The following is a 288,358-nucleotide window of genomic DNA, read 5'->3' as shown; positions in this document are numbered from 1 at the left end:
GCATTAGTTGCTTTACATTCCATTGGGCTGAATATTGTACAAACCTTCAGATGACAAGTTGGCTGCTTTATGTGCTTGCAAATTTTAACACTTCTCCTGGATATAGTTCTTAGAATATCTAAATCTATTGCCCCTCCACTGTGATTTTTAAAATAAAGCTCTTGCAGATACAAAGCACTAACAAATTGTCCCATTTTCCTATCAAAAGTTTAGGGCTCTTAACAAGGCATGGTAGTTTGAAATTTAGTCTGTGTCTTTTCCCCCATCTCTGCCTCTTCATACCAGGAATTGCTACATACATTGCCTTTCTGCTTGTCATGCAGACTTTACAGGAGAATTTCATTTATTTATTTGTTTATTTAGACTTACATTGCCTCTCCCTCAGAAAACACCAAAGCAGTTTACAACAAGTAAAGCAGCAGTCCCAAAGTTATGTTTAGCTATGGTTGTTGTGGGTTTTCCGGGCTGTATTGCCGTGGTCTTGGCGTTGTAGTTCCTGACGTTTCGCTAGCAGCTGTGGCTGGCATCTTCAGAGGTGTAGCACCGTCTTTTGGTGCTACACCTCTGAAGATGCCAGCCACAGCTGCTGGCGAAACGTCAGGAACTGCAATGCCAAGACCACGGCAATACAGCCCGGAAAACCCACAACAACCATCGTTCTCCGGCCGTGAAAGCCTTCGACAATTATGTTTAGCTGTTGCTCAATTTTGGTTCAAGGTACTTGCATTAGCACACAGGACTGTGCACTTTTAAGTCCTGGAATGAAATGTTTCTGATTTAGATCCTGTGTACAGATAATCTTTTTCTGCATGCAACAGGAGGGATTTTCCCATTGTGTTACTACGGAAATAAGTACAGTAGTCGTAACTAGAGATGGGCACAAACCAGAAAAAAATGAACCAAGTGGTTCATGGTTCGTCATGTTTCACGAACCATGAACTTTCATGAACCTGCCCCGGTTAATGAACTGGTTTGTTTTGGTTCATGAAAACATCACTTCCAGGCCAGCAAATCAACACTTCCAGGTCAGCAGAAGGTCACTTCCGGGTCAGCAGAAGACCTGCAGAAAGCCCAACCCCCATTGCCTAGGAAACTGGTTAATTGGCACCAGGCTGTCTGCAGTGACAAACCAAAAAACGAACCAAACAAACTGCCCTAAAGTTTGTGGCGGTTTGTCAGAAATAGGCTTTGACAAACCACTGGATTGTGAACCACAAACCAGCCTGGTTCGTGATGAACTTTGGTTCGTATTTTGGTTCATGCCCATCTCTAGTCGTAATGTACAGGATTTAGCCGCACATCATTGCAGACTGTGTTGTCATTGCAGTATAAACAGTCATATGCAACTGTCTGTAGAGGTTAATCCAGATGTAAAAGATTGTTCTAGTGCACGGATAATAAAAGATCCAGTGATGTGTGTGGTTGCAGCCATAGTTGAATTAGTGCCAGTCTGACATTAGTGGCTTGGTAACTGACTGTAAAGAGCATTGCAATATTGGGCATAAGGAGAACATTGTGTTACTTGAGCATTGTTAGGCATTGTGTGCTTTATCTTGGGTGCTAGCCAATAGGTACTCATGACTGTCAAACCAAAATGTATGAATTATTGTTGAGAGCTACTATATCTGTTAAATATGAAAACTGAGTGCTTGTGCACCATGGTTGACAGACCCCATTACCTGAAAAACAGGCCTGGATGCCAGGATTGCTGATCCTCCTCTCCTGATGAGCAGAGGCAGACCAGAGCATGCTGCTCTGCAAGCCTCCGCAGGTTTTTGCTATTCCGTAGTTTCCAGATTAGACTGGAAGTGAGGGCCTGCAGAGGCTGTGTGCAGCATGATTCTACATGCCTCTGCTCATCTTCCCCCACCAGCCAGGTTAGTGATGGTAGGGACAGAGGCTGGTGATGGGGGAAATGCCGCCATGTCAGGGGACTTTGCATTTCTGTTGTACACATATAATGTCAAGTATATTGCTACCTGGCATCTAGAAAAATAGTTCTATTAGGGTTTAACTTTCAGTTCTAGATATTAAACCCTAGTTTTCAAACCTCTGATTCTGTAAGTTTAATGAGGCAATTTTCACCATCTCATATGAAAATTGATAGAGTCTTTTCAGCTAGTTGTACCAGCTCTTTCCATGAACAATGGAATCTCTTCAGTTTGTAGCTACACACAGAGCAAAACCAGTTAGATCTATTCTTGAGAGAAGTTTATTACAATACCAACTACAGATATTTCCAGATCTGCTAAAAAGATAATACTTTAGCAATTGTGTATCCATGCTCAAGCGGGTAACAAAGGAACTGTTCATGTAATGACTTTTCTGCTGATACAAGCATCTGTCCCTTCAAACCCAAACCAGGATCACAAAGTGATTGCAAATCCACCCTTTAGCTGGCTTTCATCACTATCGACCATGACTGTATTTGAATTGATAACCTTGAGATAAAAGACCTTTTCTTGCCTCACCAGTCTCCATAGCCATCAGGCCTTCAGTACTCCACGTAAAATCAATTTCCTTATGACACTTCTTTAGATACAATCATTCTCTGTATTAATTATTATTAATATTAATGGCAGCAATTGTCTTGATGGATGTTCTTATCAGTGTTCATAAGTGCATTGTTTGTCCTCAAGTTCCGTCCATACTATTGCTGTATAAATACACAGACCCAATACTGAAAAGCAAAAGGAATGGATAACTATGCCAAATTTCATTATGCATGATGAATAAAACACATAAAAGGATAGCAATGAACTCTTGTAAAAAAACATCAACAGCAAAAGAGAGAGAGAAATGAAACAAAATCCCATCAAAGGTTTCTGTGTTATTTTCACTAAATTGAACACTGAAATCCAGTTTTGATGATGAAATAAGTAGGTATGCAGACAACTCTATGAGAATGTTAAAAAAACAGGTGACTTAAAATAATATCAGTGAGAATATACAACACAGCAACACAAATCACCAGAGGGGAAAAAAATTCAATGCAGGAAGCAAATTACATGCCCTCAGTGGAATGGCTTTTGCCCCAAGGAAATAGAAAGCAGGCCATGATAATGGGAAAAAATCCAGAGAATAGTCTTTCATATCCAAACCCCTGCAAAATTAAAAAATAATCAATGCTTAGATGAGAATGAGCACTGCTTCAATATAATCAGTCTTCATGGACTAAAAAACCCCCTAGAAATTAAAAAAAAACCTCTGTTATATATACATGGAATTTTAAAAAGCACTAGTACACCAAACCGGCAAAATCCTGAAATAATGGAAAATGCAACAAATACCATAAGTCCAGAAGGCCAGACATGGAAAAATCAAAGTTAATTTATTGCTGTTAGAAAGTGAACAGAAGAAATATGGCAAAAAATGTATACCAGCAGCTGTTTTGACAAGCACAGTGTCCGTTGCTATTGCTTGTATGCATTCTGAAGAGAAAATGGAGCTTTCCAAGAGCCAGTGGTTAGTCTGCCTGCCACACTGGGATCGAAGGATCTACTGGCAGCCTGCTCCTGGCATCATCAGCAAATTCCTTTTCTTATATAGTGCCATGGCTGCTGAAAGAGGTGAACATAGTTAGACAATTTGTGATGGTTAGATCCCTTTCGATGCTCACTGGAAACCAGCACTGCCATCATTGCTGTCACTTGTCACTGGGCTTAGCATGCTTCTCATAGCAAATGAGACTGCACATTAGACTTCTCTACAAGGCACTCTAAGATAAGTTAAGGGGCTCCTTTCTCAATGGTTATGATAATTCAGAGGATAAGTAAAGGGGCTCCTTTCTCAATGGTTTATGATAATTCAGAGGAAGCCTTGCCAGTCATGTGCAGCAGTTATTCCTTAACGGAGAGTATAATTAGGATAATATAGAGCTGGATGGGATTTTGGAGCTATGCTGTCTCCTTCTAATACTTTATATTAGAAGGATCACCAGAAAAGGATTTAAATGGCTATGAGCTGTATACTTTTGCAATATTCTCAGGCCTTTGGATACAAAATACTTCCTTGGAATCCCCTAAGGTGATAAGATAATTTTCAGGCATTGCCCATTGCTAAATGTCCCTGCCAGGTCCCAAACAATATTTGAAAGATTTAAAGAAAGTGGTATGAATACCCATTTCAGTAGTGTGCAAGGTAAGTATATATATATATATATATATACTCGCAACAAAGCCTGTTCTGGGAAAAAACACAATGGGCTCTAGAAAGGGGAGGGCAGGCAGGTAGGTAGGCATTCTCTCCTCTGCCGTCACTGATCCCGGCCAGTGAAGGATGGGAGTGGGCATTGCCACCTGCTCCATGCCTGCTCCGAGTGCACTTAATACACTTTATATTCATTATTTCCTCCTTTTGTGGTTTTTCCACCCAGTTGTTTGTTTATCCACGCCTGATCTCGGCAACGTGAAGGGGTGGTGAGCTTTGCTACCTGCTCCATGCCTGATATGCATCAGGTAAAGGGGGGCAGGCATTGTCACCTCCTCTGCTCCTGATCCCAGCTGGGTGAAGGGGAAACAGGCATTGCCTCCTACTCCGCACCTGATTACGGCTCAGTGAAGAGGGGCAGGCATTGCCACCCGCTCTGAGCCTGATCCCAGCTGGGTGAAGGGGGGGTGGGCATTGCCACCTGCTTCCCACTGAGTGAAGGGAGGAGTGGGCATTGCCTCCTGCTCCACGCCTGATCCTGACAGGCAAAGGCGGATGGTGGGCTTTGCTACCTGCTCCACTCCTGAGCCCAGCTGGGTGAAGGAGGTGCAGGCATTGCCACTTGTTCTGCTCCTGATTCTGGCAAGTTGAAGGGGGCGAGCATTGCTGCCTGCTTGGCACTTGATTCCGGCAGGGTGAAGATGGGGTGGGCATTGCCGCCTGCTCAGTGCCTTATTCCAGTAGGTTGAAGGGAGCGGGCAATGCCATCTTCTCTGCTCCTTGTCCCTGGGTGAAAGTGAAGAAGGGCATTGGCTCCTGCTCTGCACCTGATCCCAGCCAGGTGAAGGCACAGGGCGGGCATTGACACCTTCTCCACTCTGGATCCCAACTGGGTGATGGTGGGGGTGGGCATTGCCACCTGCTCTGCTCCTGATCCCAGCTGGGTGAAGGGGGGCGAGCATTGCCATCTGCTCTGCTCCTGATCCCAGCTGGGTGACAGGGGGTGGGCATTGCCACCTGCTCTGCTCCTAATACTAGTAAAGTTAAGGTGAGTGTGGGCATTTCCTCCTCCTCCGCTCCTGACCCCAACTGGGTGAAGGTGGGGGCGGGCATTGCCACTGGCTCTGCGCCTGATCCCAGCTGGGTTAAAATGCGGGGAGGGCATTGCTTCCTCCTTTTAGCATTGGTGTATCTTGCACAATATCTGCCAGACGGCTTCTTGGTGGCAGTAAGAGGTGATGGCTGTGAGAGGTGTGAGGTGGAGTTGGACTGAGGGAGGGGTGGTGTTGTGGGCACTTTGGCAGGTTCATGTGAGAGGTTTGCATTGAAATGGCCCCTAGAAAGGTTGTGCACCATCTCCCCATGAACATTTAAAAACTCAGTTGCCATACTGACTTTTATATAAAATTCCTATTCAGGAGTCTTGTACTGTCTTTCTTCAACTGTCTGCAGTTTCCTTTACCTAAGTTTTACCTCAGAACACAAAGTTCCCCAGCTGACCTATCATGGAGGGGGAGGGTGTGAGCAGGCAGGAGCCTACCAGCCAGCCAGGAAAGCCAGTCTCCACAGGGAGATTGGCAACCCTAGAGGGGAAGATTGGGAGATGTATTTTTAACTCAGGACACATTCAATGACTCCCAACAACAACTGCATACTGTTTAGAATGTTGGGGTGATGACCAATCAGGCCACATATGCAAATGACTTCAGGGAAGAGTGGCTGAGTTGTCAGTTGGCAGGGGCGGGGGAGAGGAGCAGCCTGCCAGCCATACAGGGAAGCTGTACCCCTATGGGAAAACACATTTTACCCCTTTTTACCCTCTTAGGGGTAAATTTCTTAAAATCTCTTTTTAGTGAGCCTCTACATCATGAAGGAACATTCTCCCCAAATTTTATGTTTCTAGGTCCAGGGGTTTGGGATGGGCATTGATGAGTCAGTCAGGACACTTGTCTTTATATATATAGATATATATATATTTGCAATCAGCAATCTCATGTTACCCATATGCTTTTACAAAAGAGTTTTCATATTACCCAAAGGAATATTGAGTTGTGTAAAAAAGCCCAGCCTTACTTTATTAATGAATAATAAGCATTGTGCAGTCCCATGAAAAGCTACTCCAGTATAAGTCCACTGAAACAAATGGTCTACAGAATGAATGTTTATTATTGCACTTAGCCATCCCATCCTAATTAATCAGGACCAATAGTAAGTTAAAACTATTAAAATAAGAGGTGTCCACAATGCCATAAACATTTGTTGGTACAGTTACTCCAAAAATAATACAGTATTTATAATCTATACCTAATTTATATTTCTTTGGAGTGTAAATATTATAGAACCTATAAATACGAAAGTCAGTTTATGGGCATTTGTTGGATAACTTGGATAACCATCTTTCACCTATAGGATGTCGACTGAATGAAATGTGCAAGTGAGTCTTGTCTTGTGATAGTCCTCAGTCCCTATAGAGAATATTACTTCTGCGGTCCGCTTACTTTGTGCCCCTCCATCCTTCACTTGTCCCAGCACCCCTTCCAAATGAAGACAAGGAATGTCCATATTTGCATGCGGTTTATTAAATGGCTGATCTGCATCGTCACAACTTTCACCTAACTTTTAAGTGCGGGTTGCAATTATGACAGTCTTCCCCTGAGTAACTTATGAACTCCAGTGTAGCTGCAAGTTTGATTTGCTTACCCTAGCTTTCACATTGTGTGCTTATCTCCCTCCTCCAATATGTCACACACATGCTTGGTTGATGCTTATCAGCACAAATGATATTCACTCCTTAAACCCACCTGACTGCTGAGCAAATTTTGGCTTGTTTCAGGAACAGCCCATCATCCTTTTTTTTGCCTCAGAGTGCTTGCCAATCAGCCCTGTGTTGAGCAACTGCACTATTCTAGTCATCCCAAATTATAGCCAAAAATAGTCACAGGACCAAGGCTCTTCATACCATCTCCCAAGAGCAACATGAAGCAGGTGAAAAAACTAGAAGAGCCAGTTGTGAGAGATCCAAAACTTCCTGCTTGGACTCTGAAGGCAACAGCTAGAACCATGTTGTACTAATGGGAAGGTCAGCAACATACAGCAAATTCCTGTGTCAGGAGGGTGAAGCCCACCTTTGAACTCCAGTTAAGCACTACTAATAGTCTTTCATGCCATATTCGAATAAAGGGGCTGGCACAACAGTGCCCCTGATCCTAGAGATGCCAATGAATTAAGGCTGAACTGAAAATCCAGCAGGACATACTTCTGTATATCAACAATAACAATAACATTTCAAAAACAGAATAGAATAATTATAAGCACAGTTGCTGCTGTAGAACTTGTATCAAGATGGGGAAAAAAACCCAAAGAAAAGTATATGGCTCCTTTAGAAGATTCATTGTGGATAATATGATATCTCATTAAAACAATTATTAATTAAAAAGAGCTAGCAAGTACTTGAAATACATTAAAATTTACATAAGCAAATTGGCCCATCTCGATAACATGCATCTTTGGGGGGTCTGGGACTTAGTTAATGAATTTAACCACTCACAATATCCTTAAAAAGTCTTGGGGCTATCTCTTTCAATCCTTGCACAAGCAAAGTCAGTGAGGATAGGATACAGTAGGTTGTTAGAGGAGATTCCATGTTGATAATTTTATGTGGTCTCTTGCTGTACAAAAATAAATGGGACTTGATAAAGAAATGGGTGGAACTGAACAAGAGCTCAAATGAGATGTTGCATAAATTCTGTTCTGTTGCACAGAAGTCATTATAGGAAACACCACTCATGTTCACCAGTTCTTGAAATGACTGGGAAATATTGCTTTTCAAGCAGCAGAAGTTGATGAACTGTGTGTTCTTAGAAAACAGCAAAGAAAACAATGTCCTATTGATCTAATTGTAAGTCAATAGAGCCAAAGTTTATGGAACCAGCCATTGTGTGCATTGGTAATAGTAAATCTTGGCCTCATGTCTTTTCTTATTAGTATCAGTCTTTGGTTTGTTTAATAAGATTTGCATGCTTCATTCAAAGTGCTGATGACTCTCACGTAACATAAAGCAAAATGCTAATGTTAGATAGCTGGCCTAAAATGCTGTTTAAATAGTCTTGTCTTTCCCTGCTGTTTGCCATTCTGCAGTACAATGCTTTTTACATGGGTAATCTTTTCACCTTGAAGTAAACAGAATGCTTTTGAAATGCTAGTCTGAAAACTGTACACAGCAATTACACACACACATACAGTGTTATTCAGAAGTTTGCTTGAATCAAGGGCATTCTTATCCCCTTTTGCCTAGATATCCTTTTCAAATTCCATTAACCCTGTAGGGCAATAGCAAGGAATTACATTTAATGAAGGTCCCAACATTTGCGAGGTTTCCAGACTTTGTGCAGCTTCTTGCATATAATTGTGTGACTGAGGCAGTGATCCATAAAACATTCCCCTTTGTTCCTCCCTGTCCTTGGAAGCAGAATGATTTTACCTTCTTGGCCAGGACAGCGAACATTTCCATTTCATGTATGGAATGTCAAAGAATTTACACTGGGAAGTATCAATAGTTGATGCTAGTATTATCAGCAATGTATTCTTCTTCTGTTTTTCCCAATGCCGTCTGTCAAATGCCTTACTCTGTGTGCTGTGCCGTTGCTAGTTCAATGCTTCCTCCTACCTCCACATGAAATTCCTGCTGCTCCAGATTTTATGTATTGACTGCCATGCTCCTTTATTCCAGTGGTCATCTTGATTCCTTCTGTGCATTTCACACTCTTTTTCCCAAGGAGATGGCAGTATATGCAAAGTCAGGTGGCTGCTAGAGAGATGCCACAAACCAACTTTTCAGGCCAAGAGCCCATTTTAAATCCCACCTGTAACACAAGACCTGCTTTTCCTTTTTTCATATGTATGTGTGCGTGCGTGTGTATGTATACAAATGACTTGTGCATGGGAGTTCATTTCTTTTGTTTTTAATATTAATTCCCCAAGGAGACTGTTTCATTATTGGGTTGTTTTCTATGGTTTTGTTTCACTACTGTTCCTTTCATAATTCTATTTTGTTATTATTTCAGTTTGGTTTCAATGGAAGATACATCCCCCCTTCTTTCTTGGGTGTGTACCTTCATGGGCTTTTTAATGAATTGGACAAAACTCAAGGGGATTCCAGTACTCCTCTAGGACTTCTACAATGTAAAATATCAATTTGAGGCAATGAAAGGTGTCCATTAAAGTCTATGAGTGAACTGATAGAAAACAGTAACACATAAAGCAGCTTGAGGAATTGGCTCTGCAGCCACACCTAGGACACCCAGACATACAACACAGTTACACAAGACAGACAAATTGCAAATTAGTTGTAATCCACAAAGAACCACAGCAGCTTCAGTGGCAAGGTGGGGGGGTACAGTTACCAATCAAAAGGGTTTGGTAGAAGGACACTGAGGGCCAAGCTACAAGTGATGAATGACACTTGAACAGCAAGTGGATTGAGTGGAGCACAAGTGAACAGGGAGAAATACACTTGCCGTTCAAGTGTCATTCGTCACTTGTAGCTTGGCCCTGAGGCAACACACAATCACAGCAAGTCACATCAGCAAGCAAAGAACTAATAAACAACTATGACTGAATAGAAATTAAATTAAAAAATTACCCCCCAAAGAGAAGAAGCCACTTCTGCATACCCCTAGTGCGAAACTATCACTAGAGGTATGCATTAAAAAACCTGGTTATGTTTGGATTGAGGTATCAGGAACTAGATACATATAGGTATTATTGATATTAGGGTCCAAAAATACCACTATAGTATTTGGAATTGAGTTTTATTTGAGAATTTGAATACATCCAGCTCCATTGTTCCCCTACGGTGGAATATTTCCTTGGGTTTTTTTTGGGGGGTGGGGTTCAAACAAACTCCACCAGCATTGCAAAGGAGCTTGTGCAGTCTGTCCACTAAATACCCCCAAGTTTCAAGAAAATTTGACGTCTATGGGCCTCTGAACAAAGTGATCTTAGCTACTCTCTATTGTTTGCTCTGGGGAGTGGGGCGGAAATCAAAAGCTTTCCAGGGCAAAGAAGCCATAGTCAAAAACATAATAAGAGCAATGACTGGCCAAAATCCTCTCAGTCTCAATGAAATCAGAATGATCAAAGCCCAACAGAACCAACATCAAACCAGAGAATCTTAGCAGAACCTATACCAAACTAGAGGATTCCAGAAGAACCAACTGAAGCCAGGGGGACGCTGTTGCAAGCCCACCAGTGTCACTTAGAGAAGCCAAGCAGAACCCATGGCAAATCTGACAGGCCCAACAGAACCCACATCAAAACAAAGAATCCAAACAGAACCAACTGAAGACAGGGATAGTGTTGCAACTTAGTCCAACAGAACCAGTGTCACTCACAGAAGCCAGGCAGAACCTAAGGCCAATGTGGTAACACAATTAAATGGAAAGAGCCACACTATCTAAACAGAACACCAAGCAAGCGAGAAACAATCTTGATGGACCTCCCCAAAATAAAACAACAACCCTTTAAAATTAAACCTGCAATACAACTTCAAACAGGTCCGAACACAACAGCAACAATGAGCAACAAACAACCTGGAACAACAGCAACAGACCTCTTCCCAAGGCAATACCTGCTTAGAATTGCACTGACTGTATGTTGGCACAAAAACAAACCCTGTACATGGTCTCTCTTCTGCGGAGAACCCTAGAAATAGGCAAGCTGCAGTATGTGAAATCAGGTTCTCAAAGTCCCACTTCATGTGTTTCAGAACTGGACTACATTACATACCTATGTAATCTTAGTAGCTACATTCTTCAATTAGTCAAGAAAACCCAGAGGCTCTGTCTCTCCCCCCGCCCCACCGCCAGTCTAAGGCACACAACTTTTTATGTCTTACTAGGAAAATACAATAGAAGAGACAGACAGAAATGAAAACTCCTGAACAAAACAGAAGAAAATCATGTTTGTTTTCCCATTTAAATAGGGGATTTGTTTCACTTTCATATTAATTACTATAATTACAAAACCCACCATTTTTTGCAATTATTGTAATTAATAATGAAAGAAATGCATAAGACTAATGTGTGTGTGTGTGCGTGTGTGTTTGTGTGAATAAATATGTATGATCTGTTTTGCGTTGTATTTCTAGTCCCTAACATACCATTTGTCAACTTATACTGAAGAAAATAGAAATACTACCCAACGTATACTGAGCATTTTCACACACACCCTCCCACAGCAATTTGTTCCCCCTTTTGACCAATTTTCACATCCCCTTGTTTCAATGGGTTTTGGTTTAGAGATAAAGCAACTACACTGATGTTCCCTCGAGCATCCTAATTCTTCCCCAACTAATGCTGAATTATTACAACTAGATTGGGGTGAAAGATCCACCTCACAGTACTGGCAGGCAATGAAAATGTCAGCATCACAAGGCAAGATATGGAATTTCAGCATGGTTGCCAAGGCAATGGGAATGTCTTCCTTTCTTTTCTCAGTTATGAGTGAAGGAAATGAGAGGAAATTGTTGGCTCATAGGGACATTGTCATACAGTGAAAGCTTTCATTGTGGTCTTATGAAGTCATGTTGATTAAGTGATTAGTAGAATCTCACTGGCCCATTCAAGTAACATGGAACAACCTAGACAAGTAACCTACACAATACTTGATCAGTAAAATTCCATCATGGGATCAATGATATGTAATAGCATAAATTAAAATAAAAAGGTTACACCAATTTGTGGAAAATATTGATGAAAATAATACCAAATGAGACAACTAATCACAAAGGTCACATTTTATCAGAAGTAAGAATCAGGTGTGTTATTCCTTAAATTTAAGCCAAGATTTGGTTATCCTTACCTCCTTCTTGTCATGATAAGGCAATCATAAACAAAATAAATGATCTTCTAAATCCAAGGTGAGAATATATTTCCTTTTCTTCTTCAACCATCAAATTGCAAACAAGGCGGTTCTCCCAGCTGCGGCGTTAGCCGTGTTGGCTGGGAGCCGGATTTTGCGGCCGCAGAAGGAGAGGAGATAGACTCCCTCCCCTTTACATCCGGGTACTGGGAGGGGGCGGAGCTTAGCGCTGATTAGCGTTTGCTCGCCCCCTTTCCCAGGAGCAGTTGGGAGAAGCGATCGGCCCACCCACCTCACCCTGTTTTTAGTGCAGGAATAGCCGGCTGCTGGTTTCAGAGCCAGGTAGGAATTTTTTCCCTTCTTTCCCTGTTTGGCTGTTGGGAAGTGGGGTTTTTTGCCTACCTTGCACTAAGGGCATTGTTATGAGTTATTGTTGGGTTCAGCCATATAGTGGTTAGTGGCAGGAGTTTTTGGGAATAGGGTGCGGGTTGGTGAGCCCCTGTGGCATTCCCCATGGGTGGGGAACAGGGTCTGCTGTTAGAGCGGTATGCTTGGGCGGCTACCGTCAGGAAGGGCAGACGCCTGAGTGGATCCCCGGGAACAAGGCCTAACCTCATGCTTGGGCGGCTGGGGCACAACAGGTGCTTGAGTGGGGATCCGTAGGGCCTAGCTGGCCGGGTTGCAGCCATTTCCGAGATGGCCTACACCCGGGGCATTGGGGGCTCGCCCAGACAGGCAAGGCGGTGGTCAGGTGCTGACCCCAGGGCTTGACCTGTACCGCTTAGTTAGCTCTTGCCGTGCATTATGCTTATGGTCATTTAATAAAAGGCCCTTTATTCCAAGCCTGTGTCTGTCTCTTTCTTCCGACTGTGGCCGCAAAGTACTGTCTTCTCCTATCATTCAGCAGTGGGCAAACACATTCTAGCAATCATTTCATACAGTGTGCACATGAAATTACCAAGCAAGCAAGCCCACAGGCACACAAGGAAAGAAAACTCCAGTTTAGATTAAATTAGTCTGTGATTTGTTGCATCACAGTTAATCATTTGAGTGTGTTATCAGCTGTTACTATGCTTTTTCAAGGCCTGTGTGTGCAAACTGACACATAAAGTTCAAAATCTAAAATATTTCCCAAGTCAAAACTATTTTTTATCATGTGAAAACAGAAGTCAAAAGTTAGCACATTAATGTGTTCATCAAGCACAGTGCTTGCTTTTGTATGTTTTGTGTTCTGCCATAGACTATTGGAGATAACAATTCTGAAACTAGATGGATTATTTCTCTGCACTGCAAGACAGACTTGTTCAGAACTCCATTATATTATATTTTGAGGCTTCATTCTGTTCAGAAGGATCCATGGGAATATAAAGCTTAAAACAAACACTCTCCCAATAAATTATAAAACAGAAATGCAATAAAATTTCAAAAAGTGAAAAATAATGCTGACAGCAATAAAATTGTAGACCCATATAGCCAGCTGCTGGACAAAGCCTCCCCCCACCAAAAAAAAAATGTTCAGCAGAACAAAAAATGTGCTAATCCAGTGTAGATATCCAAAAGACCTGTAAGTCACATTAAAAAAAAAAAGATTCAATTGAGCATCAGGTAAAAAAACCTCTATACTTCATTGTTTCCATTTAGCAATGCAGGAAAAGAAGAAGATACCAAGAAAGATTTTTTTTCCAGTTTCACACTGTATGTATGCAACTGGAGGTAAAAGTGACTCCAACTTCAGAGTATATGTATTTCAATTTACAAAAATTACAGCGCATGAAACACCATGTCCCAGTTGACTTCCTTAAGATTGAAGAATATGCAGCATATGGCAATGTAGAAGTTCAGTAACAAAGTCTTTATCATTTCTCTCCATTTTCCCAGGTCAGTTTAACCTATTTGGGGGGTTTAGGGTTTTAATAATATTTTTTAAAACCTACCAGTGGAATTCCATCGCAGAAATAACCAAGTGGATGTTTTCCAAAGGGGGATTCCAACGCAGTCTGTTATTGATCAGTCTAATAGCACTTGTTGGCTAGGCAATATAAATCTGATGTGAAATTATGTATATTTTGAGCAAGATTCAAGTTCAATAGTGCCTTAAAGACCAAAGAGACTTCCAGAGTATAAGCTTTCGAGAATCAGGCTCCCTTTGTCAGATACGAAGTGGGCTTGACTCTTGAAAGCTTACACTCTGGAAATCTTGTTGATCTTTGAATCTTGAATCTTGTTCTTCTATAGAGACAAAAATAGCTACCCACCTGAAATTATATACATTTAGGGCGGTTTTCCCTTAAAAAGACAAGAGGGAGGGCAAATAAACTGACCTGGAATTTCTTTTCATCCTACTGAGGTTATATGCTGCCAGTAGCAGTGCACTCCTAAAACAGGTTACTCTTTTCTAAGTCAGTGGACCACCCTAAGATGCTGATCTGTTTTATGGACTCAAGGCTTGAAACTAGGGATATGCCCTTCAAAAAAATGTTTTAATTTCATTTCAGGAAGGGCACGATTTTTGTTATCCCAAACTTTCATAAGTGTCCATACAGTTCTGGAAATGCACTTTGGAGATATCGTTCAGGTTTGGGAATACTGGCACCTAAAAATTATGCCTTAAAATGAAACTAAAATGCATCCCCCCACCCAGGCAGCTGGATAAATGAGGGAGGAGTGAGGGAAGGAGAGAGCTCCCCAGATGGAATGCAACAGTAATGCTGCCGTGGCCTTTTAAATATTAAAGTTCCTGCATAGTCAACCTGGCCTCTGGAGGCCAGATCTACCATCCATTCATTCCAGTAAAAGGTAGACCTAGTCTCTGAAGGCCAGGTCTGCCACACTGGATGTTTAAAGTTTAAAGTGGGTTTAAGGGGCTGCAGTATCCTTGTCTCTTTCTTTCTCTTTCTCTCTCCCCTTTCCCACTGGAGTCGCTACCCTCACTGTTTCCCAAATGCCAAAGAGATAAATATTCATTATTTTCAAAATGATTGGAGTGTTTTGGGTCATTACAGGTACCCCTAAGATGACTCAAAACAGCACACTTTAGGAGTAATTTTGGCTCAGGAATATCTGAATGCACACCTTTGTTTGAAAGCAAAAAGTGAAGATGACGCATTAACATATTTATAACTCATAGTGCATCTGCCTTATTTTGACTTCGACCGCTGATTCGTCTTGCTCAGCATTGTTCAGATTTTAAGGCAGAGAAAGGCCATTCCCAATACCTGTTACCTAATTACCTTTAGCATATCATGGTTTAAGCCAGGGACTTTCAATATGCAAAGCATGTGCTCCACCACTGAGCCACAGCATCTCCCTTAACTCATCTGCTCATTTTCTCCCCTTCTGAAATGCTTGTGCTATTGCCACAGAGAGCTCAGTGTAAATAGCACACTGTAATCACTTTGCAATTGGAATACATTAGAGGATATTTATGGAGTACTGAAAAGACAAACCCAATTGCCCCATGAATATATTAGGCATGAATTATTTCTTTATATGGGTTTATTAAGAGTCTTTAAAATAAATGACAGTAGCTCATTAAATTCAGGAACCTGGACACTATTATTGGTATAATGGGCAGGGCCTTTTCCCTTTCTGTTTCCCTGAAGCTTTTCTGTTTTTATAATCTGCATATCATTCTGAGGCACCTGACAGATGCTTCAGAGAGTCAAGCACCTGATAAGCCTTGTAACACTTCGAAATTTAGAAACGTGCTTGGTAAAAAGCTCTAAGCAAAGAGAACAGATAAACATGGGGGTGGGGATGACCCACTGGAAGCTGTGAGAAACAGTTGTGGATATAACCAAGAATTTGAAAAGCTGTACTTGTTGGCAGTTACAGTTCCTCTTGACAGAAAATTCCTGGCAGTGAGAAAAATCACCTTCTGATAAAGCACTCAACATCCTATTTCAACTTACACCATCTGGAAATCCACCCTATCTCTCTTTACCATCTTCATTGGGATGTTTACCTGCAACTCCCTCCAATGAAGACATGAAACCAGCATATGAATTGGGATTTTTTAATGACTGATCCACATCATTAAGCAACTCCATATTTTAATATGAGTTGCTGTTAATAAGCAACTTATAGTGGTTGCCAGCTTTTAATACAGATAACTCCACCCTGGTTAGGAACTTGGCCACCAGATTCGTTTATCCTAGCCTGCATTTCAACAATGTGCCAAAAGGTGTTGTCTCGTCTCCTTCTCTCCACATGTCACTCAAACAACTAAGGTCTTGGTTGATACGGTTCAATAACAAGGATGTCACCTCCCCAAACCACTTGGCCACACAAAATAAGTGACAAAATAAGCTGGTTTGGGGACTCCCTGGTTTGGAACCCTGCCCATCCTAGTGATGACATGCCCAGCTTTTTAAAACCCCAACCCCAGAAACTTTATTTGTATTTATTTTAGTTCATTTACACCTCACCTTTCTCCCCAATGAGGACATGAAATGGCTTACATTGTTTTCCTCAACTCCATTTTATCCTCACAACAATATGGATGACTTTCATTGCTTTAAAGGGGGAGGGGGTATTTTTCAGGCTTAAATTGGGAATTGTGGATTTCCTTGGAGAATATTGTAACCCTCAATCTGAGGTTTGTTCAATTTGGATAAAAAAACCATGAAGGTACAGGCATGAGAAAACAGCGGGGGGGGGGGGGGGGAGGGACGAGAAACAATAATAAAATAGAAAAATGAAACAACAATGACAAAGGAAACAATAATGAAAAAAAACCACACAAAACAACCCAATAGTGAGGCAGTTCCTTTTGAAATTAATAACAAAAATGAAATAAACACCAATGGACAAGCCTAGTGTTTACTACCTCTGAGCCACACAGATTGCATCTTATCTACAAGGTCTTTAGGCACTATCAACCGTTTAGCACACATTTGCCTATTAATGACCAAGCTGAGTTGCTTGCTTGCTTTATTTACTTTTTAATTGTATGTCAGCATGCAATTAAAACATGTTATACAACATTTTAAACAATTTAAATTTAAAATAGTATATAAAAATTAAATAAACACACACATATACAACGGAAAGAACAGGTAGGAAGGCCAGTAACAGTTATGGGGGAATAAGCCAGACAAAAAGTCTTCACTTGCTGGCATAAGACAGCAATACAGGGGAGGGAGTTCCAAAGTTTTGGTGCCATGACTAAGACGGTCCTTTTTCAGGTTTACACCCATCTAGCCTCATAAAGCAGTGGCACCCAAAGCAGGACCTCCAAAGATGGCTGGAGTGAATAGGTAGATCCATATGGAATAAGGTAGTCAAGATATGTTGGTCTTAAGCCATGTATGGATTTAAAGGTCAATACCAGCACCTTGAATTGGGCACAGAAACCAATTGGGAGCTAGTGCAAATGAAAGAGGACTAGAATGACCCACTCTTGTCAGCATTCTGACCACAATGTTCTGTACTAACTTAAGCTTCTTCAAGGGAAGCCTCACATAGAGGGCATTGCAGTAGTCTAATCTAGATGTTAGCACATCATGTACTATAGTGGCAAATCTTTTCTGTCTGGAAAAAAACCATAGCTGGCTCACCACCTGAAGCCAGTGAAAGACGCCTCTGGCCACTGTTCCCACCTATTTATTCTACAAGAAGCCCAGGTCCAGGAGCACCTCCAAGATACAAACTTGCTCCTTTAGGGGCAGTACAACCTCAACTATAACAGGAGACAAGCCATTTCATGGGTCAGACCTTCCTCCCACTAATATCACCTACATCTTTTTAGGATTAAATTTCAACTTGTTAGTCCTTATCTACTCCAAAACCATCTCTAGGCACCTGTTCACAGTTTCCACAGCCTCTCTGTGATCTGCTGACAGTGCAAGACAGAGCTGTCATCTGCATATTGGTGGCAACTCAGCCAAAATCTCTGGATGACCTCTCCCAGCTGCTTTGCATAGATGTTGAAAAGTATGGGGGACAAGATGAAACCTTGAGGCACTCTGTAGACCCAAGGCCAAGGAGCTAAGCAGCATTCCCCAGCACCATACTCTGAAACCTACCCTTGATGTAGGACTGGAACCACTGCAGAGCAATCTTTCCCAATCTGAACCTTGAAAGGCAGTCCGGAAGGATCGATGGTATCAAATGCTGCTAAGAGGTCCAGGAAAATCAACAGGACTGAACTCCCCTATCCATCTCCTGGTTCATGTTATCCACCAGGGTGACCAAGTCTGTTTCAGTCCGATAACCAGGGCTGAAACCAGATTGGAATAAATACAATAGTCCACTTCATTCAGGAATCAATGGAGCTGATCATCCACTTCTTCAATCACGTTGCTCAAGAGTGGTATGTTTGAGACTGTTCAAATCTCTTTGGTCCAGAGTAGATATCTTCAGGAGTGAATGTACCACTACCCACTTCAAGGCAGGAAAGACAACCGCCTCTCTCAAGGATGCTTTATTGTCTCCTGAACCCAATCTACTAGCCCCGTGCTAGCAGCTTTAAGTGTCTAAGAGGTCCAAGGGCCATACAAGCAGGTGGTGGTCTCAAGCTTGCAAGAATCCTGTTCACATCCTCAGACTGTATAAGCTTAAAGATGTCCCGCATAACTGGACAAATTGGCAATCTGGGACCATCCAATCCTGCTGCTGCTAATGTAGAGTAGACATGGGCATGAATGGAAAAAAAATCTGAACAAGTTGTTCATTGTTCGTTGCCATCCATGAACAATGAACAACGAACAGTAATGAACATGGCCCTGTTCACAAACAAGTTTGTTGTTCGTTGTTCATGGCCCCTTAAAGATCCCTTTAAATTATCAGCTGGCAGGCGGCAGTGGGAATTCCCCCCTGCTACCTGCCAGCGGATAGTTTAAAGGGCCCTTTCCTGCCACGTGCAAGGGGCAGGGCCCTTTAAACACCCCACAAACTGAGCTTCCCAATGTCCAATACCTACCAAATTTTCAGGGGATATAGTGCTCACTGCCCTCCAAAGACCCCCCAAGTTTCAGAGAGATTGCACCCCGGAAAAGGCATGATGCATGGGTCTCCCCCTTTGTTGTCATTTTCTCTTCACAGTGACAAAAACAGGACTCTCTGCTGGAAGTACTTTGAAGGGTTAAAGCTAGAAGGAAAGCCAGAAGGAGTTCAGACAGAGTTCAGTCCCTGCTGTTGCCAGGGGAATTGATTGAAAGGCCCTAGACTGTCTGGCTTGAGGAAGGGCTGTCGAAGGCAACGAATGAGGCTTGCAACAACCACTTGTTTGTTTAGAATGGAGCCTCTCAAATGGCTTGTTCGTGAACAGATGAACGGGCTGTTTGTGGGGTTTTTTCCGTTCGTAATGACGTTCATACCCATTTCTAATGTAGAGTCCAAGTGATTTTATCTGCAAAGTGCGTTGCAAAATTATTGCAATAGGCTGCAGAGCTCAGTCCACTTCCTCCTGTTGGCTAGAACTTAATATTCTTCTGACCACTTGGAAGAGTTCTTCAGGTCTGTAATGTGCAGATGCAATGGTGATGAGAAATATTGTTTCTTTGCCATTATCAGCACCACAGAGTAGGCTTTAAAATTTCTAGCCCATTCCTTGTTCAATTCATCCTGAGTTTTTCTCCACTGTCATGCACAGCCCTTTGGCAAACCAAGGGGCTGTCTGGGCTCTTAGACCTGAGAGAGGGCATCTAGGTGCAATCATGTCAATTGCCCAGGCTAGAGGTCAACCAAGGCATCAACAGGAGTGCCACCACATCAGCAGAAAACTCTTCTAGTGCTGTCTGAAAACCAGTTGGATCCACCAGAGTATGAGCGCGTATCATCTTGATTGACACCCACTCCATTCCTGTGGAGTTTTGGTATCTCTTTAAGCCTAAATCCCAGCAAGTAGTGATCTGCCCATGACAAAGAGACTGTCTTCAATCCCTCCGTCTTCAGATCACCTTCCTCCTGCTCAGAGCAAAACACCAGATCAAGAGTGTGCCCTGCATCATGTGTGGGGCCTGTTATTACCTGAGACAGGCCCATGGTTGTCATGGAAGCCATAAAATCCAGAACAGCTCCAGAAAAGGTAGCCTCTGCATGGATTTTAAAGTCACCCAAGACAACCAGCCTGAAAATCTTCAATGCCATGTCTGTGACTGCCTTCACCAGCCCAAGCAGGGAGACTATTGGGCAGCAGGGCAGGCAGTACTCCAACAGACTCCCAATCCTGTCTCATAATCCCCATGCTAGATGTATGTTCTGAAAACTGGCAGAGTCCCGTTTTAAGCTAGGGGGATAGAATACCAATACACTAGAGCAAGAACACCTCCCTGCCTGACAGGCCTATGCTGATGCATCACTGAGTACTCCAGAAAGCATAGTTAATCCCTCCCCCTCCGCCAGCCTTATTTTTGTGACACATGCCTGGTCAGCTCTCTCATCCAGCATTAGATCCTGGATGGCTGCTCTTTTGCTTGTAACTGACTTGGTATTTAAAAGCAAGACATTACAGCCTAGCGGGATGTTGATAGGGTCACACGACTCACCAGCATCACACTGGCTGGAAGAAGAAATGGAAGGGGCAACAACACCCAAATGCCTGCTGTCCCTTCCCCTTGCTCAGCCTGTTGTACCCCTACCTTACACTCTATTAATTGTGGCACTTTAGCAAACATCTAAATAATTTACTTGCATAGACAATTCTATAGGCTACTTGCTCAGCTCTTGGAAAATTGTCCTCTGGAGTGTTTGCAGCATAATTTCTGATGGGTGGTGTTTGTTTCTTCAGGACTTGTATGTAGCCATATTGAACTGGCCAATGTCTAGCCCTCTTCAATAAGATTTCACTATGCCGGTCTTCTGTAATGGGAAATAATTTGTTTCTCATTGTTAATCATTTATCATCTATGCAGTAGGAGAGAAGTGTTTCACCTGTAGGAGCAGTTTTACTACATGATGTTAGTCATTTGTTTTAGAAATCTTTCTGACATTTGCTACATCACAGGAGTGATGAACTGAAAGTACAATAGATAGGCTGGCAGTAAAGAGAGCTGCATGGAAGTTAGGCCCATAGAGAATTTGCCACTGATGTCAACAGCAGCGGGAATGAATCCATCATTACTCTTTAGTAAGGTAAAAGATAATGTTTTTAGAGACATTTATTTGATTGACATCAGCAGCACTATTAGCTGTTTCACAGAGAAGAGACACAAAAAAACTAGTAGTGTTCAGAAAGCATGAACTTCAATTGTTCGATTTGTTACACAAATCACACATCCCCTCCTCAAAACAGTTCACCATTCCAGGCTCTACAGAATGCTTCATTTAGTACACACATCATCCATCAACTTCTAAAATATTTTTTTAAGAGAAACAATCTATTTCTGAGACTCTGTGGTTGGTCATTTGTCCTTTGTCTGGAGTTTGTGGCCATGAAGAGCTGACCTGAAACTATATTTTCTTCCTTCAAAGACTGGTAGGAAAAAATACAAGGGGTTTGAACCAGTGAATCATCCGTACATAGACCTTTGCTATGTTTCCCTACTCTCTGCAGTACTTCTGTCCCTGGAAAAGTTTATTTTTTAGGTCCAGGGCTACTTCAGACTAGGTGGGTTGAGGGGCAATATTGAATAAAGGGAAGAGTGTGAGATTAGCCCCACATTCCTCCTCTGCAAGCACAAGTGCTACTGATGTAAGAAGAAGCTGTGCTTTCATTTTCTTCACTGCATGGCAATTTATCTACATGGATCCCACAATGCTGGGTTTAGAAGGAACTATTTGGGGGAGGAAAATTGAGCAAAGATCCATGATAACCTTCCATACCTCCTGCCCCACCACACCACCCACCTCAGAATCATGTTCAGCTAAACTGAGCCAGACATTATCTGCTGTATATTGCACAAAGAAACTCCACGCCACCACCTGCCTTGGTCTTGCCACCCTTCTGCCACTGCCACCTGCATCAATACCTAAATTGGGGTAGAGAAAGTATTTCAGGGAGAAGGGTAGTGGAGGAGCATGTACCACTGAGGGTAGAGAAGGGTTCAAGAGTATAGTGATAGCCAGTCATTGTGAGCTGATGAAGCTCATATTCCATGCCAAGGGAATATGAACTTGAGTGATGGTGGTAGAACATGCCATCAAGTCATAGCTAACTTAGGACAATCCCTGCTGGGGTTTTCAAGGCAAGAGATGGTTTGTCATTGCCTGGTTCCACATAGTGACCTTGGTTTTCCATCCAATTGATAGTCTCCCATCCAATTACTAACCAAGGCTGACCCTGTTTAGATTTTGAGATCTGACAATATTGGACTAGCCTTGATAAGGGATGAACTTCAGTAGCATCTCTAAAGTAATATCCAAAGAAGGAACTTGCATATTTTTTCTCTTTCCCACATGCATAAGCCCCACTGCGAGTTCATGTGAATTCCCACTTTGGATGTCATCCAAGAAGCACAAAACCAGAAAATGTACAAACCGCTCTTTTATCCACTATTCTCCTGTTGTCTAAAGTCCAAATATATTCTAGTGAGATAACAAGTCATAAGAATTAACAAAGAGATTCTGCATGAGCCAATGTATAAAATACCCCATTCTAGAGATATTCCATTATAAAAACATAATTTTACATTTCTCTTTTATTCCACCTTTCTTCTATTATGGAATTCAAGGTGAGACACCTAGGTGATCCAGAGTCTCCCATGCAGCTTGTGACCAGCTCCGGATCTGCTTTACTTCAGCATAATTGCTGCATTTTATGTCTTCCACTCATATCAACAATGTATATATTTCTTTTCAGTATCTCTTTCATCTCTAGCTCCCAAATGTGACATATTTTAGCATGTTAGTCCTCAATATGTATTAGCAAAAGGGTTAATTCACATTATAGAACAACAACAACAAAAGATTTCACCATCCAATGTTCAAGAACAATTTAGTTCAGGTATTAGCTTTAATTTTAAAAAGTAAAAATTAAAAAAAAAGAATTGTGTGTTAATACAACATGAAAAACCAAGGCTGCAATGAGGTATTTTGGTAAATACAATGCAGTGTGTACAAAAGTACTGTAAAAACCAGTTCTTTGCCCCCCCAGTTGGAAGAAAGAGACAGACAAAGCTTTTGGTATAAATGGCCGCTTTATTAAACATAACATCAACACTAAACTGCGGCAAGGGCAAACTATGCGGTACAGATCAAGCCACGGGGTCACCCCTGACCACCGCCTTGACCTGTATGGGCGAGCCCCGCTGCCCCGGGCGTAATCCATTCGTAGAATGGCCTCAGCCCGGCCGGCCAGGCAAAGGGTTCCCCCTCAAGCTCCTAAAGCCTCAGCCGTACAGCATGAGGGAAGGACTTGCACCTGGGGTTCCCTGGAGGCAGTCTACCCAGGTGGTGGTAGCCATGAAGCATTACCATCCCTCCTGAGAGACCCCATTTCCCCACCGCTGGGGAATTGCCAAAGGGGTGCTCACCAGCCCGCTCCCTATTTCCCAACTTTCTCCTGCCAGGGGGAGCCTACAGAGCACCACCCGTAAAACACCTCAAACCTCTGCTTCAGTACAAGGTAGGCGAAAAACCTGCCCCCTTTATATGCCAATGAGGGGAACCAGGAAAAAATTCCTACCTGGCCCAAAAACAGCAACCGGCTAATCCTGCACTGAAACAGGGAGAGGAGGGTGGGCCGATCGCTCGGAGCAACTGCGTTTGGCGGGGGCGGAGCTGCAAACGGCTCGCTCTCCGCCCGCCCCAAAAAAAGCCCGGATGGCCGGGAAAAAACGTCTCCTCCTCCTTCCGAGGAGGCAAATCCGGCCCCACGGCCAAAGCCACGTTGTGGCTGCCGTGGGTGGCCGCATTGCCCCCCCAGTTGGAAGAAAGAGACAGACAAAGCTTTTGGTATAAATGGCCGCTTTATTAAACATAACATCAACACTAAACTGCGGCAAGGGCAAACTATGCGGTACAGATCAAGCCACGGGGTCACCCCTGACCACCGCCTTGACCTGTATGGGCGAGCCCCGCTGCCCCGGGCGTAATCCATTCGTAGAATGGCCTCAGCCCGGCCGGCCAGGCAAAGGGTTCCCCCTCAAGCTCCTAAAGCCTCAGCCGTACAGCATGAGGGAAGGACTTGCACCTGGGGTTCCCTGGAGGCAGTCTACCCAGGTGGTGGTAGCCATGAAGCATTACCATCCCTCCTGAGAGACCCCATTTCCCCACCGCTGGGGAATTGCCAAAGGGGTGCTCACCAGCCCGCTCCCTATTTCCCAACTTTCTCCTGCCAACGCGACAGGCCAAGCCTCAGCTTAGGCCCTCGCGCCCCACAGGTGGCCTAGTGCCAACCTGAGCCCGAGCCGCAGGTCATCTAAGAAGATGTCATTGCCAGATGGGGACAAATGGACCCCATCATCCCTGTAAAGGGTGGCATTAGCGGCCTTAATCCGAGGGTGAGGGAGGTAAATGCCGAGACCCGTCGCTAAAGCTTTCTGAATGGCCCTATTGGCCCTGCGCCGAGCACGAGCCATGCCCCTAGGGTCCAAAGACTCCCTCCATTTACGCCGAGGGAGCATCTCCGACCAGAAGATATAAACATCAGGCCACCGTCTCTTGATCACCCTCAGGTCGGCAATTACTTGCAAGGACAGGGCTCTGCCTCTCATTAAACCTAGGTCATTACCACCCACGTGTAAGACCAGGAGATGCGGCGGAGGACCGTTCCTTCCACCAAACAAGAGAGGCAGCAATCCCGCCCACCGAAGGCCACGCCAGCCCAGCCATTCGATTGATGCATCTTCGCTCAACCCGAGCTGGGCTCCAATCGGGGTCCGTCTGGCTTGCACTGCAGCCCAGAACACCATACTGTGGCCCGCTATAAGGATCCGCTTCCTCTCAAAGCTGCCCACAGCACCTGGAAAAAATCAAACTGCGTGAGACTTAAACAACGGGAGAGGTCGGATGTAAGACCGAAAAGCAGATGACTTCCATCTGCCCACCTTCTGAATTGTCTTATCGGCATACCCCATGGCTGCCGCAGTAGATGCCGCCCCAATCCGAAACGAATGAGTGCCAAATTTGACACCCACCAATCCCAGCTGGCGCAATGCCCGATCTGTCACCGCCCAAAATTGATAGCGAGTTAAGGGAGAGCGATCAACATGACGAAACAACACCCCCTCATCCTCCCCCCTAACCTCTAAATACGCACGAAGCGCCCGGACTGGGCACAAGGCATCGTCCTCGCAAGGTCCCAAAGTTAATATAGACCCAGCACGCTTCTGGTCAGTCTTGGATTTCGTAATCCGAATGAAAACTTTGTCGCCCTGAAACTGAACATCACGAGCCAACAAAGCCCGCCCTGAAGCGTCTGATTGTGACTGAACAACAAGTTCGCTCACCCTCAGGGCGCCGAAGAACGCTAGCAGTGAAGCGGCATGAAAAAGCCGACACTCAAAGCTAGAACTACATATATCACCCCAAAGAGCACCCAAGCCCTTAAGGATGTCTGGAGAAATCGGCTGACGAGCGTCCTTAACTACACCGACCTCCCTGGACCAACCCTCGAACATCTTCCGAAGTCTGAAATCTCCAGTAGATTCCGGTAATCCCCGCGCTTTGCTGGCAAATGCCAACGCAGCCATTTGGCCCTTAATAGTCTTAACGGCCAACCCCCGCGCCCTCTGGGCTACGCAGAACTGCAAAAGATGCTCCGTGGGGATGGGCCATATTTGACTTAGTCCAGCCCCTTCCCTGAAGTCCCGAAACAGTCCTACCGCACGCTCATACGATCGATGAGTGCTGGGCGCAATAGCCATCCGAATTGCTCGGTTCACCTCCGCTTGCCAAGCTGCCACAGACCCGGTGGCATTCTGGAGGGAAGGCTGTCGGCCCCGGGAGCAAGACGCCAGAAGCGATCGATCTGTTGGCGAGACAAAGCGTCCGCCACCCCATTGTCGACTCCCGGTACATGTCTGGCCTTAAACAATATATTAAGCTGAAGGCATTTCAAAGTGAAAGCCCTTACCAGTGCCATGACCCTACCAGACTTGGAAGTGAGGGAATTAACTACTTGCACTACCGCCATGTTGTCGCACCAAAAGTGCACTACATGGTTAGCAAGTTCACGGCCCCAGAGAAAAACTGCCACCAGAATGGGAAAGAACTCCAAGAAGGTTAAATCCCTAACTATCCCACTCTCCGCCCATTCCTTAGGCCACTGCTCAGCACACCAGTGTCCACGGAAAAACACTCCGAAGCCCGTAGACCCAGATGCGTCGGACGCTACCTGTAACTGGGAACCAACCAATAAGTCCTCACGCCAGAAGGTAACCCCGTTAAAGGATCCTAAGAACTCATCCCAAACCTCCATGTCCGCACGCATGCCTTTATCAATGCGGACCTTATGATGGGGGGCCCGAAGAGACGACATTGCGTCACATAGCCGGCGCAAAAACGGCCTGCCGGGGGCGACCGCCTTGCATGCAAAATTCAGGGAGCCAACTAGCTGCTGCAATTCAAGGAGAGATACTTTCTGTTTACCCCGAAAAGCAGCCAACAGTTCCCTAAGCTTGTGAACCTTATCAGCGGGGAGGCGCAAAGACTGTTGCACCGTATCCAGCTCAATGCCCAAAAAGGTCATCACCTGAGCCGGGCCCTCGGTTTTTTCATGTGCCAGGGGAACCCCAAGTTCCCCTGCCAATGACACAAAGCCAGCAAGGAGGCTGGCGCACTGCGCTGTGCCAGCAGGCCCAACGAACATAAAATCATCGAGGTAATGACAGGTGTCGCGACACCTGAACCTCCGCCGCAGCTCCCACTCCAAAAAGGAGCTGAAACATTCAAATGCGGCACATGATACTGAACATCCCATAGGGAGGGCCCTATCCATGTAGTATTGCCCCTCAAAACAGAAGCCCAAAAGATCAATATCCTCTGGGTGGACTGGGAGCAGGCGAAAGGCAGACTTAATGTCACACTTAGCCATCAAGGCTCCGACCCCACATCTGCGCACCACCTTGACCGCCTGGTCAAAGGACGTATAGCGCACTGAACAAAGCTCATCAGGGATGGCATCATTTACTGATGCCCCCTTCGGAAAAGAAAGATGGTGAATCAAACGATATTCACCAGGGGCTTTCTTAGGAACCACACCTAGGGGGGAAACACGCAGGTGTGGTACTGGAGGCAGTGAAAACGGCCCTAACACCCTGCCCTCAGTGCACTCCTTCGAGATTTTATCCCGCACAACAGCTTCCATGCCCAGAACGGAACGCAAATTTTTGGACATGAAAGAAACCCGCGGGCCCTGAAATGGTATCCGAAAACCATACCTAAAACCGTTCAACAAAAACATCGCATCCCGCCTTTTGGGATAAGAAGGCAATAAGCGCTTAAGCGCTCTCAGACTTACCGGGCTGGAGCCCTTTTCCAGCCGTTTGCTGGCCACCACCCCCACCCGGACGCCTGCCACTGCCACCGGACTTGGCTCTGGGGCAGGAGGAATACGCGTGGGAACCAGAACATGCTGGACATTCGTGCCTATATTTACAGGCCCGTCTGTTGCATACGCCTTTTGATGTGAAATCCCAACAGAGCAGCCGGGGTTGAACCTGCTGCCCCGCTTGGGAGCGGGTGGAGGCAGCCGCCTGTGGGCGGTGAATCAGATGACCACTGTCCGCCCTATCGCCCGAGTTCGGTTTCGAAGGGGACATAACCTGCAGCCACAGCTTCTGGTGGATCTGGTCCCAGGGAATATGAGGGTTCAAAGCAGCCCTCATCCTAAACTCTTCGTCATACTGCAACCATGCAGTGCCAACGAAGTCAGTATATCCCCTGTAAATTATATTAAGGTACTGAAATAGGGACACAGCCCGTAAAGGCTGCGCCCTCCCCAGTACTCCTGCGTATATCAAAAACCCTGGGAGCCAGTTATGCCAAGAACGATCAACCTTACGGCGTTTAATTTTTTCTTTGTCACGCTCCTCCAAATCCTCCTTGTCCTTCTTTTCCAGCTCGCGGAAAAGAAGGGTAAACACATCCACATATTCCCCTTTAACTATCTTATCCCTTGTAGCCTGGGTAAGATGATCACCAAGGGGAAGAGCTGTGTCCCCAAACGGGAGTGCCCTATAAGGGACCTGGCCGTAAACACCATACGGCGTTAAACCCCAGGGTGGGTAGCCACCAAATTGCCATCCCGAGGGATGCATACTTGGGGCCGGGCCGTCAGAACCCGCCCAAGGACTCAACGCGGACCCTACGGCTGTAGAAGCACCAGGTACTCCTGGAGCCGAACTAGCTACGCCAGGGTGTCCTGCAAACTGCCAAGGTGTATTGAATGAAGTAGAAGAAGTGTGTGTGCCTGGGGACCCGGAGGCAGCGGCCTGACCCCAGGGTCCCCATGGCCAGGTGCAAGCCTGCTGAGGCAAGGCAGACTTACCATCGGGCCCACTAGGCTCCACAGCCACTGCCACTTGCACCGATTCAGTCGGTCCTTCCGGCGCAGCCTCATCAGCGATTACCGCAACCTCCTCGGGGGGGTTCCCCTCAGCTGAAGTCCCCGCTCCTGGCAAACCTGCAGAAGACTCCAAAGCAGAAAGACGGGTCAAAATCTCCTTCCTAAAAGAAGCCTTAGACGCCATCCTAAGTGGCCTACTGCGCTCACTGACTGCGCCTGTTGAGCCAGACGCCCCCTTACTTTTCTCAAGAGCCTCCAATCGTTTCAGAATTGCGAGGTTAAAGTCACTATCCCCTTCGTCCTCTGAAGAGGAAACTGTTGGAGGAGGCCTTTTAGAGGGCTGCTTCTTAGCAGGCTGCTTGCCCTTGGCCATACCCTTACCCTTCCTTGAAGCCATCCTGCTGTTTCACAGGCAATCAAATGGAGGAAATAGCCACACAATGCAAAAGCAGAGCACAGGTGGGCAAACTACAACACCACAGCCTACCAAGGTAATAGGAAGGCACCAACAAAAGCTTCCCAAAATGGCGGCCGTGCGAAAGCATAAAATGGTGGCCGCAACATAAAAAGGGGGGGGCGAGCCAGGAGCCCACAGGTTGTGAGGCTTGGCCACCCAAAACGTCCCCACAAGAGGGAATAAATTGCCCTCTCTCAGTCCCCACCCTTCCGAATAGGATGCTACCAACCCGTAGGGGGGGGGAGGGACCTATTCCCCGCAGGAGTGGCGGGCTCCCCCAACAAACACCCCCGAGGGGGGGGCGTAAGGCTGGTCCCCCCTTTCGCCCCAAAACAAGAAGCCCGGCGCAAAAGCGCCCAAACCGGGTGAAGAAGCGGCGTCGGTGGGAGTCCAAGCCGCGCCGAAGGGCCTCCGCGGCAACGCGCCAACCGTGCGCTCCAAAGGCGGCAACCGGGCGCCGCGACGAATACCGCAGGGGGGGAGAGGGCTGGAGACGTGGTGTGGAGCACCCACTGTCCCAGCCAAGCCCCTTCTGCCGCCGAGGTTCCCTCTGAGCGACGGTGGAGCGGAGCAAAAAACGCGTCCTGCTCCAACCGATCGCTCGGAGCAACTGCGTTTGGCGGGGGCGGAGCTGCAAACGGCTCGCTCTCCGCCCGCCCCAAAAAAAGCCCGGATGGCCGGGAAAAAACGTCTCCTCCTCCTTCCGAGGAGGCAAATCCGGCCCCACGGCCAAAGCCACGTTGTGGCTGCCGTGGGTGGCCGCATTCTAGAAAAAAGCAAAAAGAATGAACATTTCATGGAAAAAGGATGGGAAAAAATAAAAACAAAAATGGAGATGCAAATGGCTGTAAAATGGTCAACAGTCATGATATGAATGGTCAATGGTCATGATATGAATAAGATTTGGATGTGTAAAGTGAGACCTGTCTATTAAAATAAGTAGTATCTGACATTCGTATCAGGAGATGAGGCATAAGTCCTAATGGAACTCATATTCGTTATTGTTAGTTGTTAATGTTTACTCTTATTAATATATTTGATTTTGATCAAATCATTTCAAATTTTGCTAGTTTTATTAATTCCTGAAGTCCATGGAAAAGCTCCAGAACTTCAGGATCCTCCCCCTCTCTCTCTGACACACAAACCATTCTTTTCCTTGGCACAATGATAGACTCTAAAGTCTTAAACTAGGTGATCTTTATAGAGGTTTGGCTAATGAAATCTACAACATATATTGGAGTGGAATGCAGGCTACTTAAATATGAATGACATTTGACTTGTGTTTAAAACAAGTGGGAGCAGTAACAAAATGTTGCAGCTTGTAAAAACCCACCTACCCACCCAATCTTTTGTGTTGGCTCCCCCAGGTGCTCTTCAACAGGATTCTTCCTGCTGCCTTCCACTGTACTGCCCCATCTGAGTCCTTTACTCTTCCCCCTCTTTTACAACACCCTTATTGTTTTGCCTCTTCCCTGCCAGACACCTTTACCCTTTCTCCCCTTTACCCAGTCCCTGAGGGGGAGGGGATGTTGGGGGGATTGACTTGCCAGGTGCCTGTTGGTGGTGGTGAGCAAACTCCCTGCGGTTTACCTATCTGCCCACCAATCACTGGCAATCAGAGGGAGGAGGCAGGTCACACAGCTATCACTCACCACCGTCAGGCAGCCTGGACAAACAGGCGGAACATGCACTCCCAGTCCCAACCAGGCTCAATGACATCACTTCCAGAAGTGATTTTAAAAACAGGGAATGGGTGCCAACCCAAAATAGCTGCCATGTGGATAATCAGAAAGTGTTGGGAGGTTGCAAGCCAAGCACTCTCCTATGATGGAGGTAACAATAAAGATGATGTCTCATGAGCTCTTCTAAAGCACTTCCTGCTTCAGTGAGGTGAAAGAAATCCAGGAGTGGCTTTTTGCTTTGGAGTACCAGGAAAAACATGGGTAAGCACTTTGGTGCCCATGGGCACAACATTGGGGATCGCTGATCTGTGCAGTGATGGAAAGTAATGAACCAGCTGGGGTGTCATGGCAAGCTGGTAGCATCACCTGGTTTCCTGAACAATGGAAGTTTGTTCCATCTCCTGATCACCCACCCACACATTGAGAGCGAGAGCAACACTGCCCTGTTGCTGTAGTCTGACTGACTACATAATTCTATGGGGTTATTTCACTACATGATCCCTGATTGGCAAGGCTCTTATAATTAAGGTGTACACTGTCACTGCAGAAACATTCAGGCAAGCAATCTGATCCTAAATGCTTTTATCCAAGCCATAAATCCAGATAAGTAATTAAGATTTCTGGATTAATACATTTAGGATGTCAGCCTTAGAGTTTTTCTGACAGTCTGGTAATGGCTCATGGAAAAATTTTCCCCAAGACAGATTGACTAATGGTTTCTTCTTCTGTGTGTGGGGGAAGGAATGGTGCAGAATATTGAATGTCTTCTTGATTGATCTAGGTAAGATTTTTAAAAAAATTAGCTCCTAGTAAGTATAACTCCTTGGCAGTGGTGATATAGTCCTTGGTCTTTTCTTCTCTAGTCCATTGTAGCATTTATACATCTTTAAAAATATATAGAATGTTATTATGACCTGACCACCACCAAATGTTTCTAGGTTAACCCCTCACCAGATGTTTGGTACTGGTGAACTTCTGAGCTTGTCTTAGCAAAGGCCCAGGAAGTCAGCTATAGCAACACATCCCAAGGAGAGGTCTCCATCTGGGCAAGTGGTGCATTGCCCTGCAGTTTCTATTGCACTGTCCTTCTTGAGAAGAGATGTGCTTTTCCAGGGCTTGCTCAGAGGTGAATTAATAGCCAGCTTGATATCTAAAAAGCTTGCAGATAAATCCATAGCATGACAGATGTGTTTTACAAATATTGTTTATTAGGATCCACTAGATAGTGGTAGATAAGTTGAGAAATGGTTAGATGTGGACTGATCACTGAAAGGAAACTTGTAGAGGAACTTGGGAGAGCGTTAGTCTAGCTTTGGTATTCACTTATTTCATGAGAAAGCTGGCAGACAAATGAATGGCACATATTTCTGCAATCAGTTCTTGAATGAATAGTCCTTAGATCAAAGCACACTGGACTTTTTGCATGGGTTGGATTCACAGGATAATGGAGAGTTGTACATGCCATGGCAGATATGAGCAAAAGTTCCTTTTATCTAGCTTCCTGCTTGTGGTTGTAGGGAGTGGGTTGCTGCCCTCTCTCTAACCGCTCCAAATGGCCTATAAAAGAAATTTCTCAATTGCTGTTTTTGACTGAATGTGATTTTCTCCTTTCTGTGTCTTTTATCAAGCCACATTGTTACATTAATAACATCTGAATTTCCAGTTAAAAACAAGTAACAGGAAAAAACCATATCATACAACCACTGTATTTTTTTCCACTATGAAGGTTAAAGATTTGAGTGTAGCATTTTCAGATTTCTTTGTTAAAGCATCTCCTGGGGGAAAAATAAATTAGAGTTTCTCAGTAGATTTCTTGTATATGTAATTAATTGATGCAGTGAAAATATTACTGGCTAAACAGTGAGGCACAATAAATCAGTGCTATATTGCAATTATAGTACTGAATGCAAAAGGAAAACTTTGACTTCTTAGAGTACATGAAAATAACGGCTCTCAGACTCATCTGGGGGCCTGAGTTTCAAGCGATGTGGGGGAGGTGAGCTGGGAAGCGGCATGGTGGCCGCCATGTTGTGGAGGGGTGGGGAGTGTCCAGGGGCCAGGTGACCCCACCCAGGCACATCCAGCATGGGCCCCTGGTCTGATGGTTGCCCCCACCCCTGTAATCTCAATAAAGTTGTTGCCTCTTTACCTCCAGCACTGTGTCCGTGTGTTTCTTGCCACCGTGCCCTCTCCCCGCTCTCCTCCCCCACTTAGCACTTGCCTGCAAATGCAACATTGTTTAAATTACACATTTTATTCCTCTTATTTTGACAACAGATATAAAACAAGGCAAAATATTGGCAATGCTTTATCATAGCATCACATCTGTACAGAGCATCAGCTAATTTCTTAAAATTCCTTCTTAGTTGTTGTTTACATCACGAAAGGAATGTTCTCCCCAAATTTCATGTTTCTAGGTCCAGGGGTTTGGGCTGGGCAATAATGAGTCAGGACACTGGTCTTTATAGAGAGATTAAATTTCTACAGTATACTTTCTTTAAAAAAAAAAAAACCTAGTCTGCCTTCTGTTTATAGTCATTACAATAAAGTGTTCCTTCTGCCATGGAAGAACAGGGATTACAAAACATACTAACCCACAGGGAAAAAAAAATTGTGCGCATGTGTGTGCGTGTGTGTGTGTTCCAGTGTGCAGAAACTGATCATGTACTCACACTCATACAAAATCTGGCATTCAAGAACTGATAGTGTACAGTCAATCCTTTTTTTATTATGTTGTTTTGATTTAAACATTTATACCGAACTTTTTCACTAGAAAAGGATGCCAAAGCAGCTTACAATAAAGTCATCACAAAAGAATCCCACTAAAAGAGTAGCACAATAACCTAAAATTGCTGGGTATAATGATAATAATCTGAAAAATGAATCCCTCAAAATATGTATACAGCCAGCTTTTTCACTCAGTCTTGCTCAATTCCTTTCTTGTTACAGTCTAAGTCCCACATAGATTTTCTCCCTGCAAGTCCCATGATTAGACATGGGCATGAACCAAAAAAATTTAATGAACCAGCGGTTCACGGTTCAGTGCTGACGACGATCCTGAGATCGTGAACCGCAACGAACATTTTCCGTTACCGAACTGGTTTGCGGTTCGTGGGGCGCGGAACAGCCCCTGTGGCACTTAGAGAGCCCATATTCCTGGGGAGTGTTTTGCAGGCTCTCCTACAGCCATCACCCAAGTTTGGACAAGATTGCAAAAGAAATCTTGGAGTTATACCCTCTCCAATCCAAGGCCTCCAGGAAACTCCCACAAAAATCCAAGATCAATTGTACTCTCAGTCTCTCTCCCCAAAGGCTAGCAAGTGGCAAGCAAGAGCTCTGTCCCACTCCACTGCTCGCTGAAAGTGAAACCCAGCCTGGGAGCCCACGGCTATTTATAAGCACAGGTCCCATTGAGCAACGCAGGAGGTCTGTGTTTGGCCGTCAGAGCTGCCTATCAGGGTTTGCAGGGATGAGATTGGAGTGCCCATGGCTACAGAACACTCCCTTCCCTCTCCCTCCCCTGGGTGTCTTCTCTCAACTTTTAACCACTTTGCAGCTCCATGGTTGGAAGGAAGGCTTGCTGATCAAGGTAAGCTGGGCTTCGATTCGGGTTTCCAGGGCGAAAGAAGGAGCCCAGACCAAGTTCAGGCATTCCCCCAGCTCCGTTGCCAGGGGAATTGATTGCTGGCGCCTGACTGTCTGGCTTCCCGAACTGTGGCTGAACGCACCGAACCAGGCCTTCTCCCGAACGCTGGTTCGTTGGCCGTGGACAATCACGAGCCGCTGGATCACAAATGCGTGATCGCCAATTTCGTGGGTTTTTGAAGTTCGTAATGCGGTTCGTGCCCAGCTCTACCCATGATCCCCCGCATAGCCTTTTCAGTAGTCAAAGTGGATGCCACCTCCCCTTTTCACCATTGGAACAGCGGATTGTGTCTAACCCAATATGTTCCTCAACAGCAACCAGGCATTAAAAGTAATACCTAGTTTGGTCCTGAGTTCCTACAGTTGTAGTCACTGTCTCTGTGTTGATTTCCACTATGTGGTCTGGATTCAATATCATTCATTCATTCATTCATTCATTCATTCATTCTGCAAAATGAGACTAAAAGCAGCTTACAACATCATTCTCCCCTTCTCCATTAAATTCTCACAATAACCCTATAAAGTAGCTTAAACTGAGTGACTGGCCAAAGGTCATGCAGAAAACTTCTGTGGCCAAGTGAGATTCAGACCTAAGTCTCCCAGAACCTTGTCTGCCACACTAACCACTACAACAAATTTAAACCTTTTTTAACAGTACTTACAGAAGTCAGACCCAAGAGCTATGTTGCATCCTCTAGTGGGATCTTTCATGGCATTTCAGAATGGCCTTACCACAAGTGATAAGTTCACCATGGATCCTGCTGTTGGTCTACTGCTTTCATGCACTGGAAAACAAGACACAGAAAAGGAGATGAAGAAATTATGCATTATATATGCATAATTTAGCAAAGGAGCATGGGAGCTGTATTTTCCCTATGTTTGACTTCACAGTGCAGTTTTCCTTTGAAGCTCCATATCTGTAGTGGAAAGCTCCCTCCCCGGAAGGGAATTTCTTCTGATATGGGGGCTCCATTTCTGTGGAGAAATATTCCACCCCAAAGTCTGGTTTATTAATTTCTTCTTACTATTTGGCTCCATTTTAGCATGTGACACCACTCTCCCACTACTGTGCATGAATTTATAGTTTGAATTTCTTCCCATTTAGGGGCACCATCTGTGCACCAGAAAAGTCCCCCTTTCATTGACTAGTTACTAAAACACTTCCACTTGAGGGTGCATTTCTACATTGGAAACCTTCCTCCACAATGAATTTCTTCCAGTTTCACAACTGCCTTCCATTTCAGGTCTCCCCCTGCACTGCCTGGCTAATGGCATTTTAAGTGTGAGTGATTATCGTTGTTTATTCTAAACAGAAACATTTTCAATACTGGTTAAGAGTTGCTCCCCCCCCCCCCCGCCCAATATCTCTGTTTCCCAGGAAAACAAGTGTTGGATCTCCATCTCATTGAGCTACATGCATATGTATAGCATTTCTTAAAACAAAAATATATGATGACTCACCCTTTATCCAGTTCTCCACTCCATGCACTCTCCCCCCGCCCCAAGATCCAGAATTACCTAGTTTACTAGGATGCCAGGTCTGTTTTTGCCATAATGTTTTCTGCACCAATAAACTAATCTTGGGATGAACTCACCATAACTGATTCCCTCCAGTATGGTAAGTTCATTTGGCAAATTCATTTGTGGCAAAATGGCACTCCCGGTGCACACACAGCATGCTTACCCAGGTGCTGCCATTTTCCCTCCTGCACAGAGGAAGAGCGGGCTCCACTTCCCGGGCAGTCGGGTATTTGCTGGGGGCAGGGCCTGGGCCTATATAGGCCAGCTCCACCCTTCTTCCTGCATCAGTCACCACTGAAAGCTCGATCCACCCGCATCGCCCTCATTTTTATTGCCGTACAGGATTAGCCAGTCGCTGTTTTACAGGGCCAGGTAGGAATTTTTTCACCTCTTGCCTAATTGGCTCCTTGGTTGGGAGTGTTTTTTGCCTACTGCCATTTAGAGAGTTGGTGTTTGGTTTGTTAGTTGTTTGAAGTTCCTGGCAGGTTAGTTTGGGTAGGCAGAGCAGGCCGGTGAGCACCCGGTGGCACCTCCCCATTGGTGGGGAATGGGAGTCTGTCTTGGATCGGCTGGTGGGCTGTACAGTTGTCAGCTGAGAGGGCAGACTGCCCGTGGGACCCCCTGTACAAGTCCTTCCCTCGGACTTCACAGCTGGGGTGTATGGAGCTTGGAGGGGGGAACCACTTGCATGGCCAGCCGGGTTACAGCCATGCGCTTGGACAGCTCATGCCTAGGGCAGGTGGTGCTCTCCCAAGCAGGCAAGGAGTAGGTCCAGTTGACCCCTTGTCTTGACCTGTACTGCTAGTTATACCCCTTGCCATTCTTAAGTTATTGTTGGTCAATAAATGGCCCTGTTTCACCCAAGCCTTTTGTCCATCTCTTTATTCCGAATAGGGAGGCAAAATTTGCATCATTGCTATTTAAAGCACATTCTTTGTATACATACAGTTTTATTTTCAGCAACTCCAGTACAAAAGGATGGAGGTAGTAGTGGAAGCAAAGACCCATCTGAATTTTTGGAGACCTTTTCTAGTCAGCATAGAAAAGAGTGAGCTAGCTTGAACAACAATCTGACTGAGTATATCACAGCTTCGTACATATTAGTTCATATGATGGATATCAGTGACTTCCCCTTAATCAGGGTTATCAGATTATTGAGACCAAGACAAGCTTAATGGGACCAGGAATAAATAGGAATTGATCAAGTGGTTAGTGTCAGAAAGCAGAAGAGGGTTGTAGAAAGGGATTGGGGGGTTGCTGTCCACTGATGCTAGATCTGATATTTCATGTTGCGGCTGCCATGGACTGAACCAAAAAAAGCATCTGCCTTGCAATGGTTCCCTAGAATCTCATTAATGCTCTCTTAATTTCCTCACTACAGTATTAATCAGAAGATATTCTGGTTGACCTCTGATCTCCCACAGGCATTTACATCCTGCAGTGTTGTGAGGAGTCTTTGTAAACTAGGGATTGCTAATTTCTCTGGCATTCTTAAAAGGCAGCTTTACTCCCTATCTAGGAAAATAATCATCTCTTTCTTTGAATTACCATTTTAATATACAGTCTCTTTATTTGAAGTCAAACTTACTAAAGGTTCCAGATACAATGCAGCATTCTAGCATGCTATTTGGCACTGAATTACATTATTATTCTTTCTTTTCTTTATGGAACATTATAAATTTGAACTTGTAGACATGCATTTTCAGTTTGTCCCCTAATGTATGTATAATTAGTTAGGTTTTTAAAAAATGTGTCTCTTTTCTATTGTGCTAGAGAATCGTATAATTTTATGCAACTGGTCCTAATCATTGTGGATGTCAATGCACATCTGATGATGAATAATGCAAAGATTGCTTTGACGTTATATATAATTGCTGGGCTTTATTGCCATTGCCTCGAAAATCCCACTTGCATTGTTATGACATTGTGTGACATAGATAAACCCAAAGCCTGTAATTGCTTTTGGGGGGGAAATCTACTTGAAAATAGAGAATTATGCATTTTATTAAATGCAAATTTAGACTACCCTTCCAGCATTCCTGGAAGTTTATTGCTATGTGTAGCCTTGTTCTTGAATACTTAAAAAGTTCTATACAGTACAATCCTAAGAAAAATTATAACATCCTAAACTCATTGACTTCAATGGACTTCCCCATGGCATATTTCACAGTTGTGACTTGCTTACATGCTACAAGGCAGTGCATGGCACTTCAATTTCATCTTCCTCAAATGTCTTGGTGAAATAAGAGACTTAAAAGTTGAGGCACAATGCTGCAATAATATGAAAGTGCATCTTTTACTTTGCCTGATGTATAGGGACAAGTTTACTGCCTTTAAGCATTTTAAATACTATCATTGGCCCTTTTTGCATTTACGGTTTAAACCGCTATTTATGAGCATTCGCCCCGATCGCAGTGGCTTCGGCATTGCACCTGTTCATTTCACACTGTCCACTGCAATTTCGATTTGGTGTCTGTGCTTCATTTCAAAACCTCGGTGCAATTTTGGGCTTTTGGAGCCTTGCAATTCACGTCACACTTTTTTAAAAAAAATTGAGCATGCGTAGTAACGTTGCAATGTTGGAACCCTTCCCCCCTTTTTGCTGATTGGGCTGTCCCCTGCCCACTGGAGAGACAATTGGTGGCAGAGTTCTGGGGGGAAACATGTACCACTCTCATTTTTTTAAATCAAGCCAGGAAAGGGTTAAAATGCTGCCGATTAATCTCCTCCCAGGAAGCAGAGGCTTGTTTCCAAAGGGCTGTGCAAAATGCTTGGGTTTTTTCCCCCTCTTTGGCAAAGTCTGAAACATGCCTGGGAGGGAGGGAAAAGCAGCCATTTAATCCTTTCCTGGCTTTTAAAGCCAGGAAGAAAGTGCAGGAACATTACAATGTTGCAACCCATTCTTGTCTTTTTTTTAAAAAAAGAATGTGTGTGCATACCCTAAGGGAGGAAGGAGAAAGCAGCTATTTAACACTTTCCTTGCTTTTAAAGCTAGCAGGGAATTAGCAGCAAGCTTAGGAATCATTCCTGGCTTTGAAAAAAAATAAAAGAGCATGCATACGGGGAGGAAGGAAACCAACGAAGAAGCAGCCTTATGACCCTCAGTTCGCTTTACTAAAAAAAATGGTGGACAAGGAGTTCAGAGAGCTGAGGAGGGTGGGAGTGGTTAATTCTGCACAAACCAATCAGCTCCCAGGGAAAAGGAGAGGGGAGGAGAGAAGCAAAAAGGGGGCAAAAGTGTTCACATTAGCAAAATGCGGGCCAGCTGCCAGTCGGCAGCGAACTTAAAAAAAAATCGGGGTATGTCCGCAGGGGGAAAAATCGGGGATACAGCGGACAAAAAGCGGAACTGCATCCCATGACTGCTTTTAAGTGTGAAAAACTTGCAAACATGGGATGTGGACCAGGTACAAACGTGCTCTAAAAACTGAGTGTGAAATGTACCATTGTTAACAGGATACACATAAAATAGTATGCCAAATATTACCTTTGCTGAGATCTTATAAGAATTTGCGGTTTTACAGCACAGTCATAAGCAAAATTACCTCCTTTCTAACCCATCATCTTCAATAAGTTTAGAAGAGTGTAACTCTGCTAAGGACACTTGTTGAGTATTTTCTATGCTATTATAGATCCTGCTTCATCTGTCATCATATTGACAATATGACACAAATTTTAACTGTATTCTGACAAATATCATCTAAGCAGAAAAGTCTGGAGTGAGCTCGAATCAAACTCAAAGACTCTTGAGTGTTGTTGGTATATGAGTGCAGGTAGCCCCTTTGTATTTCTTCAAGAACTTAAGGAAGTATCATTTATGTTAAGGGAAATGTCAATAAACATGATTCAGTAATGTGACAGATTCATAGATGGCATTGTTAGGGATTAACAAGAGGTTTGGCTAGAAAAGCAGCACAAGGTTGTATTGAGAGCAGGCTATTTATCTGGGGGGGGGTCTGTTCCTCTTTTACTTACACTTGCTGTGTCTATCACAAGTATTCAATCAGTGAAGCTCTCGAGAGACATCTTTGTCCAAATTAGTCCATAATCTGTAGTAATGCTCTCTCTAGAGACTCTTACTACTAAATGCGTTTGCTAAGTAATAGCATATGCAAACTATTTGTGCTCCCACATAATAAATGAACAGGAGCGCAATACAGTAAAAAACTCCATTATAAACCAAAGTGGAATGAAGGTTGATTTTCAAATTTATGTTTGAGATTTGAGGAGTCATTGCTTTGCTTGAAAATGCAAATTGATTCATTTTGACAGCCTGGTGGGTGATCTCCCACTGTGTGTGTTCTCTGACCACGTGGTAAGATGGTAATTGAGAGTAAACTTTTACTGAGCATGCTGTTCATGCTTTATATTCACTTGTAGGGGATTCACACAATACTAGCTTTAACCCAGGCCAAATTCAGCCAGTCCACAGCCAACTAGAGGCCAGAAGTCAAAGTTTGCCTTTAATAATTCAGTGCATACAGCCTCTCCCCTTGTTCCTGACTACATAATCAGAGACAAGGTCCTCTCTCATCACCTGTAACTAAATCTCCGTCTCTTTCGTGTGCCATCTTTGACTCCCAGATTAACATTTGTTTACCACCACCACAATCCCATTATATTATAGAGTTCTAGTCCTATATATGGATTATTTCTCTCTCGTCTGGATCCTATCTTTCCCCCTTTTTATAGGCTCAGATGCCAAGTATGCCTTGAAATAATGGATTACATATATGTTTAATGGGCAACGAATGCATATGTCATAGGGTTGCCAGCTGTGGCCTGTGAAATTCCTAGAGATTTGGACGCAGTGCCTGTGGAGAGTGGAGTCTGAGGAGGGGAGGGAGATCAGTGGATCTGTAATGCCCCAGAATCTCAGAAACTGCCTTTTCCTCCAGAGGAATTGATCACTGCAGTCTGGGTGATCAATTGTAATTCCAGGACCAACTCCAGGCCCCACCATGAGGTTGAGAACACTAATATGTCAAGGATGCCCTGGATGTCTATGTGAACCAAGCTAGTTCACTGACAGGTGATAATAAACCTTCCATTGTCGGCTTGGGCTTAGGAATGGTTAAGGGAAATGAGTTAACTGTCTCTCATCTTTGCTGCTTGACTTTTCTCCCTTCTTTGTCAGCAGTGATTTTTTCTAAAGTGAAATGTGCACAACAATAGGCTCTACTGTATTGGGTTTTAGGCATCATTTGTTTCTAGCCTGAAGAGATAATTATGTCCATCTGGTTTTACAATGTTCAGTACTTTTTCCACTTGCTGGCATAGGGATCTAGTCCAATTGTTGGCTGCAGGCTCATGAAAGCAATAGTCTCTGAGCCATGCAGAAGCTGAGACCGGCATACCACTGCTCATTTCTCAAGGAAAGCGTATAGACACTATTGTTATTGAACTGTCTGGAAGCCAGGACTGATGTTGTATCACATGACTGATATGCTGCTATGTCTTGGCATGTTGCTTTGCAATTTTTCTCTGTCACTTCCAATTATGTTGTCTTTTCCATAGCTGAGCCTGGCACACCAAAGATAATGCTGCTTCAAACACTGATTTCTGTCTTTTTCTAACATTTCCCCCCACACCTACAGATTTAGTGTTTTCATGCCCTTGCTCCTCATGGCATTTTTATAACGGATTTCTGATACTATTTGATGCTCAGAAATGAATTATTCTTTATGGCCCTCATGATGTAGTAGCTTGGAAATTGCATTAGCTTTAACAGACAAATTACTGTATTTGGAAACAACACAGCAGGATGCAGTTCCTGACCAGCTACAAATTGTATTAGTGTTGTCAGGACAATCATATTTTGTGTTCCGTTGTCTGGAATATGAGATGCCAAGCTCTTGCACTGGTGCCACAAGTGACCTAGACAACAAGAGTTCATAGCATGTCTAAGCTTTTTTCATTTTTTGTTAAAAAACTAGCTATTCTGCAATGATACAATACAGTTGGAGAACAGAAAGGGGGAATCCTTTAAATGATTTTAAAGGACAGGTTGTGGATTTGGGGGTCACTACATAATGAGTAAGCAAAATGGGGAGGAATGGGAATGAGGGTTGCAATAATAGAGTGAACAGTGTAGGAGTTGGGTGTGTGTGGATGGCGTTCCTGCCTGCTTTCACATCACTTACTGCTTCTGCTGCTGCCACAGCAGGGGCATATTTTCACCCCCCCCCTGTTTAGAAGCACCGTAAGTATGCATTCCTGAGCTTTGTTAAGCCCATTTAAATCTGTACACAGGTTTGCAGTCTAAAGTGGATGGATAGGGCTACAATGAAGGATATGACAGGGAATTGTAAAGGAGGAAAAGAGAATAATGGGTAGATCCAAGGACTAGAGCTTTTTTTAGAAAGCAGATAAAGAAAGATGCTTCTCTTACACAGGATATTTTATATATGGTAGATGGAATAGGCATTAATGATTCTCGTTACTGGATCTGAAATATGACTACCAGTTCTTGAGTGCATTATTTTTTAAAATAAAGTTATTTACCACATCACTGTTTCACTCTTAAAGTCAAAGAGATCTTCGGCCATTGGCTCTGAGTCCTGGGCCAGATCCTGTGTTATCTGGCCTTCCTAAGTAAGAGCATCTTTGAATCCATTGCTACTGTTTGATTTTGTTGGGTGATTCTATTACTGTATTTTGGGTATTTTTTGTGTGCCACGTTGGGGAGAAAGATGAAATATAAAAGCCTTAAACAAATAGATTTTGTCTGGAAACTGATTCTACAGTTGTGGAACTACCACTGAAAATGCCTGTCCTCTCACTGACATCAAGGGTGATTCTTGTCAACAGGGAACCAAGAACTGAGTAGATCTTAATGTGCACAAAAGTCTATACTAGGAGAGGCTATACTATAAGTCTATACTAAAAATCTATACTAGGAGAGGCTATACTATAACTCTACACCTGGCTTCAGTGTGGAACAATAATCCTAGAGAATGGAGCCAGGTACACAGAAGCCCCCCAGGTTTGCAGAAAAATTCCAGTATTTTAAAAAAAGAAGTGATTAAATTTCCCCCTTGACAGAGGAACATTGTCTGCTCAAGTAATGACAACATCAAGGAAGGAGGTGGATTAATTACAGACAGAGGCTAGTGATGGGTTTGGAACATTGTCTGCTCAAGTGACGACAACATAAAGGAAAAAGGTGGGACAGAGGCTGTCATGGTGATGGAATGGGGATGTACAGGACTGGTGAGGACTAAAGAAGCAACGAGTGGGCTGGCTGGTGATTGGGTGAGTGGACAGGCTGGAGAGCAGGTAGGCTGGTGAGCAAACAAGCAGACAGGCAGGCAAAATGGTGGGGAGGGTGAAAGTGGTGACTTAGCTCGGTGAGCCTGAGGAAGAAGAAGAGGAAAGGGAAATCAAGAAAATAAGGAGAGGCATAAAAGAAGGGGGAAGATGTTGGGATGGAAGGTAGGGTAAGCAAGAAAAGTAGCGGGCAAGGAGGTGGGAAGTGCATGCCGCAGGGGACAGGAGAAATGGAAGAAGGAAGAAGGAGAAAATGGAAGCAGAGTGTCAGTGGGCAGGCAAGAGAAGCAAGATAAAATGATGAGATTCCCCCTCCAACATAAGACTCACAGGTCCCCTTCTTATCCTGCTCAAGACTTCGAACTGAATCAGGAAGTAAATCAGCAGCCTTTGTAATTAAGAACATAAGAACATAAGCAAAGCCATGTTGGATCAGGCCAGTGGCCCATCCAGTCCAACATTCTGTCACACACAGTGGCTAGAAATCCAGTGCCATCTAAAGGACTGTCAGTGAGGCCAGGACACCAGAAGCCCTCCCACTGCCTTCCTTCCAGCACCAAGACACAGAGCACCACCTCCCCACAAAGAGAATACCATCTATCTCCTGTGGCTAATAGCCACTGATGGACCTCTGCTCCATATATTTGTCCAGTCCCCTCTTGAAGCTGGCAATGCTTGTAGCTGCCACCACCTCCTGTGGCAACGAATTCCATGTGTTTATCACCCTTTGTGTAAAGTAGTATTTTCTTCTATCTGTTCTAACCCGACTGCTCAATAATTTCATAGAGTGCCCACGAGTTCTTGTATTGTGAGAAAGGGAGAAAAACACATCTTTCTCGACCTTCTCTAACCCGTGCATTATCTTGTAAACCTCTATCATGTCTCCCCTCAGTCGTCTTTTCTCCAGGCTAAAGAGCCCCAAGCGCCTCAATCTTTCCTCATAGGGAAAGTGTTCCAACCCTTTAATCATTTTAGTTGCCCTTCTCTGTACTTTTTCCAGTGCTATGATATCTTTTTTAAGGTGTGGCGACCAGAACTGTACACAGTGCTCCAAATGAGGCCTCACCATCGATTTATACAGAGGCATTATGATACCGGCTGATTTGTTTTCAATCCCTTTCCTAATAACCCCTAGCATAGCATTAGCTTTTTTTATGGCAGTCGCACACTGTGCTGACGTTTTTAGTGAGTTATCTATCATGACTCCAAGATCTCTCTCTTGGTCAGTCTCCGCCAGTTCAGACCCCATCAACTTGTATTTATATTTTGGATTTTTGGTTCCAATGTGCATTACTTTGCACTTGGCTACATTGAACCTCATTTGCCACATGGATGCCCACTCTTCTAGCCTCGACAGATCCCTTTGGAGTGCCTCACAATCCTCTCTGGTTTTCACCACCCTGAACAATTTCGTGTCATCTGCAAATTTAGCCACTTCACTGCTTAATCCCAATTCCAAATCATTAATAAACAAGTTAAAAAGCATTGGACCCAATACCGACCCCTGTGGCACCCCACTGCTCACCATCCTCCACTGTGAGAAGTGCCCGTTTATGCTCACTCTCTGTTTCCTATTAATTAGCCAGTTTTCAATCCACAAGAGGACTTGGCCCTTTATCCCATAGCTACTGAGCTTACTTAGGAGCCTTTGATGAGGAACTTTGTCAAAAGCTTTCTGGAAGTCAAGATAAACAATATCTATCGGGTCTCCCTTGTCCACTTGTTTGTTCACTCCCTCAAAGAACTCTAACAGATTGGTGAGACAAGATCTTCCCTTACAGAACCCATGCTGAGTTTTCCTCATCAGCTTTTGGTCATCAATGTGCCCACTAATTTTATTTTTGATAATAGTTTCCACCAACTTACCCGGTATTGACGTCAGGCTGACTGGCCTGTAATTTCCCGGATCTCCCCTGGAACCTTTTTTAAAGATGGGGACAACATTAGCTACCTTCCAGTCCTCAGGAATTGATTTAAAATTGTTGTAATATGTTCAACCCTACCTAGTTTGCTCCAGAAAGAAAATTAGCTGTTGCTTTATGTACTAATTGAAGCTTCTGGGTAGTCTTCAAGGGTGGGTCCATGTAAAGTGCATTACAGTAAGTAATCCATCTGTGAGGTTACAGTAGTATGGATCAGCTTAGTAAGATCAGCTGAGTCTATAAGCAATAATTACCTCACAAGAGGCAACTGAACAAATGCTTTCCATGCAACTTCATCTACACAGTGGCTCATGAGCAAACTCATCAAAGCCACTTTTGTAAGTAGGTGTTTTACCTCACCGGTACACATACACAGTTTTGTGCTTGTTAAACTGAACTTTCAGGTTTATTTTCAGGTTTTATTTTAGAGGTGATGTCAAAATCAAAACATAATATTCAAAATGCTGAGCTTTGTATTCCTGAGGCAAGGAAAACTAAGATGCACTGTACATTTTAACACGTTGTTAATGATGAACAACTATGAAACCTGATCAAATTGCAAATATACAGTGTCAACTTTTTGAAATTCATCATTTTGTTTTAATGAAATATTTCCCCCATATTTATATTGCTATTTATTGACTTATTTATTTATTTAGGCACTTCTTAGTCTGATCTCTCCACAACGTGGACTCAAAGAGGCTTACAAAAATGTAATTTAAATTAATACATAGGGGAAAAAAGACAAAAAATAAAAAATTACAACAAAGATGACAAAATAATAAGAATAGATTACATCATGGGCTGATCGTGAGCTGCTTACTCAGGGACAAAGGCTGCAACAGGCTAACTGACGGCTTCCAGGAGATTATGTCCCTCTAGTCATGCCTAGCCTTAAATTAACTATAGATAGGAAGGGAAACAAAAGTTCAGCCCACATCTTAGCTGGCAGAGATATTGCAGCGAATTCTTCTTCCTTTGCTCAAAGAGATTTTCGAGGTGTTGGTTTTAATCTTTAAAGTCCTTCATGGTCTGGGACCCTCATACCAACAGGACCGCCTCCCCCGGTATAACCCCCCCCCCCCCGTGTGCCCTACTCTCTGCAACTCCTGGCCTGTTGGTGGTTCCTGACCCCAGGGCCATTTGACTCTCTTTGACCAGAGGAAGGACTTTTATAGTTGTGACACCCTCCCTCTGGAATGGATAAGCAGAGGAATTTGGTGAAATTCCAGAGGACCTGTGAAGCTGGCATTTGAAGGCTGATTCAGATATTTTTATTGACTTGACTGCATACGATTTATTTATTATAGACAATGAGTATGAGAAGGATTTAGCGATGGTGCTGTTCTTTTAGAAGCATGAGTTTTACTGTTTGTATGCTATTGTGTCATTTGTTTTTAATGTTTGTATTCCTATTTTAATATTGTACTATTGATTTTAATGTTTGTATTTATATTATTTTAATAATGTGTGTGTGTGTGTATGCCGTAAACTGCCTTGAGCACCAAATATGGTAGAGAGACAGTATATAAGTTAAATAAATAAATTTTGCCACACGCAAGCTTACATCACCTGCAGACAGTAAAGGAACAGAAGCTCAGCCCATGCCTTATTTGTTAGTTGAGATGTTTCCAAAAAATTTCCTTCCCTTTTATGTGCCAAAAGATCTTTTCATTTTGCTCTTTCTCTTTCCTACTAGAAAAAAGAAAAGCAAGAGAGGACACTTTATATTGCTTTCTCAAGAGACCAGACTAGATATTTATTTCTTAGGCTTTAAGAACTGTAGCACACTGAATGCTTAACCTGGCAGTTGATTTCCTTTCTTCTTCAATCATTTGACTGTTTTGTATAGTACTAGTATACCACGAGGAATAACTAATTAAGTTGTCACAGTTCATACATTCCTGGATGCAGCAGAATGGAAGCTATTTTCAGTCCATGTAAATCATTGTTCCACTGTTTTGTCCTGTATTTGAGGGTTTTTGAATGTATTTTTTTAACTATGGCATTTAATGCTATGAGGAAAGCCATTACTGTTAATTTGACTACTTTCTAAAATAAACATTGTGCTTTAATAGGGAAAGAAAGGATGCAGATAATTCCCATTTTTGTCATAAAATTATACTTCACTATATCAAACAAAGAACACTGATAATATGCAATATGTTGTGGTAATCCAACAGTTTAGATTTTCAACCTGGATATTGTAGATCCTCTAATGTGGATAAATTATACCAAACCTTCTCGTTTCCAATTCTATTTGAATTTCTTTCCATTAGAGGGAAACATTACTGGCAGTTGTATCCACAATTTTTTTCACAGACTTCTGCGAAGGAGGAAATAGTAGTTCAGGCTTAAATTATTGTGCAAGTCAGGAAGTGATTTAAGAAACAGTGTGAAATGCAGCTTCAGATGGACATCAAAATACTTGTCAGACAGAAAAAGGACCACATTTACATTTACATGTGCATTCATATCCCTTGTCCTCATCCCACTGAAAGCAAAAGACAGAAGCCGCATTTGGATGCGCTTTCTGATCTGTACCTGAATGCACATCCAATTTATCCTCATAATTCCTAAAAGCAAGCCAAGATGATAAAATTGCCAAAACAGATTACAAATTTCTATAGGGAATATCTCCAAAGTAAACCGCTGTTGTTCAGAACATAACAGTCATATCTGTGTTGTTGGATGCATTTTGTTGTATAATAAGCTCATTCCCAGAGCTAAATCACCACAAATGGTTCTCACGCTGTCCAAGTTAGCTCATGTGCTGGCCAGGAGAGTTAATTAATCCTTTGGCAGAGGGAATTTCTTTCTTTTTTTAATTGTCTGCAGTGTTGCAATACATCAATTTAATGGCTGTAGAAAACTATTTTCCAATACATATGTCTCTAAGACACTTGGACTATATATACAGAGAGGGAGGGAGAGAGACAGTTTATTCTCTGGCACTTAAGAAAAGCTTTCTGTCAGTGTCAAATCTTCAAGCCAAATACTACCTTGCTTCCTCTCTGGAGAAAAATGGCAACATTTCAGTCTTCAAACAAAAACCCCTTTATGAATAATTCCTCTTTACGTTTCTGAATACAGGCTAGGAAAATCTGAATTTGTGTTAGAGCTCAAAGAACCTACACTGCTTGATTCAGCTATTGTTCTGTATGTGTGTCAAAAATTATGAATTGAATTAGAGTCTGTAATAGTTATTTAATATTTGAAATATGTGACTGGCATATTTATTTTGATCTATTCAGTTGCATTTTGCTATTGTGTATTATTTACCCCCAAACTCTCGATTTGCATGAAAATTACTGTTTTCTTATTTCACAAAGAGATGGCAGTGCCATCCTAAGCAGTGTTATACCCTTCCAGGCCTATTCATAATAATAATAACTGTGCTTATATACAACTCTTCTAGACAGATTAGTGCCCCACTCAGAGAGGAGAACAATATAAGTGTTGTTATTGTCACCTATGTACTACGTGCAGTCTGAGGGTTCAGCAAATAACACACAGACACCATCTCTTGGTTGGAATGGCTAGATAAAGCATTGGCCAGGCATATGAGCAACAGATCTCATTGGCATTGGCAGGCCCATGTGCTGTCTGATGCATCACTCACCAGCCCTCTTTGCTGGTCTGCCATGGCAAGCGTTGTTCTGCTGCCAGCCATGTTGGTCAGCCCTTGCCTCCCAATCCACTGGAGTGAGCTGGCCCCATGCCCCGCTCACCCTTTTTGGATCTGGCCCAATGCTTCAAAACTGCCACAGGAGGAAAGCTGAAGGCCCAACTCCCATGAATGCTTCGACTGCTGTATAAAGTTGGAGCCCCTTCCCCCCCACAGACACATGGTTCCTGACTTTGACACCCAGAGGAAGGCGAAAAAACCCCAAGAGGCCTGGTCAATTTGGCTCTTGTGGGAAAAATTCCTTCCTGGCCCCTGCAGGCGACTGCCACAATGGGTCCTGGGAATCTCTGCCACAACCACTTGGGGGGGGCAACAGCGTCCCCATCTTCCTTTCCACTCTCACTTCAGCGGCGCCATGTGCACCATGCCAGGGGGATGCCGCCTGTAACTGGAATGAACCACGTTAGTGCTATCTTGGACACCACCCAATTGGCCTTAGACATCCAGCATGTCCCGCTCTTACTCTCCACTCTTGCTTCGGTGTTGCCATGTGCAATACACCGGGGGGGATACTGCCTGTAACTGGAACAAATTGCATTAGTGCTGTCCTGGACACCCCCCAAATGACCTTAGACACCCAGTGTGTCCCCCTGTTACCGTCCACTCTTGCTTCAGTGTTGCCATCATGCACCATGCCGGGAGACACCACCTGTAACTAGAACAACCAAACGTTAGTGCTGCCCCAGACACTGCCTGAGTGGCAGTCCCGCCTGCCGGTGGCCCAAAGGCGATCACTTGACCACCCTGACTCTGCTGGTTTAGTGGCCACTTCAGGCTAAGTGGGAGCCAAATCCCCTGCTGGGAGCCCTTCCACCTGCAAGCTGACCTGCTGCACTGGCGAGCTGCTCCCGTTGGCGAGTCGCAGGGAACTGGCCTGCCGCTAGGGGGGGCAGGCTACTGGTACTCTTTTACAGCTCAGGTGAGGTGGAGGGCCACTCCTGCCATGTGGCATCAGACCACTGCACCCCGCACCTCTGATCTGTGCTGGATCTCCTTGTGATGACCCCCTTTTGACTCCTGCCCCCTGGGCCTGATGTTCCCTTGCTGCTGAGCCCTGCCTGGGATAGCCTGGAAGGCTCCGTATGCCTCCAGGGTGAAGGCTGCCCGTATGCTGTTGGCATGTCCCTGGGATTTGGCGTTCATGTGTAAGACAGGCCTGGAGCTGCATCTTGGGTAAAGGCCAGGGTTTCGCATGTTAAGCCCTTGGCCTGTTTCCCGAGATGGAGGCCCAGCATTTGCTATATGGGGGATACTCATGTGGCCTGCGCGAGGGCTACAGATACAGAATTATATTGTCATGACCACCTTGGGCAGGCATCTGTGATATCTTGCTGGGGATGGCATCCGCTGATGTGGCCAAGGGCTGATAAGTTTTAACAGCAATGGACCTCCAGTCATGTCCGGCAGGGCTTCCAATGGGTCATCCCCCTTACGTCCTAATCACCCCTCATACTAGCATTGGTGATACAAAAAGTCCGACCTGGCGCCAAGTGAATACCTACAGCCCGGCTCCGAGAAACGGTAGCCTCAAAACTTGGTTTAGCCAGTTACGGAAAGAACCACTCGTACCCTTCTGTCGCATCAATGGTGTTGACCACGTTGCTAGCCAGGAAGAGGACATCAACTCTCCAGCCTCTTCCGTCTCAGCCATGCCTCTCCCTCCTCCTTGCACCCGGTGCCAATACAGCCCACAGGTGAATCTGCAAACTTCTTTTATCCCCACAATACAGCTGGGGAAATGGAGATGAGAGGCTTACCCAAGGCCACCTGCTGAGCTCATGGCAGTAGTAGGATTCAAACCAACAGAGTGCTGATTCACAGGTCAGCAACTCAGCCATTATGCTACAACAACTGCTTTTCAATGGACATAGTGTTGGAAGTACAATGTCTTGTGTACAGAGAAGGCAGAAGTCACAGAATACCTGCAAGGGGCAGCGGGTCTGACAGTAAGATAGTTGGCAGAGTAGGATCCTTTCCTCCTCTCTTCTGTCCTTCTTACATGTCTCCAGATTGGTATTCTTAGGCTACTTCCTACTTCCTGCCTCTTCCAGAAGTCCCTCCTCCCTGTTTAGTGAGGCAATTAGTATCTATTCTGTTTTTCTCAGCTTTCTATTAAAGTTGTAGTTCCTGAATAAACTCTCTTCATTCACTCCTTAATCAGACTCGAGATCATTGCTAAGATATACAAGAGACTACACATAGAGGGTGTAACTCTGTTTAAATGACGCTGTAAATATGTCACAACCATTCAATTTTCAAGAAAGGTATTTATATCCAAAAAGATGTATAACTCAAGGTTATTGTATTTTATTTATTTCATCTATTTATTTAAAACATTTCTATGTTGCCTTTCCACACAATTTAAGGTCCACAAGGCAGCAACATTAAAATAAAACATTAAAACATCCAAGACATTAAAAAGTATTTAAAATACAAATATATACAAAATATTTAAAATGATTAAATCAAACATAATATACACATTAAAGCACACAAAAACACAGAAAAAGGAAGGAGAATTAATAAGAGTTAGTAAGAAAACAACAAACAAAAATGTCTTCACTTGCTGGTGGGAAGAAAATCTCCTTGGGGAAGGAGTTCCAAAGTTTTGGCTAAGCTTGCCATTCCTCTGTCACCAGCTTCTTACCCCCACTGTCTCTTACCTGGCCAGTGGGGAAAGGGAAGAAAGGTGAGAGAATTCCATGCTGGGGATTAGATGCACTCCCACATGCTCCGGAGCACCCCTCCACATGCCCGTGTCACACCAGAAATGACGCCATTCCTGGTGCAACAGGGGGAACTCCAGAGCATGCATTTGAGTTAAGTACTCCCTATGTGTGACCCCCCCCCCATACCCTCATACCCCGGTTTGCCCCCCTAGGAATCTGGTAACCCTAGTTTTGGTGCCATGACTGAGAAGGTCATTTCTTGGGTTGCCACTTGTCTATCATCAGAAGAGCCTCTGAACATGACCGTACTGTACTTCAGGGCATCTCTATTCGCTTACCAAGAAAAACATGTCAACCTGGGATAAATTACAGATACTGTATACGTTTACTCTAATACTGCTGGGCCAAAGGTCTCTGATCACAACTATTTTTAAGTTAATATATGGACCACAGGGTGGTACAACGTCCTTACAATAATGCTGAAATAGCTAGACAGTATTTCACAGAATCACAGAGTTGGAAGGGACCATATAGACCTTCTAGTCCAACCCCTGCCCAATGCAGGATGAGCCTAAAGCATCCCTGACAAATATTCATCTAGCCTCTTCTTGAAAACTGCCAGTGAAGTTTTCTGTATGGTAGTATAAACTAAAGCAAGGCAAGATTGATTTTTCATGCAAACCGGAACATTCCTTTCATTTTTTTCTGCATCATTACTGAATTTGTTAAGGAACAACTAATAAAGGGGATATGAGAAGGGGAATATTGCTTCTCCTCATCAGAATTTCCCCCAGAATTTTGCAGATCTGATTGATCCAGGTATTTTTCTAAAATGGAACTGATACATTAAAAATGCTGAGTGAAGTGCATGTTCAGTTTTCAGTTCCTTCAATTAATTTCTGCTTTTGCCACTTCTTTACATCTCTGATGCTCATGTGTGCATGGCCAGAAAACAATCTTTGGTATTGCATTCAAGCAAGTTTGAGAAGATGTTTTACTAATTCAAAAGAATGGAAATGTGGGTCAGCTTTACTGTTTTAAACTGAGTCACTCCAAAACTACTGTGGGACTTGTTTACATTTATTTTATTTACTTCATTTGGAATCCACCTATCTTGCTGAAACTCATGCTATGTCCAATTTGATTAGACACCATAAATCAGCCAATAAACAATGCAGTAGGACTAGGACTACCAACTGAAAACATTGCACAAAGAAAAACAAAAACCTTATCCAAGGCACACTAAGCCATAATTTAGAAAATGGGTTACAAGTTAGAAGACAATGCTGTAAAAACAAGGTAACATTTACAATAAGTATTTCAATATGTTTCCATTATAAAGGCAACCTCCATTACGCTAAAGTTCTAACTCATGTATAAAAATGTCCTCCTGACCATTTCTGCTTTGTGCATTCTGCAGAATGATAGAAATAGCTTTGTATCCAATGAATTAATCATTTTGAACTCTGTCACAGGATGCAGTACCTGAGACATTCTTCAAAGCTCCTCTTCATTTCAGTGGATATTGCAAGGGGCAATTTCTCAGAGGATTGTGCCCACAGACAGCTTCCATGTAAACTGTAATGTTTAACCATAATTAAACATGCTGCTATTTGCAGGATGGGGAGCAGCACACATACAAAATCTGGAAACGGGCAAAAATGGGCCCATTTCAGGCCACTGCAGAGCGCAGGAGTGCTCCCACGCTCTACAGCGGCTCAAAACAGGCCCAATCCAAGCCAAAACAGGTCCAAAATGAGCCTGATCTGGGCTTAAACAGGCACATTTTGGGCCGCTGTGGAGGGCAGGAGTGCTCCTGTGCTCCACAACAGCCCCAATCTGGGCCTGATCTGAGCCAAAATGGGCCCAATCCAGGCAGCTGCAGCGTACAGGAGTGTGCAGCACCACAGGGGGCATACATGGGAGGTGTGCTCCCCCTGCTGGCCAGGTAATTGGGAGTGGGGGTGGGGGCAGGGGATCCCCTACCCCTGGCGGGGGTCTGGCATTCCTTTTCTTAGGTGATCACTCTGTGGTACGCAGCTTATTAATAAGGTTTATGATCATTTGGGAACTGAGTGTAATGTATTATGAGCATAATGTAGAAATTATACAACCACTCCATACAATTGGCATATCCACAATTAAGCATTTCCAGTCATGTCAAACACTCAGAATTCCAGTTTAGTTGTGTGAATTAACCCTGGTCAGGCAGTTAGAAAATTTGCACAAAACTAAGATAAATGAGGAAAGTGTGATGGAAAAAGTTGTTTATGGAGGTATATACTGGAAAAAACAATCTTCATCCAGTGAGATCATATATGCTTGTATTACAAGGATCAGATATATCTGTCTCTGTATTTCCAGTTGCCTTTTTCATTGGCTTTGGTGGAGCATGAAGATAAAAAAAAGTGAGGCTATTCAGATGTTTTATGACAGAGACTGGACACTTAATGATTGTGTCAACTTGATTAAAAAGACAATTTAAAAGAGCCAGAGTCCAGGGATAGGGCATTGAATGAGGATTTATTGTTTAAAACCAAGTGTTTGGGGTTTGCGGTGAAAGAATACATAAAGTGGATTCTTTCTTTTTTCTTTTTCCAAAGCAGCAATTGAAGAGTTTGGGATGGACTTTCCATAAAGTTTTTTTTTTCAAGTTAAGTGTCTTATGGAAGAATTAAAAACTTCTACACATGGAATATTAAAAGGTGTGTGCAGAATTTGTGATACATTGAAGCATTAACATAAATGGCTATCATCCAGATTAATGCACTCTGGAATTATAGGGCCATGCATATATAAATATGTCACTAAGGTACCCATTTTCTATTATATTTAATTATAATGGGATTACATGCTGGAAATACTAGCGGAGTCATATAAAATACAACAGGAAAAATGAGAATTTTAATATGAAGTCTTAGTTGTGAAAGGTAATTAGATTAACAAAATCTTCCAATTTCTTCTTCCTTTTTCAAAGCTTAGTACTGTATACTTTTCAAGTATCTTTAAAAAGACAAGCCATCCTTTCTGAAGAACCTGTTGAGATATTCCTGGAGACACGGGGTTGCCAACTGTCTGGAGAGAATGGGCTCTGTCCCCTTAATAGAGGAGTAATGGAATTTATTTTCCAGTTGATGCTATTTACATGCATACCATGAAGAGCTTCAGCTGCCCATTCTACACATTAAGAAAAAGAGACCCCCCCCCCCACAAGAGGTGAATATATTGTGGGAAAATGCAGGAAAATGGTTTTCTTCTGAGGTTGTATATTTTATATCTTCCACTTCTAAAGCATTTTACTGTAAGCTAGTGGCAGTGCTCCAGAGGCTTTGGAATGTGTGTGTGTGTGTGAGTGAGTGAGAGAGAGAGAGAGAGAGAGAGAGAGAGAGAGAGAGAGAGAGAGTCCATGGATACATACAGCCACCTTACTACAATTCAAAATTCTTATTTTATCACATGCCTAAGTTGAAGTGATGTATAAAGGGCTTTACAGTGCAATCCTAATAAGAGGTGTACCCTTCTAAGCCCATTGTAGTCAACGGTTGTAACTCTGTTTAGGAGTGCACTGTTTATTACCTAAGGACCTTTTAAAAACAATGTGGGAGGAAACTGAGAAGCATTGAGAGACTACATAAAGTGGTCCAAAGCAGCAACTGAAGAGTTTGAGATGGCCTTCCCAGCAAATTTTGACGATGAACCAAAATTAAGCACGAACTAGGCTGGTTCGTGGTTTGCGAACCATGGTTCATCAGATACTATTTCTGACAAACGGCCACGAACTTTTAGTTTAGTTAATTTGGTTCGTTTTTTGGTTCATCACTGCAGACAGCCTGGTGCCAATCAATCAGTTTCCTAGGCAACAGGGGATAGACTTCCTCCAGACCTTCTGCTGACCCAGAAGTGAATTTCTGCTGGCCTGGAAGTGGCCTTCTGCTGACCAGGAAGTGATGATTTTCTGACCTGGATGTGATGTTTTCACGAACCAAACAAACTGGTTCGCGAACCAGGGGCAGGTTTGTGAAAGTTTGTGATTTGTGGTTCGTGAAATTTGATGAACCATGAACCACATCGTTCAGGTTTTTTCTGGTTTGTACTCATCTCTAATAATGAGTAGAGAACTGAAGCAGCAACTGTAAGTTTTGGAATGAGAATTCAAAGAGCCAAACCTAGATCTGTGATCTAGGTTTTAAATGCCTAGCAACATACTTGTCATGATGGACTCCATTCTTGTCTCCTTCCCATATGCTTCTACATTAAAATGATCATTAGAGAAACAGTAACAGCAGCCAGATAACATTCCCTTTTCTCCAAAACTCAAACTTCTCTCAAAGCTCTATAGCACAAAACAGTTTTACAGCCCTATCAAAATGCCAGGTGGGTAGGGACCCTAGTCCTGACCTCTTCTAGGAGGCCATTCCATGAATATGAAGCAGCAGCAGCAACAACAACAAAAGGCCCAAGCCTTTGCAATATCAGAACACATCTTAGAATGGGAAGAGCAAAGCTGCTGCATGAGAACATGCAGCAAGAGGTGATCTATCAAGGCTTCAAGTTTTACAGATAAGCTTCTGCATCCATAAAAGGTATTTCTACATCTGCAGCCAGCCAATATTAGATATTAATATCACAATGGCTCCCAGCTGTTCTAGCTTTTCCAGAGACATGGTGAGAGGAACAATGCCCTTTCTTTCTCTGCACTTTCCCTTCAATCAAGACCCTGTCAGGGGAGAGAAAGTGAGTCACACATTCTTAGGGGACCCAACACAGCTTACAAAATGACCAAAATACAGTTTCAAGAAACAAATAATTTAAACACAGAATTTAGATATAAGAAACCCAAATTACACTAACTCACATCCTGGGCAGGTCACTGAGCTGGGTCATGAGCCAATAGTCATCACAAAGTCAGCTGTTATTGAGTTTTTCTCCATGAACTTCACAGGAAAATTGAACGAAATTTCATATTGGAATCCATGTTGACTATGTTTTTGGTAAATGTTCTCCTGGATACAAAAGGAGCCCCCCCCGCCCCCTGCAATTGCTCTTCCTTCTCTGAATCTTCCATCCTGCACTACCATATGAGTACTGCCAACTGCCAAGGTGCTTCAATTCATCTGAAGACATTCTGCAGCCAAAGCTTGGATATGAGCTATGAAACAAAAGGCTGTATCAGTTTTCAAAATTGCATTTATCATCAAGTTATTCTTTCATAATGTTAATATTATGCAGAATTATGGGATTATGTGAAATTTGGAGGCCTGAATCAATCATATAATACAACTGTGAAACATTATGCCAGACACTAAGAACCAAGCTACAAGTGACTTTTTTCACGTGGAGAACACTTGATTATTTTCGCATGTTTTCCTGGGAACTGAAGTCCGAGTGTCCTTTCCTCTCTGTTAGAATGGCTGCCTGAAGAGCCACAGAAAGCCGCTGGCAGCAGCAGCTTTTGCAAATTGTTCCTCCAGTCACAAGCCTGCTGCTCTGGAGAAAGCCGCTGTGTCGGTGAAGCTCCCCGGGAGCAGGATGCCCAGGGAGAAAGTAGCAGCTGCCTGCCCCCCAAACGATCGTTGAGAGCCCTCTTGTCCAGCAGGCTTGTGACTGGAGGAACGATTTGCAAAAGCTGCTGCTGCCGCTGGCTTTGTCTGGCTCTTCAGGCAGTGATTCTAAGAGAGAGGGAAAGGACACTCGGACTTCAGTTCCCAGGAAAACTTCGCAAAAACAATCAAGTGTCCTCCACGTGAAAAAAGTCACTTGTAGCTTGGCTCTAAGCCAAAAGAAGAGCTCATTATCCTTGATACTGAGTTAAATGTGACTCCATTAGGAATAATATTAGAGAGATATCCCTGTATGCTGGCCTAAAGAACCCATTGTTTTAAAGACTCATCATTTTTTTCCATTGGGAAGGTCATATCTAAACAGTACACTTAGAAATTGGCTTAAAACTACATCATGTGATAAAATGCATGTTACAATTTGAATCTTATACTTAAGGGGGCATTCTTTACAATTTCACACTGTTGGGTATGATGTAGCACATCTGGATATCTTTTTTTAAAATGGCTGAAAATATTGAACAACTTTGAACCTGCTAAATATGAGATATTTGCATGGGATGCTTAGGTTTACCAACCTTTGGGTGTGGTCTACAATTCTTCCAGAATTGCAATTGATTTCTAGAATGCAGAGATCAGATCCTCTGGAAGAAATGGCAGCTTCAGAGGGTGGATTCTGGCATCACATCCCTGATGAGCTACTTTCCCCTCCTCAAGTTCCGTCTTCCCCAGGTACCAAACTTCCAGGAATTTCCATAGCTGAAGTTGGTAACCTTGTATAGGAAGTGAAGCCAAAAGTCCATAAAAAGTCTTTATGGTGACAGAGTTTTCTTTAATAGCTATCCTTTGGTGAATAATACACGTACAGCTTTAGTTATTATGACATGAGAAATAAATTAGAATTGGGACTTGTATTATTTTAATGTAACTATTGTCTGCATGCACCATTCATTGGAATATTTGTGAATTGACTATTTGAATTAGCAACAAAGTTCTAACACTGTGATACGGACTAAAGAAGATCAATGAACTATTATTCTATCAGAATGGAACACTTAAAATATTCAGTGCTCTGCTTCAACCACAGTTTGAGTTAATCAGATAAAAAGCAGTAAGTCTAGAGTTGCAAACTAGAGAAGATAGAAAGCTCTCTATTGTGCATTATGGCTTACAATAATCAGTATTTTGAGGGAGCAAGAGAAGGTTACTCTACTTTTCTGATTAGCCCTTCTTTTTCCTTTGAAGGGGATGTGAACTCCAGAGCTAAAAGGTGTGCTGCTTAGCTGAAAATAATTCCAATTCTTTGATCTTTCATGCTTTTCAGATCTAGCTTTATGTTCCCATGACAGCTGCTGGTTATTTAGGAAAGCTTAAAAGTTGAGAAGCATTGAGCATGAATATCTTCTAGTAAAATCTCTATGGAAATTCTTCTGCTACAATCATACTGCTCATGAATGGGGAGGTGACAGAGCCTCAAAATGAGAAGAGGGAGTTCAGATTCAAGTTTTCATAGGTTGCTTCATTGATCTGTTTATTTGTAGTTCTCCAGAGAGGGCCTGCACCAAAATGGATTCCTTTGGGGCTACTCTCTTCGCCCCTTCTGCCCTTTCCCAAACTTATTCAAATCAGGCAGAAGTAAGGAAGGCTTGTGGGTATCATGGGTAATCAGAGGTCTGAGTCTAGGGCTGTCAGCTGATGGGGAGGACATGAGAGCACCATTGTTGTGCACATTGTGATGTAACTTCTGATAAAACTGGACATGTCACATCACTCTATGAATCACTGGAAACTATGGTAGAACCAGAGCTCTATGGTTTCTTGAGAAGTTACATCATGTCGGGTACAACAATGGCAATTCTTTATATTTTTCTCCCACTGCCTGAAAAAGTGGTGGTAGGATGCTTGGATTGCCAGCAGGAGGTCTCAAATCAAGGCAAATCAAATATTATTATTATTTTATTATTATGGCAGAGGCCTCAACAGCTGGAAGTGGCCTAAGCCTCTATGGACCTCTGAGATGGTCTGGTGGTGACAGGCATTTTTGTTCATATATTTAAAAACCATAACAGGAACTTCACAGAAAGTGTATATCAAATCTATTCATGCCAGTAACTATAAATGCAGCTCCCAAATTAAATAATAATCAATGTACCAACATATTGTATGAGTTTGATTTTTTTTTATTTTACAAAACATAGTGCCTGTTTACATAATGTAAATGATGGGAGGTTTGCTCTACTTATCTGGGTCTCACAGGGTTCTTTGATTCTTTGAGTTCAAGTTCTTCAAGCAAACTCTGGAGTTCATAGCAGGCATCTTTCCTGGCAGGTTCTCTCATGTGGCCACTCTCTTCAGTCTTTCTTCCATATTTACTTGTTTGTATACTCAAAATGAAGAAGCTTCTCCCCACAGATCTGGAAAAGGCTTTCTACCAGAGATAGAATGAAAGCTGCCTTAGGCATCTTTTTAAGGATGGAAATACAGTGTATAAATAGTTGACATACATAAATAAAATTCTTTCTAAAATCCTTTCTTCCCAACTTCCGTTGGTACACTTAGGGTTGCCAGGCCTAGCCTCACGCTTCTCTAGGACTCACTGGAAACCCTATAGTAAAAGTCCTACAGAGGAGTGATGCCACTTCCTAGACAAACCTGGAAATGACATCAGTCCTTTCTAGGAATTGCCAAAGAATCTATATTTTTACCATAAATATTCTAGTGATTCCTAGAGAGGTGTATCATCATTTATGGGTAGAAGTAATGTCACATAGGCTTGATAGCCTTTAAAAAATAATCTCCCACTACCTCTCAGAGCTGTGGTAGGAAATGGAGCTGAGGGTGGGGAATCCCCTGCCCCCCCCCCAACCTGAACACTGGAAATGCTACGTACACAAACACAGCCCTATAAAAGCCATGACACATTCAGTCTATCTAGGACACAGTGTAGGTTAAAGGAGAAGACTCACCACTTTCTTCTGTCAAACACAATCACTACAGAGATGGGGTGCAAGGGTCTAAACAGAGGCTTGTCCTTTGGCGTTGGCAGGTTAGGAATGCAAAATGAGTGGGCCGGTGACCCCCTTGGCACATCCTCATTGGTGAGGAATTGGGGTCTGTCCAGAGGAGCTGGTGGGCTGTATGGTAGCCAGTGGCAAGGGCAGACTTCCATGTGGCTCCCCTGTACAAGTAAAGACCTGCTGGTGTACAGTGAGGTGCTGCAGACTTGGAGGGGGAACCATTTGCCTGGCTGCCGGGTACAGCCATTCATTGGATGGCTCACCCCTGGGCAGTGGGGGCTCACCCAGACAGGTCAAGGCAGTGGTCCAAGGTGACCCCAGCGCTTGACCTGTACCGCTAGTTAGCTAGATCCTTTGCTGTACTGACAAGTTCTGTTGTAATCAATAAAGTGGCCCAATTTTAATCCCAAGCTTTGTGTCTCCCTTTCATTTTGACTGGGGGGGGCAAGTCGGCCCCTTCCCGGCCGAAAGCGCAGCGGCTAAGGCGGGGGCCACTTTTGCCGCTGTGGATGAAGGGAAGGCAGTTTCCCTTCTCCCTGGCATACGGGTGTTTGGGGAGGGCAGAGGTAAGGGCATATAAGCCTGCTCTGCCTCCCTCCCCTTCTCAGAAGACGCTGGGTTGCTCGGCCCACCCACCCCTTATATGGTCACTGTTTGTCAGGGCCAGGTAGGAATTTTTTCTCTTTTCCCAATTGGCATGAAAGGGAGAAGGGTTTTTTGCCTACTTTGCACTGTGAGATTTGTTTTGTGGAATTGGTTGGTGGAACTGTACGTAGTTCGGCCACTGGCAGGTTAGGATGGCAAAATGAGCGGGCCGGTGACCCCCTTGGCACATCCTCATTGGTGATGAATTGGGGTCTGTCCAGAGCAGCTGGTGGGCTGTACAGTAGCCAGTGGTGAGGGCAGACTGCCACGTGGCTCCCCTGTACAAGTAAGGCCCTCCTGCTGTACAGCGAGGTGCTGCAGACTTGGAGGGGGAACCATTTGCCTGGCCCGCCAGGTACAGTCATTCATCGGATGGCTCACCCCTGGGGCAGTGGGGGCTCGCCCAGACAGGTCAAGGCGGAGGTTCAAGATGACCTCAGCACTTGACATGTACCACTAGTTAGCTAGATCCTTTGCCGTAGTGACAAGTTATGTTGTAATCAATAAAGTGACCCAATTTTAATCCCAAGCTTTGTTTCTGCCTTTCATTTTGACTGGGGGGGCTGTAGCCATGACACATTCAGTCTATCTAGGACACAGTGTAGGTTAAAGGAGAAGACTCACCACTTTCTACTGCCAAGCACAATCACTACAGAGATCACTCAAAAGTTGTAAGCAGATGACTAGTGCCACAGGGCAAAATGTGAGAACTGTCTAACTGTGACATCTGTCACCTCGTTGATTGCCAGGGTTGATTCAGCTTATCTGGCTGGATATGTGAGTGACACTTTCCTCCCTCAGCACACCATATGTGTCCCTCCCAAAGCTGCACACTCAGTTGAAGAAGATGACCATCCTAACTAGACCATCCAAAACAGATGACCATCCTAAACAGGACTGTGCCATTTTTCAGTTTGTCCAGGTCTTGGCTGGTAGGAACAGAATAAACAATTTGCTTCAGGATTATATCCTTATCTACAATTTCATTTGCCTCTTTCTGATGCCCCACAAACTCCAGGGGAATTTGAGAACCACAATTTGAGATTTATTATATAGAAAGGAAAGAACCGCAGGCATGCCTTAAAGCACCTGACGAAAAAAAAATCAAAAAGTTTGGTACTTTTGAAACATGAAGGAAAAAGAAAATAAAATATTTGCCTTCCTTAGAAGAAATTCCATTACGATAGATCCAGTTGAACAACCAAAAAGGCCTTTCACCTCAGGAGGAAAGAACGATCTCCAGAGACACTGTGTGACATTTGAATGCAAGTTGCTAGAAGGGGTGAAATGCCTGGAGCAGCAGATCTTTGATACAGCTAGGGCCTATATCTTTGTTCTTTGTTTATATATATATATTTCTTAAGAGGATTCTTAGCTCATTTGTTTATGGCCAAGAGATGTTTGCCTGAATGAGAACTCTAGTAATAATGCCCTAAAAAGTGAAGTAATTATTCCTTTTTTTTTTTTATTAACTACATTAACTAACAATACAAAGGGAAGAAAGGGATCAAGGGGAAAAAGGAAAAAAAACCACAACAACTACAACATGCAACAGCTATACTACACAAAATGTTTTCCCTTCATACTGCCATTATTCAAAAGTTAAAGCTTTATGTTATATTGATGGAGTGGTTGACCTTACTAAATGCAAATTACAGTTTAATTTCAAATTAAATTTTTCTTCCCCTCCTGGGTCCCGGACGCAGTTCTCTCTGAGCAGCTGCAGCCGCAGTGCTCGTTTCCTCCCCCTCCCCCTCAGACTTCTCCTTTTCGTCTTGTTTGGTGCACTGGAATTCTGGATTTCTGTCCTCAAAATCCCTTAGTTGATCTTCTGATAATATCTTAAAGGCTTGATCTTTGTGACTGAACCAGATTCCTTCCGGGAATAACCATTTGTACTTTATTCCACGTTCTCTCAGAAGAGCTGCGAACTTTTTATACTTAATACGTCTTTTCCGAACTAGAAATGGGACGTCTTTCAATATCTTAACTTTATTACCCAAAAAGTCCAAATCCGCATTGTATGAATTATATAGGATAGTGTCCCGGATCCTCTTAGATGAAAAATCGATGATGATCTCGCGCGGCAACTGACGCTTCATTGCATATTTTGAAGTAGCCCGACGGGCTTCCAAAATGGCGCTTTTTACTTCTTCTTTAGTTGCCCTCGCGGGTGTCGCCAGTAGTTCCGAGACAAGACCCCGTAAATCCTCGTTTTCCTCCTCTTTCACATTCTGGAGGCGCAAAATTGTCTGTGTTCGTTCCACTTGTAGCCCGATCAACTGATTCTCCACCAGTTTAAGCTCTTTATTCGTAGCCTTCACGAGTGACGCACTTTCCCGAGCAGACTTCTCTGCCCCCCCCGCTGCTTCCTTGATGGTTTTCACTTCGCTCTCAATTAAGCCCACCCTTTGATCTGTTTCATTCAGCTTGTCAACAAAGGGTTTTATAGCTTCACCAACCGCCCTCCGTACTACTTCCTCCAGCGATTCTCCCTTTAGGGCAGACGAAACTGACTTGCCAAGGGCAGGACTTTGTTTTTTTGTTGCCATTTTAGGGGGGGGGCGCCAACCGAATTTTGAAACTCAGCAAAGGGGAAGAATGAGCCTTCTTAGCTTCAGATCCCACCTCTCCTTCACGTACGCTTGTAATAACAGAAGGAATTCGCTTACTTGTAGGCTCTCGCCTAGTTCTGCTCTTTGCCGTTTTCCATGGCCCGGCAGCACTCGAGGCGCCGCGCACGTCTGCCGGCCTCCGTAGGGACAAACGGGTAATTAACCCCCCGCATTGATTCCGGGGGGCTCTTCCCGCAGCGTCCCGGACCCAGCCTCCCTCACTGGGAGTTTTGGGGGCTAATCTTCGCAGATCAGCCGCCCAGACAGGGTGCTCGGGCGCTTCGTCTCGAGCCAGCGAAGAGGAGCGTCCGACATGGCTGAGAAAACAAAACCAAATCCGTGAAGTAATTATTCCTAAACATGTTCTGCATCATTCATGTATATATTGCCCAGAGAATTTGCATGATTTCCAAGTAAAGAATTTTGTAATCCAAAAGAGGGTTGTATTTTATGTATCTCAGAAAGATGTAATCCATAGTTTGAGAAGTCTGATGTTTTCCATAGAGGATATTGATATTCAGTAACAAGCAAATATAAACCCTGACCTGGATAGCCCAGGTGAGCCTGACCTCATCAGATCTCAGAAACTAAGCAGGGTCAGCTTTGGTTAGTAATTGGATGGGAGACCTCCAATGAAGATCAGTGTTGCAGAGGCAGGCAATGGCAAACTACCTCTCTTGCAATGAAAACTTCATCAGGGGTTGTCATAAGTCAGCTATTACTTGAGGACACTCTCCACTACCAGCATATATAAAAAGGAAGTGTAACTGATTTTTGTTCAAGGAGAAAGAGGTGCACATTGGAGGAAGGCTAGGATCTCTCTCTCTCTCTCTCTCTCTCTCTCTCTCTCTCTCTCTCTCTCTCTCTCTCTCTCTCTATATATATATATATATATATATATGGATCATACACTTTCAACCTGGTTTGGTCTTCTGATCAAATTTGACTGAGATGTTATTGGTGTGAAGTATGAGCTGTTGCATTTGTATTGCAATGTAACAAATATAGATGGAATACAATTAAACTTGCCATTATTTTAATGATGTTTTTAAATGTTTTATGGAGATGAAATTTTACTGCATTTTAATAGGCTGTGATCCGCCCTGAACTAGGTTTGCCATTCCCCCACCCGGGGGCTGGCGAGGAGGCATGATCCCTGGGGTGCCGCCTCCCTGGGCAGTACAGCAGGTCCCCTGGCAGGGGGTGCATTCCTTTGCTGCAAGAGTGGGTGGCAGTGGCAGCAGCAGCAAGATCAGGCCGCTCTTGCCACCACCGCTGCTGCCCACTCTTGCCGCTGCTGCCACCCGCCTGGTCTCTCCATCCCGGCCCCGTGCCCTGTGCACCAAATGAGAGTGGGTTGTGGTGACAGCGGATGGCAGCAGTAGCGGCGAGAGCAAGCTGCCGCAGTAGCGGTGAGAGTGAGAGGCTGCGGCAACAAGGGCCCCCTTTGACCAGGGTGCACCCTTTGACCCCCGCATGATGACATCACTCCTGGAAGTCACCATGCAAGCTGGAAGAAAGGAATCTGGGGTAAGTATTGGCTCCCAATCCCTCACTGGGAGAGCGCAGGGACCTGGGGATCCCCTGTCAAGGGACTCCAGGTCCCTGGCAACCCTACCCTGAGCCTACTCACATGGAGGGCAGAATAGAAATGTGAATAAATAAATAAATAACCAACCTCCAGGTTGGGCCTGGGGTTCTCCTAGAGTCCTCCAGAGTACAAAGATCAGTTGCCCTGGAGAAAATGTCAGCTTTGAAGGGTAGACAATGAGCTTAGACTGGAGTAACTCTCCATAGCATTGTACTGTTAATCCAAAAACAAAAAAACAAAAATAACAATGACTGTTATTGAAGCCAAATTCTTAGGAGCAGTTTTCATAGTAATATATATAGCTTTAGAATACCTATAGTGTAATCCTAAGAGAGTTACATCCCTCTAAGTCCATTGACTTAGAGGGATATACGTCTGTGTAGGAGTTGGACTGCCTTGTTTGTTTACTGTATTTAACCCCATCAAAGCATATGTTATTTGCTAGATTGCAGTGAGATGGACAAGCCAGAATGCTGGCTTATCTTTTGTCCATCTGATTGTCAAAGAGTTTAATAAGCTTTGGACTACACCAAAAGTTTTAGTAACATATGACTGCAGAAAGAATCCTACTTTTGTTGGCCAGCCATGCATTACTTCTAAGCACTAAATCTTCATTCTTTTGCTTAGCTTCCACATTTACACATATCACTCCAGACAGCGCAATTTAAGCTTTTCATCCTTTATATAAGCAGTTCAGTTTTAAAAGCTGGTTCTGTAGTAATGAAGGGAAAAGAAGGGCCATTTCGAAATGCAAGCTACATTACTTTCATAAACTCATGCGGTTTTTACTATTTTTCCATATCTCTCACCCTCTCCTCTTCATTATGTTCTGTTAAACGAGCTGATTTTGGCAGATATATGAAAAATAAGCCCTTTGCTTTCCCCTCAAATCTACAGCAGCCTTTTATTTTGAGAAAGAACACAAAAATTGACTTTGTAACTAGCTCTCACTATGATGCAGAATAATTATTTTACAGGTCTGCTATTGTATGGTGACATATTATATGATTATAGCTGTGATTTAAACTGAATTGTTTCTATGAGACAGAACAATTGCAAATTAAATGAAGTATAATTTACAGAGTTAACCACTAATTATAGAATATTATGAAATCCTTCGGGCATATAATTACTACAAAACTTTTTTCCCTGTGACTTCACCGCATAATCATAATGTGACTGCCTGGATATTTGTACCCTATAAAATAAAGTAATATCTGTGTGGATGTAAAGGGAAAGAGTCATTTCAACTATCTGGCATGCTATAATTTAGAGGATAACATGCATTCAACTAGGGCCTTCCTCCATTCTAGAGGTTGGAATTACGGACCTTCAGATTCTACTGAATTCCACAATTAAAAATCTGTGTGATAATAAACTCTCATTCATAATGGAATTGCTAAGGACTGCAGCCCTTTTCAGATATTCTGAGGGGATAGAATGAATGTGTCTGAGAGGAGTAGGATCACAGTAGCAAATTCTGTGCTTCACCTATGCACCTATAAGCTAATTTATAATGAAGTATATGTACATAGTTTCACACTGAGATAGTCACACACCTGAACACAAGTACACATGTAGATGTTATACATACTTTCCAATGAATTAATGTAGGTCACAAGCAGGAATTCCCACCATGATCCTAATTCATTCTATCGAGTTAAAACATCTGAAAATGATAAACTTAATTGGTCTCAGGAAATACGGGATACCTATGCATACTCTTGTCAGTTTCTGTCTTTCTTGTAGTAGCTGTAAGGTCCAGCACTTATTTGATTTTTTTGTTTCCTGCAAAGGCAGACAGTATTATAGCCTGTATATTTAGTGTGTATACAGGAATGTACTGGAGGACAGAAAGCTTGACTGGCATATGCTATAAGATCTTGTTGTGCCTTCATTGTTATGGGGAGGGGAATTTTTTTTTTCTGAAATGCACTTTTTTAGTTAGAGCTATTGATTCGTCTTTTTTAGAAGAAGTTCTCTTTCATTTCTCTTTATAGAGAAATTTGTCTTTGTAGAGAAATCTATGTACGTTTTTTTTTTAAATTTCAGCCCCTGAAGTTGTTTTATGTTATATACCCCAGGAGGATCAGAAGCAGGACTTTTTTTCAGTGGGAATGCGAGGGAACGGAGTTTCAGAACCTCTTGAAAATGGTCACATGGGTGGTGGCCACGCCCCCTGATCTCCAAACAGAGGGGAGTTTAGATTGCCCTCCGTGCCACTCAGTGGAGCAGAGGGCAATTGAAACTCCCCTCTGTCTGGACATCAGGGGCAGGGCCACCAGCCATGTGCCCATTTTCTCTGAGGGCCACCCACTGAGTTCCACCACCTCTTTTCCCAGAAAAAAAGCCCTGATCAGAAGGTTTGAAAAGACATATTCTATATATGTATAGTATGTATAGAGTGAAATTCTGAAATTTTGCAGAACCTCCCATCCTGCCCCTCTTCTCTTTGAATTTCTCTTTGATAAAATGGAATTGATTAGAAACAGACTCCAAATTCCTAAAAAGAAGCAAAGAAATAGATCGTTGGATTTCACTGGAGTAACTGGATAAAGAGGCATTAAGATAATTTGTTTTAATAACGCTATTTGCATTCAGCCTCAGCTGTCCAGTAGCCCTGAGGAACTACCATTGTACGGGTTAATGGTGCAGGTATCCAATGTATGGGGTTAATGGTTCAGGTACTCTAACGCTTTCCATAACAGAGGTAAAAGTGGTTTGAAGTGTTTATTTTTCAGCATAAGAATGGTTGAGGAGGAAAGGGCTAAACAGTTCCATTATGCTTCTTTTTATTTAAAGTTCCAGTAGCAGCCTTTAGAAAAGTCTTTTAAAATAACTGTAGAACTTGCAGTTCTACAGTTGTAGCAGTTTGGTGCCTTGCTACAGCCAATTTTGACTCCATTACTGTATATGTGGAATTAAGGGGGAGATGTTATTTTCAGTGTGCACTGCTTTCTACGAACATATGCTTGCATGGCAATAACAGCACCCCAAAATGGACTGAAAAATTCAAAAATTGGTGGCCACAGACTATTAAACAAAATAATTGTACAAGCAGTTCATTGAAGTCAATGAGCTTGGAAGTGTGTAACTCTTATTATAAGTATGCTGAAAGAGACTGAAGCCAGAGAATTGTGCCAATATAATCCACATTTAAGTTTCTTTTAGTGTAAACAGATCTGATATTGGAGTGAGGAACTTGACTGAAAGGAAGAAATATCAATAAGAGCAGTTCAAGTATAGCCATGTTTCTTGTTTATGGTGTTATGACTAATATAAACATTGAAATACAACAATTGGGAAAATTATTAGTGGTGTGTGACAGAAAAGAAAGAATTATTCCTAGAATATATGACATTCATTATTGCTTCAGAAATTTGATAGTTATATATCTCTTTTTTTTTTACTAATTTTTTCTTTATTTAAACTATAAACTACACACCACAAGACAATAAACGGCAAACATAGAGAACAAGAAAAAACACACATTTCTAAACATAACACACTAACAATACATATATCTGTCAATTAAGAGGGAAGGAAAAAAGGAAATAAAAAAAATACCTTGATTACACTACAAGTTGAGTTCCGATTTTCTCCACCATAAGTATTTGGTTAATAAAGATTTTTATTGAGTAGGTTGACATACAAATTCCATACTACATAATATAACTGTAATTACCCCTTTATTCCCCCACCCCTTTATTCCCTCACCCCTTCCCCCTCACCCTCTTCTTTTTAGATCCCCAACAGCACTATAACCTCTTTATTTCTTATCATTGTCTCTATTCTAATATTTGTCCCTAATATTAAAGGTAAAGTTCATACATATCTCTATAAATTTTAGTAGTTATCCAAAGACCACAGTTGTCCTCTCACGTCCCAGTTATTTTCCAAATAGTCCTTAAACTTCCCCCAATCCTTTGAAAATTCACTTGGATTTTGCTCTTTCAACTTTCTTGTCATTTTATCCATCTCCGCCATGTACAACAGTTTTTGAATCCAATCTTCAATTTCTGGTATCTCTTCTTGCTTCCAATATTGTGCATATAATAATCTTGCTGCCACCGTCATATAAAATAGCAGTTTCCTGTCCTTTACATTGACCTTTTCCATATTCAGTCCTAACAGTAGCAGTTCAGGGCTCTTCAACAATTTACTTTTCATAATTAATGACATTTCTGCATAAATCCTAGACCAAAAAAGTTTGGCTTTTTCACACGTCCACCACATATGGTAAAAAGAACCTTCATATTTTTTACATTTCCAACATTTTTTTGACATGGCATTACTTACATTTGCTAATTTTTTCGGTGTTAAATACCACCTATACATCATCTTATACCCATTCTCTCTTAGATTTACACATGTAGATATTTTCAATGTATTTTTCCACAAATATTCCCATGCCTCCATTGTAATTTCTTTATTAAAGTTGACTGCCCATTTCACCATTTGAGTTTTAACCATCTCATCCTCTGTATACCATTTCAATAGGAGTCTGTACATCTTAGAAATCATTTTAATTCCCCCTCCAAATAAAAGCTCTTCCAATTCTGAGTTTTTACTTCTAAAACCAAAAAAGTCTCTGGTTTCAGCTGAAGTTTAATCTTCAAAATCTTCTGAATTGATTATTGTATCTGCAACCAAAAACTCTTTGCTTTCTTCCATGTCCACCACATATGAAAAAAATGTCCCTTCTTGTTTAGTGCATTTCCAACATATGTTTGATGCCCCCTGTCAGGGTCAGGCAGGGTCGCGTGCGCTGACGATGTTGGGGTGGCCGTCCCGGTTGCCCCCGAATGGGTCCGCCTCCTTCCCTGACGCTGGCCGCCTGGTTGACCGCGCTTTCCTGACTGGGGGCAGGCGAGGGCTCCTCCCCTGCAGGCCTCAGATTTGGGTTAGGCGTGGGCCTGGTTGCCCTGGTAGCCTTGGGACAGCTGTTTCTTCACCGCAGATATACTGGTCCACACTCTCTCTTCCTCACACTCCTCATCGGCCTGGGCTCCCCTTTATCGCTCCCCCTATTCCTAACTCCACCCCCGCTCCCAGGACCCTGCCCCCAGGGCCAGACCCACCACCTGGAACAGGTGGGGTCAGAGGTCCAGGCACCGCCCCGCTCCAGGCTGCGGCCTCATGCCGAGCCTTCCTCAACCCGGCTGCCTCCCCTTCCCCTGTGTGCTCACCCATCCCACCTCCCTCCATGCCCAATCACCACCCACCTCCCCACTGGCGAGGGCGGGCCCACGTGCAGCCTCAGCGTCCCGGGCTGGGGTGCGGCTGGTGTGGCTGCCTGCACCGCCTTGCCGCCACTTGCCCCGGGGCTGCCACGGCAGTCGCCATCCCAGCCGCCAGCCACGCTGGGCCGAGCCCGTCCCCGTCTTGGCCGCCACCGTGGCCACCGCGGATGCCTCTGCTTTTGCCGCAGCTGCTCCTGCCGCGGCTGCCTCCGCTGCTTCTGCTGCCGCCGCGGCCAACTCGGGCACTCCCACCACCGCCGCCGCTTCTTCGGCCACCCCCGGCCTGGGCCCACCAAGGTAAGGAGGGCCGGGGGGAGGCCGGGGGCTACTCGTCTGGGGCCCACAGGTGGGCGCCAGACACCCCCTTATACATTCTAGCCAATTTTTCAGGCGTCATATACCAATGATATATCATTTTGTAAAAAAATTCTTTAATACGGAAGCTTAGTGTAAATTTCAGCCGCCTTATCCACATATTTTCCCATTGCTCCAGTAATATATCATGTCCACAATTTTTCGCCCACTTAATCATGCCTTCTTTTACTTGCTCTTCCTCTGTCTCAAACCTCAACAGAAGTTTATACATTTTAGAAGCAACATGTTCATCATTTATACAAAGGGATATTTCAAATTCAGTTTTAGATTTCTCAAAGTCATAATGACTCTTGTCTAGTTTGAATCTTTCCAAAATTTGCATATGTGGAAACCACTGACAGGCGTACCCTTCTGCTGCTAAGTCCTCTCTTGATTTAATTTTAACTTGGTCCTGCGAGAATTCCAATAAATCCTGATAAGTTAGCCATTTAAGTGGACTAACCATTTCCCTTCTAAAATGAGCTTCCTGTGATGACAGCCAAAGAGGTATTTTCGAACAAACCCTAAGTTTTTATTTTTCCATACTCTCAGGATTGCATGCCTTACATAATGATTATTAAACTCTGCACTGGCTTTAACTTGGTCATACCTTAGATACCCGTGCCACCCAAATTTTAGATCATGCCCTTCTAGGGCCAGTAACCTTCTATTTTTTAACAGTATCCATTCCTTCATCCAAATCAAACAGCCACATAATATAATCTCAGATCTGGGAGGCCCAAACCTCCCCTTTCTTTTGTATCCTGTAGAACCTTAAATTAAACCTTGGCTTTTTGCCTTACCATATAAATCTTGGTATATCCTTCTGCCATTGCTTAAATGGTGTCTCTGTTGTCAATACCGGAATTGTCTGAAATAGGAATAACATTCTAGGAAAGACATTCATTTTAATTGTAGTTATTCTTCCCAAAATTGATAATTGAGTTTTATCCCATCTTAGCATATCCCTTTTAATTTCTTTCCAAGTCTTAATATAATTGTTTTGAAATAACATAAAGTTCATATCTGACAAATACCCAAATATTTTACCTTTTTCTCAACTTTAAACCCTGTTATGCTCTCAAGTTTCATTTGATCTTGTATTTTCATATTTTTAGTTAAGACTTTGGTTTTCTGCTTATTAACCTTAAAACTAGCCACTACACCAAAGAAATTTGATGGTTATACATCTTAAAGATGCTATCTTTAAGAATAATACCATGAGAAAGAAACAGGGCTAGATTTTTCTTTCTTTTAGTTAGGGTCCCTTACTCCAACCCTCTGATTTACTTAAACTGAAAGGAACTCACATATGACAATGAACCAGGTGGAGTCCCTAACATCTTTTGTGAAAAGATGGCCACCATATCAGGATTTAGGAAGTCTTCTCTCAGAATTGCCATGCAAATGGAGAGCATTAAGTAAGTTGTAATAATTAATTAGAGTTTCATGATTCATGATCATGAGGCCTTTGTGTTCATTAAATATAACACATTGGTGCTTCTTTGCAAAGAGAGGCTGTGGTAACAAATGGTGCACTTCACATAATGACATCAGCCCTAATGGAGACATTGCCAGCCTGCAAAGTGAGGGGCCCTTAAGGCAAAGACAGAAGGTTCTTAACAGACCTGTTATTTTTGCAAGAATAAATGCTGCCCACAAAGATGTTCAGGGGAGAAAGGGCACAGCAGCAAATATTTAATTAAAAGAACTGCTTGGGCTGCTGAATTGTGGTAGCAGCTGCTTAAACAGAGATCTGGTCTTTAAATAAGGCACACCACATCAGCTAATAAAAGAAGAGCACATGAAAAAAGGCCAGTGGTGTAATTGCAAAAAAATCTTCTCCCCTTGCCCACAGATGTCTTTAACTGTACTCAGTCACTTGCTCATTTCATTCAAAACTGAGCCTGAATACATTCAGAGAAGTGTGTGTGTGTTATATCTCTATTTCATTTGGTACCTACAAGTTATCATGACTGTGGTAGAGTTGCCAGCCCGACCCTTAGCAACCAATGGGAGACTCCCCTTGGGAAAGCCCTTCCTGGCAACATGGTGTCATTGCCAGTGATGGGAAAACATCACTCTAGCATGACCCAGCAAGTGACTTCGTTTAGCCATAGGGCCAAGCTAGAAGTGACGAATGACACTTGAACAGCAAGTGTATTTCTCCCTGTTCACTTGCCCTCCACTCAATCCACTTGCTGTTCAAGTGTAATTCATCACTTGTAGCTTGGCCCACAGAGTTTGAGGAGAAAGCTAAAATGTATCCAACAGAATGATGCCACTTGGGTCACACTGGAAGTGATGTGATCATGTTGGCATGATATCAGACACCCCCCCCCCCCATTTCCTCACTATTGTCTCCCTGCAGCCCAGTTAAACAGTGGCAGGAAAAGCTGGTGAAAGGCTGGGAAACCCAGCCTCCCTTGACTGTTTCCAGACTTTATTCTGCATGAAGAAGGAAATGTGGTATCTGTTCCTTTTTTCCCAGCAGAATGCTTTATGTCACTATGAGTCAGCAAGATACAAATTGCTTTCAGGAGTAGGCAGTTACTGTGTTTCAGCTGATGGGCAGAAGAAGAAATAGTCCTCTAAGTCAAACAGAAATATGTATTAAGTGTCATGAAGAGAAGGACGTATAGAAAGCACATTATCTATAACCAACATGTAACTTTCCTCAAACCACAAAATGAACATCAGGAGAAAACCATGTACTGAATTGGATGCTGGCAAGACACAAACAATTGGAACTGAAAAGGGAAACTATTTTTGATAAAAGGCTGAATTCCAGCACTTTCTGGTAGGGAAAGCCAGGAGGAATAGTATTCTGCATAAGCTATTTGACTGCATCCAAGTTTCCCGCTGGATCATTTAGACAGATTTTTGTGAACAGTTGGTTCTTTGTTAGAGGCATTTTAGATTGGGACTGCTGTTCCCACAACACAATTGTTTCATCTTCCCTTCTTCATTCCTTTCCCCAGCTCCAATGGCCTTAATAGAACACATGCATAGTGCTGTTCAATTAATGCAGGCAAGAGAATAGTGCGTGAAAACAAGATTCGGAGAGAAATAGAAGCAATTAAAGACACTTCTCTAGCCTGGGTGGGTTCAAATATAAATGATTATTCTTGGTTGTAACATGGCAACTCAAAATAATGTTAATAATTACATCTCTATCTTGCTGGCAGATAGAATTCACCTTTAATCATTTTGTGGCCATGGCGCAGAGTGGTAAGCTGCAGTGCTGCAGCCCAAGCTCTGCTCATGTCCTGAGTTCAATCCTGGAGGAAGCTGTGTTCAGGTAGCCTGCTCAAGGTTGACTCAGCCTTCCATCCTTCCAAGGTCAGTAAAATGAGTACCCAGTTTTCTGGGGGTAAAGTGTAGGTGATTGGGGAAGGCAATGGCAAACCACCCCATAAAAAGTCTGCCAAGAAAACGTTGTGATGCGACGTCCCCCCATCGGTTAGTAATGACTCAGTGCTTGAACCTTTACCTACCTTCAGGGGTTATTTCGTAGAAAAAGAGCAGGAGGAACTCATTAGCACAACTCATTAGCATATGCCACGCCCCTTGCCATCACCGGAAGTGTGTCATTAGGATAACTGATTTACATATGCCACACCCCCTGACATCACCTATTCTGGCTGTTTTGGACCCAATCCTGGCCATTCAGAGCCAAAATGGTAAAAAAGGGATGAAAATGGCTGAAAAGGGGCCCAAAATGGTCAGGATTGGGCCGCTGATGAGCAGGAGAGTGATCCACCACCCATCAGAGGCCCAATCCAGGCCAAAACGGGCCCAAAATGGCTGAGAGTCAGGTGGCCGGGGCCACCTGTCATATGACCTCTTTGGGGAACTGCCGGAACTGCGTTCCTGTGCATTCCCCCTCGAAATAAGCCTTGCCTACCTTTAAATAAAACAGGAGCCCAGGAACCTCAGGGATTTCCATTCTTACTTGTATCTGAGGAAGGAAGCCTTTACTCTTGAAAGCTTATATCCTGAAAATCTTGTTGCTCTTTAAGGTGCCACTGGAATCAAAGCCTGCTGCTCCAGTGATTTTAAACATACCCAAAATGTATTTCAGAATAAACTATCATAATCAGAGCTGAAATTTACAAAAGATTTTGCTTGAATAAATTATGTTAGACTTTAAGGTGTCAATGACTCCTGTTCTGTATTCAGCTCAGCTATCATCTGTTCCAGGGTTTCTCAAACATTTTTTGGCTACAGACCCACTCTGGGGCCCTAACAATTTTGTGGAGACCTAAATCATTGTGATTTTCTTAATTCATTGTCTGCCCAAATAAAGTAGTTTTGGGATTCTATTTTTTATCTCTTGGATGTGTCTTAAAATCCTCTTGTTTTCTGGATCAGTCAGAAAATTAGTAAAAATAGCAGGGTTCTTGTTATTGAAGACACATTTTTCCCCACAGTGCGGGTCTACTTCCTACTCTGAGGAGATTTTCTGTGTATTTTGTTCTAGGACTGAGTCTGGAACCCAACTTCCTTCAGCTTCTATTTGATTATTATTATTTTTTTAAAGGAATGAAGCTAATGTGATGTTCTCACTGTTTTTAACACTTCTTTATCATGGAACAACATTACCAATTATAAATTAATCAGTGTGACGTTGAAAGTATGTATGGTTCTTGAGTGCATGCTCTTACTGATTCAATCCCCTTCAAGATGCTAGAAGGAACTGAGTAAATACATTTCATTCTTTTTCTTCATCTGGGATGAAGCTTCTTGCTCATCTGGGTTGCAGCACCAGCTATTGGCTTGTTGATATTGTTTGGGGAAAGATACTGAACTAATCATCCATTTGCTGCTGAAAATGTAGGGTTTGGTGATTCTCCTTGGCCACTGGGAGTGATGAGCAATTTTCTGGCCTTCCCCCACAATATCATTTCTACATAAAACATCCTTGCAATGGCCACATAACATCATTCATTTATTTGAAATATTCAAAGCCCTCACACTCATCCACATCTACAGTTTTCAAAGTAGGTTATGTTAGGACATTAAAACAAATTATAGTCAGTGAATTATTAAAACTAAAAAAACTCAATAAAATATATGTTTTTAAACTATCAGGATTTCTGATGTTAAACACAAAATGTAATTAAGCAACAATAACAAGCAAATAGAAAAGAAATTATTAAATCTCTTAAAATCAGCTGATCTGATAATAACCCAAATAGGATTAAAATCAAATAACAAATGACAAGGCAGGATTAAAGCCAAATAACTCAACTGGGATGTAAGTACAGGCACATATAAGTATTCGACAATGAAATCAACAAAATGCCTGGGAAAACAGGTGTATTTTAACATGGAGGAACAACTAATGCAAACTTGCCTGAGATGATTTGGTTCTTGCAAATGCTAGAGTAAAAGGTACTGAAAAAAGGCATATGAGTTGACTAGAGGGCCAGATTTGACCCATGTGCCTAAGATTTTGGATGGATGAGTTTAGTGATTTCATGCTTGATTATCTTACAAACATTAAAGGAAAGGTTACTCTAGCTGGGGGGGGGGGACTCCGACTGTCTAATTTTTGGTCCAGACTTGGAATTACTCGTGTAGCTGATGATTACACCGATTTAGAAATATGCAACATTATCAAATAGTTTCTTAATGGGAATATAGCTTTATGAACAAATATGATGTAATGGTTATTGTTTCCCATATAGAACACATACTTGCTGATGCTTTGGTTTATATGATTGAACCTCAAGTTACTATTAGTCATGTTCAGAACTAATTTTCATCTTATTAAGGATTCAATTCCCCTGAAAGCCTCAATACAAAATATTTCCATTAGCAGGAGCTATTGAAACAAGATGATGACCCGATAAATTATAATATTATGCTACTTAATAGAACGTGTCAGATTCTTCTATTAAGATCATATACACTCCATTCACTTAGAACTCAGCTAAAAAGTTGTACCATTTTTTTTCTTTTATGCCTTTATTGTGAGATGATAAAGGTCTTCATAGTGGATGAAAAGGCTCAATTCAATCCTTTACACATTCTTTCAATGTCTGCTTTGTCTTTTAATACCTGAAAGTTCTTTTTGTGTTCAATTTTTAATTTTTAAGGCATGTTTTTTAAAAAAGTTGTTAAGCATTAATGCTGAAGAAGTCTCGTTAAGTGTATTACTCCACTACTTTTCTGGGGAAAGACTGAAATCCACAAATGACTTGTAATAAATTCCTATTACATCAATTTTAAGTACATTTCTATCCCATCTTTCCTCCAAATAAGTCAGCATATTGCATATTTAAATACATAAAGGTGCCTCACACTAAGTCAGACAGTTGGTTCATCAAGTTCTCTATCATCAACTCTGACTCAGAGGGTCAGTCTGAGAGAGGTCTTTTTACAATGAATTTTTAAGAACAGTTTTTATTTATTTCAAATAATAAGCTCAAACTTAAGCACATAAAACACGAACCACATCATATAATCATCTAATTCAGTTTTCCAACACCTGCCAAAGACCCATTGACATATCTGAGATTAAACTTGAAACTTTCTGCATGTAAAATTTTGACTCAAGCCCTCTCTGCTCCTCATTCACATCAGCCCCATGAGGCAGGTTTGGCTGAGATTTGTTCAGTGCATTTCAATGCTAAGTGAGGAGTAGAACTCAATTTTTTGCAAGAGAATCCAGTTGTTTCCATTTCATGTGGCTATTGTGTTTACAGTAGTTCAATGTAAAATTCTGAGAATTTGTTCTAAAAGAGTAGCTGTGTTGTTTCAGCCAAAATAACAGTATTGAGGCACCTTAAACATTACAGTGTCATGAGAATCCATGGAAAGAAATTACTTCTAGATGCATGAAGTGGCAAGTGTCACTTGTCTACAAAGGCTCTCAAAACAACAAACGTGAGACTTTTAAATGTGTCGCAAGACATTTTGTAATTTAAGTTCAGGTTGTATACACATTGGAACATGGAACACCCCCACTTAAGTGTCAAGTAGTCAAGTATGTATGCTCCCTGGCAACCTTTATTAAAGGGTCAATAATTTAGTGTATACTGGGGTCTCAATCTAAGTAGCACTTGGTATGGGATTAAGAAGACTCCTGGAAGTAAGCAGGTAGAAAGCAGAATAAAATTAAACCTTTATTAAGAAAAATAAAGAACAGGGAAATAGCAAGAGGCATACAGGAATTTACACATACAAGCAATTCCTGATATACACATTCAATATAACAATGGGCAGCAAATACTAACTAGAGATGGACACGGACAGAAAAAAAATGAACATGATGTTCCTTGGTTGTTGTGGATTTTTCAGGCTGTATAGCCTTGGTCTTGGCATTGTAGTTCCTGACGTTTCGCCAGTAGCTGTGACTGGCATCTTCAGAGGTGTAGCACCAAAAGACAGAGATCCCTACCACACCACTCCCAGAAATGTGACCTGAGCAGGCAGCAGGAAAGGTACCAATAGTAAATAATAGCTTGGCCCCAGAGCCTGGCAGCAGCCCTGGGACCTGAAGGGGTAGATCCATATCCCACCACACATAAAGAAAATTCAAGCTCCAATGCACTCTCGCTGTCTATCAAAATGCCAACAGCAGCTGTCTTTCCCTCTCCACTGTCTGCAAAGACTAGCCAGTGCTGGGAGCTCCCCCTTCCCCCCTGGTCTTTGCTCCCTTGTGGTAACAAATTTGGAGCTCCAGACTTGGAAGGAAGACCTGCCTATCAAGCTAAATTGGGCTTAGATTGGGGTTTCCAGGGCAACAGCAGGAGTTCAGACAGCATTCAGACAATCCCTGCCTACATTGCCAAGGGTAATGATTGCAGGTACCAGACTGTCTGGCTTGACAAACAACAACGAACAAGGCTTGCAACGACCACCTGTTCATTTAGAATGGGGCCTCTTGAACAGCTTGTTCTCGAACTGCATATTGGGCTGTTCGTGGCTTTTTTTTTGTTCGTATTGCTGTTTGTGCCCATCTCTAATCCTAACACCTAAAACCCCCTAAACAGTACAATCTAGCAATAAAAGAGCCAAAAGAAACCATATAAGCCTGTCTAAAACACCTAAAATGCTTACAGCGATGTTTCCCTCTAAATATGCACAGAAGTGCACGGGGATGTTGGAGAATCTCTGGAACCACATTTTAATTTCACTGCACACAATTTCCATGAATCTCAGGGGGTCCAAGGGTTTGAACAGTGCATGTATTTGGAGCTTTTGGAGGTTCATGAAACTAGGTCCCATGGGCCAGGTATCAGTTGCCATCTCCAAACTGAGAAATTTCTAGAGATTTGGGGGTAGACCCTGAGAAGTTTGGAGAGTGGAGGTGGCTCAGCAGGGATGGGATGCCAGAGAGTCTTCCTTCCAAGCCTACCATTTTCTCCAGGGAGACTGGCCTAGTCTGGAGGTCAGTTGTAATTGCTGGAGAACTCCAGACCTCATCTAGAGATTGGTAACTTTAGTTTAAGCGCTGAATTGCAGTCTCATGTATCTACCTCCTGCGACTTTTCTGAAAGGCAGGCATAAAGTCATTTATGAGTACATACATAATGTTATGTATTTGAAGTCTGCCAGTGAATCAGCTTTCTGTTCCTGCTGTGTAGAAGAGCTACTATTGCAAAGCTGAGAAGGGGAAGATCATTGTTGGTGCTTGGGGAAATTTTCATTTTTTTAATCTCTGATAGGAAGTCTACCAAATGCCCTAGGAATTGCAGAAGAAGAAAAAAAACAGAGAAAATATAAGAATCTGAGTAAGCATAAATGAGATTGCTTTGAGCCAAAAGCAGCCAGTAGAATAATCACCATTGTCTGCTCATACCTGTTTGCATGACTAGAACATCTTGGGGATTAGTTGTACTTTTTTTTATAAAGCAGGACACAGAGAAGGCAGAATACGAACATAAATGAAACAAACTGGGCACTTAGTGAAATGCTAAACAGAGTATCCATTCTAAATCCATAGGGTTGCACATTTTTAAAGGAAGAACAAGCAGGAACAAGGATGGAGGTGGAGAGGTCTTGGGGCAGTGGATGGAGGGAAAGAGTTCAAAGGATGGGAGAATGAGGAAAATATGGATCTGTGTGATTAAAGTAATATGGACCCAAGTGAAAGAAGGAAAATTAGAGCTTCAGGTTCCTCCCATATGTGGTCATAATTCCATTGTTATTTTCAAAACTAAATAGTTATAGAATCATAAGGTTGGAAATGACCTCTAAGGTCATCTAGTCCAACCCCCTGTGCAATGCAGGAAATTCACAACTCCTCCCCCCTCCACACCCCCTGCTCCAGTGACCCCTGCTCTATGTACAGAAGATGGCAAAACACCATCAGGATCCCTAGCCAAACTGGCCTGGGGAAAATTGCTAATATATCCTGAGAATCCACATTAAGTACCAAGAAACAAAAATGGTAGCTTCCTGCTGTATTTACTCTTTTTCTCTACTAGGACTCAGACATCATACATCTCTGCTGGATTTATGCTATATTTACACATTTAATTTATGTATAGAATTTTTGAGTTGTATTCAAGAAGCCCTCCAAGGGATGTACATAGAAATGATAAAGGGATACATAAAAGCAATTTAAAATAACATGAAAACCACAATCAATGGGAAGTAGAAGAGAGCCAATGGCAGCCATAGAAATAATTTACAAGAAGCCAATTAGCAACAGCTAGTGAATGCCAAAGACAATTAGAAAGTTTTTAGCTGGCAGCAAAAAGTATATTCTGTAGTATTTGCACAAACTCTAGTGCTATTTTAAGCCTTCTGCTGATACCAACAGACTATTTTTCAGCACCAGATTTTGAGGAATAAACAGTGAATAACAGCAGTTAATTTGCTCTTTTTATAAAGTGGATTATTTTTAACTCCTCCCCCTTAAGCAGTAATTTCCATATAGTCCCTGAGGTGCTTGCTTCATTTCACTTGAATATTAAAAGCTATCTTTTTTGTCCCTCATACAATAATAAATGCAGAATGCTTGCTGACTACAACTCATCAACAATGCAAAAAATTACATTTGTATCTAGGAGAGGTAATCTTTCATTATACGGTGCTGAAAGTACAGGAATGCAGCGATGAAATCTTTTTATTGTCTAGAGTGAGTGAGTGAGATTTAAATTATATCTGTATTGTGTTTATGTGGATTCTAGTATCTAGCAACAGCATTATATAAAGATGCATGAATCCTATTAATATAAGCAAAGGTTTATTCGGACTGTGCTTGAAGATTTTGTTCTTGCATCAAACTTGAGGTTCAAAGACCTCCCTTTATTAACCCATCCACCTCTTCTGGGAAAGCAAAAAACCCATGCTGAACAAAAAGTGTTATGGATTCTGTTTATGTGCACAAAGATACTTCACCAAAATTTCCAATTAGCCAATCAAGTAATGGGGGATTTTAAAAACCTTTCTACAAATACCTTTCACAATGCTTTGGGTTGCATTAAGGGCATAATCAGCATGTCTGTTGTTGTTTTGACAGATAATTAATTTACAGCTAATAATGTCCAGTACTTGGTGCTATCTTGATAGAATGCGTCTTTCCGATAAGTGTGAACTCATGCTGTGAAAATCACTACTCAGATCAGAAACCTCATTGGTACATAATGGTAACGGTTGCAGTCAGGCTATTTTCATGGCAGCCAAATTGCTCCCATACTGTGAATTGCCATGCTTGTAAATGAAGAGCAGTGGTTGTGCAGCCTTTACATGAGATGAATGCCTTAAACAAAGCTGCCCTGCACACATCTCACAAAAATTGATTGAGCTTCCACCTCAAAAATCATAGCTTCAAGGAAAGCTTTTTGTGTTTTCTAGCCTTGGACTGTCTTTAAAACAAAATAAAACATTGTGACTCTATCTGCCACAGTTTTCCACATATGAACTACTGTTCTCAATTTCAAATGCCTTTATGTTGATAAGGTGAACCATCTCAATTGAAGTAATCAGTCCCAGACCTATCACGGTCTGAAAATGGTATCTTGTGTACAAACTATGCTGGATGAGCCCCAAAGCCCATTTGTTTAAAGCCTATCAAATGCTTTAGCCTTGCTTCATAGGCAGGTGCCTCAACGTTGTAATAGTTGTAGTTGCCCTTTTTTGCATTCTTCCCAGCTCTTCAATGTCCTTTTTGACAGGACTAAAGAGAAATGAAGTTGATTGCGTAAATGCTAGATTCTCTAGAAATTAATACAATTCAAAAGAATATGTTATACACCAAACAAAGATTTTGGTTCAACTCACCTAAAATGTTGAAAATGCTAGCGCATAGGGTCAAAAAGAAACGTTCGGCAAATTATATAAATCTCATATGTGATCAACACAAAAAACTACATGCAAAATCTACTGAAATCATTAAAATATTTAGTGGTTTCTACAAAGAGTTGTATACCTCAAGGAACCCTGATCTACAAAAAATTTCTAGCTTTTGGCAAATGCTAGACAACGTTAAAAAACTAAAAGATGAGCACCGAAAATTTTTAGACAATAATATTTCTTCCCAGGAAATACAAGAGGCTATCAAACATTTGAAAAATAATAAAGCCCCTGGCCCAGATGGTTTCCCTTCAGAATTCTATAAAAAATATGCTACTTTGTTACTACATCCCCTCAAGGACACATGCAATATGATAATGGAAACAGGTCAAATCCCCCAGTCATGGACTAGAGCCACTATTATAGTAATCCCAAAACAAGGAAAGAATGCCACAAATCCGAACTCATACAGACCTAACTCCTTGTTGAATCATGACTACAAAATTTTCACAACAATCTTAACAAAATGAATAAACACTTTCATTTCTGAATATGTGCACATAGACCAATCCGGTTTCATTCCTGGTTGGGATATAACTGAAAACATTTTTAAGACCTTAAACTTAATATCTCATTGCAAGACAAACAAAATAAAAACAGCCTTTCTTTCCTTAGACATCGAAAAAGCTTTTGATTCACTGGAACCAATATATCTGCAGTCGATCCTCCAACAACTGGGCTTTGGGAATAATTTTCTCACAGCAGTCAAAGCTATTTACTCCCACTCCTCTGCTACTATCAAGATAAACGGTTTGTTCTCAGACTCTATCCCTATAAAGAGAGGAACTAGGCAGGGATGTCCTCTATCCCCAGCCCTGTTTGCACTAGCTATAGAACCATTGGCTATTGCAATTAGGAACCACCAACTTATAAGAGGTATCGATATTGGGGCCTCCTCTTTTAAAATTAGCATGTTCGCTGACAACACGTTACTGTATCTTACAGATCCACACTCATCTTTATACCATCTACAGCAACTACTAACAGAATTTGGAAACATTGCAGGCCTGAAAGTCAATATCACAAAATCTCATATTCTCCCAATTAATTTGGATAAAACAATGTGTAAACAAATCTCAAAAAATTTACAAATATCAAATAGCCTTGAAGCAAATTCACTATTTAGGAGTAAACATTTCATCCAACATCAACTCACTCATTAAACTGAATCACACAGAAATAATGAAACAAATTAAACTACTTTTTAACAACTGGACCAACCTGCATCTATCATGGTACAATAGGTTACATCTAGTAAAGTCATTTGCTTTTCCCAAAATACTCTACCTGTTGAGGACCATTCCAATTGATATTCCAAGAAAACAATTACACCAATGGCAAAGTATGCTAAACAAATTTCTCTGGGAAAACAAAAGGCCGAGAATTGCCTTTGAAATACTGCGCCGGAAACATCCGAATGGAGGTCTTAAATATCCAGACCTTTACAACTATCATACCGCAGCTAGATTGGCTAATGTACTACATATTCTCAATCAAGCAAATCCCCCAATTTGGGCTAAAATATTTCAACCTATCTTGAGAAAATATACCATAAGTGATATAATTTGGAAACGTTCAATAGACCGTCCTAAGAAAATTAAAAAAAAACAATTATTTAGCTTCCCTACTGAGAATATGGGACAAGAATAGAAAATACCTAGTTCCAGCGATATCAAGATATTCTACATTCACGCACCAACATTGGTTACCCCGGAGTCATGATAAATCCTTTTCAGAATTTTGGAGCCGAGAAAAAATAACTAGATTAATAGATATAACCACGCATAAAGGATTAGCAGAAAAATCGGAAATAGAGAATATCATGAATCATAAAATCCACTGGTTTAGGTACTTCCAATTACAAAATTTGGCTGATCACATCAATTTGTCAAAAATAATTACTTCCCCCAAAACAGAGTTTGAATGCCTATTAGACTCTCCTTCTCTTCATAAAAAAGGTTTGTTATCCAAAATTTACAATATAATGCTGTCCATCCAAAAACATAAATTATGGAAATTTCAAGCCCAATGAAACAAGGATTGTCAAATAGAGCAGTCTACAGAAAGATGGGGAAAAATTTGGTCTTCCAATGCCTATACCTCAAAGTCAATTGTCACTAAGATGCAAACCTACAAAATAGTTAACAGATGGTATATAACTCCAAAGAAAATATCCCTGATCTCTTCCTCATCCTCCCCTGATTGCTGGAAAGATTGTGGAGAAGAAGGAGATTTTACCCACTGCTGGTGGAGGTGCAAGCATATAAAAACATTTTGGAAAGAAGTGCTAAAGGAAATCCGGAAAATAACAGGATATGAAATTCCTCTGGCACCAGAAATTATCCTGTTAGATCAATGGGATAATTGGCAGACCCATATTCCCACGTTAAGGAGAAACCTAATAACCACCTTACTGGTAGCTGCAAAGAGTGCAATAGCTACACTTTGGAAATCTAAGGCTACCCCCTCAATTGACAACTGGCAAAAAAAAAAATGGGGACCATTATATATTGGAAAAGTTGTATGATAAAATCTATCAAGTAGAACACTTCCCAAGAACAACTAATTTTATGGAGAAATGGTTTCCATTTTTTGAATATATGGAATATAACAGCTCCGTGCCCGGCCTAAAATTTTTCATACATATGCAAATATATAAAATACCTCTTAGTTTCATAGAATATCTGGTGCACTTTGTAAGAATTCCCTCTCTTTACTAGATCAACTATAATTCCTTATACTGTAATAAGCATTACTTAGTATAATTACTACTCATTATTAACATAGACTTCTTGTGAGTTATAAATCTTTGTATATTTAATTGTTACTTATTACTTGCTTTGACTTTATGCATGTTTTTAAATTTTGTGTGCTTATTGTTTAACAGTTTATAGTTGTGTTTTACAGTTTTAATAAAATCTTATTTTAAAAAAAAGTTGACTGCTCAAAGAATGGAACTATATCCCTGATATATTTGATACTATTATAAGTGTTTTTTTTTTAAAAAAAGCTTATGCTCAAATGCTTTTTTGTTGTGTCTTTCAATTGTTTCTATTTGTAACATTAATGTGTATGTGATACTTTTAAAAAAATATATTACAGATAGTAAATTCAGTTATCTTGAGCGATGGCAAATGTCTTCAGCATGTTTGAAAATGTCAACAAACCCTTATGCAAAGTGGAAATAAAGACTAGAATCTACATCAGGCACTTTGGCTATCAGAAATGCCAAATCATCAAAATATGTCCTGTGTTTTCCCCATAGGCTTCTTAAATGCATGTGGACATAAGAATAGAAACACTGTTTTCAAGACAGAAGCAGTTTTTTAAATTGTCAGTATAGATTTCAGCTTGTACATGTTACTCATATCTCTACAGATAGCATTTTTTAAAAAATAAACATAAATTGTTACCTTTTAAGCTACCTAATGCCTAACTGTACACTCTTCCAATATTATCTTCATCAGCATTATAATGGCTGAAGAATAATTTCATTTGTATTTAAAACTGTTCAGTTTAAGGAAATACTGTAAATGTAAACAATAGATTGCACTCCCCCTCTCCAGAGTTCATATTCTTTTCCCTTGATTACCTTGACTTTGTTGATTACCTTCTAATCAGTCAGTATTCTTTATGCACATCTTCTGGCACACAAAAATCAATACTGCATCCTTTTCATGAATAACAACAGATATTAAGCATTATGTCAGCAATGTCATAATGTGTCATCCATTGTGTGCTACATTTCCCAGCAATGCCTTTTCTAGAGTTTTACTCATTGGAGAAGACAGATGCATCCTTGTAAATGGAGAAGATGGGGAGGGGAGAGAGATAGCTGACCTAGGAAAGGTTCCTTCTAACCTCCCTCTGGAGGGAGATGGAAGGACCAGACATTAGCTCAGCCAGATAATTACAACAAAATAAAATCAATTTTAGAGATGTGGTGTCTAAAGAATGAACATCCTTTGTGATTTGTATGTGTTTAATGTTAACAGAATAACAGTGCAATCAAAAGCCGAGTTACACCTTCCAACTTCACTGAAGTCAAAGGGATTACACTGTAAGAAGCCACAAAAACTGTATGACTAGAAGGAAAGTGACAAAAGGAGAGAGGTACAGAGATGAGAGGAGGCCTGTGCCTGTAGAGCTGAACCATCTTCTGCTGAAACTAACTTGTATGGAATAATCAGCCTCAAAGACTGAGCAACCTAGCCCCATTTTTTTTTAGGTTATTTCTTCACCACCTCTTCAGAAAACTGAGCTGATTTACAACAGGTTTTAAACAACATGAAGCAATAAAAACCATGAAAAATTTAAAATAACCGAATAAAAGAAAAATTGAACAATGGATTGGATGTGTGGATCTTTTCTGCTTGTGGTGTCTCTTTCTTCCAGTGCAAGACACCTTTCTCTGCTCTCCTCTCTGTACCTCTCTCCTTTTGTCACTTTCCCTCTAGTCATATAGTTTTTGTGGCTTCTTACAGTGTAAGAGAAAGAGCCTTCTAGTATTGTCAGATCCTCTTTGCGGCTTCTTACAGTGGCAATCCCCTTAATTGCCATTGATTTGGAAGGATGGAACTCTGGAAAAGACTTGTGTCAAGGAACCACAGGAAAACATCATAATTAATGGAACAGAATTTAATATAACAACACATAAAATTCAAACATACCACAATCAGCATAAAATTCACAATATAGTCCAGATAAGTAAAATACAGGTTGGTAAAAACAGGTGGTAACATACTGGGGGGAGGGGTCACAACTAGAGATGGGCATGAACCGCATTACGAACTTCAAAGACCCATGAAATTGGTGATTGCGCAATTGCACAATCGCGATCCAGTGGTTCATGATGTTTCATGGCAAACAAACCAGCATTTGGGAGAGGCCTGGATCGGTGCATTTGGCTGCGGTTCGGGAAGCCAGACAGTCAGGCACCAGCAATCAATACCCCTGGCAATGGAGCTGGGGAAATGCCTGAAATCTGTCTGTGCTCCTTCTGTCACCCTGGAAACCCGAATCGAAGCCCAGCTTACCTTGATTGGCAGGTCTTCCTTCCAACCGTGGAGCTGCAAAGCGGTTACAAGTGGGGAGAAGACACCCGGGGGAGGGAGGGGGAAGGGGGTGTCCTGTAGCCATGGGCACTCCAATCTCATCCCTACAAACCCTGATAGGCAGCTCTGACAGCCAAACACAGACCTCCTGCATTGCTCAATGGGACCTGTGCTTATAAATAGCCGTGGGCTCCCAGGCTGGGTTTCATTTTCAGCGAGCAGTGGAGTGGGACAGAGCTCTTGCTTGCCACTTGCTAGCCTTTGGGGAGAGAGACTGAGAGTATAATTCTTGGATTTGGGGGATAGGGATCTATCTCCTCTGGTTCCAGGGCTGCTGCCTGGCTCTGGGGCCAAACTCAGTGGGCACCTCGGCTGAGGGCTCACACATTAGTGCCTGATCTGGTCAGGTCTGTGGGAGTGATGGGCAAGGGCACTTGACCAAACTTGGCTGCTGGCTGGAGGAGAGTCTGCTACACACTCCTTGTGAATATGGCCTCTCTAAGTGCAATGGGGGCCGTTGTGGCGCCCACAAACCGCGAACTGTGAATTGGTTTGGCAACGGAAAATGTTTGTTGTGGTTCGTGACTTCGGGATCGACGGCGGCACCGAACCACGAACCGGAGAGTCATTAATTTTTTTTTGGTTTGTGCCCATGTCTAGTCACAAATAAAAACCTGGGGGAATACAATCCTGTATTTTGAACTTTAAGGACTGTAAAGTAGGTACCAGGCAAAATTCCAGGGGGAGAGTGTTCTTCAGACAGCATTCCAAATGTTACAGATTAATACCCCACACAAGTTTCTTAGAGCAGTCACCAGCGAGTTACCAGGTGTGGTAAAGGGTAGTAGATGCTGGTTGGAGCCACACTTGCAAAAAGAAGCTTATGGTGATCAAAGAAATTTGGGTATTGGAACTGAATAGGGGATGCCCTTTGAGACGGAATCTAGGTTTAGAATGGAATCTGAAAGACGTGAGCCAGTTCACTCAGTAAGCTGCAGACTATCATAGTTGCTGTCAGCTATTAGCAAGTCATGGGTAGTGCTCCTAGCACTGCTCTGGCAACCTTTGAGAGCTCTTTGTGGGGTGAAGCATGGGGATGTCACTGATGCTGTCACTTCACCCAGAAGCGATGACACCCTCAGCTCTGGGAATTCCCCAGTCTCTATGGTAAAGAGAATGAGAAATTCTGAGAGTGTCATGGACATGGTGTCACCTTCCCCCCTGCCCCCACAAATACACATATTTCCCCCCTTTACAAAAGCAGGAGAGAGCCAGAGGGGGCAGGCAATCTGGTAAGCCCTAGTCATGTAATGTAACAGGAGGAGGGTGCAGAGCTATGACCTCACTGGTGTCAAGACTAGAATTGTGAGCAGCAAACCAAGAGAGCCAAAGACAGAAAATGTAAGGTGTACTGTGATGAGGAAGAAAACCAAGGGCAAGAGCCATGTACTCTCTACTACTAAGTGCTTTTCCTGCTGTTATTCCAGGAGGCATGGTGCACTTCCTCTTTATGTATGTGTACTAGCAGCAGGTTCTCTCAAAAGGCAATAAGTAGGTCAGGTTCTTCTACTTACTTCAGGGTCCTGAACCCCAAGTTGAAATAATCTGTGCTAGCAGGTCATTCATATATCCTAACTAATATGAGGTAAACTCAGGGCTTTTTTTCAGTGGGAACGTAGTGAAACGGAGTTCCGGCACCTCTTGAAAATGGTCACATGGCTGGTAGCCCCGCCCCCTGATCTTCAGACAGAGGGGAATTTAGATTGCCCTCCACACCTCCATGCAGAGGGCAATCTAAACTCTCCTCCATCTGAAGATCAGGGGGCGAGGCCACCAGCCATGTGGCCATTTTCTCCGAGGGCAACCCACTGAGTTCCACCACCTCTTTTCCCAGAAAAAAAGCCCTGGGTAAACTGATGGACAGTAGCAATCATCTTGTAGAAATTTTCACATTTACCTTAGAATTATTTCTTTTCCTCTGAAAGCTAAGCTACAAGAGATGAATTACACAAGGAGGAACATGTGAAGGGAGTTGCAATGCTAGCTGGGAAGCTGTTTTAAAAGAGATCAATTTCCCCTCTCTCCAGAGCCAAGGAGATGGGTACTCAGAAGGTTTGTTTATTTCCTCTTCACCTCTTAGAAGGGGAGGTGAAACTGACAGAGCCTGCCAGAGGCAAAGAGGAAATTAACAAACCTTCTGAGCAGCAATCACCCTGGCTCAGTAGAGAGAGGAGATTAACAAAGCCTTCTGATCTCTTTTAAAACTTAGCTTCCCAGCTAACATTGCAACTCCCTTCACCTGCTCCTCCTTGTGTAATTCGTCTCTGATAGCTTGGCTCTGAGGTAAATTTGGCACTTGAAATCATACTGAGAATAGAGAGAGACTTAATACGAAAAGAATACTCACAGTAGTCTCCTTCAAGTTTGCAAATGAAAACACAGGCATGCATTCCAGCACATGCCTCCTCATTTTTCAAGCACACAGTTGTGGACAATGTTGTTAACTTTCCCAAGATGGAGGAAGAAAAGTATAAGGTGGAAGTGAGCAAGCTGGAAAGGGAAGACAGATGGTTGAACCAGTTCTGAGTTTGTTAGTATGCTCATTTCTCCTTTTAATTTCAAATTTGGGCTTGCTGTTGCAGAAGATACTGTGCATCCTCTTTTATAGCCTATCTGTCTTCACCCTTTGTTGAAGGTGAAACTGTTTATGTTCTTTGGAAATGCATGCTAGTAAGTATTATGCAGTGTCCATCATTGAAAAGATAAAAACAGGCATTAGTGACGATTATATGCTGTATTTTCTGGGTCAGTTAACAGAGTTCCATAGAAGGCAAATATGCCGCAAGAAATAGGCCCCTTAAATGTCCTTTTGTAGGACAGCTGCTCTGTAGGAGAATTAAAATGGAATTGTCAGATGCTTTGGCAGTCATCAGGCTGGAACAATGACCATGGTGAAAATATCAGCTCTTTTATATTTATAGTTTTTAAGCCGATAAAAAGGTACAGATTAAAGTAATATCCTAAGACAATAAGGACTGCATTTTAAAAGCGTGCGATGTCAAGATTGAAATGCACTACCAAATGGCACAAACACATCCAAACATTGCCGTATCAAAACTTTACATCAAGAAGATATGTATTTATAGACTTCCTTCCTCTTAGCAGTTTAAGAAGAGGAGGAAATATAAAGAACATATGACTTCCAAAGGTTTTTCAAGCTGTGATCAACTCAGTTGCTGACTTAAAGGCACAAGGAACATATGGTTTTAAAGTGTTGGTGCCAAAATGGTAAACTGAGTCTATTTATGGAGAGGAAACCAAATGTTTAAATCAGCTTCAAGGAAACTTTGGGCAAGCACCATACAACCTTGGACAGGCAGCTACAGTGCTGCCAAATGCATAGAGACCTCCTAATTTTTTTTACTTCACTCTACTAAAGGTATCCAACCTTCTGGAATGCCTTGGTGTGGCAGCTGTAGGGCATTTATAAAAAGCCCTAATGTGTGCTCCAAGAGTGTGCGTGTGTAACACCTTGTGGCACTTGGCACTTGGTTACCACACTGGTTACACATCTGAACCAAACTGGTTAGCAGGCAGAATTCCAACCAGAAACAACCATTCATGAGTATGTATATTCTCTGCCCCTTTCCGCATTTTAAAGATGAAGTTCAGAGAGAACAAAATAGCATAATCAGTGAGGTAGGTAGTTCCTCACTAAGTTTTAAGGCTAGAGGAAACTGAGGGCCAAGCTACACGTGACGAATGACACTTGAACAGCAAGTGTATTTCTCCCTGTTTACTTGCCCTCCACTCAATCCACTTGCCGTTCAAGTGTCATTCGTCATGTGTAGCTTGGCCCTAAGTGATGTTTGAGGGAACAGTGTTTTACATGAGAGTGAGAATCAACAGAAAAACAGCAAGCTGTGTGGGTGGTAAAATAGAGCCTTCTGTCTCATGACCTTAGATAAAATTTTGCATGTGATCGCCTCCTGCCACCCATTGCTAAAGTTCAGTTGGCACAATTAACAGTGAATGTCACTGATGTCATTGAGATATCTAGGATCATAATTTTATACAATGCCACATCATACCAGTGTACATAATCCATATTTATCTAACGCTTTCCCTACCCATTGCAGACATTTGACCTAGTATAAAACCTTTCCAGGACTAACAAAGTCCAGCTTTGGGACCCAGTTTGTATGCCCACATTAAGTAGCTGTTTACAGACAAAGCCATTCTTAGAACTGTGATTTTATATACTGATAGTAGTGATAGTCTGCTTCAACGTTGTGTGGGCTGGTAGAAAAAAAATCCATTTCCATATCTTCTAGAGGAAAAAAGATTATTTGTTGTGTGTTAAGTAGACATGGTTTTGTAGTTGGTGGGGAGCCAAATGTCATTTCTATGTGGTTTGACAGAATGATTTTGTAAAACAATTGTTTTAAAATGTGCAATTATGTATCACAGAATTCTCAATGTCACATTTAAATGCCATTTAGTGACACATTCCTCTCCTCAAATATTGCAATGTTCAGAATCTAGAAGTTCAGTGTATATGAGCCAGGGTGTGAGATGTGGAAATTGCTTTGACAGCCAAAATGGATACATAAAAAAATAGAAACAGAGATCTAGAAGGGATCCAAAGGGTCATGTAGTACAACCCCCTGAATAATGTAGGAAATTTACTCCTATCTCCCCCTCCACCTCTCCCAGTGACCCCTGCTCTATGCCCAGAGGAAGCCAAAAAACCTCCAGGATCCCAGGCCAATGTGGCCTGGAGGAAAATTCCTTCCTGACCCCAAAGGTGGTGATCAGCATTATCTTAGGCACATAAGAAAGGGCCGTGAAAGCCTAGCACTGGCTCATCCCTTCCTGCCCTCCCTCTGACAACCTAAATTAATACTGAGTCATAGATTCAGAATCGTTTTCAGATGACTATCTAGCCTCTTCTTAAAAACTTCCAAAGAAAGAGAGCCCATCACCCTCCAAGGAAGCCTGTTCCACTGATCCAGAGGAGTTAGCCATGTTAATCAGTAGTGAATCAAAGGACCCACAACAGTCAGGACAAGCAACTTAACACAAAGTACAGCACACACTTATGGTAAAAGTTACTAACCACTTTTATGAACAATATTAATCACAAAGGCCACTAGCCTGTTGCTTTTTAATACAAAATGAACACAAGGATGTCCCAAAATTGTCTCTTGAGTCACTCCTTTAACTTAATCATGGTGGTCAAATGATAAACACATTCCAATGACCAGCCCCAGTTGGGAGATTCCACAAAGCGGACGCCAACCCTGCAGGGAGGATGGAAAGCTACCATGATTAAGTTAAAGGAGTGACTCAAGAGACAATTTTGGGACGTCTTTCCCATAGGGGAGTGTGGACTTTCTGTTTGTGCAATCGTGTTCATTTTGTATTAAAAAGCAACAGGCTAGTGGCCTTTGTGATTAATATTGTTCATAAAAGTGGTTAGTAACTTTTACCATAAGTGTGTGCTGTACTTTGTGTTAAGTTGCTTGTCCTGACTGTTGTGGGTCCTTTGATTCATTATCTGTGTTACTACACAGTGTTCCCCTCTGTACTTTTTTCTTTTTTTATGTTAATCAGTAGTAGCAAAATAGAAAAGAGTCCAGTAGCACCTTTAAGACTAACCAATTTTATTGTAGCATAAGCTTTCGAGAATCACAGTTCTCTTCGGCAGATGCACATTCCACTGAGAAACCACTCAACCAGTTAGGAAATTCTTCCAAACGTTTAGCCAAAAACTTGTTCTAGTCTGACTCTCTGAGGCAACAGAAAAAAACTCCATCTTCTGTGTGACAGCCTTTCAAATACTTGAAGACAGATATCATATCATCTCTCAGTACTCTCCTCTTCAGGCTATATATGCCCATTTTCTTCAAACTTTCCGTACAGGACTTGGTCTCCAGACTGCTCACCATCTTTGTTGTCCTCCTTTGGATACATTCCAGTTTGTCAACCTTCTTCTTAAACTGTGGTTCCCAAAACTGAACACAGTACTCTAAGTGAGGTCTAACCTGAGCAGAGTAAGGTGATAGCATCTGGAAACTATACTTATGTTGATGCTGCCCAAAACTACATATGCCTTTTTAGCCACCTCATCAAACTGCTGACTCATGTTCAGAGTATGATCTACTAAGACCCTAGATATTTTTCACATGTACTATTGCCAAGATGAGTCTCCCTCATCCTATAGTTATGCATTTATTTTTTCTACCTAAATGCAGAACTTCACATTTATCATTTTGTTAGTTTTAGCCCAGTTTTCCAGTCTATCAACATCATTCTGAATCTTGATTCTGTCCTACTGTATTTGCTACCCCTCCTAATTTAGTATCATCTGCAGATTTAATGCACATTCTCTCTATTCTTTCATCCAAGTCATTTATAAAGATGTTGAACAACATAGGAGACATATATTTCACATAAGCTCCAATAATAAGTATGCACTTACTGTACATCATCATCTTGTATACATTAGGTGGCTCCAGTGGTTCCCTATTGCAAAGTGAGAAATCTGCCATCCAAAGAAGATTTCTCATGTTGAAAGAAAGGCTCCTTCCTCCAATGGACAAAGTCTTCCTTCTACAGAAAAATCCTCAGGTAGTAGAATAAAACTGTGGTATCCAATCCATAGTTGAAAAAAAGAAGGGTCTATTAATGGATGCTACTGAAGATAAAATATACATTTTTAACCACTGGGGACAAGTTAAAATAACAAACACATTGGATAATAGGTGCATGATTTATTGATTTTAATTATTCAATTTGCAAGTGTCAACAACTTATATTATAGTCCAAAAACCATTTTGGCCACCTGGCCTCAGTTTACTTGAGCAGAAAATGCAAGTGTGAGAAGTTGTTCTTTGATAGGACATCTGGCTTCTCAGTAGGACTGGCACTCAGGCCAAAGCATGATTTAAATATTAGAATATTTAAAGACATAAAATTGGTGCCAGTGCACAAAAAACTGTCATCATGTTGAAAATGCCTTAAATTGCTCCCTATAGCAGCTGCCTCTATATACCGAGCTGTTTCTGTACAACAGTTTTTGATGCAGACAGGGTTTCCCCCGCTATACTTAAAAAAAAAAAAGAACTCTGCAGTGCTATGGATGAAACTATATAATCCATTTAACAAATTATAATCACCTGAACATGTGGATACAAGTTGCCCCTAAGAAGACCTTGTGGCTTCCATAGGGGAACTATGCCATGACCTGGATAGCGCAGGCAAACCCAATCCCATCAGATCTTGGAAGCTAAGCAGGGTTGGCCTTGATTAATAATTGGATGGGAGTCCTCTAAGGAAGACCAGGGTTGCTGAGGCAGGCAATGATAAGCTTCTTCTGTTAGTCTCTTGCCATAAAATCCCTGCCTGGGATTGCCATAAGTCAGCTATGACTTGATGGCACTCTCCTCCACCTCCACTATAGGGCTATTATGTGTGCTGGGGGAAAGTTCAAGATTTTGAACATAAATTATGCATTGCCCTATGTGCCAGTTATAAATGTTAGATCTTATCAAAAGGTTGACATAAGACTGCATTCTTGTGTGACTTTTTCTTCTGTAGCTGCCTAATGCCTACTGCTGGAGGCACTGAGGCACTGCCAGCAGAGCCAGAATAATAAATCACTATCAGCATGGCCTAAGCATGCTTTTTTGATTATTCAGAAAGACACCCAAAGGAAACCAAGAGCTTGCAAAAGGCATATGGATGCTCCAATTGGTCATATCAATGACATCACCAAAAAAGCAAGCCAATATGGTATAGCGGCTAAAGTTATGGACTAGGATCTGGACAATTCACGTTCCTGCTCTGCCATGGAAGCTTGTTGGGTGACATTGGGCCAGTCACACACTCAGCCTAACCTACTTTGCAGTGTTGTTCTCAGGAAAAATGGAGACAGGAGAATGATGTAAAATGATGGGTCCCCATTTGGGAGAAAGGTGGGGTATAAATGAAGTAAAATATAAAATACTAAAATTTTAAAAAGATGAGACTGGCAGTCTTCTATGGTGCATTGAGCAGGTGACCTATGAGATTGTTGACTTACTCCTAATCTAATCAAGGCATGCACTGGAAATGATGTATTAAAAACTCACTCTAGCAAGATACATTGTAGGTGCTTCCATAAGGAGACCCAACTCACTTTTAGAACTGTGCCCTCATTTTTTATTGAAGCATATGAAGGTCAAGTTCAGTGTCTTCTTAAACTTTTGTAAAAGTATTCATAGTTCCAACAGTACTCTACAAATGATTGAATGAGATCACACCTAAGGTACATATGTGATAGATGTGAATTGTTTAGTCCTTCACAGAAAGAACATTCATCTTTCTCTATGTCAGATTAATAAATTGTCATAACATTAGGGAACCTACTTGATCCATCATCATGCACTCCTGCTGTGTTTCTGTTTCTTGACTATCAGTTCAAAGTAACTCCAAGCAAGACACTTGAAAAAAAACGAACAAAGACCTGAGGCAGAGATGACTGGAAGTAAGCCAGCCATTTTGTGTGACAGATTAGCTGAAGTAAAAAGATGGCAGTGGGTAGGGATAATGTAGGATTCGTTGGCATTGATAGAGAACCATATGACAACATAACTCTTTAATCAATTTGAATTGACTAGAGGAAGAAGGTGATTATTTCTAACATTTTGCTACAAGAGAGTTGGAGGGCGCAACAATGAAAGGTCAACAGCTTGTTTCAGTGCATGCTCTGTTAAAATGAGATCCTTAGAAAGTGATATACCCCCCATAGAGTCTATGCATATATATTTTCATTCCACTTGGGAATCATAAGACACTGTCAATAGGGGGAAGTTTTCAGAGGGGAAGGGAGAAAAATACCACTCACAAATCCTGGTGGAATACCCTTGTCCACTTGTACTACATACAATAGAATTGAATCCGGTGGGACCACACAGTTTGAATTTCAATTACCAGTTGACTAAATTCTGCCTTTTAAAAAAAGTCTCTCTCTCTCTCTCTCCTCTCTCTCTCTGTTTCAATCTAGAAATAAAATAAGCTACAACAGTCCTGACAAGTTTGCTAAGTAAATTTCACCAAGTATAACTGATACCATAGAGCCCCGTGGTGCAGAGTGGTAAGCTGAAGTACTGAAGCCCAGGCTCTGCTCACGACCTGAGTTCGATCCTGGCGGAAGCTGGGTTCAGGTAGCCCGCTCAAAGGGCCAAGCTACAAGTGATGAATGACACTTGAATGACACATGAACAGGGAGGAATACACATGAGTTTGTTCACTTGCCATTCAAGTGTAGCTTGGCTCAAGGTTGACTCAGCCTTCTATCCTTCCGAGGTAGGTAAAATGAGTTTACTGGGGGTAAAGTGTAGATGACCAGGGAAGGCAATGGCAAACCACCCCATAAAAAAGTCTGCCAAGAAAACATCATGATGCGACATCTCCCCATGAGTCAGTAATGACTCGGTGCTTGCACAGGGGACTACCTTTACTGTTACCTAACAGATATCATAAAGAAGAATGCATATCCTTAAAAACAAGTCAAATAAGAAAATGATAAATTAAAAAAAATCTCACTCAACCCTTCTCATTTAAGATAAATTGCAAAGATGATAAGATACAGATCAAAATTCCAGGAAAATACAGAAAATTAGAACCATGCTGAAGTTATCATAGCTTCTTAGTAAATATAAATTGCCCCCAAATTACCTGATATTTAGAACTGGTGTAAAATGTTCTTTAGATGGTATATTATTACCCCTAAAAATATAGCAAAGCAAATAAAGATTATGAGAAGTGCAGGAAATGTCAGAATACCAACACAATTTATCATGTGTGGTGGACATTCAAGAAAGCAAGAAAATATTGGATAGAGATACATGAAGAAATGCAAAAGATACTAAATTTTAAGTTTCTGATGGATCTGAAAAATATGCTATTAGATATCTTATAAAGAAATATTACAAAAATACATAATGAATTATTTAAGTACTAGCAACCAAGCCCATTGAGTGAACAAATATAATGATCTCTAGAAAATGGATTCAGCGGGCCCCCTCCAGGAGGCAAGTGGCCTCCCAGGCCACACCTCCTTGTCAGGCCCTGCCATTACCCCTGCAGCCTTTGTGGAGCCTTGTGAGTGCCACATGGCCATGCTGGGCCTCCCTGCTACCTCTGCAGCCACTGCAGGGCCTTGGGAGGACTGTGCCACCATGCCAGGCCTCCCTGCTGCTTCTGTGGCCCCTCACATGAAATCGCAAAATTAACATATTTTATACGTAACAGACTGATTTCAGAATTTCAAGAAAAAATCAAGGTTTTTTTCAACTATATGACTGAAAATCAAGATTAAATTAATAGAGAATGATAAAAGGACAGAGTTACATAATACCTGCTTATAATAAAATGTTATTTGTTAATAACAGTGGTATTAGATATGAAGATAGATGGAAAAGATAGAATAAATATATGTAAATAGAAGTGAAATATTAAAAGTAAATTTAAGTAAGTTCCATATAAATGTGTAATAGTGAGTTTAAATTATTATAGTTTAAATTTTAAGCTTGTATGTTTGTAAATTGAAATAAAATTTATAAAATTAAATAAAAAACAACTGATCTGCAATAGATCAAGTTGGGGCCAACAGTGGCTCTATGGCTTAGAGCCAAGCTACAAGTGACGCCTTACACAGGTTGGACACTTGTCAGCTTCCCTCAAGTTTTGATGGGAAACGTAGGCATCCTGGTTTTACAGTTTGGCTCTCCATTACAGCTGCAAGACCAGGATGCCTACATTTCCCATCAAAACTTGAGGGAAGCTGACAAGTGTCCAACCTGTGTCAGGCGTCACTTGTAGCTTGGCTCTTAGTGGAAGAGCATATGCTTTATCTGCGGAAGGTCAGAGATTTAGTTGGCTCCTCCAACTAAAAGGATCAGGTAATAGGTGATGTGAAAGACGTCTGCCTGAGGCCCTGAAGAAACACTGCCAGACTGAGAGGACAATGTAGACCTTGACAGAATAATGGTTTGTCTTGCTATGAGGCAGTGTCATGTGGACATCCCATTATATTCCAAGGAAAACAATTAAATGACTCCCTCTACCTGCAGTCTTCAAGTTTCAGGACTGAAAATGAGGAATGTGGTTGCAAATGGCCAGAATCCCTGGATAACACAGACTCCAAGGACCATAATATTCACCCAATGGAATGAATGTACTTTGAATACAGGATGACCAGCTAACGTAGCAAATAATTCCATTTGTTCCCATTTTGTCTAAGAGATAGAATGGATGTGATCTCCATTTATGTACCTATGTATTTCCATTCCATTTCCCCATCATGATTCCGTTTCCATGGCGTGATGACGTCAGAAATCGTGCTATGAAGACGCCCTTGTTCTGTGGGTTTTGTGCAATTTTGCACAACGTTAAAGTCATATGAAAATGACCTTGAATTGGTGTCATGAAGGTAGGGGAGAGATTAGATAAATTTCCAACCACTGCATAGTTTGATCATTTGCCTAACCCTCCATTCATGCTGTTGTTTGCACAGAAAGGGCGAGGCTATCTTTTATATACAAATAAAGTTCCATTATCTTTATCACATTATTTTGGTCCTTAATTTGCTCTCTTTACTGGCTCTAATTTGTACGATCATATCTGTGCTAATTTATATTTTCTTTCAGAATGCCACTTGCAAAGGAGTCCTAGGTTTCATGATGAAACCTCCTTGATGCCATAGTAATAAAGGACGGCACTGTTACATGAGATCTTTTTTCCAAAGGGACAGGACTTTGAACAGTCATAAGTGAAATATTTTAAAACAATAATTAAACCTGCTTTTAATTGAAAGTTCAACCAGAAGTTTTAATAAGGCACAGTGTTGCTCTTATACTGAAAGGGGCTTCCTACAACTATACAAGAGATGTCAATTAACAGGTACTTTCCTTCTGCACAAGGTCTGGAAGCCCAGGTATTTCTCTCGAAAATCCTGGATTCGTTTCCTGCTGTCAGGATAATCCATCAGTGGCATGCTGCCTTAGCCATCTGCTCTTGAGCTGATGTTCAGTCAAGTGACGTTTACATTCTGGCTCTTGTCATGTCAGCACATTGTAGCAATGAATAAATGTTACTAATGTGTATGCAGAACTGTACCCAAGTATGTCTACATATCGTGTAACCAAATAATCAACAAAGCTAATTCCAGAAACCAGGCATCATTGTGAAAGCTTTATCCTGCTATTTGATCATTGAGGATAGCCTTGGAGATCTAATTTCTAATTGCCATTTTTTTTTTTTACAACTGGATTGTATTTGAATTTACCTAAAGAAACTGTTATTGTCATACCTATGGATATCCACTTGTTTCATTTCAGTTTGCTACACTGTAAGAAAAAAAAACATTCAAGAACACACAAAATCTAGCTTTGATTTTTTTTAATGTGAGGTTGGGAATAAGAAAGAAGGGAAATGGTTTAGATGAGTTTCTGTGAGTTGTCCAATATAATTTCATTTTCTAGGAGCAGAACTGTAATCTGAGATTTTACATAGGTTGCTAGAATTTTTAATTCTATTTTTAATACAGCAGTTGTTCATAGTATAATTTGCACAGGAGCTTTAGGAGATAGATATTTAATATGTTCTATCCTGTTTGGTTCTCCAATATTTTTGGTATGTGACCCAGTGAAAGATAATGCATAACACAGAAAGAATGATATGATTCCTTAATAGAACTGGTATATTTTGCAATATTGGCAGGCTGTAAGTAAAGGGCATTCCATTAAATAAACAAATGAGCTGTCCTTAAAGCAATCAGTATTTACTGTTAGTGAAAGGATATAGAAAATAATGAATTATAGTCAGGAGTTATGTGTAATTATCCATAGTGAAGTCAAATTATCTGCTTTAAACCCTACCTTCAGAAAAGCAGTCATTCATTCCATTCTGTACCATTCCATAGATTTGTTGTGTTGAGCAATCCATTCCATATTCTGCTATGAATTTATTTTCTAAAGTGTTTGTTTGTGTGGGATGATATGTGTTTTATATGTTTTTAACACATGTTGCATCCTGCATTTCAATAATAATGGTATATATCCAAATAATTTCCCAATATGTGCCTTGCAAAAAATTCTAGGACACATCCAAGAAAAATGTCTGGAAAGAGTGTCCATGCAGTTCTGTTGTACAACACAGCTTGAACAAGGAAGAATTTCTGTCAGGAAAAATCAATAAGAGGAAAATAAAGAGGAGACAGAATGATATATTTCCTTTAACACTGTTATTTTTCTTGGGAAGAAGAAATGTTTAATGGATATATAACATTCTGCTGTTTTGCAGAGCAATCCTAAACAGAATGAGTTCAACGTAGGTAGAAGGGTGTAATCCTGTTTAGGATGGTTTAGTTCAAATCAAGAATTGATTTGTCTTTGAAGTCAGACTGCTATTCAGTCCTTTTGCATATTCTCTTTCATTAGTAGTACTGCACTTTTCTACATACTAAGGCTATTTGTAGATCTGCTTTCTCTTATGTGGTTTTTGTTTTCTTGGTTAAGACAGCCACAGATTTTTGCCTGAGATAGGCTGTTGAGAGACATCACCAGATCCATGTGATGAATTATTGTTGGTTCTTTGCCGTCCACAGATCCTGTTGTAGCATGAGATTGTGTTCCCCTGGGCAAGAAATTCTAAAGATGAATTATCTTTCTGATGCTTCTCTCTGTTGTCAGAGTGTGGCTCATTGTAAAAAGCAGAAGTGGCAGAACAGAAAAGGAAACAACTTAGCTGAGAGATCAGTGATGTTTCCACTATTCTACCAGCAAATCCTCAGCAGAAAGTTTCAGAAGTAAATAGTTTCAAGCTATATCAAGTTATTCAAAGGAAGATGAGGAGGAACAGTCAGTGATGGACAATCCATTCAGAGAATAATACAACTCTAACGGCGAGGATCGAGAACAAAAATTTCCAAACAAACAATATCAGAAAAATACAAAGGGGGACACTAACTACAATGAAAGCTGAATGTTTAAGCTGACAGAAATGCTCACCAAACATGCTTTTAAAAAGGGTAGGCTTCTTGAGGAATCTTTTGAGGTTTTGATTTCATTTACTGATATGGTTTGGATCCTATCTTACTACAAAATTGAGTAAGTGTGTTTCAGACAACTCACTTTATACCCTGGTGCACCACCAGAGGGCACTGCCACAGAGGAAAGCCCAGGTAACTCACCATATCACTTCAGAAGGCATGCTGTGGTGGGAAGCCCAGTCAGGGAACAGGAGTGGAGCAGGTGGCAATGCCCTCCCCGCCCTTTAACCCAGCTGGTATTAGGTGCAGTATCAAACAAAAGGAAGATCCCTTAGCAACAACCTGAGTAATCAAAGTGGAAACCCACAACTAAGGGATACAGTCAGTCAGGTTCTGAACTTCTAGTTTATTAAAGTGGCGCAGTGCAATGAATAAATAACAATATTTGAATTTGAACGAGGGGTCCTCACAGCTTCTCTGGTTTGCTGTTCACATTTCATCTCTGCTTTGAACTTTGATATGAACTTGATTGCACCATTGGATATTTCTGAATTGGCCGATGTTGAGCTGTTTATTTCACACTGTTTGTTTATGTGATTTGATATGCCTATAACAGTATTGTTATTTATTCATTGCACTGCGCCACTTTAATACACTAGAATTTCAGAACCTGACTGACTGTATCCCTTAGTTGTGGGTTTCCACTTTGATTACTCAGGTATTAAGTGCAGAACAGGTGGCAATGCCCACACCCACCTTAACCCAACTGATATTAGGAACGGAGAAGGGGGCAATGCCCACCCCCCCTTCAGCCAGCTGGTATTAGGAGTGGAACAGGTGGCAGTGCACACCACAACCTTAACCCAGCTGGAATTAGTACCAATGCAGGTGGCAATGCCCACCCCCTTTCAGCCAGCTGGTATTAGGAGCAGAGCAGGCAGCAATGCCCACCCCCTGCCTTAACCCAGCTGGTATTAGGAGTGGATCAGGTGGCAATGCCCACTCTGTGCCTTAACCCAGCTGTTATTAGAAGCAGAGCAGGTGGCAATGCCCTCCTCCCCTTCACCCAGCTGGGATCAGGAGCAGAGCAGGTAAATATGCCCACTCTCTGCCTTAACTCAGCTGGTATTAAGAGCGGAGCAGCTGGCAATGCCCATCCTCCCTTCAGCCAGCTGGTATTAGTAGTGTAACAGGTGGCAATGCTCACTCCTGCCTTATCACAACTGGCATTAGAAGTGGAGCAGGTGGCAATGCCCACACCCACCATAACCCAGGTGGTATTAGGAGCAGGGCTGGTGGCAATGCCCACCCCCACCTTAACCCAGCTGGTATTAGGAGAGAATCAGATGGCAATATCTGATCACAACTGGCATTAGGAGCAGAGCAGGTGGCAATGCCCCCCACCTTAACCCAGGTGGTATTAGGAATAGAGCAGGTGGCAATGCCCACCCCTGCTTAAGCCTGCTGGGATCAGGAGCAGAGCAGGTGGCTATGCTCACTCTCTACCTTAACTGAGCTCATATTCAGAGTGGATCTGGTGCCAGTTCCCTCCCCCCTTCTCCCAGGTGGGTTCAGGTGCAGAGTAGATTGGAATGCCCGCCCCCTTTGCCCAGCTGAGATCAGGAGTGAAGCAGGTGTCAATGCCCATCCAGCGCCTGCACCTGGATGGGATCAGGCACAGCGCAGGAGGCAATTCCCTTCTTCCCTTCACCCAGCTGGGACAGGAAGTGGAACAGGTGGCAATGCCCGCCCCCTTCAATCTACTGGAATAAGGCACTGAGCAGGTGGCAATGTCCACCCCATCTTCACCCTGTAGGACTCAAGCGCCAAGCAAGCACCAATCTCCCCCCCCCCTTCAGCCTGCCGGAATCAGGAACAGAGAAGATGGCAATGCCTGCACCCCCTTTACCCAGTTGGGATCACGAGCAGAGCACGTAGCAAAGCCCATCACCCACCTTCGCCTGTCGGGATCAGTCGAGGAGCAGGAGGTAGTGTTCACTCCTCCTTTCACCCAGCAGGTAACAGGTGGCAATGCCCACCCCTCTTCACCAAGCTGGAATCAGGCTTGGAGCAGGCAGAAGTGCCTGCCCCCCTTCACCCAGCCATCATCAGGCACACAGCAGAAGGCAATGCCCATTTTCCCTTCACCCAGCTGGGATCAGGAGTGGAGCAGGTGGCAATGCCTGCCCCCCTTTACCCAGCCGGTATCAGACGTGCAGCAGGTTGCAAAGCCCACCACCCCTTCATGTTGCTGAGATCAGGTGTGGTAAGCAGGTGGCAATGCCCACCCCAGTTCTTCACTGTCCGGGATCAATGATGGAGGAGGAGGGAATGCCTGCCTGCCTGCTCTTCCCTTTCTAGAGCCCGTTGTATTTTTTCCCACAACGGGCTTTGTTTCTAGTCTAGCATAAGTAGGATTGAAAAAGGTTATGGCTAGCTTTCCTGCTGCCTCCCTTGCTGCACCTAAAATTGTTCCCTCCCAAATCACTGGATCTCTGGGAACAGAAGGGGGGATTGCCTTCCTCGTTTCTATGAACAAAAGTGATTTTTACATGTACAAAGAGAATCTATGATTGAGTTTTATTGTTCTGAATGACTCTGGACAGGCTTGATTCAGATATAGGTGTGCATTTAAGAAGCCCTAAGCATCTACTTAGCTTTCCTGTATCAAATAATTTAACTCCTGGCAAGAGATATAGCACAAACAATGTTTTAGGTTCATTACCAGGTACAGCACACAAGCAATACCATTACCGAATCTTTGCTTCCATTTTAAGCCTTTATTGCTAAAACATGATTATTTAACATTCTTTAAATTAATTCAATCAACAGAAAATCATACCATCCACTATAACTGTATAGATCATTAAAGGAGAGCAATTACATGAGTTCAAAAAGGTATCTTACCCAAAAATATGTAGTTCACAGGCAAGGAGCCCCTTCTAGGAAGAAGCTCCCAATCAATTCAGCTTCTCATATTTATAGGGTTTCTCCTAACTAGAGGTGAGTATGGACTGGAAAAATGCCCCGGACTGCCAGCCCATGGTCCCATCAATTTTCACGGACCACGGACCACAAACTTTTCATGGACCAGCCCCATTCACAGACTGGTTCATCGATCCGTGGACCATCACTTCCTGTGGCCATGGTTCCGCCCCCTTCACACCCAGAGTGCCCAAACTTGCATAGCATCTTCAGCAGCCTGTCCTCCAGCCACCCACCAAGTTTGGTCAAGATTGCATTTTGGATGTAGACCCCCTAAATCGGCTGCCCCCAGGAAACTTCCAGTAGATACTAGGAGTTCCAAATGCCGATTGGCTTGCATTGGCTAGCAGCACCAAAAAGTTGTAATGAAGCAAAATCAAACAGAAAAGAGTGAGGGAAGAGCCCCATCACTCACCACACAGACACCTTCTCAGCCGTTGCTTAGGGAATTCATTCTTGCGTCTTGCCCCATAGAGCATAATGGGAGCTCTCTGGTTAGCAAGCAGAGCTTCCTATCAAGGTTTTGAGGGCCGATTGGTGTTGCTGTGGCTGCAGAATGTCCATCCCTTCCTCCTTTCTTCAAGGTTTGGAGGGCTAAGATTGGTGTTGCCATGGCTGCAGAACATCCACCCCTTCCTCCTTGCTCACATAGAGCAGAATGGGAGCTCTGGTTGGCAGGCAGAGCTGCCTATCAAGATTTTGAGGGCTAAAATTGGTGTTGCCACAGCTGCAGAACATCCACCCCTTCCTTCTTGCTCGCAAAGAGCAGAATGGGAGCTCTCTGGCAGAGCTGCATATCAAGTTTTTAAGGTCTGCAGACATCTTCTTTGTTGCCTAGGGAATTGATAGATCAGCGCCAGGATGTCTGGACTCACAGACCAATAGACCAGCCCAAATGGACCAAATTTTGTGAAAAAGATGAGTCCCACGAACCATGTGTTCACAAACCACGAACCGGGCTGGACCGTGTAAACTTTAGGTCCATTTTCCAGACCATGCCCACCTCTACTCCTAATGATAGTTCTGTTACTGTTTGCAAAGGCATCTGCTATGACTTTCTTGATCAAACATGGGAACTGTTCTTCTATACTTCTAGGTATATCCATTACAGCATGACTATTTAAAATGTGACATGGCTGTTTGATACAAACATGACAAAATGGCAGCTTCATATTTCATCTTCCACCACATTGGCAGGTAGAGGTGAATGTTCTTTTTCTAAGGAAACCATTAACAACCACTTTTCTGTTATACAATTTTGAAACTATGAGTTAGCTCACTGAAGATCAAAACAACACTTGATTGAGGTAATTCCATGTGAAGACGGGTACATTTAAAATGCCAATAAAACAGCAAAAAGTGTCACAACTCTACTAAATCCTTATTAGAATAGAATGGTATGTGACTTTGCTTTCACTTGATGCAATGCTTCTATTTTTAGTTGCTCTAAACATTAAGGTAATCAGAGTTGAAACATATCCCAAGAGCTGTGCTATATTTTCCGCCATTTGATGGAATGTTGTGTAAAGGTTTTGAAAGCAGGTAACAGCTGTGTGTCAAACTGAGTATGGATAGGACTGTTTGGAAGCTGCTCAAGACCTTGTGTGCCAAATGCATATCCCACAGCAGACCAATTAGTATGTGTAATTTTTTTATATAAAAAAATAAATACTGAAAAGAATGTATCTTGCAAAAAACCAAAAATCTTTGTGGGTAATGTTGAAGAGGCCTGCTGTGCTGATAAGCGAAGAACAGTGACTGACTCGTTGCCACATGAGCTGTAATTTCATACATGGGATTTATTAATCACACTTGAAGCCTGTCCTTTTCCTAAGGAACTCTAGAACTATCATGGAGCTATGACATTTTACACAGACAGACAGGACAGATAGGGGGCACTATCTTGGGAATCATATTTCATCGTTATTTTTACTGTATTTTATGATTGCTATGATGATCTAGTCTTATTATGTTCTAAATGTATTTATACCCTGTTGTGGCCTGCCTTGAGAGTGAGCTAAAAGTCCAGTGAATGAATGAATGATTTCTGCAAATGGAAGGCAGAGATGATTTTTGCTGATTCTCCCCACCCAGTACAGACACTTAACTCTCACCCAAGCTGTTTCTGGGAGGGCCCCTTGCCCCCAGGAGCAGCATTTTGGGCTTCAGTGAAAGGTGGAAGGGAGGGTTCTCCATGGATGGAAAGCCCTTTTGGCTACAGAAATCTCCAGTGGATCCAACTCAGTGTCTTCCCCAAGAGCACTCAGAGTGAAATCCTAAACAGAGTTATTCCAATCTAAGCCTGTTGATTTCAATGGGCTTAGACTGGAGTAACTCTGCTTAGGATCTCACTGATAACGTATTTCATGTGTAGGTGATGGTTACAATTTTAAATGAATGCTATTTGTTTAGTTACATAGTTGCTTCATATATTTTCTGCACCTAGTGAAATATTTTGTATCACAATGATGGATCCACTTCATTTTTTAAAACTGTTTATGAATTTGCATCTAGTGCAGATCTAGAGAGACTGTATTTATGTAGTGCTTTTGTACAAATAACAAATATCCAAATACTTATTCATTTGATATGCATCAATTCCACAAATTTCTAAGTTATCTAAGATGGCTGAAAGAATTCACAGGGAGTTTTATTCTGCAACATCGAAAACGCATCATCTCTCTACACAAGGCATCTTTCACGGGGACGCTCAAGTGACTTACTTTCTGTATGGTCTTATAGTCAAGTGTACTCTGCCTTGCTAGCAGTGCATGTGTATCCACAATGGGAGTACAAGTATAAGATCTTTCACTTGAACATCCTCATATAAGATGACTTGTGTAGAGAGACTTTCAGACAGAATAGCATATTCCAGGGGAACTTTTCACAGAGGAATTTGTGAAGTCCTCCGTTTTAAGCTGATATCTTCCGGTTCTGTCTGTGTGCTTTGCAATCTAGTTTAAGTCTGCTTTGTTTGAGATTCCCATTTCAGTTCACTTTTTTTTTTTTGCCATGAACAGAAGGAGGAAAAAACCCTTGAATATGAAATTCCATCTAAACCTCACTCATTTAATTCTGGCATGTAGTCAAAAAGCTGCTGAGATCGCCATAATTTCTAACCAGTTATAAACCAATGGCCTGTAACACCCTCCCAATAATTGCTGGTCAGCCAGCTGTTTCTCGCTCTCCCTCTGGGACTTTATAAGTGTCACTTGCTGGCTGGCTTCCTTTCTTGTTTCTTTAATATGAGGGAAAGGTAAGCCTGTTTCTTTTCTATTTCCAAATTGTAGTTCAAAAACTGTCTTCTGGGATACAAGGTCTTCTGACTTGCTCCTAATATGGCTACTGGTGACCATGTGACTAGTATCTAGCTCCTTTTTCTTCGGCAACACTATTTTAATAATGCTGTTGGCTATGAAATGCAGATACATTTTTGCAACTGTACTTACTTGTGCTGGCAAACATTTTACTGAGAGAAAACTAAGAAGCCTTTTTGTTTTGAAACATATTTTAAACTCATGCATTAAGAACAGTTAGACACTGACTACATCCTCTGTTGATCACTTATGACATTTTGGTTATTTTTTCTTGAGTCTTGAGGCATGTAAACTTTCCATATCAGTGTAAAGGTGTTAGGAGGAAAGTATAGCTTATACTATTATACTATACTATATTATACTATATTATACTATTATAGTTGTAGCTTGTGTTAAAGAACCAAGTGGGGTAAACTTGCCTGTGTGAAGTACACAAATGAAATAGAGAGGACAGATGAGGTTTATGAAGATGGGGTCATGCATGTTCCAAATAGCTTTCTTTAGATGTTTTTTTCCAAATTAATGTCCTATTTAAATAGCAAGAAAAACAACCATTTCAAACATCAGCCACTTCTTATGTATGCAAGCAAAAATAGTAATTGGATTTGTGTCACGTAATGGATTTTGAGATGGTTTTTCACCTCTTTCTACAGTTTTAATGGGGGATTTGAAGGAGTGGAAACAACAATTCACTATGGGAAGGTTTCTATGATTCGTGCTTTAGCTTATAAATCTTGACTATTTTTTTCATTTTCATAACATAATTAGAGTTGAGCCAATGCCATGAGCTAATTTATGTGGTTCACTGCTCTGTTTCTAGATTCAGTCCTTCAGGAGTGCTTTTAAACTGAAGAAGAGGAGAGACGCAAAACACCTTTCAATCTGCTTGGACTCCCTGTTTACAAAAGCGAGATGGAGATGCCATTAAGCACAAAAGGAATTGCTGTGAGCCTGCTTCTCTTTGTATTAAGTTTGGCAGGAGCTATTGAAATACCGCTTTCTGGTAAGTTGTAGCTATTTACTGAATGTTGAGGTTTTCCCTCCTGCTGAAGAACGTATTAAATCCTACCGATGTGAGGTTACTATTTTGAGATTTCTTCGGCTTTAGTACGGCCCTTTTGGGAATTCGTATGTGATGGAAATGTAACTGTTTTCCTTTCTTGGACCAGTTCATGCAAACCAGGAAAAGTTTAAATAGTACAAAGCTGAAGGAATTACTGTTCTTGGTTAGATCAAAGCACCACAATTTGAGTCTGAGTCTTCTATGTCCTAATATTCAAATGTAGGCTAACTCCTTGTATACCAGTATCTCATAGGCATTCAGGGTGGCCAGTATTAGTAGAAAGCATAAATTCTATAATTCTGGCTCTGTTTGAATATTCAGCCCAGATACCACCTGAAAGTGAAATTACTTATGACAAGACCATGTCATCCTAGCAGTTTCCTCATGAGAAAATAGCTTGCAGGCGAGTGCTGAGTGGGGGTGCTGAAGGGCGGGGGCCAGCTTCCCAGGGCACGTGCTGCACCGGATGAACCTGGGCATGACCCCTGGCCCCTGGTCTTTCCACACCCTCCCACAACATGGCGGCCACCATGCCATCTCCCCACTCGCCTCCCCACAATGCCCGCAATCCAGTCCCCCAGGTGAGTATGGGAACTTCACATGAATAAGAAAGTAATCTCTTTTAAAAACAAAAAGTCTGCCAATTTCACCCAAGAACAAATTGCAGCTAGTCTGGACCAATTCCTGTTTGCTTTGCCAATATTTGAAAAGCACAAGCGGCTCATGGTGAGGCTGTGCACATACTTACCACAGGTGGTTGATCTTTGAAGGACAGGATCACTTCTAAAAGCACACGTCTTCCACCTGGTCCTTCACATCTTTAAGCAGAATGATTTCTGAGAGGTCCCATGAGAAGTCATCCACAGAAGTTAGGAGAAATTGCCTCCTTCTGCTGGCATCCCTGCCACCTACTGAGTCTACTCTGAGTCTACCCTGGGTGACTCCATCTTGGCTCAGAGCCACACCCCTCCCAACTGAGAAGTTACTGATATTTGAGGGAAGTATACTAGATCTCTCCTGCAAGTTATGAAGATCTCAGTTAGGGACTTGTGGCTGTTCTTGGGGTGGTTGTTCTGTTTTACTAACCTGGCCAAGTTAGCCTCATATTCCTAGATCAACTGAACCATTCTAAAGAGACCTCTGTGGTGCTTACACAGTTGTCAGACCCAATGCACCAAGCGTGAGAGGCTATAGGTGCATCATACAATTCAATAATATATTATGTGGTAAGAAAAAAATTAACTGATTTCCATCCATGTTTGTCTCTTACTTTGGCCAAACACTCCTACCAAAATCTGGACTTCACAGACCACAGCATCTGAGAGATGCTCTTCTTCATATTAGAAATGTCTGGCTGCCCACTACCATTATGCTGTTTCATTGTTTTCAGCCAACGTGTAATATCAAGCAAGATTTTATCTCTTTCTTTTTTACTTCTTTGGCAGCAGTTCCCTCCCTTCTGCAAAGCTGTCAGATACTCAGGTCAGAGCATTGTTTCATATATATATGCTGTTTCAGTCCCCTGTGACTGGCAGCTGCTCTCCAGAGTCTCAGGCAGAGGTCTTCTCAAGCCGTGCTACCCATGGTTTGAGAACAGACATTGCTTGAAACTGAACTTGGTACCCCCTGCATGTAAAGGATGATCTCTAAACTGAGCTATTGTTTCCATCTGAATAATTTGGAAGAGAAGGGAGGGAGGAAGAGGGAATTGTTTAAAGGTTACAGTACAGAGATTTAAAGACATAACTAATGCTGCTTAACCCTCTAATTTTATTCAGTTACTTATACTTTATTATTCTACCAATTAATGAGATTATTCTTCTACAATAAGTGATGCTAGGCTTTCACCAATTCTTAAGTGAAAAATGGGAGGAGTGGAAGGGAATCTTTGGGCTTTGAATGGTGTGCTTAAGGCAGGAGAGTTTCATGGCTGGGAATGGTGGTGGATTTAAACCCAAGTCTCCTTCGTGGACAGTCCAATATTTTATCAGGTAATATGTTTTACTGAATGTCTACAAGTACATAGCCTAGGAAGTAGAGGCACAGCAGGCACCCAATACTCTCCACTTTATAAATTTTAAGCTCCAGACTAGAGATGGGCATGAACCGGAAAAAAAATGAACTGTGTAGTTTGTGGTTTGTTGCATTTCATGAACCACGAACTTTCATGAACCTGCCCCAGTTTTCGAACCAGTTCATTTGGTTCATGAAAACATCACACCCAGGTTAGTGAACCATCATTTCCAAGCCAGCAGAAGGTCACTTCCAGGCCAGCAGAAGGCCACTTCTGGGCCAGCAGAAGGTCTGCAGGAAGTCCATCCCCTGTTGCCTAGGCAACTGATTGATCGATGCCAGGCTGTCTGCAGTGACAAACCAAAAAATGAACCAAACGAACCAGCCTAAAGTTCTGGCGCCCGTCTGAGGGGGAGGGAAGTCTAGAAATGTAATGTAATAAATAAATAAATAAAGTTAGTGGCAGTTCATCAGAAATGGGCTCTGACAAACCACCAGTTTGTGAACCATGAACCAGCCCAGTTTGTGCTAAACTTTCGTTTGTATTTCGGTTCATGCCCATCTTTTCTCCGGACCTCTCTGAGAAAGTCAAATGTTACAAGTCTTTCCCCCCCAGTCCCCCAGAATCTGACATGAGGTATATAGATAGGTGTATGGAGGCACAACAAGGGACACATTCACCTTTTTCTTTCAAGGCTTACTCTGAGGGAGGGTAAGGACTGAAACTCTAAAGTCTCATCCCTTAGCCCCCTGTGTGCCTTGACTTGGATAGCCCAGGTGAGCCTGATCTCATCAGATCTCAGAAGCCAAGCAGGGCTGGCCTTGGTTAGCAATTGGATGGGAGACTTCCAACAAAAAACAGGGTTGCAGAGGCAGGTGATGGCAAGCCACCTCTGATGGTCTCTTGCCATGAGAACCCCACCAGAGGTCACCATAAGTCAGCTATGACTTGAGGGCATCACACACACACACAGGGTCCCCTGTGCATCTCTGACAAACAGGAGGGGAGGGGCTAGCATTACTGTGGGCTATTGCCTTATCTCCACTGCCATATTTTGGGGCCTTGTGTGGACTATGCTGCTTTGCTTTTGTGGAAACTGCCACCAGTTCAGTGCTGCATTGGTCACACACCTTCATTATGACCCTCTCCCTGCTGCAGTGTACAAGAGGGCTGCTCCTCCATTCATCTTAATAGTAGTCCCTTTCTAAACTCCTGTTGCATGCTCTGACCTGGATGGCCCAGGCTAGTCCAATATCATCAGATCTCAGAAGCTAAGTAGGTTCAGCCGTGGTTAGTATTTGGATGGGAGACCACAAAGGAAGACCAGAATCACTGAGTAGAGGCAGGAATGTCTCTTGTCTTGAAAACCCTACAGGGGCCACTATAAGTCAGCCATGACTCTGCAGCACTTTACTCACACAGCTGTTGCAGCTTACACTCATGCCATGTCTGCTTTGAAGGAGGATAAGGGATGTACAAACTGGACTTTACATAGCTTGCCCATTGGCCAGCTGGCTCAAGGCTTCAGTCTTGTTTTCATGCCATGAGCTCTTCATAGCTAAAGGTCAAGCATAAACCACCCCCATCCCAACTCTCTTGTGTCAGAGGGGTAGGAAGGGGATTTTTTGAATTTTATAAAAAATACTATGCTAAATTTGATTCTAAGGACATGAAATGTGAAAACGCTAAATTGGGCACGTTGATCCAATGTGTAAGCATTATGCAAATACTGCTAGCCCACCATGCTATTAGGTGATTTCACACTGTGATTTTATAAAGAACTAAGGTAATTTAGTCCTGCCCTTCACAGTGTACAAGCGCAGATTCCTTTCATTAGTCCATGATGAGGTGCATAGGTAGGGGAAACATTTTGCAATTTGCAGTCTGCTTTTCAAACTATCTTTTTAAAAAATCTCCCTGATTTCAAATAGAATGGTTAGTTAACGGAATCCGAGATGTGCATCTGATTCAAGTCTATAATTCTCCCCAAAGAAAGGATATCTGAAACACTTCATGAATATTTAACTCCAAAAACTCCATAAAAATAAAATGACCTGTTTCACGTATCTGTATCCTGTTTTAAGGAAACCAAAATATTCCAACCTTGACTGGATGGATGGAACTTTTGTTAGCGTTGCAAAGGGGCTCTCTTCACTACTATTGCTTTTCATTATACTACTATATTTCATAGCATGCCTAAGCCATATGGCTGGAAGATAGTATGGCCTGGCCATACAATATGGAAAAGACAGCAAGAATGGAAAGGATCCTTCTGCTGCCAGGTCCTGAAGTGTGGCCAGGCCTTGTCTTGGAAGTCAGGAAGAAAGACCCTTACTGAGCAAGCTTCAGTCTTAAAGGACTCCCAAAGAGAACTAATAAATGAAGTGCAATCTTATGCAGAGTCATTCCAATCTAAGCCCATTATAAGTGTCTTAAACAGTTTACAGCAATATGGATATTAGATATAATTACATTAAAAGATAAAAAGATTAACAAGCAACCTAACTACCAGCTAGCTAGTGCACACTTTCAATGTCTCTTGCCTTGTTTTCATTTTAATACGCATTATGTAGTTGTTGGGACTCATCTGGGTCAGATTCTACTGAAACAATGAGAAGGGGAGGAAATATTCTAACAGGCTAATATTATCATCCCGGCCCGAGGGACATCTTGCTGGCCTCCACCAGGGCCAGGGCTTTTTCTGCCCTGGCCACAGCCTGGTGGAACACTCTCCTGCTGGAGATCTGGGCCCTGAGGGACCTATTACAGTTCTGCAGGGCCTGTAAAATGGAGATGTTCCACCAGGACCAGCGGGTGTTCCCCCATATCCTAAAATCGCTACCTCTTCTATGACTGCCCTTGGCTATGCGCTTTACCCACAGCTATGGCCTATGCAGGTCTTTTATTAGTATCCAAAGTAGCCTTTATATAATGGTGCCGGAGTATTTTAATATAAGTTTTTAAATCTGTTTATAAAGTTGACTGTTAATTTATTGTGTTTTAATTATGTGAGCTACCCTGAACCCATTCGTGGGAAGGGTGGGGTATAAGTCAAATAAAACAAATAAATAATAAATAAATTGTGGCAAGTTGCACAAAAATAATCAAAGATAATTTTAAGCAATTAATACTAAATTGCTATTAATGGAGCTTATAAACTGGGGCAAGCTTATGGATAGAAAGCACAAGTGAGTGTGGTGGGTCTGGTCAGTTGCTTGATGGGAGATGCTTTGTTAACCCATGTGTTATGCTCCATGATGGAAGATGGGGGGGATATAAATGTTAGGCAAAGGTTCTGTTTCCTGTTACCATAACTATATGGTATAACTATATCATAACTATGATCTTTTTCGATGAACAAGGCATTAAGTGAGGAACGAGAAATTTTATCCTGGTATAGATAAGAATGGTTGGTAAGAGATTGAAATTTCTTGTCCAAGGTTATATCAGAGTTCTGTAGATGGCCATGGAACTGAATTCTAGTCCATCTAATTTACCTAATCACTAGAACCATCCCAGACTATTTGACCTCTCTTTGACCCTACATTTCAATTTGATTCTTAATTTCTGTTAATGAAGCTTTTTTATGGTTTTAATAAACATGAATTATATTTGGCTATAAAGAATCTGGGCAAACCATAGTGCTGTTGGAGATGTAGGGGGATGAGATACCATATGGTGTCGCAAGATACCACATTCTGTATGAGCATTGAGTTTTCTGGTTCACTGAGTTTAAAGAGATTCGTGCCAGAACCCTAATATACATTCCTGTAATTTATAACAAACTGGTAATTCTATTATGGTCAATTACTCTTCAGGGCACAATTTCCATTTTTATAGTTTGGTTATGTGGGGATTCACACAACATTTTAATTTCAGCAGGATAATAAAAAAAAAGTAGATCCATGAAACAGATGATTTGCATAGTAGTGGGCCATTCCCCCATTGAAGGTTTGACTAAGGATCTTGTACTTGTTTAATTGAGGAATTTACATTGGTATCAAGTCTTAGGTCAGGTAGCAACAGCCATTGGTTAAGTATATGCTTAAAATCTAATACAGAAATAGTGAACAAAACCAGACTTTTAGCAGATTAGTGACTAGTTTAGATTAATTTCTTAATAACACACTCTCAACATTGCTTTGGCTTGTGCTCTGACAAACATCACCTCCAAGATGACATACTTTCAGAAATAAGTTAGACCACTGAAAACAGTGGTGGAAAAGCACCTCCAGGTTCAAATCTGGAAAAAAAAAATCCTGGCAAATACTGAGTGACAGGAGAGAATTTGTCAGTCATTTGTAATAGACAGACCCTCCCTGTGAGGCTCAGGGAAGTTACCGAATTTTATGAACGTCCTATTTTGATTCTATGACCATTTCTGTCAGAGCATCTTCCTACTCAGGAAAAAATCACAGCCATCTTTTAGCCTAACTGTGCAAATGTAATTGCAATGAAAATGTTACCATTAAAATTGAAGCTTTCCCAATCACTGTTTTAAAGGGTAGCAAGAGATGGGAAATAGCTCCAAAGATGGAAGTAAGGACAATGTCTCTGCCATGCAATCTATGTATTTTCAGAAGCCAGACACCTTTCCCTTCTATAGCTTCTTGCCTTTTCTGTAACTCTGTTTTCTTTTCTTGGGGTGTTAACTGCTTCCCTGTGCCTGTTGTGTGATGCTGGCAGATTTTGGTGGAGGGGTTGTGCCAGAGAATAAACTGGAAAGGTAAAGCTAATTATCTATACTACATTCGGACAAACACTGAATTTTGGAAAGAAAAAGAAATGATCAGCCAAGACTTCTACAGCACAGGGTAGAATGGTGGGGTGAAAATGGAATCAAACATTTCATGTATTTCTCCAGGTTATTATTTCAATGTATTTTATTTGATCATATCACCTGTTTCTATTTTAGTGCGGCAGCTTCCAAGTATCAAAGAACAATCAACTACTGAAGTTGCATTCCCTTTTGATGAAGAGTTTACAATCAAGTGCAAAGCTAAAGGAAACCCACCGCCAATGTAGGTGCCTTAGGATTAACCAGATTCTCTATACTTTTCTACCTGTTGCTAAGTTCTACACTTGCAGTGAAATACTATTATCTTTATAAAGCATTAGAGAAATACTATTTTGCTGATAGAAAAGGCAGGAGGGATGATGTTACCACTTTCTCCCTCCTCATTGCAGCCATTCAAGCTGCATTTATGTATCCTTCTTGAGACACTGTGCTTGCCAGGTGCAACCCTGCTCTTCCCTTAGTGATGGAAGGTGTCAGAATTCCCAGGTACCACCACATCATAATATGGCGACAGCCCAGTCTTTCTGCTTCTCCTTTCAAGGCATCTTGATGCCCTCCAGGCATGCAATTCATGTGCAAACTTTGTGTGATTGGGTTTTACCTGCATCCTCTCTTTTGGAAATGAGACAGCCAAAGAAGCATGGGTAGGTGGGAGAGAAGGAAGGACAATAGTTTCAGCCCCCTTCCCTCAGTTGCTCGAGATATATGTGGGTGTTTAACTGTCAAAGTGATGCTTGGGTCACTGACAGGCTGGCAAGGAGGCAGAGAGGAGCAAGGGATAGATTATTTCAATCAACTACCTCTTTCCCTTTTTCCTTGCCTGTACAGTCTCTGTTGTCCCTACCAGGAGTTTCTTTCCCTTGCCTCCCAGTAGGGCAGCCATAATTATGCCCACAATGACCAGAAAGAAAATCACTATAAAATGCCTTAAATAAATAATGGTGCATCATATGTATGTGCACATGGCTGAACCAAACATATAACAACAGCAGCAGCAGCAACAACAACAACGTTTGATTTATACACCACCCTTCAGGACAACTTAGTGCCCACTCAGAGCAGTTAAGAAAGTATGTGATTATCCCCAGAACAACCACCCTGTGTGGTGGGTGGGGCTGAGACAGCTCATAGAATCTGTGACTCACCCAAGGTCACCCAGCTGGCTTCAAGTGGAGGACTGAGCAATCAAACCAAATTAGAGTTCCCCTAATTTACCACTACACCAAACTATAGAGAATAAGACTCACGTTATGATTCCTATTTGGGAAAGATCCACAGCATCATGACTACAGATGGGCATGAATGGGGAAAAAAAACCAGGGTGTTCGTTGTTCGTTGCCACCCGTGAACAGGAATTCATGAACATAAACGAGCATGACCCTTTTGTGAACATGTTCGTGTTTGGATGTTCGTCAGTGCCAGAACGGGCCCCTCGGGAGTTAGAGAGCCCATATTTGCAGGGAGTATTCAGCAGGATCTCCTCCAGCCATCAACCAAGTTTGGTCAAGATAGCAATATGGATCTCGGAGTTATACATTCCCAAAGCCACTGCCCCAGGAAACTCCCATTCGATACAATAGGAGCCATCAGTTGACTTTGGCCCCATTTCAAAAGATGGACCCCAGACCCCTAGCAGGCTCGGGGAGGTGGTGTCAGGCTGCCTCCCTTGTAGAGGGTGGGGGGCTTGGCCGCATACCAGCGGCATCCCCCATGTGCCTGCCTGCTGGGCCTGGGAGAGGCCAATGTTGTCAAGTCAGGGAGATGGGCGATGTTGGTGGCTGCCCCACCTGGCAGGCTCGGGAAGGCAGTGTCGGACTGCCTCCCTTGTAGGGGGTGGTGGGCTTGGCCACACACCAGTAGCATCCCCCATGTGTCCATCCACCAGACCTAGGAGAGGCCGGTGTTGCTACATCAGGGACATGGGCGATGACGGTGGCCACCTCACCTGGCGGGCTCAAGGAAGTGGTTGATGGAGTTGGCTGCCACTGCATAACCAAATGTCCCTGAAACAATCTGCTATGAACACCCTCTAGCAAGACATCTTGGCGTACAAGGAGGCCTTGCACACACACACACTGGTGGGTCAGAGACCAAAAAATACATCCACCAGATGGGGATAGCATGGCATTGTGGCAGATGCTGATGTCCACACTTTGCATGGTGTGGAGGCTGTTGCCACCCAAACACATCAGCTGGATGTGGTGCATTGGATGGTTAGGTACATGGGCTAGATAAGTTTCTCAATAGACAGGTGCATAGCTGTATGGGATAAGTGCATGGATACATTGGATACCTGTATCGGATGGACAGGTGAGACAGATATAGTGGACAAGGATATTGGGGAGACAGGTGTGTTGCATCAATATATTTTTTGTCTTGCCATTAGATAGTTGGAATGGAATAACCAAGGGTGAAAGTGTGGCCTGCCCCTCACATGGAGATGTGGAGGCTCAAGTGCTGGCTGTCGACGCAGTGGAGTTCCCCAAGGAAAGGGGATAGCAGGCAGACAGGTGCCTATGTGGAGAGGTGTGGGCTGCCACCAGCATCACCCACCTGCCTGCTGTAGTGGATATGGTGGGCAAGTCAGCAACCTAGACAAGACAGCATTGCAGTGGAGGCTGATGCCGTTGAGGGGACCCTCCATCCAGACATGGTGGAGATGGGAGGACAGTTAGGCCAAACTGAGACCCACGGGTGACGTCATGGGATCCACCTGGAAGGAATGCAAAGATTGCTGTAGGAGAACCTTGTCCACCCCTTGTGCATTGAAGTGGAGGCTGCTGCTGACATCACCCACTTTTCTGCCCTCACGGAAAGGACAGGACCCATTCCTCACCGCTCAGAGGGGACAGCAGGGGTCATGTATAGGAGGCATTGTGCTGCACAACTAACTTTGCAACAGCAGCTGAGCTGTCTTGTGCCCGAACGCAGTGGCTGCAGACATCACCCACCTTACTGCCTTCACAGAAAGGATAAGATTATTGATATGTTCCCCCCGGTGAAAGGGGACAGCAGGGGCCCCATGTAGGGGGCATTGTGCTGCACAACTACATGTGCAACAGCTCCTGAGCTGTCTCTTGCCCAAACGTGGCAGCCGCAGACATCGCCCACCTTCGCAGAAGATTGGATGGATGAGAAAGTTGCTTCCAGAGAGGGAGAGATCAAAAAAGGGACTGGGAACTTTTCATGGAGAGGAGGAAAAAGGGTTACCTGGTATGGTATGGAGCAGGACGGGGAAGACGATAACATTTGCGAGGCCTCATCCAAGGTACCCACTGAGCTTGGCCCCGGACATTGGAAGCAGCCTCAAGAACTGAGGAGGGCTTGAGCAATACCCCACCACTCACAGAAACCTGACCTGAGCAGGCGCAGGACAGGTAATAATAATAATGAATAGCTTGGCACCAGAGCCTTGCAGTGGCCACGGGATCTTGAGCCCGCAGCAGCGGACTTTGGCGAAGAACCTCGGCAAACTGGAGTGGCTCAGAGCCCAGGCAGGTCCAGGTCTAGGGAGGAATATCCAAACAGTTGGAAATTGACCTTAATAAAGGTCAACATGTCCACCAAGTCCAGGTGCCGATGTGCATGGCAGGGATGGAGGAGGTCTCCAGGTAGGAGAACACCTGCTCACTCTGCACGCTGGTGGGAGGGCAGGGCAGGATGTTGGTTGCTACGATGGACAGGTCCAGCCATACAGCAGATTTACGTGACCAATACTCTAATGGGTTGGACTGGGGGGGGGGGGCTGGTGGGCTCCACAAGGTAGTCTCACACTATGACCCCCGCTGAGTCCTCCACCATGAGAGACACGCCCACTGTGCTGCGGCCAACCACACTGCCCACTGATGAGGACCAGAGATTGAGTGGGCCTGTTTGGGTGGGTCTCTCCTGGCGTGTCTCTGTTTCCCCCTCCTCCCCCTCCCCCTCCTTCTCCGCTGCCTGCCCCTCACCCCAGCCCAGTTCCCTCCATTCTGCTTCCTCTGCCTGGAAATGGAGCATCGCTCTGCAGAGCTCCTTTTTCCAGCACTGCATCTCGCCCTCCCGCAAGGCGATACTGCCCTTGATACGAGGGTTACAGAGGGAGGCCATTTGGTACCGCACCTCGTGGTGCAGAGGATGCAAGTGCTCGGCCATGCATGCCTGCATCCTCTTCACAAAGTCCCTGACCCTGGGGAGCAGTTCTTCCTTGTGATCTAGCTCCTTGGCCAGGAAATGGTTGCGCCCGTGGATAGGGGGAAGACCTGACCCAGGCTGGCCACATATGAGCACAAGAGCTCAGTGACCTCCTTAAAGGATTTCAGCAACTGGGCGATCTGGGAAATGACTCTCCATTCCATGGAGCTGAGGCTGAGCTCCTCTCCCTTCCGCAGGATGTCGGTCAATGACAGGATGTCTTGCAACGGACCCTTCTGCTCCACCAGATGACTTATCATGTTGTAAGTGGAGTTCCAGCGGGTGTGCAGGTCCTGATAAAGGTGGTGCTCGGGGTCCTCCCTCCCCTTGCCTCTGGAGCAGCTTGTGGGAAGAGTTGACGCTGCAGGAGAAGTGGGAAGCAATGCACCGACAGCTGTCCAGCAGTTTGCATGTCCACAAAGTTCCCTCATCCCAGCTGTTTCTCAGCTTGCTCCCTAGCCCAAGAATGTCCCTCATGACCAGGTGCAGCTTGTGCGTTATGTACACCAGGCCCAGAAGGGATGCCTCTCTTAGGGCTGCCAACATGTTGCTTCCTGCATCCGTCACCATGAAGCCACGGACAAACCCTCACCTTCCACTCACTCAGAGCTGCCTTGATCGTGGTGGCGATGTTCTTCCCAGTGTGAACACCATACATCCCCCTGGCCTGGAGAAGAACAACCCTGTAGCCCGGCGTCAACCTTGGCATCGTGCTTCAGTGGCCTGTGCTTGGCCTGGGGTGGCAGAGGTCCTCTGTTTGTCACCAGTGGGTGATAATACCAAGGTCACCGTGATAGCATCCGCTCCAGAGGTCTGCCGTGAAATGGACGGTACGGCCATTGGCAGCCAACAGCTCCCTGAGCAGTGTGTCTTGCACACACTGGTAGAGGGCAGACAGAACAAGCTGACCAACGGTACATCGTGATGGCATGGAGAACCATGGGGCAAAATGCCGAAGCAGGCTGCAGAAGCCCAAACCCTCCACAATGGATAGGGGGATTCCTTGTAGGGCAATCGTCTCTGCCAGGACATGAATGCCTGCCTCCTGAGCCCTCAATGTCACTCTTTCCATAGCACTATCCCCAACCCTGAGGGAACAACCTCCGCAAGGGCGGCTTGCTTGACCATTCTGATTCCACCATCAGCACCCTTGGGGCAAAGGTTCTTGCTTGGGGTGGATTCCTGTGACCCTCCCACTGATCCCTGCTCAGAAGAGCTGATAGCCCTCTTTCTCCCCCCCTCCGGATATTATGCTGGGCGAGGACAGAGACAACAGGCTTGGGTGGTGTGTTCTCAGGTGCCTACGCAGGACCGACAATGACAGGTGCTTAGGGTCATTGCCATTGCACACCAGGCCATCACAGGCATGGCACCGCACCACACGGTGGTCATTCGGAAGGGTCTGAAAGTGCATCTATATGGAGAGGTTGAAACATGGCCCACTAACTTTTCCAGGGGAAGGAGGACGAAGGGTTACAGGCTGCGCTGTGGAGCTAGCACCGGAAGATGGAGTGAGGGGTGGACTGCAGGCAGGGACAGCACCTGGAGTTTGGGATGGAGACGGAATGGATGTTTCATCGAACACCAACCATTCCTCCACAGATCCTCCTCCTCAAAATTTTAAAGCGTTCCTCTTCTCTCAGTGACAAGACCTCTTTGGCCTCCTCCATAGCCCCCACAGGTGAATCTTGGTGAGCAGGGGTCTCTGTTGCCCCCGAGCACCCTCAGTATTGCTTCTCACGGGGCAACTGGGACAAACTTTGTACTTCGCCCCACAACCACCACTGGTCCCTGCCCGAAGCCTCATAGCACCAGCAAACAAGAATTGACGACAGAAAAGGAGAGAACACTGAGCCCTCAGCTGAGGTGCCCACTGAGCTTGGCCTCAGGGACTGGCAGCAGCCCTGGAACCAGAGGGAGGGGTTAGAGCCCTAGCCCAGCACTCCCAGAAACCTGACCAGATCAGGAACTAAGCCCTCAGCTGAGGTGCCCACTGAGCTTGGCTCCAGAGCATGGCAGCAGCCCTGGAACCAGAGGGAGGGGGTAGAGCCCTAGCCCAGCACTCCCAGAAACCTGACCACATCAGGCACTAATAATAATCTGTGTGAGCCCTCAGCCGAGGTGCCCTCTAGGCTTGGCTCCAGGGCCTGGCAGCAGCCCTGGAACTTGAGGGGATAGATCCCTATCACCCCGCACACAAAAAAAATTCAAGCTCCACTGCACTCTCTCTCTCTCTCTCTCTCAAAATGCTAGCAACTGCTTTCTCCCACTCCATTGAAACTGGAAGCCCGAGCTGGGAGCATGGTGCCTTTTATAACCAGAGGTCCCATAGAGCAAAACAGGAGGTCTGCGGTTGGCAGTCAGAACTGTGTAACATGGTCTTTGCTCCCATGTAACCAATTTGGAGCTCCATACTTGGAAGGAAGACCTTCCTATCAAGCTAAATTGGACTTAGATTGGGGTTTCCAGGGCAACAGAAGGAGTGCATACAGAGTTCAGACAGTCCCTGCCTCCAATGCCATGGGAATTGATTGAAGGCACCTGATTGTCTGGTTTCATGAATGGAGAATGAACACAACGAACAGGACTTGAAATGACCATTTGTTAATTTAAAATGGCGCCTCGTGAACAGCTTGCTCGCAAACAGCCGATCGGGCTGTTGGTGGCTTTTTTTGTTCATATTGCTGTTCGTGCCCATCTCTAATCATGACATTATTCACACTAGGCAGGCTTGGTAAATGATATGAGGTGTGAAATAGTTTGCACAACTTTGTCTTCTCCCCGCCTCCCACTATTTTACAGAGAGCAATCACCTTCCCATTTATTTAGGAAATGTTTATGTTCCTAATAATGTTCTTTGTTCTAATCCAGAGAGTGGCATATTATTTTGCATTTATGAGGAACAAACCATATATATTCATATAAACAATTGCCTTTATAATGGAAGGTCTTTGATTTGCTTCATCTCTGACACAGTTTCTCCAAAGTTATTAAAAACATTTATAAGCTCACTGACGTACAGTATATTGTTCTGACATTGTTAGTGTGTTAGGGGATTACAATTTTATTCATCCACAGCAGAAACAGATTTTAATGCAGTGTTAATAAAACTCAAGTGATTCTGAACAAGGATATCACACCATCTAGGACAGTGAATAAAAAACTGCTTCTATCTTGAACTTGTTGATAGCACAGAGTGGACATAATTGGTAGATCAGGCCATTTCTGTGTTTTTCTCCCTGAAAGCCCTTGTTTTCCCAACCACTTTTTTTTTTAAAAAAAGAATGTCTAGATTCACATACTATACTTCTTATTAGTTGTCTACAGTGGATTTCCCTGATGCCTTAGGTCATTGATTTTCCACTAAAGGTGAAGATGGGCTTCCCTCTTTGCTGTAGTGCTTCTCTAAAGTGCTTTTCCTTTGGCCATCCAAGTTCTAGGCTACATCCAGACATTACTTTTAACTAGCATTAAGCCAGAATGTGCAGGATACTGCCTTGTGGTCAAGCAAGTCACGTCACCTTCCTTCCCCTTCCTTTCTTACATGGACTCTCTCTACACAAGACACCTTAGCACGTGTTTGTCAAGTGTAGGGAGATGCAACGTTTATTTTATTTATTTATTTTATTTTATTTATGTCATTTATATTCCGCCTTTCTCACTGAGACTCAAGGCGGGTTACATAGTGTAAGATTAGTACAATCAGTAGCAAAGGACAAGGGCTAGCATTTCCATAGTGTCAAGAACATTTCCATAAACAATGACATATGGTAAATGAATATAAGTTTACCAAGATATAGTATTAGCAAGGATCCAGTATGGGTTGAGGAATTGCTGAAACAGAACATAACCAATTCTAGGACTTACATTAAACAACATAAAGAACAGGTAGTATATAGGAGTACATGTTACATATTTTATGTTAGCTGGGAAGCGTGGTTTTAAAAGACAGAGCTGGTGGAGGGTTTGTTAATTTAATCGCTGCCTCCCCACTTTGATCCTATACTTTGTTTCTGCTGCACCACTGTGATGTGCATATACCTCTGACACTAGGCACTTCCTGTCACACAAGACCCACATCTTCCAAGGAGCTGAAATGTATTTAACATAAGAGGAATGTACTTCACAGTAGAGGACCACTTCTGCAAAGGAATGCAAACAGAAACAATAGTGTTCCACACAATCAGTGGTTCAAATGTCCCTCAGCCAATTCCAAGAAGAGACAGGCGCAAGTCTACTACATTTATTAAATGTGGAGGGGCATCAGTTACACAGAGAGTAAAAGGTTCCCTCGTGTCCAATGCTAATCAAAGCTACAATAGCTGTGCAAAGCATTTTATACCCTTTGGTTAATTACAATGTTGGGGGTCCCATTGGCTCGAATGTAATTGTGGCCCCCATTGGTCTATGTAGGTGACCACCTCCAATGATCCAGTGGTCCCCTATTGGAAGAACAATTCTGGTCAGCAACACAATTACAATATTTCCCAATTAGCATTGCTTATCACATTAGCACATTGTTTTATCTCTTCAAGTAACATCTCTCTTCCTTTCTAACACTTTCCCATTCATAGACTTCTCATTCTTTTCTTCTCCCTTGACAGTGTAACCTTTTGCCAAGGGCATCTAAGTGTCACTTCAGCAACCTTGTACTTTACAGGCAGAGATTGTTCCTTTTGGGTACTGTGGGAGGGGAGCAGTCTCCCCTCCTTTGGAATGTGGATGAAGCTACTTTCAGTACCCCACATCTATTGCTTGGAGCTCTTCATAGCCTTGGAAAGTTCTGCTAATCTAAGTAAATTGAAGCAAGCTTATTTCTTCAGCTGAGTGGTTTATTACCCACTCCTCTCCTGTATTTTTTCCTTCATCAGTTTCCTTTTTCTGTCTCTCGTTATCCAGACCAAGGTTCAGCAAGTGTCCTTTTTCTATCTGAGAGTAACTATTTAGATCCTCCCATTTGCAGCTGGCTTTTCTTTGTCTATTCTCTTCTATTCTATGGCTACCTTTGGCACGAACAGTTCAGAAAGAGATTTTCGCTTCTTAACCTATAAGTGTGGCATAGCACACAGTGATTACAGGTGCATCTACCTTGCAGCAAGCTTGCTTAATGAGCATATATAGTGACCTGGGGTATCCTTTTGCCTCACTACAAACAGCAGGCACTTCACAGTAATTGGCCTCAGCATTCACAGCAACTAGCATACATTCATGTGTCTTTTGCTTAACTATTTTGCTTCAGTGTTCATCCTTTGCATAATTATGGTAAAAATACTATAACGGCACCTGAGAGTAAAGTAAAGTTGCATAGAAGTAGTAAAGGCACATAAAACATTCTAGTTCATTAAATTCACTTCCATCAATAGGATATAGGATCCAAGCCTTCCTTCCTTCTCTATTGTTGATTTCCCTGATACAGTGTTTAGGCATATGCATGTCAAACATTTTCATAATAATTTTGGATCTGGATTTTTTTGTAAGCTGCTGTTTTCATTATCCCGTTTGTTAAGAATTGTTGTCGCCAGTTCAGGATTTTTTCCCAGGTATTTTTTGCTCAGGTTCTGAAAATTTGGGACCATTATTTTTGTCAACCTCCCCCACCCTGCCTAGGCAGCAGGAACAGGGAAGGAGGGAAGCAGACCCTGGACTTACCATGCCAGCATTGTCCCCACTGGAAGCTGTTCCTTGCCAGGAGCATCTGAGGCAGTAGAAGCAGGCTGATGTGCTCCTGGGCTCCCACAGGTCTTGGCTGCCACAGCAGCTCTTTCCTCCTCCGCCACTTGGAAGTTTATTTGTTTTTTAATAGGCAACTGAATAGCATTATATATGTGTAGCAGGCTCTCCAAATTCCCAGCAGCCATTTTTTGAAAAATCAAGCTTCTAGGTTCTTCCATTGTGGAAATATTTAGGATATGGCATATCATCCATATATCAGAGAGAACATTTAAAGCTCTTCAATGAACACATGTGAGACAGGCTTTTGTGATCCTGCTCTGTGTGCACATTCAATGTACAAACTTCGCTTGTGGGAAGAACTGTCATATCTGAAGAAAAATACACAAATATACATGAATCAGACCATTAGTCCATCAAGGTCAGTATTGTCTACTCTGACTGGCAGCAGCTCTCCAGGGTCACTGACAGAGGATCCTGGAGGTTTTTTGTCTTCCTCTGGTCATAAAGCAGGGATCACTGAGGGAAGTGGGAGGGGTAGCTGTGAATTTCCTGCCTTGTGCAGGAGGTTGGGCTAGATGACCCTTGGGGTTCCTTCCAGCTCTATATTTCTATGCTGTGTTGGTCCTTTTAACTGGAAGTGCTAGGGACTGAACCTGGAACCTTCTGCATGAAAGCCAAGACTCTTCCACTGAGCCACAGCCTATTCCCTTTCTTAACGTGTATCAGTTTAAGAAGGATGCTGAACAAACTGGGCAATTTCTATAAGAGTGAGGCCTTAAACTTTGCCAATACCAAAGTAATGGTCTTTGAGAAGAGACCTCAAAGATTTAAATGGTCAATAGAGGACAATCCCACTGAACTATGTAGAACCTTTAAGTATCTCGGGGTTTCGTGAAACCCTCTCAAGAAAAGCTCACCTAGTGATAACAAAAGCCTCAATTTTGAAAACCATTGGGCCCACCTTCAAACTATTCCATCCCATAGCCTCTATATGGTGGAGAGATCTGGGGTTGGAATGAATGCCTGATTTCACACCTGGACCCAATCCAAAATCTCTTTTTAAAGAGAATTCTAGCTTTGCCTCACAGCACGCCAGCAGCTTTAGTGTGGGCTGAACTTGGGTTACCTTCTATGTGAGCTTATTTGTACTTGGGTTTATTTAAATTATGGAGAGAGCAAAAGAATCTTTCCACTAGCCTGCTCTTAAGGCAAAGCAGTGCACTGCTGCATTTAAATGCTGTTTGCACAGCTGGCTTTAACAATATTCTCCATCATTGTTCTTCAGTGGATGACTTTTGGGGCGTCCCCTGGCCCAGTCTCAATATATGAGACTGGATCTTTAAGACTGATGCAGCATTGGACATAAATACAACTCTCTGTTCCAAATTTTCTCTCTGGTTCTAAATTGGTCAAGAGCAACCATGGCAGAGCCTCATATTTGACCAAAATCATTCTAATCTTAGAATGGCTTTAACTTCTACTATTCTTCGATTCTAGATGGTTGTTACACACAAATATCGATTGCTGCCTGTTTTTGTATTTGTGGAGCTTCAGTCCCCAAAGACCTGCCACATTATCTTTTGCTCTGCCCTTTATATACAGAGCCCAGAAATAATTTTATTGGGGAAATGTTAAAAGACATTGATTCCTCTCCTGTGATGGAAAAACTAACCCTCCATCTTTTTGATTTGGATCCATATACTTCTTATGAAGTATCACAGTTCACCCTGGCAGCTGAGAGAATCCAGGCTCAAGCTGTTCTTAATGGCTGAGACTCCTTCACTTGCGTATAATGAAGGTGCTAGTGTGCTTTAATGTACTTTTATGCATTTTTATCATTATAGTTCTATCATTTATTGTTCATGTTTCACTTATGTGTTTAATTTGCTCAATTGTGATGGCCTTTGGCTACATGCAATAAACATTATTCTGATTCCAAAGAAAATCTGTGTGAAATCTTAAAAGCCCTAAACAGCATCACAGCTATGCCCAGATCTAATTCTGATATTAGTTTCCTTTTTCAGAGCATCACAATCATTTCATAAATTCAGCAGAATCAAATACTAATAGTTTTACTGAACTGTATCACTTCGGGCTACAGAGGAAGAATTACTGTTTAAAATATTTCCTGTCTTAAAAATAAGCTCCTTACACATGCAAAACTAACATGTCAGGAAGAAAGGTACAATCTAGTCTTCTCCCTAACTCCCCCCCCCTTTGCGTAAAGGGACTTTTATTTTAATTCCCTGTGGAAGAGCACTGAGACATGCAGTCCATCGCCTGGAGTGATGCAGTGTAGACTGCATAAAATAGCCCTATCTGTTGTATGTTGCCCTTGCCTGCAGACCTGGTTTCACATTTCATGTCACCCTGAATTACCTACAATGTAACCCGAAACCAAGCCTATTTTCTAATTCTAGTTTATTTATATGGAACACATATTTTTTGCCAGGACATCATGGAACAATGCTAGTGACATATTAATAGTGCATCATATTCAGATTCTCCATGCTAAATTTTGACTCTTTTCAGTTTTAACTGGACAAAGGATGGAAAGCCATTCGATCTACTGAGTGACCCAAGGATACTTCCATCCAACAGTTCTGGAACTTTTGTTATCAGAAACCAAGGGAATATATCCATTTTCCAAGGAAAATATTGCTGCTATGCCATTAATGAGCTGGGAACTACCATGTCAGAGGAAATTGAACTCATTGTTCCAGGTGAGCATTTCCTTTTGCTGAATCATATGCAAATTTCAAAGAGTAAAAGAAAGACTGTTATCACTGTGATAGCTGATTTTAGTGACAACTTGTGGATTTATTTGGGATTTGTAGGAACATTGCTTCAGACAGCTGGGAAGTTGATTTATTTATTTAATTTCAATATTTATACCTCATTTTTCTCCTCAGTGGTAACCCAAAATGGCTTAAAATGTTGTTCTCCTCCATTTTATCATTGCAAGAACAACCCTATGACATAGGTTTAGTTTAGAGAGAATGACTGGCCCAAAGTCACCATGGCAGGGTGGGGTTTGAACGTGAGTCTCCCAGATTCTATTCTGATGCTCTAAATGCTGCACTAAGCTGGATCTCTGAAGTTAAAACTCGTAGTGTTTTAGAGTATTCACAACATTTGCTAAGGACTACCTGTACTCCTGATAAGGTTTTGGAACTTTTTCAGAATATCAATTTCTTCACCTTCAGCTATGTTTGCAAGGACTAATTAAGAACATAATCAACTTATTTATTTACTTATCTATTTAAATTTTTATAGGCTGTCTCTCCAACTAGGCTCAAGGGTAGTCACAGAAAACTGCCACATATTATTAAAACAGAACCAATACCCCTTGTTATCTGTCCAGATCAGATAAAATTAACCAAACCAACCAATTTGGCAGAGAGCTCTCCTGAACAGAACAGCCTTGCACTATTCTAAAAACCACCAACAAGACATACTTCTAAAAACCACCAACAAGACATACTTCTACCTTGGGGTGGCAAACTATTCCAGAGCACTGGTCTTAAAATCATAAGAAGGAGCAGCTGGGAAGAGCGTAACTTGCCACGCACATTGAAATTACTCTTCCTCCTCATAGGATGCAAGAATTCACTTTCTGGCTTTAGGCAAATCACAGGTGGCAGTATGATCACCTTGGCCACAGATCTGCAAATCTTTCTTCCCCTCAAACAGCAGTAAAGAGCACCAGAGAAGAGGAAGAAGATGCAAAAAACTTCCAACTTGTTTGGTATTTTCTTTCTTCTCCCAGTCATTCTTTCAGCCAGCCATGCTCATTTGCGGTCTTGGAGCATGAGGTAAAAGACGCTGTGGGAAAAGTTGCAAATGGCACAGGTGGTGGTAGTAGGAAAGGATTCAACATCTTCTGATTACTAGCATTTGACCAGTAGGAATCCTTCCCTCAGCCAGCTGCTTTCTTGTTTACTAGTCGCTTGCATCCAAAGATACAGGTCTGCCACATCATGTGTATTTCTACCCTCTGTCTTTGCTCCTTCTCCTTTCTCCAGGGTCGGGGACAGAGGGTGGCGCTCGGGGGAGATCTATCGCCCTGTCATCCTTTGGTGTGCGGGGTTCCCCAAGGGGCGATATGTTAAATAACATCCCCGATGTTATTTAACATCTACATGTGCCCCCTCACCCAGTTGGTGCGGAGGTTTGGGCTGGGCTGTCATCAATACCCGGATGACACCCAGCTTTTTCTGTTGATGGCTGGCCGGCCAGACACAGCCCCAGACAATCTGGCCAGAGCTCTGGAGGCTGTGACGGCATGGTTGAAACAGAGCAGGCTGAAATTGAACTCAGTGAAGACGGAGGTCCTGCAGCTGGGACGGGGGCTGCCAGATGTTGAGATCCAGCTCCCTGCCCTGGTGGAGAGTCTGGGCATGCTCCTGGATGCCTCCCTATCGATGGAGGCCCAGGTCACGGCAGTTGCCAAGTCTGCATTTTTCCATCTTCGTCAGATCAGGCAACTTGCCCCCTACCTGACGCCCCAGGACCTGGCTACAGTGATCCATGCAACGGTCACCTCCAGGCTAGATTACTGTAACTCACTCTACGCTGGGCTACCCCTGGGCCTGATCCGAAAAGTACAACTGGTCCAGAATGCGGCAGTGTGGGTCCTGACTGGTATATCTTACCAGTCACATATCATACCTGTCCTGTGCCAGCTGCACTGGCTTCCGGTTGAATTCCGAATCAGGTTCAAGGTGTTGGTTCTTACCTTTAAAGCCCTGAGAGGGTTGGGACCGGCATATCTTCGGGACCGCCTCTCCCTGTACGTTCCCCGGAGACCATTTCGATCAGCGGATAAATGTTTACTGGTGGCCCCCGGCCCTAAGGAAGCCCGCCTCTCTTCAACCAGGGCCAGGGCCTTTTCAGTCCTGGCCCCAGCCTGGTGGAATGCTCTGTCAATGGAGACCCGGGCCCAGCAGGACATATTATCATTCCGCCGGGCCTGAAAGATAGAGCTGTTCTGCCAGGCATTCAGTGGTTGAAGGGGGCGGTGCCATGTTGGCCTCCCACCTTTGGGGTGGGGGAGGGTTCTCCCCACCATTGCACTTGGTTAATTTATTTCATTATTGTTTTGTATATTAATTTTAGTATTGTTGTTTTCTTGTTTTTATTGATTTTAAATTGTTCACCACCCAGAGCCCCTGGGATGGGCGGTATATAAATTGAAATATAAATTAAAAAAATAAATTTACATGATTGGTTAATCTAGAGTAACAATTGCATTTTATCAGTCTTTTATATGTTCTTCTTGTGGTGAGTCTGAGATGGAACCGATAGAAGCAACCACCTTGGCATGTTTATGTCTCTTAATTTTGTTGCATTCCACAATAAGCAATCAAGGAAGCAAAAGGAGGTTTTATCTGAGAAGGTCACAATACCACAAAAAATTCATAGTGATCTGTGAATGACTCAAGGCAGTAAAGAAGGGAGTGTGGCTGAAATTTATTGGAATTTCTTCTTTTCCTGACCACACCAACTACAAGTAACATTCTCAATTGAGCGAGCCCTTAGAAATGGTCAGTCACCAATGTGAGATTAAATAATCATAAATGAATCTGTGACATACAAATGTACCACAGACAACTGATTTCTTTTTCTAGTGGAGATCTTAAGCTGCATTCCAAAATACCTTAACTAAGTTACAAGAAGCTTGGTTGATTGGGTGCATATTAGAGACGGGCATGGACCGGGAGGCAGCCACGGACTGCCGGTTCGGGGTTCATGGACTTCCACGGATAACGGACCACGAACTTTTTAACGGACCGGCCTGGTTCGAGAACTGCTTCGAGAACCGGTTCGATTCAGAAAGGCCTTGTTTTTTCCACAGATTTTCACTTGAGTAGACTTTCCCCACCAAAGGTTCTCATGTAAAACTCCTCAATCATCACTTTTCCAAAGAGACAAACAACTTTCCCTCCCCTATTCTGACTGACCCTTACTCGTCCTTGGTGGAAGGAGGGAGACTTGTGCTCCTGTCCAGGAGAGGTGGCTGCCCACAAAACCCACCTACATGGGGTTGCATCAACAAGAGATGCCCTCCCTGGGGGCAGGGAGACCAACTCCCCATGATGGGAAATGAATGGATGTACTTGAGTGAAAGCCAACTCCGCAACAGGAGATCATGTAGCAATTCAAAGGCCCCTTGCTGGAATGGAAGGCATGGGAGGGATGGAAAGGATGTCTTCCACACCTCGAGGGAAGGAGACTTATGCAACCCTGTTCAGAGGGAGCCTATTTGGGCAGTGGACAATGAGTCCCACCTCAGTGACGTGGTGTGTCTGCTTGCTTGGGTTAGGGGCAGGGCTCTGACCTGGGCCACTGTCCTACTTGTCACTGGACTTTGAGGATTGAGCCTCAGAGGGGCCCTTGCGCTCACAGGAGCAGGGTGGTTGCTGATGACACCCACTTCACCAAACATAGTGGTGTCAACAAAGGAAGGACATGTGGGCACTGCGGACCCCTCCCCCACACCTGGGGGAAGGGAGCAGAAGTGGACTCCCCAGTTGGATGGGGCCCTTGTGCTCACAAGAGCAGGAAAGTCACCAACAACACCCACTTCACTGAATCGAATGTGGCGGTGTCGGCAAAAGAAGGACATGTGGGCACTGCAGCCCCCTCTCCCATGCCTGGGGGTAAGGAGCGGAAACAGCCTCCCCACTCGGAGGGGCCCTTGCGCTCACAGGAGCAGGACGGTCACTGACGATACCCACTTCCCCAAACGTGCCGGCGTCGGCAAAGGAAGGACATGTGGGCACAGTAGCCCCCTCCCCCACAACATATCCACCTTCCTGCCTCACCAGAAAGGATGGGAGGGACAACAGTCATGCCTTAGACTGTTTTGTCAATATACAAATTATACTGGAAGTAGCTGAGTTTATAAAGAATAAGAGGAGGTACTTAGAAGGTACGAGGGACAGGGCTTGTCGTCAGGAGGAGGATATCAGGGACAGGGCTTGTCGTCACGAGGGGGATATGAGGGACAGGGCTTGTCATCAGGAGGAGGATGCCAGGGACAGGACTTGTCATCAGGAGGAGGATACCAGGGACAGGACGTGTTGTCAGGAGGAGGATACGAGGGACAGGGCTTGTCGTCAGGAGGAGGATACCAGGGACAGGGCTTGTCGTCAGGAGGAGGGGGAGGGGGAGGTTCCCCCCCGTTCCCAACAGGCCAAAACAGCGTGTGCTGGTATTCTCACCGAGGGGGGGGAAGGAGGCCACATTGGCCCGGGGGAAGCCTAATCCCACAGCTACCAGGTGATTGCACCTGAAGTTCCATCTTAGCATAAACTTGGTGGCAGCTGACCTCACCCACCTTCCTGCCACACCAGAAAGGATGGATGACAGGACGTGTCATCATGAGGAGGACACGAGGGACACTACGTGTTGTCATGAGGAGGGGGAGGAGGGGAAAGGTACCACAGCTACTGACTGTCCTCCTTAGCCGAGGGTCCCACCGAGGGACATTGCGGCAGCAGCAGCAGATCCACCTTCCTGCCTTGCCAGAAAGGACCAGAGTTGCAGGACACATCCCCACCCAACTGAAAGAGGTCCCGTCGTGGATCCACCACATTGTCAACCGACTGTATCCTTTGGTTGTGGGATCACACAACCAGGCTAACCAAAGAGAGAGCAGCACAGTAGCCAACATCATCTGACTGCACCCACCCACCTTCCTGCCTCGCCACCGAGGTCCTCAGTTGCAGCACGACACTTTCCCAACCAGCTGAAAGAGGTCCCGTCAGTCCCGTTGACAGGGGAGCCACCACGTCGACAACCAACTCCACCCCATATGGTACAATCGGCTGCTCGATCGCAACTGTGTATGTAACCAAGGAGGGAGCAGTAACAGGAGAGTCCCTCGTGAAGTGAGAGTCAGACCGGATCGGCCATCTCCCCCCAAGTCACTCACTATTTAGGGAGTGAAAGGCTTTGAAAGAAGTGAAGAAGAGAGCCCCCCAAAGCGTGCTGCCGATCGTCAGAGAGTGGGTGTTTCACAGAGACCAGTAGCAGCCTGCACTTCACCTCAAAAGCCAGGCAGGATATCTCCCCCCAAGTCACCCACTATTTAGGGAGTGAAAGGCTTTGAAAGAAGTGAAGCAGAGAGCCCCCCAAAGCGTGCTGCTGGTCATCAGAGAGTGGGTGTTTCACAGAGACCAGTAGCAGCCTGCACTTCACCTCAAAAGCCAGGCAGGAAATGTCCCCCCAAGTCACCCACTATTTAGGGACTGAAGGGCTTTGAAAGAAGTGAAGCAGAGAGCCCCCCAAAACGTGCTGCCAGTTGTCAAAGAGTGGGTGTTTCACAGAGGCCAGCAGCAGCCCCCCTGCACCTCAAAAAGACAGGCAGGAAATCTCCCCCCAAGTCACCCTCTATTTAGGGAGTGAAAGGCTTAGAAAGAAGTGAAGCAGAGAGCCCCCCAAAGCGTGCTGCCGGTTGTCAGACAGTGGGTGATTCACAGAGGCCAGTAGCAGCCTGCCCTTCACCTCAAAAGCCAGGCAGAAAATCTCCCCCCAAGTCACCCACTATTTAGGGAGTGAAAGGCTTTGAAAGAAGTGAAGCAGAGAGCCCCCCAAAAACGTACTGCCAGTCATCCAAGAGTGGGTGTTTCCCAGAGGCCAGCAGCAGCCCCCCTGCACCTCAAAAGCCAGGCAGGAAATCTCCCCCCAAGTCACCCACTATTTAGGGATTTAAAGGCTTAGAAAGAAGTGAAGCAGAGAGCCCCCCAAAGCGTGCTGCCGGTCGTCAGAGAGTGGGTGTTTCACAGAGGCCAGCAGCAGCCCCCCTGCACCTCAAAAGCCAGGCAGGAAATCTCCCCCCAAGTCACCCTCTATTTAGGGAGTGAAAGGCTTAGAAAGAAGTGAAGCAGAGAGCCCCCCAAAACGTGCTGCCAGTCGTCAGAGAGTGGGTGTTTCACAGAGGCCAGCAGCAGCCCCCCTGCACCTCAAAAGCCAGGCAGGAAATCTCCCCCCAAGTCACCCTCTATTTAGGGAGTGAAAGGCTTAGAAAGAAGTGAAGCAGAGAGGCCCCCAAAGCGTGCTGCCAGTCGTCCAAGAGTGGGTGTTTCACAGAGGCCAGAAGCAGCCCCTCTGCACCTCAAAAGCCAGGCAGGAAATCTCACCCCAAGTCACCCACTATTTAGGGATTGAAAGGCAGAAAGAAGTGAAGCAGAGAGCCCCCCAAAGCGTGCTGCCAGTCGTCAAAGAGTGGGTATTTCACAGAGCCTAATAGCAGTCTCCCTCCCCTTGCATCTCATCAGCAGCCAAGAAAGAATGTGGGGGAAAGAAAGCAAGAACTCAAGCAGACAATGCCCAAAGCTGCCTTGCACCCACTGTGGGTCTGTGAGTGGGTGGGGTCAGAGCACAATAGAACCCACCAGCAACCCAGAAAAAAGGAAGAGATTTGGGGGGGGGAGGGGGGATTAAGCCTGAGAAGAACCCAAGGACTTGAAACGCAGAAAGAAATCAGAGTAACCCGATAGGGGGTAAAAGGATTTTTTAAGATGTGCTCTCAAGAAAACTAGAATAGAAAGGAGAAAAAAATTAAACAATAATGGAGAAAAGAGAAAGCTCTCTTGCACCTGAAGCCCCAAAGCCCTAAGGCACAAGCCGCACTCTCACACACAAAAAAACAACTTCCCCACAGCAAGCTGTTGCTAAGCTTAGAAGCTAACTCGCGTCCCCGCGCCAGCAAAATGGAGCGGAGCTTCACGCACTTTGTCTTTTATGCAGAAAGGCTGGTGATCTGTTTGGCTGACACAAGTTAAGTTGTATGCATGTAGGTTCTGTCCCCTGATTGGAGTTGAATATTTCCAGTTATGGGAATGAAAATGTCTCACACAGCACTGTGCCCATGCTGAAGCTAACATGCATAGGAAGGGCTGGAACCAGCATGCTCAGCAATGAACATGGCCAACCTTGTTCACTCTTCCCAGTCCTCCTCAGCATGATTTCCATCATTCTTCTTTGATGGACATACCACGTATATTAATATGACGTGTGAACAGAACAAAGTACTGTGTTGATTCTGAGCTTTACTACATTATGAGAGAGTAAAAACCGAAACTGGCTTACTACTTGCATACTATTTCAAATACTAGTATCTAAACAGTGCTGTCAAGGAGCCAGGGAATTATGTTGAGGCCCTCTCTGTCCTTCCTCTCTCTCTCTCTCTCTCTCTCTCTCTCTCTCTCTCTCTCTATATATATATATATATATATATATTTTATATATATATATTTTTAAACCCAACTTTTCTTCATAACCAGGGACTCGATTCAGGTAACAGCCTATTTTGAAGCACAACACATCTATAGATCATTTCCAATGCCAAATGGAAGAACTGTTTTCTAAAACCAAGAACCCCTTTATAGCCCCACTATATGTTTGGTGTCCTTTCTTAAAGGCCAAAAGTACAGCTACCAAGCCTCCAGTGAGAGTGGGTGATCCCCTGCTCCCAGGTCCTGTTATTTTTTTTTAATGCAGCCTAATGCTCTTATTGGATATGACAAGAGGTACCTCAAGGAACCCCCAGAAACTCTATGGTTTTAATATATAGATATTCCTAGACCTACTCTTTCTTCTTCCAGGATATGGTTTTACCACAAAGTTTCCAACAATTCCTAGAGCTAACCTTTGTTACTTCTGGTAAGAACACAAGGCTGCATTAAAAAAATTTCTTGTGACACTGAACACTGTCCCACACATACTCTCCCACTCAAAGTGTCTACCTCAAGAAGAAAGAAGATACCTTGAGATCTAGCCATTGGAATGACTGGAGCAACCACATAGGGTTATACAGGGAGAGGTAATCCTTCAAGCATGTGGGTGCCAGGTCATGAAGAGCTCAGCTTGAATGTGATGCTACAGTCTACCTTCAAAAGCTGCCAATTTCTCCAGTGAAACTTATCTTTGTAGTCTGGAGATCAGTTACAATTCTGGAAGAATTCCAGGCCCCACCTGGTAACTAGCAACCCCTTTTTTGGCAATACTGGAACCTTAAGACAATAGCATGTTGCAGGACCATATTTGATAAAGACTGCTTCCAAGGGGTTGAGAATAAATCAGTTTTAGTCATGTGTAAACCTTATCAGAGCTAGGCCTGGTAAGCCTGAGATCACTGTGTGCATTCATGATAGCAGCGTGCTACTTGACAGCACCCTGCCAACAATTTTTTAAGAAAGAGGCAAGGTGCTTGGCAACTCACAATCCCAGGGAAAGTGAAAAGAGCAACAAGTCATGCCAAGTAAAGCTTCTGAGCATAAATTAAGCCAGCTGAGCCTTTCAGAAGCCATATACTCCAGCTCAGTGACAGTGGGGCTCCTGAATAAAGGAAGGTCACTGCAGACAGGGCAAACAAAAGAGCTGTTTACACGCTGCAGTTATTCCAACAATGCAATGAAAATTGTGCATTTTAAATAAACATAATTACTATTCATTTTAATTTAAATTAAGAAAACCCCACTACTTTGGGAACAAAGGTGCAAAACCTAAAACAAAATGTAGAAACGTTAGGTTGTTTCACTACAGAAATGTTTGTGTTTAATACTCAGATTTACAAGATGTGAGAAATAAAAGAAAGAGCTGCAATAATTGTATCATACCAGTGTGATTGAAGCCAATTAAAAAGGCAAAGGTACCAACTGCTGAGCAATTTAACAGAGATAATCTATTCTTTTTAATTATTGAATGCTCCCCGAGCCAAAGGCAGGAAAAAGTACTCTGGGAGAAGACATCTAAACCTTTATTGACCATAAAGTATCAAAAACATTTCTGTCAACTGTTCTCCTGTTCCGGGCTTAGCATCTTTACATTCTCTTTTAGAGGCTTAATAAATTTGTCATTCAAAAGGCTAGAGTGGATCCCAAGGTCAGAGATTTTAAAATCAAGCACCTCAGTTTACGGTGAGCTACAGAAATGTGGTATCAGTGTTTGATCCTCAGAACTGTTCTCCAAATTCACTAAATTAAGTGTTAAATACAGAAGTGTTTAAAGATGAGCAGATGCCTATCAACTTAATCAGGTCAAAATTGTCATGGATTGAATTGTGTTAGCATGCTAGGTTGTAGCTGTATGCAAGCAACCCATAGAGCTGGTGAACCAAATGAATGGGAATGATTTCTTCTCTGTGTACATTGGAACATCAGGTTAAATGCTTTTACCTGATGAAAAAATACTTATTCACATTGTCTGGCTCATCGGGACTCCGTTAAATCTGCATGTTATGCCTTTTGATGTCTTTGTGTGTGTGTGTGTGTGTGTGTGTGTGTGTGTGTGTGTGATCATCAGTGGTTGCTTCATAGGACTAAAACTGGACTGGATCCTTCAGAGCAGAATTGAATCCTGTCAGATTCTAGTGTGGGCACCACCGTGCTGTACGCCAGTGCACCTGATTTTGACTCCAGGTAGCCACCAGGGATATTGCAGTGCCTTGCTCCGTGGCAGGAGGGGGGTATACCTCACCCTTGCTCCCTTTCAACCCACTTGCAGGCCTGCTCAACCTGTCTGACTCCCAGCTGCCTCCTCCTGCTTCCAGCTCATTGTTCCTTCCCTTCTTCAGCCGCTCCACTCTTCCTCCTTCCATCTCTCACGGACTCTCTCCTCCTCCACTCCTAAACAACCCACCCACTCCCATCGATGGACTTCCCTTATATCTCTTCACCCATTCCCAGCTCCACCTGCCAGCCATGTCCTCCAGCACTCTAGCCTCAGCCCTGACCGTCTTAGGCAGCAACATCTGGGGTTACTCTGCTGGCTGCTCTGGGCAGTCACACCTGTGCCTCCTTCACTGGGCTTCCTTTGTGATTGCCTCAGGCAGCCCCACCTGAGGTTACTTTGTTCCAGCCTCCCCTTTCCAGCCTTCTCTAGCCTGTCTACTGGTTGAGGTGTGGCCTGGTGCTGTCTTTGCTGTCCTTCAGCAATTGCTGGTGAGTTTGCTGGTGATCTTGCTGTCTGGTCATCTCTGATGCCTGTGCCCTCTCCTTCTTGGCTTGGGCTCCTATTCTCCCACCAGAGGGTGGGGCTGGCTGGCTTCCCCCTGCCCCTTTTGACTCTCTGGGGCTTGTGTGTTTCTTTTCTTTCCTCTGTTGCTGGGTGTGGCAGGGTCTTGGTGTCTGTCTGGGCAGCTGCAGCTGAATGGTGGTCATCTGGCTGTCTCCCCTCCCCTTCTCCTGTTAAGTCAGGGGGCAGAGCCTCAGACCCTGGACAAATCCTCATCTTTAAACCCATAAGCCTATAGGTGGATTGTACAGAAAATGCCAATGAAATTGATGGTTAGACCTCTTGGTCCAATTCACTTGAAACTTGGGAAGTCTTTATTGGACAGGCAGCACTATCCCCCCTTCAGTTTTGGTCTTATTTGTTTGAAAAATAACCTTTCCAGCTGCCCCTCCAAGTCCCCCACCTCTAAAGTCCCCCATAGGGAATAATGGCATAGGTGTGAGTCTGGCTGGCTTCTAGGGGACATGGCGCTGGGGAACATGACTACCATTGACTACAATTTTTATGCCCTCTCAAAATCCAAATATGAAAAATACTTTTTTTCCCAGGGACATATCCTTAATGTGGTGCTGGAGAGGGACTGTGATTGGATCCGGGGTGCTGGGGAGGGAGGTGATCGGCCACAGCTGTAGCTGGCATCTTGTACTACATCAGGGTTTGTGGGTGGGGATGTACCTATGTGTGGGTGGGTGTTTTGCTTTTTTGTCATACGGGTGCCTATGCCATGGTTCCTGCTAGCATAACTTTCTCCTGGTTCTGGAGGGCATTTCTGGGCTGGGGAAGCTTAGGAAACCATCTAAATCCTGCCATGCCCCCGGTGCCACTCCTTTGCTCTATGCTATTGCCATGCTGGTTCCCAAGTATTCAGGTCCCTGGTGCCCTGGTATTCAATGGTATTCAGGTCCCCTGGCACCAAGGCACTCTGCTGGCACATCTTGAAGATCCACAGGCATATCTTCAGGATAAGCAAATGTAGTAATTCATTGACTCCCTGGGCACTCCCCCACCCCCTCCCCAGACTAGGCTGTAAGTTACTGAAATATAACAGGTGGAGTATATTTCTAAGAAATGGACAGTTAGAGGGCATCTGGGAAAAAATACAGGTTCTACTTTGCATTCACATCACTGAGAGAGTAGAATTTTCCCTCCTGCTAACCAATTTTCCTTAGCAGCTGACAGGGCTAGCAAGTTACCTGTGAGAGTGTATGCTGTTAAATGATAATTCTCCATCAGGGAGCTTTTCCCACCAAGTATCAACATAGCACTACTACTAGCTTTCCAGATGGATGCCTTGTTCTGTTATGAGTAGTACAGTTTTGACTGCCTATCAGTATAGCCATTCTCAGACTTTTCCAAGTATAAGAACATATTTTATCTTCCAGATTATAAACCAGATTGGACCTCAGCAAGCAAATCTTTTTGGAAGATGACCTAAAATGCATTCTGTTATCATTGCCTGGCAATTTTCCTTGGCAAAAATGGATGTATCAGTATAATTTCATCACTTAAGATAGAAAAACTTGTATGATAGTATTCATCACTCTATTATCCATATAGCTTTCAAAGATGTTAATGCATATTCACTTGATGTTTATCGGCTCACTCATACATGTGGCGTATCAACAAAAAGAGTCTGTCATTCTAGTAAATATTTGCAATTCCATGAAGAATAGGAAATCAAACCCACAGTGCTTTTTTTTGGCACTTTTCTTGCTTGCAATATGTCATTATGGAACAAAGGGTATGCTTAGAGAGTTTTTGGTCTGCTAAATTGTTGGGTTTTGAAAATAGTATCCTGCTAACATGAATGAAAACTAACTAGTCTGAAGTAATGGTAACATGCTGGCAATTAAGAAAGATGTTATTTTTCATGATTTACTACAGAATGATTTGTATTTAGGTACTATTACATTTGTAGGGTCAATGGATCAGCTATGAGCTCCGTCCACCTCTGCAATTTGCATCGCATCTTAGATACATGAGACGCGTCTAGCATTTCACTTAAAATAGCTGGAATCACGCTGTCCAGCATTTCCTTTATAACATGGAAGATGCTTAGATTTGGGGCCATAGCTGGTTTATCACTATTGCTTTTTGTCCTTTGAAGTATGCATTTTCTTCTCTACCATTTAACGGAAGTGACTGCAGAGAACAGAAGAGCGATGGTATTTTTCTCTTCCTGGACAGTAGAAAAAGTTATGTTTATGTTCCACTTTCAGATTTCAAATCACCCACGCATGACACTCAGAGAGGAACTCAGACTGAAGGGGAGCCAACTAGTATTTAGATTTCAGTATCAGTATCAATACCAGAATCCTGCATCTAAATTGAAATACTAGCATTTGTACACATATCTGTTGGGTGATCTGGAGGATGGGTCTGGTAGTAGGTCTCTTTATGGTATTCCATTTCTGCTTTCTGAGAATGCCTGCTTTGTAGTACTCAGGCCAGTATACCTGATTAGGATTGCACTGGTGGTTAATCAGAAGTGAGTTGTAGTTCTTCTCAGTTCTTGTGAACAGGGGCACCAATTCTAATTGGTATGGTGTTGGCAGTGTTGCATGCAGAAAAGGGGCTTTACCCTGCACACTTCTCCTGAGCTGAAATGGCCCTGGTAGGTACTATATGGATTACTTCAGGTCAGATCAGAGAAATGGCATAGGAGGAAGGTTGAGGCCCCTTCTCCATGCATGATATGAAAACTCATAATGTGTGTCCAATTATTTCACTGGGTGTGGAACCAAGACCTAACTTTTGTATTCCATCTAGTGTGAATTGGCAGAACCTTCATTTCTAAGGCTAGTCTTGTCCTACCACAAGGAAGCTTTTGGGGAATCTATACATAATGAATTAGTACCTATATAACAGTTCCCCAAATCACCATCTCAAAACACACAGATTTGGTGATGGAAATGTAGTCATTACTATGGATGCTTGAACACCTGCCATTTTGGCTCACAAAAAGTTTGACACTTTTGAGCTGGGAGCTGTTTAATCAATGGGATATTTGAGAGTCTGCAACCTGTTCATGGCTTTTGGCCCCAACAGGTTAGTTGTGGCAGGGGATCTGAAGCTGACTCTCAGTGAACCATGTCAACTTCTGCTATCCTATAGGACTATAGGACAGTTCAGTGGATAGGGAACTGCTTAGAGGACTGCACCCAAAGAGTGGTGGTAAGTGGTGTTTCATCAGATTGGAGGGAGGTGTCTAGTGGGGTGTCACAGGGCTTGGTTTTGGGCCCGGTACTTTTCAACATTTTTATCAATGATATGGATGAAGGGGTAAATGGGTTACTCATTAAATTTGCTAATGATACCAAATTGGGAGGAGTGGCAAACATCCAAGAAGATAGAGTTAAAATTCAACAAGACCTGAATACTCTGGAGAAGTGGGTGGTTGTGAACAGGATGCAATTAGATAAATGCACAGTATTACATCTGGGCCACAAAAATGTGAAACACAAATACAGGATGGGGATACACTTCTGGGTAGTAGTGTATGAAAAAGAGATCTTGGGGTAAGAGTGGACTATAAACTAAATATGAGCAGTCAGTGTGACGTGGTGGCAAAAAAGGCCAACTCAGTCTTGGATTGTATCAAAAGGGCCATTGCATCGAAATCGCAGGAGGCCATAGTCCCTCTCTATACTGCCTTGGTCAGGCTACACCTGGAGTACTGTGTGCAGTTCTGGAGGCCTCACTTCAAAAAGGATGTGGACAAAATTAAGAGGGTGTAGAAGAGAGCTACGAGAATGATCAGGGGTCTGGAGACTGAGCCCTACGAGGAAAGGCTGAGGGCCTTGGGAATGTTTAGTTTGGAGAAGAGGAGATTCAGGGGGGACATGGTTGCTCTCTTTAAATATTTGAAAGGCTGTCATTTGGAAGAGGGCAAGGAGCTGTTCCTGTTGGCAGCAGATGATAGGACTCAAAGCAACGGGCTTAAATTACATGAAGAAAGGTACCAGCTGGATATTAGGAAAAACTTTTTCATGGTTAGAGTAGTTCAAAGGTGGAGTCAGCGGCCTAGGGAGGTGGTGAGCTCACCTTCGCTGGAAGTTTTCAAGAACAGGCTAGATGAATATTTGTCAGAGATGCTTTAGGCTGATCCTGCACTGGGCAGGGGGTTGGGCTAGATGGTCTGTATGGCCCCTTCCAACTCTGTGATTCTGTGATCCTACTCTGGAAGCTTCACTGGGCCCCAGTGTTGCTGAAACCCTGGAAGGTTGTGGGGTGGGGTGACCAGAAGCTGACTCACAGAGAACTTGGGACAGGAGTCCATTTGAGACCCCCATCCCCCATTGCTGTGCTTGTGCAAGGCTTAGATCCAGCAAAGTCTGAAATCCGAGCCTCTGTTCTCTAACTTTGTGTGTCTCAGCCATCCCCTAAGCAGCACTTTTTCTCCTACGGTGAGGGTGGATTAGAACTGAAGCCCACTCCCATTTGTGCTCTTGATCGACTAGGAGTCAGCTTCTGATTGCCACCACCACCACTCCCATAAACAAGGGAAGGAAGGAAGGATTTCGCTGTGTATCAGTGCAGCAAAGTTTCCATGGCAAGGAGGATCAGATGAGAGTTACCTTTTATCCCCTGCCCCTCCTAGAAAGGTTGTGACCCAGCAAAATTTCCTAGGAGAGAGACTGGAAGGCAGCCCCCAGCTGATCACCTGATCATCTAGCTGTTCACATTGCCCTGTTTGAGCTGAATATACCTGTGTTCATCTCACAGTCTGATCCTGTGTCAAACACAGTATGTTCTGCAACTGAACAGGTATCCTGCCAAATTTGAAGCATCCCTAGTAGTTGCACAGTAGAAAAACCAGCCCTTATTGATATTTATGGGACTTGACAGTGCTTAACTTTGGTTTGATCGCATCCATAATTTATAGCTTAATATTGTAAATCAGAGGCTGAAGAGAAATGAATTACTGATGTGAGTGACTGGACCCCATTGACAGCAGTGAATTGCCTCCTATACAGAAAGCCTAGGTTTACCTGGTTTTTATGAGTTAACAGATTTCATGTAACTTTCATGCTACAGTTCTCTTGGACCCTCAGAAGAATGTCATCTTTTTTGCTGATATATTTTATGGAAGAAAAATGTGATATGCCGCAAAGGCTTGAATCCCCAAATGCAAAATAGCCTCCAAGGCTAGAGTGCCAAGTGCTTATGATATACAGGACAAGTTTATACTCCCCCTCCCTTTTCTGCTTTACCACTGCTATTATTTCATTCTCTCACTTTGGCTTAATTACATGTTGTGCTGATTAAGTTGTATTACTTTCCATGCGTCTTAACTTGCCTGGAATGTGTGGAGGAGGAGATGCTCTGAAACAACGTCATCTCTTGTTCTTTAAAAAGTGATTTTGTTTCACAAAATAATTTGCTGAGAGTTTCAACCGAAAGCCACAGATCAGTCCCTAGAAAATGCATTCCTCTTTATGTAGATTTGTTCTTGTCCTCTCCTTGTATTAATGAGATATCTGAAAATACAATGAAGGGAAGATCTTTAGGTTTTTTTCCCTCCAAGTTGTTGTTAAAGACAAAGCAGATTTAAAAGTTTGGGCATTTCATATAAACAAATACATCTTGTGGCATTATGCTTTTCATGAAAAACAAACAAAATAATATTGATAGCTTTACAAAGCGTATAAATCTGTGTGTCCAACAACAGTAGTCTTGCAGCAACTGTTTCACAAATAAAGAATTGCTTAAGGGAAGTGCTTTATAACAATCATAACCTGTGCACATAGTTTGACTGTTTTGAAGAAAATGAGATTTTTATTATCCATATCTGTCTAGCATGTTTTTATGCCTCCCTTTCTCCAAAGAACTCAGGGAAACATAGTTGTTTGCTGTTCTGAGGTAGATTAAGTTGAGAAAAAGTGACATGTCCAAGGTCACCCAGAGAACTTCATGGCATAGTGGGGATTTGAACCTGGATATCCCAGATCCTAATCCAATTTTCAAGCCACTACCTCATGCTGAGACTCAGTATAAGGCACCAGAGTTTCAGATGGGGAGCTCAAGCAGCAGAACCCAAGTGCTTTGCTCTCTGCATTAGTGTCCGTGCCATCCTACGTTCTTCTAAGTACACTGATATCAATGGGCTTAAAAGGGGGTAATTCTGCTTAATATGACAGTTAGCTAAAGGCAGGTGCCAGTCTAATTTCTTGATTCTCTGTAGGGCCTCTGTGCACACATGATCCCACTCATACATAGAAATTCATGAGTAATGAGTGACAACAAATCTATTTTATTTCTGAAGTGACAAAAATAGCACATATCAATTTACCTGGCAAGGCTCCCATTATATCCACAGACCCAGGTAGGGTTGCCAGATACCCCTCACCTCCCATTGGAAGGGTGGAGTCCATGGCACTTGTGTGCTACACAAAGTCTTCTTTCACATGGGTGCTGGGGGCAGCATGATGATGTCACTTCCTAAATTGGCCTCAAATGAAGCAGGGGAATGCTCCCATGGGTTGTGCGACGATATCACTTCTGGAAGTGATGCCACTGCGCCGATTGGGAGTGCATGCTCCTGAGGTGCCTGCTGGTGGTGGGCAACATCCAGGAGCTTGCCCCCTCCCACCAATTGCTGGGTGATCAGCAGACGAGGGGGCAAATCTCTGGGAGTTTGCCCATTACGAGCAGGCACCTGGGAACTCTAGGCCCAGGCAGAGTGAATACATTCCTTCCCACCTCATGATTGGGCCCTTGTTTGACACAGCAGTTCTCCCGCTCTGTTCAACACTTTAGCAACCTTCTACTTCAAACATCGAAAGGCTAGTTTCACAGCTACCAAGTTAGGTGACACAATCGGACCAATGCAATTCCCCTATAAAAGAGCAAACTCTGGCACCTGAGGTCATGATTGGCTGGTTAGTGAATTGGTTGGCTGGTGTTTGTAGTAGTTATAATGTTGGACTAAGATATGGAAGACCCAGGTTTGAATCCCTATTCTGCAATTGAAGCTTGCTAGGCCAGTCACACATAATCAGTCTAATCTACCTCACTGGGTTGTGGGGATAAAATGGAGGAGAGGGGATGAAATAAGGTTCTTTGGGTCCTCCTCACTGTGTCTAGTATGGAATTATGATGGACACTTACAGTTCCACCTTCTAGGTGTCATAACTATTCCCTGATTCCATGGGGTGCATGAAAACCCAGAGTTTCCAGCAAATGAGAGTTCTGTGGATCCTCTGTGGAAGAGAGGGGAGAGGTTGTGAGAGGGGGCCTGGAAGATGAGGAACTAAGCCTAGTTATCTGTTAGGGCTCAGACAGATATACAGAGAAGTAGGACTTAGATAGGGATAGTTTGAGGTATTCTTCTGTGTTAGGCAAGTTAGACTATCTTAGGGAGGCAGTGGATTAGGGCCAGGTGAGAGGATCAGGGGAGAACATTATAATTTTCCTGGCATTTTTGCACATCATGCCTCAAGTTGCTAAGCTAGGAGTAGTGGGGCATTAAGTTGTTGAGGGTTATTAGACCAAGGTTCTTCCGCATTTTAATAGCTTGGTACAAGAGAGAAATCACGCTGTCATAAAAATTTGCACATCTGAGGAGATGCGATGTTATTACAACCTTTGGGACAATTGGGCTTAGGAATCAGAATCAGACCCGCATGCCTGGGAAGCATGGAACTCCCAGCACACATGTGGTGTAAATTTCTTTTGGCAGCCAGAAGAATTCTGTTTCATGTGAATTTGTTCTAAATTTGACATACGTGGGTGTGGGGCTTCTTTCCCTGATTCATTTTCTGTGCATGCTTATCAGCCCTATTCTATGCATGGCTGCTTAGAAAAGTCCCACTTTATTCCATGAATCTTACTTTCAGGTAAATGTACATAGAAGTCAGCCCATACTTTGAATGGTGGAGACTATGGAAAGCTGATTGTAAATCAGACAAAGCCCTTTATATCACTGACAGTATCCCAAGTATATTCATGGAAAGAACTGATATAAACTTCTGTTTAAATATGCTACCCAGTTCACACATGCATGCTCATCACTTGCTAACTACAAGCGGTGACTTGCATCTATGAATGGGCTGATAGAACTTCAATTATTATGTTTTTTAACTGAGCCAGTTTGCCCATTCAGCTACCAGCCTTTTTGTGCATGAGCGACATGAACTCAACTAGTTCTAAGATCCTTGTCTAAAGCTACTTTTCAATAATTTAATCCAGCCCAATTAGACTTGTGAAGCATACATACTCAGCATAAGAAGAACAGTGTAATAAAATAAGCAAAATGAAATGTGACTAAAATGTTACTGTTATGTTCCTCTGTCTTCCAATACTTGTCTTGCTTGGATATTTTAAATTAGGGCCATTTCACAGAAAGACCTTTTTTTTTAATTGTCGGCCCAGTCATCCAGTTACATAACCTGCCCAGTAATGGATGCGTAATCACATCCGTTGATGCATCACAGCAGCAATCTGATAGCTGAGCAGTATTCCTTGTGATTGCACCTCAACCTATATTCTAGTGTCACTGAACCATGGAGTCCCCAAATACAGGGCTTTTTCCTGTCGGTCATTTGAATTTCCTGTGCTTGCACATTGAATGAAAATGACTCGTTGAGCTTCATCTACTTTAGATGACTCTCCTTCACTTTTGGTAGTGTACATTGCAAACCAGCATGGTGTGGCGGGTAGAATATTGTACTTGGATTGAGGAAACCTAGGTTCACATTTGCTGTCCGCCATGTATCTCTCAAGGTGTCTGGGAGCATTACTGTTTTTCAGCTACAATATGATAAATAATTAAACACATTGACAAATAGTTTCAGGTGGGTAGCCACGTTGGTCTGTAATAGAAGAGCAAGATTTGGGCCCAGTAGGACCTTAAAGACCAACTAAATTTCAAGGTATGAGCTTTCAAGAGTTTGATGAAGGGAGCTCTGAATTTTGATACCCTGGAAATCTAGTTGGTCTTTAAGATGCTACTGGATCTGAATCTTGCTCAATTATAAATAATTTAGGTTGGGTTGGATCCTATGAATAATTCATTTTGGTAACAGTGGTGCAAGGAACTTTCCTTTTTCCTTTGGTCCAGCAGAAGACTTTTCTTCTGTAGGAATAAGTGCCCTTCCTTGAGCCTAGGAAAGATCTCTTTAAGCAGGAGACCTCTAGTGTTATGGGTTCTTATCATGCAAATGGGTATATGGCTGCAGAGTGCAGACACAGACTCCAAGGTGCTTCTCATGAATTAAACAATGTATTGAAAGGCACTATTTCACAATGAACTATAAAAGCAAACTGCATCAAACACATGACAATAATAAATTGGAAAAACCATGGATATAAGAACATTTTCCTTAAGCTGAAGACCTAATTTACACTCCCTCTCTAGTGGAATGTTCATAGGATCTAATCCATATGAAATGAAATAACATTCTTAGGGTCACTGGTGGAATTGTCTTGGGATAATTATTCAGTATAATTTTTGACTCAACAGTTGAGTATTTTTGTCTTCTGACTCCTAAGATAAACTATTCATGAGATATCAAGGTACGGAATAGTTAAGAATACAGTGCTTGGAGACCATCTATACAGTGCTGAGTAACTTCTACATGTGTTTTCTATCATAGGTATTCCTAAATTTCCTAAAGAGAAGATAAACCCTAAAGATGTGGAACATGGTGATTCAGTGGTCTTGCACTGTAACCCTCCTAAAGGAATCCCACCATTACACATTTACTGGATGAACATTGGTAAGTAGTATTTAAAAAGCTTTTCTATAAATTGGATTTAAAGTGTAGGAGTGGTCTCTTCTGGAAAATTCAAGGGAACAGAATGTTAAATTTTCATCTCTTTTAGTGGAAAACCATGTAAGCAACACTGAGTTAAATGGGCCTCATCATACCTGTCCCTCCAGTATATAAGAAAGGTCATTCTCATACATTTATAGGATAAAGATCTTTCTGTACCAAGACATGGAATATGTCAAGCTCAATGACCTGACTCTTCTAAATGGATATAAATCAGATTTCTTGAGGGGGTCAAGCTTAATATTATAGCCAATGAGTTAATCCAAACAGCACCAATTAAAAGAAGAGCATGCAGTGTGGATGAATTTTAATAGTGTTTCTTCAGATTGGTGGAATTTCATTTAGTTTTTTTTAAATTATGTTTTAATTTATAGTTAGTTAACATGTAGAGTATACGGCTATAAGGTCTTTTCTTATATTCCCCCTACTTTCCCCCCTACGTTTCCACTGAGAAATTGAAAATACTATATATTTGATTCAGTCTTCAGGTTGTCAGCTGCCAACATTTTATTGGCTTGAAAAGTCTGAACATTTTATGTAATACCGAGTAATGTACAACGTATACTAGAAAAAGTCTTAGAATTTGTTAATTTTATGGTTGACTGGATTTTTCACATTAATTTATGCTATCATGGCATGGGCTCCCTGCTCCCATTCCTCTTGAGTTCTGGTTTAACTATGAGAATTTCTAAAATTAATTCCCAAATTGGAGCATGCAATATTTACTACAATTCTTCAATCCATTTGCATTTGCAAACTTAGTGGGAATGAAGAGACAGACACAGGCTTGGAACTAAATGGCCGTTTATTGAATAACATAACATAAACAACGGCAAGGGCAACTAAGCGGTACAGGTCAAGCCACGGGGTCCCCACTGGACCTCCGCCTTGACCTGTCTGGGCGAGCCCCACAGCCCCGGGATTAGGCCATTCAAGGAATGGCTGCCTCCCGGCCAGCTAGGCTACTGGATCCCCCCATCAAGCTCCTAACGCCCCAGCCGTACAGCATGAGGGAAGGACTTGTGCCTGGGGATCCCCGCAGGCGTCTGCCTGTGCAATGGTAGCCGTCACAAGCATACCGCACCGTTGGCAGACCCTGTTCCCCCCATGGGGAAATGCCTCCGGGTGCTCACCGGCCCGCTCCCTATTACCCAAAACTCCTGCCAGGGGCAACCCGAACAGCCCACCCCGGCCAATGCCTCAGACCTCTGCCAACAGTGCAAGGTAGGCGAAAAAACCCCCCGCACAACTGCCAATTCAGGCAGGGGGCAAAAAATTCCTACCTGGCTCCGGAAACGGCAGCCGGCTAATCCTGCCCTGCAACAGGGTGAGGCGGGTGGGCCGAGCAAAGGACGCAACTGCTGGCTGGGTCGGCAGAACCGCCTGCTAAGGCGTGTGGCTCCGCCCCCAGCCAGAACACCCGGATAGAGGGAGGGGGTCTGTCTCCCTCCCACAAGCCTGCAAACTACGGCCCCAGGCTGAATACAGCTAAGCTGCCGCCTGGAGTGCCGGATTGCAAACTTAGTGGGAATGAAGAGACAGACACAGGCTTGGAACTAAATGGCCGTTTATTGAATAACATAACATAAACAACGGCAAGGGCAACTAAGCGGTACAGGTCAAGCCACGGGGTCCCCACTGGACCTCCGCCTTGACCTGTCTGGGCGAGCCCCACAGCCCCGGGATTAGGCCATTCAAGGAATGGCTGCCTCCCGGCCAGCTAGGCTACTGGATCCCCCCATCAAGCTCCTAACGCCCCAGCCGTACAGCATGAGGGAAGGACTTGTGCCTGGGGATCCCCGCAGGCGTCTGCCTGTGCAATGGTAGCCGTCACAAGCATACCGCACCGTTGGCAGACCCTGTTCCCCCCATGGGGAAATGCCTCCGGGTGCTCACCGGCCCGCTCCCTATTACCCAAAACTCCTGCCACTGCAAGGGTCAAGCCTCTGCTTAGACCCTCGCACCCCACAGGTGGCTTAAGGCCAACCTAAGCCCTTGCCGGAAGTCATCTAAGAAAATTTCATTGCCTTCAGGAGACAAATGAACTCCATCATCTCTGTAAAGATGGGCAAATTCGGCCTTAATACGTGGATGTGGCAAATAAATCCCCAAGCCAGTCCCCAGAGGCTTCTTCATGGCCCTATTGGCCTTACGACGCGCTCCCTCGATGGCCCGGGGATCTAAAGCTTCCCTCCAGACCCGGCGTTGAAGAATTTCCGACCAAAAAATCAGGACACCAGGCCAACGGCTAGCTATCAGCCGGAGGTCGTCGGTCGCCTGAAGGGACAGGGCCTTACCCTGAACCAACCCCAAGTCATTTCCACCAAGGTGGATCACCAAAATATCCGGAGGAGGACCAGTCCTGCCCCCAAACAGCAGTGGCAGCAGGCCAGGCCACCGAAGGCCACGCCGACCCCGCCACTCAACACTGGCCACAGCACTGAGCCCCAGCTGAGATCCGATTTCAGTTCTCCTGGCTTGATGGGCAGCCCAGAAAATCATGCTGTGCCCGCATATCAGGATCCTGTGCTTTCCCGTGCCCGGTGCCGCACCTACGGAAAGAACAGTTAGTCACGGTCAGAATTGCATGAGGGGACGGATATAACCCTTAAAAGCCTTGGACCGCCACCTGCCGACCCTACGAATGGCACCCGATGAGTAACCCATCGCTGCTGCCGTAGAGGCCGCCCCAATCCTAAAAGAATGGGTTCCGAATTTGACCCCAGAAAGCCCCATCTTTCCAAGGGCCCGTTCTGTGACAGCCCAAAACTGATACCTAGTCAACGGGGACTGATCAGCATGCCTAAAAAGAAAACCCTCACCCGTGCCACGCACGCCAACATAGTCCCTGAGTGCCTGAACCGGGCAAAGGCCAGACTCCGTGCAAGGGCCCAAAAACAGTGAAGTCCCTTTCTGCCGCTGGTCAGTCTTAGACCGCCGTATCCTGATAGACACTTTGTCCCCCACAAAAGCAACGTCAGAAGCCAACAACGCCCTGCAGGACGAGTCCTTACGAGATTGAGCCACCAACTCGCTGACCCTCAGGGCACCGAAGAAAGCCAACAGTGCAGCAGCATGGAAAAGCAGCCGCTCATACTCCGAGGAGCACACCGCCTCCCAAGCAGCCCCAAGTCCCTTCAGCACTGATGGAGAAATGGGCTGACGTGAATCCCTGGACCCACCGGTCTCCCTCGACCAACCTTCCAACATCTTGCGTATACGGAAATCCCCAGTGATTTCCGGCAAGCCGCGAGCCTTGCAAATGAACGCCAGTGCTGCTAGTTGACCCCTAATGGACTTAACAGAAAGACCCCTGCCCCGCTGCACCGCACAAAAATGCATCAAATGGTCCACGGGGACAGGCCAGAGCTCCTGTAAACCAGCAGACTGCCGAAAATCATTAAACTGCCCTACCGCACGTTGATAGGCCCGTCGGGTGCTAGGGGCAATGGCTAGCTGGATAGCCCGTTCCGCTTCCGCCTTCCAAGCTCCCAGAGCTCCTTGGGCATCTGTGCAGGGAACCGATCCGCTTCTGGAGCAAGGTGCCAGAAACGCCCCATCTGTTGGCGAGACAGAGCGTCTGCCACCCCATTCTTAATCCCAGGAACATGCTTGGCCCGAAATAAAATATTTAACTGTAAGCATTTCAAAGTGAAGGGGCGCACCAGCCCCATGACCCTAGGTGACCTTGATGACAAGGAGTTCACCACATGAACCACCGCCAGGTTGTCGCACCAGAAGTGGACTGTGTGGTTAGCGAACTCCTTGCCCCAGATCCACACGGCCACCAATAAAGGGAAGAACTCTAGAAATGTCAAATCTTTGGCCAAACCTCGATCCACCCAGTCAGCCGGCCATTGTTCCGCGCACCAATGTCCACGAAAATATACCCCAAAGCCCCAGGTTCCAGAGGCATCTGAAGCAACCTGAAGTTCTGCTTCTAATAAGAGGTCCTCCCTCCAGAAAGACACTCCATTAAAAGAAGACAGAATCGCCCGCCATACCTCAAGATCAGCGCGCAGACCCTTACTGACCCTCAGCTTGTGATAGAGTAACCATAAGGAACCCATAGCATCACACAGGCGGCGCAAAAAGGCCCTACCAGGGGCAATCGCCTTACATGCAAAGTTCAAGTGCCCCAGCAACTGCTGTAACTCGAGCAGGGAAACCTTGCTCTTGCCCCGAAAGTCTGCAAGCCTGCGTCGCAGCTCCTCAACCTTATCCATAGGGAGCCTTAATGATTGCTGGACGGTGTCCAACTCAATGCCCAGAAAAGTCAACACCTGTGAAGGGCCCTCAGTTTTCTCATGCGCCAGGGGAACGCCCAGCTCCTCTGCGAGAGAAACAAAGCCTGCCAACATCTGGGCGCACTGCCCAGTGCCCGCTGGCCCAACGAACAAAAAATCATCCAAATAATGACAGGTGTTTGGGCAAGAAAAACGGCGCCGCAACTCCCATTCCAAAAAGGAACTGAAGCGCTCAAATGCCGCACAGGAAATGGAGCATCCCATGGGGAGGGCCCTGTCCATATAGTACTTGCCCTCAAAGGAAAACCCTAAAAGCTCGAAATCTTCAGGGTGAACAGGGAGCAGGCGAAATGCCGATTTAATATCGCACTTTGCGAGCTCCGCCCCTATTCCACACCGGCGAACCACCTTGACCGCCTGGTCAAAGGACGTATAGTGCACGGTACAAAGGCCCTCAGGGATGGCATCGTTCACCGAGCCCCCCCTGGGAAATGACAAATGATGAATAAGGCGGAATTCCCCAGCCGCCTTTTTGGGAACAACGCCTAATGGTGAAACTCTCAAACATGAAACCGGGGGGGCATCAAACGGCCCAAGAACCCGTCCCTCTGCACATTCCTTTGCAATCTTAACTCGGACCACATCTTCCATGCCAGCCACAGAACGTAAATTAGCAGACATGAAAGGCGACCGTTGGCCCTGAAAGGGAATACGAAAACCAAAACGGAAACCAGAAACCAAATATTCAGCATCCTGTCGCCTGGGGTAGCGTCGCAACAGGCGCTCAAGAACTTTCAGGTTTACCGGGCTGGGGCCCTTTACTAACAGCATGTTGGGTGTTACCACCCCCGAACCGCTTACCACCGCCCCCTTGCCTGGCCTTAGGACAGGCTGCATATGAATGAGGTCCCCCACAGGCGGGGCACTCATGCCTGTACTTGCAGGCCTTTCTACTGCACACGCCCTTAGACGTGAAATCCCAGCACAGCAGCCGGAATTGAACCTGCTGCCCCGCGGAAGCGCGGGTGCTGGGTGCAGCCTGAGGGCGCTGAATAAGATGGCCACTATCCGAACGGTCACCGGCATTTGGCTTAGCCGGGGACATCACCTGCAGCCAGAGCTGCTGCTGAATCTGGTCCCATGGCAAACTGGGGTTCAAAGCGGCCCGCATTCTAAATTCCTCATCGTATTGGAGCCAAGCCGGCCCCACAAAGTCCGTGTAACCCCGGTAAATGATATTCAAGTATTGAAACAGTGGTGCCGCCCTCCAAGGGTGCGCCCTGGCCAACACTCCCGCGTATATGAGGAATCCAGGCAACCAGTTAGACCAACTCCTGTCAACGCGCCTACGCCTGATCTTTTCCTTATCCCGCTCATCCAAGTCTTCCTTATCCTTCTTCTCCAGTTCCCTGAAGAGAAGGGTGAAGACATCAACATATTCCCCTTTTATAATCTTGTCCCTAGTGGCCTGTGTCAGGTGATCACCCAAGGGGAGAGCGGTGTCACCAAACGGCAAAGCCCTATATGGGACAAAGCCATAAGGAGAGGGGCCATAAGGGGGGAAAAACCACTGCTGGCCCTGACCATAGGGCAAGCCGGGAGCCTGAAGGCTCCCAATTGGATCAGCCACAGGGGGCTGTTGATGACCAGCCGAAGGCCCTGCATAAGCCTGCCAACTGGCTGCAGCAGTAGGCACCCAGACCTGTGATGTAGGTGGAGCAGGTGTTGGTGTGAGGCCGGAAGGTCCGGAGGCAGCCAACTGACCCCAGGGCCCCCACGGCCAGGTGCACCCTTGCGCAGGCAAGGAAGACTTACCGCCCTGAGAGTTCGGATCCACAGCAATGGCCACTGGCCCTGGTTCAACTGCTTCACACTCTTCCTCTGGGGGAACCTCCTCAGATGCCCTGGGTTCTGCGGGAGCACCGACAATCGCACCTTCCTCCTGAACAGCCCTGGACTCTAAGGCAGAAAGTCGCATTATAACTTCCCTCTGGAAGGCAGCCGCCGAAGCCTTCTCAGTGGGCCGCCGAGCCCTGGCCCCTGATCCCCCAGCCGGCACACCACCCCGCGCTTGTTCCAGCGCAGCCAGCCTGTCCAAAATCTCTCGCCGGCTGGGCCCACCGTCCTCATCCTCGGAAGAAGACAAAGCCGGGGGATGAGGCCGTTTGGAAGCTGCCCGCTTAGCAGGCTGCTTGCCCTTGGATGGGCCACTTCCTTTCTTGGGCGGCATCCCTGGCACAACCTGCTACCAACAAAAGGAAATATGTTATTATTTCCCTCACAACAAGACCCACTAATGAAATGGAGGCTGAAAGACCCCCTAAAGCACTGGAAAGGGTCCCTATCCAATGCCCGCAGCAGCCAATGGGCATAGGCCCAATCCACTAGCTGCCCTGTACAGGCCCCAAAATGGCCACCCCACCAATATTCAAAATGGCCGCCAAACGGCCGCGATCCTCAGGACCAAAAGGAACAAGGCAGAGGCACCAAGGGGCCAGCAGCTGAAAGCAAGAAGCAGCCCCTAACCGGCCAGACGGCTAACTAAGCCAAGGCCGAGGGGGGGGGGCAAGGAAGGAAAGGTGCCCCGTGAGAATGCAAGGCGAGCCCTCCTTACTGCGCCACGTCCAAACCGCCCCACGCGGCCGCACTGGACGGCGCGGGCAAGCACACCCTCCCCCGACCCAGGGGCTCCACCCGTAGCCAGAAGCCCCTGGCTGCCCCGCTACTGCGGCGCAAGCCGCCGCCGGCAAACGCTGCACGCCGCGCCGCTCGTCCTCCGCCGCAGCGACGCAACCGGCAAAGCGAGTGCGCGTCCTCACGGCCTCAGACCCGGACCGCCGTCCTCCGCCGCCGCCGCTGCGCCAGCCGCCCGCAGTCCGCAGTCCCCACGCTCGGAGGCAGGCCCAGGCCCTGCTCAGGGAGAGCACGATGCTTTCCCCTCCGAGCAAAGGACGCAACTGCTGGCTGGGTCGGCAGAACCGCCTGCTAAGGCGTGTGGCTCCGCCCCCAGCCAGAACACCCGGATAGAGGGAGGGGGTCTGTCTCCCTCCCACAAGCCTGCAAACTACGGCCCCAGGCTGAATACAGCTAAGCTGCCGCCTGGAGTGCCGGATTATCCCCAACATGTGAACATGTCTATTTAAAAATAAATACAATTACACCACTATTCTTTTTTGTATGATGTGTTGATGAAGCAGACATGTGCTTCTGAGCAGCAGTGCATTGTCTCACAAAACAAATCATGGTATAGTTATTTGTACGTCAACATTCCTTTTCTGCAGCGTTTTATCATTATGCAAGTACACAATGGCATGTGGGGTGGGAAAAAGATACAAGGCATTGAAAGATCTGAAGGTTGTATTCACAGGTCTCTGTATAAGATTCAGAGCTAAAAAAATGGAACAGTGGAGGATTCTTAATGTATTATATGCACTTCAGAAACAAGAACAGGTAATTCCACATTTCTTAACCTGAGGAGAAATTCAGAAAAAAATAAATTGCTGAAGACTCCCTTGTTCACTTGGAGTCAAGATGTTCATGCTCTGAGGTCCTGATGAGTCTGTTACATTATGCTCAGTCCTAGGCAATGTTTCTCATCCAGTATGACAAAACCTGTGTTCTTGCAAATATACAGAACACTTTGGCTATCAAAACAGCCTACTGAAAATGTAATTACGTTACGGAATGCTGACCATAAGTCTGAGTTTTGTGTGACAGGAGCAAGGGGCTTCATGACAGCCAAGATGCCTATAATATAGGTCTTTGCAATATTAATAGTTCTGCCAGCTTGAATCGCCATAATGGAATACACAATTAAAAAGATACATTTTTATTGCAAATGTTAGGTTCTTTCTACAGAATATTTATGCAGGATGGCTTTAGAAGAATACAGTTTACAACCATTAGGCTTATATGGGCATAGGCATTTGTTGTGGTGTATGAGCCATTTTCTTCCGGATGATACTGTAGGAAATGTGAACACAGCACTGGTTCTTTCAGACTTCATGACTCTTTCACAGCAAAGAATCATTGCCTTACCTAGGAGCAAGTATTTGACAGAACAGCAAGATGTCATTGTATTGGAAGATCATTAACATACTATCATTATTATTATTTTTTCCTTGCTAGATTTGCAGCATATCCCACAAGATGAAAGGGTCTCCATGAGCCTGCAGGGAGATCTTTACTTTGCAAATGTGGATGAAAATGACAGCCGGAGTGATTATTGCTGCTTTGCTGCATTTCCAAGACTACGGACAATTGTACAGAAAATGCCAATGACATTGACAGTTACACGTTGTAAGTCTGGGGATTTAATTTCCTCCCCTTTCCCTCACCATTGTTCCCTTTCCATACCCCTTTTTATTCCAAAACCTTTAAACCTTTATTCCAAAACCTCCTCAGGGAATTGATGCAGGTGACGTGTGTCTCTAAGACGATTTTTTACAGAAGAAAATAGATGCTAATATAATTGATATTTACACTGTAGTCCTCACTACCCAAGCTCGACCTAAGTCATAAAAGTATTTTCAGCTGTTGGCTCTCTAAAGCACTTTTCTCCTTCTTTATGGATATAAAATGTAATCACAATATATGATAGAAATCATCCTTTTTTTCAGAAGACACAACAAAATGGATCTCAGTACAAAGGGGAGGGTTTGAGGGAAGATTTTTGCTTAGCTGAATTGATACAGGAGAGGCATTTGTCAGCATTAAACCCAGAGACTCTTTAGTATTTGTTAGATGAAAAAGAGAAACACTTGTTCATGTTCACAAAACAGCATATGGTAAAAATCAATGAGGTCAGCACACTGAACAGTTTGCAGTAATATAACAGAAGTGATATCCTGTGGTTGGCATAGGATTGGAGAAATTCCTCTGTTCTTCACTTGTTCCAGAGTTTAGCTGCCTCAAGGGCTCCATTTTGCATCTTTCTGGTGTCATATGACAAATTTCTGGTACTTTTCATGGACATTACAGTATCTGTGCCTCTATCACACTAATGCTTCTTCATGGACTTCTGGACATGGAGGTAGCCAAGGAGAGCCAACTGACAGGGTGAACTAGTCCTACTTCTTTTTTTTTCAAGATGGAAACTATCATGATGGTTTTCTCGATGGTCAATTTAACTTTATAATACAATTTAAAATCATCTGAATTTGACATTTTCACAACTTACATTTTGTGTACATCAGTTCATGATTCACTATGCATGCAAGCATTACATGTTTAATAATTAATTTTGAGTTTGTTTTAAGAAAGAATAATGGAATTATGCTCTACAGAACCAGCTGGGAGATATGGCTTCAGCTTATGTCTCCATTTTTTCTCAAGAGCACTAAGATTTTCAAGTGATATTTGTAGGATGGCTTGCAATAATGGGAGGGAGAGGAAACTCATCGCCGATAAGTTTGTCAACATCGTTGTCTAAGATCTTTATTTAGTTTGATTGTTTCCATCAGTTCTTCAAGAAATGTCATCATTCATTCATGCTTCCATTTGGTTTCCATTTTTGTTTATTTCAGCTAAACATGCTAATGATTCCAGTTCACCTAGTGCTACTGCAGGTGAGTTGCCACTATTTAGCACCTGAGATGATTAAGTTGATAATGTGGATTTGAACAGAATAAAATATATCTAACCTGCTGAAATAAGAGCGACTGCAAACAACAGGGTTTTGAAAAGGGATTTCATTTTTGAGATGATTTGTGTAGGAAAATCGAATTTTTTCTCATCCCCCACCTACTCGGACTTCTTCTCCCACTGCTGGCTCTTTTCCCCTCCTATCCCTGTTGCAGCTCATCTCCTCACCTGGTAATAGCCCCCCCACACACACACACACACAATGTTTCTGTTCTATTTTTGCCCCAATATTTGAACAGGAAAATAGAGCATGGAAAAAAGTCCCAGGGTGAATGAATGCAGCTTCCCTGAAGAATTTAGTGCTAGGGCAGCTGTCCTTTCATAAGGATTCCCTTAATATATGGATGTATTGTATTGATCTGAATAGAGCTGGAACTTGAGTGTCTCAATCACACAACAGCGTATAAATATGCCACTGCATTTTGTTTTCACAGATGCTTCCATCAGTATGCATACAGCCTGTTTAAGAGTATACACATATTTACATACTAGATCTGGTTTTTACTTTGGGAATTAAAAAAAAACATGGATACTTACTGTTTACAAACTTCACTCACAATTTATAACTCAAATATCAAATGTTTGAGTTATTGGTGTACTTAGATTTATGTCTCCACATGCATACTTAAAATAAGATTTTCAAGTGATATTTGGAATAAGTTGGAATAGTACTGTCTTCTAGGTGTGGCTCCAACTAAACATTATGGTTTTTAATGAGTCAGGTCTGGGTTAGTACTGTTCAGTGTAAGTATTGCTTCAAAATGGGACAAATAATGTCCCTCAGGCCCATTTTGGCTCAAAAAAATGGAAGGGGGGAAAGAGAGGAGCCCCTTCCCCCATGCCATGGTCCTAATCAGAATCATTTCCCTGCACTTCTCTGAAGAACTGTCTTTTAAAGAGGTTCAGGGAACTGATTCTGCTTGGGACCGTGGCTTCTATGTGACTGCAGGGAATAGGTCTGGTGAATTCAGACCCAGCACATCAAAATTTATAATGTTTAATTCAAGACTGTGACAAAAATCTAGTGTCACAGGAAGTGGGAAGGTTATGCCAATCAATTTCTAACATGTCAGTTTATTTATTTACATTTATCTCTTGCCTTTCTCCCCAGTGGGGACCCAAAGTAGCTTCCATTATTTTCCTCCATTGTATCCTCAAAACATCTCTATGAGGTAGGTTAGGCTGAGTGTGTGACGGCCCGAGTTCACCCAGCAAGCTTCCATGTCAGAGTGGCGATTCAGACCTGGGTCTCCCGGATCCAGGTTTGCCACACCAATATACCGAGCATATCTGAACAAATGCTCACTTAGATGCTATAGAGTGTGACTGGAAAGATCATGGTTGAATTGATTATGGATCAAGAGTTGTGAAATTGCTCTCCCCTCATTTTTTTTAGCCAATTTAATCAAGGAACGGAAACCAAGACTGCTTATTCCCCCTGAGTCTTCTGGCCACAGTTCTGATGTGACTGTTATCAAAGGAAATGATCTTTTTTTGGAATGCATTGCTGAAGGACTGTGAGTATTCCCACAATATAACCATCACTTAAAACCTGAGATAAAAATGTGCAGGTTGCAAATGCCAAGCAACACATATGTATGATGCTCAAGCTTAAGCTTACAGACTTTTATGGAATTGCAAGCAGATTTGTAAGTGTAGATTCTGCATTCTGGGAAGAAGAAGGTTTGTTTTTCCTTGAGAAAGTATTAGAGAGACATGCCATGGAATTGTAAATATTTCCAAAAGCAATCAAACCCTGCACCTTTACCACTAGCAAGACCTTTGACAAATAAAGGCAGTGTTAAGTTGATTCTGCTCAATGTTTGGTTAGATGGCATTTGAACTTCAAGGCAATCTAGAATTGATTTTGGTCTGTCTTGAAATGTTCACAACAGCTGGCTTGGCTGATACTGTGGTAGAGAGTTGTGGGGGGGGGGGGAAGCAAGAGCACTTCTACCCTACATCAAACCATTGATGCAGCAGTGTGCTCAGTTGGGGCGTATAATTTGTATAGGTTCAGAATTCGTGGTGAGTTCCTGCATCTTAGGTGGCAGACTTATTATAAACTGGTATCTGCTTTGGCTTTGGACCCATTTCCCACAATTATTCAACTAACAGAAGCACTCCTATCAGATAATCTTTAAGTTTTTTATGGAGTGCTGGTAAAAACTGGTCAAGGGCTGTATTATTATCCCAGACAGTGCCCAGTAGCCAGTGTATGAAATAAGCTTCATATTTGGGCCCCTAGCAGAGATTGCGAGAAACAGTTTCCATAGAACTGGCCTGTGGGCAAAGACTGCAAAACTGGGATAGTTAAAGAGCTACCAAGGAATAGGAGGTGGATTGAGGAAGTGTGTTATGTGCTGTCAAGTCGCCTCTGACCTACTGTGACCTTATGAATGAAAAACCTCTGAAACATCCTATCATTATCAGACTTGCTCAGATCTTGCAAACTAGAGCAGTGTGTTACACTGCTTTCCTCCAGAGCACGTCTCCCAGCATGTGATGATGGGTCTCTGGGACACTCTCCTGTTCCTAGCTGGAAGATGCTCCCGGGTACTTAACTGAACTCTATCAGGCCTTGCAAATGTGCACTGATAGGTCTTGAAGAAAGGCAGAAGATGAAATGTTTTCTATGGGGGAGCAATGGAGTATGCCTCATTCATTCTCCACTTGATAGAGAATGAAAATTGTGTTTGGTTGTTTTGCTCGGTGCTCAGTTTAAATGAGAAATTGACTCCCAAGACCTTGTGATGTTTCTAGGGCTGATCAATAATATTGTATGGAATTGCAGAATAAAGATAAATTTGAACTACACTATAAAGTCATAGAATTTGTCTCTGAGTCTATCAAACCAGTTAGTCATGGGAACATCCTATATCAAATTGTGAAGCTGGCCTGCAGATTTCAGTAGGACCAGATAGAGAAAGATCATTTCTCTAAAAAAAACTAGAAAAATCATAAACTTTTTAAAATGTATGTGTGTGGTGGGGGGGAGGGGAGGTCACAAGAACCATAAAACCAGAGAAGCATTGTCTATGCAAGTGCAGACAATGTAAATTATAATGGCTAATATTGGCAGGACTGAAGGTGGCCACCAGTAGAGGGGAGGGGAGGGGAAGGGAGAGCAGATTGGGAAGAACAAAGGGTAGGTTAGTGGGATAGACTGATAGGGAAGATGGTGGATGTTGGCAGAAGCCACTGTGAGCTAGAAAAGAAGCTGAGAAGGCATCAAAGTATTGGTGGCCAGAAATGGGACCAAAAGTAGCAGCACAAGGTGGTAGTGGACAGACAGGGCAGCACTGCTCTTTCCTTCCTTTTAAAGTCACTGCTCCAGGGAGAAAATATGGTAAAGCAATGGTATCAGAAGGAAGAGAATGAGATGCTGCAACTTTCTCACTTCCCCAACTCCTGTCCCTGCACAGGAGAGAAGGATGGCAAGAAGCAGTAGTGGTGGCTGGGAAAAGAAGGAGGAGCTGCTGCTTTCCCCTTTGTTCATTCCTGACCTGCTGCTCTAGCCCCTACCAGAGAGAGGTGGGAAACTGGCCTCCCTCAACCACTGTGAGGTCCTTGTGGGTTTCCATTTGTGTGGTCTGTTTTGCCACTCACAAACAGGCAGAGATGCCTTTCATTTTGTGAGTTATATAGCCAACATGTTTTTCTTTTCTCATGCTTGATATACTATAGTTATGTCTTAAAAATGAATGGAAGACAAAATAGATTAATCCCATTTATTTTATGATTTTTACTAGAAGCAAGAAAAGGCAAAATTCTAACCAAAATGAGAAAGTAATATCATTTGTTTAATTTTGCATTTGTTTAACCATTGTTTTACACTGGCAATACAAAGCAATGGAGTGGAGGCATTTTGCATTGTATACATTGGCTGGACCTGCATGTAGACTTCATAGAAAGGTTACTGATGTAGGGAAAGAAAGAAAGAAAGAAAGAAAGAAAGAAAGAAAGAAAGAAAGAAAGAAAGAAAGAAAGAAAGAAAGAAAGAGAAAGATGTCTGCAAGAAAATAACAGGTCAAGCTAGCAAAAGAGAAACCTGGTGGAGTCTCATTGAAATCTCTTTGAAATCAGTGGGAATTCTGATGTCTTTAGTAGAAAGCATGAAGATTTTATACCATATGATGCATTCAGGAGAAGACTAGCTGAGTTTCCCATTCATTCCATTTTTAATTAGTTTTTAGTTACTCAGTTTTGGTTTGGGCATTTTGTTTTGCCGGATCAACAGAGACAAACCAAAAAGGGCAAAATGAAAAATGGGTCAACTATCTAAGAATGAAAAATGAAAGAAAAAAATGGAATAAGCATCATCTTTAAGATGAAAATTATTCAAAATCCCCCCCCCCTGTGTGCCGCCCCCCTCAAACAATATATCTGGATCCATATCTTCCTGAGGTCCATTGCATCCTCTCTTTTAAGGCCCTGAAGAAGGCCTTGAATAATATACTAGCAAGAACTTCAAGGAAAGGTAACATTGCAGTTTGAAGACTGACAGGCCAGAGACAGATGGATTGGGAGGAAGTAGGCTAGTTGGGATTAGAGTAGAGCCAGACATGTAACAGTGCCGGGAGGCCCAGGTGGTAACTTTCAACACCAACTTGCTTAGGATGCAGGAAGTCTGAAATCTCATTATTAGAGGTGGGCACGAAACGGGGAAAAATGAACCATGTGGTTCATGGTTCGTCCCGTTTCACGAACCATGAACTTTCATGAACTTGCCCCAGTTCACAAACCTGTTCGTGGTTCATGGTTTGTGAGGTTTAAACGCCCCTTTCTGTGCTACTCCAAAGTGGCACAGAAAGGGGCATTTCACCCCCACCGGCTTAAATCAGCTGCTTGGCGGGGAGATCCCCAACAAGCAGCTGATCCAGGGGTAGCTGTGTTCGTCTGTTTGTAGCAGTAGACAAAACCAAGAGTCCAGTAGCACGGAAAGGGGTTTTGGAGCTTAACACGAACCAAACGAACTGGCAGACCAGTTCGTGGAAATTCATGGAAAACAGGCTTCCACAAACCGCTGGTTCATGAAGCATGAACTGGCCCACTTTGTGACAAACTTTAGTTCATCTTCTGGTTCATGCCCATCTCTACTAATTATCTTGGTATCTGAAGAAGTGAGCTATGGCTCACGAAAGCTCCTTCTCTACCACAAATTTTGTTAATCTTATAGGTGTTACTGGACTCTTGGTCTTGTCTAGTGCTACAGACAGACTAACATAGCTACCCATCTTGAAATCTCGTGTCATTCTTGATTGGTCATAGAGCACTACAATACTTCCAGTGCTGGGAGGATCATGTTTTGCTGTGGTAACCTCCCTTCTGGAATGGTCTGCAGTTTCCTCCTCTGCTCAGTCCCATTGATATGGGATCAGGGAGCCAGTATGTGATTTATGAGACTCCTGGCCTGAGGCCCTGGTGCCTTCCTGTTCTGTAAGCAAATATGTAAACAAAAGCTTGTCAAATGAGGCATCTCATTAAATATGATGCATCCAATCCCTGCTAGCCCATTTTGGGCTTTAGATTTTATATGAAGCGATACTGCAGCATCTCTAAGAATAGGACTGGAGAGTAACTTGAAAACTGTCATAAAAATTCTTCCCACAGAAAACTATAATATCTATTTGGAACATGGTGTTGAGAGTAACCTGGGGCTCGGCATGTTGCCATATCAACAGATGGACACAAGAGTAAACAGACATGACTCTGGTCTGTGTGCCATGTACAGTGCTGGCATCAGGAAAGCCAGCTGGGAATGTTAAGTTAGCAGCCTGCCCTGAACTTCTGTCTTTCTTGTTATAAGAGTGCCCATTAATTCTGGAAAACACAAAGTCGCTTTTATATTCAGTTGCCTAGAGAATTCGCTCTGGCTGGGCAGGCACAGAATTGCTTACTGTCAAGCCAGTGAAATCTTTAACCCTGTTTATGTCTGCGAGAGTCCTTATGGTGTGGGAAGAAACTGGTTCTGAATCTCTCTGTACAAGCCTAAATGTGTCTGTAGCATTCTAACCTATTTCTTCATCTCTCATTGGCAACAGGTCTCCTACAACACATTTGTTAAGGTGCCACATGACTCCAGTTTATTTTTACACATTTATAGGTGCCCTTCAATTTATTTATCTTCTTGAAAATACTTCTGTCCAGGTCAAGCTTAGAAATATCACTCTCAGCAGAAATAGCAATAAAAATCTCTCATATATATCAAGTCTCACGTGGGGCAGTTCTCAACTAGAGTTTCTGGCAATCCCTAGAGAGAACTAATGTCTCTTCCCTGGAAGTGATGTCACACGGTTGCTTGACAATTTTTTTAGTTTGTTTTTTTCTTGCTAGCCATAGTCATGGTGGTGGGGATACTGGAGCCAGGGGTACAGGATCCCCCACTTCCTGCAGAGGCTTGGAAAGCAAGTCTCAACCCTTTCCTCAATGAAGAGATTTTTAAACTGCATCAGAGACAGTGAAGAGCAGGGCTAAGAACCAGTTGTCTTCTGCAGCTATAGCTGGGAACATTCTCTCCTATTTAATGAAGAAGCAGTACAAGTTTCAGGCCATGTATGTCTCCAGTTTGAGGTTTTAACACTGGAACAGGTGTGCAGAGACATGATTTATTGGAATAGGATATAACAAAGATAAATGTCTCAATTATCTGGCTATTCTACAAGGGATGGGGTGTTTGTGACAGTGTAATATTTTAAACTATTTTTTAATGTTTATTTCACAGCCCCACACCACATCTAACCTGGAACAGAGTAAACCGAGGAGTAATAGACAATTATGGGAAGGTATTGATGGTAGAGAAAGTTACTCCAGATGATGGAGGAAGATACATATGCATAGCCAAGAATGCTTTGGGAGAAACAAGACATGAATTCAATGTTCACATTGAAGGTATTATGTTCATTTACAAGGTTTTTTGGGTGTGTGTGTGTGTGAAATATATACAATCAGGACTTTATATACTCAGACCTGGATAGCACAAATAAGTCTGATCTTGTACAATCTTAGAAGTTAAGCAGGGTCAGCCTTGGTTAGCAATTTGATGAGAGATCTCTAAGGAATACCAGGGCCCCTATGCAAGGGCAGGCAATGGCAAACTACATCTCTTAGTTTTTTGCCTTGAAAACCTCAGTACTGACTTGACAGCACTTTCCATTACCAATATAATAATAATAATAATAATAATAATAATAATAATAATAATAATAATAATAATAATAGTCCCACTGAACTTGAATCATTGCTTAATACAGTGAAAATGTACAGTGATTATAATCAAATAAAATTTGGCTTAGACATATGTGCAATACTCTCCATGCAGTCGGGAAAAGTAAAAAAATATTGACAGAACAGAACTTGAAAATGGCAACATTATGAAATTATTATCGAACAAAGAAAATTATAAATATCTTGGAATATTAGAATTAGATAACATCCTGCACATGAAAATTAAAGAACTGACTGAGAAAGTATATATCAAGAGAGTACGAAAAATTCTGAAGTCAAAATTAAATGGTGGAAATACAGTCAAGGCCATAAATACTTGGGCAATTCCAGTGATCAGATATCCAGCTGGAATAATAAACTGGACACAAAGCAATTTAGAAAAATTGGATTGAAAAACGTGAAAACTAATAAACATGCATCATCTTTACACCCAAAAAGTGATGTTGACAGGCTATATTTACCATGAAAAATTGGTAGAAGAGGACTGTTACAAGTACATCAGGTAGTGGAAGAAGAAAGGAGAGGCCTGAGTGATTACATCAGTAGATGTACAGAAAAATTACTTCAGGCTGTGAAAACAGAGAACATATTAAAAACAACCGAAACAAACGCTGAATACAAGAAGAAACAGTTTGAGAATAGATTAAATGGCTGGAAGAATAAACCCTTACATGGGCAAGATCTAAAAAATGTTGAAGGAAAAAGTGACAACAGACTAACTTGGGCATGGTTGAAAATGGGTACAATTGAGAAAGAAACTGAAGGTCTGATCTTCACAGCACAAGAAAAAGCATTGCAAACAAATGTTATGAAAGGCAAAATTCAGAAAATCAGTGAAAATCCAAACTGCCGACTTTGCCAGATGAAACTGTGTCCCACCTTATCTCTGAATGCAGCAAAATTGCACAGACAGACTACAAAGCTAGACATGAAAGGGTTGCAAAGCTGATTCATTCGTCATTGTGTAAAAAGTATAACTTGCCAGTATCAAAGAATTCATGGGGACATCAGGTGGAAAAGGTGCTAGAAAATGAACAAGTCAAGATCTTGTGGGATTTTAGAATTCAAACTGATCGGCACCTTGAACATAATACACTAGATATAACAATCGTGGAAAATCGAAAAGCCTGGTTAATCAACATTGCAATTCCTGGGGATGCCAGAGTCGAAGAAAAAGAACAAGAAAAATGATTAAATATAGAGATCTGGCAATATAGACCACCCGACTATGGAAGAAGAATGCAATAATAACGACAACAACAACACATTCAATTTATATACCGCCCTTCAGGACAACTTAATGCCCACTCAGAGAGGTTTACACAGTGTGTCATTATTATCCCCACAACAAAACACCCTGTGAGGTGGGTGGGGCTGAGAGAGCTCCAGAGAGCCGCGACTAGCCCAAGGTCACCCAGCTGGCTTCAAGTGGAGGAGTGGGGAATCAAACCTGGCTCTGCAGATTAGAGTCCCACGCTCTTCTTAACCACTACATCAAACTGGCTCTCTACACCAAACAATGCATTGGGGCACTTGGAACCATCTCGAAAAACTTTGCAATTCATATGGGGAAACTGCAGCTTTCTGACATAACACCTACAGAACTGCAAAAGACCGTGCTACTTGGAACAGCGTACATATTACGCCGATATCTGGTTGATACTTAGGTCTCCAGTGGAAACTTGTATCAGTTTAGCAAGGCCAATCAATAATAACAGGTGACTTCTGCTTATTGTTGATTGTGTTTCGGATCATTCGAATAATAATAATAATACCGCCCTTCAGGATGACTTAACACCCACTCAGAGCAGTTTACAAAGTATGTTATTATTATCCCCGCAACAACAAACAGCAGGTGAGGTGGGTGGGGCTGAGAGAGCTCTGAAAGAGCTGTGATTGACCCAAGGCCACCCAGCTGGCATTAAGTGGAGGAGTGGGAAATCAAACCCAGCTCTCCAGATTACAGTCTTGCGCTCTTAACCACTACACCAAACTGAGTCTTTGTGATGCTATTGAGTTTGCCACTGATACCTGTTTCTATAGTTTGATGTTTAAGAGCAAGAGTTGTAAATAATGCTGAAGGCTCTGTGTGATTCAGGAAGAGTTAATTACCCTTTTATATCAATAATTGTGACAAAGCATGATGCACTTTGATCCTCTAAATCAAAACAAATTCACCTTAGGGCTAATTGCATGAAAACCCTTTAAAGTTTCATATAAAATATCTAACTACCTAAAAATTGCCAGATTAATTTTTGTGCCTTTGTGTGAGATGAATTTTGATGATGAAGTGGGAGGTTTAGATTAAGTAAGCGGGTTGCTTCATTATAGGATCTTCTTATTCTGCTTGCAAAGCAAATGGGGTTTAAAGCAGTTCTCCTCTCGGCTACCTCCTGTGCTGAATTCCTTCACAGGAGGAGGAGAAAGTGGTAACTTTTCCATTCATTGGTGGGTTGGCCACCTGAGCATAATGCTGCCTGCTTAGGAACAGAAAAAGCTACAGCAGAACAGCCACAAAACCAGCAAGGAAAGTGGGGGTGATGGGAGAATGTAGAAGTAAGGGATGTTTTTCTCTGGATTAGACATATAATCCTTTTAGCATGATATGGCACCCAAATATTTATTCCAAATTCAGGGATTGCAAGTGTTCATGGCACTTGCATCAATATCTTCATGGCCATTAGCTACATATGTATATATGCAAAGTTCAGTGAGTTTGCTGCTACATGGAAGTAATATGTGTTGGAACAAAAAATGTGAAAAGAGGCTGATGTAACTACAGCCACTCCTTTACAGAACTCTGTGTGGACCCAGGCTGGATGAAGTTGCATGGTGCCGGGCACCTCACTTTCCTTATCCCCCTTGCCACACTATTTCCTCTTTTCCTTCTCTTAGCAACCTGCAAATCCTGACCTTCCCCTTCTTCATTGTCTCCTTTTCACTCACTAACCCAACTTACCTTTTATATGCCACAAATCATTAACTATAATTATTATTCATTTACTTCATTAATACATCACCTTTTTCACAATGTGGACTAAAAGAAGCTTAAATCATTCTTTTCTTCTCCATTTTATTTTCACAACAACCCTATGAGGTAAGTTAGGCTGAGACTGTGTAATTGGCACAAGGTCATCCAGTCTGGACCCAGTGACTGACCTTGCACAACATAGTGGTGTTCCAAATTTGGGTCTCCTAGATCTTAGTCTGAACCTCTAACCCTACACCACACTGACCTTTGTGTAAAAGCTGCAGTAGAACAGTAGCAAGCAGCCAGACTTGTGTGATTCATGCAAGTCACATGATAGCAAGTTGCTCAATGGTTGCTGGTGGGCCTTGCCAAATGAGTAGAGGTGGACATGGATCAGAAAATGAACCAAACTATTGCATGGACTGGGCTGGTTCAGTGTTTGCGAACCAGCGGGTCATGGGAAGCCCATTTTCCACGGACCCACGGACTTTTCACTAGTCCATTGGTCCATGGTCCATTAAAGCCTCCCAGTGTGGCTGACAAGTGGTGCCAGGAGCGCTTTAACATTTCAATCCCCCCTTGCTCCAGCTGTTTGGCAGCCCGCCAGTCAGCTGGAGAGCGCTCCCGACACTGCTGACAAGTGGCACCAAGAGCGCTTTAACATTTAAATCCCCCCATGCTCCAGCTGACTGAAGGCCTGGGAGTGCTCTAACCCCCCCCCCGACCACATGCACACCACCAGTCAGCTGGAGCAAGGGGGATTTAAATGTAAAAGCATTCCCAGTGTTAGCAAGTAGCACCAGGAGTGCTTTAAACCGCCACCACCCCGCTCCAGCTGACTGGCAAGCTGCCAATCAGCTGGAGCCGGGTGGATTGAAATGTTAAAGTGCTCTAACCCCCCCCCCCCCCACTCCAGCTTTGGACTTTGGGAGACTTTGGGAAGGGGAAGAATGGGTAGGGAGATGGGAGGAGCATGTAAACGTGTATACATGTGCATTTTGATTCCCATTGAAGAGTCATAAGTTTTTGAGTGTTCAACAGGGAAGCTTTCAGAGAAATGAGTGGTTTCTGGTAAAGCACGACAGAGGATTAGCCTATCCTACTTGGAAATGCATTCTATGTATGGTAGTGCATCACCTAATAGTGGCACTTTATCATGTGGAGTCTGCATGCTATGAATTCTATGGACTGCAGTCAGGAGTCTTAGCTACTGCAATTCTGACAATCTGGCAAATGCAGTGAATGGCATTTATAAAGTAAACACTTACAGGGAACAATTGTCAAGCAGTGCATATCACACGGGCCTTGGGAAAGGGACAGAAAGACTGCTGCTATAATTCTGCCAATCTAAGTGGACCTCAAAAAGAGAGAGAATGATCTATGGCTTGGGGGAGGGGGAGATCAAGGCTCTAGTGTGTCCTTTCAGATAACTAGCTCAAGGAAAGTAATATAGGATTAAAATATTAATCCTAGCTTGGGGAAGATTTCCATACCTGCCATCCCAGCAGGTTGAAATTGTGTCCACACTTGGGAAAATAAAGAGAGAGCCATACAAAAGACATAGCTTCTGTATTTTGCAAGCAAATGTGTATTTTAAACAGCCAACAAGAGCAGAAGACTTTAGGATCTTTTTTAGCTCAAGGTGACATTTTCCCATATAAATGAATAATGTAACATTCAGGCTGCAGTCCTAGGTTTACTTCTGTTTACTTATTTTGTTATTCCAATATTTTCTGTCACCTTTTAGCATATACTGGCAATGCTATCCTAAATGTAGTTACCCCACTCTGTTTAGGATTACTGTGAAGCAATAATATCCAAATTATAACACCTTTGAAACAACTGAAAATCACCATTTAAGCATCTTAAGAATTCTAAAATAGCAGCAGCAAACTAAATCTTAGCAACATTAAAAATAATTCAAAAATATATGGGAAATATTTAGTCTAATTAACGTTAAAGACAAACACACATAGAAAAACTTAATTGCTTTCTAGTCCTAATGGGTAAACAGCTGTGTGTACGATTGAAATCTGTTCATCATACAGTGAGAAATTCTCAGTGAGTTTTGGAAGGGGATGCTTGCAAAATGTATACACAGAGAGATCTTTAGATCCAGAGGAGTTAGCCGTGTTAGTCAGTAGCATAATAGAAAAGAGTCCAGTAGCACCTTTAAGACTAACCAACTTTACTGTGGCATAAGCTTTCAAGAACCACAGTTCTCTTTGTCAGAGCATCTGATGAAGAGAACTGTGGTTCTCAAAAGCTTATGCCACAGTAAACTTGGTTAGTCTTAAAGGTGCTACTGGACTTTTTTCTATTTTTCTCCTCTTTATGGATGCCAACTCTGAGCAGGGAAATTCCTGGAAATTTGGAGGAGGATCCTGGAGATGGCAAAGTTTGGCGTGGCGGGGGGGGGGGGGGGGACTCAGCAGGAATGTGATGCAATAGAATTCACTCTCTGAAGCTGCCCTTTTCTGCAGGGGTATTGATCTGTGTGGTCTGGAGATCAGTCAAATGTCAGGAAAACTCAGGCCTAAACTAGAGGTTGGTAACCCTAGCCACTTTCTGTGCATTTGTCCCATGTCTTTCCCAACCCACCATGCATTTCTAGAAGACTTAGAATTTTCAACAACCCTGGCAGGAAATCATATTTAGGAAGTTTAAGAGTAAATTGCTATACTATTATTAGTTTAGAGAGCAATCCTCCTGTAATCCTCCCCACCACTCAGAAATGTAAGTTGTGTGAGGGCAGTGCTAGATAATCTGTTGGATGGCAGTAGGCATTTGGCAATTCTTTTCAAGCTGAGCCTAAATTTCATTCCTGGCTTGAAGTATATGTAAGATTTTTGAGAAAGGGAAGTTTTGTTTTTCTCTTGCTCAGTGTTAATTAGCATATCTAATCTCTAGTTGAAAAGATTCCCTATTATACAGGTGATGTAGACAACAGTGGGTATATGGTCTGACTCAGCATAGGGTTCCAGAAACACTGTCTTCCCTGGATGCATAGCCCTTGTAGACCTCATTTGATCTTGTTACGTCTTCTTTTCTATGAAGAAGGTACTATGATGAGTAGAGATGGGCACGAATCAAATTACAACCCAAAAAAATGCACAAACCAGGCTGGTTCATGGTTCGTGAACCAGTGTTTCGTGGAACTTGTTTCCACAAACTTCCACGAACTGGTCTACAGGTTCGTTTGGGTCGTAAAGGGGCAGTTTAAATGGCCATTTCCCCAGGCAGCCATTTGAGGGGCAGGAAGGCCATTTTCGGCCTCCTCTGCCACCCTGTGGGCCCACGCAGTGGTGGAAGAGGCCAAAAATGGCCTTCCTGTCCCTCGCAGGAGGAGTGGGAGGATGCTGTGGGCCCACAGGGCAAGGTAAGTGTGGGGCTGGGGCTGGGGGAGTGGGAGTCAGAGTGGGTGTGGGGGTTGGGGTGAGGGTTGGGGTTTGGGCAGTTTAAATGGCCCTGCCACTTGCAAGTGGCAAGTCCCTTTAAATGATCAGCTGGCAGGCAGCGAGGGGGGGGATCTCCCCTGTCACCTGCCAGCTAATCATTTAAAGGGACCTGCCACTTGCAAGGCAGGAAGGGTCCCTTTAAACTGTCAAATGCTCCTTTTCCTGCCGCTGCTAAGCAGCCAGAAAGGGACATTTAACCCCCATGAACCACAAACTGGTTCGTAAACTTGCCCCAGTTCGTGCCAGTTTGTGGTTCCTGGTTCATGAAAACCCACAGGCCATGAACCATGAACCTTTTTTTGTGGTTCGTGCCCATCTCTAATGATGAGTGAGGTAACACTAAGATCGTATAAGTACAGTCAAATATTTGTTTTTAAATTCCAGTTAACAACAAATGTCCAATGCTAAGGCTGTCCAATGCTGTGGAGAGAAATGAGCATAGAGAGCATTAAACTGCACTCATCTGTCTCCACTCCATCCCGAGTTTAATATTTATTCCTGTCTTCTCATCTCCTTTGTGTCCAAGGGAATACAGGGAGGAAATAAGCATTTCAAATATTTATGCTGTATTTTCTCGTTACCATTTAAATTGCAAGGTCATTTTTTGTGGCAAATATGCAATGGTGATATTCTCCTTTTTTAAAAAAATCTGGTATTGCTTGTCTAGATGGGGGAAAGGGGGAGATGTAATAGGGCACGAAACTGCTACTGCACTGCAAATTGCTGACTTTTAGAAATCTTTCCAGATGGCTTGGAATGTTTCTACAGCCTCTGAATATCTTAACAATCTGGCTGTGGGCTTCTTGACTGAGCAACAGAAGTCTTTTAAGGAAGTGCAGGAGCTGCAAACAAAAAAAGAAAAAGAACCAAATGCCGAAGAAATAGCAGCAATTAAGCTACTCAGAATAATGGTCACAGATTCAGGCACACAGTTATTGCCTGTGTTCATTAAAAGCCATAGATGCAAATGCAGCTGCTCTGTTTATCCTTTCAGGTACCACAACAGAGTGACATGAATACATTTTAATGAATGCTTAAAAGTACTAAACAGTTCTGCATAACTTATGAGGGTCAATGGCATCGATAGTAATCCTGCTTATTATTAGGAATCTTTTCCCATACTGCTGGCCTGAGCCAAACCTTGGCCCAAGTCCTTTTTCTCTTTTTGATTTTCCAAGCTGCAAAATGTCAGTGCCATTAATCACAGGCCGACATGTTCGTTCCCACTGTATCACAGACTAAGGGCTGGTGCTCATTTGGTGTAAGTGAACTTAGCTCTGCTGACCTCACTGGCTATAATTGATTCCAGTGGAGTCACATTCAAGTTACCACCAAGTTATGCTCCTTCTCTGAAATATAAATTTAAACCTGGAGGCAAAATGACTGGCTCTGCAGATGCTCACCATCTTTCCATCCTTTCCATCTCTTTCCTGTCAGTAATACAGAGAACCTTAATATCCATAGTATTTCTCACACTACATGTCAAAAATGCAAAGCTTTTTTAATGGCAGCCCTGGGCTTACTTGCACGCAGTCTATGCTATTTTGAAAAGAGAGATTGCTTGACTGATTTCAAGCAACCCTTGCAGATAAGGGTTGATGAACTGGTGATTTATTCCCATGAGGGATGATTTCAGTTTTTCTCAACCATTGTGATTCCAAAATCCCTGGTTTGATTTTCCTGCTCTCATTTGATCTGAGCTTGTGATTCAGTATTTTAGTGCCAGTTTCTTTTTCTCCATATAATTTCCCCCCTGTAAAATGGCCTCATTTTTCCCCTCTGTGCATCAGCAAAAAAGTGCGTAGTTTCCATGTGGATTAAACATATAATACTTCGTACATGCAAATGTCATATAAATCGCATGGAAAAACTGTGCAACAATAGAACCACAGCAGCAAATCTGAACTGAAACAACTGTAAAAAATAAATGCAAAAAGAAACTAACAAACACTTGCTTCACCCTGCTACCTGTATATGCAATGGTAGACATGATGAGCTATGGGGAGTCACCATGGCTATGGGGATGGGTTGTGGCTCAGTGATGGAGCATCTGCTTGACATGCAGAAGGTCCCAAGTTCAATCCTTGGTAACTTCAGTTATGGATCAGGTAGTAGGTAATATGAGCTTTGTTATTCCCCCCCCCCAACACTTTTAGGTCATCTGAAGGCCAAACAGCATGTTACACCTAGTTCCATGGAACTTACCCTAATATTTTGGCAAATGAAAAGTATCTGCTACTGGCAGCCAAATAAGGGAAGGTGGAAAGGGGGAATGAGTAATTGACGACCATTTCCCTCTTAGTCCCTCCCTATATGCTGCAAGAGAAATACTTATTACCATATCTTTTTTGTCATGGGGAGAAAACCTGGTGGTATAAAGTAGATAACAGTGATTATGTGCAATGTGTAGTTCAGTCCTGAAGAGAGGCTCTCTGGTAACACAAAGGATGGGGGTCAGATTTGTGCTTTTAAGCATTTATAGGACATTTTTGCTATTATTGAATAGTATATAAAATAGTATATGATATACCAATACACAGTAATTTTCATACTTATGACATTAATATTCCAGTTTTTACAGGCTGAAAGAGTTACCCAAACAGCATTCATGACTAAGCAGGAATTTGAAATAAGGATCTGCTTGATCACTGGATTAGAGGAAGAACGCAAAGGAACACGGCATTACTAGTATAGATACAGTATTGGAAATCTCTTCTTTGCAAGTCTCCTTGTGAAGAAACTGACTGTCTGCATTTCACTTGATATGTAAAGAAAAGCCAGATTGGCTGATGATATCCTGAACCAAGGATGTCGAAAGCTGATAACAGAGAATAGCGAGAGAGCAAAATAAAGCAAAAGCTATTGCTAAAGTCAATAGCTGGTAGAATGTGTGCCTTTAACTGGGATTGTAACAAAGATGATTGACATATTGGGATAGGCTTGTGTGTTATCCCTGTTGCTGGGGCAGCTGCTAATTCAGCAAAGCAGCAGTGGGGCTTCCTTGTGACAGGTTTCCTCAAAGTGATCCTATCCCAGTCCCTCAGCATTGGCTATCCTCACCCCCAAAATCACTGAGGCGTTTTAATTTTTTTTAAAATCAGCAACTGCATATTTTATATTACGATAATATTATAACAAATAAGTGTAACAGCTTCTCTGAATTCCCAGCTTCCTCCTCCTCCTCCTCCCTTTAAAGTAATTATCTAGCCCCTTCCATTGTGGCAGTATCTCCTTGACAGAAGAGGTGAGAGTCTATTTTGTGTTAGTTTGTTTTTTAAATCTGGAAATTCAAAGAACCTATTACACATATTGTTATAATGTCATCCGTTGCCAAGTAAAACAAAATAAATAAAAGCCCCACCAGTGGCAGGTATATGCAATGGCTGCTGTGGGGACACTGTCAGGGGAATGGCTGCCATGTGGGCAGGAATATCCTAAATTTTCCCACCCACACAGCAGCTGTCTTTCCTGAAACTTCTCAGCAAAGTAGGTTTGAAAAAAGATTGGAGAAAAACTGGGAAAACCCTAGATGTATAAATGCACCACAATGCTATATGAAAACAGGGGGGATGGAGCCCACTTGCCAACATCATTGAATCAGGGGCAGATAAACTATGTAGAAATATCTATGCTTTGCCTGGTGCTGCTGTAGCATGACAGGAAAAAGCTCTACTGGCTGCAAATCTCCTTCCACAACACTGTTAAAGATACAGGGATGGTGTCCTCAGTTGAATAGGGTGAGTCTACAACAAGATTCATGTTTCTTCGAAACTGGAACCTCATGCTTTTCTTACTGTAATCCTTAAAAAAAACAAACCTAAACTTGGGCTGCCTCACTGATGATACAAGTGGGATCACATTACCAAGAATAAACACTGAGCCAATTAGAATTGTAGTAGTAGGTTATCCCTCTACTTCTTGACCTCCCATGAACACACTGAAGTCCAAACCATATGTGATACTCTTAATTTACAACCCAGTCATGGATCTGCAAATTTAATTTAAGAACAAAAACTAGCCCGGGGAGGATTAGAGTTATAGATTGGAGCAGCATGCAGAGTATAAGGGGTGTGTTGACTCTTTGCCTCCATGCTGTTTATCCATTTGGAAAGATATTGTTGAGGATTTGTTTTACTGGGGGGTGGGGTGGGGTGTAAGTATCCTGTTGTATCAGCTTTCTCTTGCCAAGGCTTATGACAGCCTGGGGGGGAGGGGGTATATCCAACTTGGGGGGATAATATAAGGGTAGGATTAAACTCCCATTTTTTCCAGCATTGCAGTTCTAATTCATATCTTCCCACCCCCATGGATGTACTTTGCACATAAAAGTTCTAATCTGGAGATTCAGCCGGATGTAGTTTGGCCTTAACACTGATCTATTATTCTCATGAATGAGCTCATTCCTGTCTTGGTAACTGCCTTTGAGCAAAACCACTGACCACTTTAAGAGTTTGGTTTAACTGTTCTTTTGGAGAATAAAAAAAATGTTTCTGTCATAAGTCATTTTCTTTTAAGTTTATATGACATGTTTGGGGCCATTTCCCACACAATCCAGAGCCCAACCCAGTAGAGCCACCAAATGTATTTTCATTACATTTCAACACATTTTTGCAGTCATAAGTTTGCACTGAAACATATTTTTCAGTGTACACTTACAGATGTGTATATGCACAGTTGAAAGTGCCAAGCAAAGTAATAACAACAACAGTGTGCTTATATACTGCTCTTCTGGGCAGATTAGTGTCACACTCAGAGAGGGGAACAAAGCTAGTGTTATTATTATCCCCACAATAGAGTTGGGGAGCTGGGACTGAGAGGGGTGGCTTACCCATGGCCAACTATAGAATGCATGGCAGTAGTGGGAGCTGAAATAGAAGAGTGCTGATTTGCTACCCAGCCACTTAACCACTATGCTACAGGAGCTCCCTTGAATGGTGACTTCTGTGGCTCTGGCATCATCATGTGGGAGGTTAATGAAGCTTGGGCAGGAGTCTGTACTCCACAAAAGATGCTCAAGAGATACCAGTCTAGCACTTCTTGAAAGCATCTAAGGAATGGGGCACAAAAGCCTTTATAGCATTTATGCTCTCTTGCTTCCATTGCTTTTCTCGTCCGTCAAAACTCTTCACGACGCTTACCCTTAACTCTGAGTAATTGCTGTTTGTCATATCTCTTGGAAGATACTGTGAAAAATGTTCTCCAGTTTCTTTTAGATAGTTTAAATTAATATTGCAGAAAGAGTAAACATTTTACAGGGAACTATTTAGGTGAGGTGTAATGCTATGAAATCAGAATTAGATCCCCCCGATCTATTTTCTTGTGTATTGGATGAAATCCAAATAAAGATTAGCTTATCCCTGTACTCATATTGAGATCCCATTTTTTTTAAGGACTGGAGGGTGGGGGTGACTGGGAGAGCTCCCAATAGATCATGCCTTAGTTTGTTAAATGTTCCTGGTGGGAGATTTGAGATTATTGTTTTTCTTTGTATGAATGTGCATGTGGAGGGGGGGGGAGTTGAAAATAATATTTGCTTCTCAATGTCCTGTTAGAGAATTCTTGTCTGATTAATCCAGTATTTGGATTGCTGTTTAAGCACACTTAGTTGCAAACATACACAAATATGTCATCCTCCACCTTGTCTCAGTGTTCAGGAAGCCCAGAATTAGAACCCACGAAGACCAATATCCAATATCATCCTATTGCATTGCAATCATTTCATGTGCAGCAGATGCAGCAAATGTAGACAATTTTGCTTTTTGCATTTGAAGTATAAACAACATGATTTCTCATGTGGTTTTTTGGATATGGTAAAACTAGAGCTGAAACTGAAGCAACAATCTTTTATGTAAAACAGTCTTTCATATTCTGGCTTCCTCACTTCTGAAATTATCTGAGTTGGCCATCTGCTGGGGAAATGGTGTTAAAGCATCACTCAATGTATCACCTCTCCCTATCTTATCTCCACAGGCTACATTTTCCTGTATGAATGTTTCCTCTTATTTTAATTTGTAAGGATATTCCTTATATTTGATATTGTAGTCTCTTCCCCTTGACTCTTCCTTGTGTATTCCATTGTTCTTTATGCTCTACTCAATCAAATCGTTCAGATAGCCTTCTTGGCACTGGCTCCAGTTATTTGTAATTATTCTGCAGTCCTCACTAGTACTGTTCTCTCAGACAGAAACAATGCCCATCTCTGTTCAGCTGAGCAACCCCTTTATGCCTATATCGATTATTTATTAGAAATTTGCAAGCAGCATTTGCATGTGTTTGTACCTGAGCATGGTGTTTCTAGCAACTTGAATAAACTTGGTAACTTTACCTGTGCAGATGGCAGCATTTCTCATGATATAGACAGATGAAGGGTAGCTGCAGTTAGCTCACAGTAAGAACTTATTGAATTGCTGGTGTAGATGGCAAATCTGGTTTTCTTGACCTTTCTATTTGAGAGAATATATGAACACAAAAAGAGCCCTGCTGGATCAGACTAGTGGTCCATCTAGTCCAGTTACTCTGGAGAGCCAACAAAGCGTAGAAGCTGAGGCCTTGCCTTGAAGTTGCCTCCTGCCACTGGTATTCAGAGGTTCACTGCCTCTAAATGTGAAGGTTCCCTTTAGTCACCATGGATAGTAATCACTGAAAGGCCTATCCTTCACTGCTAGACACACCTTTTTAAAGATGTCTGCGCCTGTGGCCATTTCTATATAGAATCATAGAATCATAGGGTTAGAAGGGACCTTCAGGGTCATCTTCCAAAGAAGAAGAGCTCACTACTTCCCAAGGAAGCCTGTTCCACTGAGGGACTGCTCTGTCAGGAAATTCTTCCTAAAGTTTAGCTGAAATCTCTTTTGATTTAATTTCAACCCATTGGTTCTGGTCCAACATTCTGAGGCAACAGAAAACAACTCTGTGCCATCCTCTATATGACAGCCCTTCAAGTACTTGAAGGTGGTTATCATATCACCTCTCAGTCATCTCCTCTGGTGATGAATTTCACATTCTAATCACTTTTCGTTGTCCTGAATCTACTGCCTATCAACTTAATTAGATGTCCTCAAGTTCAATGTATTTTGGGAGAGGTTGTGAAAACTAAGATTCCCATCAGTCACAGCAGGAATTCATGTTGTGGTGGATTAAATATTTTAATGAATATATGAATGCACAAATGACCAAATGAATGAATTTTGCTGAGTGGAGTGGTAGAACAGGGTAGAATCCACCCTGCCTTGCCTCCAAAGGTGCTCAAGACAGCTTACAATGAAAATATCAAAAAACAGCCATTAAAAACAATTAAAACACAAAAATACATTATAAAGCATTCCTAAATAAAACAGTCTTCTGCTGCCTCCTGAAACTCAAAAAATGATGGGGCCAGGCACACTTCCCTTGGGAGGTTGTTCCATAGTTGTGGGGCTGCCATCAAGACGGCCTGCTCCCGTGTATCCTCTCACCCACTGAGCTCCTTTGGTTGACTGGCCAGTCAGGAGTGTCAAAAAAAAGCAATTTATGCGATCTGAAGAGAAACCAGTCAGGAGTGCTTCTCCCTGTGATCTCAGCTCTTGGGCAGGAACATATGGGAGAGGGTCCTTCAGATGCCCTGATCCCAAGCCATTGTATTGATGATGTTTAGATCATGGGCCTGCATGCAATAAATGATTTTTTTTTAAAAAAAGTGTCTGCTACTTTTAATTTTTAGCTGCTTTTTAAAATAAAATGTAATTATGATAATGTCCATACACACCTGTTCCACATTTGTAGCTGTTTTTTTTTCCCCTTTCAACAGAGCCACCTTCTTGGGTAGACAAACCACAAAGTGGAGTTTACAGTATTGGTGAAAATCTTGTATTGTTGTGTAACGCTATTGGTAACCCAGAGCCAACTATAAAGTGGAAACGGAATGGTCAGCCTCTTGGTGGTAAGTATAAGGATACAAGCCCACAAAATCAAACAGGATAAAGCACTAAATGAACATGCAAGAGGAGAAATTTATTCAGATGAGCCTTTTCAAAAGTGGATCAGCCAATGAAAATGTTTCTTACCAATAAACCACAGGACAGAAAGTCCAGCCTTTAGTCTTTATTGTGAATGAGTTACATGGCCTCATTGACCGTGTGTGCAAAAATTAACATTATTTAACCAATGGTGCTTAATCTCCCTCTTAATTTTCTTTTGATCCTTGTTTGTTGTGAGAACTTCTTGGCTGTAAAATAACATGCATGATCTAAATTATTGTTCTGTACAAAACATCATACAATCCAAAGACAAGGACTCTTCAGTAGGTTCCAAATTTCTTATCTTTGTTGTTTGGCCCCACTAAACATTCCTGCTTCAGTTTCCCTTCTCTCTTGTACTATGTGAGCCAAGAAGCCATTATTTCTGCTCCTTTTTCTGGTTCTGAATTTCCCCCATAAATATACATTTTTTTTCAGCATAATCTGTGCATCACCAAAACAGGCATCATAGATTGTACATGCAAATGGCACACGTTGTGTCTGTCTATCATATATGTAAAAACTGTACCATAAGCACACATAATACAAATAAATCTAAAATCCAATGGTTAAAAAAGCATCAAACTGAAACGGTTTACAAAAGTATAAATTAAACTTCAGAACATCTGGAGTCCCCAAGACCAATGAGCTAGGGGTTAAGGATTCCTCCACTGTCTTGGTACCACAACGAACTCTGTACATGCTCTGAGGAACCTGCTACAACCTAGGTAAAGTGTCCTTACTTGAATTAGACCAACAGCATTGTTTTTATTTGAGAGTCTGTGTGCTGTGTGATAGTGTACTCTTCCCTGTGTTTTGTATTTTGTCCTCTTTCCTACCCCTTTTGAATCGACCCACCATTTCCTTTTTTTTCTATACTGAACCGTCTTTCTATAAAGACATTTATTGGCTTCCTCAGTATAATACATTTCTCTGGGATATTTCTTTGAATCTCTTCTCTGCGTGCCAGACCGCTTGGATGCTACATAGTTTGCTATAAGGTACTTTCCTAGGTTTCTGCCCTGTTACTTTATGATTGTGCTGAGCTGCAAGGGCACCTTCTCAGCGTGTCAGTCTAGATGTTCTCAGGATGAATGTGAGTGGTGGCAGCCAATTACCAGAGTGCTTTCCAGGGGAACTTGGTCTAAGGAAAGTCCTAGCAAGGGAAGTCACTCCCCCCCCCCCCCGCTGCCCTTTCTAACATGAAATGAAAGGGAACTTTTGTTCATCCCTGCATTTTAGTCTGAGACATTAACCCTCATAATTCAAAGTTAAGAGTTTTGTGGCCCCTTGAAGACTAACACATTTGTGGTGGCATAAGATTTCATGAGGCAGAGCTTGTTTCATCAGTTATGAGGTGGGCTCTGCCTCAGGAAAGCTGATGTCATCATAAATTTATTAGTGTTAACTTGTTGTAAGACTCTTGGTTGTTTTGGCTGCTGTAGACTAACACAGGTCCCTCTGGAATCTGTTACATAGTTCAAATCACAGTGATTTAAAGAGAGAACAAGGCTTAACGCAACACACTCTCCAGAACTGTTCTGTATCTTTGGAAGAAGAGCTGCATGGTCAGGAAGGATTAAAGGACATGGAGGTGGTTGTATTGGCTAGCAATACTGGTTAATTCTGCTGTGCAGAATGTTACCATGATTGTAAAAGGTAAATTTTGCTAGGGTATGGAGATGGAGCTTAGCCGTGGAGTTTAGCCATGCCCCTTGGTCTGAAATTCAGAACTGTGATTCAAAGGTTAAGAAAACTTGATGACAAGATAAATTAATGAGAGTATTCAAAGCACAACTGTGTTTGGGCTTTAAAAACATAATGTGTTGCTAACAAGGATTTTTTCTTGAAGCTCAGATTAGAAATGTAAAGAATTTATAAAAGCAATCCATTAGCTATCAACCTTTTCTTTATATTTGCAGAAATTAAACACAGCAGAGGTATGGTTACAACAAGGGAGATCAGTATTATCCAACTACAGCTGCAAGACAGTGCAGTGTACCAGTGTGAAGCTACCAACAACCATGGGACAATCCTTGCCACAGCCAACGTGGATGTTCTTGGTAAGTTTTTGCTGGTTGATATAACTATCTACTGAAGAATAGTTTCTCCAGTTGTTCTGATTTCAGTGGAACTGAATTGTTTACAGATAAGTCCAGATAGAATGGCAGAACTGGACCCAGAGGCAGAAGAACATATATTATGCTATAGCATATCAGTGGAATGGAAAAACAAAAATTAATTCAAATTTGGTTCTTCTGAAACTTTAAAAGCTTAAGTTCTTTAATATCAAGAAATCAGTCAAATGGCCATTAAAACTGGCTTCAAAGGGAATACAACATTTCTGAATTTCCCTTGCCTCCAGCTGGGAAAAAATGCCAAGAGTCTGGACCTCTCACACAAAAGATTATTCCTGCCAAGTAGCAAGTAGGTAGGAATAGGCTATTAAAATTCTCATTGAAGGTACAAAAATATTGATGTGTGTTAGCTTTTCCTCCTTTTCCAGGATGTTCAAGCAATTGGTAAGGGATATATTTTTTACAAAAGTGATGGGAACAAAAAAAATCCAGATCTCCTTCATACATTACCTTGCTGTGCTCTAGAGCATTAATTACTGCTCTCTCATACTGGATGACTTCAGAACCTAAGTGGGAGAAAATATGCTTTAAATAATGGATCACAGTGCAGTGATATGGAGTGGAGAACCTCAGAATCCCACCCCCCAGCTACCTTGTTGTACAAGGGATCCAAAATGTCTTAGATTTTGAATCAGTGGTTTTGCCCCGAGTCAGAATAAAGAGGCAGACACAAGGCTTGGGTACTAATGGGCCAGTTTTATTTGACAACAACATAAATTCTAACACAGCAAGGGCCTAACAGGTGGTACAGGTCAGGTCCTGGGGTCACCCCTGAACCTCTGCCCTGACCTGTCCGAGCAAGCCCCGCTGCTCTGAGTGTGAGCCATACATGTGCATGGCTGGAACCCGGCCAGCCAGGTGAAGTGGTTACCCCCCTTAAAACTCCAACTACCCAAGCTGTGAAGCCTGAAGGAGGACCAGTTTGTCCAGGACAGGCAGTCTGTCCTCACAACTGGGCCGTGAAGCAGCCAGCCACTCATGACAGACCCTAGTTCCCTATCACTGGGGATATGCCAAGGGTTCTCACCAGCTCATTGACTTTTCCCAAACTCTGTCCTGCTACTAACAACCTATTTGCAGCTCCATCTTAAACCAATTACCACAACCCATGCATGCAGTACAAGTAAGGTGAAAAAAACCCTCTCCCCAATGGGGAGAAAGGGAAAAAAAATCCTACCTGGCCTTGATAACCAGTGAGCAGCTAAACCTGCACTGCTACAGGGTGGGTGGGTGGGTGGGCCGAGCACAAGGTGACCACTGAAGTGCCAGGGAGCGTAGCTACTTTTAAAGGCATTCAGCTCTGCCCCACCTCTTGAGTGCCCAGATGGCCGGAAACATGCCCTGCCACTTTCTGCTTCCGGGGCAGCAAAGGTGGCCCGTGGCCCTGGGTCTGCGGGCTGGGAAGAGCCTGACTCTCTTGAACAGAGATAATTTGATACTTTGATGATATGATACTTTGTCATCACTGGTGATTATTTTATTTATTTATTTTAAAAATCCTGATGGAGTGGCCCATGGATGACTTCAAAGTTATGCAACCAAGCATAATGTTAGAACAACAAAACCCCTAAATCATTATCTTTGCTGATCTTTACTGTCACAGGGTGGGAATCTTCTGCTCTGCCTCTGTCACCTCCATTTTTCAGAACAGACAAGCTGCCTATGCTAGTGGAGTGAATATTTACCTCTGCCTTTGTTCCACCAATTTATATAGCCCTGCCTGCCAGCATGTGCAGGCAAATTCATTGACATTGTCCCCTGCTGGACAGGTTAATTGGTTGCTATCTGAAGGGGCAGGGCAGATCACAGTTCCTGCCTATATTTTCTCTGCCTTGCCTTCCTATCAATGTATACAGTCAATCCTTTTCTCTGACTAGTAGGCTCAATTGTAGAATTGTGCAAATTGTGCTTAGCTGTAGAATTGTGAGCACTTAAACACCAATCAAAACAACTCTGTTTGACAAGAAGTTTCTTTAAATCTTCTTGGAGGACATATCTGCTGAGTCACTCCCCCTTCACTCATTATGTCCATCATCTCCTACTACCTAGAGAAATGCATCAGTATTGATATAAAAGTGCATGTGCCATTGGATTTTCTGACTAGAATTTCTGATGTCACTTTTGGCCTTAAAGTGCAGTCCAGAACAGATGCTGCAGTGCTGTGTTGGGGATGTTTAACTCTTGCCCTCCCATGCTGTTTTCCCAGTCAAAAAAATTGCCTGTGCTGCTCTTAGCTGTAGTAGGGGCGCTGTCTGTGTACTCTTTCTTTCCTGCTAGGCACTGCTACTAGTAAAACGTTTTTGTAGAAAGAAATAGCATGAGGGGCAAGAAAAGTTAAACTCATCCTTCTCCATGTCAGTGGTCCCAATCCCCAGAGCCTTTCAAAAGGCCAAAAGTCACATTAGGAGTTCTGACCATAAAACTCCAGCTCCATCTGATCCAAAATTGGTCAGGAAGTTTCCGACCACTCCTGAATGTGAGACACATTTATATCTGGATTTGGAACACATACAATATTTATGAAAGGGCATAATTTGAGTCAAATCTTGATAAGCCAAGTTCTGACAATATTTTCCTCAAGTATATTCCTATAAATGCAGCAAAAATGTGCTGTCAGCTGTTGAGAAGGTGGGTGGGAAGCACTAAGTAGAATTTCTTCCTATCATGTGGCTCCATCCAATTCCTTTATATTTATTTATAGGCTTATTGTTTATGTATATACCACTCCGTCTTCAGGGGTAGGAATGGCTAAAAGTCATTCTTGATTCTCTGGTGATATCAAGGTAGCTGCTATTTAATGGCAATTGATGAGGAGAGGCACCATTATTAAAGGGTACACAGAACAACAAAAGGGGATGAGAAATGCTAATTTACCTGTATGCAGATGAGGTTGCTGAATGATTCATAGCACCTTGTTTTGGTGCTGGCTGTGACATCAACAGTCCACCCTGGGCTCTGCCAGTCATTCAGTAACCACATTGTCATTATACTAAGCTAGAAGCCATAAAACTCTGCCTCCCTGTCACAAAGACCTCTAATAAAGACCTTTATCAGATAAAAAACATTTGTTAGAGGTCTGATGTCCCCTTTACTTTTGATCATCACTCAGCAGTGGCTGCTATTTCAACAATTGCTATACCCACCCCCAGCCAAAGATACGGAATTTCTTACTGGGGTGGATAGAATGCACCTTTGCAATGACTCTTCTTTCTGCAGCCAGTGGCATGGCAACAAGAACATTCTATCTTTCGCCTCTTCAACAATAGGGCAACAGGTTGCCCATTGCTGCAGAGTTCTTTATAAACATTGTACAACTTGTAAACAACTGAGCAAAACAGTCCCTGTGCCCAGCTCATTTTAAATAGATTTTTAGAAAACTCTATTTCTTATTCACATTGAGATGAAAGGTGTTTCTAAAATGTATAGTTCTATTATCTTTGCCAATCTGTATATGCATTTTCAGACATTCGACCAGAAGTGCTAACTCCAGATGACGAAGAGTATGTCGCTGTTGTTGGTTATGCAAGTTACTTGCACTGTCTATTTTTTGCTGTTCCTCTACCGGATATTACTTGGTAAGATGGCTACGTTTATATTTATTTATTTCTCTTTTTTGATTGATCACTATCATTAAAAAAAAAACATTCTTACTGAGTAGATACCTGCGGCATTAAAAACGGCACATTGTCTCTCTATTCAAAATGACTGTCAGTAAGATGACAGTACAATGAGTATAAATATGCTTTGTATCTTAGAGAGCTGAAGTTATTTTAGTGGTAGAAGGTTAATGAAGCCACACATTGTTTGTGTCCAGGGTCTGAGTCCCAGCCCTCAGACTTGCCAGGAGGGAGCAGTGGGAGGCAACCGGGAGGCAGCAGCCCTACCACCCCAGCCAGAAACCAGGTCCAGAACCTGCCCACTCCAGGGGGAAGGGGTGAAAGGCCAAAGCCTCAGAGGGCTGGAGGGAGCAGGGAGAGACCAGCCAGTCCCACCCTCCAGGGGGAAGAGAGGGGGCTAAGCAGGCCAGAGGAAAAGGGCCAAGGCAGGGGGAATAGGGACCCAGCAGCAGCCCAAACAGAGCCCTTACCAGCCAAGGAGAAGCAGCCACTACAGCCCAGAGCCACACCCCGGCTAGAGGACAGTAGCCTGGCTCAGGAGCTGCTAGGAGCCAAGCCCCTCCAGGTGGAGCTGCCACAGGCATTCTGGGGGAGGAGATGGGTAGCCCCACCCAGCATCAATGAGCAGGCAGCCCAGAAGCTGGCCAGGGCAATTCTTCGCGAGCAAGGCCAGGGAAGCTCAGCAGCACAGAAGCCAGCTGGGGCAGCTCCTCACGAGCAAGGCCAGGCATGCTCAGCAGCACAGAAGCTGGCTGGGGCAGTTCCTCGCGAGCAAGGCCAGGCAAGCTCAGCAGCACAGAAGCTGGCTGGGGAAGCTCCTCGTGAGCAAGGCCGAGGAGACCTCAGTTGGGGATGGCTCACACTCAACCCCACCCTGCCAGCAAGGCAAGGCAGCATAGAAGGGATTAGTGATAGGAGGGAAACACCTGAGGGAAGGCACAGCTGGGCCAAGTCAGGAGAGGGAACAAGCCTGGAAGGAGGGCGGGGTGGAGAAAGGAAACCTTATAAAGGGTGGCTGGGAAGAGCTCTGAGGTGGTGGGTGTGAGTAAGGAGTGATGGTGTGGAGTGAGAGCAGAGCAGTGTGAGAGTGGAGGCTTGGAGGAGAGTTCTGGGAGGAGGAGATGATGGAGGACGCAGGGGGTAAGCAGGCCAGGTTGAGCAGGCCAGCAAGTGGACTGAGAGGGAGTCAGGGTGATGTATACCGCCCATCCTTCCACAGAGCAGAGTCCTGCAGCATCCCTGGTGCCCCTCTGATGTCAGGGCCGGCTTAGCCAGCGCCCCACCCAGCGGCGGCAGCGACAAGCCCTGACAGTTTGCTAGCTGTGGAAATGATAAGGATGCTATGAGCTGGCGTTCCTTTTAGTCTCCCTTCAAGAAGGCAAAGGTCAACAGAGCTCAGTTTGCTAAGAGTGTCTTCTTGCTCTGGAACAATTTAGCTAGATAAATGAAAAGTGGGTGTCATTTTTGAAAATAATTCCGCTCCCCCCATAGGGTTTCTTCTAGACTTGTGAATGGGAGTTTGTTTCATTTCATTCATTTTGTTATTAATTCAAAAGGCAGTGTTTGTTATTGGATTGTTTCATATGCCTTGGTTTCATTGTTTATTTTGTTAAAATTGTTTCATTTTGATAATTCTGTTTCATTATGTCCCAATGGACCCTGCACCCCCACTTACCTGTACCTTCATGGTTTCCCATCTAAATAGGAAATGTTTAACATTAAATTCTGTAGGAGAACTGACACAAAAGATGCTGAACAGTAACAAAGACAGCACTGCAGCCACTTAACTTGAACAACAGCAGCATGAAGAAGAGGCAGACTAACAAGGCGAGGACAATTGGTGGCACCAGAAGGTTATGGCAGGCAGGCAGGCAGCAGTAGATTGGTTGAATAGAGTTCACAGACCAAGCAGGCAAACAGAGGAGTACAGGCTGAAAAGTTAAATTTGGCACAGCACGGCAGATATTAGGACTGGAGAGAGGAAAGGGAAGCCCCACCCCATATCCTTCAGGACTGGAATACCTTGCACATGTGTGAGATCCTAGTGGCTATAGCTTGCAGTCAATCAAGAAAACTCAGGGCCAAGCTACACATGACGAATGACACTTGAACAGCAAGTGAATTTCTCCCTGTTCACTTGCCCTCCACTCAATCCACTTGCCGTTCAAGTGTCATTCGTCATGTGTAGCTTGGCCCTGAGAGCCTCTCTCCCTTCCACTTGCTAAGGAACACTTATGCCTTTATTATGTCTTTATTATGAAATGTCTTCTGTCTTGTAAAAGTGAAACCAATAGTGGCAGAGACTACAATAATGAAAGAAAACCGTGCCCGCCCCCCTTCATTACAGGCTGTCCAGATAGGGAATTTATTTCATTTTCACAGTAATTACAGTAATTATAAAAATCACTATTTTGTAATTGTTATAATTAATAAGGAAAGAAATGTGTAAGTCTACTTTCTTCAGATGTATAAAGAATTTTTCAACTCAGAACAATTTAACTTGCTTGCTCCATAGGAAAATGTTCTGCGTCCATACCAAGCCCTTTTTCTTGCTGTTCTGTAATCTCTCATCTGGTACCAATGTTCTCTTCTGATAGTTAATATGACATCATCTTTGCACCCGTGTATTCTTAGCAGAATCACCATTTCCCCAGCTAAATGAACATTTCCAGAAGCTAGCTATCCCCCAACACTTGATGAAAATTGGGCCCTCCAGTTGAACGGAAACTATACTGAAATGTTCACTTTTTCTCAGAATGGTGTTCATTGTAGTGTTCATATGTATTATTTATTAGTTACATTTGCATCTTGCCCTCGTTCCATGAAGCAGAGAGCAGTATTTAGGCTTATGACAAGTCTCTGAGGGAAGATAGGCCATCCTGTTGAAGCATCTGGAGGCAGAAGTAGGTATCAGGGGATGTGCCTTTGACTGGTTTAAATCTTTCCTCATGGGAAGGACTCAAGGGGTTGCTATTGGAAACCAGCTATCCTCAGTGTGAGAATTAGCTTGTGGGCTTCCACAAGGTAAAATCTTATCCTCCATGTTATTCAATTTCTATATAAAGCCTTTAAGAGAAATCATTCGTAGCTATGATGTTGGATGCCATCTATATGCAGATGATAACCAGCTTGATATCTTGCTATCCAAATCCCCTGGTGATGCTTAGAGGTCCTGAGTTGCTGCTTGACGGCTGTTGTCAAATGGCTGAAAGCAAGCAAATTGAAATGTGCACTTTCACAGAGATACAGTAATTCCATAAAAATAAATCTTTGCATCTGATTGCCTTGTACACCCATGTGATGTTATCTCCTGTAGCTAAACTGATGCCATGTGATGTTTGTGGAGTAGGGCTGAAAACGTAGAGCATGATGGGAACTACTATTGGTTAAAAGGAGCTTTGTTTCTCCAAGAATCATGTTTGTAGTAGGAGCATTTCATGTTCCTTTTTCCTCGCAGTACTTCCCATCATGCCCTAGTTCTCAGCCCTACTGCACAGACATTATATGGCTTCAGATGAGCTGACAAGATATGAAATCACATGGGTGTACAAGATTTATGTTTGATGGGATTATTGTATTCATTTAAAGTCTATTATGATAACATTATTTTACAGTATCAAACATCTGCCTCCCAAGTTCCAACTCTTTCCACTCTGTTCCACAATCAGCTTCAACCGATAACAATTCAGATAGAATTAAAGTAGGAAAGGAAAAAATACATGAGTCACTGTAATGTTATGATGTGATTAAACTTAAGTAAATAAAATTGTGTGAGCCTACACAGCCAAAGTATTTATAGGTTCATGCTATTACCTAATGACGCATGATGTGATAATGTGGCAAGCTTGAGTTACAGGCCTTTATAATTCAAAGATTTGCTGAAGGCATCAAGCTGATGCATACTACAAATTATTTTTATTCTTTTATATCTCTAACACAGTGGGATGGGGAAAGGACATTTCAGTAGAGAAACATGGAACAATACTGTTTTTCCCTCACTGTTTAACAATGATGTTTTTTCACATGTAATATAGTGGTTTTCATAAATCCAAAACACTTTAAGAAATATCCATTTTATATGTGTGTGCTTTAAAAATGATCTTGGGAAATTTTAATGTTAATGTTGCTTCTTTTTGTGGAACAGTAGTAGATATGAAGGACCTTAATCAAACTGATGTTATAGGAGATTTTTAGAGATAGAAGAAATTTAGATGGAATAATCCAAGATTATAATTTGGATACTTGAAGTTATTAGTTGATGAAAATAAGAGTGTGCGTGTTTGTGTGTGTGTGTGTGTGTGTGTGTATAAAAATAAAGATTCTGCATTATAGAAGTGAAGGAAAGAATAGCACTCCCTTTGAAAAGCTACTCCTTGAAATAATAAATAAATATTTACAGAATATTATTAAATATTGATTAAATAAATGAACTAACTACCTCATTTGTGCAATGCCCTCCCCAGACATTTTTCTCCAGTGAAAATCATCTTCCTTGTTCCAACTGGAAGATATTGATTACTTTCTGCTGCTTTACTTGCAGTATTTGAGTTGTCTGTTAGCTGCTTCTCCATGTATCTTGCTCAAAGGAGTTTACAATGAAATTAATAAAGTTAATGAAGTACAATAAATCAATTTTGTGCTGTAATTTAAAAATATGTTATTTCAGGGTAGCCTGGAACACATTTTTATCTTCTTACAAGTGAAAGAAGCAATGTATCCTACTTTGAAATCTATTGTTGTTGTATTCTAAGGATTTCAAGGTTCTTCCTTACAACAATCATGTGAGGTAGATTAGTTTGAGAGACAGCATGACTGGAGTGAGAAGAGATTAATGTGGGATTGTGAAGATGGTAATAAGGCTAAAGACCCTGAGATTCTCTTGTGTGGATAGTTGTTCAGAATTCTTATCCTGAATTCTAAATCAAGTGAAAATAGGGTGCTGTGACTATCTGTCGAATGATGCTAAGGCCTAGTTATGGGCTTCCTGACATTCCTACTTCCCCTCATATTCTAACATCCCATTTCAAAACACACACATCTGTGGAAATAATCTGTGATCTTTGTTGCCTTGCTAGGTCAAAAGAAGACAGCATATCACGTCTTGACATGCCACCTTATTATCAGTATCAAAATGGAACCCTCGAGATCAGAGAAACGAGGAAGACGGATTCTGGGTCTTATACTTGCTGGGTGTCAAATTCTGTTGGAAGAAGTGCTATCACTGCTACTCTTACTGTCAGAGGTAAAACTTAATATGAACAGAAGTTAATGTGAATGCTAAAGCCCGTCACATAATTTTGATTATGGCTGTACAACTGTTCCACTGTAGATATTTCAACCTTCATCAAAGCTTGTATTTCATGTTATAACATGTTCAGTTGAAAGCAGCTGGACAGTGTTGGTTATGATGCAGTTACTGACTGCACCATTATTTGCCATTAAAAATCACAAAGTACTGTTGTGCAGACCCCAAACCATTATTGTCGGTACCTTAAAAGACTGATGTATCTGCATTATTCTCTACTCTATAGTGCACACAGGCACCGTAGTGTACACATAATGCCCTACAGGCATTAATGAAGTGAAGACTTTATTTTGATCTGTACCACTGTTGCCACCATTTAATTCATAGAACTGTAAAAATTAGTCACAAATTAGTCTTGCTGATTTGGGCCATATATAAAGGTTATACTTCAATATTTGTGAACTCTACCAGCATCAAGCTGATATCCTTTTAGGTCATTGTAGTTTATGTCTGGGTAGAGAAGGCATGGATACAATGTGAGCTGGTGTGGTGTAGTGAGTGACTAGAGTGGGCAGACTGGGTCAATCCAGGTTTGATTCCCTGCTCTGCTATAGAAGCTTGCTGAGTAACTTTAGGCAAGCCACACACTTTCAGCCTAATGCACCTCAAAGGGTTGTTGTAAGGGGAAAAAAACTGAAGAGAGGAAAATGATGTAAGGTGCTTTGGATCCCCATTGGGGAGGAAAGCAGAGTATAAATGAAGTTAAAAAAAAAAGATGTTCAGACATTCAGAAGTGGTTTGCTATTGCCTGCTTCTGCATAGCAGCCCTGGACTTTCTTGGTGGTCTCCCATGCAAGCAATAACTGATCCTGCTTAGCTTTTGAGATCCTACTAGCCTGGCCTATCCAGGTCAGAGCTTTGAAGGTTACATAAATAATTAGCAATTTTAAAAATAACCATGCCGTATATATTTTTTTCTTTATTAGATGCTACCAAAGTTTCTGTTACACCTAAAAATCCACAAGTTTTGAAATCACATTCAATCGAATTTAAATGTCATTCTGAATATGACTCACATTTGAGACACCATTTTAAAATATCTTGGCGAAAGGATGGAGAGGAGCTTGACATGAACAGAACAGAGGGCAGGTAATAAATCAGTTTTGTCTTTACTTTTGTGTGGCACAAAATTAATTTTATAGGAATATCATAGGATTTCTTCTAAGCCTGAAATGCAAATATAGATGCACATCTTTTTATGTGACTCATGTTTTATTTGATTCTTATTATCTGAGTAGAACCTGTGGCTGTCTACTTAATGCATTTACAATGCCTAATGCCTACTAAGAGTTACATTGACTTCAGTGAACGTAGAAGAGTGTAACTCTGATTACAATGATACTGTTTTATCCCACATTTTCTTTAAGGAATTCTGGGTGATGTAGTCCACATAAGCTCTGTAGGAGCTTGGACTGTGGGTCATTCTCTGGGTCAAATCTTTCCTTGGCTGTGAACTCACCATGGCCATAACATACTGGATGGCCATAACACCAGAGCTGCATGTTTGTTATGTGCCATCAAGTTGCTTTCAAGTTATGGTGACCCTATGAATTAACATCCTATCATTAATAGGTTTGCTCAGATCTTGCAAACTGGAGACTGTGACTTCCTTTATTGAATCAATCCCTCTCATATTACACCTTCCCCTTTTCCTACTGCCTTGAAATTTCCCTAGCATTATTGTCTTTTCCAGTGAGTCTTTTCTTCTCATGATGTGACCAAAGTACGATAGCCTCAGTTTTACCACTTTAGCTTCTGGGGAGAATTCAGGCTTGATGTGATCTAGAACCCACTTATTTGTCCTTTTGGCAGTCCATGGTATCCATAAAACTCTCTTCCAGCACCACATTTCAAATGAATCAGTTTATTTCTTATCTGAAGAATTGAGCTGTGGCTCACAAAAGCTCATACCCTACCACTAATTTTGTTAATCTTATAGCTACTGGACTCTTGCTCTTGCCCACTGCTACAGATAGACTAACACAGCTACCCATATTGACTTTAACTTATTTCCTGTCAGCTTTCTTCCCCATCCAACTTTCACATGGGAAATACAACAATATCTTGATCTTGGTCCCCAGTGGCACATCACCCCACAGAGGCAGACAAAAGAAAAACCAGTGGTGTTCCCTTCACAGTTCCTCAGAGACCTTGCCTTTCATATGTCTCTTCTGCCACCTACTGCATGGGCTGATTGCAGCTGCAGACTTTAGTACCTTAGGGAAGTGCAGGCTCAAGAAAAAAGAAGTGAAAAACAATCATTTGGCATTTTCTGTTGATTCTAAAGGGTATGCTTAAAGTTATGCTCCTTGCAGGTGTACCTTACCTCATTATTTAGGGCAAGACCAATCAGTGAACAAGTATAGGATTCTGATTAACTTCCATGCCTGGCAGAGCATCAGTGGTACAATGCTATCACCATAGCAGCTGATATTGTGTGCGCTCTGCTGGCACATTGGATTTAGAAATCATAGATCACATCCCGTGAATGTAAACTGGGGACAGCATTGTGTTATTGGGCAGGGCAGCTACCACAGCATCTTCTCCACATCTGAAATAAGTTATGTGTGAGCTATTAAAGCCTATGAAAGCTATGGTGGGCACAGTAGTGAAGAGGGAGAATTAGAATTATTTATCTCAGTTAAATATAGTTTGTGTTTCTGCAGGCTGTCTGTGAGCTTCATAGCTGTCTTGGAAGGACCTCTAGTGGTAAATAAATTGTTCTAACATTATTTTATATTTTGTATTCAGCAAGCTGAGATTTACTGTTAGTTCCAAATCATTTGATCAGACTAGCTGAGTAAATCCACCAAATATGAGTTTCATTAATTATCACATAATTGGATCATGTGATATAGTAGCAACATTCATTGGAGGGAGGGTTCCTCTAACCATAGGATGTAAAACCACCCAATAAATATACTGGAGATGAGCCATTGGTGGCTCATAAATATGGTGATCCTGAAATATTTTTTTTCTGGTTTCTGCTTTAAAAGTGTAAAAATCAAAGATTCCACACATTACTTTTACATCTCTTTTTGGGGGGTGTTGCTAGTAAAAATGAATATGTGTATGCGTTGTTATGCTTGAGTCATGTGCTTTCTATCTGTGGAGTTCTTACTGCTAGATGTTGCCAGCTCTGTTATGAAGCTGATCTCTCCTGTCCCTGTACCTCTGTAACAGAGTGATCCTACTACAGCTGTTGGTCAGCCCTGGTTTAAAAATGCTATAGCAAAAAGGAAAAAAAAATAACTGCAACATTGAAATTATTTGAGCGGTTTTGGAAACCATTCATCTTAGTGTGGTACAAGAAAACATCTCATTACTCTGGTTCTGGATGGTGTGGGGACTCTAGGTTCCATAAATAAATCACAGCTGCTGTAGCATAGTGGTTAAGTGGTTGGGATGCAAGTCGGTACTCTGTTGGTTCAAATCCCACTTCTGCTAGAAGCTAAGCAAGTAGCCTTCGGTAATCCATTCCTCTCAGCTCCAGCTCCCCAGCTGTATTGTGGAGATAATAATAACATTGACTTTATTCACCTCTTGGAGTGGGCTAATCTGCCTAGAAGAATGGTATATAAACATACTTGTTACTATTAACAAGAACAACAAAAATCTGCCACAGAGACATTTTTCTTTTCCTTTAATGGAAGCAGCATCACACACAGCAAGAGTTCAGGACCTTTCTATATGCAATGGAACCCCCAGAGATTTCATTAGATAGAGATTGAACATTTAGGTTCAAATCCAATTCAGCCACAAGCTTGATTTAACATTTTTAGTCACTAATTCTCAGGGTATCTGATATCCTGGTGTTATTGAAATTAAATTAATTGATTAAAAAGGTTTCCAGAACTTCTAGAAGAAAAAAAGCCCATAAAGCAGGTAACTTGATATATAGATACTGTAAATAAATTGTTGAGTTGAGATTGTTTGGCATTGTTCTGCTAGCAACATTATTCTAATATATATTATGTGTATGTATTTTGTTGGATGGGACACATAGGTGGCAAACAGCATTCCATAATCCTAATACTATTATTTTCTCATTCATGTATACTTTATTATTTTTTACAGAATAATTATTGAGATGGACACGTTGTTAATACCAAGTGTGGAATTAGAAGATAATGGAGTGTATACCTGTGTAGGCAGTACATCACTTGACAGTGCTGTAGATGATACCCGTTTAACCGTCCTCCGTAAGTTAATTTCCATCCATGCATTTGCAAAGTTCATGCTGTTTGTAGTAGTTTAAATCCCTCTGGGAAATGCTTTCCTTAGTCCTGTCTAGAGATGGGCATGAACCGGGAAAAAAAGAACGATATGGTTCACGGTTCGTCAAATTTCACAAACCACGAACTTTCATGAACCTACCCCTGGTTCGTGAACCATTTCATTTGATTCGTGAAAACGTCACATCCAGGTTAGAAAATCGTCACTTCTGGGTCAGCAGAAGATCACTTCCAGGCCAGCAGAAGGTCACTTCCAGGCCAGCAGAAGATCTGAAGGAAGTACATCTTCTGTTGCCTAGGAAACTGATTGATCGGCACCAGGCTGTCTGGAGTGATGAACCAAAAAACAAACCAAATAAACCAGCCTAAAGTTCATGGTGGTTTGTCAGAAATGGGATCATGAATTTTGGTTCATATTTTGGTTCGTGCCCATCTCTAGTCTTGTCCCTCTTGAAACATGGGGGCCCATCACACAATTATTTAGATTCATTACTATGCATGTCAAAGAAAAAAGTAGTTATATGGAAACGATCATGATCTCAACATCTTTAACGTGATGATATTAACTTGGAAAGTAGATTTCATTGGGAATGGCTTATTTCCAAATGGTAAGGAAAGAAGGGAAGACTCATCATTAGGAGCAAACAATTTGGGAGTTTGTCAAGGATAAGAAAGAAGAAAAGACTTGTTTCAGTGGTTGCTTATCTGAGCTATAGGTAAAGTGAATGACAAATGTCATGATACTATAGAACAATCATAACTGTAGCATGGAAACACAGAAATATTCCTTGCAGAACATGCAAGAAGTTTCACAAAAGTCTGCCTGTCAAAACATTCAGATTAATGTTAAAAACTGACAGAATTCCATGTCATCATTGCCCTCACCAACTATTATAGTACAATGGTATTGCTGTCAGTTAACTTTCTTGGAATTCAGAGTTCTTGATTCTCATATGCAAAAGATCTTCATTGCCTTGCTGTTTGTTTTTGCAAAATGGTCTGGAACTGTAATATCTTTAGGTACATTTTGAACATACCACCAGTGAAGGGGGTCTTTCTCAGAATCCTTTCCTTTAGTGCTCTGCCTCCAAAGTCTAGGTAGTTGGCTACCAAAGGAAAGATATTTTCTCTGGTGGTGCCCACCAGTGTTTCTCCTGCCCTCATGAAATACTATAGGTGCTAATATTAACATGTTTAAGATGTCAGATGGTATCCATTATTTTAACCACAAACACAGTACCGTCCTAAGCAGAGTTACCCCTTTCTGAATCCACTAAAATCAATGGGCTATAAAGGTGTGATTTTGGTTAGGATCACTCTAATGTTTTAGCCATTTTTAACCTATTGGTTTTCATTGCTAGTTTCTTATACATGTCTTTACCTCAATATATTGTCTAAACATAACCAAAGGTGGCCAAAAGTGGCTAAAGTTTGGCTTAAAGTTAAAGGTTACAAATGACAATACAATGCCATTTGTAACCTTTAACTTATAGCCACCTTGAGTGCCTTAGGGCACAAAGGCAGGTTAGATGCTCCAAATAAATAAATGAAACTGTAGTTTCCATTGTTTCTGAGCACATTTCACAGAAGTGTTATAGCAGGAGCATCATATAATATGAATTCATTTTGAAACTGGTTGTGATCAACTTTTCCCCTTTCCATACACACATTTAATTTCACCCTTGACTGCCAATCCTATGATGCTGGAAATGCTACCCCCAGCTGTGCTCCTTTTAGTTCTACATTGATGCCATTTCACTTCACACTACCAGACAACCACATCTTGCTTTGAAAGATCCTGCATTTCTATTTTTAGCCATCTATTAAAATCATATATTTATGTGGAATCTTCCTCTAGCTCTGCCTCAGTGCTTTCCTGCTGCCAGGACAGTTGCTTAATAAGAATCCAGCTGTGGCAGATGCAAGGAATAGAATTTGACCTTCGTTGGGGAATGTCTCTAGCTTTTGCTCCTTTTTCTTCCTTCAAAGAGAAAGAAATATCTTACGTTATACATAGAGGAACAAATATTGGATTCCTACTCACTGGCATTTGGGGGGAGGGGAATTTGGGGTCTGTAGGAAGAGTCCTCCCTTACACATTTACCACTCCACCTCTACACTCCAGTATCACCTTTCACTAATTGACACCCTCTTCCTGTGAAGGAAGGAAGTAGTGTGTGTTACTTTTCTCTGACCCTATACATCTGATGTTGGAAAGAATGGACAAGGCTGATAGTCATACAGGGGCTGTAGAATGGGTCTATACTTTGGGACCCAGCTTCCCAAAAATCTTCCCTGCCTCCCTTGTCTTTTCTTTGACTGTGTCATTGATGATAATTAAAAGTAAAGAACAGAAAGGGAGATAGCCAAGATCATTGAAACTTCATCTTTTGATCCAATTAGCTTTTAGGCATGGAATACAAATGCCATAGGAAGAGGTAGCAGAAGCCACACATATATATTCTACCACTTCAGACTGCAGAAAGGAGGTTTGACTGCTCACTTACAAAGAAGAAAAGAATTTGCCTGAAAGTAGAAACTTAACAGCATGGAACAGGCTGGGCTAGAAGCCTTTTGCATAATGCACTCTGTTTTTTAAAAAATGCAGGGAGTAGTTTATATATGAAATTATTAAAAAATGTGGACCCCTCCCCACATACATCTATACAATCCATTCCATCTCAACATTCTAACACTTCATTCTGCTGCATGTGCAGACCAAGGGCCAAACTAGATGTGGCAATGTCCTTTTGGTAGCCACGAGGATGCCATAGCCATTTTAGAGTTATTTTAAAATGTTTTGAGGGTCCAATTCTGATAAGGGCCACAGCATGTTACTCTTGTGCCCCCCCCTCCTTTTCAGGTGCTGAAACTGCTGTGGGTGGTGAGCCATTTCAGCACTTGATGAAGTGTGGGGGGCGGAGTTTCAGGAGCCTGCTGTGCTGTGAGCCGAACGTTAAAACGGTGGTTGTGGCCTCATGGAGGCAACATCATATCTAGTTTAGCCCTAAGTCTGCCTGTCTGAAAAAATATGATGAAATGAAATCCTAGTTTTGGGGGGGGGGGTCTTTTTCCTGTTGAGACCTTCTTCCTACTTCTTCCCTCAGGGCTGAACTAAATGATCCATCTCATTCCAGATGAGCAAGCCAAAATGATTGTTATTACAATAAAGGTAAAGGTGCAAGCACCGAGTCATTACTGACCCATGGGGGGATGTCGCACCATGACGTTTTCTTGGTAGACTTTTTATGGGTTGGTTTGCCATTGCCTTCCCCAGTCATCTACACTTTACCCCCTGGAAACTGGGTACTCATTTTACTGACCTCGGAAGGATGGAAGGCTGAGTCAACCTTGAGCTGACTACCTGAACCTGGCTTCCGCCGGGATCGAACTCAGGTCGTGAGCAGAGCTTGGGCTGCAGTACTGCCGCTTACCACTCTGCGCCACAGGGTGGCGATAGGTGGGAGAAAATATGAAGTTTATTGAGTGGACATTGAGTCACTATCTCTCAGCCTAACATACCTCATAGAGCTCTTGTAAAATTACAATGATCTCTGAAGTCTTTGAATGCAATGGATATTTGGGGGGTTCCAATGCAACTATTATCAATTCAAGTTCCAAGTTGTTGTTTTTTTAAGGACAAGACATTCTCTTCAGTCTGTCTAAACTGACGAAGAAATCAGACATGCTCTCTCATTATTCTGAGTATTTTAAATGTTTTCTCCTACTCCTACACATTTGTATATAGTCACTGAAGGAAGGATAGAGTCACAAACCATCCAGTGCTTTCTTTCACATTTTATTCTAAAACATCCAGTGCAGTTCACTGTGGGAGGGTGCAGAATATATGAACCATTTCCCTCAATAGTGTTTTATTCTGGTCACCCTTTAAGAACAGGCTACCATTGCTGAAATCCTGTCTTCTCTGTTGTCACAGCTTTTTTCCAGTGGGTATATGCCAGCATCTCTTTACAGAGTACTGGCACCTCTTGGGCATTCGGGAACTTCATGAGTAGACATGGGCACGAACCAAAAAAAAATTAATAAACCAGCGGTTTGTGGTTCAGTGCTGACGACGATCCCGAGATCGCGAACCGCAATGAACATTTTCTGTTGCTGAACTGGTTCGCGGTTCGTGGGGCATGGAATGGCCCCTGTGGCACTTAGAGAGCCCATATTCCCAGGGAGTGTTTTGCAAGTTCTCCTACAGCCATCACCCAAGTTTGGACAAGATTGCAAAAGGGATCTTGGAGTTATACCCTCTCCAATCCAAGGGCCCCATGAAACTCCCACAAAAATCCAAGCTCAATTATACTCTCAGTCTCTCTCCCCAAAGGCTAGCAAGTGGCAAGCAAGAGCTCTTTCCCACTCCACTGCTCGCTGAAAATGAAACCCAGCCTGGGAGCCCACGGCTATTTATAAGCACAGGTACCATTGAGAAATGCAGGAGGTCTGTGTTTGGCCATCAGAGCTGCCTATCAGGGTTTGCACGGATGAGATTGGAGTGCCCATGGCTACAGAACACCCCCTTCACCCTCCCTCCCCTGGGTGTCTTCTCCCAACCTGTAACCACTTTGCAGCTCTGTGGTTGGAAGGAAGACCTGCCGATCAAGGTAAACTGGGCTTCCATTCTGGTTTCCAGGGCAACAGAAGGAGCGCAGACAGAGTTCAGGCATTCCCCCGGCTCCGTTGCCAGGGGAATTGATTGTTGACACCTGACTGTCTGGATTCCCGAACCACGGCCAAATGCACCAAACCAGGCATCTCCCGAATGCTGGTTCGTTCGCCGTGGGCAATCGCAAACCACCGGATCGCGATCGCCAATTTCATGGGCTTTTGAAGTTCGTAATGCAGTTCGTGCCCATCTCTATTCATGAATACCAGAACTACTGTTTGTAAGGGGGGAAAGCGACCGTCTATTGCTGAGAGCAAAAAATCATAAACTGTTTTTTTCATATTTTTTCCATATTCTTTAGATATCCCCGACCCACCAGAAGACCTCTACCTCTCAGAGAAGCAGATCAGAAGTGTGAGATTGTCATGGACTGCTGGAAACAGCAACAACAGCCCAATTAATGGTATGCTGGATTCTTGTATCATTGCCTCACTTCCAGGAAGTGGAAGTGAGTAAAGAAAACAAGCTACACATAAAGCTGTGTTTACTTGGTTTTATTGTTGAAGGGTTCTTGTTGCGAATCATTTTCTTCCCTTCCTGTCAATATGTTTCCATGTGCTTTAATTCCCAATCACTGCTTGTCATGTCTTTTTTTATTGTCTTTTATAGAATCTATTGTGGAGTTTGAAGAGAACCGATGGGAGCCCAGAAGGTGGCAGGAATTAATCAAACTTCCAGGGAATGTTACTACAGCTGTTGTGCCACTCGCCCCTTATATAAATTATCAGTTCCGCGTTATCTCCATTAATGGAGTTGGGAGAAGCCAGCCTAGTGAACCATCTGAACGATATGAAACACCACCTGCTGGTATGTATTTTAACCTAAAAAACACATAAAATAGCCAGAGTGATTATTTCACTTCTAAATACATCTGAAGAAGGGAAGTTTGATTCTTGAAAATTCATAGCCTTGATCTTCTATTGCAGACCATCACAGCTACACACCTGAAAATATTTCAATTTTTAAGATTTCTGTGTTCTTAAAAAAAAAAATTCTTGCAAGTTTGATAAGAGATGTCAGGCAATTAGAAGCCTTAGCTCCAGAATCACTGAGACCTAAGTTTGTAGGCCACAAGGCACAGGATATGAGGCAAAGGTGGTTTCAGCATCATGCTGGACCATGGGTAGCTCGCAGGGGCCCCACACATTCATGTGGGAGCCAATCAGTTTAAACCGCCCAGCTGACCAATTGGGAATGGGCTGGCTGGGCCTGGGGGAGGTGCCTGGCCAGCAGACCTGGAGTATGGAGTTCCCTGTCAGGCCCACTGGGCAGGCTGATAAAGGGGAGCTCCCCAGACCCCTATGCGCACCTGAGCATGGCCAACATCCAGGGTTGCCAGCTCTGGGTTGGGAAATTCCTGGAGATTTTGGAGGTGGAGCCTGGAGAGTGTGTGGTTTGGGGAGGGGATGGGCCTCGGCTAGGTGTAATGCCATACAGTCCCTCCTCCAAAGCAGCCATTTTCTCCAGGGAAACTGATCTCTGTCAGCTGGAGATCCGTAGTGATTCCAGGAGATCTCCAGCTGCTACCTGGAGGCTGCAACCCTAAAACATCCCACCCATTCCTCCTTCAGCTTCTTGGCCTTGCCCTCACCCTCAAGCTGGCCCTGCAAACCTATCAGCCAATTTTGCTAGATTATCGTGAACTGCCATTGGGAATACTTTTACAACATAGGTCCTTTTCACACTACTTGCCTGCTCCCGGAACATTGCAAAACATCGCGCAAAAAACACGGGTTTTGCGCAATGTTTCGCAGCGTTCCAGGAGCAGGCAAGTAGTGTGAAAAGGGCCATGGTTTTTAAAACCATGGCCCTTGTTGTCATTGTCTCTTCCTTGTTGTTATCTCTTCCTTGTTGTTAAAATGCATTTCTTAAATAACCAATATGCTATGTATACAGGGACTTGATCTGTTCATAATAATGTTCCTGACACCTAGAAAAAAAAATGGAAAACTAAAAGAGCTGCTGAGGAGAAGAAGTGAGGGAAAATAAGACCATGGATGAGTCTTTTCTTGCTTCCTTCCCTTGTTCAAGACTAAAGAGCTGATCTGATGCTAAGGAGGCAAAGCTGATCATGGCTCTCCACAGCCCAAATCAGACTTGGTAAATCTATTGTCACTTCCCAGCTACAGAACTCCACCTCCAGTCTGCAAAACTTTGAAGCTTTCTGCCAGCTTAAGGAGACTTTCCTCTAACAGAAGTGGAATAACCATTTCTGTTGGAGGAAGGCTCCTTAGGCTGAAGGAGGGCTTCAAACTTTGCTGAGCAGAGTGGTAGGGTATAAGCAATGAAATGAAAGGGAATCTTTCTTGTCCCTCATTTTGAAGAAACTTTCCTTAAGTCTCATGGATGTCCACACAGAGAGAGGTTTCCATTGAATGCCCCAGGGCATTCCAAAATCAGCTACAATTGCTACAATTCTCTTTTTTATATATTCAGTCTAGTCCTTTTTATGTAGAAGCCATTTCTGACTAGGGTATTTAGTGAGATTTGTTGTGAGTATCAAAGTAGCACCGGATGTTGGGCAAATTTCTATTCAGAACTGATTTCTCTTAATATAAAATGATATAACTAGTTACTGAAAATACTGTTATAGAACAGCTGTTCTACAACGCTTATTCATTTATATTCTCCTAACATTTTTTAATGTTTTCTTATGCCTTTCCCAGCCTTCCAGTTTTGAGCTTCATACTAATGATACACCTTCTGTTTTGCTAGTCCCATAAGGTTCTCTCCTTTGAACCATCCCATTAACATCTGGTGCTTTCAAACTACCACTTAATTTTTATCTGATCATGTTAACTAAAACAACTGAAATCATATACCTTGCACACTATTTTGTAGTTTTGTTTTTGCACCTTTTATATTGGTGTCACAAACTAGCATAACAGGAAGTGGTTCCTGTTTTTCATCACAGGCTGTGAAGCAACACAAAAAGGTGCAATGTGTTGGGGGATAACTTTATTTCAATGGAAACATACTATTCATTGGACAATTTCCTAATGTTATTTATCTACTTTTTCTGTGCGGAGCAGTTATCATTTCAAGCCAACTCAAGTTATTAGGGAGAATGTTAAGACAGGATTTATCTCATTTAGTTGGCTATTCTGTAAGGGGGAAAGGTATATAGGGGGGAAACAAAATACTGCTTAACTAATAACTTGTCTCATTGTACTTTTTTTTATTTTGTTCATTTCTTATGCACAGCTCCGGACAGGAACCCAGAAAACATTCGAGTTGAAGCATCTGAACCCCATGAGATGATCATGAAATGGGAGGTAATTTCTTTTTAATACTTTAATACATAGGAACACAAGGGTCTGTACCTTCCCACTCCAGACAGCAAAGTCTGAAGCCTTGCTACCCTAGTCAGAATAAGAGGCAGACACAAGACTTGGGTACTAAAGGGCCACTTTTATTGAAGCAACAACAGTAACAATGCAGCAACAAGAGAACCTAACTAGTGGTACAGGACAAGCCAGCGGTCGCACTGGGACCTCCTCCTTGAACCTATCTGGGCAAGCAGCCTATTAAGACTGAATGCTCTGCCCTTCAAGAGCCTGTATGCCTAGGAAGGGGGTAGCTGCCTCCCATTCTTCCAGGGCAGCAAGAAACAGCACCCGGCCATAGCAGCCAATGGCTGTGGCCGGGGGTTGCCGCCTTCCTCCAGACTAAGGAGATTTCTTTCTCGAGCAGTACAGCCACATAAGTTGGAAGAAGGCCCCTTAAGCTGGCAGAAGACTTCAAACCACCATTAGACAGGGTGCATCAAAACAGTATCTGAAGTCACAGTTAGGCCATTTCCACATGCTTTTAGGGATGACCCACTCATGGAACCCTGGTGGCGTTTCCCCAGATGTCTCCATTTCCAAAACAATTACTGGTTGTTTGGCTTCCATTTTTTCAGCACCTTTTCTGGGAACACACTTTTCGCAGACCCAGAAAAGCCACCAAAGAAATGGAAGCCAAACAGCTCACAACCGTTTTAAATATGGAAACGTCTGGCGTCCTGGGAGGAAGCCACCAGTGTTCTGTGAGTGGGCCATCCATTTAAGAGCATGTGGGAAGGCTCTTAGTATTAACTATAACTTTGCATGATGGAGATTCAGCATTAACCCTGGCTTGTTCTTTTACTGCCCTCTTGACAAAGCAGGCCAGGATACCAATCTGTAAGGATCTGTTGAGCAACTCTCAAAAGACTTCACTGCAAGCAGTAAAAGGACTTTATTGAAAAGCTGCTAGTATCATAAGCTTACTCCATCTTTGCCAGGAATGACATCCACATGCAAGCATCTCATATATATAGGTTTCTAAAGTATGGGCAAATTCTAAAATCCTCCCCCCCCCCCCCCGGCCCCAGTCTAATGGTCAGCTAAACTCAGAGGGAAAACATCGAAGCAGGAAAACAGCAGAACTAATGTATGAGATTTTCAAGGTTGTGGCATCTGTGCAGGCACTTCTTCCCAGACTAAGGAGAGAGACCCTGGTACAGTTCAGAACATCAGGCAAATAACAGTGGGAACAAATGCTTCCCTTGCATAGTTTCACATGGTGGGTTCAAAAGACAAGGCAAGTAACATTTGCAGTCCAGTAAAAGAATAACATTTAACTATAACCATGGCATGAAGCACTAGAATATAATCATGACAGCAGGGTGTTGCTGGGTATGACAGGTGATGCTAAGCATCTGACACAATCACATCTCTCTGCACAGGAGGTGTGTGTGTGGGGGGGGACTGAAAGTGATGAAACCTGCATTTTAGAGGGAAGCAGGTATTGAATGATTGTCTAAGTGCCAGATCCTGATTCCATAAAATATCCGTAGTTATAACCATGGCTTTGCATAATGTTTGAAGTGAGCCAGTTTTTGTGCTCCCATGCACACTTACTTGAGATCTATGCACACCATAGATCTTACTCTTTACTAAACATGCATATCATTAATCCATGTACAATACGTTTTATTTATTTCTTTACTGCTTTGCATCTGTCTCTGAAGCAGCAGTGGTTTCACTATGCTAACATTCCCTGATCTATGCCAGAATGTTAGACTGGGAGGCCGGTTCAGATCTCCAAATGACATGAAGTTTAGTCTGGCCCTATTCACTATCTCTGAGCCAAATCTACATCACAGAATTGTTGTGAGGATAACCTGTGAAGGTGTCATGTTTGATGCCCAGAGCTTCTTTTTAGTTGTTCTTAAGAAGCACATCAGTCATAACTGACATGAAGCACATAACTTTTACAGCCTCTCTGTAGCTTGAAATATTTATCCATGTTGTTTTCACCACTTTTCAGTGGCGATAACAGATGACCAGTTACAATAGGTATATTTATCAAAGCTGTTGAATGTGCATATGCCAGCTACTGATGCTGGATATTGCTGTTGTATAAAAGAATCAGCTAGGCGAATGCCTCAAATGAGTCATAAGAATAGTATTAGTATTATCCATTAAGTTATCCAGACATAAATTAAGATGTTTTTGTTGAACATTTAATACCCTACAGGGTTTTAAAGTTAAGCTTTAATAGCTAAACCTGCTATGGAACATTAAAACAAAATCCAGCGTAACCACAATAAAGATCACACATTTTTCACTTGAGTTGATTTTCACTGTAAAACAACCTGCAAGCTGGCTGTAAATATACTAAATTATATGATTCAATAATCTGTGTGCTTTCAATTCATCTGTTTAATCACTTATGTTCTCTTTAAAAGCCACAGTTATCTTAAAATCTTCTTTGGAAAATAGGCAAACTTTTCTTTTACTCAGAATTATGGCCTACCATACTGCAAAATTATTTGTCCTGTTAAGCCACAGCTCTGTACTTACCACATAAATGCCATTTTACTGTTACTTCCTTTGTAGCCATTGAGGCCAATGGAACAAAATGGACCAGGGATGGAGTACAAAGTAAGTTGGCGACGGCAGGGCATCGAGAGTGACTGGAATGAAGAAACAGTGAAAAAACATTCCTTGATATTGAAGAACACCCCCACCTTTATCCCATATGATATAAAAGTCCAGGCAGTGAACAACCTCGGCTCGGGCCCTGAACCCATTGTAATAACTGGCTATTCAAGCGAGGACAGTAAGTAACAGCAACATTTGTTACACAGACTGTTCTGTGGAGGGTTTTCAAGCTGAATTATGAAACAGAGGTCAAACTGATAAAGACACTTATTTAAATGCTAGAATATTCAGTGGGGGGCATTAACACATTCTGGGGGTTCTCCAAAGACAACACTTTACACAGAAATGCAACGCTCACCCTACCCTTTTCAGTTGTTTGTTTTGCAAGAGGCAAAGTTACCCTGTGGTGGCTTTTCTCTTTTATAATCCCAATGACAAACTTTCTTTCATGGTGGTTATATTCACGAAAAGCATTTTAACTATAGGAAAATGGTATGTAGAAATTCCTTCTATCCAGAACTGTTGTAAAAACATACTCTAAATGTGCCCCACATATCATTGTACTGAGTTCTGTTTTGTTATATTCTTGCTGCTTCAGAACTTTTTGCAGTCATTCATGAACTCAACACTAGACCACAGAAATAATTGTGTTTACTGTTTGGGAGGATCAAGGTCCACCTCCAATCAATTCTGTCCTCCTTTCACAGCCCTCTAAAAATGATTACCTCTCTCCCTAAACATCTTACTTCTTGCCCTCCCATTATAAGCCCTACTGTCATAAATGACAGTGCTGGATTTTATTAAAAGTATACAGGAAGTTATAGCTCTAATAAAATAACTGCAACAAACAGTCATAACATGAAGCAACTTTTCCTGTATAAAGTATGAAAGACCAAAAAGCCTCTGCATCCCTGTTGAGAAGACTGGACAACTGTCTTTCCAGAAAGCTGTTGTTAATTGTAGATTTAGATCCCTGTCTCATGTCTTGTTTAGCAAATGGACACATGCAAACACACATGGAAAGATTATAAGATCCTGGCTGCAATGCTTGGAATCAAATTCTTCTGAAAGGAGAAGTTTTTTAAAGCAGCTTTAAGGATTTAAGAATTAGGACTAAGAAAAGAGCAAACACCACTGTAGCCATAAGGACTGAGACATCTAAAAGTCATTGATATGAATGGCATAGACACAAGTGAGTATAACTTATCAGTGGGTAATTGAGATTAGGACAAGAAGCAGGTTACTAAATTGATTAAAACAGTGTCGTATTTTTGTCTTAAAATCAGTCTTTTCCCTTCTAGTGACTATAATCATGCAGCCAATCAAATTTGCCATTGTGATGCTAGCAAACAAGGAGAAAGCACCAAGAGGCAGTAACAAGGAAGGTCCTCCACCAATTTTTACCAGGTCCCCTCTCCACAGAAACTGATGAGATAGGTATTTTCCAAACCAGAAAGGAAACTCAAACTCACAGCAAGAGGCAAAATATAAAAACCACACACATACAATAGTCCTAGTAAGGCAGAAAGAAAATGGGAATAGTTGTAGGATTCACCTAATAGTTGCCTATCAGAGGAGTAGAGAGGTCTGCAGAGAAAGAGAGGCTTGGATGAACAGCATGCCTTGTCGGAGACTCAGAGGGATTCTGAGGGCACAGCGCTTAGATCCAAGGAGGTGTGTTCCATTTAGCTGGGGCAAAATGGGCCCTGAGGCTAGAGAGTGACTTTAGCCCTTAAAACAAAGACCTGAGTGGTTGTCTCCTGAGATGGACAAAAGATTTGAGTAACTTTGATTGGCCTGTTGGAGCGAGACAAAGGAGTTAGCTTCTCTGTTCCCAGTGCCTGACAACAAAATTGTAAAGTTAATTAAGTGTCTCTGGAGCTGGCTGATGAATTTAGAGTTTTGATTAAATGTTCCCAGGAAGAACTTAAACTTATTAGAGCTGATTGATGGTCCTAAATTAATGGATAGGGTTTTAGCTGGAGTTGTAATCAATGAGAAGAAAGGAAATTGGAATGTTCGAAGAGAGTTGTCTTAAGCACCTTACTTGTCAAAGAGCTGTGCATTCCAAGGTTTGGACAGGTCAGAGTCAATGGTACCTTATCACTTGGCATTCCATTCACATGACATGTGTATTCCAGTCTCCTGACCGGGAGTCAACAATGTTTTGCGCTACTTAGCATCTTACTTACTGTGGCATGAAGCACATTAGTTCACAGAATCACAGAGTTGGAAGGAGCAATATAGACCTTCGAGTCCAACCCCCCGCCCAAATGCAGGATGAGCCTAAAGCATCCCTGACAAATATTCATCCAGCCTCTTCTTGAAAACTGCCAGTGAAGGGGAGCTCACCACCTCCCTAGGCAGCTGATTCCACCTTTGAACTATGACCATGAAAAAGTTTTTCCTAATATCCAGCCGGTACCTTTCTGCATGTAATTTAAGCCCGTTGCTTCGAGTTCTATCCTCTGCACCCTCCTCCAAATGGCAGCCTTTCAAATATTTAAAGAGAGCAATCATGTCCCCCCTCAATCTCCTCTTCTCCAAACTAAACATTCCCAAGGCCCTCAGCCTTTCCTTGTAGGGCTCAGTCTCCAGACCCCTGATCAATCTTGTGACTCTCTTCTGCACCCTCTTGATTTTGTCCACATCCTTTTTGAAATGAGGCATCCAGAACTGTACACAGTGCAGCCTGACCAAGACAGTATAGAGAGGGACTATGACCTCCTGCGATTTCGATAAAATGGCCCTTTTGATACAACTCAAGACTGAGTTTGCCTTTTTTGCCACCACATCACACTGACTGCTCATATTTAGTTTACAATCCATGCTTACCTCAAGATCTCTTTCGCATACGTAGCGGAGAGCTACATGGATTTCTCACAGTGAGGGGCAAACGTAACTACTTTAGTGAGGCATTCTTATTACTAGGAAGAGGTCTAATTTTAAATGAATGAAAATGGAGCCCGCAACTGGGGCACTGAGCTTCAATAAAACAAACTGAGTTTAGAGGCATTTCAGGAACCATTTCAGCCCATTTTGTGCCATTTTTGCATCAAAAATATTCAACCCAAATATGCAGTTTAATCATATAGAAGTACAAATGGCTTATAACAATCCTATGTGAATTTACTTGAAAGGTACACCAAGTTCATTTTCCCCAGATGAGTATGCTGACTTGATTTCACCAAACATTGGATGGAAACTTAATTCACACTCTGTAGCCTGTTCCTTTTTTGTTCCTTGTACAGCCGCCCCCCTGCAGTTGAAATAAAAGGCAGGCACAATGCTTGGGTATAAATTGGGCCACTTTATTAATTTCAACATAAACTGTCAATATGGCACGGGATCTAACTAACTAGCAGTAAAGGCCAGGCCCTAAGGTCACCCATGACCTCCACCTTGACCTGTCTGGGCAAGCTCCCACTGCCCCGGGGGGGGGGGGGGGTGAGCCATACAACACATGGCTGGGACCCAACCAGCCAGGCAAATGGTTCCCCTCCAAGCCCGCAGCACTTTGCCATACAGCAGAAGGGCCTTACTTGTACAGGGGAGCCATGTGGCAGTCTGCCCTCACATCTGGCTGCCGTAGAGCCCATCAGTCGTTCCTGACATACCCCAATTCCCCACCAATGGTGATGTGCCAAGAAGGTCAACATCCTGCTCAGTTTCCCATCCTAACCTGCCACCTCTAGGGCCAAGCCTCTGCTTAGGCCCTTGTGCCCTACAAGTGGCTTATGCCCAACCTGAGCGCTTGCCATATATCATGCAGGAATATGTCATAGCCAACAACCGATAGGTAGACCCCATCACCTCTGTAGAAGTTGGCAAATTCAGTAAGCTGGGGGGCAACCAATAATGCCCCAGCCCTCCCCAAAAGCCAAAGTCATTACCATCCAGGTGAATGACCCAAACACGAGGCGGAAGACTGCACCTCCCCTAGAACCATCAAGCCACTACTTGCCTGGGCACTGCAAGCCTGTGAGAGCCTGTAAGGAAAGGGCCGTGCCCTGCAATTCAAGGTCAACACCCTCCAGGCAAATGACCAGTACTTGGGCCGGAGGACCACACCTCCCCTCCAATCATCATGCCACTACTTGCTCGGGTGGTGCAAGCCTGTGTGAGCCTGTAAGGAAAGGACTGTGCCCTGTAATTCAAGGTCAAGAAGCATCAGAGCTAACCTGAGAACTCTGCCTCTAAGAGCAGGTCCTCCTTCCAAAAGGCAAGCCCATTAAAGCAGTTGGGAAACTTAACTCATCCTACACTGCCAAATCCTCCCTGATACCCCTACAAGATTTAAGCCTGTGATGAAGCACCTGTGGTCTCAAGTAGGGGTCCCAAGAAACTCTCTATCAGGTGCCATCACTCTATAGGCAAAATTAACCCTCGCAATGGCCAGAACCTGCAGAGCCCTCACTTGCAAAAAGAGCTGAAGCACTCAAAGGCCACTAAAAGACAGATCACTCCCTTCAAAGAGCCCTGACTGTAAGATATTGCCCTTATGATATTGGCCTATGAAGGGAAACCCAATGACACAAAATCTTTGAGATGAACTGGTGAGTGAAAGGCAGGCTCAATATCACATTTTGCCATTTAATTGCAGACCCCACATCACCTGGGGGGGCTGGTCAAAGGACCTATATGCAGAAAAAGAGGGGCATTAGAAAGGGGGGGCAGCACCCTGCCCTCAGCACACTCCCTTGCTATTTTGTACCAGGACCCTGAACACGGATCTGACATCCATGTGAAACCCACTAGCAAATAAAGGGGGATCCTGGCACCTGGAATATGCAGCCAGCAACCACTAAGAACCTTCAGATTTATGGGAGAGGTCCCTTCTCCAGTTTGTTGTTGTTGGGACCACCGCTCAGCTTTCCACCAGACCTACCTCCATGCCCCTGATGTTTGCAAGCCATGAAGGTGTGTGTGTGTGGAGAGGAGGGCACCTCAGATTGCGTGTTTGTGGCCAGATATACAGAATTTCCTAGTATTACTCCTTGTGAGGTGAACTTCCAACAAAGCATCCATGGCTTAATGGACTGCACTACCGGGGACACAGATACTAGGATAAACAGCAGCCCTATGAACAAGGTGACTGCTGTCAAAGCAATCCCCCATGTTGGTATTGCAGGAGACATCACCTACAGCCCAGGCTGCTAGTGTATCCTATCCCAGGGTAAGCCAGGCTTGAGGTCAGCACCCATGCACTGAATTCCTCGTCACACTGCAACCATGCAGCACTAGCTAAGTCATTATGCCCTTTATATTATATCCAGGTACTGAACAAAAGGGGGGGGGGGCAGCCAGGGAGTCATCAAGCCCATTAAGTCCTAACCCGTGACTCATTGCCATGTCACAGTGACTAAAGCCGACTGTGTGTGTGGACTGGCAACCTGTCTGTTTCATGGCTGCAACCACAAAGGCCACTGTCTCAACTAGCTCAGGCCCTGAGATGTGCTAGCCTGGGTTCTGCCTGAGTGTAAAGCACCAAAGGTGTAGGAACAGAGGCTGAACTCAGGGCCCGCACAGCCATGCATATGCCCACTGTGTTTTAGCGTGCTTACCATAACCGCTTTAGGGCAGGCCTCTTCAGGCCAGCATGGATGATCTGAAGCCACATACGCGTCAGCACCATCTGCCACCGGGGCTACGCCGCCACTGCCTTCACTTAATCTCATCCAGCATACACTCCCTCCTTCTACTGGCTCCACAGCAAGCATCTGGGTCCATCGCTGCACCTTCCACCATTGGCATGTCCCTTTCCTCATGCTCACCTGTGGCAGAAGGTCCTTCTAGAGCAGAAAATCTTGTTAATATTTCCCACAGAGGATAGAGCAGCTGACTTCAGCCTCTTGGGCCAACCTGATCTTAGCCTTGAGACCTCTTTGGACTATACACGGGCTGCAATGCAATCCAGTATATCACATCTACTAGATAGGGTTGCCAGTTTCAAATTGTGAAATTCCTGGACACTGGTGGGGGGGAGCCTGGAGAGGGTGTGGCCTGAGGTGGGGAGAGACCTCAGCAGGGTATAATGCCATAGAGTTCACCCTCCAAATCAGCCATTCCCCTCAGGGGAAGTGAGCCCTGCAGCCTGGCGATCAGTTGTAATTCTGGGAGATCTCCAGCCACCACCTGGGGTTGGCAACTCTACTACTGAACTCATCCTATCAGAGGAGGACAGCACCGACACAGCACTTTCAGGGGTTTGCCTCTTTGCTGGATATTTGCCTTTGGGCTTTATTTGGCCTTTCTTAGGTGGCATGGTTGAACCGGGTACAGAAGTGAAATAGCCACCTATGGGGTGACCCACAAAATGTCTACCCACCACACAAAATGGCTGCTGCCCAATAAGATGCCCTAAACAAAGATGGCTGCCCTGGCATCACATAAAGGCCACTGATAACCACACCTCTGTGGTTGCTCTAATAAAAGATGGCCACCACCCCACACTACCAGTAACAAGGCCTGCTAAGGCCAGAAGGCCTGCCACCCTATCTGCATGAGCCCCCAAAGTGTAAATGGGGGGGAGGAGGGAAAAGCCCAGACAGGGAGGGGGGCCCACCAGCATCCACCCCGTAGCAATAGTATATGACACAATCTGCCCCTCAGATGGCTGTAATTCACCCCTTTGACCTACAGCAAAGCCTATTGCTGCAGCTGCTGGAAGAACTCCCTTCCAGCAAAGTGAAAAAAGGGGGGGAGAGGAACCTATATAGGCCAGAGGCCTACAGGGGCTGAGCCTCACCCTGCTTTAGCCCTCCTGACTGATAGACAACAGGCCCCAAATGTAAATAAGAAAAAAATATCTGCCAAACCACTGAGCCTGGTGCTGGAACCTGGCTCTCATTCTGGAGTTTGAAGGTAGCAAGCTGGAGTTGAAGGTAGCAAGCAGGGGAATAGCACAGCTTCTCCAAGGCAGTTACTGCTGCCTAGACCTGAAGGCCTTCAATAAAACCAGCCTCAAAGGAGCTCAGCTTGATGTTTGCTCAGGTCAAGCCGAGCAACAAAGACAACTGTGTGCTGGGGAAGGGCAGAACAGACAAATATGCCTTTAGCTCTGCCCATCCAGCAAAGCCCTCGGGATGCCTAGGAAATGCCCAACTGCATTTCCTTCTTCCGGGGCTGCAAACACGGCCCCCGTCCAAGCTGCAGTGCTGCCGTTTGGGTGGGCCAAATTCTTAATAAATGTTAATTAATACATTTATAAGCCACCTCACCTGCTCAGGGCAGCTGTTCAACTTGTTTATCAAAGAGATCTGATGGAACTTTAAGGTGGTTTTTAAATAGATCAGATATAACTAGTGTCCTCCTCTGAAGACTCTGTGCCAAATCTGGACCCACCTCCAGTTGATACCCTTCAGATAAATTGAAGGATTGGAATTGGTGGTAGCAGAGTTTGTCTTCAACCTGCTATAAGAAGTGGAGGATGAGGATGTATCCTGTCACTGACACTCTCTTTTCAAATGTTCCTTCATAAAATGAGTTGCTGTTCATAATTTTAAGTTGTTCACACAGCTGAGCTTAACTTCAAAGTTAACTTTGCCAAATGCAGTGACTAATAGTGGAGTGAATAATGGGGAAAATAAGCTGAAAATACACACAGAAATAACTGGTCCATCTTGTTAAAGCAGTTTCTGGAACACTGAACCAAATCCAGGAAACTAAATTCTAATGAGTCCCTCCCACCAAAAGGTTTGTGTGCCTTGTTTCAGTTCATACCTTCCAGCCGCAGGCAGGCACTGGGCTCATCTTGCAGGGCAGCAGCTTATTTTCCTGAACAGCATTCACCAATCAGATCCCAAGGGGAGAGAGACCTTACATTTTTCATTAAATCTGTTGGCAGGAAGAGGGAATTAGACCAATGTGCATGAGTGCATTTCCTCTCCCCAACACACTATAGCTACTCAGGAAACGGCATTTTCTCCCTCTTTCCCTTCCAATCAGGTCCTTGCAAGAGGAAGACCCCCCCTCCCCCTCCTATCACCTTTGGAAATATTTGGAAGGGAGATTTCAGTCATAGGCTGCAATTTGAAAGACATTTCCCTGGGGGTAAACACTATTAAATAACATGGGACTCACATCTGAGTAGACCTGTTTAGGACTGCTTCCATAGTCTTTCCTGCTTGCCCTCACAGTAAAAGGAAAACTTATGGGGCAAACACAGGTCTGTTTGGGGGGAAAGGAATTCAGCCAATCGTTCTCCCTGCCTGCCTGCCTGCACTTGGGCGATGGCAAAGGCTAGCAGCAAGAATGCTTCATTTTGCAGCAGAATGCAGAGCATCAAAAGGAAGAATTTGGATTTGCCCTACATTATGGGAACAAAACTACAAAGCACAAGGAAACAGCAGCAACAGGCAACAGCAAAATGCGAAGCTAATAAGTTACTGGTGTTAAGTAGTGGATTCAGACTCTGAAGTGATTTTAACAGCATAGTGATTGGTCTTTATTGTGCTGTTATGATTGGCTGCTGCTGGCACTAACAACCAATGACAATGCAGACTTCAGGAGCCTTGTTTGTGACAGAAGCTCGACCAATACATAACAATTGGCATTATAGAAAAAGAAAAAACTGAACACAAAGCAGGCTTGTTTTTAATGTTGCTGCACTGCACTAGTTGGAGCACTCTCCTACTTGAGAGGACCCCGCTAACAATGCTCCACCAGCCGACATTGCTGCACTCGCCAACACTTGCCTTCTATGGGTCCATTGTTGTGTGTCTGTTACTATGCTTGAGGAAAAATTCAGTGAATCAATGGTTTAGATAGGAGGGGGACTAATGGTTGATGCTGTTTTTAGTTGAGCATGAAAAGAGCTGTTCCCAGAGCCTAATTTCCTCAAGCCCACCCTCCACAAAAAGAACAGCATGCATTTGAGCATGTGCAGCCAACACGTGCAAGATGGACTGAAACTCATCAAAATGAAACAAACAAACAGATGGATCAGGTCCAAGCTGGCACAGGCCAATCCAGAACAAACTAGTAATGGAATGGAATTATTCTGGAACCCCTGGAACCAAAACTGAAATGGAAATTTTCTTGGTGCACTAACACATCTTTCTTATCTCTAGTTCCAGAAGCAGCTCCATCCAATGTAATTGTGCAAGTCATCAACAGTACTCTGGCTAAAGCCATCTGGTCTACAATTCCGAAGGACAGAGTTCGCGGGCATCTCAGAGGTTATAAGGTGGTTATTATTCTTTCTTTATTGTGCTTTTAGAATTCTCATCAAAGTGTTTTTTGTAGAATATGGATCACAGTTATTCTCTGCCTCATAAATTCAGTTTGACAGAATTGACCTTCTCTCTATAGGTCAGCTGGTGGAAAATAAGAAGTCGTCTGGATGGGAAAAATCATCACCCTGAGAAACATTCTCTGATGTTTAACGCGGACCGAAATGATGGAATGATTCCTGGTTTGGAGCCTTTTAGTGAATATCGCTTAACTGTTTTGGCTTTTAATTCCAAAGGGGCTGGACCAGAAAGCCTCATGTATGACTTTCAAACACCAGAGGGAGGTAAGGAAGGAGAAATTATGCATGTGAGTGGGACAGTAGCCAGTTTCCAGGTTTTCTCACTGCAGCTGTGCTTATTGTGCGTTTGCCATTTCCGCCATGTTCTCCATCAGAGCCATCAAGTACACATCTTTAGACTGATTGCATATGTTGCTGTGTCCAATGTTTTAATTATCAACACTTCTTTCTGCACAGCTAGACCAATGAATACAGATAAATGATAACCCGCTTTACATATGTAATCACTGCAATTGTGCATTAGGTTTCACAAAATTATTGCAATTATTTATATGAATATATTTTGTGTAGTTCTCATTCCCTAGAAAATTTTAAGAAGAGAACATCTAGATAACCCGTAACCACATGCACTAGGTTGGATCCCATAGATCTCTTAGGCTAACTTGGCACTTTCCTCCAGCATAAAAAACCTTGCATTGGTGGAAGGCATCTTGTACCACAAGAAAATACCAGAGTTAGTGAAACGTGCAAAAGACAACCCCCCTATTTTCAAATTTTGTGTTAACATCTCAAATGCAAGCTTACATCTCTTTCCAAGGAAAATGAATGTACATTACTCCACTGGAGGCATGTATTGTATGTATATGCAGAGGTTGGGGAGTGAAGAGATGCATGTACCAGTTTCTGAAGTTACAACAAAATATGAAGAGGAAGTGTGAGTTCTTTGTTGTTTCAGTAATTATTGCATGTTTGCATATGAGGCCTGCATGCAAGTCTGTGAATTGCCCCACCATCCCCAAAATAAAGACACCACTTACAAAATTGGGTCCAACTTGGATTTATTTATTAAACTAATCTAATACTTATTATTACCCAACCCTCAGGGCAGACACTTACCTAATGGGCAGCCAGAGCATTCCAGCATTAATGAGCAAACCCACCCCTGCTCCAAGCACAAGGTGGCCTTAATCTGCCAATCACTTTTCATGGCCTGCATACTAATGTAGACAGAGAGAGGCTGTTACTCCACCACCCTTCCCCTGTGCTGAAAAACACATGGGATGGAACAGATGAAGCCCCAGCCCTGAGGGGAACCAGTCCCAACCCGTCTGACTGGTAAGACATGAAAGGCTCATTTGAGAAGCCTTCCCTCCATTATAAGATGCTTCAGATTGCTTTCTATAGTCCATTAATTTAAGCAAAATCCTGCACTGTCCCAGTCAATCCCAATAGGCCTAATTAGAAATACCTGACCTCAGCAAAGTGGCAAAGAAAAACAGGGAAAAATAACCCTTTCGAAGCCAATCTGAAAGAGTCCAAAAAATCCTGCTTGGCTTCAAAGTGACTGGTAGGGTTGCTAGGTGTCTGGTTTTCCAATGGACAGTCCAGTTTTTGGCCAGACTGTCTGGGAGAAACAAAATCCAAAAACTGGATACCTGTGTATGCGCACCTGGGGAACTCACCTGCCCGGCCTGTTGCATACCTGGGGAGCAGCTGGTCCACATGCCCAACCTCCTGGCCTGGTGCATGGAATGCTTCCTAACTGCTCATCTAACTGCCCAGCCTGCTACATGTCTGGGGAGCAGCTGACACATGAACTCAACTGCCATGCCTCCTTCATGGCACGTGCCTGGCCCATTTGCCCAAACGCCAAGCCTGCTGCACACCTGGGGAGCAGCCAACCAGCCCGCCTGCTCAGCCTCTTACTCTCTAGTGATGATGTCACAGAAATGACATCATCAGTCTGCAGCTAGGAGTGCATACACACATGACAAAAAAAGTGCCAGGACCCCCATCCGGTTTGGAGGTGGAAGCCATTTGGCAACCCTAGTGACTGGCTACTCCCACCTTGCCAAAATACCAGGATGAGCAGGTGGACTGCTCAAAACAGCAGGTGTCATTACAGGGGAGAAGGAAGCTTATATGGTTTGCTAGCTCTTCACCCTTGATTGGAAGGGAACCCAGCCTCCCAGCATGCCCCCTCCTCCAGCAAGCTTAGGGTCTTCCTTGTTTGGAAAGGAGGTGAGGCAAAACCAGCTCCCAAGCCACTGGAGTTAGGAACAGATTTAATTCTTCATACCCAGATTTAGATAAATGAACTTTTGAAAGTGAGGTGGTATCTAGTTGGCTACGTAAGAGAGAATGAAGTAGAAAATAAATGTTTACTGCAGAGAAAATGTCAAGACCATTTAGGCATTGTGGAATCTTGGAAAACTGAGAACTCATGGTGTTGTGGGAAAAAGTCTTAACAAGTAAACATATACCACTAAAAGTGGAATATTCTAGTAAATTACACTGAAAGTGAGATGAATATGAGAGTTAGAATTTGCTTTTAGATCTCTGAAATTCAAAGATATGTGGGTAGGGCTTCTTGGAAACTGGTGGGAGTTTTATTTCTTGGCCTTCTCCTCCACTGTGGTCCTGCCAATGGTACTGCATTTGTATTGGTTCTTGATGACTGCATACAGAACCAATTCATTTGTGATGAACCTGAAGCCTTCAGACTCCTTGGCTCCCTCCTCTTCTTGGTTGTACTGAACTGGAGATTGGAATTTCCTCATTCACAAACTCTTCAATCTAACCACAGTTCAGGGCAATGTCCAAATCTGGGCAGTATAGTAAAAATAAGCAGTTTGCTTGTTTCCTATGAATCAGAATTCTAAATCAGGATTAAATCTTTAAAGTTCAGATGCCACAGCAAATAGTAGTTAGACTGAAGACTTCCATTTCAGTGGAACACATATTGAGAGGAAGATGGAAGCTTTGGTGTTACTAGGGATGCTTGAAGACCTGTCAGTTTGGCCAGGACTTTTTTCCTGGGAAAAGAGGTGGTGGAACTCAGTGGGTTGCCCTTGAAGAAAATGGTCACGTGGCTGGTGGCCCCGCCCCCTGATCTCCAGACAGAGGGGAATTTAGATTGTGTGGCATGGAGGGCAATCTAAACTCCCCTCTGTCTGGAGATCAGGGGGCGGGGCCACCGGCCATGTGACCATTTTCAAGAGGTTCCGGAACTCCTTTCCACCCCGTTCCTGCTGAAAAAAAGCCCTGAATTTGGCTCATGTCCTCTTTACCAGCACTGAATAAAGAGCTGACTGTCTGATGATCAATTCAGTTGTTTGTTGACCCATTCAGGGCTGTTCAGCAAGTTACTTTACTGTATTCCCACCTAACCACATGCTATGGTGCAATCATTTTCTGTGTGTATATACATTCTCATGTGGCCCACTTACTCACCCACCCACCCATCTTTGCTGCATGACTGTTGCATTCAGCAGCCAATTTTTTATACTTTATTTATCAACTTCACAATAACAGATACAACAATAAAATCAATCATATTAAAGCACAATGATATTGTTAGTATTGTGTAGCTGTCCATTGTATTATAATGTTCTCTCCATTTTCAGATAAGCCTTGTGGATTGATGGTTTTAATTGATTTGTAGGGTTTTCAAGAATATGAGTTGAATTAATTCAGGTGTCTAGAGTTATAATATTAAGAGTGACTGATAAGATTGATTAATTGGTTGTACATCATTTTGGGTGATGTGTTCAAAGAAAGGGAGCCACTTTTCAGTAAATCCTGTCATTCTGGGAAATAGATCGGCTTGTTGAATACCATCTGTGATTTTTTTCCCAATAATATAATGATCCCAAACCTTTGAATACTGGTTTGTCAATGTGGAAGCTTTTGGTGATTTCCATCTTAAGGCTATTGCTGTTTTGGCTGCCACTAAGAAAGTTATTAGATCCTGTCTAATTTTTGGAATTTTAGTACTTTGCCATTGGTCTAGGAAGATTAGTTCAGGTCTGGATAGAATTGTGTATCCAGTTATAAATTGTATATGTTCCAGGGTATCTCTCCAGAAGTTTTCTATATATTTACATTTCCATCAGAGTACGTGCCTATCTCTTCACACTTTTTCCAGCATAGGGGAGATTTTGATGAAGATATTACTGCCATCTTTTGTGGGGTACAATACCAGTGCATTATTAATTTATAGGACTGTAATTTAATGTTGATCACTGGAGAATTTAAGAGACTCAAAGACCAGATTGCTTCTGCAGGCAATTGTTAGACAAATCAATCATAATTTGGATAAATTAATCATAAATAAGTGTATTTTAATGCAATCCTATCCTCCAATAGTGACAAAAATGGCTGCTGATTGGTTTGAATTGGCAGTATCTTTGTGCACCTTTGCAAAAACCTAATGCAAGCCACATTGGCAGCCGTATGTGACTGGCATAAACGGAACAGATCAGGTAATCAGCTTATGTCTGATCAACATATGTGAACTCAGTAAACTGTTAAAGACATCTGCAGCATCCCTGGTATTTATAGCATTATTCTCCTCATGAACAAATTGTGATTTGTTTATGACATCTGAATGCAAGCACTGGTAATGCCTGGGCTATATATGTACAAATTGTTACTATATAGTGAGAAGCATCAGTTGAAACAGTGCATCACTTAGGGAAGATGTGAAAGAAGCCTAGAAATGGATCACAGCAGGCAGCCCGGAAAGAACAAGCTTTCCTAATGGGCCCAAAGTGGGTAGCAAGCTCAAAAAGAAAGATATTCCATGCTTCCAGAGGTGAAATAGAATGAGCCGGCATTAAGAAACACTAATACTTTTTTCTTATTTTACAGTCCCTGAAAAACCACATTTCCTAAAAATATTAAACTTTGATAAAGAATCAGTAACACTGTCATGGGGGCCACCGAAGAAACCAAATGGTATTGTCACTGGATACATTTTACAATACCAGATAAGTAAGTAAACAAAAAAAGCTTTAAGGCACAACACTCATTTTATTTTGCAGACTGGAATTCCCAGCCTAAAAGGCAATGCCTATACTGGCATCTGAACCAAAATCACTCTGGTCTAAGTACAAGATGTTCCTCTGGCCCTATTGACCAATTTCACATTTGGCTATAGTCACACCTGTTTATGTCTTGTAAAAGTTTAGTGTGGTGCAGCCACGGCTTGGTGACAGAGCATTTACTTTGCATACAGAAGGTCTCAAGCTACTCCAGTTAAAATGATTAGGTAGCAACTGATGTGAAAAACCTGTAGTCAAGATCCTGGAGAGTCACTTGCAGTTAGAACAGACAACACTAACCTTGTTAGCTGCATGTGTTTAAAAGAATTTTAAACTTGATGCTAAACTGGTCAGCACAGTTATTTTAAATTTATGCTAATGGAAAACTCACTACAGATGGAGGTGCACATGAAACACAGCAGTGTTGTACATTTGTACATTTATTGGAACAGAGGCTTTATGGCCACCTGTATTAACTTACGACAATACACAGCATGGTGGCCAAAACAAGTTCATTGCCACTAATTAGGGAAAGTGCTGTGGCTCAGTGGAAGAGCCTTTCTTTGCATGCAGAAGAGCCTAGTTTCAGTCTCGACTCCCTAGCGTCTCCAATTAAGATAGCAGAGATACTGCCAGTCAGTGTGTACAATGCTGAGCTAAATGGAGCCACAGTCTAGCTCAGTTTTAGGTTTTGATTAGGACCAAAATATGATTGTGATTGAGCACATGCAACCAATGTCCCATCCTATTTTAAACACACATCCCTAAGTCCATCTATTACTTTTTAGTAGGACCAGCTACATTACACAAAACTTTTAGCAAGATTTTGAGCTCACCAAAACTCTTCACTGGGGCAGATATTACAACAACAACCACCACCACCACAATTGGAGCAAAAAAGCTAGTTTTTCGGGTCATCATGATCTGTAGGCCTTGTACTAGCATTCTCTCTGAGATGCTGAATGAGCTTATCATTTTGAATTGCTGTTTGTGTTCACATATAGGCTTAGCAATTTAATCATGGGAAGAAGAAGTAAACAATGGTAAGTCATCTTATTGGAAAAATAAAGGCCAACAAAGTCCAAATGTCACTCAAAACCCAGGTGAGAAGCACAGTTCTCTTTGAATGCTGACAGCAGAAGGAAGCACTTGTTGGTCTTTATATTAACAAAGTTCAAGATAAATTTAATATGATGCAGATGGTATTTTTAAAATTATTTTGTAACATTTGGCCCGAAGAAGAATTTAGGTGGGATTGAGAACTTGCACATTGTTTTGTGTTGTTTTGGTTGGCCTTGATAAAAGCTTTTAACATGGGTTTTGCTTTTTGTTTTGTATTTTGTGTAGGCCATGGTGGCTGGTTACAACTTTTTCTGTCCAATTTAACCTTTCTTCCCATCAACAGACACACAATTGATATGACACATGGAACCATGTTTTTTGCCATTTGGGGTGGTATTGGAACACTTACTCAGGCTAAATTAATACCATCCTATGGGAATCTGTGGGTCAAAACCTTGGAGTTCAGGCTGGTTATTTTTAGGCAAATTTGTTCTCTGTGTGTATTGCCTTGCTTTTCTTGATTTTAATTAATAACAAAGGCTGTATTTGATTTTTATTCTTTCACTAAGTTTTGTCTGGATGGATAGCTGTGTTATTCTGTCTTTAGCCGTGGAAAAGAGCAAGAGTCCAGTAGCACCTATAAGACTAACAAAATTAGTGGTAGGGTATGAGCTTTCATGAGCTACAGCTCACTTCTTCAGATACCAAGATTTATTTGAATATCTTAAACAGTATCTCCTAATATGTGCTTAGCAGTGTTATGCCTTTTTTTACACAGCTGTGTGTTCTTGGATCAGGGACCAGGTACATAAGCCATGTTTGTCCCACATCAAGCCACTCTGATACTTTTGTCTTAACTGAGTCCTTTTCTTTGCTTCTTTTCAGTCAATGAAACGGATGACATTGGGCCTTTGCATGAAGTCAATATTACCAACCCTTTATCATTCACCTTGAGGCTTTCCAATCTGAGTGCCAGCACCAAGTATAAGTTCTATGCAAAGGCCTGTACCCTGCAAGGCTGTGGGAAACCTATCACCGAAGAAGGAATCACAATAACTGAAGGCAGTAAGTTAAAAGTAGGGCTGACACAAATTTTCGTGTGCTAGATTTTCACCATTGTTATTCGTATTTTCAGTGAGGGCCCTTTTTGTTGCATGGCTGAAGCAAAGGATTTTCTTTGGATTTTTCCCTCCATGTCCAGAATGTTAATCACAGCTCAGAGCCACGCAAAGCCCTGAAGGCCTGACATTTAAGGCTTCAGAGAGCTGCCTGGTCTCAATAATCTAGTGAGAATATTGCGGCTTTGACATTTTGTCCTGTGATTTCTTTCTGAAGTATCTGCAAAACTGCTTCCTGTTATAATTCTGTGAAGAAATGGATTTATGGTACATTCACTCAATTTGTGGAGCTTTGCATTTAGGTACACTTGGGCTTCAGATTAATCTGTTTGAATATTTCATGTCACCTGTTGTGGGGGTGGGGGAGAGTGATAAAATCTTAAATGTTTAGCATGGAATAGCACAGACTAAAGATTTTTTTTTTTCAAAATTATCTGTTCTAGAAAATTCTTGTTTTGGTTTTACTTCTACCTTCTGTGAATCAAGCTCATAGTCTTTATTTTGTACCATTTTTGTTTCCATATGCTGACTATTTCCTGCTTAATTTATGCAGTTTTTAATATTTCCCCTCTCAATTGTGTATATATGAGGTAAAATAAATGGACAAGACAGGAACAACAACAACACAAATGGATGAAACGGTCAGAGCAAAACAAAAAGAAGTGAAAAATGATGCATTTGTACATCTAAGCTGTTCAAGGGACAAGAACAAGATGTATATGCTGGCTTGAAGTTAAATAGGATTTAACATATGGTTAAGCATGCGTAAGACCCTTGTTTTCAAAGAACTTAAACAGCTCACTGTTAGTGGCTTGTGGTAATCAAGTATAAAACCGTATCTAACCAAATAATACTTCCTACAGGCAGATCGGCACTGCCATAGATGTTGCTAAGCCCATTTTCAAGCAATTCAACCACTCCTTCCATTGCAATTACAGAGAGCCTCTCCTTCCTCCTTAGAACATAAGAACAACCTGCTGGATCAGACCAGTGGTCCATCTAGTCCAGCATCCTGTTTCACAAAGCAGCCAACCAGTCATCCTGGAGGGCAAACAGACCATAGAGGTTGTGACCCTACTCTGCTGCTACCCCCCAGCACTGGTGTTCAGAAGTTTTCTGCTTTTGAATATGGAAGTTCCCTTCAGTCATCACGAATAGTACGAAATTCCTCCACGAATCTGTCAACCCCCTTTTTAAAGCTATCTATATGCATGGTCATCACTACCTCCCCTGGCAGTGAATTCCACCATTTAATCACTCTTTGAATAAAGAAGTATTCCCTCCCTCCAATTTTTAAAGAAGGAAGTTTGATATTTTGCTGGCTAGTTACGTTATTAAGCTAGTGATACTCCCTCTCAAAAAGGGAGCTCGGCCCTCCAAGGGCAAACAACCAGCTAAGAGACCTATTTCCACGTGGCCTCCAGTAGCCCTGTTATCATCAGACTAGGATGATTCAGGACTAGAAATGGCTACAAACTGAAATACAAACCAAAATTCATCACGAATCTGGCCAGTTTGTGGTTCATGAACCAGTGGTTCATCAGAGCTCATTTCTGATGAACCGGGATGAACTTCAGGCTGGTTCATTTGGTTCGTTTTTGGTTCATCATTGCAGACAGTCTGGCGCTGAACAATCAGTTTCCTAGGCAACCAGAGATGAGCTTTCTGCAGAAGTGTGCACCCGGCCGCTTTTCAGCTGACGGGAGGAGGATCCCCCATGAGCTGAAAAAAGCATCAGCCTTTGAAAGGAGCAACAGTTATCTTGTGTGCAAGAAAAGTGTTGCTGCTTTCAAATGCTGGCTGGAACTTTAAAGTGTTTCAGTATCTGTTCTGCTTCCCATGTTTGCAGAAGTTTGCTTATTCCCTGCTGGCTTAAAAAGCCAGGAAAGGGCTTAATGGCTGGTTTTCCCTTCCTCCTTTGGGGTATGCACACACTCTCTTTTTTTTTCCCCAAAGGCAAGAAAGTGTAGTTACATTGTAACATTGCAGCATTGCAACATTGTTACATTACTGCACTTTCCTCCTGGATTTAAAAGCCAGGAAAAGATTAAATAGCTGCTTTTCTCTCCCTCCAAAGCATGTTTCAGGCTTTGAAAAACTCTTGGGTTTTTTTTTCTTTTCAAAGCCTGAAACATGCCTTGGAGTGAGAGAAAAGCAGCTAAAAGCAGCTATTTAATACTTTCCTGGCTTTTAAAGCCAGGAGGAAAGTGCAGTGATGTAACAATGCTACAATGTTACACCATTGCTACACTTTCTTGCCTTTGAAAAAAAGAGAGAGTGTTTGTGCATACCTAAAGGAGGAAGGGAAAACCAGCCATTAGGGATGTGCGTTTCGGCATTCAGAATGCCGAAACAAAAGTGTTTCGGCTTCTTTCGGGGAATGCCGAAACGTTTCGGGGAATGCCGAAACGTTTCGGGTAGCCGAAAGAAAAAAGCCGAAACGTTTCGGGATTCTTTCGGCTTTCTTTCGGCTTTTCAATGGGAAAATGCCTCCGTCTTCCCAGACGTCTGGGGGAGGCATTTTCCCCTCCCACCCCCCACCAAGGCTCAGCCTGCTCCCACTTGGGGGGGGGCATTTCATGGCCTCCCCAAGTAGGTGCTCTGCTCTCATCTCTACCACTGACAGCTGGGGGAGGCTTGTCTTGCCAGGGGTGGCATTTTGCATGCAAAATGCCCCCCAGCCCTCTGGGGCCCTTCTCCCACCCTTCCTCCCACCCCCCACCAAGGCTCAGACTGCTCCCACTTGGGGGGGGGGCATTTCATGGCCTCCCCAAGTAGGTCCTCTCAGCCCCTAAAGTCCACCCCTTACAGCCCCACACAAACCCAATTCCCCCCCAGCTGCCACACACAGACCCAAATCCCCACATTAGCCCCTCACAGACCCAAATCCCCACATTAGCCCCTCACAGACCCAAATCCACCCCCACCTGCCCCACACCCATAACCCCAGGAACAGGCTGGCAAAGGCCAGCCCTCTCCCTTTGTTCCCTATGCTGGGAACTTCTAAACTCTCTTTCCCTGGGCAATTCTGCACAGCCCAGGGGTGCCACAATGGTGGGCACACTTCTGAGTGCCAGCTGGTCCCTGTGAAAGAGCACCTGAACCACAGACACCCTCCCACAAATTCCCCCACCACCTACAGAGATGGCTGGCCAGCCAGCCCCATTGTTCCCTATGATGGGAACCAACTGCACAACAAAGAATAAAACAAGAACAACACAAAATAAAGTTTTAAAAAAATTATTTTCTCCCTTCCAAAGTACAAGTAGGCAAAGCATTATGACACATTACACCAGCAGTCCCCCACACAGAAAAATAACACAACTCACTTAATATCAGAGAATCACAAAGCATGATTCCTGTCAAAAACACTTTATTTCTTGAACAGCTTTAGGTTACACAGCAGGGGGGAACACCAAAGGGCATGGCAGCACTATCTTACACAAAAATAACACAACTCACTTAACATCAGAGAATCACAAAGCACAATTCCTGTCAAAAACACTTTATTTCTTGAACAGCTTTAGGTTACACAGCAGGGGGGAACACCAAAGGGCATGGCAGCACTATCTTACACAAAAATAACACAACTCACTTAACATCAGAGAATCACAAAAACACAATTCCTGGCAAAAACACTTTATTTCTTGAACAGCTTTAGGTTACACAGTAGGAGGGCACAACAGGGCATGATAGCAATGTACTACAAAAAATAATACAACCCACTTCACCGTTTTTGACAGCAATTGTGTTTGTGTGATTCTCTGATGTGAAGTGAGTTGTGTTATTTTTGTGTAGTACACTGCTTTCCTGCTCTGTGGTGCCTTCCTACTGTGTAACCTAAAGCAGTTACAGAAATAAAGTGCTTTTGACAGCAATTTTTTGGGGTGATTCTTTAATGTGAAGTGAGTTGTGTTATTTTTGTGTAAGATACTGCTTCCATGCCCTTTGGTGTCCCCCCCCCCTGCTGTGTAGCCTAAAGCTGTTCAAGAAATAAAGTGTTTTTGACAGGAATTGTGCTTTTGTGATTCTCTGATGTTAAGTGAGTTGTGTTATTTTTGTGTAAGATAGTGCTGCCATGTCCTTTGGTGTTCCCCCCTGCTGTGTAACCTAAAGCTGTTCAAGAAATAAAGTGTTTTTGACAGGAATCGTGTTTTGTGATTCTCTGATGTTAAGTGAGTTTTGTTTTAATTTTTCTGTGTGGGGGACTGCTGGTGTAATGTGTCATAATGCTTTGCCTACTTGTACTTCGGAAGGGAGAAAATAATTTTTTAAAAACTTTATTTTGTGTTGTTCTTGTTTTATTCTTTGTTGTGCAGTTGGTTCCCATCATAGGGAACAATGGGGCTGGCTGGCCAGCCATCTCTGTAGGTGGTGGGGGAATTTGAGGGAGGGTGTCTGTGGTTCAGGTGCTCTTTCACAGGGACCAGCTGGCACTCAGAAGTGTGCCCACCATTGTGGGGGGGAATTGGGTTTGTGTGGGGCTGTAAGGGGTGGACTTTAGGGGCTGAGAGGACCTACTTGGGGAGGCCATGAAATGCCCCCCAAGTGGGAGCAGTCTGAGCCTGGGTGGGGGGTGGGGGGAAGGGTGGGAGAAGGGCCCCTGAGGGCTGGGGGGCATTTTGCATGCAAAATGCCACCCCTGGCAACACAAGCCTCCCCCAGCTGTCAGTGGTAGAGATTAGAGCACCTACTTGGGGAGGCCATGAAATGCCCCCCCCAAGTGGGAGCAGGCTGAGCCTTGGTGGGGGGTGGGAGGAGGGGTGGGAGAAGGGCCCCTGAGGGTGAGGGGGCATTTTGCATGCAAAATGCCACCCCTGGCAAAGGAAGCCTGCTTCTTCATTTTTTCCCCATAGGAAATAATGAAGAAGATGAGTAGTAGCATGCTAACAATATGCTGCTCCTTCGCTTTCTTATGGGAGGATGGGGGGACCTGCTTTGGGGGGCCATAACATGGCCCCCCAAATTTCAATCTGTCTGAAACTTGGGTGGTTGTTAGAGAAGGGTTAGAGGAAGGTCCCCACCAATTTTGGGCTTATTCAGTGGGAAAATGCCTCCTCCAGGCGTCCTGGAAGACGGAGGCATTTTCCCATAGAAAAAAGCCGAAAGAATGCCGAAATAATGCCGAAAGAATCCCGAAAGCCGAAAGAGATTCTTGTTTCGGCTTTCGGCTTTAACGATAGAGAATCTTCTTTCGGCTTTCTACTTTCGGCTATAGCCGAAAATTTTTGGCTTGCACACCCCTACCAGCCATTTAGCCCTTTCCTGGCTTTTAAAGCCAGCAGGGAATAAGAAAACTTCTGCAAACATGGGAAGCAGAACAGCCAGCAGCTGTTCCCCTCCCCTCCCATCAGCTGAAAAGTGGTTGGCGTTTAAAAGGGGGAAACCAGAAACTCACACCCCTATGTTGCAGACCTTCTGCTGCCCCAGAAGTGAAGTTTTCACGAACCACACAAACTGGTTCAGAACTGGGGAAAATTCGTGGAAGTTCATGGTTCGTGAAACTGTAGGAACCTCGAACCTCCCAGTTGCTTTTTTCAGTTCGTGCCCATGTGTATTCAGGACTGAGCTGGCATGGCATCTTAGCATGCTTGGTGACCTTAGAACAGGCAAAACGAATGGTTCTGCCTCTGTGAGGGAAAAGAGGAAGAGGCTGCTTTTAAACTTGATGTTTTATCTCGCCTTACTGCCCTTGAGGGTCCATGTGGCTCAGGTGGAGTGTCTAGTGCAAGGGGAGGCAAGGCAGCACATGAGCAAGTTCCCAGAGGTGTTGTCCAGGAAGGTGCTGTGGAGTTGGCTGAGGGAGTGCAGTAAATGGCAGTGGGGCTGGTGGCAGTGGCAGTTCAACCAAGCGTCAATGATAGTAAGTTGACTTGGCCCTAGCAGGGGCAAGCATGGCCAAGGAGAGCCTGGGGTCAGGCCACTGCTCCTGCATCCCTAGGTGTGGTGCAGTCTACCTGCACTCAGGCTAGTGCTTCTTGAGGGCTGGCTGCATTCAGCATGTGGCCACAATGGGGTTAGCAGGTTTTCCTGGTTCAGCTTTGCTGCAATATGAAGAGGAATTTCGAATGCTGCCCTTAACCCTTCCTTGCATTAGGAGGAGGTTCACCAGCAGCTTTGCGTCAAGCTAGGCCCATGCAGGCAACTTCTCTGATGGCAGCCACAAGGGCCTTTGCTGCAATGATGGCATGGCCTAGTTGTTGTTTAAGTTTTATGGCCTTGCTGTTTAAGGCAGTTACTAGTTGTGTCTTTTCTCCTTAGGTACAGTTGTTGAGGTTGGCGATGACCCATGACATGGGATGAATGGTCTATCCAGGCCTCACCGGAGACTGAGATTTTGTTGGTTTACCATTGTTGCAGGATAGGAACTACAGCTTATATGCAGTGTGTGCTTCAGAGGCTAAGTGGCCCTATGTATTTATTCCAATTTATTTGTTCCAATGTTTCCCCACTGGGTGTGTGCAAGAAGCTTGGAATTGTTTTGTTTTGAACCCGTGCTATGGGTGTGCTGAAATCCAAGGCTTCCCTGCCAGGTGTGTGCAAGAAGCTTGGAACCTGTTTTGTTTTGGGCCCATGGCCTTGTGCCAGGGTGTGCAAGACTTCCTTGCCTGTGCTGCAGGAAATTAGAATTTGTGGTTGGACCCAAGGCTTCCCTGCCAGGTGTGTGCAAGAAGCTTGGGATCCCCACATGTACTTGCCCTAAGGCTTCTCCGCCAGGTGTGTGCAAGAAGCTTGCGGGGTTAGTTTTGGACTGACAGCCTTTGTTCCTGGGTGTGCAACACTTCCTTGCCTGTGGTTGTGGGAAGTTGGAGTTTGTTGTTTTGGGCCCAAGGCTTTACCGCTGGGTGTGTGCAAGAAGCTTGGGCCCTGGTTTGTGTTTTGTCCAAGGCTCCCACATGTTGTGTGTAAGGAGCTTGGAATTGGTTTAAGGGCTGGGCAGAGGCCCTAGAGCCCTCTTTATAGTATTGGGAAAGGGGGGTTCCCCCCCACCATCTGCAAAGCAGGGCCGCATTTGCTGACCTCTACTGAGAGGACGGAAGGAACAACAATTTGGAGGAGATGCAGCAAGGTTTCAGGTGACTTTATGCCACCTGTGGGGTGGGAAGGTCTAAGCAGAGCCTTGGCCTTAGTGGTGGCAGGTTAGAAGTTGGGAGAAATGAGTGGGCCAGTGACCACCCTTGGCATACCCCGTTGGTAGGGAATTGGGGTCTGTCAGGAGCGGCTGGCTGCTGTACGGCCCAGTTGAGAGGTCAGATGCCCTGGTATGGAACCTCTGAACAAGCTGGTCCCCCCCTGTTGCTTTACAGCCAGGTGGGGGCGCTTTAAGGGTGTGAACCACTTCACCAGGCTGCCTGGGTCACAGCCATACAACGGATGTCTCACTCCTGAGTAGAGGTGGGCACAATCCAAAAAAAATTACCAATCAAGCTGATCGGGGATAGGCACCGGCAACGACCCTAAATCACCGATCCACACCGGTCATCTCAGGTTTCCGATCCGTGCATTGGGGATCGGGGAGGCCAAAGCAGAGGGGTGCCCCACTGTTCCCAGCTATGTGGGAAGGTGGGTGGTGGTGGCGACCGCCAGGTCTGGCAGGCACGGGGAGGTGGCGATGAGCCGCCTCCCCTCAGGGAGGGGACATTCACACACACTTAGAGCAGAGGGGGGTAAAGTTTTTAACCCGGCGACGAGCTGCCTCCCCTCAGGGAGGGGATGTTCTCTCTCTCTCTCTCTCTCACACACACACACACACACACACGCACACACACACACGCACACACTTAGAGCAGGGGGGAAGTTTTTAACCCGGCGATGAGCCGCCTCCCCTTAGGGAGGGGATGTTCACACACACACACACACACACACACGCACACACACTTAGAACAGGGGGGGGGAGTTTTTAACCCATCCCTGCCTCTCCAAATAGAGAGAGAGAGAGACACCCCGTCAACATGTTTCAGCCAGCTTTTTAAAAAAAGCAGGGACAGAATCCTCCATTCCTCCCCACCCAATTTTAAAAGCAAGCAGCCAGTCTTCCAAAAACATATTTTAAACATACACATATAGCCGTGAATGAGGTTTTCTCACCAAATACAGTGTTTTAAAAGCAGGTTAAAAAACAGAGTGACAAACAGAAAAACAGCCATTCCTCTTACAAAGCCCCGTTTTTTTAAAAAGCAAAAAAAAAAAACGTTTGGAGTGCCCATGGCTACAGAACACCCCCTTCCCCCTCCCTCCCCTGGGTCTCTTCTCCCAACTGGTGAGTGTGTTGCTGCTCTGTGGTTGGAAGGAAGCCCTGTTGATCAAGGCAAGCTGGGCTTCCATTCGGGTTTCCAGGGTGACAGAAGGAGGGCAAACTCAGCTCAGGCCTTCCCCTGGCTCTGTTGCCAGGAGAATAGATTACTGGCGCCGGAGTGACTGGATCTCTGATCAGATACTGATTGCTCCGATCAAGTCCCGATGAAGCACCCCCCCCCCCGAACGCTGGATTGGTCGCCGTGGACGGCACTGATCCACTGGGTCCCAATCGCGCAAACACCTTTATTGTGGGTATTTTTCTATCGTAATGCCGATCGTGCCCATCTCTACTCCTGAGGCAGATGGTGGATTGCCCAAATAGGTCAGGGTGGAGGTCCAGGAGTGACCCCAGGGCCTGAATTGTACCGCTAGTTAGGCCCTTGCCACATTGACAAATATGTTGTTATAATTTTAATAAAGCAGCCTTTTAATTCCCAACCCTTGTGTCTGCCTCTTCATTCTGAACTGGGAGGGGCAATACCTGCCAACCATTGTATTTGCCAGAGCATCCTGGGTGCAGTGTGAATGCTACTGAAGCACTGGGGAAGGAGGCCAGACTGAAAGGGAGCTAGAGATATTCTCTGCATACTCATCAGCTGGATAGAAGAAAGGGGAAAGGAGGGGAGTTGTGAGGACCACGTCACACTGGTGAGCAGTTGCCGACATTGATTACTTCCAAGCATAAGGAGTGTCAATTTCAGAGGCATCTCTAATTGTAATGTACAGTGACTTACAAGCTGATCTTTTAAACTTCCAGACTGAAGCCCCCACGAATACAATTACATCTGTCTTGCTCAGCTATAACACAATCAAATGAACAGCCTGGCCAATCTGCAACTCCAGCCCCTATCACTGATGAATCAACTAGCTATTAATCAGTAAAAATAAGTAAAATTGGCACACCAATTTGCCAAATGGAATGAGATAAGCAGAAGATGTGGGTAGCCTACAGTAACAATAGTAACACAGAACAATCAAATATTTTCTTGTACCTAATATATTATCTGGTTTCCATGTGACATAACCTTGTTAGGCTGGAAAAATATCCATATATGGAACTTTCACCAGTGCTACCTTACACTAAATAAGATAACCATTTTGAAGGTATAATTTTTTGACTGACTGGCTGTTTTGTGCATAATATTGATATCATGCCAAACAGCATCAGCTTATCTACTGACACCAAATAATTAACATTGTTGTGTTTTGCTATTTCCTCGAGCTATTGCAGGAATTTGATCAGTAATCCACAACTGTGCAGAATACATGGCTGTGCCACATTATAGTTTGGACTGGGTGGGTCAGCCTTTGGGAGGCATGGTAAACAATGGCAGACTACCTAGGTAGTCCTGACATTTGAGTGAGGGTTTAGACTAGATGGACCTTCCAAGTTGGTCAACAAAAATGAAAGAAGTAGGAGTAAACCACTAATTCATGAAGCAAATATGAGCAAGATGGCATAATTTCTGGATGTTGAGATGGATTAGGAATGTACTGAGTCTGTTTTAAAATACTTCCAATACTTTGGAACAACTGTCAAAGAATTCATGTGTTATATATCTTGCTTGTGAGCTGGTTCAGAAATTCAAAATTTTCTTGGCTAAAGTGTGCTTAGTTCTTTCCAGGGGAGGATTCCCATGCGGAATGTAATGTGTTATCTGGGCAAACCATAGCGGTAATTTCCACATTGTGGCAACACATTTTTCTTCTGCTGCAGTCACTTAAACTCTACCTGGTTAGGAGCAGTTGTAAAAATCTTCCCTACAAATTACTTTCACAAAATGAATACGTCAGCCTTGAATGTTGGGGATGGCTTATGTGGAGAAGATTTTGAATAGAAAGTTTTAAACATTTCAGCCAGTCTTTAGAAGAAATTAATCAGCAGCTATTTCAAGAAGCCTGACTTTGTCCAGATTGAGATATCCTGAAGGACACTTGGCCAGGAGTTATCTTTAATTATGTTGCATGTTGTTGAGGTTTTAATAGCCATTCTTTTGGGGCAAATATCACACATATCTAGCTTGACTTCCTATTTCTTGCATTGTTATTACTCAAATGTAACGTTGCAATCATTTTGTAATGAGTGTGTTTCATAAACACGCTTACTTTGGAGGGGAAATAACAATACAGTCCATCTTTGAGAATCCGGCACTCCACGCAGCAGCTTCGCTGCACTCAGCCTGGGGCTGTAGTTTTCAGGCTTGTGGGAGGGAGACAGACCCCCTCCCTTCATCCGGGCATTCTGGCCGGGGGCGGAGCCAGACGCCTTAGCAGGCTGCTCTGCCGGCCCGGCCAGCAGTCGTGTCCTTCGCTCGGTAGGGAAAGCATCGTGCTCTCCCTGAGCAGGGCCACTGGGCCTGCCTTCCGAGCGTGGGAGTGACGACGGCTGGCGCGGCGGCGGCGGACGGACAGTCGGTCCGGTTCAGGGCGGCTGCACTGACGTGCGCTCTGAGCTGCGTGGGCGCGAGGAGGGCTGCGGCGCCACGGTGGAGGACGAGCGGCGTGGCTTGGGGCAGTTGGCCAGCGTGTGCCCCACACCACAGCCGCATTGCAGCCAGAGGCTTCTGGCTGCAGGTTGAGTCCCCGGGTTGGGGGTGGGTGCGTTTGCCCTCGCTGTCCGGGGCAGCCGCGTGGGGTGGTTTTTGGAAGCGGTGCAGTTCGGAGGGCTCTCCTTACAGAGTTTTCCCTGGGCACCTTTCCATCCCCTGCCACCCCCCTCTTGGCCTCGGCTTAGTCAGCCCGTCTGGCCAGTTAGGGGGTTTCTAGCCTGCCTTAGGCTACTGGCCCCTCGTTGGCCTCCGGCTTGCTTCCCTTTGACTCCTGGGGGAGGCAGCCATTTGGCAGCCATTTTGATCTTGTGGTGGGGTGGCCATTTTGTGCCTGGATAGGGCAGCTAGTGAGCTCGTGCCTGAGCACATTGGCCACTGCTGTCCTTGGATAGGAGTCATTTGCAGTGCTTTGGGGGTCTTTTAGCCCCCACCTAATGCACTGGGTCTTGCTGTGAGGATAATAATAACATATTTCCTTTTGTTTGTAGCAGGTTGGTGGTAGGAATGCCGCCCAAGAAAGGAAGTGGCCCATCTAAGGGCAAACAGCCTGCTAAGCGGGTGCTTCCAAACGGCCTCATCCCCCGGCTTTGTCTTCTTCCGAGGATGAGGACAGTGGGCCTAGCTGGCAAGAGATTTTGGACCGGCTGGCTGCACTTGAGCAACCACGGGGTGGTGCGCCGTCTGGTGGATCAGGGGGCAGGGTTCGGCGGCCCACTGAGAAGGCATCTACTGCTGCCTTCCAGAGGGAAGTTATGATGCGACTTTCTACCTTAGAGACCAGGGCTGTTCCAGAAGGAGGCATGACTAGCGGCGCTCCCGCAGAACCCAGGACGTCCGAGGAGGTTCCCCCAGAGGAAGTGTGCAAAGCAGTAGAACCAGGGCCGGTGGCCATTGCTGTGGATCCGAACACCCAGGAGGGTAAGTCTTCCTTGCCTGCGCAAGGGTGCACCTGGCCTTGGGGGCCCTGGGGTCAGTTGGCTTCCTCCGGACCTCCAGGCCCTACACCGACACCAGCTCCGCCTACATCACAGGTCTGGGTACCTCCTGCTGCGGCCAGTTGGCAGGACTACGCGGGGCCTTCAGCTGGTCAGCAGCAGTCCCATGTGGCTGATCCATTTGGGAGCCTTCAGGCTGCCGGTTGGCCCTATGGGCATGGCCAACAGTGGGTTCCCCCCCTATGGCTCCTCTCCTTATGGCTTTGTCCCATATAGAGCCTTGCCGTTTGGTGACACTGCTCTCCCCTTCGGTGATCACCTGACACAGGCCACTAGGGATAAGATTATAAGAGGGAAGTATGTCGATGTCTTCACCCTTCTCTTCAGGGAACTGGAGAAGAAGGATAAGGAAGACTTAGATGAACGGGATAAGGAAAAGATCAGGCGTAGGCGCGTTGATAGGAGTTGGTCTAACTGGTTGCCTGGATTTCTCATATACGCGGGCGTGTTGGCCAGGGCGCACCCTTGGAGGGTAGTGCCACTGTTCCAATACTTGAATATTATTTATAGGGGTTACACAGATTTTGTGCGGCCAGCTTGGCTCCAATACGATGAGGAATTTAGAATGCGGGCCAATTTGAACCCCAGTTTGCCGTGGGACCAAATTCAGCAGCAGCTCTGGCTGCAGGTGATGTCCCCAGCTAAGCCAAATGCTGGGGACCGTTCGGATAGTGGCCATTTGATTCAGCGCCCCCAGGCTACACCCAGCACCCGCGCTTCCGCGGGGCAGCAGGTTCAATTCTGGCTGTTGTGCTGGGATTTCACTTCTAAGGGTGTGTGCAGTAGGAAGGCCTGCAAGTACAGGCATGAGTGCCCCGCCTGCAGGGGACCTCATTCTTACGCAGCCTGTCCTAAGGCCAAGCAAGGGGGCGGTGGTAAGCTTTTTGGGGGAAGCAACACCCAGCATGCTGTTGGAAAAGGGCCCCAGCCCAGTAAGCCTGAAAGTTCTTGAGCGCCTGTTGCGGCTCTACCCCAGGCGGCAGGACGCTGAATATTGGTTTCTGGTTTCCGTTTTGGTTTTCGTATCCCCTTTGGTTTCTGGTTTCCGTTTTGGTTTTCGTATCCCCTTTCAGGGCCAACGGTCGCCTTTCATGTCAGCCAATTTACATTCTGTGGCTGGCATGGAAGATGTGGTCCGAGTTAAGATTGCCAAAGAATGCACAGAGGGCCGGGTCCTTGGGCTGTTTGATTCCCTCCCTGTTCCATGTTTGAGAGTTTCACCATTAGGCATTGTTCCCAAAAAGGCGGCTGGTGAGTTCTGCCTTATTCATCATTTGTCATTCCCCAGGGGTGGCTCGGTGAATGATGCCATCCCTGAGGGCCTTTGTACCGTGCATTATACGTCCTTTGACCAGGCGGTCAAGGTGGTTCGCTGGTGCGGCGTTGGGGCGGAGCTTGCGAAGTGTGATATTAAATCAGCCTTTCTCTTGCTCCCTGTTCACCCTGAAGATTTTGAGCTTCTGGGGTTTTCTTTTGAGGGCAAGTACTATATGGACAGGGCCCTCCCCATGGGATGCTCGATTTCCAGTGCGGCATTTGAGCGCTTCAGTTCCTTTCTGGAATGGGAGCTGCTGCGCCAATTTTCTTGCCCAAACACCTGTCATTATTTAGATGATTTTTTGTTCGTTGGGCCAGCGGGCTCTGGGTAGTGCGCCCAGATGTTAGCGGGCTTTGTTTCTCTCGCAGAGAAGCTGGGCGTTCCCCTGGCACATGAGAAAACTGAGGGCCCTTCACAGGTGTTGACTTTTCTGGGCATTGAGTTGGATACTGTCCAGCAATCATTGAGGCTCCCCATGAATAAGGTTGAAGATTTGCGACGCAGGCTTGCAGACTTTCGTGGGAAGGGCAAGGTTTCCCTTCTCGAGTTACAGCAGTTGGTGGGGCACTTGAACTTTGCCTGTACAGCAGTTGCCCCCGGTAGGGCATTTTTGCGCCACCTGTGCGATGCTATGGGTTCCTTGCGGTTACCCCATCACAAAATGAGGGTTAGTAAGAGCTTGCGCGATGATCTTGAGGTATGGCAGGCATTTCTGGCTTCTTTTAATGGAGTGTCCTTCTGGAGGGAGGACCTCTTGTTGGAAGCGGAACTTCAGGTTGCTTCGGATGCTGCTGGAACCTGGGGCTTTGGTGTATATTTTCGTGGACATTGGTGCGCTGAGCAATGGCCGGCTGACTGGTTAGATCGGGGATTGTCCAAGGACTTGACATTTCTAGAGTTTTTCGCTTTATTGGTGGCCGTGTGGATCTGGGGTAAGGAGTTGGCGAACCACACAGTCCACTTCTGGTGCGACAACCTGGTGGTGGTACATGTGGTAAACTCCTTGTCATCGAGGTCACCCAGGGTCATGGGGCTGGTGCGCCCCTTCACTTTGAAATGCTTACAGTTGAATATCTTATTTCGGGCTAAGCATGTTCTTGGAATTATGAATGGGGTGGCAGACGCTCTGTCTCGCCAACAGATGGGGCGTTTCTGGCACCTCACTCCAGAAGTGGATTGGTTTCCTGCGCAGATGCTCAAGGAGCTCTGGGAGCTTGGAAGGCGGAAGTGGAACGGGCTAGCCATCGCCCCTAGCACTCGGTGGGCCTATCAACATGCGGTAGGGCAGTTTACTGATTTTCGGCAGTCTGCCGGTTTGCAGGAGCTCTGGCCTGTTCCCATGGACCATTTGATGCACTTTTGTGTGGTGCAGCGGGGCAGGGGTCTTTCTGTCAAGTCCATTAGGGGTCAGCTGGCGGCATTGGCATTTATCTGCAAAGCTCGCGGTTTGCTGGAAGTCACTGGGGATTTCCGCATACGCAAGATGTTGGAAGGTTGGTCAAGGGAGACCAGTGGGCCCAGGGATCTGCGCCAGCCCATTTCCCCATCGGTGCTGAAGGGACTTGGGGTAGCTTGGGAGACGGTGTGCTCTTCCAGTTATGAGCAGCTGCTTTTCCATGCTGCTGCACTGGTGGCTTTCTTTGGTGCCCTGAGGGTCAGCGAGTTGGTAGCCCAATCTCGTAAGGACTCGTCCGGTAGGGCATTGTTGGCATCTGATGTTGCTTTTGTGGGGGATAAAGTGTCCATTAGGATACGGCGGTCTAAGACTGATTAGCGGCAGAAGGGGACTTCACTGTTTTTGGGTCCTTGTGCTGATTCCGACCTTTGCCCGGTTCAGGCACTCAGGGACTATGTTGGCATACGCGGCACGTGTGAGGGTTTTCTTTTTAGGCATGCTGATCAGTCACCGTTGACAAGGTATCAATTTTGGGCTGTCACGGAGCGGGCCCTCGGAAAGATAGGGGTTTCTGGGGTCAAATTCGGAACCCATTCTTTTAGAATTGGGGTGGCCTCTACGGCAGCTGCAATGGGTTACTCCTCAGGTGCTATTTGTAGGGTAGGCAGGTGGTGGTCCAGGGCTTTTAAGAGTTATATCCGTCCCCTCATGCAGTTTTGACCAGTTACTAACTGTTCTTTCCGTAGGTATGGCACCGGGCACTGGAAAGCGCAGGATCCTGATATGTGGGCACAGCATGATTTTCTGGGCTGCCCATCCAGCCAGGAGAACTGAAATCGGATCTCAGCTGGGGCTCAGTGCTGTGGCCATTGTTGAGTGGTGGGGTCGGCACGGCCTTCGTTGGCCTGGCCTACTACCACTGCTGTTTGCGCGCAGGACGGGTCCTCCTCCAGATATTTTGGTAATCCACCTCGGTGGAAATGACCTGGGGTTGGTACAGGGGAAGGCCCTGTCCCTGCAGGCGACCGATGACCTCCGGTTGATAGCTAGCCGTTGGCCTGGTGTCCTGATTTTTTGGTCAGAAATTCTTCAACATCGGGTCTGGAGGGAAGCTTTAGACCCCCGGGCCATTGAGGGAGCACATCGCAAGGCCAATAGGGCCATGAAAAAGCCTCTGGGGACTGGCTTGGGAATTTACTTGCCCCATCCACGAATTATGGCCGAATTTGCCCATCTTTACAGAGATGATGGGGTTCATTTGTCTCATGAAGGCAATGAGATTTTCTTAGACGACTTACGGCAAGGGCTTAGGTTGGCCTTAAGCCACCTGTGGGGTGCGAGGGTCTAAGCAGAGGCTTGACCCTTGCAGTGGCAGGAGTTTTGGGTAATAGGGAGCGGGCCGGTGAGCACCCAGAGGCATTTCCCCATAGGGGAAACAGGGTCTGCCAACAGTGCGGTATGCTTGTGACGGCTACCATTGCACAGGCAGACGCCTGCGGGGATCCCCAGGCACAAGTCGTTCCCTCATGCTGTACGGCTGGGGCGTTAGGAACTTGATGGGGGGATCCAGTAGCTTAGCTGGCCGGGAGGCAGCCATTCCTTGAATGGCCTAATCCCGGGGCTGTGGGGCTCGCCCAGACAGGTCAAGGCGGAGGTCCAGAAGGGACCCCGTGGCTTGACCTGTACCGCTTAGTTTGCCCTTGCCATTGTTTATGTTATGTTATTCAATAAACAGCCAATTAGTTCTAAGCCTGTGTCTGTCTCTTCATTCCCACTAAGTTTGCAATCCGGCACTCCTGGGGGTGTAGTTTGCAGGCTTGTGGGAGGGAGACAGACCCCCTCCCTTCATCTGGGCATTCTGGCTGGGGGTGGAGCCAGATGCCTTAGCGGGCTGCTCTGCCGGCCCGGCCAGCAGTCACGTCCTTCGCTCGGCCGACCCACCTCACCCTGATGCAGGGCAGAATTAGCCGGCTGCTGTTTCCGGAGCCAGGTAGGAATTTTTTGCCCCCTGCCTGAATTGGCAGTTGTGCGGGGGGGGGGGGTTCGCCTACCTTGCACGGTTGGCAGGGGTCTGAGGCTTTGGCTGGGGTGGGCTGTTCGGGTTGCCCCTGGCAGGAGTTTTGGGTAATAGGGAGCGGGCCGGTGAGCACCCGGAGGCATTTCCCCATGGGGGGAACAGGGTCTGCCAACGGTGCGGTATGCTTGTGACGGCTACCATTGCACAGGCAGACGCCTGCGGGGATCCCCAGGCACAAGTCCTTCCCTCATGCTGTACGGCTGGGGCGTTAGGAGCTTGATGGGGGGATCCAGTAGCCTAGCTGGCCGGGAGGCAGCCATTCCTTGAATGGCCTAATCCCGGGGCTGTGGGGCTCGCCCAGACAGGTCAAGGCAGAGGTCCAGAGGGGACCCCATGGCTTGACCTGTACCGCTTAGTTTGCCCTTGCTGTTGTTTATGTTATGTTATTCAATAAACGGCCATTTAGTTCCAAGCCTGTGTCTGTCTCTTCATTCCCACTAAGTTTGCAAAGGATTATCTCATTCTCCCCCCAGTATCACAAGTTCTCATAAATCTTCAAACCCAAGAGAAATCTTCTGAAATTGCAGTTGTGTTTAATGTTCATGGGAGTCCCTTGGTACAGTGGAAAGATGAGGAATGCTAGTGGTCTCTTTATTATTGCTTCTCTCCTTCTGTATATTAAAAAAAATTAACTGCTTTTATTTTTTAAAGCTAATTCCTACAGCTTTGACCTTTTAGTAGATTACCCATTAATATTTTCTTACCAGTGTGTCTTTGCTTCTATTTTTCAGGATTCTCCATTTCTTTTCCTATTCTAATCACAGTTGCACACTCAATTATCAACAATTTCTCTTCTGTAAGTCCTTATATAGCTGTGTAATGCAGACTATATATAATTGGAAGGAAATTATTACACAAATTATACTCAGAAGACCTTTACATTATCTGTCTCTGGAAACACAATCTCAGAGAATATATGTTTCAATGTGGCCTCATTAAACCCAAACCTAATTACAAAGTGTTAGGCTGATTGAAAAGGGTGCCAATTGTTTCATGGTGTAATGATCTATACTACAGAAATGTTATGGGAAGCATAACAGAGGCATTTCCAACTGAATATAAACTGCATGTGTTCACGTTCTAGTGTTTGAGACTGAAGTGGTTTGTCCTGATGCAATGCTGGAAGTTGGACTAGAGGAATGTGTTCCTATACTGTATTTCTTAGCAGTTTTTAATATCCCTTTCGAGTGCTTGACTAGGATAGAATGGAGAGGCACAATATCATGGTGGTGCCAGTCCATCCTGGAATTTAGTTTCTAGAAAGCAATAATGAATGTTCTGCTTGACTTCATGGCTTTTACCTTGCGAGCTTCCCTCTTGTATCCCATGTTTTAAAGTTCATCACTAAACCATCATGGAAAGTTGTTGGGAGACACAGTCCATGGTATCACCAGCATGTGGCTGATACATAGAGTATCATTATACATAGGTTTCATTATAGGTTTTTAATAGTTTATTTATTGTGACAGTTTTTATGGTGTTTACATTCTTATGCTTTACTTGTAAGCTACTTCAAGCAATTTCTGTGTCAATAAATAAATTGGTGTGCAGGCCTTGACAGGGGTGGGATGCAGACACAAGTGGGATAGACTGCCTCCAGTACTCTGTCACAATAGTGGGGGAATTACAGACTAAACACTCAAGTATAATAATGAGGCTTTACTACTACCAAATAGAAAAACAATGGAATCTTTACAAAGACTAGGGTTGTTATGGGGTAGGGAAATACTTTTTCCAAAATTCTCTTTTTAGATATAGCCACTGATCCCTCTTACACTCTTTTTTCCTCTTTCAATTCTCTACAATGGGATGATAACAATAACACTGACTTTGTTCATCATTCTGAGTGAGGCACTAGAAGAGTGGTATATAACCACAGTTGTTATTATTACAAAGAGAAATCAAGATGCCTTTTTTGTAATTTCAGCGGTTGCAGTTGTTTTAACTTATACACCCGAAGGTGGTGAACTAGCAGAAAGATATGAAGACTTGGGAAGACCTTGCCTGCCTTCGAGCATCTACAGAGCCAGATTCTGACATTTTGTGGAACCTTCCTTTCTGTCCCTCCTCTCTTCAATTTTTCCTTTGATCAAAAAGGAATTGATTAGAAATTGAATGCCTAAAAAAAGAGAAAGAAAATGATTGTTGGATTTTAGGGAGTAACTGAGTAAAGAGGAATTGAGATAATTTATCTTAACAACTCTAACAAAGGCACAAATTAGAAAGACTACAACAAAGAACACATAACAAAACAAAAGGATATTCATTTCTACACACTCCATATCATACATAGTTACAAATCATATAAAGCAATGATTAACAGAATGTTAGATTTCCTGATTGACTTGAAGTTTCTAGGTTTCCAAAATATGCTAGTTTATGTGGAATTCTGGGTGTGATAATAAAGCATATGACCTGTCCTGAAGAGCATAGGATTCAAAGTGGAAAACTTCCAAGTGGAAGTCCAAAAAAAAAAAGTAATCACAAGGGATAGCATTTGACAACAATCACAGGCCTAAAAGGGCACACAAAGTGCATAGGGCAATGTAGGAGCATATCAAAAGTACACAAAAGGGGTGCATGAAAAATACATATGGCATGAAAAATGAGCAAGCAGCACCTGATGGGGTGCTGCCAGGGCACCTATACAGATCAATAAAGGACAGATCAATAAAGAGGAGGACAGATCAATAAAGAGGAATATATGAGAGTTACTAGGTACTGCAGATCAGTCATTAGAGAAGCCAAAGGTCAGTATGAGCTGGGTCTGGCCAGGGGGGCTTGCTACAATAAGAAAAAACTTCTACAGATATGTGAGAAGTAAACACAAGGTGAAAGAGGCAATTGGACCACTGTTGGGTGTGGAAGGAGAAACTCTGATGGAGGATAGAGAAAAAGCAGATAGGCTTAATGGCTTTTTTTGCCTCTGAAGAACTCGAGCCCATCTAGAGATGGTAGTAGACATGAAAGAACACCGGGGGGGGGTAGTTGACATTGACAGAGAGGTTGTAGAGAGGCACCTGGCTGCACTGGACGAATTCAAATCTCCTGGGCTGGATGGTGTGCACCCAAGAGTGCTCAAGAACTTTCTAGAGAACTTGCAGAGCCTCTGTCCATCATCTTCAAGGCCTCCTGGAGGACTAGGGATGTGCCACAAGATTGGAGAAGAGCGAATGTTATCCCAATCTTTAAGAAAGGGAAGGAAGACCCAGGAAACTAGAGGCCGATCAGTGTGACTTCTGTTGCTGGGAAGATATTCGAGCAGATTTTAGAGGGATCAATCTGTAAGCATCTGAAGGACCTCTTAGTGATCCAGGGAAGTCAACATGGTTTTGTCCCCAACAGATCTTGTCAGACCAACCTGTTTTCCTTCTTTGATCGAGTGACGAGCTTACTGGATCATGGGAACTCTGTCGACGTGATTTACTTGGATTTCAGTAAAGTTTGATAAGGTTTCCTATGGCATTCTGATGAGTAAACTGGAAGACTACGGACTGGACTATAGGACAGTTCGGTGGATAGGGAACTGGTTAGCGGACCACACCCAAAGAGTGGTGGTCAATGGCAATTCATCAGATTGGAGGGAGGTGTCCAGTTGGGTACCGCAGGACTCGGTTTTAGGTCCGGTACTTTTCAATATTTTTATCAATGATCTGGATGAAGGGGTAAATGGGCTACTCATTAAATTTGCTGATGATACCAAATTGGGAGGAGTGGCAAACACCCAAGAAGACAGAGTTAAAATTTAACAAGACCTGAATACTCTGATGAAGTGGGCAGTTGTGAACATGATGCAATTCAACATAGGTAAGTGCACAAAATTACATCTGGGCCACAAAAATGTGAAGCAAAAATACAGGATAGGGGATATACTTCTGGGTAGTAGTATATGGGGAAGGGATTTTGGGGTAAGAGTGGACTGTAAACTAAATATGAACAGTCAGTATGATGCGGTGGCAAAAGAGGGTTGTATCGAAAGGGCCACTGCATTGAAATCGCAGGAGGCCATAGTCCCTCTCTATACTGCCTTGGTCAGGTTGCACCTGGAGTACTGTGTGCAGTTCTGGAGGCCTCACTTCAAAAAGGATGTGGACAAAATTGAGAGGGTGCAGAAGAGAGCGACAAGAATGATCAGGGGTCTGGAGACTGAGCCCTATGAGGAAAGGCTGAGGGCCTTGGGAATGTTTAGTTTTGAAAAGAGGAGATTGAGGGGATATATGATTGCTCTCTTTTAAATGCTGTCATTTGGAGGTGGGCAAGCAGCTTTTCCAGTTGGCAGCAGAGGATAGGACCCGAAGCAATCAGCTTAAATTACATGCAGAAAGGTACCGTCTGGATATTAGGAAAAAGTTTTTCACAGTCAGAGTAGTTCAAAGGTGGAATCAGCTGCCTAGGGAGGTGGTGAGCTCACCTTCGCTGGAAGTTTTCAAGAGCAGGCTAGATGAATATTTGTTAGGGATGCTTTAAGCTCATCCTGCATTGGGCAGGGGTTTGGACTAGAAGGTCTGTATGTCCCCTTCCAACTCTGTGATTCTAAGTTTCAAAGAATTGTGATTCTTATCAAACACAGAGATCTACCAATCCATTTGAAGATTTGCATGGGAGACTGTCCTATTAAAGTGTCTTGTTAGTGATTTGACTAATTACACCAAACACCTAGTATAATTGCCAGGCAAATAAAGCTAGGACTGGGAGAGAGTGAGATGAGAGGAATCTAATTATTCTTAAGCCTTGTTGTTTTCCCCCTTACAAGAGTGAAAAGCCCAAGCCATGTTTCCAGAGCACTGAATTCCTCTACAACCTCACAGTTCTGATGCCTTGGGCTGTGAACCCAGGGTTCACTTGGCACATAGGGGTTGTGGTACTATCCTCTCGGTACCCGTAAACTCCTGTTGGTAAGAGATGGGATTTTCCCTGTGGCAAAATGCTTATCCCAAACTGCGGCATTCAAAACAATGCCTTAGCATATATGGACGCTGTGCTGTCACAGAACCACATCATTATGTTCCTTTGCTACCAAGCAAACGTCACTGTGAGTCTGTAGTCTATTGTCTGTACCGACACTGGGCTGGCATCTTTGCTTAGTATGCAGCATTGTGGCATGTTGTACCTCAGGGCTTAGAGCAAAGAGTGTTAGTTATTTGTGTGATGAATCAGGGGTTGTTCTTTACTATAGAGGTTTGCTTGTGCTATTTGAACACATTTCCAGACACCAAGGTGTGAGTTGTCTGTGCTTTTGCTGGGTTTTCCATGGTACTACGGGGGTTGTGATGAAGTGTGGGTGTGACTGGCTATTAGGGAGAGGGGTGGTTGTCTGCATGCTTAGTATTCTAAGCTAGTCCCTGATTTGGCTGATGGGGGAAGAGTCTTTTTTTCTTTATTGGCATCTATGGGATCTTCCAGGGATTTCACTCACCTAACGCCAGCATTAAGAGCTGTATCCATGGCTGGAAGGGCTTAAAAAGATGAAGTCTCACTCTGCTCATGGCATGCCTACCATGCTGGAATGCATTGCTGCTGATCTTTGGGATGTTGCATTGTAACTTGGAGTTACACCAGTATAATGTTTTACCAGTATCCTAATACCACTCCATTTAAGGATCACATGGTAAAGAACTGATTGTAATTGATGGATAGTTGTTTGGGGGAAAATTTATGATGTTCTGTCTTTTTTATTATATTCATATCAATCTTTTCTCTTTCCCTTCAGTTGTCTGATTGCTAATCTCTTAATGCTCTTGTTTGCTTGCTTTCCAGTTTCAAAACTAATGATCATTGCTTCAGCACCAGATATGTGAATTTCTTTAACTCTTTACTGGCTCTGCTATACATATGAATTAATAAACACTACATATCCTACTTATAATGGATATACAATTACATTAGATTCATTTTGTAAATGAAACAAACTTAGTTTTTATTTTAACAATAGAGCCTGTGCTGTCTGAAGACTAGTTGGACTTGGAGCTGTGAAACTTGTGTTCAGCTCTGATGTCTAGTACAGAGGTTACCTTGGACAAGTCACTCACAATCCCTCAAGCCTCTGTTGTGATCTTGCTTACAAAAAAAGATAGTCGTCTACCACACTGGGAAAAGTCCTAAAATTCTTGAACAATAAAATGTGATAGGAAAATAATTTATATCAACAAACTTCCCTTCCATGGAGCCCCTGGAATATCTTAAATAAAAGTACCCGCAGCATCATTTATGCTAAAATTCAAAGAGCCAAACCAACTATTAAGAAGACTCCTGAAGCCTTTTGACAGGCCATAACTTATCACTTTGATTTGTTACTATGGAGATATTTACCATAACTCATTGAAGTCAACTTATTGTTTACTTGATAATTAATGTATATTTCAGCAGGTTTTATGATGATGACATATCCTAGAACTTTGATGCTCACTGAATAACAAAGTACAGATGACCGAATCCATGGGTCCATGTCAGCCATTTTAAAAGCAGTTACAATTCTTTCAGAATTGCCGCAGGGCCCTGATTTGGATCACATGTGCAGCACGGCAGCCCCAGGAGCTCTTGTTCCCCGCATCCCATTCCTTTTCAAATGCTGAAACTGTAGGAGGGATGGGTAGAGAGCTACAGCTGTGTTTAAAATGGTGTTAGCAGCCACATGAAGGACTCATGGCAAATGTAGTTTGGCCCTGAGTTGAAAGATAGGCTGACCCAAAGTGACTAGCTTCAAAATCAGACATGGAACTTTTTTTCACAAGGGGATTCAACCCCCATTCTCCTTATTACATTATATGTGTACCATATAGACTTTTTTGATCTCCAATTGTTCCCAAGTGAAAAACTGATACTACTTTTATAATCTCAAAATGTTGATAGTTTTGATAATTGCATTCCTAATTCTGTGGAGAAAAATGGTTAATGTTTACTTTTGTAGGATATGAGTTTTTTCCCCTCTGAAATAATTTGTTTATATGACTTCCAAGGCCCTAATTCAATTCATGTGTGTGACTTACTCTGTACATTCCATAGGTAAAGCTGTCGGGAAGATTTCTGAAGCAGTAAAACCTACTCAAAAGACTCAGCCTCTTGAGGCACTTGAGCCTGGAACTGCATACACAGTTCGTCTAGTGACTAAGCATTGGGTTGATAATAATAGCATTTCTGCAGATGTAATTGAAACGAGGGGGAGAGGTGAGAACTGAGAATCTAAAGGCCACTAAGATGAACATTATTTTGAAAGCAAAATATCATTTTGTGTTGTGTATCAGAATGTTTTGTATTTGGAAGACCTGAATACACTACCGTTGAAATCAAGATGTAATCATTGATTTCAACAAGATGCATGTTCAGGGGACTCTGAACAGAGGGAACAAACAGCCTCAAACTTGCTTATGCAGAAAAAGTAGGATCAATACAACATCTCATTGCCATGGTAGAGACCCTGGAGGTAGAAAACATCTCTGTGCCAGTGCTCTGCTGAAGAGATATGTGACTCTTTTTCCTCTTTCCATTTTCTTCAAAGAAGAAGACATTTGCGAACTAGTGAATTTGGTAGGATACTGGAATGCCATTTGGGAGTGCATTCATCCAAAGTAGATAACGATACCATAGTGCAGATGGAAGAAAAGAAAAAGGCAGACACTATCAAAATGAGGTTCCCAATTTACAAATGATCTATGGGGAGTATCATTCCACCACAAAAATGGGAGAAAACGCTTTATCCAGGCAAGGATTAGAGAGAGAAAAGAAAAACCAACAGCACGCTTTTCTCAGGAATAAGAGGGGAAATGGCATTGCTCCAATATACAGATAATTCATGTGTGAGCTGCCCTGCCCATTCAGTGATTATAGGGAGAGATCAAACAATGAGCCAAAGGTTTTTTAAAATTACTATTTTTTCCATATACCTTCTGTTTTTGGACTCAGAGGACTTTGGGAACGAATTCTACCCCAATTAAGTCAGTTGAGGACAGATAGAAGACATGAACAAGGGTTTCTGAAGATTTAAAAAATGCATATTTTGCCTTATAGACTGATACCTTCTTGATCATTAACTCATTACTTCTTTAACTCTAGTCAGACAGAAGGTTGGGTCCTATCTAAAATGTTCACATTCACTGGAGGGGGCACATTTTTTCTGATTCCCCCTCTTACACCAGACCTCCAGCTCCTCCTTACTGCTCTTCCTGGGGACAGTTCCCCTTGTACCCCAGGAACAGCATTTGGTTGGAGATTTGAGGTTGCAATGGGAGAAGGGAAGCAGGAGGTCATGCTTCTGCAGATGGAAATCCATCCACTTAAATTTTGCATGGGTTCCAAGCCAGTTTCTAAATAGGGTAGTTGTGCGAAATCCTCAAGGATTTTCCTCAGCAGTTTCCTAATACTTTACTTTAACCCCAACTCGCTGTGCACCTGTTGCTATCCCTAGAGATCTGCCCCTTAAACACAATTCTCCCCCACCTCTAAGGAGAACTCCTTAGGGATTCTGTGGCAAGGTCTGACTGTAGCTCTAACCCTGCCAAACTGTCTGGTTTGAGAGTTGCAGGCTTAATTTAAAATTCAGCATTCTACATTGTATTGCCTTCAACAAGTAAAAAGGAAATAATTGCAAAATTACCCAATGTGTATTATCTGCAGGTTATCTCACTTTGTCACCACTAAGAGGGTAGGTCCCTTCCCTCTTGCATCTGAAATGCAGCTAGCTGAGCACTTGCATGTGTTCTGCACCCTTTTAAAATTCTGTCTGTATCCCCAAACTACTTTTTGCATGATGGGCTTTCCAGAGCTTTGTACTGACTTTCTTATCTGGCATGCATTCTTTTTAATCAAAAGCTAGCTTGGAATTCCCATTCCAAATCTCAGTAGTGTGTGTTCCTTTGCCTTTTAATATCAGTGTTCTCATGTTTTTGGAATGCTAGAATTAATTCTACTTAGCAAAAAGTGCTATATGTGTTTTAACAATGTAATAATCAGCTTTAAAATATATTGTTTAAACTGCTACCACTTGGGTGTTGTTATATGTTTACTTTTTTTCCTCTTTCAAAGCTTACGCTGGGATTTATGAACGAATCTCTACACAAGGATGGTTTATTGGACTGATGGGTGCCATTGCATTGCTCACCTTATTATTACTCACAGTCTGTTTTGTTAAAAGAAACAAAGGAGGGAAATATTCAGGTAACAGAAAATTTTGCTCTCAAAACTAATTGTACTTTAATAGCTTCTGACTTAATAGGCAATGTATTGAAGTGCACAAACAAATAATTGCCTCTAGCTACTATAATATATTCTGATTTTACCAGTGGATAAAACTTGTTATGCAGATATGCCTGGTATGCAGTTGACTATCAGCCTTTTTGATTTTAATGATGCACGCTGCTTTTGAACTGTGCTGAGAACACAAAGGGATTATTCACCAGGGGTTTGCACTGAAAAAAAAACTGTTTCAATTTCCAAACAAGCTCCGTTCCATTATTTTTTTTTCTGGGTGGAGCATTGGATCTAATCCATTTGGATTTTTTCTTTATCATGAGTTTCAGCCCCATACTTTGCAATGAGACCTTCAAGGCTCTTTGGGATAGCTGTTTTTGCAGCTAATAGCACCAAAAATCATACAAAACACAGTCCTCCTTCTAAACCATCAACCACCGAATTTGAGTGCACACAGTAATGGTGTTTGTTATTTATGGGCCCCAAGAATGCTTTGGGAAGTTGTCAAGGTGAGTGTTGGGTAGCTATGCATGTACACACTGTTCTTTTCAATTTTTTCTTTTCTTTTTGCACCTTTAGTTTCTTAAGTCTGTCAAAGATGTATATTATGAAAATGGGATATTAACTTGTTATTGAAGTCATTTTATCCATTCCACAGTGTCCCAAAGCTTTATTTTTTACTTTTCACTGTGTTAAAATATTTGTTCTAATACTTAATTTGTTTTAAAACTAAAAAGACCACCTCTATGTAACCTGATGTTTCATAGGTAATTTCAGATGCCACACAGGGAAAACAAACTATATGTAGTGTAAATATTATGAGAAAGAGAGAATGCTAAAACAACCCAGAACACCCTTAATTCCAGAAACTAAATATCATTATCCAGATGGATCTTGTAATTGATCTGCTATTCTGTCGCAATCATTCACATGATGGTGGGATCCAAGCTATGCACCATTCCAAGGAACCCAAACATATCACATTTTTGTTGGTTGCTGAGCTTGAACCCAATGCTAGTACATCAGCCTACATTGGCACTGTTTGTTCTTCCAGACAGAACACTGATTTCATTTGTACACTACTAGAACATCCAAATTAGTATATTTCTAATAATGCTAATTTGATAGAAGAACTTCAAAAGTTGCCTGAATAGGCATGGGAATAAAGTCCTCTTTTCAGCAGAAACGGCATTCACCTTTTCAGAAAATATATATATAGAAAAGTTGAACTGTAAATGGCACAGCTGCCAATGAAACACAGCAACCAATTCTCTTCTTGGGACATTGTAGTAAGTGGCCTTTGGGAAATTATATAGCAAGCTGGTTTAAGCCAAATCTAAAGTAGCACCTTATGATTAGGCTGTTGAATAGAAAGGAGCCATTAAAGAATGTATAGATCAGAGCCTTTGAGATGTGCCCCAAAGCCCTCATTATGTTTGAACCATCTTTAAGTTATAAAGGAGTTCCAAATTTAGTCTGAATAGAACAGGAAACAAAATTGCTTGCAAAGAACCCACACAGACTTTTTCAGAGCATACACGGAAGGGTTTTTGCTATAAATGAATGACTAGCATCCTTAGGAATTAATCAACTGAACTAGTTCTACATCTCTTGAACCTGCATCCTTTAGAATAATATGAAAACAATAAAGGGTCCTGCAAAGACTTTGAGGGAGCATCTGATTTTCCTTCTCCCACTGTTTCCTCTTTCCCTTCCATGAAAGCCCTCATAACATCTCCCCTTTTCCTACCTCATTCTCTCTTTCATACCCACCAGCCACCTGCATTTATGTGTACCTCATCATCAGCTTTCCCTCCTCAACATCTCCCTGGGAAAAGTCTAGCTGAGTTGTCTAGTTCTGGCTGCTGGGCCCAATAGTTAGGAACCTGCATGACTTTGCATAGGCCCCCTAATTTCCCCCTGTACCCCCCTCCCCACACTATTTTCTCTTTCTCTCCTCCTGATAACCCCCATATTGTCAGCTATCTGCCCCCATCTTTAGTTACATTTGTTAGTTATTTACTTCATTTATATCCCACTTTTCTCCACAATGGGGAGAAGCAGCTTACATAATTTCCCTCATCTCCATTTTATTCTTACAACAACCCTGTTGAACATTAGCATTCAGCTGGTCCTGGGTGACTCATGCCAGTCATGTGGTATCAAGTCACCTAGTGGTAGCTGCCAGGGCTGATCCCCTGAGTCTTCCCTCAAAGACCAAAAGAGCCCTAGAAAGGGCCCTTCCCCTTCCCACTGCCTTCCCCTGGCAGAAACCAAGGTGTGAAAGCATGTGGCTGTCAAGCAATGTGTACAGAGAACATTCGTTTCTTAAAGCTACAGATGTTCTTTTTATCTTTTGTTTTGTTAAACCCCAAATGTTTTTCTTTTTTAGATTTCAGATTTTTCTGCATACCTGGGGCATTGTTCATGCTTTTAGAAAGATGTATCTTGTCTGTTCATGGCTCCAATATCCAGATTTAAGGATCCAGAGATTTGGCAACACTGTTATATACATTGATTCATCCCAGCGATGACTTGAGTTGTTCTCCAGCACTTGCTAAAATAATAATTAAAAGGGGGGGATCATGATGGTTATAAAGAGAATGTTTGAATTGTTTGTTTATGTTGTTTACAGTGAAAGAAAAAGAAGATTTGCACCCAGATCCTGAAGGTCAATCCATAAAAGATGAAATATTTGGAGAATATAGGTTAGTGTATTTTGTTGTTCCTCTAAATGATTTGAATGGCTTTTAAATAAGGGCATTGTAAGAAATGCTAGTTTTTTACCATTTCCTAATTAAATTTAATGTGCTTATTTGATGAAATCATGACACCTAAAACACTGAAGTTTCCACATATAATTATTAATACTATATTGATTAAATTTTAAAATGTTAATACTCTGCCTTTCCTCTTCAAAGAAGGATCAAGGGCTTTTACAACCTGAGATTACTCAGCACCTCTGGACAGCCCCTCCCCACCAAACATCAAATAAGAAATAAAATAGATAACAATCAGAGAGGAAAAATGAAAACTGGACTTAATCCTAGAAGTCTCAGACTTTAAGTAGTTACTGCTGGGTGCTGTTCAGTGGAACAGGGGGCAGAACTATTTCAGAAATAGAGTGTCCAGGCCAGAAGTTACCAATGCATTGGTACTATTCTCCCCAGGCAATTTACCTCCTATTTGGAGAGGAGGTATAATAGAGCTTATTGTTTGCTCTCAGAAGATCCAAGGTTCACTCCCTGGGGCTCTTTGCTTAAATGATCTCAGATAGCACATGTTGGACGAGACTTGGTATTTTTTTCATTTAAATATAAATATGTAAATATATTTATTAAATGTAAATATATTTGTTAAAATATTTACATCTGGTCTTTTCTCATGCTCATGATGGCTTATGAATCATAATCAACAACATCACAATTTAAAACCAAAACCATACAATCCCAAATAACCCTCCACCCCACAACAGATGCCTGCGGTTTAAACCCCATTAAAAAGCCCTGACAAAATTGTTTTGCAGCACCTCCTAAACATTTCTAAAGATGCACCCCCTGCTCAAGGAGCCCATTCCACAAAGTGGGAACTACAATCGAGAAGGCACAGGCTTTACTTAATTCTAAGCAGGCTTCCTTCAATGGGGGAGCCACCAGTAGTTGGCAGCCTGGGGACTATAGGAAGCACACAGGGCCATATGAAAGGAGACAGTCCTTTATAGGTATGTGGGTCCCAGGCTATGAATGGCTTTAAAGGTTGTGACCAATACCTTGAATTGGGCTTGGAAACAAACCAGCAGCCAACCTAACTGTTTTAAGGTAGACTAGTAGCTATGACAATAATTAGGCAGCTACATTCTGGACCTGCTAAAGTTTCCAGGTGGTCTTCAAGAGCAGTCCATCATAGAGTTCATTGCAGTGGTCCAAACTAGAGATGGGCACGAACCAGAAAAAAAACCAAACCATGTGGTTCATGGTTCATCAAATTTCACAAATCACGAACTTTCACAAACCTGCCCCTGGTTCGCAAACCGGTTCATTTGGTTTGTGAAAACGTCACATCCAGGTCAGAAAATCGTCACTTCCGGGTCAGCAGAAGGTCTGCAGGAAGACCATCACCTGTTGCCTGGGAAAGTGATTGATTGGCACCAGGCTGTTTGCAGTGACTAACGCAAAAATGAACCAAACGAACCAGCCTAAAGTTTGTGGCAGTTCATCAGAAATGGGATCTGATGAACCACTGGTTCACGAACCATGAACCGTCTTGGTTCGTGCTTACTTTCAGTTCGTATTTTGGTTCGTGCCCATCTCTAGTCCAAACATGATGCTTCTAAAGCATAGATTGGTTTGACTAGATCAGCTGAGTCTAAGAATGGTAGAACGGATGCAGCTATGCCAAGTAATTTTCAAACAGCAAGTTTGAGTCTATGAGCACCCCCCAATTTTTAACCTGTTGTGCGAAAGCCAGCTCTCTGCCCTTACAACTTCAATTTGTTCTGCCTTAGCTACCTGAGCACAGCCTCAGAGCACCAGTTCAGAACCAAGATGGACACATCTGGAAGTTTGGATAATGAAATATAGAGCAAGATGTCATCTGCATATTGATGACAACCAACACTGAAGCCCTGGATGATCTCATTCAGTGGCCTCATATAAATGTTGAAGAGCATGGGTGAGAGAATAACCCTGTGGCATATCACAGGTTTAATCCCACCCTGTTGATTCTTCTTTTCTGATGGGAACTCTTTGTGCCCAGTCAAACAGAAAAGATCAAACACACTGAAGATCTGTCTCCTAATGCCAACTCCATATAATTTATTTTTATTTTATTTATTTTATTTGACTTATAGCCCACCTTCCCCACGAATGGGCTCAGGGCGGCTCACATCATAATTAAAACACAAACATGAACAATACATATAGACTACAATAAATAACACATTCGGTATAAAAACAACAAACAGCAGCAAAGCAAGCAGCGCAAGCAGTCCCCTGGCAGCAGCCTTGTAGGCTGCAGCAGACAAGGGGCGGGGCCGGGCAGATGGAAAAGCCCAGCCCTTGATGGAAGAAGCTCCCTTGGCAGTAGAAGCAGCGATACAGACAGACCTCTGGCAACTGCCTTTGTAGGCTGCAGTAGGCAAGGAGCGTGACTGGGCAGATGGAAAAACCCAGCCCTTGATGGAAGAAGCTCCCTTGGCGGCAGCAGCAACAGCAGTGCTGGCAGACCTCTGGCAGGAGCCTTTGTAGACTGAAGCAGGCAATGGGCAGGGCCTGGAAGATGGAAAAGCCCAGCCCTTGATGGAAGAATAAGAATGGAGTGGATATAAAGCAGCTGATGGCCTGCATATCATGTACAGAGCTCTCTACATACCTGCCCCGTTTCTTCTGTGAGTTGGAGAAATGATCCACGTGTGCAATATAGATTTTCTATGATGTATGTGGGGAATCCCTACCACAACAGATTAAAAAAAAACAACACACATGCAAATGGAGTACTCCTGACTCCTGAGTAGACTGGCTGAAACTTCCTATATAATAGTCACAGATAGTGCAGAAATGTTAAGAAAATTTGCACTAGTACTGTTACCTACTCATTAGAATATAAGCTATATGTAATAAACATTTCCTAGATGAAATGAACTGCTAATACAAATTGTACAGAGAATTTGCACTGATAAAGGGGTATTTTTGCTGATTCCCCCCTCAGATTTTATGCTGGGTGGTGTGGGGGTACCCTTTCTCCTGGAAAAGCATGTGAAGAGGTGTTTTGGACTGCAGTGAGAGGAAAGTCCCATTCCCAGACAGAAATCCCTTTCTCCCTCAAAAATCTCAGCTGGATCTAAAAGTAGAAAATGTACTAAATCATACTAAAAAAGTAGAAAGAACATTTCCGCTTGTACCCAAATGATGTCCACGACAAATTACAAGAGTGTTTTCTACATAATTTCATTTATATTTAATTTTCATTGCTTTCTAATGGGACAGATAATTAGAAAGGTAAGAAATTATGTGGCTAGTATCTTCTAGTCCTCAGGTGGAATATCAGGTTTGATTTCCTGTCTTGACTGCCCTTAACTTGGATATACTACTTTGATGTTTACTTCCCAAACCAGTGTCACCTTCCCTTTCCTTGATTTCTGTTTCAGGAGAGATGTACGTATGCTTGAACTCAATTCACCTACTTTTCCTCCTGTTTACTATCATGATCCCTTTATGTAGACTTGACCCCTTTTCTTTGGTCAGCAGGATAAAGCTTTTACTGTAAACTAATAAAGCCATATGCTATAGTGTCCTTGCTGGCTATGGATTGCTCCATTTATCTCTCATTCTGGGAAAGAGACTCTCCCTGATATATCCCTCTGGGAATTACATTATACAGGCCTGAGACAATATAGGAGAAATTTGGAGAAATTAGAATTCTTCATTTTTAATATACTGTTAACTTACAATTCTAGAACCAAATACGGTTTCCAAGTAATTGGGTCCAAAACACACATCATATATTCATATATATGTACACACACACACTATATTATCTAATTGGTCCAACTGAACATTCATTTATTTTCCTCAGAAAATTGTATGGTTCACATATCTATTATTCAGACATAAATTCCAAAGGGGGGGGGGGAGAACCAGATATTGCTATTGTTATCTGCCCAGTTAGATTTTTGGCTAGCAGTTAGGGACCTTAAAAAGCAGTTTATGTCAGTATTCCTCAGGTCCACAATATGTTCAAGAATAAAATAGTAAAGTCTGGCTTGTATACGCTGACAGAATGGATTTCTGTTAAGAGAGTGGGGCTTCACCACCTCCCATTCCATGCTGCAGCCCATAATAACCCTGAAATGCTACTCCAAGCCTCTGTCTATTGCACAATTATCACACCTATCCTCGTAGTAGTAGTAGTAGTAGTAGTAGTAGTAGTAGTAGTAGTAGATGTGACTTTCCTTCATTTAACTCTCACAACAATGCAGTTAATTTGAGAAGATGACTAACCTCAGGACATACAGTGAGCACTATGGCCTAGAAGGAATTTTAACCCAGGTCTCTGTTCCTAGTCCAGCACTTTAACCACAACACCACACTGGTTCTCTGTTGAATGCTGGAGTCAGTGAAAATGCAATAGACAAGTTGTATCATATTTCTCTGTCTCTAATACTATTTGGAACTCACAGAGGTCTGTGAAAGGCAAGGTGAGAAAACATTATGAAATTGTTTCTGTTAAAAAAAATTGCTATCTGATTACATATGACAAGTTCAAAGAGCATGCTCTTGAAATGCATTTTCTGAGAAGAATTCATCTAAGTTCAAAACACTTAAGGAATTTTTTTACCTAAAAATCATACAGAAATGTATTGCCATTTTATGTCTTAAAGCGCAGTTTCTTCATAGTGAACAGCTTTGATACTGAGGCTCAGTTCTTGGTTTAGCCATAGATGTACTCTGTAGCCTCAGAGACCAGTGGGGGAACATTTCAATCTCCCTGGAATTCTATAATTGAGTTAAAGATTGCCTTACATCTGCAAAAAGAAGGGCGGAAATCAAAGGGAGATCCAGCATGAAGCTGCTGAGTTTGAATTTATATGCAGATTTCACACTATCAGACATGTGCTTGGTAAAGATTGGAAATAACAAAGTAAGCTTTTATACAAAGCAACTGTCCCGCTTTACACTTTTGCATACTCTATCCATGTGACTTTGCCAACTCCTCAGCACTTGGGAATCATCTACAGCCTCTAAGATTGAATCATTATCTCTTTTCATAGGATTTTGTTTTCATCTGTGTAATGTAATGTGTTATATTGGGCTTCTTGACCTCCTTTTCCTTCCCTTCTTTCTTCTGTTTGTTCCCTTGTGAGTGTATTTTCCCCATGTACTCATGTACATATAGGTACAGGACATGGTTTTAAGGAAGCCATTGTTGTTGCAGAACCTATAGCTTGAATCTTATACCTTGCTTCTGCTCATAGTCCCATCATCCATTGCAGAGGCAGTCCTTCTCTGTGGAGCACGTATTCACTGTTGCTAAGCATTGACTCTTACACAAGAGCAGTGTGTCTTGTGTGAGTTCTTCCTCTCAAGTAGTCTCCCAGCAGCATTTTCCTGAACTGTCTTGTGATAAAATATATATTTGCTGTGCTTCTCATATGTTTTCTCCACTTTTTTAGTGACAGCGATGAAAAGCCACTCAAAGGAAGCCTGCGGTCTCTTGACACAGACATTAAAACTGCTGAGAGTGCTGATAGTTTGGTAGAATATGGAGAAGGTGACCACAGAATGTTCAATGAAGATGGTTCATTTATTGGTGCTTATACCGGATGTAAAGAAAAAGCTTCAGTCGAAAGCATTGGGAGTTCTACAGCAACCTTTCCTCTCCATGCATAAAATATTAGCATGAATGATTCATTTCAAATCACCATATTTATCTTTACTAGCCATCGAATATCATCCAAGGCAGCAATAAGCTGCAGAAAGTTCAAGATCTCGGCATCCGGCTGTATAGAAACAGGCAGCTGACTGCAATTTTTTTTTAAAAAAAAAACTCTTTCTCCTGATGATGCGGGCATTTTCACCTCATTAAAATATGACACATAATTACAGTTTGTAAAACATATATCACTCAGTCTGACCAAAACCAGAGCTACTTCAGTGTTATATATGTATATAGGAACCAGCTACCCTCCATGTTTCTATCAACCCAATCCTGTTGTGTGTAACTGCGACAGCACATCAAACAGCTTATAATAAAATGGTTACGTTGGCTTGGAAAGTATGGCATGTCTGTCCTGGTGTGCTGCCTATCAGTTGTAATCCCATTTCAAAACGTTATTGCCAAATATTGGATGTGTTGTATTGTGCTGACATGACTGAAGAAGTGGGGGGCTAGTGCCATTAGGTTGTTCTCTGTAAATGAATAATCGCCAGTCTTTCCCCTGCCACTTGCTCTTGGATATTCAGTTTTGTTGGTCAGGTCTATGCTAAGCCATACACCACAAATGCCAGTGATGGTAAGTGATGGTGTAGTTCCCAGGACTACATCGTACTTCAAGGACACCAGCACCAGCACAGTGTATTCTACACGCTCAACATTTATTTGGCAAAATAATATTGGGCCTTAAATTAGAACTTCCTCTTTTCAGTAACTCTGTTCCTCTGTTTATACACTACAAGCACCATTAACTAATATGCCATAAACTCAGTATTATACGGTTCAGCCTGAGAAGGCAGCAACAGTTAATTCAGAAATAAACTGTTATATGATAAAACTAACAGAGAAATGCATTCCATACTATATACTATTTAATATTATAAAGAAACGACCCAATCAAGTTTAGAGCTTAAATTATGTGCTGATGGCTGGGGCTTAGAAATGCAGCTCGCCGTGACTGTCAACAAGATGCTTTCGATTTACAGAAGCATCGGGTTAAACATTTCTCTCTTTTGACCACTAGCTGGCACTCTTTCTTTATTCAATCAGCTTTATTCAATGTCAGATGCATCCAAAATCCTTGTGTACCAGTCTAAGTAGAAATAGTTTTTCTCCCTAAGGTATTTTGTTACCACCTCCATAAAAGATGTCTTTTTAAGCAAGCTGGGTTTATTGGCATCCCTATTTGTATATTTGCATCCCTAGTACATAACAATTTTTGTGTGTGTGAATTCTTCTACATATTATGTTTATATTGATACAGTCAGAGCAAGCCACATCAGTTGTATTTCTCAGCAAGACGCAATAGTAGTGGAGGGTATGTTCGCTGGCAGCAATTGAGTTGCTCTTGTCAAACTGAGTGTATCTAAATAAGACTCATTCTTCATACAAAATGTATCAAGATATTTCTGCAGTGTTGAATCTCCCCCATCTCATTCTTAAAAAAAAAAACAAAAAAACTTTCTTCCAAATCCTTAGCCATGAATATTTTCAGATTTGTTTAAGTCTCAATTTATGTTCTGATGGATCAAAGCAAACATTAATACTGAACAGGGTATATATATATATATCAAAATTATTTCTTTGGGCATGTAAAGCAACTATTACCCAGAACTAAAACTATTTCTGTGAGTGATGCACAAAGGCGGTCATGTTTGTTACAATTATATTGAAGGCTGTTGCATGAAAAATTATTCCAGGCATGATTTATCTTTGCATTCTATGTGGACATGTTTTTAGTTTGTTACTTAGCCTTATTTCATGTTATCTGTTAGGCTTTTTTTACGATACATACTGCTACATCTGGAAAATGTGTATGTTCTGAGCATGCATCAATATTATAATACTTGGATCTCTTGTAAGGTGGTTATTGAGTCAATTCACCAAGCACTGATCCTTTGCTCATCCCATTCATTTTGGTCAGGGCTTTCAAGCTTGTTATCTTCATTGGTCTTCAGCAATGACTTCAGTGGACTCCCAATTATTTTAAGGAGAACATTTTCAGGCATAGTTAATTAAGGAGATGCTATTTAGTCTCTTGTCATCACAATTATATGCTGGGCTCTTTGCAAAGTTTGTGCTACTGACACAGTTTATGTAATAAGGATAGGTTGTGCAAACTATGCCACCTTGCAAACCTGCACAAAGGTTTCCCCTCTTCCAGTGCCCCTACATTGTAAAAAGGTCCAGCCAATGTTATTGCTACTAGCATTGCAAAGAAATTAGTTTCAACATATTTGAGGATGGATAGCCTTGAATACTAAATCCTTTCTGCATATCTATGGCATGCTTTAATACATTCTACAACATTGTGTGAGAATCTCCGGTTAGGGACCTACAGGTATCAAGACTTCAGCCTTGCACAATAAAGGAAAAAAAAAAAACAGGTTTTAAAGGAGATTAACATGCAAGAAGCTAACAAGGTTGTCTATGCTGAGCCTTATCTGAAACACCGGATCCTCAAATTTCCCAAGTACTGATTATGAAACTTTTTGAAATATGGATCATAGATCTAATAATTTGATGTGGAAAATTTAACTTTGTACTTCTATATTAATACCACATATAAAAAGAGATAAATTCCAGACTTCTTCTAGAGATAGTTTTGCAACATAATACTTATTTATCGATTGAAAACCTAGCATACAGAGAAAGAACTTCATTTCCCCAATGTATAGTATCCAGGACAGCAGTAGCATTCGAATCAGATATAACAATTGGTAGGTTTGTTGCCATATTACCACAGAATGCAAGCTATAAGTCTGGAGATGCATTTGGGCCCAAAGTGTTACACACCTCTAGAGCAAAGTTCTTCCAGGCTACTGAACATATACTCTCAGAACAGGCAAATATTCTGTCACACTCCTAATCCATAAATTCTCAAGTTGACCTTCCTGACTGAGCATGTTCAAAAAAACTTTCTAGGTAAGGCACATATTTTCTTTGATCCCTCCTTGCCAGATTTTGTGACTTTAATTGTAAGACTAGGAAGGGCCCATATGAGCTATTGCCCATAATAATATCTGTCAGTATTTAAATAGGTTTCCTTGGATATCTGCCTTCCTTGCTATGATTCCATGCTGTCCTGCTCCCCATCTCCCAATATATTTTTAAAGAAAACTGCTTGTGTCTAAGACCGGTTATGTCTGAATACGATATAAGCCTTAGTCTAGACAAGCAGAGAGTCACATGGTAAGATCAGTACCAATCCAACCTTCAGGAAGACATGATCTATCATCTATCTATAAATTTAATTTATCTGTACTAAAAAAGAAAAGAAAAACATAACCCTAGAAATCCCTAGGGGGAATACTGAAAAATGCATCCTCCCTACAGCAGTCTGACATGGTCTATCCCAGGAACAATTTTACAATATGATGACTTGTTTGTCTCATTCAGGTCTTTATCAAAGAAAGTTTGAAACATTTGGTGGTAAGTGAACCTAATATAACCTCCCATATAAACAAACATACTTATGCCCAGAGGCAAAGTGCTATGTATCCAAAGCAGACTCCTTTTCCCGAAAAGGTTTTTTTAAAAAAGGCTACAGCTACACTAGGGAAGAAGTTTGAAGACATCATATGAACTAACACATGCAAAATGATAGCATGTATAAATCCTGAAAATGCTTACAGCACTTCCTTTCATTCCCTAGTTCTTATATGTGTGTTTGTTATCATTAGTTTTCCTTACAAAAATTTTAATCTCAATGTGACAATTCAGTTATACCTCAAAACGTTTTTTAAAAAATTACAACATGCCAAAAAGAGATACACAATGAAAAAAGTCATGTTCACTTTTAAAAGTGTATACTCATTGAATATATTTTAAAAAGGAGAATTTTTAAATAGGGTAGCTGGCAATACCTCTACCCCATAATGTTTTGTAAAGACTTTTAAAGCAATGATAAACTTATAAACATTTCTTCCAATTAGTGACATTCTATTAGAAAAGACCTTGATGTAAAAAGTAAACATTATTATTTTATAATATGAATGTAATTTGACTTTTATTCAAACCAGGTTATGTGCTTTGACATCCTTAGAGATTGGGAGGGGGGCACTATAGAAAAATGGGTTGGATCCCGCTAGCTTTTTCAAACAATCCTGCCCAATTTACCTTCTTACCACAGCCACCATCTCATATGACTTGTCCATGATAGGTCCCTTGTTCTCCAGCATAGCATTTATGGGTAGACAGAGAGGACCTCTCATTCCTTTTTCACAGCTGAAAAGCTGACTAGATCCAAGCCAGTATTTTTAACATCATCCAATGGATATTGTACCACATGAATTTTCCAAAAGTTTCTGGCTAGGTCATATCCTGTTACTCTTTTATTTGTTTTGACTGTTTTTAGATATAGAACTGTGTGGCAAAATATCACAGTGGACATCTGTATTCAGATACAGCTGGAAGGAGCAACCAGTGAGTGTTGTGATCATGGCAGCTGGAAACACTGCTACAGTCACAGATATCAATGCTGATCACTGCCAACTGTGTCCATCTTAGGTCAGTTCATACGGATGTCTGATCCAGTACTTTGTAATAGTTGTGAGGGACTGAATGAAGGATAAAAAGCATCAACCATGCTAAAGGGTCCTAAAAATAGCAACCATAGGGTATGAAGGCAGGTACCTTATAGATTATCTGCTGGTAAAAAGATATGAAGCAAAGGGAAGAGTAACCTATGCTTTAATTCACTGGTAGGTTTCCATCTCCTGCCATGCAATGTCACTGTGCTGGAGTATCATGAGATGCATGGAGACTACTACTTCAGACACACAATTATCTAGTAAGCCTGCTACCCATTCAACAGATTTGCACTTACACAATGCTGAAGCAGCAGTTCATCTTTGTGGCTTCTAACCTAACCTACCTGCAAACTACTGACATTGCTTTCCAGAGATTTGCATTGGGTTCAGTGCTCATTAATTCAATCATAAATGCCCTGGAATCAGTGGGGCAAAGGCTGGATTTGAAGATGCTAGTGGAGAGTGCCATCAAGTCATAGCAGACTTATGGCAACCCCTGGTGGAGTTTTTATAGCAAGAAACTAAAAGAGGCTGTTTGCTGTTGCCTACCTCTGCAACCCATCCAATTACTAACCAAGGCTAACCCTTCTTAGCTTCCGAGATCTGATGAGATCAAGCTTGCCTGGGTTATCCAGATCAGGGTGATTTTGAAGATAGCACCAGATTATTGAATAACTGTTCAGCAGGAAACAGAGGATGCCTTTACACAAGCAACCTGTTGCTGCATGTAGTTTTCTGCATTGGGATGAATATCTGCTGCTATAGACTATATTTCACTTTAATTTGAAGGTACGGCACAATTTCACCCAATTTCAAGTACTGATGTTTGAGTTGACTGTCAAACAGTAAAAGCTGACTTTTAAATTACTGTTTGCCCTGATGTATTATCAACAGTACTCACCATGTGACCATGCATTCAGACAATATATTCAGGAGGAAAAATTAACCTTGCAAAAAATAATTCCGTGGGTTGAATCCAGCGATCTGTCAATTGAAGGTGCTGATGGTCATGTATCTTCCCTGCTTTCCTCTCTCATCTAAAGTCCAACTCCAGGAAAGCTGATACTCAGGATTGCAGAACACGTGTAGCAATAGTCCCATGGGTTAGTGAGATGCAGTAAAGAGAGAGAAGGGGACCAAAATCATCCTTCCTGGCTCTTTCATCAGTTGAGCTACATGGAGGAAGAAGTGATTTTACCCCTTCCCACTCCTCACAGCAGCCTACTGACCTAGTAATTCATGGGGTACTCATGAACTTAGGAATCAACTTTCCTGAGGTTGAAAAGGACTGGGGAGCATAGTAAACTCAGCAGTCTTGGCCCAATTGGATTTTTGGATCCAGCCCCATGTCAAAAGTAACATGGAAATTGGCCTTAAGATTCCAAAATGAGACTTGACTTTACTTAAAGCAATTGGGATGAGGTACAATACAACATGAAAATGAGATGTAATCTTAACCCTTTGTTGTCCCATTATGTTTATAAGAATTGAAAGCATTTGAGCAAGAGTAGTCCCAATAAAATCAATGTGATTATATAATATAGTAAGGATTTTCATCACACAATTTGTTTTCCAATTCCTTTTCATGTGTCCCAAGTTCCTGGGAGATTTTTGGAATACAACTTTTCCTCTGAGCTAGCAAAAAAGCCAGGTCTTGGAAATTAGAACACCAATCTTGTTTTGTTTTAGAATATACATAAACTTTAAATCTAAATCAGATATTCAAAGTCTTAAATATTACCACACGTTTACACGTCAATGCCTTCCAAATCATATCAAGTCTCCAGATTTGTAATATTCGGTTTGGTTTTTTGTTTGTTTGCTTTTGCACAGGATGGATCCGAGCCAAAGTGTAGACTTAAAAAAAATGTTATTACATGAGAAAAGATGGAGACATGAGTACTATGTTCATACTGTTACTTTTTGAAACCAATGTTAGTGTAAATTTAAGGCTTAGATAAATGTGTTTGTATTGTAGTTGCTGTTTGTATCATGCCTCTGTATATGTATGGTTTTTAAAAAAATATTTTCATTCTACATGAATTTCAACTTTGCTAATAAAAGTTTGACTTGATGTAATCTTCAAAATCCTAAACGGAGATCAGAGAATGTTTTGGTACTTCTTAGCATATGAAATACGATAAAGATTCAGAGCTCTTTGGGATGCTAGTTCTTGGTGCTTTGAAGGTAGATTTATAAAGGCTGGCATTTCTTGCTTTGAAAGTCTGAGATCAGGAATTACTGTGTGAATTGTTACTTCCATATATCCGAAAAGTCAAAATAATAGGTTTAAACCAATTTGAGCACAGTGTCTATAAAAATCTCTTTCAAAATGGTCTCCTGGGAGTTTCTCCATTTGTGATCCTTTATAGTTCTCTGCAATTCAGGAAATCATTTTAGATTATGGTCCAATGGTATACGATATAGTAACCTTGCTGAAACTTAAAAGTTCTAGTTCTGGTTGAGATAATATAGGAATCCTATTCATGCTACTCAGACTTCTATATGGGAAATGAGGTATAAATGAAATAAGTCATTGTGGCTATTTTCAAATTTAAAAAGAAGAAAGTATTGGAATACATTTCTAACTACCACAAAGTTTAAGAAACTCTTGGTACACAGAGACACCATATAAGACCACAAGAAGAGCCTTGCTCACACACTGGCCAACCATGTTACTATGGAGGGCCAACAATGGGGTATAGGGGTCAAGGCCTTCTCCTAAAGTTCTGTCCTGGTGCTGGTATTCAGAGATTTATTGGCTCTGAATGTGTAGGTCACAAGGTCTAGTAGTCACAATGGCTAGTAGGTCACAATGGCTAGTAGCTACTGAAAGACCTATCCTGCATGAATCATTATATAAAGATGTTTTCCCTTTCATGCATCCCAAATCTGCTGCCCATCTAATTCACTGGATACCCCTGAGTTCTCATAGTTTGGGTGAGAAAGAAATAGTTCTCTCTGTCCACTTTCTCTACCCCATATATAATTGTATAAACCTCTATCATTTCTTACCTTACTTGTCTCTTTTCTAAATGGAAAAGTGCCAGATTCTTCATCCCTTCCTTTGGGGATAGGTACTCTAACAAGCTGATCATCCTGGTTGCCCTCTTCTGTACTTTTTCTAGCTCTGCACCATCCTTTTGACAATACAGTAGCCATAACCACACATAGTGCTCCAAATAAGGCTGCACCATAAAGCTATACAGGGGTGTTTTAATGATGAGAGTTTTATTTTCCATATCTTTCCTAATAATCCCAGCAGAGTTTGCTCTTTTCACTGCTTTATCACACTGGATTGTCATGTTCATTAGGCTATCCATTATTACCCCAAGGCCTCTTTCCCTCTCAGTCTCAGCAAGTTCAAACACTATTAGCATATACTTGAAGGTGGGATGTTTTGTTCCAATGCGCATTGCCTTACACTAGCCTACAGAGAACTTGATTTGCCACATTGTTGCCCACTCACCCAAGATCCTCCTGGAGATCTTTACAGTTGGTTTTGGTTTCCACCATCCTGGAGGGAGGGAGGGAGAGAGGGGGCGAGAGAGAGAGAGAGTGAGCATGCATGTGCATGATCTGCAAATTTGGCCACTACACCACCAACCCCCAGTTCCAAATCATTTATGAACAAAATAAATAGCACCTCCCCCAATATGGATTCTTGTGGGACTCCACTGCAGTGCTTACTTTCCCTATTACGAGAACTGTCCATTTATTCCTCTTCTCTACTTCCTCTTATTTAACAATTTTTTAATCCACAAGAGGACCCATCTTCTTATCCGATGACTGCTAAGCATATCCAGGAGTCTTTGGTAAGGAACCTTGTCATAAAACCTTTTGATAATATTATTCTATTGGGTTTTGTTTATCTACATGCTTGTTCACCTTCTAAAAGAAGTCCAAAAGGCTAATGAGGCAGAAGACTCCCTTTGCCCTTTACTGAAGCCATGCTGATTTTCCCTTAGCAGTGTTTGTTCCTCTGTGTGCCTGACAATTCTGTCTTTGATTACAGTTTCTACTAATTTGCCTGGACAGACTAATTGGCCTGTAATTTACTCGTTCCCCCCTGAAATCTTTAAAAAAAGGTGTAACATTTGCTATCCTCCAGTCTCCTGGTAGAATCTTCTGGTTTTATTGATAAGTTACATATATGCTTTAGATCAAGATGGATAGCAATGTTAGTCTGCCTGTAGCAGTAGAAAAGAGCAAGAGTCCAGTAGCACCTATAGGACTAACAAAAATTTTGGTAGGGTATGAATTTTCATGAGGCATAGCTCACTTCAGATACCATGGTTTAGTAGATCAACACTCTCACATTTGAGTTTCCTAAGTACTCTCAGGTGTATACCATCAGACTTACTGGTTTTTAATTTCCCCAGATAGGTCTAGAACATCATCTCTTGTGGTTCTTTTAAAATTGCCACAAGGTCCCAATCCAGAATGCAGCATAGTGGCCACAAGACTTCTTGCTTCCCCCCCCCCCTCCATCTTTTCAGGTGCAGAAACATCAGTGGGGGGCAGTTTTTCCATCTGAAAAGTCAGAGTGGGGAGAAGAGTTTCTGGAGCTCCAAATCAGGAGGACCTCACAGCAGTTTTAAAAGAACTACCAGTGCTTCTAAAATGGTATCCACAACCATGGGATGGACCTGTGTCTGCTGTCAATTGTAATTTTGCTCCATTTCAGCAGCAAACTTTCTGTTTTAATAGCTGTTCTTCTGTGACATTAACAAAATGCCACAAATCTACTCATCAGGAGAGTATAACATGATTTTCTTAAAATAATACTCCAAGAGCCCTCCAAAATTCAGTGAGATAACAAAGTCATGGTACAAACTTCTCCTGAATCAAGGGAGAATTGTATTGAGTACAAATTTTGGATACCTACAGAGGTCAGGCAAAATTATTTGCAATGAGAAACAGATTCTAGCTTTCTAGTTTTTTTCTGTTTGCACTGAAACTTTTAGGCATCACAGCTATAAAGGTTGTCTTGTAAACACATCAGCAGTACCTGGTGAAATCTCAGAAATCAGAAAAAGAGGGTGTGAGCACAAGGCTTCCAATGTTCTAAGTCAAGGGCATGATGTAAATGAATAGCTCTTTGCCCTTCTTTATGATTGGCAGGAAGATATAATACATGATACAAATACATCTGATTTATTATGGCTTGCATACATCATACAGGTGGCAAACAATCTTTTTGTAGTGTAGAATTTGGATGGAGAATTTTGATTCTGCTGTTTCTGTCATTTTCCAGCAGCACACATTATGCAAGCTGGAAAGGGAACAATGCATGATACCATTATATCACATCGCACATTGTGTTAAACTAGATGCTGCAAGTTAGAGAGGGAACAGCCACAGTGTGGCAGCAGCTCCATGTTTCTTGTTATGTCTAGTTCCTTGTCCCCAGAACAGACAACCAAAGACCGAGTTCCTCATACTGACAAAGAGACATGAACCATTTATAGTTTACAAGGGAAGAACAGACAGTGCACAATGGAAATACGTAAAATTCCCCAACCCTGATTTTATAGGGCCCCAAATGTCCATTTCATTTTGCTTCTCCTAGGAACGAATAGGATCCATGATTCTTTATTTTTGTCATTTTCTATTTCCTTGGACCATTCTCTCCCCCCTCTCCAATTGTGTGCATTTTTCAATAAATGAGCATTGCACATAGTACAAACACTATATGTATGAACAATGTGTCTTGGGTTGGATCCAGTGCAGTGATTATACAAGGACTGCAGCTCTTACTGCCTTTCCCTTCTCCCCAGAAGACTTTTACCATCATTGCAAAGTTGATTCACAGGGATGTGGGGTCCATCCAGAGTAATAGCCACTTGGGTCTGGAGGCTGCAGTGGGGAGAAATCACTACTGTTTTCCTGTTCCTCCATATAAATTGTTTTATTTTAAAAAAACACAATATGTGTATGTGATGCAAAAGAATCTACACAAGCAAAAAACAGAGTACTAAAACCATTGACAATCATAAAATAAATGGTTTTTAAAAATAGGGTGCATTCCCAAATATACAGAATAAATAGACCTACAAAATCTGATCAACACACAAATTGTGCATTAAGAACTCAATCATAAAATATGGACTCACTCAAAGAAAAATAGATGAGTGTTTCATCTGATTTCCCATTGAGGCTACCACCTTTTGCTCAAGCATCATTTTGCTTGAAAGCTGCTTTTCATACGTATTATCAGCTTGTTCTTCTGCACTATCAACTTATTCAATATGTTAAAACCCAGCTCCCGACCACTAAGGAGTCAATGGTTTCAACAACTTTACCTGTATGAAATTCGCCATCACTGTAGAAACAAAAGCACTTCAGAAAAGCACTGACTTTCCACAGAGGTCTCAAGGGCACTGGAATTTTGCTATTACTATACATATTCAAAATATAATGAGATTTCTATTTTTCCTCAGTATCACAATGGACAGGAAAAAGCTCACAATCATGTGCTTCACTGGACTGAGAATAAAGATGCTACTGTCATCCAAAGATACAAAAGCTACCAGTGCAGATTCATGGTAATATCACATGCTTCATGACTTACTAACCAATGAAGGTAACAAGCCAAGGTGAAATCCTTCTACTTGAGAAGCACAGTCTGGAAGCATAAGCACCAAACTAAGTTCTGTAGAAAGGGTGCTATAAGGCATCTTATTTGCTTTGCCCACAACAAAATCCAGTTGTGTCTTGCCACCAGTACCACTGTTGTCTAAATATGTGACCTTGATCCCACAGTAAATCCGCACTGATGAAAATCATCATGGGGTAGGGTGGGGCTGGGACTTCCTTGCTTCCCCTTCCTGCTGCAGCCCCCAACATGCTCTGAATGCAGGGGTTTTTTTCTGAGAAAAGAGGTGGTGGAACTCTCTATTATCACATGTGCATGCGCAAAGCACATGTGCGCTCCCAGAAATGCATGATGACATCACTCCCGGAAGTGACGTCAATTCCTGGAACCCAGCACAATGCATTACAACAAGATAAATATTAGTAAGCTTAGAAAATTACACGATTATGAGAAAGGGTCTTTTCCTTTCTGTATCCTCTAAAAAAAGTGAAATCTTCCATTCCCTTTCCCAAACATTTCATTTCTTTGGAATCCTTTTTTAAAATATTCAAGAAAGAGGGGGCCTCTAAAAATCCAAAACCCATCTCACAAATCTAAATTCTAACAGATTCCCTCTGCCAGCGTAGAAAAAAATTCTAAAACTCTTTCTCAAAATTCCACAGAGTCTGAAATTCCTAATCTAATGAATATTGAATTTTCAAATTTTCAGGGAGGGTTTTGCTTTACTGGAGCAATTCAAAATTAGATACTCAACTTTAGCTGCATTAGAGTTATACTTAGTTTAAAATGGCTTTTTTTGTTGCCTGCCAACTCTACCTTACCAATGGCTAAGCTGTTATGAGCATTTCACAATGTCACAAATATTCCACTGTCCCACACAAACAATATTCATAAAAACTTCCTTAACATCCATATGTCCACTGCAATTTTAGTGATGTTAATGAGCTGAGGGTGGGGAGAACCACTTCAGTTGCAGCTATTAAGACATAAGAACACCTATATGCTGGTGAATATATTGATGAAAGCCTTCTGTGACTTGGACACAGCTATCCATTCCTAGCATAAAACTGGAATAATGATAACTGATATTTTAACTAACACAAATAACCATAACTGATATATTTAACTAACACAGAATTAACTAACACAGAACTAACACAGCATTCAAAACCTGTGGGAACCATAACAATGTCAACTTCAGTCAACAAAAGAATGAAAGCAACACACACACACCTTCACCCACCCCCATGAAAAGAGAGCAGAATGAACTCATAGCAGCACACATACACACACAGCCTCACTCCCCCACTCCCCCAATGAAAATAAAACAGAATGAACTCAAAGCAGCGCACACACACAGAAACCCCTGAATGAAATGGAAAGCAGTTTGAACTCAAAGCAGCTGTAAAGCTGACCCTAGCAGCTCTGCTTATACTTGCTGTCTGTCTGTCTCTCACACTCACGACTGAAAGAAGCAGAATGAACTCAAAGCAGCTAAAGCCTCCTCTCCAAAGCCAACCCCAGCAACTATGCTTGCTCTCTCTCTCTCTCTCTCTCTCACGAATGAAAAAAGCAGAATGAACTCAAAGCAGCTTACCCTCCTCTGCAGACCCCTGCTGGGCTCCAGCTCTCTCTCTCTCTCTCTCTCTCTCTCTCTCTCTCATTCTCTCGCTCTCTCTCTCTCTCACACACACACACACACAGAGGAATGGGAAAAAAGCAGAATGAATTCAAAGCAGCAAAGCGTCCTCTGCGGAGCCTACAGGGCTGAAAGCTGAAGGAATCACATGGGCAGATTCTAGAGCCTCTGGAGCGGTGTCCCGGAGCGTTCCCCCTCAAAAAAAGCCCTGTCTGAATGTCTGCTCCCTGAGAACAGTATGCAGTGAAAATCACCCATCCTACCACTAGCAGAAATTTACCATTGGATCCAGTCTAGTATGGTACAACACAAAGAGGAGACAGAGCTGTGCATGCACACTGGAGTCCTTACATTCTCAAGAAATTTCTGGATTGAATCTGCTATCCCACAATTAATCTATCAGAATTTTCAAGAGCTATACAACAGAAAACATTGGAGAGAAATATATGCAAGTAATAGATAGTGCTAAATGCTACATTTTGAGATTTTCTTATCTGTATCACTCAAACAGTTTTATAGATAAGAAAGGTCTCTAGCCTTGCTGCTGTTCCTGATATAAGCATGAATGCCTTTTTACTAATGGAAAGCTTCTTGCTGCTTTTATCAGTGGTGGTGCATTTGAGTAGGAGCATCTGGAGAATAAGACCGCCTGGGGAAGTATTGGACCCTAAATCACACACACCATGCACGCTACAATTTTAGATACATGTATATCTGATTAGATGTTGAGGGCCTTATTACCCAAGGGTATTTCTTTTCTTTCCACTGCATACATAGCATCTCAGGTGACTAACTAACAATTTAAGGGAACAAATGAAATGGTTCCTGAATACAGTGTATTCACAGAGTTCAAGAGGAGTGCCAAAATGCTGGTAAAGGGGAGGCATGTTAGTAACCTGTATTCTACCCTTCTGCTGAGGAAAATTTGAAGTCCAGGTTAGGGAGTATTATTCAAACCACTTACATTGGTGGAAAGTTCCTTAGCCTGGAGAATCTTCTTCCTACAATTGGATTTGGATCTCAAAGGGAAAAAAGCGAACAAAATTAATTGCTTCTCAGGTCTACTAGAAGTAATCTAACACAGAAGTGTTACTAACCAAGCACCAATAAGTTACTTAGTTTGTCTTATCTACTTTCTAATTTGAAACTGGGCAAGTGAAGTACCTTCTTATGCTTTTTTCCCCCTAACATGGTTTTAGTTTAATACTGTCACCAAAGAGGAGATAACACTTTATCAGAAGACAAAAGATGATACTATAAAACATAGTATTCAATTCAAAGATTATTATACTCTCTTCCTTAATCTTTGAAAAGATGTTCTGTGTTTAAAGAAATTTACCTTAACTTTTAAATTCTAAGAAATCTTTATTTGCCCCCCCAGTCCGGAATAAAGAGGCAGACACAAAGCATTTTGGATATTAATGGGCCACTTTATTTTAACTTTAACAAACTATAAATACGGCAAGGGATCTAACTGCGGTACAGGTCAGGCACGGTGTCCGCGCCAGGACTACTGTCCTGACCTGTCTGGGCGAGCCCCACTGCCCCGGGTGCAAGCCATCCACATGCATGGCTGCAACCCGTCTGGCCAGGCAAATGGTTACCACTCCCCGAAGCTCCAACCACTCCGCCATACAGCCCGAGTGAAGGACATTTACAGGGGTGAGTGCCAGAAGCAATCTGCCCTCTTAGCTGATCGCCATGAAGCCCACCAGCCAATCAGACAGACTCCAATCCCCCTTATTGGGGATATGCCAAGGGTGCTCGCCGGCCCGCTCCCTTTTTCCCAACTCTATCCTGCCATGGGCAGGGCCAAGCCTCTGCTTAGGCCCTTGCACCCCACAGGTGGCTTATGGCCAACCTGAGCCCTTGCCGTAGGTCGTCTAAAAACAGTTCATTACCGGCAACTGAGAGGTGAACTCCGTCACCCCTATAAAGATGAGCTGCCGCGGCTCGAATCCTAGGGTGGGGCAAATATATGCCCAATCCATCCCCCAAGGCTTTCAGTAAAGCGCTATTAGCCCTACGTCTAGCCTCATTCATACCCCGGGCATCGAGGCCCTCACGCCATCTGCGTCGCGGCAAGATAGCCGACCATAAGATCAGGACCCCAGGCCAGAGTTTACATATCTGATGTAAGTCTGCCTGTGCCTGCAGTGAAAGGGCCTTACCCTTGATCAAACCTAGGTCATTACCCCCAAGGTGGATGACCAAAATATGAGGAGGGGGTCCCCTCCTATCCGAGAACAGCAAAGGCATCAACCCAGGCCAGCGGAGGCCCCGTCGACCCTGCCATTCCACCGTAGCCCACTCACTGAGGCCAAGCTGGGACCCAATCTGTGTCCTCTTGGCTTGATGGGCCGCCCAGAACACCATGCTGTGCCCGCAGATGAGGATCCGAAGCCTCCCACGGCGAGCCACAGCACCTACAAAAGAAAACAGCATCAACAACATGTCCACTCTAAGGAAGAGGGCGAATATATGAACGATAAGCGGCAGATCGCCAACGGCCAACCCGCTGAATAACTGGTCCTGGGTAACCCATGGCCGCAGCCGTGGAAGCAGCACCAATCCGAAAGGAATGTGTCGCAAACCGGACACCCGTAAAACCTAACTTGACAAGTGCCTTCCCAGTCACGGCCCAAAATTGATACTTCGTCAGGGGTCCACCATCACTATGACAAAACAGGACCCCCGGCTTTGTCCCCCGCACCTGGACATACTGACGCAGAGCCCGAACAGGGCACAACTCCTGCTCCTCACAGGGCCCTAATACAATCTCAATCCCACGTCCCCTTTGATCCGTCTTGGAACGGTGGACCTTAAGGACTGCAGACTCCCCTCGAAACTTAAGGTCCTGCGCCGAAAGCGCTCTCCCCGACACATCCGTGACAGAGAGAGGGACCAACTCGCTCACCCGCAGGGCCCCAAAAAATGCCGTCAAGGCAGCTGCATGGAAGAGAAGCGCCTCAAAACGAGAGCGGCAAACTTCCCCCCAGACAGAACACAAGCCCCGAAGGACAGAAGGGGAAATGGGTTGCCTATCGTCCCTCCGTGCCACCGTCTCTCGGGACCATCCTTCTAACATCTTCTTAATCCTAAAATCCCCAGTGGCATCGGTCAAACCCCGGGCCTTACTGGCAAATGCCAATGCAGCTAGCTGACTCCGAATCGACTTTACTGCCAGACCCTTACCTTTACGATTGACGCAAAACTGCATAAGGTGGACAGCCGGAATCGGCCATTCCTGCCGCAGTCCTGCCTCCCGCCTAAAAGTAGCGAACTGTCTCACCGCCCGATCATAAGCCCTCTGGGTACTGGGGGCAATAGCTAAACGAATCGCCCTGCATGCCTCTGTCCTCCAATCTGCCATAGAAACTGCGGCATCGGAGCTGGCTGCAAGTCGGCCTCGGGGGCAAGCAGTCGAAATCGCGTCATCTGCAAGCGAGACAAGGCGTCCGCTATGCAGTTGTTCACACCAGGAACATGCTTCGCCAGAAACAGTATATTTAACCGCAGGCACTGCAAGGTAAAGACCCTGACTAACCTCATCACCCTGCAGGATTTGGATGAAAGGGAGTTAACCACTTGCACCACTGCCATATTATCACACCAAAAGTGCACCGAGTGGTTAGCAAGGTCCTCCCCCCACAAACAAACCGCTACAAGGATGGGAAAAAACTCCAAGAATGTAAGATCCTTGGTAAGCCCTTGAGCAGCCCAATCAGAGGGCCACTGCTCCGCACACCAGTGCCCCCGAAAATATACTCCAAAACCCGTGGCTCCTGATGCGTCTGAAGTAACTTGGAGTTCAGCTTCAAGCAGAAGCTCGTCCCTCCAAAATGTAACACCATTAAATGAGCTCAAAAAGTCCTCCCAAATTTGTATATCCGCCCTCATGCCGCTGGTAATCCGAATCTTATGATGAGGCTTGCGGACACCACTCGTTGAATGACACAGGCGTCTAAGAAACGCCCTACCAGGGGCCACCACACGACAGGCAAAGTTCAAATGCCCAATGAGTTGTTGAAGCTCCTGCAAGGAAACCTTCCGCCTTCCCTTGAACGATGCCAAGCGGGTACGAAGGTCACAGAGTTTGTCCTTAGGCAAACTCGAGGTTTGCCGCCTGGTGTCAAGCTCAATACCTAAAAAGGTCAGTACTGAAGTTGGGCCCTCTGTCTTCTCATGGGCTAAGGGGACCCCCAGCTCCCCGGCCAGGTCAATAAAGCCAGCCAAAAGGCGGGCGCACTGTCCAGTCCCCTGCGGCCCAACGAAAAGATAATCATCTAAATAATGACAGGCATCGTAGCACCGCAAACGGTGCTTCAATGCCCATTCAAGAAACGAGCTAAAGCATTCGAAGTAAGCACAGGAAACAGAGCAACCCATAGGGAGCGCCCTGTCCATGTAGTACTTACCCTCAAATGCAAACCCCAGCAGCTCAAAATCGTCCGGGTGGACTGGGAGAAGGCGAAATGCTGACTTTACGTCGCATTTTGCCATCTCCGCCCCTACCCCACAACGCCGAACAACCCTGACCGCCTGGTCAAAGGAAGTGTAGCGCACCGAGCACAGGTGCTCAGGTATGGAGTCATTCACTGAGCAGCCTTTGGGGTAAGACAGGTGGTGAATTAAACGGTATTCACCAGCAGCCTTTTTAGGAACAACGCCAAGTGGCGAAACCCGCAAACTAGGAAGAGGCGGGGAAGGAAAGGGGCCTAAAACCCGCCCCTCAGAACACTCCTTGGCAATTTTTGCCCAGACCACCTCCTCCATGCCAACCACAGACTTCAAATTGGATGACATGAATGGGGCTCTAACTCCCTTAAACGGTATCCTAAAACCAAACTGAAAACCCCGTAATAAAAACAACGCCTCACTGCGTTTTGGATAAGGCTCCAACAACCGTTCAAGGACCCTCAGCCTTACCGGACTGGGGCCCTTTACCAGCAGACTGTTGGGAACCACCTGCTGTACCTCCACCGCGCCTACCACCTTTCTTAGGTTGCCGGGGGCATGCCGTGAAAGGGTGTGGACCCCCACAGAAAGGGCACTGATGCCTAAAGGAACAAGACTTCCTTGAACACTCCCCTCGAGATCCAAACTCCCAACACAACAGGCGGGGTTGAACCGCCTGCCCCGCAGCAGGGCGGGGAGCAGAAGGGGGCTGGGACTTATGCAGCAAGTGACCACTGTCCGAACGATCTCCAGTACTAGGCTTAGCGGGGGACATAACCTGCAGCCACAGCTGCTGGTGGATACGGTCCCATGGCATGGTTGGATTAAGGGCTGCCCTCATACGGAATTCCTCGTCGTATTGTATCCACGCTGGCCCTGAAAACTCCGTATAGCCCTTATAAATAATGTCTATATATTGGAAAAGCTGGGCCGCACGCCATGGCTGCGCCCGAGCAATGACACCCGCATATATGAACATACCAGGCAGCCAATTGTGCCAGTTCCTGTCAACCTTCCTGCGCTTAAGTTTCTCCTTATCCCTTTCATCTAAATCCTCTTTATCCTTCTTCTCGATTTCCCGAAATAGAAGGGTAAAGATATCAACGTACTCACCCCGCAAAATTTTATCTCTGGTAGCTTGCGTCAGATGGTCACCAAGGGGCAGTGCCATATCACCAAACAGTAGCGCGGTGAAAGGCACCGTCCCGTAACCACCCGTCCCCAGCTGAGGATTCCAATAACCAGCAGGGTACGCCTGCCATGCTGGAGGTTGCCCTGCCCCACGCTGGGTCATACCCCCGTACCAACCAACCGAGGAAGCCCACGGCTGCCCCTGTCCTGAGGGAGCACTGGCGCCCAGCTGACCCCAGGTATTAGCCTGACTCCAAGGGGAAGGAACTGCGGCCGTGGCCGAGGCCAGAGCGGGGACAGCCTGAGAACCCGGCGCCTGAGCCTGATTGGACCACATGGAGGAAGATCCCTGAGGCAAAGGGCCCCAAGGCCAAGCGTGAGTTGGTGTGTTGGAACTCTTACCAGCATCCTCAGCGGGTTCAGCCACTAATGCCGGAGGGTCCACAGCCAAGGCGACAGGCCCACTCTCATCGGCCCAAGCTTGCTCAGTCTCACCAACTCCTTGCGTATCCATCGCAGATACCGACTGTTGTACACTGTCACCCGCAGAACCGGCTGCAACACCTGCAGACTCCTCAAGAGCAGAGAGACGTGTCAGTACATCTTGCCTAAAAGCCGACTTAGCAGCCAACCTGCTAGACCTGTGGCGAGCTGGCCCCCCTTGCGGGGCAGGAGTGAGACTCCTGGCCTTTTCCAGCGCCGCTATACGTGCCAAGATCTGGGAAGTAGACACTCCCCCTTCCTCCTCATCAGAGGAAGACAATACCGGGGCACTACGTTTTGAAGTAGGCTTTCTTGCCGGCTGCTTGCCCTTAGAAGGGCCCTTAGCTTTACCCTTAGGCATTATTGCCACAAAATGGCCCCCGGGTGCAAGCCCAGAAAATGGACACCGAACTCCTTAGAAAATGGCTGCTACTAGGAGAGCCTATAAAGGCCAATGTCTAGAACCCCCAGCACAGCCACCAACCAGAGCCCCCTTGCAAAAAGCAGGAAACAACACTCTCCCCGTCTTCCCAATAGGTGAAGGAAGGGGGAATAATAAAGGCAGCCACCCCCAAAGCCAGCCAGGCAATAAGCAGAGGCCCAAATCTAGGCCACTGAAGGGCCCTCACCCACCAGCCACCAGCACCGGAAAGGAAGCCAGGGATGGGTGGGGGGGGGAACCCCCAGCCGCTTGGCTGCTTAAGGGGGGGGGCGCCGGTACCCCGGTCTGCTCCCTAGTGGATTGCAGCCCTCCCCCAGTCAAACAAACCACAAGGGGAACGGGGGGAAGGCGTGAAGGCCGCTGCCCTATATCCGTGTCCCACGCCGGCTCCAAACAGCGCGCAGGAGCGTCTCTGCAGAACGAGCCCAAATGGCTCTGAAGACACCCTAGGGCTGCCGAGCCTCCGTCGCTGCCGACGCCGCCTCCCAAGAGCCCTGCTTCGCCGCTCGGAGAGAGGAGCAAGCCTCCGACCTTCTCTCCCGAGCGCGCGAAGCCAACTGCAGGGCAGAGAGAGCGGAGCTGCGTAACAAGGCTTGGCTCCGCCCCCCTGAAAGCCCGCGTTTTCTTCCCTCCCTGCAGCAGCCGCTTTCTCCGTCCAGGGCTGCAAATGCGGCCCCCATCCTATGCAGCTTTGAGCTTCCAGCTGGGAGGGCCGTATTATGTAAATGTTACCAGAACTGCTATTTTATGGGGAGATTAGCTAGCAGTCTGAGACTAAATTTAGTGCGGATCTTAACCTCTGTATACCAGGGTCAACTTCTACTGCAGCAAGAAAAGGGAGGCAATTGCTTCAAATAAAATGTTGTTTTAATGCAATAATGTTGCGTGTACCTATATTAATACACATTCAATCAAGAACACACAAGTACTAAGAAAATAGAGCAAGGAAGAGAATAGAGCCAGTTGCATGAGCAGGTTTCCACTTGAGAACAAGGTTACTGGACTAACAATACGAACCTGTCCCTGTGAGGAGATAGAGATCAGCAGCCAGCGTGGTGTAGTCTAACGGCCTGCATTAGACTAGCAGAGAGATAAGCAAGGGTGTGGATAGGAACGGCTCACCTTGAAGCAGGGGCAGCTTGCTTAAGTACCCAAAAGGGGCTTTGAAGCATGAGTGTTCCTAGTGGCTCTCCGGTGTAAAAACAAAAGGTTTTTATTGCTTCTATCGCTAAGACTAATGGGCCTGATAGTAACACGGGAGGGGGGGGCAAGAAAAGAGGAAAGGGGACGCCGGCTGATTGATTGAGTTTTTCCAGGAAGCAGGAACTGTCTTGCTGGGATCTTCTCCTGGAATGCCACGGCTGCATGGTTCTGGTGTCATTAAGTGTGTTTGGTTTGCTGGCCTTTGATGTCCGTTCCTGGGGCAGCCTCCCTTGATATGCAGAGTAGGGCAAGGCTGGACGCCACGGACATGCTATGCGCAGGTTCATGAAATGGCTTCTTGGCTGCAAACTGCTTCTGCTGTTGGGGGCATGGCTTCTCTCTGGGCATTTCTTCTGGGCTAGTTGGCAGGCTGCCGGTAGCTGGGCAGACTCAGTGACTGTCTTTCAAGGACTAGCTGCGAGACCGACCAGGGAGGCACCCGGCTGGGCTCGGGAAGCACCTTTCTGGCTGGCACTGGGTTGCTGACAGGGTAATACTGGGCCCAGGTGGAGCAGAGGTCCAGGGAAGCAGGTACAACAGTAAGTACAGTTCATGGCAAAGCAGCAATCATGACAGTACAGTTCCACACAGAGTTCCTGGGCTGCGTGTGTAATGACAGCGTGGCAAAGCACTTGGCACAGTTTAACATTCTTGATGGCAGGCAGGGGGGCCATAGGCAACATAAAATAACAAGTAATATATGCACATAATTGTTGTTTGCAATTTTATCAAAAGTTCACTGAAAGTTTGTTATCTAGTCTTTACTTTTTGTATTATAACTTGCAAATTTAAATAAATATTTTTAAAAAACTGTAAAAAAAAAAAGAAGTTGTGATTTGCATTGACCACTCACCCAGTACGGGGTCTAAGTCTTTTGTCTTATTTCCCAGTTTGTCTCTGTTTGGGAAAAGTTAGCTCTTTTTAGGCCCAGGGATTTTGATTCTTTTCATTCTGCTCCTCTTCATATTTTTTCTCGAAGATGGAACATTCCAAATCTTTATGAAGCTAGGCAGAAAAGAGTGATGCATCTTCTAAAGCAACCTGAAGGATGTCATGTTCACATTGCTGCGGAGCTGTGGACCACTGATCACATGATGGATTATATGTCAGTCTCACAACAGGGTAGAAAATGTTAGCCTGTTATATCTCTGCTGTCTGGATCTAAATAAAGAACTTTATTCTCCCTGTGTTATCATCACACAGCCAGATTGTATGGTCTCAGATAAAACTGGAGATGTGGTGTGGTAGCATACAAATACAACACGCTTAACTGCCTTCTAGTTCCTTTACAAAAACCTAGTAACTTTTCAGCATTCTTCACAAATCTAATCTGTAGATGTTTCTACAGTTTGTCTTCAATATTATGTTTATCTGGATAGCTCATTTAATACGTATTTTCTAAAGTGCTGTTATGTTGTTTTCTTAACATCAAGGTATCATCCATATTGGTAAAATAGAGTAAATTTATCAAATAAAAGCTAAAGCATGACATAATTACTAGGTCAAAATGCCAGGGTATGTCGAGTGGCATGGACAGTAACTCTCACAGCTCCCTAAGATTCTATTCTCTCAAAAGAAGCAGTAACTAAAACTATCACCCCTAAATGCATATAATAGTGCAGAAGCCTGTTTTCCCCACTCACTTCCACAGCCCCTGTGTTGTGAGAATCAAATGGAATCAATTTGTTTGGATCCTTTCACACATAGACAAACCATGGAAGTCACTTCCCTGTGGTACTTATCCGATGTGACTACGGTATGTACTTCTCTGTGTATAATTCAAACAGGTGGGAAGGGACAATTATGAGGTTTTCCAGTTTGACTAGCACTCAGTGGGATGGTGATGAGGCAAGAAATACTCATGTGCTCATCTCAAACCAATAGTTGTAATAATTACATAATATTTTAGCCACTTGGGTCAGCATGGTGGGGAGGAGTTCCATAAAAAGTCTATGTGTTTGAAGAGGAGGATGGATTCCAATCTATTTCTACCACAAGGCAACTGAATAAGTCAATGGACATGGAGGGAAGAATTACAAAGCACCAAGAATTATTTTATAGATATGTGGTTTTCCTGCAGGCAATTTGTCAGGTTTTGCACTGGGCGCTGCTAGGCCGGGCGCTGGCACGCCTGATCCTGACTCTGGGAGGTCGTCAGGGACAACGCAGGTTCTCACTCTATGGAAGAAGGGGTGGTATACATCACCCTTGCTCCCTCTGTGGGCCAAGATACACATGATGAATGACACTTGAATGGCAAGTGGATTGAGTGGAGGGCAAGTGAACAGGGAGAAATACACTTGCTGTTCAAGTGTCATTCGTCATGTGTAGCTTGGCCCTCAGTCCACTCACAGGCCTGCTCAACCTGATGGAGTCCCAGCTGCCTCCCCTTCCTTCTCATCTTCCACAGACTTTGGCCTCCTTGCCTCCACCAGGCTTGGTCTTCCTCCTCTCCTCCACCTTCCATGCTCTTCCTCCTTCCAGCTCCTCTCTCACTCTACCAAACTCCACCATGCTCCTATACAATCCACACTGTCCTTCCTCTTCCTGCTCCCTAACTCACCACCCCACCTTGTGAGAGAACTTCCCTTGTATCCATTCATCCATTTCTGGCTCCACCTGCCAACCACGCCCCCAGCACCCTAGCCACAGCCTTGCCGGTCCTAGGCAGCCATACCTGTAGTTGCTTTGCTGGCTGCCTCTCCCTAAAAGGAACCTACATAAGACAAAGTGAAAGTAATTAAAATTCAGACCAGTACTAGTGTATTCAATCCATCTTTTGGATCCACTCTCTATATACAATTAGCCAGTCATGGAAGCAGGAAAACCAAGCCACTCACAAAGCTGAGGTTTCTACATACTTGGAGACCTTCTGGGTAGGCAGAAAATATGGATTTGTAAATTAGCCAGAAGAAAAGAAACTGTCCTAATAAGGATTAAACATGCTGAAGGAGATACAGACTTCTGTGTGCAGCTGAGAGGCAGTTAAATCCAGGGAAAAGGGGTGGGGTGGGATTAGCCTGCTAAATCTCCACAGATTTTTTACAAAGCTAGAGGGAAAGATCTTGACAGTGGAGGTCACAAACTGTTTCCCCTCCAGCAGTTCCTTACCCACCCTCCCAAGTTTGTAAATATGTAACTAATAACAATAAAAAACAAAATTAGATGGTAATTGTTTACTGAATAAAGACTCAACTATTTTTCAGGACCCCTATGAAGTGACAAATGAGCTATCATTGTAAGCTTTTGCACAAATCCCTTTTGCTACTGCTAGAGACACTATGCAGCTAAAAAAGAGCGTAACAGTTTGCTTATTGTCTGTCTTTAGGACCCATTGAGTATAAATGAGCCTGCTGTGTCTCCTGAATTGCTTCCTGTTTGAAACAATATGCTCCAATCAATTCTTATTTCATCTCCCTCCTTCGTCTCTCTCTATCCCCAAGGTACCTCTTGAAGCCTCTTCAGCACTGACGATTAATTTCTTTCTCCTATTGACTCCCCATCAGGAATCCTTCACTTTGTCGGTTCTTTGGTTCCACCAGACACAGCAGGATCTCCTGCTCTTTGTTTTAACAGCAGGGTCCTTTCTTCACTGCTGTAACCCCCACCCTAACCTTTCATTACATAGCAAGTCACTGCTTCATAAATTCACTAGTGTCAAGAGACACAGTGTGGCAGGAACTGGTAGCTGTTTCAACATTTTGGCATGCCACATTATTCGTCCCATGTTTGTTTTTTTCCATCCTTGTATCTTAAAAAATTATGAGTCTGTTTCATTGCTGTTGAATTAGGAGCTTTAAAAATAAATGTTTAATGCATGCAATAACCAGCACTTTGAGATGCTTCCAAGATATGTAGGGGTGCAACCACTAATCAGTTCAATTGGTAGATTAATCAACTAACGTTTTAGTTGATTAGTCACTGGAGCCTGTCACATCTGTTTTTTTAAAAGGGTAATTTGACTCTGGTGTATTTTTGGAATGGGGACTGAAAATTACTCAGACTTTTTTTTCTGAGTAGAAACTTCATTTTTTTCCTAAGTTAAAATCAGTACCAGTATAGATATCTATGAGGGATTGGCTAGGATTATTAAATTCATTTAGCTTCCATTCAAATTTTCCAGATGTTTTTTCCCAAGATGAAACCTCTGAATTTACTTCACAATTTCACTTCAGGTGAACTTCTCCGATAATTCTAATTGATCTCTAAGGTGATGAATAAACCACCCACCTAAAGACACAAGCACATGACCCCTCAGTGTGCTGACTGAGCATGCAGAGAGTGGAGGAGGAACAAGTGTACTAGCTCCACCACATGCCTCCATGTGATCACCAGCTTGTAAGTATGGCACCTTCACAACAAGACACAAGCACATGACCCCTCAGTGTGCTGATTGAGCATGCAGAGAGTGGAGGAGGAACAAGTGTGCTAGCTCCAGCACATGCCTCCATGTGATCACCAGCTTGTAAGTATGGCAACTTCAGTTATTATTACTCAAATAGCCTACATGTATATGCCCCTTGATGACTGGAGCATCCCCCTTTTGCATGTCAAGCACACACATGTGTAACTAGGCAAAATATAGGATCACTGCCTGTATATACCAAGGATCTGGATCTGAGTAGCATTCTACATGGGAGTGGATCGACTCCCAGCCCAGGAATGTGCAGGCAAAGGACACAATAAAATTAAAATCTTTATTGAGTAAACATAGAACAGGGGAATGGTGAGAGGCACACAAGAGCCTAATCATACCTGTGTGCATTCACATGGGCATTCACGCACACAGAGTAAAACCGTAAAAATGCTAAACTTAACACCTAATGCCGAAACAATAAACAAAGGGGGTGAGAAAATGAAAGCATATGACCTGTTTTGTAGAGTGTGGAAATCCTGTAAAATCCTGATGTGGAGAGTGGAAGAGAAGAGTGAAGAGCTGGAGGCCAGGCCATGTTGCCAAGGAGCCTGTGCCAACTCACACAAGGGCAGCAGCTGGAACATTGAGGAAAACTGCTGCAAAGTATTGGGAATTTGGGAACTACATTTATACACTGAAGATATTTGGATTAAGGGGATTAGGAGGCACTCAAGTGGGATTGGATCATTATCAAAAAGTTTGAATTGTATTGGAGGATTTAAAGTTAACTGCCAAGAGGGAAAATGTTATGGGTGTTTCAACTGTCACAGATGTTAAGGAACTGAAAAGGGCTGGTCATCAGGTGAGTCAGTGATAAGTGAGCAAAAGACTGGGAGTGACAGGTAGCCATCTCCTGGAAGATGATGGTTTCCTGATATGGCTGATCACCTGGTTGATCTTGCCCTGCATCAAGGCTATTAGAAAACCAATTGTCTGAATCTCAGCGGGGAGCAGGTTGATATAGTAGGCTCCAGGTAGACCCATTTATAATAGGTTGCTTCCTCTTTTGTCTTGCTTGGAAGTGCCTGGGGGCTGTTAGAGAGTCAGTGGAACTTTGTCCGTTAGTTCTACTGTGTGTAGTTACTGCAGATCTCAGAGGATTCTCTATGCTCATTCTCATAGGCTGGGCATCATTATACTGTGCCCCAATGACAGGTGATGCTGTTTTCCGAACAGTATTTTATTTATTTATTTGTTTATTTATTTATTTATTTATTTATTTGCCTTTATTCTGCCCTCCCCGTGAATGGGCTCAGGGCAGGTTACAGTACTGACCATAGGCAGCATTATCTATGCACCCTTCCTCCATGTGTAACTGTCATGCTTACAAACTAAGAATCACATGGAGGTGGGGTCAAAGTGTTTGTTTATGCTACTGATTTTCATGTGTTCAATCAACTCCTGGAGGAGTTGTGTGTAATGGGCTATTGAAATCTCATGTTGCTTGCCAGGAAAAGAAAATAAGGAGGTGAATTCCAATTAAACAAGCTACAACTTTTATAAACATGGCATGAAATCCAAACTTTTAAGAGCTGAGATTCTGCTATCCTCAAAAATAGTGTGCAAGCTGTTAGCTGAATTGCATCAAAGATGGGGAATTAATAGGCAATATGTAAACATTATGGGATCATAACCTGTGTATACCAGGGTCAGAGTTTCTGGAGCATGCACGCTAAGAGAGGAGATTAATACTTCAATGAATCGAGGCTTTTACTTAATAACTTTTGAGCATACAGAGTCCAAGAATCATACACACATTCACTACAAGGCTAGAAAATAAAGGTGGGAAAAATATAGAGATGGTTGCATTAGCAAGAAGATAGTTGGTGGGCAATACACACCTGTCCGTCAAGAAACAGAGATTCGACAGCAAAGAGTAGAGTGCCTAGTGGAGTGCCTGCATGTGCACTGGAGTGCATCCATGTGCACTGGATGGAGCAGAGAAGGAGTAAGACCTTAAGGGGTCTGAACATCTCGCTCTGTGACCAGAAAGGATCACCTTAAATAGATAATTTCTATCCTGGGGCAAGTCCCGGGGTGAGTTTCATGCCCTGTTAATGGTTCTCAGGAAATCTAACAAAAAGTAATTAATGGGCCACTTTAGTGGGACATAAGAGATCCGGGGTGGACAATTTGAAATCTAATGTTTGCTTTTGTGACACCTCAAGAGGGACAAAAGGGTAAGGGAGGAAAGGCAGTTGGGAAATGATTGGGTTTTATGATGGTCCATAGCAACACTTCAAGAGGGATGAAAGGACAGAGAGGAAGAGCAGATAGGGAGTGATTGATTTTCATGATACTCCCAGGCTTGATGCATGGAAGCAATTATCTTGATGTAGGATTACCAGAGATCCGGAGGTGCCTTGCTCCATGGTCTTTGTTTCTGGCATCTACGTATCAAGAGGCACATCTGGAAAACAGTTCGTGACAAGAGTGCTGGCATGTCATGGCTTCCACAGTAAAATAGTTGTCCTTTAAAACTGCTTCTGGAACATGGCTTCTCTCTTTCTCACTACTGGTCCTGGTTCCTGTAGGGATCTCAGCAGTGACTGGCATCTTGGCAGCAGGCTTGTTGGTCTGGGCATGTAGTATGACTATGATTTGACTATGATTTGTTGGCCAGCCGCCTTGCCGACGTGGGGATTAGGGGGACAGCCTTACAGTGGCTGGTCTCCTTTCTCCAGGGTCGGGGACAGAGGGTGGAGCTCGGGGGAGATCTATCGCCCCGTCACTCTTTGGTGTGCGGGGTTCCCCAAGGGGCAATGCTCTCCCCGATGTTATTTAACATCTATATGCGCCCCCCTCGCCCAGTTGGTGCGGAGGTTTGGGCTGGGTTGTCATCAATACGCGGATGACACCCAACTTTTTCTGTTGATGGACGGCCGGCCAGACACGGCCCCAGACAATCTGGCCAGAGCTTTGGAGGCTGTGACGGCATGGTTGAAACAGAGCAGGCTGAAATTGAACCCAGTGAAGACGGAGGTCCTGCAGCTGGGACGGGGGCTGCCAGATGTTGGGATCCAGCTCCCTGCCCTGGATGGGACACCACTGGCAACTTTGCCAGTGGTAAAGAGTCTGGGTGTGCTCCTGGATGCCTCCCTGTCGATGGAGGCCCAGGTCATGGCGGTTGCCAAGTCTGCATTTTTCCATCTTCGTCAGATCAGGCAACTTGCCCCCTACCTGACGCCCCAGGACCTGGCTACAGTAATCCATGCAACGGTCACCTCCAGGCTAGATTACTGTAACTCACTCTACGCTGGGCTACCCCTGGGCCTGATCTGGAAACTACAACTGGTCCAGAATGCGGCGGCACGGGTCCTGACTGGTATACCTTACCAGTCACACATCACACCTGTCCTGCGCCAGCTGCACTGGCTTCCGGTTGAATTCCGAATCAGGTTCAAAGTGTTGGTTATTACCTTTAAAGCCCTGAGTGGGTTGGGACCGGCATATCTTCTGGACCGCCTCTCCCTGTACGTTCCCCGGAGATCGCTTCGATCAGCGAATAAATATTTACTTGTGGTCCCCGGCCCTAAGGAAGCCCGCCTCGCTTCAACCAGGGCCAGGGCCTTTTCAGTCCTGGCCCCAGCCTGGTGGAACGCTCTGTCAATGGAAACCCGGGCCCAGCGGGACATATTATCGTTCCACTGGGCCTGTAAGACAGAGCTGTTCCACCAGGCGTTTGGTGATTGAAGGGGGCAGTGCTATGTCGGCCTCCCACCTTTGGGGTGGGGAAGGTTCTCCCCACCACTGCACCTTGTTAATTTGTTTTATTATTTGTATATTGATTTTAGTTTTTGTTTTTATCGATTTTAACTGTTCACCACCCAGAGCCCCTGGGGATGGGCGGTATATAAATTGAAAAAATAAATAAATAAAATAAATAGTAGCTGATCCAGAGTGATTGCAGGGACAGTTGCTTGTGGGTACTGACCAAGGGGTTGCCTTGCCAGTCCCATGGAGTTCCCTTTTTAATATTCGCCTCAGTACCAAGTCATGCACAGTCCATATATATATATATATATATATATATATATATATATATATATATATATATATATATATATATATATATATATATATATATATATATATATATATATATATATATATATATATATATATATATATATATATATATATATATATATATAAAGTCCATGTCCAGGTTCTGTGGGGGTTCCAGGCAACAAAGCTTACCCTGCAATCCTAAACCGAATTGAATGAATTTAGAAGACTGTAACTCCTTTTGGGACTGCCCAGTGAACCTGTTCTCAATTTTCTCAGGTTGAGCATTGCACACTCTTGATTTGCTAACTTGTTTAGCATTTAAAACTAACATGTTTCAAGTGTATTTTCATTTACATAGTTGGCAGCATTCATTATCTCACAGGCAGCAAGCTGCTAACCACTGGATATTCTCAGAAATTACTGGATTCTGGAGTTGGTTTCATTGAAAGTGTTCTCAGCCTTCTCATACTGTCTGATTCTGATTTAATCTGGGAGGATTTAAGGACTACGTTTTTTTAATTCTCTCTACCCAATTTACACATAGATAGCAACCATACCATCATCCCAGCTGAGATGTTCTTTCGATGCTGTTTCCAGTGTTCTCTCTTGTGCTGACGTTTTCCTATATCTACACAGGGGGCCTTCTGCCACTGGTCCTATTTTCTTACCCTACAAAGACTTTTCACAAAATCCCTAAATCCAATTAGTTGTGTCCCTTAAAAAATATCACATCTACCCTCAGACTGATGATGCCATCTCCTTTGAATAGATGGGTCTTCATAAAATCTAGAGAAGCTGCTAAGTTACTATTACAATTTGCCCAATTACAATCCTGTTTTTAAAACCAGTTCTGTGTTTTAAAGTACATGCATCCTTTTTATACATATAGCATGAATTAAGATACCAGATCATCTGATTTCACAACACTGGTGTACAGCTCATTTACTGGTCTCCGTCACATGCTGAGCGTGGATTATGTTAATGTGCTTATTAACAATAATTAGCTTGGGGTCGTGCTTTATTGTAAATTGCTAGCACATTGTGACAGTGTGGATAGCTTAGCAATTTTTACATATGTGTTTTTTTATAAACTGCTACTTAGAGGGGCATAAATGCAAAGAACCATAGGTACCTGAGCTTGATTTTTAGCACATAAAGCAATCATTTTATGACAAAGCTTCTTAACAGATACAGTATAGGCACTTTTAAATTGTTTAATAAGTGGTCATAAAAAATAACTGGCTCTAAAGCATTAAATAGTGAGTGCCTCACCATGTGTCCAACCATCTGTAGAGCGGAAGTGCAAGCCTTTTTTCCCAGGGAAATAAATGGTAACAATTATTATGGGAAGCAATTAGTGGGCACTTCTGAGCCATGTGGTATTGCAGAAGCTCAGAGATACCCAGTACATTCAGATGAAGTGGGAGAAAAGATCCAGAAGTGAGGGAGGAATAACTCAAAAGTAACCTCAGGCTAAATCATACTGTTATAAAAAGGCAATTTGACTTAATTCCCCAAGTGGAAGGAAATTCTAGAGGGATGGGCTCTTTTCAAGCTCTGCTTCTTTGTCATGACAGCCCTGGAGACTTATAGTATCTTTGAAATATGTTTATTTACACAGTGAGGATGACAGAGCAGATGGAGAATGAAACAGGCAATGCTGGTTCATAAACTAGTATTAGTTCCTGAAAGAAAAGTGTGTCTTTGGAGCTCCTCAATGCCATAGATTAGCAATAGCAGCAAAACTGTAAAAGAGGGCTTGAGATGTTGATCTTACATGTTGTCCCCCTTTCCCTGTTTTTAAGAATGGGCCCAAATGCAAGCAAAGTGATGAATGAACTTCTTTTGGTTTATTTGAGAATCAGGTTGATGAATCTTGAATACAGTTTGCTTTCCATTTTGACCTCCCCTGCAATATGCAGTCATGGGGCAGAAGCAGGTGAGTTCCAGAGAGCACTCTCAGACCATCTAACTAGATGTGACTTTTTCCTTGTGTACACTTCCATGTTACTTGTACATGTCACGTCCCTCTGCTTTTGGCTACTCAGAGTAGAGTTTGTGCCCTTTAGTACACTGTGCACTGTACAAGCAAACAGATTTTAAAATGAATATTTTAACCTTGGAGGGAAGAGGAAAAAGGGATTTGTGATTCTGCTGCTTGGAAAGAGGAAAGTGGCGAAACTCTGAAAACTAAAATGTGAGATAAGGAGGAGAGAGTGGAAGAGATAGCACTCTCAAGCTGTTCTCCCCCACAAGCTACCTCATAGCACAGTGGAGGTTGGGGGAGAAAGAGAATAAAAGGAAGCGGAAGACATATGCGCTCAGAGGAAGAAGCACTGCCACTCTTTTGTATCATAAACATGGGCTGCTGTGAGTGGCTATCCTCATATGGTATATGTTTTTTTTAAAAAGAAGCTCCAAGGCAGAAGGAAATGAAACTCTACCCCCACAGCTACTGTGAGACCTCAAAGCTGTTTGCTGTGCTTGAGTCAGATGATGGTGAGGCAAAGAGATCTGAGGCTTGGCTTGTGAGGGGCCATGCCTGTCAATCAAGGTATGTTCGCTAGTCAAGGATGTTTGCCCAAAAAATTATTGCATTGCATCCCTAGTGGTAACTGACTAGGTCTTGAAATTCATATAATGTCAACCACTGATTTGCTGTCTTAAGGAAACTTTACTACACTAGCAAGAAGGCCATGAACATGCACAACACAGTGAATTTTACCACCAGTAACATACAGTGTAGCACAAAGTTTATAACAATATTTCAAAATTCATACAAGTCAGTACTATATCTGATTTTCCCCCAGCCCTTTAGCACCTTCTGATTTAACTGGGAATGCATTTTTGTCTTGACTGGTTCATTGCTTTGGCCTGCTTTTCAAACAACATAGTTATGTCTGGGTATCAGACAGTCTGACAAAGAGCTGAATCCCTTTCTTCTTATAATCAAGATAATAAGCCCTAAAAATTGATAGATTTCACCACAATGGAAAATACCCATTAATTGCTGACATAATTGAGTCTTTACAGAGTAATTGCACGCAATTATCATCTCCCTGCTGTCAGATTTATTTTAGTAATTGACTGCATTGCCCAGGAATTACAGACACAAACCTTGATTATTGGTTCAATTAACCTTAAAGCATCTTGTCTTTGCTTCAAGAGTTGCTTTCACTTCCCAAGCAGTCGGCAAACTTACCAAGAACATTGCTCAGTGACACAGATGCTCTGGGGCTGCTTGATGAATTCCATTTTAGCCTAATTATTTGCTCACCCAAGTCACGGCTTTAGAAGGCAATGTTGGCAACATTACTTTATTGCTTAGGTTTTCCACTCACAATTCTTTTTTTTTTTTTTGTAAGTACAATTTCCCATACAATCCATATCCTGTAACGAATTTCTTGACAACAAGATTTATTCAGAGAATCATAACGCTAGAAGGAACCTTCAGGGTCACCGGCAATAACATTCAAAACGAGACACAAACCATCCTTGACAAACGTTTATCCGTCTCCTCCATGGAAACCTCCAGAGAAGAAAGTTCCATACACATCTGCGGGGAAATTGTTTGGGATGCTGCGGTAATCCACGTTGATTTCCAACATGGATGTTTTTCTGCTAATACAGGCAGTTATCTTGAACCTTCCTAATGTTTGATACCATCCATTTTACTTTCTGTTAGAGAAGGTAGCAATTGGTGGCTGAATGTGCAAACTTTTACTCAAGTTAGGCAACAATGGAGAAAAAAACAGTCTGAAGATGCATTAGAATGCATTCATAATACACACCTGAC

General features: G+C 43.3%; 1 protein-coding gene across 2 annotated transcripts; it reads left to right on the top strand.

Annotated features, from left to right (window-relative positions):
* Nucleotides 1-107,885: 107,885 nt before the first annotated feature.
* On the top strand, nt 107,886-257,505 carry CHL1 (cell adhesion molecule L1 like). Of its 2 annotated transcripts, XM_054976882.1 has the most exons (26): nt 107,886-107,985; nt 114,975-115,080; nt 127,236-127,426; nt 147,323-147,445; nt 155,878-156,048; nt 157,275-157,316; nt 158,789-158,909; nt 164,117-164,283; nt 178,835-178,966; nt 180,965-181,105; nt 184,644-184,755; nt 189,873-190,039; nt 191,029-191,191; nt 194,180-194,304; nt 199,314-199,415; nt 199,622-199,819; nt 202,217-202,287; nt 204,880-205,102; nt 213,996-214,111; nt 214,237-214,441; nt 219,050-219,172; nt 221,170-221,349; nt 245,038-245,199; nt 247,054-247,185; nt 249,854-249,926; nt 255,389-257,505. In XM_054976882.1, the coding sequence occupies exons 1-26, from the start codon at nt 107,895-107,897 to the stop codon at nt 255,603-255,605; spliced, it is 3,654 nt and encodes a 1,217-aa protein (XP_054832857.1). In that variant the 5' UTR covers nt 107,886-107,894; the 3' UTR covers nt 255,606-257,505. The 2 variants fall into 2 exon arrangements, with proteins under 2 accessions (XP_054832857.1, XP_054832858.1); XM_054976883.1 differs by lacking the exon at nt 245,038-245,199.
* Nucleotides 257,506-288,358: the final 30,853 nt, after the last annotated feature.

This window comes from Eublepharis macularius, chromosome 4 (assembly GCF_028583425.1).
Source record: "Eublepharis macularius isolate TG4126 chromosome 4, MPM_Emac_v1.0, whole genome shotgun sequence".
NCBI lineage: Eukaryota > Metazoa > Chordata > Lepidosauria > Squamata > Eublepharidae > Eublepharis > Eublepharis macularius.
The sequence above is the reverse complement of the archived record's forward strand: the minus strand, read 5'-3'. Positions and strand labels throughout refer to the sequence as shown.

Excerpts from the sequence above, each read along its gene's own strand:
- CHL1 (XM_054976882.1), top strand. The coding sequence starts at position 107,895 with ATGGAGATGCCATTAAGCACAAAAGGAATTGCTGTGAGCCTGCTTCTC. Across the intron at positions 184,756-189,872 it reads CCTCTACCGGATATTACTTG|GTCAAAAGAAGACAGCATAT; the intron begins GTAAGATGGCTA and ends TTGCCTTGCTAG. Across the intron at positions 202,288-204,879 it reads AGATGATCATGAAATGGGAG|CCATTGAGGCCAATGGAACA; the intron begins GTAATTTCTTTT and ends CTTCCTTTGTAG.